Consider the following 288,358-nt stretch of genomic DNA (forward strand, 5'->3'; position numbering starts at 1 on the left):
GGTTACACCTTGGCCCTGCCAAAGCATTGGATACAGGCAGGAGGAGGAGGTGGGGAGTCCAGGGGTTGCCCTCCTGACTTCTGAACTCAGCAGTTTTAGCCCGGGACAAGGCTGGCCCAAGACATCTCCTCCTCCAGCTTTGGCAAAGGCAGTATGAGCCCATCAAGAGTCTGGCCTGATGGGCAGGTATGTAGGACTCACTCTTTCCAATAGGATGGGGCATGAAGCGCGAAGCAGCAGTTTGGGTCCCTTTCCAAGGTGTCTGCCCTAACCTTTCAAAGGGATTGCTAATCCTCACTTGATTGTTTCCTGCTTTGAGCAATTTACATAGTTATTAAGTCCAGCCCTCATTCTCTTCACTAAAACATGCAGAGGACAGGGCTGAATAAGAGGTGAAATTTCATTGCTTTGTATTTTGTCTGCCTGTTCCTATCGGTAGGGAGCAGCTACAAAGCCTGGCAACAGTCTGCAGAGAGCCTGAAATGCTCCAAAATTAAAAAGACCCAGGTTCACACTTCTCCTGACTCCTCATTCTCACAGAGAAAAGGGGAAAAAAGAAAGAAGGAAAAGAGAAGATCATTTGTTTGCAGAATATTTCTGTATGTGTGTGTTTTGCAGGTTAATTGGAAAGGGTGTTTCTATGCCAACAAGGGCTGAGAACAGACGGCCAAACTTGGAGAAGCATCCACCCCCAAGCAGGCATTTTGGATGCACAGATGATGTGGCCCAGTGGCTAGCATAGGGAGCAGCCCAGCAAGAGATGGGACCTCTTGACCACAAGTCTCCCTGTCTGCAAGGCTTGTACTTCAGTCTATCCCTGCTCTTATTCATCCTGGCAGATCCAACAAGAAGGTGATCTGAATGCTGACCAGAACAGGCTGCAGAGCAGCTCAACAGCCAAGTCACCAGCAGCTGGAATGGCTGCTCCTCCTCTCCAGCAATAGGAAGGCACCAAGTGTCACTCAGCTGTGTAGCTCTCAGGGACTGTTGTGATGTTTGCCTTGCATAGTGGGTTTTGACTTTAGGATTTAGAAGCAAATGCCATATAAAGGAATCAAGTCAGTAACACTTTATTAACCTGTGAGGTATTCATATCAAAAGTTATCTGCTCCAACTCTCTGCCTCCAAAGATATTTAAAGTTTGGGGGTGAGCACAGCGTTTTAAAGGGAAATAATTTTAATAAGTGCATATCAAATTTCCAGATAAAGTTAAAAAGAAAACTATGAAAACTTGGCTTCAAACTACTCAAAGAAGGCAGAGAATGTTGAGGTTCTTCGTGACTCATTTTTCACGCAAGAACTATAATTTAAGATGGCTTTCAGGACTGTCTTGGGAGGAAGATCCTGCTCCACACACTTTTGCATTCTGAGACATTTGAAGTGCAGATGGGAAAGGAGGCGGCTTAGGCATGCCTCTGGATGAGAAGCTACAAATAGGCTCTAAATGGAAGCCAAATCATTTCCTATGGATTTCTGGGGTGAGCAACATACTCATGGTGGTAAATGGGTCTCTAGGACATTCAGGACAATCTCTCCTGGCTGAGTTCAGCACCTTTGCACAGGTTTTCAAAGCCAAAAAAGAAGTGTCCTACAAGACCAGCTGAGGTCTTGCAGCTGGACTGACCAACATCTCTTGGATCAGCACCCATTTCCAAACTGTAAGTGGTATGTTAGTGGGAAAAAGAATAACCTTCCTCACTGCAAATTCAGGTGGTGAAAACAGCTTAGAAACGTGCATTGAGTGGGTCCTGTTATAATGCCAGAAAGAAAATCAAACCTTTAGAGTTGCTGAGTGACACATATCCCAGCTAAATACAACCTCACTGCAGCACCACATCACAGCGGCTTGTAGCTGAATTCATTTGAATCATCAAATGAACAGGTTTCACTGTTTGCTTATCCAGGTTTTCCCACACGAACAGGGAAACGGAGTGGGTAGGATCAGGCCATCATAACCTGCAGCCAGCCCCTGCCTTGTATCTGTGCTTCTCAGGCTGCTTTTGGAGCTTGACAATGCTGTGCTTTGCTCAAAGCCATTTCTGTCTTAGCCCATGTTTGCAGTGACTACATCAATTTTTGGTTTTCCCAAGTTAAGATCAAAAGATATCACTTCAGTAAGCTATTTCTTTAAACTAACCTTGGAAATCATTACCAAGAGACAGAATAACTACAAATCTGTATCTTGTTTAACAGCCGAGCCACTTTTCATATGGGGCAATGCAGCACTTTGCTGCTTGCCATGGTCAGTAATGGAAGCCACCGAACAACTCTGCTCCTTCCTTTGATCTGCTGAGGTGCACACGAGCAGGGTCAGCACATTTCACAGCTTTAACACTTGCCAGCAGAGAGTTAATCGGTGCCTTTAATGTTCGTCACAAAACCACCTTTCTAATGCTTGTGTTGTGTGCCTGTGTATCTGTTATTAATCAACACACCTGTGCTGTCCGCACCAAAAAGCTTTGCTAAGGTAACTTTAAAATCATAGTTTCGTTTATTCAAAGCAATGACATAAGCGACACCAGCAAAAACACACTGACTCTATTACAGCCACAAATTATCTCCAGGACTGAGTTAGAGATAAAAGCTTTGCCAGGACAGCAATGCTCCTTAGGGATCCCATTTTTTCATGACATTTCCACGCCAGCAGAAGTCATGTGAAGGAAGCTATGCCAGCATAAAGTTTCTTTTGCCAGCAAAGAAGTGTTGGCCAAAAAAATTAAACACTTCACTCTTACTGCTTTCCCAGGAAGAATTTCTGGTTTAGGCTCAGATGTAACTTGAGCACTGGGGACAGAGTAATCCACTACATTTGAAAAGTCTTCTCTGAAGAAGCAAGGTAGGCAAGGCACCTCCAAGAGCTTTTATTGTGGGCAAGTATGTTCTATTCACAGTGCCCTGACATCATGTAGTTTTCTTCTTTGCTTATATAGCCAGAGCCTCTCCACCAGAGCTCTGGACCAAAGAAAATGTTCCCAACAAATAATCCAGGCGATAAGCAACTTGATTTGTGCTTAAGGAAATCACTTGCCAGAGAGCTGTGAGGCAGCTAACACCACCAGCCTCCTCTGGAGCTTTGCTGGCCTTGTTCCCTGCAGTGCGATGGTGCTTAGTGCTGGTTCATAAGCAGCACTGCAGCCAGACTCGGGAGCTGCAGTATCAGCTACACCAGAGACAAATACAAGAGACACCCTGCCCTACTGCCATAACCTGGACCCTAAGCAAGTGCTGTAGGAACTTCCAAACAATACCTTAACTATGGGATCACACCAGCCAAGATGACCAATTCTTCATCACTGTTTACTTCCAACTTAACACTGTGAGCTCTGCTCCCCTCCATCAGCTCCAGAGCACTGACCAGGGAGCGAGGAGGCAGCCCTCATGTCCTGCTTGAAATTCCTCAGAAACACCGCGGATGTGGTGTCTGTGCTATCTGGATTGTAACGTTTTTGGTTTTGCTATCCTCTAGATGCAGAGCAATAAAATTAGCATTCACATTCAGATTTATAACTCAGTAAAGGCAAGTTCCCTCTAATAAAAACAAGCTCATTTATGAGACCAGATTTCAGGCATGACTTGCAAAAGGGAAAATAACATCCTGTGTAATTCTAATGGCTCACACCTCAGTGGGCAGACACGGCAGATATTTTCCTGCAGCTCTGCTTCTGCTCTGAGCCTTCCCTAATCTGCGCAGTGCCTGTGGGTCATTCACAAAGTCCTCTGGTGCCACTCTGAGCTGCTGGCTTGGATCTGCAGGGATCCTAGTCCCACAGTCTCTGCCTATACATCCTGGGGAAGGGGAACAACTACAGACCCTCCCTCTGCTTCCCATCACACACTGCTAAGCACCCTGGTGCAAGCTTTATGGTTGAGGTGTCAAACAATGACCGCAGAGGCTGAGGAGGGATAAAGCCCCTTATGCTGCTGCACTGTTGTTAGTGCCCTCACAGTCATTTAATATTACCAGGCATCACTCCTGGGACTGTGTGTGATGCACACTTGCTGTGGTACATTGTGCCTGGGTACCTCCCCATGAAGTGAGGCATCTTCTTGGCCCCTGTGGGCAAACAAAGTGGAAGGACTGATCCATAACCCACTCATCAAGCAAAATGAAGCAAGAAGAGATGAGTTTAAGCCCTGCTGTTGCACATGTACTCTCTAGAGGCACTAGGGAAAGGGTCGCCTCTGCCTGTTACTGCAGCATTCCTCATGCTCCCTCTGGCTCCCATCGAACAGATCACTCTGTGAGACTTCACCATTTCACTTCCCACCAAAGTCCTTCTGCTCTCACAATTCCCCCACCCTTCAGCCAGAAGCAGGAGATTCGGGAAGCAGGTGGGAAGGAAGCAGCTAAGGGTGGTTGTGGTCTGGCAAGTTGGGGGAACCTTAAAGTGTACACCAGGATAGATTTTAGCCTTTGACACAAAGGGTTGTGAATTGTGCATCAGGAAAGCCCAAGACTAAAAGTCTTCCTCTTGCTGTATTTACTCTACCAATAAAATATCTTTATAGCAGCTGGCTGTAATGTAAATCCTCTTTAAGAACTAACGGCTGTGCAGGGGACCATTAACGAAACAGCTCCATTACTAAGGCTTTTGGTCAGAGACTGCCTGTACTTGTACTCCTTACTCTGCAGGGAGGACCGCTCTGTGAGGCTGCATGGAGCTGCTCAGAGACTGCTTTGCTCAGGGCTTTACTGCTGCACGGCACACTGGCTCCCTGCCCCACACACGAGATAATGGCTGGATTTCTCTCTCCAAATCAATGTTGCTCATTAGAAAACAGCTGAATTAGGGCCACAGGCTGGTTGCTGGCCATGGAGCTGATTTAGGTCTACCAATAAACCTGACCCCACTGCAGACCATGAGGAAGCTCAGGGCATATGTATGTGTCTAAGCACTGCTCTGAGCCCAAATTCCTTCTTGTGCTGCATCACAATGCCCTGCTGCACTTATGTGCAGTGGTTGTGATACACTGCTCATCAGCAAACCCCACCTTGGGCAACCTTTTTATCTGTCAGTTCATGAACCCTGGATGTATTTGCAGGGTCTTTGCAATGTAACACTTTCATGGATGCATTTAAAAGAAAACCCCAAAAATCAGCTATCACCTGAAAGACAGTAATTATTTGCAAAATTATCTCCTTTTGAAGTAGTAATATAATCATTTGCCTCTCTCTGTCCCTGAGGCATCTGCCTTTAATCTAAGACCTTGCAGGCCTTCCAAACAGTGCCTGGCTCTGTGATGCTAAATTCCCAGGATGCTGCACTTGGTGGATGCTCTTTCACACTGACAGAAATGGAGAGGCCCCGCTCCACCTCAACATATTCTGGGATACGACTCAGCTTCTTAGTGCCATATGTGTCGAAAGGTGTGAAAGTGTAAGCACAGGGCAGGCCGAGGAGCATGACAGAAGTGATCAGAGCAGAGAGCCAAACAGTGACATGCTTGATGTCCTCTGTCTGATTTTGCCCATGTAGGAGGATATAGGGAAAAACAGCCAAAGCACACTGCAGTGACAAGAACCTAGGCCGTTGCACTGATCAAACAGCATTTGCCTCTTTCTTCCAGCACAGCATCATTCCTCAGCCTTTCCTCTGAGCAAGGGATTACCTTGTTGCACACTGGGCCATGCAGCACATTGGCATGGACCTTACCCAAGCCCTCATGTGCATCAGCCCACAAGCATCACCCCTTGTTATGGAGAAAACTCCAGGAACAAACTTGCCAACAAAGTTTTCAAGCTGACAAGCAGGTATTCAAAGTTTTCAAGCTGACAAGCAGGCACCCACACCGATCCGCTTCCACAGAAGAGCCCACTCCCCCGACCTCTGCCCCTCGTCCCTCCTCCCACGCTCAAACACAGGAGCTGCCCGAGCTCCCCCTCTTTCCCCCTTGGTTTTCCCCTTTTTTTCTTTTCACAGCTGCTCACCCTGCTCTGCAGGGGCTGCAGATGCCTGCCTCTGCAACAGCACTTCTGGTTTAACCCCTTCGTAACTCTGAATGTGAATGTGCCGCTTGTTGCCAGTGACAGCAATCTCTTCCTCCTTATCAATATCAAGTAGGACGGATACAGAGGCTGCTTCTCTCGGAGGTACCTGTGATACATAATTTTCAACCTATCTTCCTGATTACTGTTTTTTGAACTTTAAACATCTTTCCCCAATATCACAGGCTGAACAACATCTCTTCAGCTTAACTTTCAGTTTTTCCCTGTCCTTTTCCAAAGCCGAAATTAAGGAATCTGGCGGAGCTATATTAATTTTGCATTCAGTCTGTCACTCCGTGTGATTTCTTAAAGTGAAAAACATATCTGCGTACATTACTTCAAGCCATTTTCCTTGCCCCCTCAAAACAACATTAATTGTAACAATGTATTATAGTTCAGAGTTCCATTTTTAGGCCATTTTTCCTGATCTTCCAAAGTATACAAAGGCCACCATCGGTTACAATATTTTACCAATGTTTTCTTATTTACCGAGCCCTCAGGAGACTCTCCAGTGTGCCTCAGGAGCTCTTTCCAGTGTGCCAAAATGCACCCAAAGGACTCTTTTCCAAGATGTCTTCACTCTGCTGATTTTCCATTATCAATCTCACATTCACACAAACACGGGATCCCACAGACACACTCCACACAGTTACAACGCTTGAGACAAAAGACAGAGACTAAAATTCAACCAACCAAACAACAGTTAATAACACAGTTATAACATCTTGTCACCAGTACCAAAATCACAAAACCAAGATCATTACTGTAAAAAGCCACAAAATAAGACAAATGCCAGTAGAATCAAAAGCAATACATCCTAACCCCTATGACTCAGATCATATTGTAATATTAATAGGGGGTTTCCTTGAACCCTTTATAGTTGACCAGCCTGTCAGTGTCCCAAGAAGAACGAGACCCTTGTGCCCAACCAGCCTGTCCGTGTCCCACTGTGGGATGTACTGGACAGCGCACTGTACTGGAGGGTGATTCGACTAACCTATTCAGGGACCCACGCTGACAGCATCACTGAATCAAATCCCTTATAGGCTGTTGATAGCACACTGGACCCAAAACCATTTCCACAAGACACCCCTGTGTCTTGTAGGACCCAAACCACAAGATGCCCCCTGCTTAGTTATAACAGTCTGTCACTGATACCAAAATCAGAAGACCAAAATCCTTAATGTAACAAGCCACAAAATAAATACCAACAAGATCCCAAACCATTTCCACAAGACACCCCCTGCATCTTGCAGGACCCAAACCACAAGAAGCCCCCTGCTTCTTATGGGTGTATGCCAGTAAAATCCAAAACCTTTTCTACAAGACACCCCCTGCGTCTTGCAGGACCCAAACCACAAGATGCCCCCTGCTTCTTGTGGGTGTATACCAAACGGACGCTAGCAGCCGGGTATACGCCTTTACCTATGAGATTTCCTATCTCGATTTACAGAAGGCTTCCAAACCATGCGTACGCTTACCAAACCAATTTACCAAACCGAGATGCCCCCTGCACCTTACACACTATATAAAAGAATACCTTTTATGAGATGGTCCTTGTCTGCTCCCGCAGCGACCCGAATGAGTCAAGGGGTCCCTCCGGAAAAAATTCCCGAGGGCCCTAGGGAGCCCTGTCCTCAGCGGGTCCTGCAGCCGAGCAGAGAGGGTCCCACCTGGGGTGCCAAACTGATACGGAGAAAACTCCAGGAACAAACTTGCCAACAAAGTTTTCAAGCTGACAAGCAGGTATTCTTTATTGCTGTGCCGGGAGACACGGGGGATAGCTCCTCCTAACGTGTGTCACCCCATTGCCACACAAGCCGTCCTTTCATAGTCCCTGGGCATACATACATATTCATGAGGCTACGTATGGATTACATCATTTTCCAGAAAGTTCCCCGCATGCGTACAGAATTGTGGGGGTGGTCTCTGAGGGTCGTTTACTTCTTCCAACAATCTTCATCACTTCTGGCAGCCTTTGAAGCATGCGCAGTAGATGCTCATACCAGTTTAATTGGTTCATTAGCACCAGAGGCATAATAATCCTCCTATCCTCCTACTTATCAGTGAGTTTAACTGTAGCCCATCCTGGACACCTGTGGTTCCCAGATACTCCTTATCCCTGTATCCTGGTCTTCTAGACTATTTTTCTTAAACTGTGTCAACTATAACGATTCATCTTGTGAGAATTCTCAGTATGTTCTCTAGCTGTACTCTATTTTTTTTTCTCTATGTATCATGCACCTCAGTAATTTTCCATTGCTACTGTTACAAAGCCATCAAACTTAACATTACTTAAATCTAATTCTAAAGGTTTCTATATTCCATTTTGTGATTTTGTGCCCCCTTGTTTCACCCTGCACCATGCTCACCCTCAGCTCCCCCATCAACATCCAACGGTTTGGGCTGTGCCTGCTGTGCCATGCTCCCTGCCTGGCCGGCAGCCCATACTCATTTGCTTGTGCTAAGCCAAATTAAGCAGATAACTTCTGGCCTCCCACGGTGGTTGCTCCTGTTGCAGTAGTCTGGGTCACTCTGTTCTGCCTAAGGCTTAAATTCTTCAATACCTTTGAGGTCTCCTCACTGGTCTTCAACTCAGCTGGTGCTGGCCAGCGGGTTCAGCAGGTACTGGGAAGGACAGGGGAGGGACAAGAGACAGTACAGTCCCCTCAGTTTTTATTTCTATCTTCAGCAGCCACAGATGAGGCTCCCATCACAAGGGTATGGATGTTTTGGAGCTGTGGGCTGCCAGCCTTTGCAATGCCATGGGCTCCACAAGTAACAGTGGGTTATTTTCCTGGCAACAGCACAGACCGTAAGCCCAGCACCCTGTGATTGCAACCTCTTTCAGAGGCTGGAATGCTATGAAATGGGCTGAGTCTATCACAGAGCTGTGGCTTCAGATTTATGTTTCACAATCTGCTTTCAAGCAGAGATGCTGGCACAAGGAGCATCCTCCTGCAGGATTCTGGCTGCCTGGCAGGATTTAATCAGTTACGTTCATGAAATCTGCCCCAGCCTGCACCTGCTGACCTTGTCCCCAAGGCTTGCAGCATGTCAGATGAATGCAGGCTTGCAGATCCATCACTATCTTTTCCTAAGAACTGGTATATCATCCATCCAATGAACTCTGATGATCTTCCTCCAATCAGCATGCAGATTCCTGTTAGCATTTCTTAGATAGTCAAAGAGTGTTTTGTGCAAAACCAGAGAAAAGATCTCCCATGGAAGAGGTAAATGAAAAATAGCTGCACCTTTGCACAAAAGCTCTCCTCCACTCCTTGTCTGGTCATTTAAATGGGTAATTACTGTATAGTTTCGATCTTCCTGCTCCTCCATAGGTGTAAAGGAGAAGATGAAAGCTTAGGTTACTCATTATGAACCAACAAGGTCCTTGCTCTGAAGCCTGATGGCCTCACTCCTCCAAGGCCAAATCATCTCAGTGACCACATCAAAAGAGAGAGTTGTAATGATGAGCTCAGCCCCAGTGAGAAGACACAGTAAGAGCAACCGCTTTGAAACCGAGCTCTTTCTTTGTGAACAAAAAACATCTTCTGATTTGGCACAAGTGACAAGGAAAATATCCTTTACGAGAAAAAGTAGAGAAAACATTGCCCTTTAAGCCTGTTAAAATACGAGCATAAAGGTGGCCATCCAAAGAGTTTTCACTGACTCTTAATCAGATGAGGAGTTTCATGGTCTCATCCGTATTATTCTGTTATTGAGGTATCCGAGATAATTAAAATGAGCCAGCAAAGGGTGGATGGTCACATAAAGGACCTGCTCCAAATGAAAGTCCATTTACTAATGTACATAAAGATTAGCAGAAAGCACATGGCAAAGCATGCTCCAGGGCTCTGTGGGGTTATTCAGAGGAGGACAGTTTTCACACTAATGCTGGCAATTCTCCCTTTCCAAAACTCATCAGATCTTCACTACAGATCCCTACTTGGTGCATCTACAAATTATCATGTCTCCTGGCTGAATGTCCCCCCTTGGCTATCAGTGTTTAGGTTTGCTCATGATAAGGCTGAACACAGTTGTAATTCCAGCCTATATTATCTCACGTTGACTGTACTTTAAGTGTTTACTGTAGGGAGTTGTTATTTCCCGTTTTTACAGCCTACCAAAGTTTTCACCTTGATCATTAGAATCCACAGTACACAACAGATGGCTGATTGATGCCAGATCATTTGGCTTTATCACAGCAATCTTTCTGTCTCTCTTTTTTTTTTTTGGGGGGGGGGTGGGGGGGTTGGGGGAATATGTGTGAATTTTTAGCATTTCAAAGGTAAAATTAATTATAAATCCCGCAGTAATTTTGTGACTGAAAATCCCCAACCCCATCGTCAGGAACTGACCTTGGAATTAAACATGTTCCTCCAAAGTTCTGACGTGATAAAATGTTCCTGCATTTCCAGGCTTGGTGAAACTCATCATGTGAGTAGGCAGCCGTGAGATTTTCTGGGTCTGCTTTCCAGGCTTGGCTAATCACATAGCTTTCATAGCAATAAATCACTATTTCAACAAAGGGCGGTCTCTTCGGCAGAGACGTGCAACTTTTACTTACAAAGGTATGGATTATTGTGTTTATTAATAGACATATTCTGCAGCTTTGTCTTGCTTTGTGTACTGCAAGCGGTGACTTGGCCCCATGCCATCAGCACACAAACATTATTAATGAAACCTTATTCTGCCACATCTAGACAGATTATGAACAAACGATGAGGAGGGATTTGCATACAAGCAACTCCATCAGGAGCATGTGAGAGAGGATCATAGCTTCTGGTAAATTAGATATGCCATTTCCTTTGGGGAAAAGATCTGAAATTCAGGTCTAAACTTCAGATCTAAAATACCAGAAATTGTATTATAGACTCAAATGCGGCATGCACTAGCTGCTGGCATTCACCTGGCACTTCATTTTGTCAATGACTGGGGAATGACAAATTACTTCCAGAGGAGGATTTGAAGGGCTGAGAGAGCCATGCCCACTACAAGGGATGCGCTGGGTTACATTATCGGTGAGCAGGGCCATCCGTGGCAGGAGCTGTGCTCTGTCTAGTCCCAAGATACAGAAGTATAGTCTGCAGGACACAGAGAGCAGGGATACAGAGAGCTCACCAGTTTGGTGATGAAAATACATACAACTGCGGCTATTGATTACAGGCAGTAAATTACTTACTGGAATTAAACCACAATCATTCGTGAGTATCTCCTGATCTCCTAAGGGATAAGGTCTCTGCTTTTCCCAGGTCTCTGGCTTTTCCCAGGGCACTTGTATAAGGGTGGCAGTAGGGTTTATTCACTGCACAGCAAAGCATTCCACTTTGAAGCTTTTGTCTGTGTTTCATGTCAACAGGACATCCCTCACCCACCCTCAAATCTCACTCCTGGTATGGTAACCCCATGTGAAGACATCTGTCTCCACCAGTATTTCTATACTCCAATGCTCTGCTGCAAAAGGGAAACCAGCCAGCATGGCTGATGGTTGTCAGATCCCCCAGATATCTCCATATAGGGGTGCTCTCGGTACCTGTCTCTTTGCAAACACCACCAGTATAAGAAGAACCACTGAATAATTGAATTGTCAGATAGTGGTACTCAGCCATGGAAAGGGCTGCACTGAGACTGTGGTTCTGCAGAATAGTCTAAGTGGGAACACAAGACACATAGAAGATCTTTGTAGCATTGACCACGTAGGTTTTTCAACAAGATAAGCCTTCTGCGTAGACTAATATGATCCCATTACAGTATCAGGAGCTTTGTATGAACTTACACAGCAAGATGCTGCAATTCCTTTTTAAAAAAAGGTTTGAGATATCTTGAAATGCTCAAGTACAGGGAAAGAGGAGCAGCTCAGAGGCACATAATTCAGCTGCAGCATCTCACCTGCCAGAGGCAGAGAACGGCAGTCGAGCAAACACATAACACAGCAGAACCCAGCTTCTGGGGTGGCCACCCCGAAGTGCAGAGCGTGGTCTGATCAATCTTTGAAACACCATTCTCATCATATCTATTATTCATTAGACACCACAGAAAGGGGACTTGCAGTTCTCTGTGGAGCTTAGATTGGCTGACACCATCTCCTAGTACCTTACATGAGCACCATCCCCGCCAGGCACACTGCCATGTATCTGATCCCCAACACAGGAGCAGAAAGAAGCATTATGGCTGCAAAAGGATGACACGCTGGGAGGTTTCATTATGCCACATTTGACCTTCCAGGCTTTCGTAATAGATTGTTCTTGTCATCAGGGCCTAACAAAATGCATTGCCTTGCTGGCATTTGCTGCTAGCAGCAATACAAATCTTAGCTCCGCTAGCTTTGTTTGGAGGTCCAGCACTCTGATTTAGAAAGTAACTTCAGAGACCAAAAAGCTTAAATTTTTTTTCCTCCAAAAGATTAGATTTTAAATCCCTTTGCAAGAAGACATTTGCAGCTGAGCAGTCCTTTCAAACTACATTTCTTTCTAGATAGGGAAGAAATTGAAGTGCATTAGAAAATGTCCAACCAGATCAGTATTCTTAAATATTGGTATGCAGGAGGCTGGAAAAAGTGCCTTTTCTTCTCTGTGCAGTCCAAGAGAGGCCCTCCAAGGGCTTTTGAAGCCCTTGCCCTGCACCTATTGTGTGCTTGTGCATCCCAAACATCCTCTTCATTATTCATCGAAGACTCTCAGCTTTATGTTTTAATTTTCAATTCCATGCCACAGCTAGCTGCTGTTTGCGTCCTGTCTCACCAAAGTTCAGTAGTCAGCAAGAGAGGTCACTTTTTCAATGATGTACTTTAAGTACTATATCACTTCTTGATGCTCCTATTGCTCACAGTTTAATTACACTGAAGATAGCTGTGATAATCTTGAACTAATTCTGTTTTCTGAAGGTCACACAACCCTGTCCTCCTCTCAGCCTCTCATAAACTCTGTCAGACATAATATCATCCTTGGTTTCCCTCTGAGGTGGCTACATTTCAGAGAAGAGCATATGAGCACCAATATCACTGACAATGATGGAGAATTATCTTTAGTCCAATTATTAAGCCACTGTCTTAAATCCACTCGTCTTTGATCACGTGCAAGCAGAAGCATTGCTGGGGGAATGTCTCTAAAGGCTCTGCAAATATTCATCTTCACCTCCTTCATAAATATATATATATTCTTTCACTCTCAGCCCCTCATTCAAGACCTGGCATGCAATTGAGTAAAAACGCTGTATTTCCTTTACTAGGAAAATCATCTTGGAAGAAATATTGCATCAACTGTGGTTCACTAATGCACAGCCAAAAGCTGTCATTAAGTGATACATCATGCATTAAAAGGTAAAGTTATGGGTTCTAAAACAGTTTTGGTAAAGGAAAATTAAACTTACACTAAATTACCTATGGAAATCACTCACCTAAACACTGACTTAATTCATTACAATTGGTGCCATTATAGTAAGTACCAGATATATTCATAACTGCATGGCATTTATCTTCAGTTAATGACCTGTAGGAAGGTTATTACATAGGTTTCATCCTTTGGTTGCTGTAAATGGAAGTATTCATGGAGCTGGCTTGCAATTTTACCCTCCACCCTGAAGAACAGGTATTGCTGAGCCCTCTTGCAGTGAGACTAAGGTGTGGACCAGCCGGTAGCTCAGCATCCACCCTGTGCTGACATACCCTGCCCAAGGGAATAAGCACCTCATTTCGGTTGCTCTGGCCAGAAGCTATAAGGAGAGGCCAGGAGCTATAGGGCGAGGTTATGACTACTCCACCCTCCTGGTACTGCTGGTATGGGTCCCTTCAGCATGGTGTACTTGGGAAGAGCAGGCCAGGAGCAAGCTTTATCTCAGGTTCATTGGTATAACACAAGATTTCTGAGCTATCTGTGAGAAATACAGGACAAACACGTCCTACCCCTAATTAATGGCTAGCTGTAAGTCTACTTCTGCTTCCAGAAACAGGAATTAATGCTGACTCTGGTCGCAAATGGGTCCATGAAGGGTCAGAGCAGTGAATAATCAGCCCTTCTCTCTGTTTACAGGCTGGACAAAATAATAACAAGTTAGTAGATTACAGCAGCCCATCCACTTCCCTTGTGGGCATTAGGTTTTACACACAAGTCACTAATCTGGTGCTTTTTACCCATGTTGCTTGTACTGGAAGCAGCTGCATTGCCAAATCCTAGAAGTGTGGTCTTTACTCATAGCCAGGTTTTGGGAGTCATGGTCCAAGAGGTACTGGGCTGAATGCTGTGCAAAACAGCTCATCTTCCATGGCTGCTGCTTTATTCTTGATAGTTAAGTGTTCTTGGTTTTCCTAAGCCTCATCAAGGCAGTAGGTGACCCAACAGGCTGAAAGACCTGTTGTTGCTATTCGTTCACCTCCAGGTCTTTCGGTTCTCCTGGGATCTCAGTTCAAGGATGGTGGTTCACATCACCTCTGGTTCCCTTAATCCAATTCTTCCTGTCTCTAACCACAGTTAATGCTTGTAAAGCAGAGAAAGCAGCTGCCTGTCCTGGCAATTAATGGGTTTTCTTTGGCTGGTGTTTTATCTATTGGTCTTTCCTCTCTGGACTAATTTTAGAAGTTGGATTCAGTGCCAGCTTCACAAATGGTCTTTTCATTTTGTAGAGGTGCTTGGCTTTGTTCACCAATAACTTCATTAGAGGTACTCTCCAAATTCCATCTCTGCTTACACAGCCCTCACAATTTTCCTTATTTTCTCTTTCCATGAGTATATCAGAGCTCAGAGGACCCATGGTGATGGAATGTGGGAACACTGACGAGTCTGTAGGAGGAACAAGGGCTGCAGCACCTGGGAAATTGCTGAAAGCCTCTTCCAATCGCAGCCACATTAAGAATGTCAACCCTTGATGAAAAATGAAGGTGTTCGGGATGCTGGGAGCTGAGAGGAAGAGAGGGGACAGACGTTTCACAGGCAATACACAACTGGGAGGAGTGGCAGTACACCAGATGGTTGTGCTGCTCTTCAGAGACACCTTGGCAGGCTGCAGAAATGGGCCAACAAATGCAAAGACCCGTGCCTGGGAGGAATAACTCCAGGCAGCCAGACATGCTGGGTGCTGACCGGGTGGAAAGCAGCTCTGCAGAGACGGTCTTGAGGGTCCTGGTGGACACCAAGTTGAACGTGAGCCAGCAGTGTGGCCCTTGGATGATGGACCGAAGCATGTGATACATGAGAATACGTTGAGAGCTGGGACTACTCAGCCTGCAGAAGAGGAGGCTCAGGGGGATCCTATCAGTGTATATAAACACTTAATGGGGAAAGTAAGGAAGATACAACCAGACTTCTCAGTGGTGCCTCGTGAAGGAACAAGAGGAAATGGGCTCAGACTGAAATACTGGAAATTCCACTTAAACATAAGAAACAACTTACTGTGAGGGGTGGTTGAACACTGACACAGGTTGCCCAAGGAGACTGTGGTGTCTCCATCCTTGCAGATGTTCAAAGCCCAATGAGACACAGTCCTAGGCAAGCTGCTTTGAGTAGATACTAAGGGGTCTCCAGAGCTGCCTCCCAGCCTCAGCCACTCTAGTTCTGTGACTTGTGCTGTCTCTAAGGCAAAACTTCAACTATTTTCAGCAGGGTAAATTTTGTCTGCAAATGTTTCTGACATTATCTGAATTTCTACTGGTGTTCCTTCTTTCTTTTTAGGAGCAATAACCATCTGTTCCAATCCCCTGAATGAAAGCTTTTACCTCCTATCAGCAGGCATGGTAGGAAAGAAGCAGCAAAGACTGAAAACAGCTTATTGTTTATTAAAGTTTGACTGAGTTTATATCCTTTCTGGAAGTCTGCAGTCTTGTGTATGCTGACTATTCTCCTGGATATCTTTCCTACGGGTTTAAATGGCTTGCTTATTTTTTAACTCCTTAATAAATTCTTGGTCTCAACAAAAACTCGTGGGGGCAAGAAGTACCTGAAAACGTGTTGCATTAATACGGAATAAATTCCCTAGAAAAAGTCTGAGTCCTGGTGTGATGGATTGTGCAAAGATTTGCTTGCATTTATCAAAATCTGTGACCTGAGGCCTGGGAATGGAGGAGGGTTGGGATTTGACCAGAATGGTTCTGACCCTTGACAGAAGAGTGAGATCCATAGGGACAGGAGCAGCATTTCATTCCAGCATCGCTGTTGTTCTGGTTTTATTTAAATTGGAAAGGTGAGAGGGCTTGGAAAGCTGCCAGTGTTCATGCTATAGTCACTGGTAAGGTAAAATGTGCCTCAAAAAGATATACAGCTCTTCTTCCACAGCTGCATTTGCTTTAAATCTGGAGCTAAACCTCTCCATAGAACAGATACAGGGAGCATGGATTGCACTGATTCCTGCCCCACGTGGCTGGGAGGAGTTTTGGCACCTAACACCAGGCCCAGCCCTGATGCAGGAAGGGGTGGTGAAGGGACTGACTGCTTTGCATGGCTTAATTGCCCAGGGTACTGCAATATGCAGCAGTTTGTTAAATCATGGCTGATGTTCAGCTTTATTTCTTTGTGAGAAATGGCAGCCAGTAATGAAGGAGAGCATTTAGTCAATGGTAATAAATAAAAATAATTTCTCTCTTAAGAAAGAAAAAAACAGGAAAAACAAAGGAGCCAGAGCTGGGCAATCAGCTCTTCTTTTCTTCTTGGATAACATCACCAACAAAAATATCCAGGAGCTTTAAGGAACCACATGCCCACACAGAAGTTTATTGGTGTGACAGAGCAGATTCTTCCTTGACTTGGCTCTTCCATCTTATGCTTAAACCTTAAGCCTATCCTCTGTCAGGCATGCATTATAAAAGAGATTTTAGTTCTCTGCCCACGTAACACTTTCTTCCCTCTTGCTTGAGCCTCCTGCTCTTGGCAAGAGCAGAGTCTCCTACAGAAACAGATGTTTCCTTCTTGCCTATCAAGGACACACCACTGAGGCTGAGGCTTTGCATCCATTCGCTCATACTTCCAAGCCCCACAGATAACCTCTGCATCCTATGGGAGCTCCCTTCTTTCCCTTGGGAAACCCCTGCCCCTTCTGAGCAGCACTGGGAGAAGATGCTAAAGTGAGCAAAGTTTTCCCAGAGTGTACTCAATAGCTTCAAGGCCAGGTTGGACGGGGCTTGGAGCAACCTGCTGCAGTGGAAGGTGTCCCTACCCATGGCAGGGGGTTGGAATTGGATGAGCTTTGAGGTCCCTTCCAGTAGAAACCATTCTGTGATTCTATGTCAAGGCTTTTGCTATATGTCTGCTCCCATGAAAATCAAACCAGGTTACTGAGATGCCATATGAGCTCTTACTGACTGTACAACAGCAACTTGCAGGGTCTGTTAAGAATAGACCAAATGTCTAGGGATGTTGCTGGCTCTGCCTGGTCCCTGTGTATTTGCTCATTAGTTCGTGTGCTCTTCCCTGCAAGGTTCTGCTATCAGTTTTCGGAAAGATGGTATGTACTAGTTACTACACTTGCCTTCCTCTGTTCTGTGCCTCATTAGTTGCAGCTTTTGGCATGCTGATAAAATGTTATCTCCCAGATAAGCTGAACACACTGTGTGGTTGTCTTGACTAGTGCAGTAACACTTGGCCTCTGTTTCTATGGGAAATAACAGAGTGGAAAGGATACCTTCTGAGACATGATTAAATTATGTCCTTGGAGTATTGCCTCCACAAGCAGTGGTGTCTGAGTGGGGATCGGAGGATGAGCATCCCACTGCTGCCCTCTTCCCTGCTGGGTACCATCAGCACGCGGCCATCTGATGCAGAAGCACACGTGTGGTGTCCTGACCTGACAGCTGAGCAATGGCAGGGACAGCAGGAGACCTGATTTAATAACCAGGTGTGCTGCCTAAGACTGCAAAAGGCAGGGATCAGCTTGGAAAGGTCATGCTGCAGTGAGCTGTAAGAGACTGACATGGAATGAAGGATCTCCCCCATGCCAAAAGCACAATCATACTTTTGTGACTTGGGGGAATTAAGTTCTCCCTGGGGGCAGCTAATCTTTCTGTGACACTGGGCCACTGCCCACCTTGCATTTGAAAGGATGCCTAGGACTACATGTGGGTTTGTCCAGTACCTGAGAAGTGGGAGTGCCTGGAGTCAGTGAGGATCCAAGCACATCATGGGACACGCTGAGGCTCACCATCCAGCTTTGAAACTATGTTCTTGGTATCTGTATGTATCTGTATGCCAGTAGAGCAGCATAAACCATTTCCTATGAACCCATCATGTGTTTTCTCTGCTGTTCTTCCACGGATTCCCCGGTGCACACACACAACATGTGGGATCTTTTCTGCAAGCCCCTCATACCTGACTGTCAGCATTAATATAGTAGGAAAAGCACCATAACACTTTTCAGCACTGACAGGAACCAGGCTTGATCCATGAGAGCACTGTATATATTCAGCAAGGAATTCAGAAAACCAGCTTACCAAGGAGTAAACCAAAAAAGCTCAACATTTAATACCCTTGTCTTTTTGCCTTCTCTCCAGGATATGAATCTGGACCCTTTTGATGTTCTGGGTTTTATTTCATTCAGCTTTCTAGATGATGAAGTGACTGAGATCATCACTCCAACAAGACAAAAATGGCTAATACACAGGTAATGCTACTGCCAGCAAAGGGCCCAACTTGCTCTAAGGCCTCTGAGCAATCTGTGCTTGGTGATCTCTGCAGATGGTTGAAGTGGCTCATCTCCTCTCTAGCAGAAGTGTTTTGTGTTCTCCGTGGGGAGGGGGGGGGGGGAACAAGAATAACTGCATAAATTACCAGTGGAAGCAATCTCTTCCCTGACAATCTTCCCTGTCTGCTGTGCTCCTAAAGGACCAGTATATGCTGAGTCTGATCAGGCCTGTCTGTTCGTGTCGGGAATTTCAACAAGAGGAGGGAGAGGAGAGACTCTGCTTTCCAACCAGCATAAAAATCTCCTGCAGCAGAGATTGCTTCCAGTGGGCTTAGGCCCTTTACCCCCATTAATCAGAGGAAAAAGTTGCTCCTAGGCATTACCTAGTTACCTTGGACTTTGTTTTCAGAAGTAACAAGACCACAACTACCTCCTGCTGAGCATCTGGCTTATGTTTGAACAAGGCTGATTTTCAGCTGGGACATGCCTGGTTCTGCCTGGATATTGTCCTGCTTTTCCCATGGCCCAGGCAGGGCTGAGTGTGACCATCTTCATATCACACAACCGATGCAACCACAGCACAGCTTCACTCTATTTTCAGTGCATGGAAACAGGCTTATGAAAGCGTCCTTTACAGGTTTCCTGTCCTAATCCAGGGAGAAATCACTCTCATTGTTCACTGAGCTTAAGGAATTGCAGGGGTTTGTACATTCCTCTAAAGAGCTTGCAAGCCCTGCAGAAGCAGTGCCTGTGTTCTCTGCTTTAGCACCTGCAAAAACCACTCAGATCAGCAACTTGCCAGAGCCACAGAATACATAAACCTGGTATTTTTGCATCTGCTTAGTGTGTGCTGTTAGTGGGAACAAGCTGAGTAGGTTCATGTCTTTTTTGCAGGAGAAAGTGGATGACTCAAAATCCTTTCCCTTGTATTTTTAAAAGGAAGCCAAGAGAAGCCATTTCTCTCCCCTGCATAAAAAACATTTGACAGGACCCAAGCTCATTGTTTTCCACATTTTGGGTATAAATCTCTAGAAGCAGTGATTGCAGCTGAGATAAACTGCAGCCTATCAACTATTTGGACTGAACTGTGTCCTCCCACAGTGTCAGCTCAGGTAGGACCAAGCATCCTCTTTGGGCTGGGTGTACATGTAAAGCTGTTTTCCTTGGTTCTGATTGGTATTTCCCAGCCCTCACAAGCCATAAGGATTTGGGGACTGCCTGGAGAGATGGGATGAGGCAGAAAGGGAGAAAACACCAATATGGAGTTGTTAACTGTTGTCTGAACGGCTGGAGTATGACTCGAGGTGGGAATGAAATGCCACTCGCAACTGCACATGGAGTGAGAAGAGTGTATTAAATCGTCTCCTTTTCCTACTTGGGCACCACCTGCTGGCATGTAATTAAATTAGCATTACCAGGCAGAGAGCAAACTGCACTCCCTGGGAATATGCCAGGGTTTTTCCAGATTATTAAGCAAGGTGGAGAGGAAAGGTTCTGTAATCCCCTTGTGCACTCCCTGTACCGGCACATAGTCACTGTAAATACATCTCCCTGTACATCCCTTGTGTCTTTAAGAGTGTGGTGGAACACTTTCATGGTGTTTTAATAGAATCATAGAACCACAGAATGGTTTGGGCTGGAAAGAACTTTAAGATCATCCAGTTGCAGCCCCCCTGGCTGAGAAATACTGGAGCAGCATACTTGGGCATCCCAGAAGGAGCTGCAGCAAGAGCACAGCCCAGGAGCCAGTGAGTTGATCCCAGCAGGGATCTGCAAGGGGGATATCAGGAGAGGACTGTGGTCACATCCCAAGAGCTGCTGATAGGTTTCTGGGAGCTTTGACTTCACATCTGACACAGATCCAGCTTGCTTTGCAACCCTCAAGCAGCATAAGCTGCCAGAAGGGAAAGGAGATGGGGTGGAAGGAAGGGTGAGAGAGAACGCACATAGGGAGCGAAGCACTAAATAACCATGCCAAGGGTTCAGCCTGACCAGCTACAGTAATCCAGGGCACTGCAGGACATAGTGTTGGCCCACAGATGAAGACAGGGATGTATCCACAACACGGGGACTAGCAAGCCTTCCTCTTCAGAAGTGTGCTGCTCCCTTTCCCTTGCAGAAAAGGAGGAACAAGTTTGCTGGCTCAGGACTCTTCCCAGGGCAGGTAATACGGCCAATTTATTCCTCCCAGGCACCCAGAGTCATCTGCTGGTGCATATACTGGTAACAGGGTAAGAGAGCCCGTCGTAGGAAGTGATCATCCCAAGATATTTCCTACTCAGCTTTTGGCTGAGAGCTTCACAGCTGGTCCCAGACATGCTGTTCTGTTCCTCCACATTGAGAGAAAAAGGATAACCAGGTCTTGGATTGGGAAGGCTGAGGGGAAATGAGAAGTGACATCCAAAATTCCTCATTGCTTGCAAGATATGTGTACACCACAGGAGAAAACAAGCCAAGAAGAAATCAAATTAAAACCCATGCTTGTGAGAAACTGCCGAGAGTGAAAAACCTCCAAACTATCATTTTTGTTGCAATCTGCTGTTGAAGGCTTGTGGTCTCACTGGACCCCTGGTACTGTGGGAGAGCTGTGTCAGGGGGCTCTCAAAAGGGATGGGGAAAGCCCTGTGAGACATATGGGCAGTTATGGGCATATTTATACAGTATCTGCCCTTATCTGGCTGCAGAAATATGTAACCTCATAAACAGCAGTGGTTTGGGGAGCCTCAGACCTGCTGCAGGTCAGATCTCGGTCCATTTCCTTGGCTACGAGCTGAGAGAGACACAGGAGTAACTTCCCTGAACACAACATGCATATGAAGCTGTCCAGGACAGCAGGAACAAGCTCCCAGGGGCCGAGGCAAAGTAAGGACCTCACCCCAGGGTAAAACCCAAGCCTGTCTGCCCAGCCAGCTCCATGGGAGCATGCAGGGGATGCATGCAGAGAGCACACGAAGTAATGATGCTAAGGGTGTAGGGTCAAGCACATCCCTGGCACATGACAGCCCCATGGTGTGTGTGTTGGGTCCACATCTACGGGGGTCCTGGGCCAAACACAGCCCCTTCCCCAGCGAGCAGGAAGCACTTAGGAGAACGGGAGTCGGTGGAAAAACAACTTGTGGAACTTGGGTTGCTGGCGTTGCATGCTGTTGGGGTGGCCACGGAGAGAAAGGCTATCCTGGACATCAACTTCTTATCCCCAATGCTCCAGCTGGGGTATTCTGGACACAGGGCTCTCAGCAGGGTGTACAGTGCTTTACTCAATTCATTTACTCATCAACTCATTGATAAAGAGCTTGAACAAAAGTTCTGCTTATCAGGGCTTGTTGGCCTTCCCAGACGAGAGAGGAAAACAGCAGCTTCCCCCAGATGGAGAGGTGTCACCCTGGACATGGGATTTCCTCAGTGGGCTTCAAAAGCAGCATGGCCTGAGCTAAGCAACTTTGTCTTCCTCATCATATCCAGGGCTCCAGCGCATCGGCTGCCTGGCAAGACCCAGCTGCATGGGGAAGCAATCATGTCCCATGAGGATGCATGGGGACATGAGCTGCGCCCCATGAAAAGCTTCTCCTCACATCAGATGCTGAGAGATGAAATGTAGTGAGAGATTATGGATGGAATTTCTGTTATTAAAGAATAAAGGTAACTTTGCCAAAAATACTATTTCCTGGAGAATTCTTTGCAAGAAGTAGAAGGTAATAAAGTAAAAATGTTTCCTCCTTATCAGACACAGGAAGGGAAAATCAGGCATTTAAAAGCAACTTCTGGAAAGGCCCCTGCAATGTATAGGATGTGTGGAGCTGCAGGTGGGATTTGTGCAGAGGGAACAGAGTGATCTGAAGTTGAGGAAAGAACTTCCTACAGCTCTGCTTGTGTACAATGATGGGGCTTTCACTTGGCAGCCCTCTGCCTACTCGGTCATTCCAAGCTGTTTCAGATCCCCATATGGGTAGGAGAAAAAATCTCAAAAGGGTCAGAAAAAGGATTTTTTTCAAACAAACTGGGAGTATTTCCTAGATTTCTTCAGCATGCAGAGAAATGTGTGTTTTCATGTGCTCCCTGCAGTAACAACAGCTCTTACAGACACAAAACAACCCTCCCAAAATGCAGCTATACTAGCATTTAGGATGAAAACTGCACTCACATCCAGAGGAATGTGGAATTCCCCTGGTCACCATAATTTCCTGTGGATCTGAAGGAGATGGTTAAAAAAAAACACGCAGATGGAAGCACTAAGATGCCATACCCGATAGAGCTGCAATTTCCCTGCCGGATTTGGCTGATGGGGAGTAGTGGGGCTGCCAGTGGGCACTATGTAGAGCTCAGCACTGCCTGACCTGCAGCCCTAGCAGGGGAGCGAACCTTCCTTGCTTTGCATGTAATGACCAGTGCAAGCAGGGGCTGAATGAGCCTCCAAGGCAGCATAGGGAAAAAAATAAGTAAGAAATAAGTGAAAAGGACTTTAAATGTGTTGTGTGAGCAATGAGGCTTTCCCCTGTGCTGGCTCGGTCTGACAATCTCTCCTAGTCCAAGTTTCAAAGAGAGCTTTACACTAGCAAAAATATAGTGAAAGGCTCTCTTTTATATGTTTTTCAAAGCCTATGAAATCAAAAAGCTCTTTGAAGCTCCAGGAGCTCTAGACATTGTCAAAAAACATCTGCTTCTATTTTCCTGCTGTATTTCTCCTTGATGGGAAATTAAACCAATCAAACTTCGGTCATGGAGGAGAGGCAGGATAGCCCTGTGCTGATAGCCCGCGTGCTGGGCTGGGACCCAGCTCTGCAAGTAGGGATTTGTGGCACCTGCACAGACCAACACTGCTGGAATTCCAGAAGCCAGGCTTTGCATCCCCTGCTGCGATGGATGGGGTTTGGTCCAGCTTGCTCAGGATACCTGCTCCAGTTATGTGCTGTCCCCAGGCCCAAAGCCCAGCTGCCCAAAGCCCAGCTCCCCAAAGCCAGCAGCATTTGCTGATCATCCTCCTTCTCTGCATAGAGAAGTCTTTCTGGATAGCTAATGCTGGAGGACACCTTTGCCTTCTCCTTCCCACAGCTCAGTCTCAGGAAGCTTTTCCCTTAATTCAGCCCCATCTGTGATTGAAATGAGATCTCTATGAACAGCAATGGTGGCCTCAGAGAGGCCACAAAGAGTTGCCTCCATACCCCTAGCAAGGGAGGAAAATGCTGGCCAGCCCCCAGCCATCACATAGCTCACTTGGAGTTTACAGTGTTGAAGCAAGCTGGAGAGAACATCTGTGGATGTGTCATCTGAAAGCACTTTAATGAGAGGAAGCCCATTTTTCAGTGCTAAAGCAGAAGCTGAGAGGAATATTACAAACTGTGAGCATTGCTTTCTGCTTCTTTCACAGCATGTCTGAACCATCTCATCTGGTGCACTAAGAAGTTAGTTTAGATTTCCTGAAAAACAACCCCAACAACCCCAGGAGTAAGAGCACATCTCCCTTGCTGCTTCTCCTGCAGGTAACTGCTTAATAGGAACATCTCACTGCTGTCAAAGAGAAATAAACCAACCAGGCCTGGAGGTCTTCCTCCCCAACTGTTATCTGCAAGTGCCCACAGCTGCTGCATGTAATTTCTAGCACCCTGACTGCTTATATGACACAGCTACAAAAATATCATCATTGTGAACAACCTCATTGTGTAAGAAAAGAGTATTTACTAAGCTGGAATTGATCCTATAGGGACAGCCAGGGTAGTGCACTCTGTGACCCAGGACAATCAGAGCTCATCCAGCTTCAGTGGTGGCCAGGGCTGGCACCCCTCCATCACCTGGGGTGATGGGGTTCCTTCTGTGCAGATCCTGTTCAATTAAATACCCAGCAAACTGGGCTCAGATGTGCAAGGGGAGAGAATGCGTAGCTCCTCAAGCTGTTGTTTCTCCACCCACATACTGGGATAAGTAGAAGATGTAATGGAAGGAATTTGTGTCCAGACTGAGAGGGTATGGAGGAGAAGCAAAGAACATCCTCTAGAAGAAAACCATGTTTCAGCAGAGGATAATAGGGAATACCTTATGTAATTCTGGCAAATCTGCTCAGAGGCAATGCTTGGGAAGGTGAGGGGCAAAGCTGGTGTTTCATAGCCTCAGCCAGCCTTCGACCACATGTGAATCCTGAGCTTAATAGCTATTGGAAGGGAAGGGACCACTACAGCTTCACAACTTCAGTTCCTCAGCCCTTTTGTCTTTCTGACATCCAGCCCCAGCTTTCAGTGATTCTGATTTTTCAATGGCAGCCTGATTTTTACTCTTCTCAGAAAACTTCAAATAGCTTCTAACTACAGCTCCAACTGCTGCAGCTGCTGGCTGTGAACTCCCTGGTTCTCCAAGGATACTCGCTCTCATCCTGCTGTGATAGGCAGGGTGGGACTTAAAACCAGAACAGAGCTCTTAGTTCTTCCCTGTGGCTCTTGTGTGCTCCCAGACCCTACACTCGGGTTTCCCTCCTATTGGAGATGGGAGCTGGAGGCTCCTTTCCCAACCAACAGGCAGCACTGATATGCAATACCTGCAGCATAAAAAATATTTGGGAAATTGGAATGCAGGGGGTGAAAAGACCAGCGTAAAAGTCTGTACTCAGCTTGAGGCTGAAAATCAGTGTGTACCCCATTCACTCACCTGATTTCTCCCCTCCCCATTAGCTCTGAAAGGGTCACCAAACAGCCGCGGCTGAATATTATTTCTGTATGGAGACAGGAAGAGTGACGAATTGGCATTCAAAATGGATACAGCTTTTGCAGCAGGGAAGAAATTTGAGGGAGAGAGACTCAGCTGTGAAAAAGAGAGGTTATAAGATAAAGATTCAACCCCCAAACACACACAGAAACACAAGGGAAATGATTTTAACAGTAAGGCCCAGCAAAAACCAGGATGCCAAATGGGCTGCAATGCAGTGTGAGCTGCATCTAGTGGCCAAGGAAAGTAGTGCTTTTCTTTGAAGGAGCAGTTCAGCTTGGTAGGAAAAGTAATGACCAAGTCTAGAAGTAGAACTAGCACTTCTCTCCTGAGCAGCAAGGACTGGACCCAAGCTACAATCGTCCTGCCTTAGCAGAAATATCAGCTCCCATAACAAGTCTCAGCATTTCAACCAGCACTCGTTTGGAAGGCAACATAGGTGGTCCTCCTGCTGGAGGCAGCAGCTCTTGGAGCCTGAGACCACTGCAGCCACCTTTTGGGGATCGGTCCCAGTAAAAACAGGCTGCTGCTGCTGCTGCCTGCACCACTCACAAACAAGGTGTCATAGGCAAAGGATTTGGGGCAGACAGGTAGCAAACACAGTACAAAGCAGAGGAACACATTAGCCAAGACAGCCTGAAGGCCGAAAGTACCAAGTGAGTCTCTGCAGCTTCGTATTCTTCTCAGGCATATATAATCCCTGGTTCACATTATTAGGATCCTGAGTGCTTCCTTCCATAAATCTTGACAGTCTACTGACAACTCAATTTGAAAGCCAAGGTGCTTCCTTGATGCAGAGCTTCTTTCTAAACAGGAGGCAGAGTACATCAACCCACACCACGATTCATTACCCTCAACTCAGAACACACGGCAAGTCAGGGATAAAGCCATGACGTTTTGATTTACACAGTCTAATCAAGGAAAAGGCTATTAACCGAGGGGCAATGGATTGTTAAATAAAATGACAGAAGGAACATAATGTCAAAACACTTAGTTCTGACTCCTGGAACACATAATTGCTCTTCTTATCTATCCCAAGTCTTTGCTATGAAAGTTAAAGCAATCCCTCCAGCTCAGATACAACTATAAACACACTGAGGACCTGATCTGGCTACCATTTAAGCATTTAGAGCATGGCAAAGTACCTGAAACTCTGAATAAAGGACTTTCTCAAGAGTACTCAGTAATAGTGAGCTCAGAATTCAAGACCTGGGCACTACCTGCAGCACTATTGCTGCAAAACTTGCAATAAATTGTCCTTGACTGAGAGCAGAGTTAGCTTTGGGGGGGGCACAGACTGGAGGGATGTGCCGCAGCAGGTTGCCAGAGTGCAAGAGCAATATCTGTGGTTGTAAATATTACACTTCTGGCACCTCCATCCATTCAAAAGACCATCTGAAAGCTGTGCATCATTGTGAAGAGAAGGGGAGCCGAAACTGAAAAAGCAAGAGAGAAATTCACAGCAGCACAGAAAGCCGTCAAGAGCCATATATCTCTCTATAAATCCACTATAACAACTATATCCCTCTTATAGCACAAATAGAGCAAATGAAGAAAAATCCCAACCCATGGAAAACTTCTTTCGCCACAGCCCCTATTAGGGCTAGCTGTAGGTTGTCCTCCTCTCTCCAGGGCCACCTAACACCTTTCACTACCACCTCTTAGTCCTCATCCCTAATAGAACTGTGCTGCTCCAGCTCAATCCGTGAAGTCCCTTCCCACTCTGGTCCCATCCTGCCTAATATCATTAAAGCCCCTATGCCTCCTCCACAGCATGTGCCCAATTCCTACCCACCATGACCAAGACAGCATGTGCTGGTACTTGATTCTCCCAGCCTACTACACTCAGGGCAGGAACTTTCCAAGTGGAGCCAGAAGCTGCCTGCCTAAGCAGTTTTATTTGGCAGGGATCTAATTAAAAGACATGGGGATGGAGATTCAGGCAGAGTTCATTGTTCTCTTTGTGCTGGTTTTGGTTGGGGTAGAGTTTGTAGCCCTATAGAGCTTCTAGAAACCAGGCACCAGTGCACAACAGATCCTCCCTCAGTCCCAATTAACATGGCTTGCTATAACTATTTGTCCAGGCCTTCCTCCCGCCCCCCCCCTCCAGTTTTGTGCTTAGCTTACCTGCTTTGCCTTTCCGTATTTGTTCCTTATATATAAAGGAGATAGCAGTGCCAAAGAGACCAGGGAGCACTCAACACCAAAGGAATAAATGTGAACACACAGCCCACAGATGCACACTCACAGAAAGGCATTTCTGAATACCACTTGGCTCTTAAATAACTCACAAGGCTTATCCTGAACTATACTTGCAGCATGGTGAGCAACAGTACATGGAGCAGAAAATGGTGCACCTTGTATTTATCTTCTCATGAGCTCTGAGGGCAGGGATTTCAGGCTATCCTGACTCCAGTCTTCACCCCCTGGGTGTTATCTCAGGCTGAAATAGCTCCTATGGCTCTGAACATTCTACACCACCAGCGTCTTTTCTTTGAGAACTTGCAAATGATATTACAGTTTCTCCTCTCATTCCTTTTATCAGCTCTCCTACTGCCTGTCTACCTGGCTGCACATCACCTAAGCACTCTGTTGAAGTCCAAACAGGCTCTTTCAGTACTCTTCTTGCCTAGGCTGGGTTCTAACTGAGCACAGATTACATAAAGAGTCCCTACAATCTGGCCCATTTCACTTAAGGCAATTCTAACCAAGCAATAATTCATGGCGTTTTCAAATACAAAATTTAACCATAAAGCAAAAATTTGACAAAACTTGACCATAAAGCAAAAAAACCTCCTGTTTTCCTGCTCTATCCCTTCATTCACTTCTCACCAGCCTGGATCATATTGCTTTCTGAAATCAACAACCATTCCCATTAGTAAGCAGCTAATGTCTGACTCTCTTCTCTTCTACCCTGCTCCCCTCCCAGAAAAAATAAGAACACCCTCTCCTGCCTGCCTTTTAAAGGGATTGTCTTCCCAGGCAAGCCAGTGACTGACTGTTTCCTGGATGATTTGGATCAGTTGAAGAAGGGGGCATCACAGATAAAGCAGAGACCAGTTACAAAAGGAAGGTTTACTAGCCTGAGGGTATAGCAGTTCCTGTTCCAAACGAAAAGCTTTTTGAGTTGAGGAGCTGATGTTACACTATACTGCTCCTAGAGCACAGCAATGGGATAAGCTGGGAATAAATAGGTGAGCTTTTGTTTTATTTTTGCTCTCTAAGGTCAAATTACAGCAAAGCTCTGTTTGTTGCAGTGATTAGTTTTCAGGATGAAGGAGCTGATGCTCCTTGCACAATAAGTTGATTTTATGCCTTTTCTGAGTACTTTTTTTTTATTTGAACGACTGTCCCTGCTCCAATAGGCTGCTAAAAGCCAGGCCTGCAATTTAAGTTGTGGGTTGTGAATGGTTGATTATGCAAGGCAACTTTGTTTCCTAGTTTTTATGGACTTTTGCACACAAAAATCAACACAAATACTGGTCCTCGTGACTTTGGAGTGACCCTGAAACATGAATCCTGGTCATGCCAGACATCCTGCACTGTATTCAAGGCTCTGAATACAACTCTCTAGCAACTATTTCTGTATCAAGGGAAGCAGGTTTGAGTTAATATAGCAAATGTACATTTGTTTCCTTTGCTTCACAGAGGGATTCTGCTGTCACAGATGGATTAGTGCTCTCTTTCCCCTCGGTATTAGTTCTCTTAAATTATCAGCCCAAGATCTCCCGTTGGTTTTAAGCTCTGAAGTAATCTTCTACTGTACCTAACCTAAACTGCTGTGTGGTTTCTGGGGTCATAGGAAGTGCAGGAGTGGGGACTTGTTTGGGCCTGTGTAACAAGAGCACTAGCAAGTAGAAGAAAGTAGAGGAAAAAAGTCTGCTGATATCAATCCTAGGCTGGGGGAAACAGTCTTTGATTGGCCTCTGGGGTTCCTCTGGTTGCTGAATGTCTATGGCATGGGAAAATGTTGGTGAGAAATCTGTCAGATAAGCTTTTCCCTTGAATCAATAAAACTCCTTTCCTCTGAAAGGGATTTCTTGGCTATTGCCATACAACTAGCATTGAGAGAGAAAAGAGCCATCAAGTTTAGATGCCAACAGTGTCAGTTTAATGCTAGAGGGAAGGACTTGCCTTCATGTCAGTCCTGAGCCATTTCTCCCTGTTGTCACATTTCTGGGCTTACCAGAAGTGGCCATTGCTTCTGCCTCTCTTTGCTCAGAAAAGTCTCTTTAACATTGGCTTATGGGAGAGTTTTGCTGCTGTCTGATGCTGCTGTCTTGGCTGCCAGTTGGCTTTCTCAGGCCTGAGGTGAGATCTGAGTTGAGTTCTGCCCCGATTTCCGGCTTACATGCACAGGGAACAGGCAGGGGAATGATCTCCATCCTCTCCCTCACTGCAAAGGAGCAGAGGACTCTGCAACCCAGTAACCTGTCCCTTCCCTGTATTCCTACATCTTTATTGCGGGAGCATTTCAGCTCTTGTCCTGGGGTAGCAAAATTTTTGGCTGATATTACTGAGTAGTTTTAATTTTAAAATGACTTTATCATTTTGAGAAGGGTGATGAGATGTGCTGAGGGTTAGTTTGGATGTCTGAGCTGCAAGAGGAATTTTGAGATTTGATCAGAGTCCACTGGAGAACCTATTTTAAGTATGCTGAAAATGAAAGACAAGTACACCAAAAAGGGTTCAAGAGCATTAGTACTTTCAGCCTGAGGCTGTCCAGAGCCCTTAAAATACATTGTGTCGGTTTGAAGAAATAAGGCACCATTATGGCTTTGGCATCAAAAGCAATGTAATGGCTCTTCTTTGCTGTCAGTGGGTTAAAGGCTTTCTCTGAACTTCAGTGTTTTCAGTGGAAGATGTGTATAATGAGCCTGGGATGGGGCAGTCTGTCACAGATCATTCAATATCTGCAACAAAGCAGAGCTGCTTCAACAGTCCCTGAAACAATATTTTTCTAGTTGAAAGCGATGTTAACAGCATGTTGAAACTCTAAGTAGGGGAATGGGAGGATTTTAAGGTGACTTCTCTTGGAAAGGCCAAGAGTTTTCATACACTTCTCTTTCAAAAGGCAGATCAAAGGAGAGCTGCTCATTGTGTTTTTTTGAAATCGTTTTGGAAAGTGTAATAGAAAGGGAATGGTAATTCAATAGAAGTAAAGAGCTGGAAAAGGTATTTTAGAGGAAAACTAACTTTTTTTTTGGCACCCTGGAGAGGTTCTACACATGCTCATCACCCTCACACATGGGAAGTATGAAGTGTCTTGAAGCATGGCTGGTTCAGCAAAGCTGTCCCATGAGCCTCTCCAAGGAGAGGTGAAGATGCCCCCAAGGCAGGGAGATTCCATGCCTGATCTGTGCCAGTTCTGTTGAGTATCCCAGGTGTGCTAAGAGCAGAATTAATGTATTACCAATTTTACTGTCTCTCTGGAAGAAAAACACGGAAACCAAACGTATCACTTGAGCTTCCTGTGAGAGCGATTATTAAACCAGCTCAGGGCTTTTCTTCCAAGATCATAAGCCTAGCTGACTTTCTTATTCTAATTCAAGTGGGAAAGTAAGATAGCATGTGGCCTTCAGTCTCTTCTATTTGTACATGTTTCTCAGAAGATTAATTATTTATGATAATGTAATTATAGAAGTGAACAAACAAGTGCATTGCCCATTCTCCTTCCCCCGCAAAGAGGCTGCAGTCTGTCAACAGGACACTAGATGGTAGTCTCGGTTTAGAAACATCTCCACGGGTGTCCAGCATTGCGTTGCATTGACAGTAAATCGCGGCTGTTTCAGCGGGGTTTGCTCTTTGCAACACGAGATTTGAGGTGAAGCAGTTGTGATGTTGAAACGTTATTGAAAGCAGTTCTTTGCAGTTAGGTTCAGAGGCTGGTAAGCAATTCGCAGCTGATCTCCAGAGAAAGAGATTTCTCCTCCGATAATTTTGCAATTAACCACTACTGATCTACCTGAAAGCCAGTGAAATCTCTCTGATGGTGTGAGCACAAGTTGTGATCAAAAGCGAAACTCGGTCTCTAGGGTATCTCAACGACTGTAGTAAATTGAACATGGAAAACATTTTCCCCCTTATCCCCCTTACTTTGGAGCAAATGTATGAGCAAGTGTCACCTGAGACCATGGAATTGTCCTAGCTTGCACGCTATTACATGAAGTTGTCCTAATTCACTTTTGGGGTGGACAGACTGTGACCCATGAAGTCATGCAAATTTTATCCTAAATTACTACGTTACTAAATTACTTGCATTCTTTGCTAGGGCTCCAATATGCTTTTAGATCAAGCCTGTTCTTTGAAGGAGGTGGGCTAGAAACTTTAATTTGTATCTTCCCCAGTCAAGCCCCAACACCCTGTAAGACACTCCCCTTTACCTGCTTCTCTTCCCTGAGAAGTCAGAATTGTTAAGGCTTATTTTACAGTTACTGCAGATACAATTATAAAAAATAAAATCCACATATGCCATCAAACTGTCAAGAATAGAATACGAAAGAATTCAATAGCAGCACTGAAGCAGAAGATACTTAGTTGGCTTCATTTCCCACTGACCAATATTCAGGCTATTTTAGAAGTGCCAGCTGGGGATGGAGATTCTTCCAGCCTTCCCTGAATCAAAGGAAGGATTCCCTTTGGCACCAGTGAGGTTAAGACTCTCAGCCATGTTCCTGCTTGCTCTGTTCGTTTATGTTTCAGTGTGAGATTAATAAAAAATGCATGTGGGATGTGGAAATAGCGGGTTTTAATTATTAGGTATCACAGATTGAGAAATTAATTCAATTCTCACTGCTAAGGGACTGGGAATGGAATGCAAGGAAAAATCAGGCATATGTTACTCCTGATACAACCCTTTTGGTTTCTACAAATTGCAAACTAGTATTGATTTTTATACATAAGCTATGAACAAAAAGGAATTACAAAACTCCTCAGCAGCCTGAAAAGCCAATATCGACCAAGCTCAAATGGCATTTCGGAGAGCGATGCTTAGCTGATGAAAATAAATAGCACTAAAATAGCTTCTCACTTGTAATTTTTATCTAATATTGTATCAGGTCTGTAATCCTTTGGAAGTGTCATCTAATGCATCACTGGTGACTGCAGAGATGTGTGCAATTAATAAAGAAGGTGCCTGGATGTGGAATAGCTATCCACCTCCAATCTTCTTGATAGGTTTCAGTTTGATGTATGATATTCTTCTGATGAAAGTACAAAATCTATTAGCTCACAAAGTGAGTCTCATTCTTGAGTTCCAGCAAAAGAAGTCCTTTGCTCAAGGCCCACTTTCATACCATCAATTTGTCTTTGTCCCAGCATGCATCTTCAGCTGTGAAACTATGTGGTCATGCCATAATTCTTCTAACAAGAGTGGATGTGGGGTTGAAAATGTGGATTAGAATCAAATCTGGTTTAGTATTTTGCTACCTTTTAATACCTGCAGCAGAGGAAGGGAGTAACACGAAGCAGAGGGGTGTGAATGGACAGGCTGCACATGAAGGGAATTCTAGCAGGAAGGAGAGTAGAGCATGGGTATGGGATGACTCAGATCCTGTGGGATCAGTCTGTTCAAACATGCAGATACGACTTCCTACTATCATCCTGGTGCCAGTAGAAAAGAGCCTGTGGAGTAGGCATTAGGTCTCTGAATGCATCTAATGTTCTGCTTAAACCAGTCCCAGGTCTCCCTCAGGTTCAGCAGAAAGTGAGACCCAGCTCCTTGCCTTCCCAGAGCACTCTTCAAAATGCTGGATTCTTTCCTTTCAAGGGAATTTCAAGTAATCCTCAGTTCCTTCAGTAACCTCCAGTACTGAGATGAGAGATCCTACTAGGCAAGTGCTGCTGTCATTTTTAGGCTCAAGAGGATATCTGTTTGTACAACCTCTTCAAGTATATAAGCTCCTACTAAGTACGGAAGCTTGTTGCTTGCAGTAGGACATGGGTGTTTCAAGTTCAACACACACTTTGTCAGTCTGAAGCTTGAATCTACCTGTGGCCAATGGCAACAAGAGCAGCCCCATCCCTTAGGTTAGAAATATAACTGTTTGACTGGTTTGAAATTAAACTGAGAAGCAGGAGTTGTATATGACCAGATAAGGAAGGACTTCAGGAAGCCTTTCTCTCTATCTTCATATCCAAGATGAACTTTGATAAACTTGGATTAAAAAAAAACAAGCAAAATTTTCCTTCCTCTTTTGACTTGCAAATGAAGCTAAACTTTTACAATCAAATCTGATTTGAGTTTACTTTCAGCTGAAAAGTTCACCACAGACTTAAAAGACTAAAGCCAGGACTGTAATTGCATATTGTGGACTGCCCCTGCTGAAAAAGTTTTCCTGATTTCAGAGCAAAATCCTACTTAGTGAGAGGGGGTTTTGTACTAAATGAATGGTTAGAAATGCAAAAGTTGATGTTTCTCATTCAAATGCAGGAAGGATATTGGTTCAGATCCCTCCTCCCTCCTTTGAAATACTATTTACCTACATCAGAGCTAATAAGGTTAATGTGTTAGATATTCCCTCCAGTGTAAATTGTATTGGTGGGAAGAATACTGCCTGAATAGAGTCCTCCAGCTCTCTTCATTTGCTTTCAATGTGTCAAATTAATTTTGCCACATGGGTAATAAAAGCTGTGCTTCTGTGTATTTCTGTAAACATTGTATGATTTAGAAAGTGTTTATAATTTCTTTCAACAATGAAACTTAAACTGTGCACAGTCCAATACCAGCGAGTAATTTCAGAAGCGACTGAGGCATGTAATTGAGTTTGTCAGAGTAATTGTATTTTGGAATAGATAGTGGTGTGGGGTTTTTTTAGTAGTTAGACTCTTGTATTTAGTATGCTGATTAATTCTATTAGAGGAGTTAATTAGACTTAGAAGGTGGGGGTGTGAAGGGATACAAATCACTTTAAGGCTCTGCATTTAACTCAGAGTTGATGACTCTGTGCATAGGGAAGGGCTGCCTCTCCCTGCTTTGGACTCAAGTGTGTGATTAGAGCTCATCAGTGCAGCCCCGCGCCTGCTGACAAGGACGGGCGATGATTATGGATGCAATTCTCTTTCAAGTGTGAACCTCCGAACTGAGGTACTGCCAGGGTACCTGCAGAGTTGACCAGACCAAAAAATAAGCTCCTGTGCATACTCCATAATAATAATTACAATATCTGTGTTTCTGGCACAGCCTCCCCATATTGTTTCCTGTAAAGAATAAAAGGCAATAAGGAATAAACAGGCACTGCTTAAGGGCACTCTCTGGCTTTGCAGACTTCAGAAGAACTTGGGCCCAAGTCTTAGCATGAGAGATTGATTTTCTCCTGTGAAAAAAAGAAAGACTTGGATGCTGGAGGTGCGGCAGCTGCAATATCAGCCCTGGAAGCACTTGAGCTGGGAGCTGAATGCAGGTCTGCTGACATCTCCCAGCAGGAGCTGGCACATCTTGCTCACAGGCAGCTGCACGGCCCCTGCCTGCACCAGAACAGTAGATGATCTGTAGAGGAGCTGGCTTGTCTAGAAGAGGCAGATGACCTTGCAGCTACACTAAAGAGAATCTGTAGCTCTGACCCAGAGCCTGTGCTCATGGAAGTTATGAACTATTTTAGCAGAGCATCACTAGCCCTGGGATGCAAATGGAGGACTGAAAGACAGTGATTCTTCCTATCTGTTAGCTGGGTGCTGTGCACAAAGAAGTAAAGCCGTAAGAGTGACTGTGGAAGACCTGACATGGCTCTTAGTCTTCTGCATCTTGGTCCATGTACTTCTGGAGAAGGAGTCTCAGTCTGAATAGACATGAATGAACATGAGCCAGCAGTGTGCAGTCGCAGCCCAGAAAGCCAACCGTATCAAAAGGAGCGTGACCATCAGGTCGAAGGAGGTGATCCTGCCCCTCTACTCTGCTCTCGTGAGACCTCACTTGGAGTATTGTGTGCAGTTTTGGTGTACTCAACACAAACAGGACATGGAACTGTTGGAACAAGTCCAGCGGAGGGCCACGAGGATGATCAGGGGACTGGAGCACCTCCCATATGAAGACAGGCTGAGGAAGTTGGGGCTGTTCAGCCTGGAGAAGAGAAGGCTGCGTGGAGACCTCATAGCAGCCTTCCAGTATCTGAAGGGGACCTATAAGAATGCTGGGAATGGACTCTTCACTAGGGACTGTAGTAACAGGACAAGGGGTAACGGGTTAAAACTTAAAAAGAGGAAGTTTAGATTGGATATAATGAAGAAATTATTTCCTGTAAGGGTGGTGAGGCACTGGAATGGGTTGCCCAGGGAAGTTGTGAATGCTCCATCCCTGGCAGTGCTCAAGGCCAGGTTGAACAGAGCCTTGGACAGCATTGTCTAATGTGAGGTGTCCCTGCCCATGGCAGGGGGGTTTGGACTAGATGATCTTAAGGTCCTTTCCAACCCTAACTATTCTCCGATTCTATGATTCTAAGGAAGGATATTGCAAAAGGGAGCAGCAGTCAGGACTACACACAGTCCAGGTCAACAGGATGAAGGAATCACGATGCTGTGTCAGGGAATTGTTCCCAGGCTGCCTGGTCAGGCCACTATAGCACTGTCAGTAAAAATGCCTCTTATCTTCCAACTTCTTCCATGTACAGATAAAGTAGCCTGGTCAGTACAGGGCATATTTTAATAAGATTCAGAGTGGTAACATCTGGCAAATTCACATGTCATATGCTTCTTATTCTCTGCACACAAACAGCCTATGTTCTCATGCTTTTGTGTTTCTCTTGGATAATGCCTTTTCTGCAAGAGAATACAAATGATAGGTTATCTGCTGGGAATGGCAATGTGGCTCACAATGGCATGATGCAAAGAAATGAACAGAAACTTTCACTGTTGGGAAACTTCACATCGGAAACCAGCTCCGATAAACCCACTGACAAGAGAAGAGCTGGAAATTCTCTCTTGCTGCAAAACAGAAGGAAAAGGGCCCTGGAAAGTCACAGGAAGGTGAACAAGAATTTCTTGTCATCAGTCTCCTTCCGCTGTTCCTGGGAAAGACCTCTCTGCTGCCTCTCAACAAAGGGTTGTGCTCCACAGTGTCAAAACAGAGAAGATGTCTTGCAGCCAGGAGAAGCGACTGAAGTATCTGGGTATTCAGTGGCTATTAAAGCAATAGTTCAAGGCTTTGGGTGTCTACAGATGCAAATACATGCCTCCAGGGATAGTCTAAAATGCCAAAAAAAGTTAAGTCTCTGTAGCTGACAGGATTTATGATCCTGAAAATGTTTAGGTGGGTGCAAAGCCCCAGTCCCATTCCCTCCTCTTCTGGAGCTGCTCTTTCACCTCCCTCCAGGAGCATCCCTGTGGGTTAGACCTGTAATTGGTGACTCAAATACTAGAAACTGGAAAAGGAAGACTGAGGTTAGGCAGCCTTCCTCCCTTGCTGTTGACCTCCTCTTTAGGGATAGGGCAGCACACACATCCTGTCTCTGGTATGGATTTAGGGATGGGACTCTTTGTGGAACAGTCGCCTCCATCCATTCTATTGCTGTCCCTGGCCCTGCAGAAGGGGAAAATGAAGCAAGACTTGATGTGATCTTACAGGACACAGGCAGCATTCTGAAGCGGTTCCAAAAAGGGGTGTGCAGGAGCTTTGGGGCAGGCAAAGTATCCCAGCAGAAAGTCCTTACGCAAGTCTGTACTCCCTTTGGCCCTTTGCTCCCTCTCCCTACTCTGTCATAAATGTACTTTGGTTTCTTTGTCCATCTCTGAGTAGCCAAAACAGACTGAAAAAGACTTTTCTTTGAATTAAATGATACTAAAAATGAATTATATGAAGTACAGAGTGCCAAACACATAGCATGCTTTTTTAAAGCAAGCTATTATTTGCACAGTTTACACTTAGAGAATAGCTGTAGTTTACATGCTAAAGTTCAGCAGTTCAAAGAGCCCTTGAGCTCCTTTCTTCAGTAGCACCTCCCAATAGGTGGATCGTTTTGGCCACAGTGGCTGCTCTATATGTCAATGCAAGCACTTCCTATCAGCCATTGCTCCCTGGGAGCTAGAGAGGGAATTTAGCTGATAAAAACTCTGAGCTGAGCAAACAGTTGGCAACGAACTGATTTCTCTAAAATATTGCTCCTTGTCTGTACAAAACCAATTGCAATTTATTTCTGCCAAGAGGCTGCTGGAGTTGAGCAGCAGATCTTGGGTCATTCACACACCTCTCCCAGGAGCCAAGGCTACTGCATGGCACTGCTGGACCACAGCATTGGGATAAAGGATCCATCCATCCCCATGGAACAAGAAGGGGTCAATGTCCAGCTGTCCAAAACCATGAAATTCAAGGAAATCCAATTTTACTTGAGTCTTTTCCTTAGAAAGGTCCAGCAAAACAGTCCAAGGGGTCATGCTAGGCCTCCACCAGGATGACCTTGGTGTACTAATGGTCTGTACTGGTTAGAAGGGGAGGGTCAGAGGATTCAGCACTGATGTCCATTCCTTCTCCTAGGAGAGGACAGCCCATCCCATGTTTCATTAACACTGGCTGCAGCCTTTGGAAGAGATCAGATCTGTTAATCCTCTCCTATAAAAAGGAAGGCACTAAATCACCAGAATGACTCAAGCAATTCAGTGGCTGAAGGAACCCAGTGTCCTGCTTCCAGGCACTCTGGAAACGTCAGGGACGTTCCACTGGGACCATTTGGAAAGGCACAACTGTTTAGGAGTTTAGGACCATCCTGTTGCAAAGTTTTTCTTAATTCTGCTTCCTGAGTCAATTAAGTCATTGCAGCAGCCCATAAAATGAGCTGAGAACAGATGTGAGTGATTCCAGTGTCCGGGGATTGGACTGTAACCACAAATGCAGGCATAATTTAGATTTTCCTCCATTTCTCTTATGTGCTAAATGGAAAGATTAGATTAACTCAGCTGTGCTGTAGGACTAAGTGCAGGGAGTCTCTGGAACACGTGCTCACATGGAAAAGATCACTATGTTGCCACTGGATCATTATTTCACTTATTTTACCCAGAAGTTAAAATATATGTTCTCTGTCCTCCCCAGCCCTTTCATCTTCAGTAGTCCAGGCAGCCAATAAGGCACAATAAATGAGGAGCATCAGAAAGTTGTACAGTTTAAGGCTTTCTATCATTATTCAAAATCCATATCATCATTAATCACTTCTTTTTCTTAATGAATTTGGGGACTGGTGTTTCTGCTGCTAAGTACTCAGAGGAGTTATTAAATTTCTGGCTGTCTGGTTCCCCCATCTGTTTCCATAAAAATTTACTGCAATTAGTATTTCAGCAAAGTTTCTAAAACCTGCCAGATTTCTTAAGAACAGAGAACACTACTGTAAATGTGAGGGGGAGCTTCTGGTGTCTGAGGAGCAAAAAATGATCTAAAATGCATATTAAACAACCCTTCCCTGTAGTTTGCAGGAGGGTTAAAGCAGGAAAAAAGGGAGACAGACAAAATGAGGAGAGGCTGGAAAAACTGTTGCCTGTCCAGATCCAGCTGTTCACTGCTGGCTTGATATCAGGGTAATATTTCTTTTTCATCCTTCTGAAGTAGGCAGCTCTAGAAGCACATGCAGCAGCCAGGGAAGTGGGCAGAGGGCTGCAGCAGAGCTGCTGAGTATGCAGAGGTGGGGCACCAGGCAATGGGGGGGCTGCTGAAGCTGAGTACCAGTCCTGGGCACAGGACTCTGCTTCCTTGAGTAAGGGCCTTGAATTTTACCATAATGAAGCTGTGGCCAAGAGCATTGTGCCTTATTCCTGGCAGAAATAAACTGCAGAACATAAGCCTGTGCTTCCCCGAGAATATGGCAGGAGTATGTGAGTATCAAATGTTCAAGGAGGCTGGTGATGACCTGCAGAAGGACCATTGTCACACCTATCTAATGCATGGAAACCACACTGCTCTCTGATGCACTGGTGTGATCTCAAGGAAGTCCCTTTGCTCTGCATTAATTTCACAGCTCTGCATCTGTTTGCAATAAAATGGGATAAACAAGATTTGGATGGACAAAGGGCTGTGTTTTGTTCCTATTCTTTCAATTAACAGGCCCCTCCTGCCACAATAGGCTCCTATGGTGCATCACAGCCTCTTGGGTGCCATGTGCCCACAGAACTGAAATTCCCCCTCCAGATGGCCTCCCTGACCCCATTATGTACCTGCTTAGGCACAAATTACAGAGATTCCCGAGTCTTTATTTTCACTGTATTGATGCCAGGGTAATTTTCTGCAGCTGATAAATTTCAATCTGCTTTTAAGAACAGTGGGATGGGCTGGTTGTTTCTCAGGAAGAGCTGTAGGGTGTTGTCCGAGCTGAAGCAAAACTCACATCCAAGGAGAGCTGACTGACTGGAAAGGGTTGGTTTGGATGTGCCTGAATTGCCCAGGAGAAAGATGATAAACAGAATGAAGAGAGCAATGGCTTTAATAAATAAACTGGAACATGTGTGCAACTGATACCACCAGGGGCTGATACATGCCAAGAAGTCTGTTTTTAACATCTGCTCTTCAGCAGCCTTAATTTGTTATGACCAGATCAATACATCTTCTGCTGCTGGTGTCAGACATCCTTTAGCAGCTAGAGACTGGGAGAGGAAATACACACAAACATTTAGACATGTCTACAGATACATAGATATACAGCTAGAGGCATTTTTGTACATGTGCATTGTACCAGTGGAAGGTTTAATAATATGAAATCGATTCAAAATACTGCTTAAGTAGCCCTGACAAAGAGGACCTACAGTGGCTGATACTCATTCCCTATGATCTCTCTTTTGTTGCAGAGTATAAACTAGAGGATTGCTGTGTTGTTGGCAGCTCATATCCCACTCAGTGCATCCAAAGATGCAATATGTTCTTTATCATACTGTAATTCAAAAACTTCTCATCTTTTGCCAAGGCACTGCAAATGCTGAAGGAAGCAAGTGAGGTGCTGTAGGCATAATGGTCATTTTTAAAAGTACTCTTGCTACTCTTTACAGAGAAAGAGAGAAGGGAACAAATAAGGAGATAGAAACAGCTGAACAAAAACCCCAGTGGCTAACAACCTGCTCTGGAGCTGGCAGAGTCAGTATGGACACAACTATTTATTCTCCTCTGGTATAGGGTATTGCACCAGTAGTGCTTGGGAAAAGCAGAGTGTGGCTTGTTCCTCAGCTTCCCCAGCTCGCCCTTCAGCCACAGCAGAAACCAGGCTTGGGAGAAGGTACAAGACCACAAACAAGCTGAAAACAGGGTTGAATTAAGGAATGGGACCACAGACACCCATTGTTCGGGTGCAGTCAGATGCTTCATCTGCCTGTGCTATGTTTTTCTGCTAAGCCCACCTTTTTCACTTGCAGTGGAGATGCTGGGGAGCACCTGCAGTGTTTTCTGGCAAGAAAGAAAGGACACAAGAAAACAAATCTCTTTTTTTCACTCAACTTACTCTGAAAGCTCAGGGGGACTTCACTGAAGGACGTAGCATGAAGATTAATGTTTGGCTTGCGGCATTAAGCAGAACTTGTTCATTTAAGACGGGACAGTGGCTTGGAACAATAGGAGGTTGTGACCTCTACGATGCAGGAGCAGTTCTTCTGGCAGAAGGTGATAAATAAGAGTCGCACAGTGTATTTGAAAGCTTTGCACTGCACAATATGAAAAATGCTTGCTATGACCCCAAGAACCTTTACATCCAGAGACCTCTTGGGCACACGTGGGAAATGAGGTCTCGTTTTAAATGCTGCCATCAGTAGGTTGTATGGGGATAGCAGTAACTCTAAAGGCATGCCTCATTTACTGCAGATGTCAGATTTTTCCCTCAGGATTGTTCCAAAGCACCTGATTTAATGATGCACCTAATTCAGTGATGGACATGGACTTGGAAAATGAGGAACTTCCTCCTTTTGTTTGTTTAGCCAATTACCAGAACATCAGCTGGAAATGGTGGATTTCAAATCACTTTTGTTTCTGTCTAGACAGCAGGGTTCTTTTGGAAACCCAGGTACTCTGCTGGGTATAACTGCTCACAGTCCAGTCTTTGCTATATTACAGCTGAAATATGTAGCCATGGCTCCTGCTTCTTCCAGGAATCAGAATCAAAGTTTTCAGGATCAGTTCCTAGGACAGCAAACTGGCTTGCTTTTGGCTTCATGAACATCACAGGCTTTGGAAGAAAGGTGGTCAGCCAGCTCTGGTGGGGACATTACTATCACCAGCTGTCAAAAGACTCCACTTATGTGATCATGTCCTGATCTGAAACAAGAAGTGATCCTTGATGAGCACAAGAAAAATTAAAACTCAGGACTGATAACCCAACAGATTATTGTAAAAATCATTAAGTTAGGACCAGGAAACCAAGGAGCTGCCTTAAAATCAAAGGAGGCTGAGAAATATAATACATCCAGCTTCTTTCTATTTTTGCCTGCAGAGCTCTGAGCTTTTCACTTAAATGAAAACTAAATGAAATGAAGGCTATTCTGACATTGTTTATACCTGGGGACTGAGGCAGTTCAGAACACAATCTGCAACAATCGGTGTTGCATAAGATCTGTAATAAATTTGCTGGAGTTGGGATCTCCACTTTGATCTCAGTCACTATGCTGCTGTGGGCAGGTGTGGGAATGTGCAGGTGGGTGCTTCCCACCTGCAAACACCATTAGCAGTCTGATGAAGGGGAGCTGAGCACCTGAAGGCAGTCACTGATGCTGACCCATTGTCACATCCTCAGCTGCAACACCCAAACCTCACCCCAAGGGATGTGCTTGCAGCCAAGGAAACTTTGACTTGAAGCCTGGTGATGTTCTGGTTCCACATGCACTGCAGTGCTCTCCAACATTTATCCCTTCTCCCTCCCCTGGAATCGCACTTCCTGTAAGCTCGAGTGTGCTTTCCTGCTGGTGAGGGTTACGTGAGGACTTTGTGCCAAAGACCTCTCTGTAGCTTTTGAAACCACTGCCGATTTGAATGTCCTTTGCAGAGGAGGAGATTCCTCCATGAGACACAAATGCAAAACGCGAAGGTGTTCCCGACAGGATGCGAGTGAAAAATGGCACTTTCCCTTCCAGCGAGAGCCAACACACCTCCTGAGAGCAGGCAGGAAAAGATGTCCCTGGCCAGGAAGCTTTACTCATGACTTGATGCCCTTAAGTGGCTTCTCCAACCTAGCTGATTCGATGATTCTATGTCCTTCTGATCTGTTTGCACGAACAGGGAGCCTGCACAGGACAGCACCAGGACCATGCTGCAGACATGGGTTGAGGAAACACCCCCCAAGCGACTTCACGAATGTTTTTCCCTCAGAAATGCCTTTTTTTCCTCAGTGGACGTAGGTTTGCTCTGAGAGGCCGCGAGAACAGAAAAAGCCATGGGAGCAACTACCTCCAAGAGCCCCTCGGGGGCAGCTCTCTTCCCGCCTCTCCCGGAGCGGCACAGCTGCTACTGCTCAGCGATTTACCCACTAATCAACGCTCAGCAACAACGTATTAACTGATTAACGCCGACTGCTAATTAACGCGCAGTTTCCACACCGCTCTACTGCGGGGCTGAAGGAACCGCCCCCAACTCACGTTAGCGGTGCCGCTTTCCGCCGCGCGCAAGCGCTGTGACGACACGGTCCCGCCTGACCGCGGGTCAGGGGCAGCAACATGGCTGCGCCCGTGTGCGCGTCCGGGGCGCGTCCGGAGCAGGGGATCTAGCCCCGGTCCGCGGCGGGGGGGTAGCCGGTTCGTGCTGCGCTGTGTGCCCGCCCCGTACCGCCACCCCTGCATGGAGCCGCGGGAGTCCTGGGCGGCCTTGGCGGTGAGTGAGCGGGGTCCGGGCCTGCCCGTTGCCAAGGAGACGCGGCGGCCTCAGGTGCCGGTGCCTTGGTTCGTCTCTTCTTGGCTGTCTGCAGGCGCTGGGTGCGTGCACGGTCCTTTGTGAATCATTTCTCCCCCTAAAAGTTACTTCTCGATGTTTTCACCCGGCAGCATCACATGTAAGGTGTCCCCATAGGTAAGGACCTTCTTGGAATTACCCCAGTGACTGCTGTGGGTTCTGCGTGGAAAATCACGGGTGAGGTGCCCTTAGCTAGCGTGAGGAGAGCTGCTGACCTGTGCCTGTTGGGAGGGTTCAGATCCCTGCCAGCTGCAAGGCTCAATGCATTTGAATTAGGTCCTGGTCTTGCTTAATTGCTTTGATGGAGTTAAGTTTAAGGGTATGTTCAACTCCTGGTAAAGGTTTTTCAGCTGTTCTATATTTAATAATGCTGTTGTTACAGAAAGGTGGGGGAAAAGGTGCATTCAGCTGTCTTGCTATCTAAAAAGCTTTACTGTTTTCTCCAGATGGTATAAGCCCCCAGGTATTGCCGGCCTCTGGTAGGGGCTCTATTAGCTGTTTCATGAATTTAAATGACATTTGAGATACAGAACTTTGAAAATGAAAGAAGTGATTAGTAACTTTTGATTCGTGTTTTAACAGATGGCTGGGTTAAATCTGATCAATGTTATTTTGAGCAGATAAGGATTTTGATGACAAAAATACGAAAAAAATCAATGCATGCAAAGTAGCCAACTAGATTAAAAGAGTAATTAACTTATTGATTCAAAGTTTAGTAGTGAATAGTGAGCATCTCTGTGAATCTTCTGTTGGCCCTGAAGAGAACCCAATCAAACACACGTGATTTGTTTTCAGGCAGTTAAAAACCTGCACAGCTGTTTCTTGTGTGCTGCTCTATATGGGGTAGACTTCAGACTCTGTTTTCTGTTCTGAATTATAATCATTAATCATAATAGGTTAATGGTAACTGTTCATACTTTTTTCTTTTGAAATGAGTTTTCATACTTCTTTTAGTCTCCTCCTCCTGTTTTTGACAAATAGGTTTTTTTCTATAGCTATGTCCTGGGGAAACTAAAGAAAGTCAACTAGAAACACAGACAATGGAAAAGGATGGCTTTAGCTGAAACTGATTTTTTAGGGTTTGGTTATAAGAGTTGCTGTGGGTGAAAACTTTCCATTTTTTCTTAGACCTTTGAAAACATTTTTTTTAATACGACTTTTTTCCTCTATGGACTTTTGACAGCAAAAGAAAAATCAGTTTTACTTCAGGCTTTGCTCAACAAATGAAATGAGGCCTGATAGTTTAAATGAAGAAGTTTGCTAGAAAAAATAGGAAAGTGCTTTCTAGAGATGCTTAGGGTGAAGCAGAATTGCTTCTGTATTTCCCTGATCTTATCACACAACTTCATAGAGGTTTTGATCATTCTGTGCTGTCCTGTATTGGTAAGTGGCATTCACTGTCTTGCTTCTATGTTTAGGTGTTAAGTGTTACTTTGTACTATCTGAAACACTGAAATTGTTTTGAAAATACCTTAAAAATGGTTTTTAAAGCTGTAATATCTATTACTTTCTCTCTTGTTGAAGCCTCCTTGTTATAGCTATAAAGCTATTGAGATCTGTGTAACTCTGTCAGTTTATAAGTTGACCTCAGAAGGGATCCAGTCAGTTGTGCTTTGCTTTAGGCTTGCCTCAGTTATCACATAAGCACCACAGCTTCACACCTATGAATATTAATGCACTTTACTCTATGGTTTTGTCTTGAAGGCTGGTGGAGTTGCTGGTGTCTGTGTTGACTTGATCCTTTTTCCTTTGGATACTGTAAAAACAAGACTGCAGAGTCCTCAAGGCTTTAGGAAGGCTGGTGGTTTTCGTGGCATCTATGCTGGTGTTCCTTCTACTGCTATAGGATCATTTCCAAATGGTAAATTTTCTTTGGCTTATTCTTTGTTGTCCTTAAGTAGGAACTGTTATAGTTTAGGACATTTGTGCTCATTGCTTCCTCTCCTGCAGGTGATTTTTAGATTCTGTGAGTCCACGTCCACCTGTGAAGAGCAGTTGCTAGAACTGCACAGTTGAACAAGCTCTTTCAGCAAGCCTGGAATGAAGGTTGCTGCATGTTTAGTCAGAAAAGCAGCCCTTACTCCTTGGAATCATTCCTTACTATCCTTACTTACAGGGGTACCCTGAAGCATTTTTGGGTGCCAAAGAGGGCTTGAGTCTTGATAGTCCTTTTGTCATGACCCGCTCTGTCAGACCATTTGGAATGATTCGAAATTCAAAGTGTTTGAGTACTGGAGGTCTTTGAGCTCGTTGCCCTGGGGATGCTCTGCTTGTCTTTTTCTCCTGGAAACAACTACACCACTTAAAATGATAAGACATCAGGAAAACTTCTGAAAATGAAGCTTTTAAAAAAGTAAATGCTTGTAGTCCCTGCAGAGAAAAAGTCATCTAAGTCTTTGTAGGGAGGGATAAATGAACAACAGGCTATGCTGTCAGTAGTGAATGTTAGGAAAACTTTGCTAACAAATCCACTGATACCTTCAGATGTTTGATGTCCTTCATAAGGTGATACAAAAAAATTCAGTTCTTTATCTTGTCTGCTCTGTTATCTCCTTCTGAGGTGATAAGCATCTTTTGATTAACCGAAAGCAATTCACAGAGCCCTTCTTCACAATTAAAATCTGTTCCCCTGCAAGACATGTCAGTTTTCTCATGATTTACATCTTCAGAATCTGAACTGTGGTTTTATCTTTCCAAGTATGAGTGAGAACTTATCTTTTGGAGCAGGAGTAACCCTTAAGGTGCAAATGCCTTTGTAGTTGACTTTTGCAGTGAATAAACATGGCTGGTATTGCTGTGCTCTATTTTTGTATGTTTCTTGTTCACTGAACAGGGCTTTTACAAGTCCTTCAGAAACTTGGAAGAATGGGTTTTTTGGAGCTAGAGTGCGAAATATGAAACTGACAATAGCTAGGAAGAAGTTATTAATAACTGCTACTGAAACAGTTTTACACATTGCAGGGTAGAGACTTATGTCATGTGCCATGATGATTTTTGGATTAGTTAATTTTTTCCCCCTTTTCAATTTACTGATTGTTCCCCTTCATGTACATAAAGACCATCTAATTCAATCTAACAATCTCCTCTCTACCCTTCCTACCTAGGAATGGTACCTTCCCCTGCCCCCCCCCCCCCCCCAACCTACTGGACATTCATGACTAATTCATAACACATCTTTCCTTATCTCTGTACTAAGAATGGCCTTAAAGTCCTGGCATCTTTGATATTAATAGGAGATTTTCCAGTGATAGCCAAAAGCTTAAACTTCTGCAGGAATTATCCTATAGATTTCACTGGTACCATTTTGGGGGAAGAAATCCTGCTTTGAACTACATGTGCAGAATAATGAGTGACAAAGTCTAGCTCTAAATGTTTTTTTTATTGGTTTTTTTTTTTGTGCTAGTTTGGTGCTGGAAGAGCAGTTGAATGACTGCATGTGTTCTTGAATTTCAGCTGCTGCGTTTTTTATCACCTATGAGAATGTGAAATCCATGCTGCACCATGGCTCTGCATCCTCCTTGGCTCCAGCAACACACATGGTGGCTGCCTCCCTCGCAGAAGTGGTAAGAAAGAAGATCATATACTGTGTCTGTGGGAAGAAGGTCCTATATTGTGTCTGTGGGAGGAGATGAAATCATTCAGTTATGAAACCTCAGGTTTCGTGTCATATCTTACTTTTTGAGTGTTGACCATCTTTATACTCGTGAAAGTCCTCGTAAAAATTACTTTGTTTTTTAATGAAGTGTTGGCACTTGTAAGGATTGTTTCAAAGTGAATAAATGAGTTAATAGCACTTCTAACAAGAGCTAGTATGTGACACTCCATTTTGTGTTCTAGAATTTGGTGTTCTAGCAAAGTCTATTTGGATTGTAGCAAGTGTTGAAAGAGAGCACTTCTCAATGTCATCAAATGATGATGGTTCCTGTGTGATCCAGACCCAAACATATCTGTAGGTGAATAGTGAAGGTGCTTTATCTTAGAAGCTTGTATATGGTGTTTTTAATAACTGTTCCTGAGGTTATTTGCAAACAGAAAGAGCATGGTTGCTTTGGATTATCTGAATAAAATATATTCCAGGTTCACCAAAATCCCTCAGAAGGATCTGTGCCATTTTAACTTAGCACAAGGTGACTTGTTATAGCAGCATGGCCTAGCCACTTCCCACAGGAAGCAGTTCAGCTCTGCTTTGATTCCCAAGTAATTTTTATTCTTCTGTAGAAATGATTCTGATTAAATTGAATGGGACTTAGCCACAGAACTTAATTTAACACACCAAGCACATGAAGATAGGTGAATATAGCACCCTGTAACCACTCTGGTAGTGGTTATAGGTGTGAGTAGATAGAAGGTGATTTAAGGCTGTGTGGAATATGTTTGTGTTGCTGGCTCAGATAGGGTTTTTTTTTCTATCTTGGTTAGAGCCTGTGCTGTCAGGCCATGATTTCTAACTTCAGGCAATGCACAGAACTTGCTTCCGTAGAAATTCTCTAAAAGCTGTTAGAAATAAGTGTGAAGTTCTTCATCACTATGGCAATGCGTAGCCCTGATAAATTTGTTAGCCTGATATCTCATGGACCAGCAGATCCAAGAGGGGTTCTAAGCTTCTCAAGTGCTGTTTCAGAATCAAGTGAAATAACAGATGGGCTCATAGCGAGGTACCAGTGCTCTGTGATAAAATCCACTGAAAAACAAGTCTCTTCTTTCACAAGTGGGTTATTTATAATATACTGCCTCTGCCTGTGAGGTTTTGGTGGGAAAATTATAACTGGATGTGACTTATCAGCAGTTGGCTGCAGATGACTCCTTGCATGATTACAGAACCTGTTGCCTGTTTTCTTCCAAGGTGGTCTGTGGTCCTGTGAGCATCACAGCTCAGGCACTTACTCCTTTCATTTTCAAGCTGATAAACAGAGATGCAGCAGAGTTAAAGGAGTTGGTCAGAGCTGTTTTAGATGCTTGGCTCTTGCTACTGTATGGCCAGGGAAATTCATAGTGATAGCCATTGAAATGACTTTATGGTATGGAAACTGCAGTGCCCTAACAGCTATTATTCAGTTAATAAGATTTTGCTTTTTGCTAGGTTTTCTGCTCCTCTTGGTGTGATGGGAGAACTAAGCTGTAAAATAATTGAGATGGGGATTTAGAGATTTGCTACAATAAACCTGTAATAAAAATAGCATAAAGCAAGATCTTCTCACATTTGTTTTATATGAAATCTTAGATGACTCATATAAATAAACCATTCCAAATTGGATCAGGGTGAAAGTTATAACTATAGTTTTATTGATTAGTTATTAAGTTTTAATCAGGGCATAACCTCTGGGACTATTTTGTCAGTAGTTTCTTTTAAGATGTACTCTTCCTCTTTTGTACACTTTACTAATTACAATGATATAAACTGCTGTTAAATAATAAGCCAAAGACTGTGTCATGTTAGGATTCTCAAGGCATCCCTTTGCATTTCCAAACCGTCCTTTTACAAAAAAGGAGAAATTAAGATTTGGGGCGAGAAACTGATGTTGGATTTCCAGGTTTGCTGTTCCTTCACTGGTGAGCATAAATGAGTTAGGTTTTTGTGCATCAATAAAATGTGGGTATGTACTAACCTTAGAGGTATGTTCATGCTGACTAATCTGTGTTTTGAATGTGGCTCAGTAAAAACAATAGGTGAAAAGGAAACAATACAAAGGTTGCATCAAGATGTATTAAAATACATGGGAGGAATCAGTAAAATGGCAGCTCTTAGTTTTTGTTACAGCCACTTTTCTGTGTTGTTTACAGCCTGTGTAAAATCATGGCAAACATGCATTTGATCCAATTTCTGACTTCTAGGCTAGGAGGCACAAAACCAAGCCATAAAAAGCAGTGCCTGCAGTGGGCTTTTTTTCCCCCCTTCTAGGCAAGGGGAACATAGAAGGTGAATCTCATCTCCCAGAATGAGATAAGGAGAAGTACATGCAAAGTCTGACCCTGTTAAACATGATTTTTTTTTTCCCTATAACTGAATCTTGCTGTATAGGGACTCTGAATATCCCATAATGCGTGAAAGCTTATTTACAAAGGCACAGAAACTGTGGAGGGCAGTTATATGGTATCTCATCAAGGAAGAAGGTTGAAGTATACATGAGTTATTAAGGGTGGGGAAAACCCTTATTTACCACTTGTGTAACTGAAATCTGGAGATAGGAAACACACTTGCTGCATCCAGGGCTTTGGATTTTCATCTTGACTCTACATTACCCTGTATGTTTAGTCTGCCTCTATCTTTACTGTGAGCTGCCAAATGTGCTTGGAAAACATGATATCATAGGGAGTGGAAAGGAAAACCAGATGTTCTAAAACTTTACTTTTAATATTCTAAGGCAGTGTAAGTAACTCTGAGAAGGAGCAGTGTATTTAACCTCCTGGTGTGCATTTTAATAGGAACTGGGTGCGTCTTGCAGATCCAGAGTTAACTGTACAGCTCCAGATTGATTTATATGGAGTTTATATCAGCTTAATGTGACAGTGTATACTATTAATTAAAAGAAACCTTGATAAAGAGAAGTCCCCCTCAGGGCCTTTCCACCAGCCTCCCGCAGACATGGTTTCATGGGAGAAGTTTAGGATTGTCCCAGTTTGACCGATGAGGTTTCCTTCATAAGTGCCAAAGTGGTTGGATTCAGCACAGTTAATTTTATATCCCACTGGCTTTTCCACGGAGGTGAGAATAAAGTCGTTTGGATCATGTCCTAGAGAAGGCTGACAACAGCATTTTCCAGTTAATGTTTAGGTATTGTTATGGTTACGATCTGAGCTTTGCAAGATATTTAGTGAAAGTTTCGAGCTGTTGCTTGCAAATATCAGGATCGCTCTTAACTTTCTGATGAAAAAAGTTTCTTTTTGATTGGCTACATTTGGTGATTTTTGTCTTGTTTTACTTTGACCTCCAGCTCAACTTGTGAGGGAAGGTTGGGGAGAATTGAAAACCAGGATGCGAGGTAGATGTCCTGTCCCTTTGGCAGCTAGTGGTGATGATCAGGTTCTTGAAGTTGATTATGTGAAGTTGTTGAGCTGCTTTTGTCCTTGGGTAAAACTCCAGAGTACATTAGGAATACAGCAGTAGGGATGTGTTGACGCTGTGCAGAGCATCCCCAAGGCTGCCAGATCCCAGGTTGCTTGTAGTAAAGTGTCTACAGAGCATGCTGTAGTACCAGAGAGAGTAACTCAAATCCTGAAAGCTGCCTGGTCATATTAGTGCCACGATGCCTGCATGTCCTGTTACGTTTTTAAGATCATGTAGCCATGACACTTTAAGTTCCTCACCTGGCTTGTGTTCGTTCTGTCTCAGTGTCTCAGCAGCATGGTCTCTTGAGTTGTAGAAATGCTGGACAAGCTCATGAGTCTAGAAAGGTGTTTCTGGTCTGACTGCAAGAATGCCAAAACTTGGGCTTTGCTGGAGCACGAAGATTATGAGAAAGGATGGAACCCTTGTCTGTGTTCTGAGAGAGCTCTCAAGGGTTAGCTAGGGACTGCTCCCTTAGAAGATGATGGGTTTGGCTTTCCTCAGCAAGAAGGAGTTTGGCATATCCTCACACTGCTCCTCACAATTTGAGGAAGGATGGATGGTGAATCCGTTTAACTTGAAACTCCCAACCGTTTGTCACTTAAACGGGGAGAGGGGATGATGCAGCTCCGCAGGGCAAGGTGAGGACAGGTATTTCAAGGTGAAATTCCAAGCTCACTTGTGTATTCCTGTGTGTTGCCACTTAAGATACTTTAGTGATACGAGCAAAGTGTGTGGTTCATCTGTGATTAGCATCTGACCGTCAGTATTAATAACTTGGGAATTTTTTTATCTGCTGTTGCGATGTGTCAAATAAGAAAGCTTCTTAATGCAGGAATTATCTTTCTGGTGAATTCAGCTAGATTTCTCTACTAGTCCTAACTTGATTTTTAGAAGCAAGCCTAAATGCAAGCAAGTTTACAAATCATGGTTCTGTAGAATGACATTTTGAGTGTGCTCTTAATTCAAATAAGGAAAGCGCATGCCATCTATTAGATACGATGGGCAACGTCGCATTTTCTATTGCTCTCTGTTTAAGAATGATCCCCTTCCTTCTGCCTTGGCAATATCTTTTTGAAGCTATTAACTAGTTTTGCTTTAATAGAACAAAAAAAAAAATCTCCAGAGTTGTATTGGTATGAATTCTGTGAGAGTAACTGGCTAGATCAGAGAAGGAAGTTGCTATCAATGCCCATTCTGAGGACAAGGCAGTAGCATGAGTTGGGCAAATTCAGTAATATCGTGAGGGAATCTCCAGCAGGATAATTGGTCAGGGCTTTACAGCATTGTAAGCCCAAGAAGATCATGTGCTGCAACAAAGAAATGATTTAGTACTTGCAGTGTCTAGACTTTGCAATAATGGCTTTGAATTTTTCACTATCCTTTCTCTAAGAACTGAACTAATAAATGGACAAAACTGTTTAAAACCAAAAGCTGTGTTGTCTACTTTGCATCTTACCTGCTTTCAACCAGTGGGCTGACGATAGTATTCGAAGTAGTGTCCAAAGTCTGACGCAGTCAAAGTTTGTAAGCTCTTTCATAGTACTTCATCTCTTTTTTTGCTGTTTACCTTGATCAGTGTCTGTCATTTTTCTGTGACTGTGTCTTCTGTGCTGTGCGTGCCTCGGTACCTATAGGCACCGGGAAGAGGAACATGCTGACCCTGGCAAGATGAGCAGTGGTGGGGAGTTGCAGCAGTGTAGGTGGTCTTATGAATACATCATGGTGATTTGAACTATTCATAAATGAAGGTAGGTGAGGTGAGGTCTGCAGTACAGATGCTGTAGGATGTTTGCCAAATCCTTGTGCAGAAGCATAGTTGAGCAGTGGTTGGAAGATGGTTGTGAAGGTGTGACTGCTGTCATTAAGAGCTAGTGAAGAAGGAGCATAGTTAGAGTGAGTGGAAACTCCAGTTAGAGCTGCAGCTGAAAATTGGTTGTAAATAAAGATGAATGGAACAATGAATCCACAAATACTGCCAACAAATTCATCATACAATTAAAGGCTGAAACAGCAAATTAAGAACTGTCAAACACCTCACCAGCCAGCCACGCTGAGCTTCTCTTTATGCTCCATGTTATCTGCATATATTGAATATTCTTCATCAGCTGCTTTTGGGTTACCTGCTCAGTTCAGGGCTTAGAGGACATGCTATTCTGCAGTAAAGAGTAGAAGCTTGATGGTTGCCACCTCTCTTCTTTTGACCCTAGAGCTGATATCCTTCAGCTGATACAGAAATATCTGTATGTATGTATGTCTGTAGAGGAGCTAATTTGGGTTAAAGAGTGTAAGTGAGGAAAAAAAAATAATGTAAAAGTGTTTCCTGCTGGATTTCCTGGCTTGCAACACACTCTGCCAGAGTCAGCTTTGGAAATGTCTGAGATAGCTTAAGGTAAATTTATTTGAAAGTAAGGTTCTGCAGAAGGTTTGTTGGGAATAACAGTTTCTGAATAGCTCCATATGTGGACAAGCCTGTAATTCTTTAAGTGAAAAGGCTGTAGGAAAGAGTAAGGGATCAATTAGAGGAAAATACTTGATAAAAAACAATGTAGTTGAAATTTCCGTGTTCTGGGCCAATGTAACCCCAAGAGACTGAGCAAATAGTAAAATACCAGTCATCTTTCAACAGGAGACTTAATGTGTTTGCAAAAAATATTGCCTGTGTTCTCTTGCCGGGAGTCTCATTAATGTTTGTCCTCTTGTAACACAGCCTGACCCCACTTGGCTCCTTGGAAACAGTTTTATGCTGGATGGGCTGCACCATGCTACTTTTGCTGAAAGAACAGTTTGGCTGGTGGATATGATTAGTTTCTTAAGCCTTTAAAAATAAGTTTAACAGACTCTCAGCGGTGAAAGAGTTGCTGGGAGAGATTGGATTGGGCAGAAAATTCTGGAGGTTGAATTAAGAGTCTGCTCTTTGGCTTTAAGCCTTTCTGTGTTTAAATGTAGTAGTAATTTATGATTCAAGCATCAACCAGGTTATGGAAGACTTTTTACGGAAGACTTACAAAGCTATTCAACTGTCTGATTTTTGCAACTTGAGTTTAAACCAGTGCTTGTGACTGTACCAAGGAACTTCAGAATCTGTGGGACACTTATTTTGTGCTGGAGTACAAAAGAGGTGTGCACAACGGTAGGTCTCTTTAGGTAAGTTTTAGATTGTAAAACTCTACATGGATTAAACTTTGAAAGACCAATTTAGTTATGCAAAGCACAGAAACTTGCAAAACACTTGCAGTGAGAAGGACTTCTATAAAGAAGTGTTTAGTGTCAGTTTTGTCACCTTCAGAAACTTTCCCTGTTCTTTGCCTGTTGCCTGATGTAATTGGGGTAGTAGTTTCTCCTTTCTGCGAGAAGAACTCGGCACAAATACCCACTGCTTGAGGACTGGAGTTTTCCAAGGCGTACCTGATGTGGCTAATGGAGAGGTAGGCAGGAAACCCACAGCAGGAGTTGTAGAGCACGTAGCTGGGCAATTAAAGAGCCACACATGTGAAAGGAATTGGAGAGGGGCAGAAGCCCATGCTGAGAGGGCTGCTGAAGTGATGGACAAGGAGCCAGCTGAGCACTTCTGTGGGGTGCATATGTTCAGACAAGATGGTCATGTGAAGGGAGAAATGTATGGTGGTGCAGGTGATGCTCTGGAGCAGGAAGAAGGGAGCCCTGGAAAGCAGTAATAAGGAGTTAAGTTTGACAATGACAGGATGAGCTGGCACTCTACAAGACAATTCTGCAGATGCCAGGTAAATACATCTAAGGTGGAAACTTAGAGGAGGTTGAAAATGTTTGTGCAGAAGCTCTGGTTTTCCGAGTGCTTGCAACATTTCAGTCCCTGTGAATGGTCTCATCTCTGAAATAGTATGTTTTCAGGTTCTAGGAAATGCTGAGATCTGAGGGATCTTGCTGGCTGAGATTATTCTTTGAAGAATGTTTCCTGCCAGCATACAGGAGAACTGCAGCTAAATTAATGAAGGCCCTATTGTGCCCATCAGAAGAAAAGATGGGACAAGGAGCCTGGCATTGTTCAAACTTTCCCATCCAGAGCCCATTAATCTAAACTTGTTCTCTCCATGGGTCTTAAATTAGGAGTGGAGTCACCTGTTCATGACCCCAGCAGCTTTGCGCAGGACTGAATTTAACTGTGATGTGCGTAAGTGTGGGAGGGGAAAATAAGATTAGCATATTCAGAGGTTTTATTTGGAACATGAACTCTTTTTCTGGGGCTGGCACTTAAAGCAGAAACAGTGGACAGTGCATATACTGGGCAGTTTCTGTCCTCTCTGGAGACAATTTCCTCCTTAAAGTAGGTGTTAATGCTTCAATTCTCCACTTTGGTTATGCTTTACCAGGTAGTACAACCTGATGACAAGCACAAGTGAAAGGACTTGTTCACAGTTTAATTTGTGACCCACAGCAAACTACAGACTGCAGAAACTTATGCTTTTATTCTGTTTTGGTCAAAAGGGCAGCAGTTATTTAGGTGAAGGTTTACTGGTGTTTGAACTGATAATGGTCTGAACTGAAGCAGTCCAGGCTTCTCTGTTTAAAAAAATATGAAACCAAATGACAGATGTATTTCATGTTTCTCCACTGTTCTGTTAGTATTCCTGGTAATGGAAAGGGTGAAGCCATTCATCTACAGCTCCATCCCATGTTCCTCACCCGCCACGCTGTCTAATATTCTCAAACCAAGAGTTGTGACCAGAGTTTAGAAACGGTTATTGGGAGGATGAAATACTTTGCTAATCTCATAAAATTGCATTAAAGAAGTTCTTTCCCCCCCCTTCTCGGAGAGGGGAATCTCAGTAAGATCTGAAGTACTGAACAGATCTCCAAACAGAGCTTAGAGAGGCATGGAAAGCTGCAGTACTGAATTCTAAGTTTGTTGAGAGCCTCTGACTTGAAGGGAAATTTCCCATTCTTTTTCAGGATCCAAAGGAAATCAGTGCAGTTTAAGATCTCTTAATTTTAGACACACCTATTGTTTTAATCATTCACTTATCTGAGGAATGGAAAAGGACATTTTTCATGGTTTAGATTAAAAACAGTAACTTCCTACTTGGAAGGGAGTATCTGACAAGAAAATTGAGATGCTCAGACAGTCATTTATTAACCTATTTTGGGAAGAAGCATTTTTTAATATAAAAAGCTGCAGCCAAACAGAAAACCACCTAAGCAAACCTGAGCTATAAGGTAGCTTTTGTCTGCAGGAGTATGACTAATAATATCTTGGTTGCATCTTGTCTTTGAATGGGGTTTTAGAGTTACTCTGTTTTTCTTGCTCTTTCTACATTATCTTGGAGCAGAAAATCCTGACCTTCAGGAATGGGGTGAGCAATTAGATGTTTGTTACCAGATTGATGGCAGCCTAAAGATACATCCTTTGGTAAGTCATAGCCTCTTTGGTGTAATTTTTCTGCAGCAGCTTTTTCTCCCAAATGGTTACTGCTTATCTTGCACAGGTATTGCGAGGTTTAGCTCCCTGGATACAAAGTCATATAGTGTCATAAACTAGATTCTTACTTGATTAGAAAAAACTTACACAAATGACATTTAAGAGTAACTTTCCCCAGGTATGTTCCTTTAGTTGTGTATTAAGTATTAAATTATATGGCGAACATCAGTTAAAGCTTCCCAGCCTGCTTAGACAGATAAAGTCATTAAAACTAACCTCCTGCTTGGGAAATCTAAAATTTAAGTCCTTTAGAAGGTATTCTGAAGGGTTTAAAGCTGTAACAGAGAAGTTTTCTGGAGCTTAACACATTTCTGTACCTAGTTTCCAAAGTAGGCTTAGCAGTGCAAGCCAGAGATTTGCTCAGTCACCAAGTGCAGGTTCCTAAATCGCCAGCCACTAATGTATTTCGGAACCATTCTTTGTCCCCAGACTCTACTCTCTTGCTTTTAGCAGAATGGCTAATGACTAAGTGGGGAAAAAACCTTGGTCTTGATCCTCACCCAAACCCAGGCTAGTGCAAAGAACAGATCAGCTCATCAGCCAGGAGCATCAGGTGCCAGCATCTTAACAAAGTGGCTTCTTAATATTTGCCCTTCAGTGGTGTGTCTTAAAAGCACGGGTAGTATCTCTCTTATTAAAGATAAGTGTTTAGACCATATGATTATGGGAGCTTTTAAGATCTATGGGTCAAATCATTAACTGTGCAAGGTGCTGCTAGTCTGCATAAGGAAATGCTTTCTCAAGCTGCTTTTGGAGGTCCAAAGCTGTCAATAGTGTTGTACCAGCTGTGTACCCAGTGCTGAGAACTTGCTGTGCATCAACCCAAGTTAAGTACCCAACATAAACCCTTAATAGCAACTAGAACACCTCCTCTGTTGTTTTTCAAGTGCTTCTGGATACAGCTCATGTGTAGATCATGCCTGCAAGGTTAGTGCTTGAACTGTGGTGTAGGTGCCTAAAAAGATGCACGTTATCTTTGATTCTCTACTAAATCCTACAAAACCAGTCATGTAGGGAATGGTTAGCCTGGAGCACAAAGGGTGGAATCTGAATGGGATATGTTAACATTTAGATAATAATACAGCTTTGAAGACCAGGAGGTATTATGCTCCTTTCTGAAGATGTTGTCTTACGTTTGTCTTTGCCTAAAGGACAGCATATGTTGGATAGGGGAGCAAGGACCTGCTGGTGAGCTACAAGTGGTGTCATGGTGGCTTGTAGATAAGTTCTTACTCCAGAATTTGCAGTGGCAATGCAATGGGATCTTCCTAGTCCAACCAGACTGTGTCTTGTGTTATTGTCTAAAGGAAGATGTTTGGTAGCCTTGTGCTGATGGCTTACGTGAGTATTGCCTCCTTCTGAACAGCTGCTCTAGCCTTAAGTAGGATTGGCAGCTATCATAAGGTAGTGGTTGAGGATAAGGTGTTTCCAATAAACTTAGATGAGCCCGTGCAAGAGGCTTTGTGCAGGTTCCTGGTGCTGTTTGCAGCAGGTCTTGTTTTCTGTTAGCTGTGGCCACGTAGGAACAGGTTACAGATATACTGAAACAGTTTAAATCGGTATATATAAAGAGTATTTGTGTTACCTTAAAGGCACTGGTCACTCATCACAGCGAGTCAAGAAAGGCATTGGTCAGAACAATCAGGAAAATCTAGTCTCAGTATGAATCCAACCAGGAGATGGCAGCATTGATGCATGCAAAGAGTATTTCAAAGTTAAAATGCTTCCCGGAACCAACAGGAAAAATTAGTATCCTTCAGCTGGAAGATGTGCTGGTTTAGCATTACATAGGTAAATATTAACAAAATAGGCCTAGTTTTAGCTTTTGTCCCTAATGGGCTAATGCAAGTCAGTAAATTAAAAATGCACTTCAGTTGGCATCTAAATACTGGAGCCACATTTGAGCTGGTAATGATTTAACACAGGATTTTGAAATTCAGTGCTCGTGATCAGAAGTGGTTATGGCATTAAAAGGCTGGAAAGTTAACAGATGCTAGTGTTGTCATTTCTGCATACCTCTTCTGTAAAGTAATCGTAGATTTGCTTAAAGCTGTAAAATTGGCTTTTGTTAAAGCTTAAATCTAAAAATCCTTGAGTCTTTTGTTTCAGTGTTACTGTTTTCCTGACCTTATGGCATGTATACATGTGCACTGACATGGGGAGAGTCTGATAACTGGTATATTGGGTTACCTGACCTGGTAAATAAGGAAAGAGCTTGGCCCAGGGGGGGTCTTGATTCTGACTTTCTGCTCCCATTAACAGAAGGGAATGAGCATGGTCCCTATCAACAGGGTGCTGTTGTCTGATGCTTTCATGTCAGGCAAGGTAGCTGAGGGCACACTGCTGTGCCCTCTCCATGGCTGGCTCTACAGATGTTTGACAGAGCTAATTTGTCACAGGGTCATCCCTGGATCTGGTGGGATGCGCCAGGAATGGCCTGAGTTTGAGAGGCTGTATTGTGCTCTCCTGTGGCAAGCAACAGGCTGCATTTATGTGAAGAGCCAAGAGATTTAAAAGCAATTTCTTCCTGGGCTTTTGGTGACCAGGGAGGTGAATGGGCCTCCACTGTGCAAGGTCACATTATTGTCTGTCCTCCACATCTATTTGTCCAGTAGTTGATGCAGCTAAAAAGCATGTATGTGGTTGGTGACTGCAGAGCATCTGCACAATTGTATTTCACCCTCGCTTGTTCAATTTACTTATAGCTTCCAGATTAAGTATGAATTCTCTTGGTGCAGTGTTATCATACTGGTGCTGCTTGACCCTATTTAGCTAAGAAATCAAACTGTGGAGACGTGTATTATGTTCTAACTTTGTCAGCATTGCCTGGAAGGTGCTGCAGTGATTGAGATCTGGGCACAATGAATTTGAGACTTTTCTGAACCCATCTGTCCCAGGTCGTTACTGTCTTTAAAATCTTGTGGGCTAATAGATAGGTGTGAACCTAATCTTGCATGCTTCCCTTTAGAGACCTGTGTTCGACATCAAAAGACTGCTGGGATTGTTAGTGATGGTAAGGTATGAATGTAGGAACAAATCAGGTAACACATTGTACATTCAGGTGCACAGTGAAAATGTCACTGTTCTGTCTGATGTTAGCAGTTGCAGCTTGTGGCTTTTTGTGTACCAGAAGTGCCCCATGGAGCCAATCTGACAGCGCAGCCCGGGTGACACGAGCCTCTATTTCCTTTCATAACAGCACAATGTAATCACTCTTTTTGTTCTTGTGCAGCCACACGCTCCCTTGTAAGCACAAATTCAAATGGGAGAAACATCAAAGTTAATTTGAAATGAAATGCACCCCAAGTAGTCTGGGGGAAATGGAGACATTACTTTGAGGCCACCCTTCTCCTGCCAAAACTGCAGCACCCCAGATGTCAGAAAGCCACGCTGCGCTCTTTGTCTGGTCTTGATTGACTGGATTGTTTTCATCCGAGCCTTTTTAAAGCTTTCCTCCTGCCTCCATGTTTTTAAGGAATAAAAAGCTAATATAAGGACATGGAGTGTTATGAAGCATGAAGTTCTATAAATAGTTATGCTGAACTATCAAAAAAACTTGACAGTTCTTATTTTCTTGACAGATTGGGGTCACTTGTTATTTTTGACCCTGAGAATTGAAGAGCACACGGAGTTAGATCTGTTTGTAATGACTTTGGATATTGTTGTCTGGTAAACTTGTAGGAATGTAACAGGATAACAGACTTTTTTTTTGTGGTCTGTCTGTGAAAATGGAACTTAAGCCTTGGGCTGTGTTACCCACAAGTCATTGCTCAAATTACTGTTTCTGTGCAATGTGGCAGTGAATTCCTGAACTTCCTTTGGCACATGCGAGTTTGAGGTAGCAGATGGGTTTATCACTTCACATGGACAGCTTTCACTTGGGTTGCCCTTGACTTGAAGTACTCGGTGATCATCTTTGTCTCTAGGAACCACAGTGTGTTCCTGAGGCCAGCACAGGATGGGAACAAGGAAGGCTAAATATCTGGCTTATAGTGTCCCCAGTGTTTTGCCACCAGTCCCAGCGCTGCTTTAAGTATTTCTCAGGCCAGCTGAAGACAAACTCCTGTTAAAAGTGCCAGTAAACAGGTCTTTTCTGGAAAGAGGAGAAGTTTGTAACTCTTGAGGATCCTTATTGAACATTATGCGCACACAAGCTTAATTCCTGCCTGAAGCTGAAGTGGCAGGTGAACGTTTTAAAGCCAGGTCTGGGTTTTTCAGCAAAGCTGGAGCTTTGTGTCAACAGCCATGTTATTACATCCAGCTGCAGGGGCCTTTCTTGCCTGTAAATCCCTTGTGTAGGAAAGGATCACTCCGATGGTTCACACTGAATGAAATCCAATGTGTTTTAAGGTAAATCTTGAATATATTGTGTGCGTCCGTGTCTCTTGAGGTCAGTCACTAGGGGGCACAAAGGAACTACCTAGGAAAGAAGTTTATTCTTCCAAGTCCTGCGTTTCCAGTTTACCTCTCTGAAAGGGGGGTGGGTGGGGGGGAATTCCTGTGGCCGCCAAAAGACAGGATAGCTTCAAAATTCTGGTTTCATTGTTATTTTTTCCCCACTCAAATCTGTTTCTGGTTTGGAAGTTAAAATCTTCAAGGGGACTTCCACTTTTCTATAAGCACAATTTTGTGTTCAGAAGGTACGTAGCTCTCAGAGCCAACGCATGAGCTGCTCATCAAGAGCTGTTAAGTACAGCTGGGGTAATTACTTGAAGTTATTTCCTCGTTTCTCAGTTTTCTGTGCTTGGAACCATCTCCAAATGTGTTGGCTATATAAAGAGCAAGGCAGCAAAAGGAATTGTTCTCTGAACTTGTGGGTCTTTTGCAGGTTGCCTGCCTCATACGGGTTCCATCCGAGGTAGTCAAACAAAGGGCCCAGGTTTCTCCTTCCTCGAGTACCCTCCAGATTCTCTCCCGCACCTTGTATCATGAGGTGAGTTCAGAGCAAGTTACTTCATTCTTTCCACTCAGTTCCATACATGTCCAGAACCATTCCTACAACTTTATGCCAGTTCTGTGTTCTCCCAGCACTTTCCCATCTATTCTTCTGTTAAAAGTGATTGGCATGTTAAGTTGAAGGAAACCAAACCCCCACCTTCCCCATGTGCATGCACTTACATGCACACTCTAAACAACTCTTTCCGCTTCTTTTTATATGAAATATCTACACTAAAAAATAAATTTAAAAAGGGGATTTAGCTTTCCTGTTTCCAAAGCTCTGCATGTGTTTATCATGGAATGGTTTGGGTTGGAAGGGACCTTAAAGCTCATCCAATTCCAACCCCCTGCCACAGGCAGGGATGCCTTCCACTAGACCAGGTCGCTTCAAATCCCGTCCAACCTGGTCTTGAACACTGCCAGGGATGGGGCAGCCACAGCTTCTTTGGGCACCCTGTGCCAGTGCCTCAGCACCCTCACAGGGAAGAACCTCTTCCTTATGTCTAATCTAAATCTACCCTCTACATGTCCTTGTAAAAAGTCCCTCTCCAGATTTCTTGGATGCCCCCTTGTATTTATGCCATGTTATGGGAAAACAGAAGATCAAGTCTCTGTATCTAGAGTTTGCTGAATGGTTTCCAGTTTTTGTAGCTGGCTTTAGAGGGGGTGTCCTCAAGGCACCATTTCAGAGAGGCTCTGTAGGAGCTCTGGAAATGAGTGCTTATCCAGTATTTGTAGCTTTTGAAAAATAAGGGCTTTTGTTATCTTTTCTGTAGTTACACTGATCCTTCCTGTAGAAACCTGTTCACCATTGTTTTTACTGAGTCTCACAAGGGGTATTTTTCAAGTTTATTCCGTAAGAGAAAGTGGCTCCTGAAAATACTGTGGGGAAAATATTATACATATTTCTGTGTGTAAAGGCCAGGAAAAGGAAGCCATAAATATGACCTTTAAATGATCCACTTGATTTTTATTTGCTTGTAAATAAAAACTATTGTGATAACCCTGCACAAGAGGGTCACTGAAACTTCTTGCTTGAAGAATGGATTGGTCATTCTGCTCTAAAAGCTGGTGCTCTCAAAACTGTATGGTTTTCCCCTTCTTTATAGCTGGCAGAGAACCTTAGGTTTTGCCAAACACTTGAATAAACTGCCCTATAAGATAATTAATATAATCTTACATACTTATAAAATTGTAATGGTTTTTAATGTTATCAGCTAGTTAAAAATATAAAATGTCTCGATAAAAGCTCTGAATCAAGACTAAATGTGGTCAGGGAAAGTTGTCATCCTATGAGTTCATTTTTGCATGGGCTATTCAAACAGAATGGGGATAGTGCATACTTTTAGACCAAAGTTTTGGGCAAGTAGAGTTTGAAGTAATGTATTTCTGTATCTTCTTGTCATTTTATTTTTAAATGTAAGGCATATCTTCTTTTCCATAACTGTTTATTATGAACAGTGGCTAAATGATCTTTGAAATGAGCATAAACCCCTCTGGTACTGTGAGTCATGGAATGCAGTATGCAATGCTATAATCAATATAGTCAATTTGCAAGAAGTTCAGGTCTGACATTCAGGCTACAATGTTTGCGTCATAATCACTGATAAACTGTGGTCTTTGGCAAACTAATTCCCTATAGCTAATGCTTTCTTTTGTTGGCTTACAGGGTATTCAAGGACTTTATCGGGGTTACAAAAGCACAGTATTAAGAGAGGTAAAACACTTATTTTTCTCTTTTAATTGATTCCTTTGTATCACTTTGTTTTCTAACACCAGATAGTACGATTGAGATCAGCTGCTCTAACCATAAGCTCTAAATCCTAGGGTGTTTCATTCTAGGTAAGTTACTAGTTTGTGATTGAAATAGAATACTGATAACGTGCACTAAGAACTTACGATGCATGCAAAAAGTTGTCTACCACCCTGTGTCTCAGTTCTATTGCTGAATTGTGAAAGGATGGAAATGTGTATGTTAACATGATGAAAACCATGAAGTAAAATACTGGAAACTTCCTCCAGTGCTGTGATTGCCTCATTTGCAGTATGCATGCCAACAATGGTGAACTGGTGGCATCAGGCCAAGTTTGGCACAGACAGATTTAGGCATTCTTTAAATATATTTGTCAGCAGATGCCAAAAGATTATCTGTCCTCTGCTATATAGAGAGGATTGTGCTCTCTTTTTAAATGGGTGAAAGCAATGCATTTAGTCATCCAGGCTGTGGATGTGATACGACATTACTTAACTCTAAATCAGAATACTTCACTGCTGGAAAAAAAACGATGGAGCTAAAAATATTTTGGCCTGCTTGGCAGAAAATAGCTCCTAAACTAAAATCTCTTCATAAATGTACTGTGAATTACAGGATTAGTGTCATGGAAGTGCTTGATGTGCTGTGTAAACTGGAGGCAGATTATAAGAGGTAGAAAAACACACAGATGAGCTCCTAGTCTAAAACTGCTTCAGAATTGGAGCCCAATTGGTGCACCATTAGCACCTCAAATAAAGAGATAAGGTTCAATTCCTATGAAAACATAAGAGCTTTTGTCCAGGAAGGTTCTTAAGTACTCTGTTCCATGTGCTGTGTGTGGGTTTGTCCTCTCCTTATGTAACTTGCTGAATAAACGTTTGGATCTTTGCTGCTTTTGTGATCAGGTCTCTTGGCTGTGTTGCATTGATATTAAAGCCAGTTGCAGAGGCTTTTCAAGCCTCCATTCAATAGCTCTGCTTTTAAAAGCCTTTCTTCAAGCTGAAAGCTGTTTTTAGGATAGTTACGCTAGCCGGCTCTTGTTACAGTTGTGGTATAAGAATGGATATTACCTAAAATAAATACCAAATATAGAGTTCCTTAAAATGCTGACACATAATAATGGACTGAGTCTAATTTTGGCAGGTCTGAGTGTTTAAAAAATCACTTATTTGTGCAGAGATGATACCTGCTTTTCTGAAATGTAAACCCCACCATAGCTTTGTCCTGTGCTGATTTTCTGGCTCACTAAACATGGTATTCACTCAGATGTCATTTGCAGACGGGCAAAAAAAGGCCAACAAATGATTTTGATTTCTCTGAGGGTTTCTGAATAAATGAATAAATTTGGATCCCATTGCATACAGATTTTGCATACTAACAGGTAGATAAAACACATGGTTACCACTGGGTGCTGTTCTCCTTAAAATCTGTTTTGACACATGTCGGGGTGGTAATTCGTTTGCAGACCATATTCATGGCACAGTGTATGACCCTGCTGAGAGAACTTTGTTTACTCAAAATGGCAGCACTTTGCTGGAAATTTAATGGGCGTCCTCTCCATTATGTATATTCATAAAAGATCTTTCAGAACTGATTTCAGTTGAAATATTGCTTTTTGGGAGAAACTGTCCAGTCAAATGAGAAGTAAATGAAATGTGCTTTCTCTTCCAAATGAATCAAATCAGAGGTGATGTTTAAAAGAAAAACATCATCTTTGAATTTAACACTGTCAAGGCCGTTGTCTTTTTCTGACACTAAATGTTGTAAAGTAATGTCCACTTGAGTCAGAACCTGCACCTGGAACTGTTGTAAGCCTGACACTTAAACTTGGTGTTTTCCCTTCTCTTTAGGGACACTTCTTCCTTTAAGGAAAGTCTTTATTTTCAGATAAAAATCTGTATCAATTCATTATTGGACACATCCAGGTGGCTGCATAGTGTATATAAACTGATACTTAATTCCAGCTGACTTCTATACGTATGGACTTTGTTCACGTGCTTTGGTTCTTCACTTACACAAACCCCTTTGTTTAGTTCCACTGGAGTGGGGTTTTTGAATAGAGGGGCTTCAATGCATAATTTCTCATGGAAGAGGCTGGGAATATTGATGCTTTTCAGATGATGATATTCTTGCACTGCCAAAATTCTTGAGCCAGAATTTGAGGAAGGTTAATTTTAGTTGCTGGTTTGAGATAAAATTTTGCATATTACCTAAAGCAGTGCCTGGCCAGAGATGTGCTTGCCAATTGTTTGGGCTTAAGTGAAAGTCAGTCTCTTATAAATGGAGTGAATGTTGAAACCTTGTCTTTATAGCATAGCAGATCTTTTCAAGACAGCCTTATTCTGCTCCATGTAATTTGCATTAGCTGCTGTGCTGCTTCTGTTCTGGTGCAAGGTAGTTGCTTCATCCTCACTCTTTCACTTATCCTTCTGTTTTCTCATCAGAATAATCTCTGTACAGATGAATACTGGAAGAAAAAGAAAATGGGTATATGTGTAATGTTTTTGGAAATAGCTTGGTTAACCTCAGTGCTTGGAAGTTTTGCCTGACTCTTTCAGCTACCTCCTTTTTGGTGCCTCTTCTCTCACATTGCCATTACATTTTGGTCTTTACATCTTTCTTTGATGCAGTTACACTAAACTAATCTGAAAATCAAAGGGGAAGTGAGGTACAGTGCCTCGCTCTGTTGGCAGTAGTAGCCCAAAAGAGACATCTGTGCTCCAAGAGGAAAGCTTTTGTGATAAAGCACAAAGCGGGAGCGTGGTTATTAGGTTGCTGAATGAGACTTTGAATAAATCGGAGGCTGTGAAATGATGTGGAATTCCCATGATGTCATTTCCAAAGCAAATCCAAGTGAGAATTATCCTTTCCTATGGGTGTAGTGTACCAGTGTGCATTGGTGTGGAAACTGCTTCCTGCTACTAAAAGCTGTCAATGAACAGGTAAATTTATTCATTTTTTCCACAAAAGAGACAAGTTCATTTGTAAAATCTCATAACAAGGCAGGAGCAGCCTATAAATCCATTATAAATCCTCTAGTATTTCTTAATGGGAGCACAGCTCTGCTGCTGAGGTCTTGTATAAGCAAGTGGAGCCAGATTTTTAATTCCTGCATAATTCATTTTATTAACTATGACCAAGTAGAACATCTGTTAAAATTCCATAATGTTCAGTTCATGGGAAAAAGAGAGAAACCCCTGAGTTCCCATTGGAGCATTTCCATTCCCATTAATGCTACAGGACTCTAGCAGATGTCTTAAAAGATGTTATGAATGACAGGACAACATAAAAGAAAAGGAAATGCCTTGTCCAGTTTTCCTGTGTAAACTAGCTTGCTGTAGAATGAGTTATTTCACCCTCTGCGTGTCTGTGTGCAGGTTGTGGCTTTGCACAAGAAGTGCCACGTTTAGCTGTAGTGTCCCTTCTGTTGGGAGTTAACATAGTGAGTGAGTCCTGAGTGGGTGTTCTGTGTGGTTTTAATCTGATTCGTTACTTTTGTAAAGTACTCCAAATGGACTGGGCCCTAGCCCAGAAATAGGTTGAAAAGGAGCTAAAATTAATGTTGAACCCTTCCTTAAAGACAAAGGGGATGGAAGACGACTGGCTCTTTATAATTCACAGATGTCTTGAAATGAGACTAAGACTTCTACAAACATGGAATAGTTTGGGTTGGGAGGGACCTTAAGGATCATCCAGTTCAAGCCTCCACGGACAGGGACACATCACACTAGATCAAGTTGCTCAAAGCCCCATCCAACCTGGCTTTCAGATCACAGTCCAGTGTCAGTCTTTGTGCAGGTAGCCCTAAGTAAGCCTGTCCTCTATGTTGCCTCATGGACTGTTTGGAGGCAGTTCAGGCTCTCTATGTGCAATGGCCTCTGTTCAGGTAGAGGTGGTATTGATGCTTTACTTGACAATGTTTTTTCAGAGCTCTGAACTTGAAAGGAACTACCGATAAATCTGAAGCCACTCTTTTACAGCATGCTGGTGATCTTACTTGCAGAGAGGTAACCTAGTTATCACTTTGGGAGTCCTAGTGTTTTAAGTTAGTACAGTTGTGGGTAGCTTTGGGTTTTTCCTATTGGTTTGGGTGTTTTTTTTCCCCTTCAGTGTATGCATGTTAGAGCCCTAAGTGGATAAAGGCAGCTGCTGCTACCCTGGGATGGAGAGAGCACTCCATGCTACATTAATTTTGGGGAGGAGAAGGACAGCTAGTTAAAAGTATGTTGTTGCCTTCATGAGTGGCAGCAGTGTGATGAGCAGGCAACAAATTCGGGCTCTTGCCATTCTCAGAAAGCCAAGAGTTAATAATGCCTCTGAGGAGGAGGAGATACTGTTTGTTGTATGGATGCCTGACTAGTGTGCTGACATAATGTGTCTATCAAAAGGGATATGGAGGATATGCAGTGCAGCCTGTGCAGGAAAAAATACCTACAAAAAAAACCTTCTTAAATGACTTGCTAGCTGGGAGATGGAATCTAAAGCAACTAGCAGCCAAATGGGCCTTAAAGGCTCACCTGCTGCTTATTCCTAAATGTAAGTGCACAAAGGATGCTGAGAAGGTTTAGTGTAAAACTGAAACCCAGCTGAGACCTGTTGCCCCTGCTGAGGGAGGGAGTGGATGTGTGAGCTTGAGGAGGAACAGTCTGCAAACAAGGAGCCTCACTTGTTTATCCACCAGAGGTAGTTCTGCATGCTTTCCTTTTGTTAGGACATCTTCACGTAAATATCCTGTTCTCCTAGCTGTTAGAGGCTTTTATTAAGTTTATCTCTGTTGCTGTAGGACAGAAAGAATGTTATTAATACATTCTTTTACTTACGCAATTAAAACTTTGATCTCCTATTTGCCTCTATTACAGAGCAGATGTCGATAGAAACAGGCAAATGGGACACTATGTTAATACAGTACTTGAAAAAAGAAACTTCCTCTTCAATGAAATATGTGCAGGAGCTGTGTTTTGTTACATTCTGGAAAACTGAGCTGGTTTTATTTTGTGATTCTAGATAGGTTTAACCAGGAATTTGCCGTGCAGGATTGTAGCTCTGGGGTGTTGACTTGTATTGAGCAACCAGCATTTCTCTGGCTTGGGTGTTTCCACATAGAACAAGTCTCATGAAAGGGATAGGGACTGTAAAATGAATTAACTAGCTAGTCCCTGCCATGTGGAAGGTTGTGCAGAAGTTACGTGACATGATTAATGGAAGGGAAGTTAAAAAATAAGTCTCTCTTCCCCCTACTCCTAACCACTACTCTGTCTTGGAAACCTTGTATCAGCTCTTGTAGCGCTTGTACACTTGTATCCTTCTGGTTATCTACATTCAAGAAATTTGAATCTTGAAAGGTGTATAAGGGTTCATAGTAGTTCTTGTGGGATAAAAGCAGGAGACAAGTCTGTGCTCTGGGATAAGGGCTCAGGCACAGCCTAACTCATGAGCTGGAATGCTGAAAAATGGACAAAAGGAATAACTGTCCTTTGCTGTTGCAGGTTATGCTTATTACTATCCCAGCATTTGTATGGAGAAGGTACTTGGAAATTGGACATCTCAAAAAGCACTTGGAAATTGGACATCGCAAAAAGCACTTAGAAATGGCTTTTGCAGACCACAAAACACTCTGGGTTTTCTAATATACCAGCTGTGGGAAACAGGTTTTGTGAAATGCTTGAGTAGCAAATAAACTGGCCATGGTGGACAGAGACCTAAAGCAAATTCCTTGCTTGGGAAGTTTGTGGAGTTGGTGGTGTCTTCATTTATTTACTTTATCAAGCATGTGCAATGATCTCAGATTTTTCCAGCTGAATTCCCTCTCTGAGGCTAGGTGCAGTACCATATATACTAGTTAGAAGCAGAATGCAGCCATCCTTGCTGCCATCAATTTGCAGTTTACCGATGGAGCATACAATTATTGCATCTGTCTGATATCAGTGATCTCTTCAGATGAAAAGAATTTCCTATAGGCAGAGTGTTTCTGTAGTTTGAAAACTCCAGCCTTGCATGTAAGGTCTTTGAACAGAAAAAAACCCACTTTGAAAACTATGTGTGCTAAAAACAGCCTCTGTGATTTGATAATACAGATTCTTTCCAAATGAATGTGTGTGCAAGCAGAGTCTTGCAGGAAGTGTATTCTACCACATGCTTGAAATAGAGACACTATTTCCATACATTCTCTAAGCAGCTTACTAAAGCATTTTTGCAAGTGATGTTTTCTGCAGCATTCATAGTGTAGGAATGTGTTTTGTGGGTCAGTAGCAACACTGTGGGCAAGGGCAAGTTGGGAAGAAGAAAATGCTTAATTTTGTTCTGGTTTTCTTCATGCTGTGATAATTGTGTTTTTGTTGGTTTGCTTGTTTGCTGCTTTTTATAACCTTAATAACATAACTCTGTTCTTTACATTGCTTCACAATGGTGTGAAGAGCACACTCCATGTGCTCTCTCCAGTGGAGAATGAATTTCTTCACTTTCTTTCCCCATGCAAATAGAATTATCTGGGACAAAGGATCAGGAAGTGTTTGCAAACACATAAAAGCATCCCTTTCCCTGATGAGAAGGTGGGACTGTACCAAGAGGGAGGACAGGCACCAAGAGATGAGTCCTCATTGTAAAAGGAGGAGAAAAGGCTTAAAATATTAAAAGTAGTAAGTACCACATAAGTGATAAGGTGTATTAAAAAAGCTATCTGGTAGTGTCATGCAATAAATAACAGCTTTAAAGCTTTCCAGGGCAAACTGAGGATATTAGAGTTAATGGAATAACTTTGAATCTTCAGTCATTGCAGCCTGAGAGCATGACAGTGAAGTCACTAATGGGATAAGACAGTTGTGCCTACTTCTGTAAAATTTAGCTGACCTGAATACTTGATACTTGTTGAAAAGCAAAACTGAAAGAATCAAACAAAAATTTGTGGGATCTTTGGCTGAGTGGTGGCTTTTACTTTTAATTCCCCAGCCACATTCCACTATGGGCAACTGTATTTTGTCTGTCCCAACTCTCAGTGGGAGACAAGATTTCCTGTTAGTAAGCTGTGGTCATCCTGCTGATGGCTGCAATGTTGCTGGGCTCTATCTGCTGGAGACTGTGTTTCATATGTGGGTGAAGCAATTTCTGTGTGTCTGTGCTGAAGTAGGTAGGTTTCTAATGCTAAAACCTGATGTGCATGCCGCTTACCTGCTTACATAAAATCTGTACAAAGACATAGGGATGTATGTACATGTAAAATATGGTATTGTTTTTAATAATACTTTGTCAAGGGGTTAGGACTCTGAAGCAACTAGTCTTATAAATGTGATTGATCTGGAAGAACAAGCAATTTAGCAATTTCTTCAAGTACAGGACTATCTTTCAAGGATGAAATTCTTGTGTGAAGTAGTCCAAACATTGATTTTCACAGTGAAATACTTCCACCAGCAGAATCACACTGCTGTCAGTCTTAATGGCTATTATCTCAAGCTGCTATTACCCAGTTTCTCTATGTCTGCTAAAAACCAGAAGCACAGTTAAAAGAATCAGCAATCCAAAATCAAAAGCTGTTCGCCAAAATTCCTTGTATGATGTTATCTCGACCAGCAGTTCTGCTTTAACACAAAGACCCCAGTGTCTGCTCTGTCTGCTCAAGAGAAGATGCACTTCAGAACCCAAGGACATAATGGGAGTTCTGGGGAGCAGGGCTGGCATGGGACCAGGAGCCTGGGTTGTCTGCTTCCTGCTTGTCCTTGAACTTGGCAGTGACCAAGAGCCTTTACCACTTGTGAGTCTCTGGCTACTGACTGTGTGGTGGCTTGCTTTATCTTTTATCAGAAAGATGGTGTTTTCAGAAAGATGTTTTTGTATTCTGTAGCTTGTTGCAACAGTTCAGCAAGAGGGAGGTCTGAGGGCACCGACATGAGTTCTAGTGATTTGCTTGGGGGAATTCTCGCCTTTCTGTTGCAGGGTCAGCCCCTCTGTAGCGTAAAGTAGCAGGAAGCAGTGAGCTTTGAGCTGGAGTTCAAAGGAGGCCCTGATGTGTACCAGCTTCTGGTTCTGGTACAGGGTGAAGAACCTCTGGCAGTGGGGTGAGGCAGGCAGCCAAGGAAAATCTCCTCTTATATTATCGCAGCGCTGATTGTAAGGATCTGTTGCCCATACTCTCGATATGAAGTTTCAGGCACATACCCATAATCATAGAATTATAGAATAATTAGGGTTGGGTAATAACGTGCCCATCAGCAGTGCTAGTTTTAATGGACATCTTAGTGCTTGAATTGCTGCTTGTTCAGGTTTTTGAAGGCAGTAGTGATCATGATCTTCCATCTGCAGTTACAACAGCAGATCTGGAGGGATGTAGCTAAAGCACGTAGGAAAAAAGAAACATATTTTAATCTAGGTTGTTGCTGCTGAAACTATGCCTTAATTTGACAATAAATAATTCCACCCAACCCTGACATCACTAGATTTTTTTTATATATATATCTCTGTATATTTACTAATGTATATACTTTCTTTTTTACTTGCTTGCATTACATATAATTATATATGAAAGTAGGCATCTGAGAAATATGAAACTGAAAAGTTGAATCTGTAATTCAAAGTTTATGGTGAATGTGTGAAAAAGAAAACAGATCTGTGGCAGAGAGCTTGTGTAATTTATCGCAGTTATGTTGATGTTTGGAAGCATGGCTAGAGATGCACTTGGGAGACTTTGCTACAAGAACAGTTCTTCCAAGTGCTCAATACAGGTAATCATTTTTCTTGAAACACTATCTTATCATGATTTTATGGGAAGTAGGAATCGATTCCACTGCTTTGAATGTAGAAGTGATTAACCAAAACGGGCATGTAGGTCTTCAGAATGTTTTACTGGCTGGTTAAGGGAAAAGAAGTTAATTTTGGGCACGGGAACTCTAGTTTCTAATTTAAAACAAAACTGAATCGGAGCGCAGTGACCTTCCGTTTCTTCCTTGCTGTGGGCATACAAACTTGAGTACTGCAAGCTGTTATACACTAGAGGGCACACCATGCCTGCACTTGCTGCAATACCAGCCCAAGAAAATGCCTATCACAAGGGATCTAATCTCAGGATGACCTGTAGATGTTGAAATTGACTTTAATCCTGCCTCTCAACCCAGTTGCAAAGCAAAGGAAACATCAAATTTGAAATGTTATTAATTTTGACTCTGGGGACTAGTCCCATTGAATTTCCTGGGACTAACTTGTATGAGTAAATGGAGTGGATTTAGTATGTATGATTTTAGGTGTTCCTATCTTTTGACTTTGATACGAGTTGATTAAGGTCTATAGGTCTAGCATTCCCCTTGTATTCCTGCCCAGTGGAATAATGCCTGTATGATCATAAAGAGAAAGGAGGAGATTGTATGATCATGACACCCTAGTGCCTATACTGAGATATGAAGTTACTTATGTAAGTTTTATGAGTTCTGAGGTTATGCAGTAAGCTATTTTACATTTTATCATCAGGTTTTGCTGAGATTACATATTTTCTTTGTTTATCTATTGTTAACAAGAATATAATAAGATTTATAATCTTTGGGATAATCCCCATGTGGTGTGCACCTTAATTTTAGAACCCCATGTTGCTTTGTATGCTGTTAGAAATACATGGTGGGGGATGGAGCAAGAGGGACTGATGGCAACATGATTTTCATTATGTTTATAGAAATGTAGGCAAAGCAGGTCTGGTGTGTATGCTGCAGATGGAAATGGTGTTATTAAACCAGGCTCTTATCTCACTTTTAGTTTTCTGTTAATTTTATAGAAGCCAGTAAAGTTTAAGCTCTGCAGATTTTCTTTTTATGCTGCTTGAATATGTGAAAACTGTGTTCTTGCTTTTCAAAGCCAGCAGGTCCAGCTACAATAAAGTAGAGCTTGGCCTGAACATTTTGGCATCACAGCACAGATACAGCAATGCCAAGGCTGCTCTGGCAGATCCAACTATCCCAGGCTTGAATCTTTCCCAGTTAAGGATGCTAGTGATGCACACTATGTGACATGGATTAATTTGTTGTGAGTAAACTGAGGCATCGCAATGCTCTTTCAGACAGAACAAACCCCCCAAAAAGAGAAACAAGAAAGAAATAAGGCAGGATGCTACCCGTGCTTTCCCATGGGAAAAGTACCTTGTGTTCCGTGTTTACATTTGACATTGTACAGTCTCTTCACATGAAAGAGAAGAGCAAATAAAGAAGTATCCATGCATATCTGAATAAATAATGTGCTCACACCTCAGTGGGAGGTTATCTGCTCCCTTCTTGCTTTTGCTGATATGAACTCCTAAAGTGCAGTAAAACATTTTAGGAGTCTCATGAAATACAAGGCCATAAGGTGCTTTACTGAGACATGTCTTGCTGACTTTAATGTACTGAATGCCAATTAAAGCAAAACTTGGCCCAGTATGAATTTTGCCACTGGCTACATACCTCACAAGGTTGGGGTGGATGGTTATTCCCCTTCTCCAGCCCTCCCAGCATTTTGCCTTCTGGCCTGTACAGCTGCGCTGCTGCTATACTTTCTATTTCTGGAAATGACCCATGCAGTTAGGTCAGTTTGTTTTAGCCTTGCTCCTTGTTGCTGAAGTAGAATAGCACATTTTCCTTAACTGCATGAAAGCTGGGGTAGACAATCGTGATAAATATGATTAATGGGCCTCTCTGCTCTGCAGCTGAAGGCTTCCTGAGATTCTGTGTCAACTGCGCTACAGCTCCCCAAACCAATCTTTAGATAGAAAGTGTTCCTCAGCTTCAATTATCTTGATGGTAGTTTTAGTAAGGCTCTTGTTACAGGAAAGTCTTTGCAATTGAAGTAGGAGGCTGCAGAGGTAATATTGACAAGAAAAGCAATAAATATGGGTGAATTTGGATTTTTTTCCATTCTGCTCTGTTACCTTGAAGTTTCTTAGCTATGTTTCCGAGGACTGAAGTTAACTCTGAGTTTAGGCTAGGTTAATTCCATGCCCTGCTCAGCAGTATAGTAGCTATGCTAGGGGCTAGTAGCAAGTGATGGTGACTTTGAGTCAATTATAACTTGTCAGTACATGAGATATATTTGTAGGTTACTGTTCTTTTTGTTTCTGGTAAAGTGACTCAAATACTGTATTCATAGAACTCGACAGAAAATATCTTGTGTTGTCACATTTTTCAGAAGGAAAAACAAATATTATCTTGATGAAAAGCGTTATCTGGAAGCTCCAGCAATTACCTGACTGCTCCCTTCAGAAATGGAATTAAAGAATATGGGGGGGGGGGAATCCCCACATCTATGGGAGTGATAATAAGATGTGATTGGCATCAGAGAACATTAAGTTGCACCTTTCTGTTAATCAGCAAACATATTTGTGAGGGTAGTCTGAATTGTCCTCCAAACTGGGAGGCCAGGCTTCTGCCCTGCTGTGAGAATTGCTGCTGCAGCACGGGCTGCTGAATCTATCCGACTTTCCTGGGGAGTGCTCCGCAATTGTCATGGCAGGAGCACATCAGCATTCTCAATAATTGAGTACAAGTCTTAATAGCAAATAATCCTCTTGAAGTTGTTCCTCCCTCCACTGCAATCAAAGGAGAGCTTTGTTAAGGCATTAACTAGCAAATGAGCTGCTAAATACTGGTAATAACCTATTTCCCATAGATTGCTTTTTAATTATAGCCTAAGCTGTGTCCTGAAATCACTGCTTAGGCAAACCAATGTTTATGGTCGCTTCCAACCACTGTATGTAATTGGCAGCAAAGTGACTTTTAAAGTCTTTACTGATATTAGAACACTCTTTGCTTATATATTTCTGCCTGCAGACATAATTCTGTCAGTGTTTCTCTTCTTTGTTGTTGGAGTTTAGTTTAAATGTGCTATGAAACTGTTTTAGTTCTACCTCCATGTACAATATGTCCTCATTAGATTTTTAGATAGCATAGATATTTTTCCACTTAATTGTTACAAGAAGCTTCCTATGAAGGAGGAGGAATTAACCACTTTATTTTTATATCTATTGGTTACTGCAAACTATTTATTTTGCTAATCTGTTGCAGCAGCCATTTAGAAAACTAAATTATGTTTGTTTTTTTCAGGAAGTGAGTATTTTTTTGTCTATTCATTGCTTTTTTTCCTCCCCAGACTTCAATAAAGGCTGCATGTCTTCCAATATATCATTCTGCTTCCCTTCAAACCTGACTTTTTTATAAGGCAGCACAGCCGTCGCCATTGGCAAGCATTAAGCTTGATAATTAGTTCAATATAGTGACCAATCCTGTGAATTATGAGTTCAAAGCAACATATGGACATGGATGAAATCAGATTTTGGCATTCTCACTTAGATTGTTTCAGGACACTGCTGGAGCTTCTTTGATCTGTAAATAACAACTGCAGTTCAGGGCCTTACTTAAAATACATCAAACACATTCATGACTTGTGCTTTTACATGTAGACATTGCTTCTAGTTACGATTTTGAATCAGATTAATAAAGCTCTTCATGTTTTGAGTTTTTGTGGAGAAAGCTTCCAAAGATAGTTCTTTTCATTCTTCACATTTTAGGAGAAGCAGCATACATTTCTCTGTCTTAATGTGCACCCCAGACTGAATCAACAGATGCTTTATGAAGCCAAAAGTGACTACCTCCTGTGTTGCAGATCCTCTACATGATGGCAGTGGGTGTCTTCCTTGACTCTTTTAGCATTATAAAACAAGTGAACCGAAGGTATATTTTCACTACACTGTGCAGTAACTTCAGTAACTCCTTTCCTTGCTGTAGCTTGCCCATAGCAGCCTTTTTCCTAGTTCTGACGTTTGCCATGCTTTGAATTATGCCGTGTCGTATACCAGACGGTAGCTGGAGATAGCCAGGCAAGCTCTATTTGCTGCTCCTTAAAGATATACACAGGTGCTGACCTAGTTCAAGAAGCATCATTGCTTTTCAGTAGCTCACTAAATGCACTACCCTGGACTTATCAGTTAGTTATAAAAGGGCTATATGATTTCTTGGTAGCAAAGGAATGTGGGTGTTTTACCATCAGCTTTCCAGCTGGGTAACTCCATTGCTTCTAATTTAACTCCCAGTGTTTTGCTTATTCAGCATTCAGCAGTAGTGCAGTGGGGTTTTTCTGGTGTATAGTGTAATTACCTGAGTTCTGCACAGCCACTTAAGAGCTGTTTTCATAGTGTTCTTGGGTCTACTGAGTTAAAGTTCTTGCCCAATACAACCTCTAATATACAGCTATGAACTTGGTGAAAATTCACAGCAACTCTCCACCACCCACAAAAACCCTATCAGCTTGAAAGTCATCTGAAAGAAAAGCTGCTTTTCCAAGCAGCCCTGTCCCTTTTCTGTCTGTAGTCCCTTGATAAGATGCCAGATACCTCACACTTGGAGCACTTATTTGTGGGTGGCATATTGGAGAACACGAGCAGGCATGTTAGATTTTATCTGACAGGATCAGACCTCTGTCCTGTCCAGTATGTTGTCTGTCCTTGGGACTGGATGTGAAATCCAGTAGGTGCCCTGCTGTGTTTCAGGCTCTCAGCTGGTAGCTGTTGAAAGGCAAGCATTCAACCTTCCTCAGTGAGTCCTTGTCCAGGACCCCTAACAGCAATGACTGTAGAAGTAGGTACTACAAATCCTAAACCTTTACATTAACCCTGTTAAATGCGTGTAGCTGGCTTAGATTTCTTTCACCACTGACAGATATTTTTTGGGGGGGCAGCTTCTATTTGCCTAGAAAAACAAATACTTCTTACTTATTCCCCATTTATCTTTTCTTTCAAGAATTTCCTCCACAGCACCTTTCTTTATTTCAGTATCCCGCTGTAAAACATCATCTTACACAGATAAACTTTTACCTCTGTGGGCCGAATCATGCTCCTATTGGTGTTTTCTGATGCTGACTTCCCTCTCAACAGAACTGTGGGCTGATAAATTGGGCCTCAGTGCAAGTCCATGTATCTCCCAGACCGGTGTGGCAGAGGCTTCTCCAGAGTGGTTGCATGGTGGTCCCTTACCTTTGTTGCAAGATCTTTTGAAGGCTGCCATTTGTTGTCTGGAAAGTAATAACCAGAAGAAGAGCTAACAAAACTATGGGCTTTGTTAGATGGTTCAGAAAGAGTAATTCTCACCATGAGGATTCTTTGCAGCTTTGGAACAACTTCTTCTGACACCTGCTATGCTTGGAAGAGGATTTCAGTTCTGTGTTGGAGTAGGTAAAAAAGCTGTATGCATCCAAAGAACCCTGAGGTGTGTAGATGTAGTGTAATAAGAGAGAAAGAGTTGACATCAAAATGTTAACTGGAACTGTTGTGAAAAAGAAACCACTAGAGGACAAGGAAAGGCTGAGGAGTGGCAACAGCAAAAACACTGAGGTGTAATGAAAGGACTTGTATTTAGGTCCAGATTTGGACAAAACCTGACAATGGGAGGAAGAGTTTTCAACTGATTTGGTGCTTTCTTATCTTGACTGATTTCCCAGTGCTCATGGGGAAAGGGGCATACTCATTGAAATGGAGTGTACTCATGGACACCTGAGGGGTTTTGTCACATACTCTGCCTGGCTGGAAGGCCTTGTGTTTTGCAAAGGGAACACCCTGCAGAAAGGAAATGGGTAGAGCATGTCATTTTCACCGTGAGAAACACTGAGGGATGCTTTCAGTGGGATGTCTTTTTCTTGCTGGTCCTAAAGGCCTTTGGTTTCTTTACTGGCTTTTGAAACTGAAGAGAGAATGCTACTGCAGGGACCATCTGTCTTTGTGGTTTTAATTATGTCAGAAAGTTTGAAAGGCTCTGCATCTTGGAAGATAAATGATTCAGTGAATTTTTATTCTTTAGCTTGAGTAGTTTGTATCATTGAGCTACTTAATTTGTACTTTGCTCAGCTTGTTTGTTTAAGCTGAATTCTGGCTTGACCAGTTGGGAAGGGATGGGCCCACAGGGCTTGGAATTGGCTAAAAAGGATATGATGAAGAGCAAAAGGGCAGTGAGGTCTGCTCTGAGAAGGTGAAAGAGTTGCCTCTGTGAGGGCTTTGGGACTGAATCTCAGCAGGATTTTTATTGTAAATTAATATCTGAAGCTTCTGGGAATTTGTTAGATTCTGAAGAACATTATTCCTTTTTCGTTTTTCTCTAGCATTTGTGTCAAAACTGTATCCCATAAGATTATATTTTATGATTTTTTTAGTTATTCTTTTTTTATCCTCAATTTATTTACCCATTTTGGTGCTCTGTAACACATGTGTGTTTGCTATGAGTGCTAATCCTTCATCTTAATGAGCAGGAATTTTGTTTTGGATTCTTAGCTCTTTCACCAGTGCTCTTGATTGTTTTTTCGCTGTGGTTGTAGATCTAGCGATGTGTTTAATGTGTTCATTTTGAGTTTTAGATAGTTTAGAAATGCCTATTCTGAATATTTAATGGTACTAAAATGTAGTTTGTGAAAGAATGTAATTAGAAACTAAGCCCAGGAATTTCTGTGGCAGGGCAGGCACTTCTGGCCTCAACTGTCCTTGACTGGAAGAAGAATAAAACTCACAGTGCCTCTACAAATCACTGAAGCATTCCCTTCCCTGATGTTATGATACATGTCTTATGGTCTGTTGAGAGACAATATGAATGTGCCTGGTGGAGAAATGTTCTCTGGATAAACTTGGATGTTACTGTGTCTTCTCCCTGTGCCTTTTATGATCCGCATCTCTCAGACTGATGTGAATATGTCAAATATGAGCTGCTTTTGAAAAAAACAGACGTATGTCTACATCTAATGAGCATGGAAAAAATGTGAAGTAAATGCTATGGAGAAGTTTCAAATGCTAGCCAACAAAAGAGCTCTGATGGGTTTGTTTTCATTCCCCTACTTTTTTGAGCCTATTTCAGGATTGTTGATGTTTCATTTGGAATTTTAGATGGGTGTTTGAAGGAGGCAGTGTATTTGTGTGATTTAAGATGGCCTCTGTGCATGGTGACTGAGAGCAAACTTTGCCTAGATATTCCAGATGTCTGGAATAGAAAGTAAATGAGGGAAAACAATTTGAGTCAGGAAGAAATAGTTAAACATTTGGGGTTGGCAAACCATGGGGAGAGAACTCTGCCCACGATCCTATAGTGCCATGCTGTGTTCAGAGTAGTGAAAAGCAAGATGCGAAAGATCTTTCATCCTTTGTTTTACTCTGAGGCAATATGTTGCACAGATCCACGGGTGAGGTGAACATAAATTGTGCTCTTGGAAGTTATCCGACCAGTAACTTAACCTCTGACTCACCGCCGCATGGTACAATATTACAAATGTAGTCTCCAAGGAAGGATGAACACATTTCCTAAGCCATTGGGCACAAACAAAACCTTCAAAATCAGTCAAGGATACCTCCTTGTTCCACCGCTCCCTCACCCCTCATGCCATGGGATGTATTTATTGTGGCTATTGCAAGGAGAATTCAGTCTGTCCATTTTGTTCTGTTCTCAGAGTGACTAAAAGCACCCTTCCTTGTTTTATCTAGGTTGTGTTTAGTTCTGTGTCCTTTTAAAACTTTCCAGACCACCAAGTGTGATGACTCTCAGTAAGCGTATGAATATCCATGGCTTGACAAACTCACCTCTTTGGTTAATTTACTTCAACAGAAGGGAATATAAAGAAGGAAAATCAAAAGCATGGTTTTCTTGACAGTCCCAGCAGTTTAGGAATTAACTAATTCAGGCCACAGGAATCCTGTGTATTATGAAGGGACCAGGAAGGAATGTGTCCTCTCACCTATAAATTCACTTTATCTTCATGCTCCCCAAAACCCACCAGCCATGCAGAGCTCCCACTAACAGTGAGGAAGGAGCTTGCTACTTCCAGAAACTAATAAGGCTGCTTAGGTGCTTAAATCTGGTTTAGCTCTTTAACTATGAAGTATATTAGCTGGAAATGTCTCTTGTGTGTGGAAGGGAACTATTCCCATTACTAAATTTCCTTTCTCTGGAATTTCCCCCCCATTTTTAATTAAAAAAGGGAGCAGAGCTGTGTAATACTAGTAGGAAGAAGCCAACTCAAGAACCCAATAGCAATTTTGTCCTAAGTAGCTGGAATATCTTGCTTGGGTACTGGGGCAGACACTGAAACGTGCTACCACTTGCTGAGGTTAATGTTTGATCTCTCAGTCCCCTTGGAAATGACGATCTTAAACTGGGATGGCCTAGAACAACTTGAAGTATTTATTTTCCCAAGGCCCCTGAACTGCCAACACAGGGAATACTTTTACTGTAACAAAATACTGTGTATTTAAAAAGAATTCCTTCTTTCTGTGGAGAAATGTGACCTTGATTGAATTATTTCTATTTTTAATCAACTTGAAGGTCCCTGGAACTTCTAAAGTGCTCAGCAGCTGTTCCTCAGATGTCTGCTGGCCTGTTGGCCTCACAGATTTCCCCATCTCCTCGGGAGCACTAAGGACTCTGAACACATCCTAAACAGGCAGAGATAATGTTTTGTTGCCAAAAAAGACTTAAGTGATGCCCTGAGCTCGGGAAGGGACTCTTTAAATGGTCTCCAGAGCTTCCTCACAGGGGTTGTATGTTGGAGAACCCTCTTAAAGAGCGCTTCAGTTTCAATAGCTGTATACTGATCCCCAAACACTGGATCTTCTTTCTGCTGCCAATCTTTCTTTTGCCCACTGTATTTCCTTTGGGAGCAGAATACAGGCAGAATCTCTTAGGCTCTTGCTTTTCTCTTTAATCCAGCACCACAAATCAGAAATCCTTGGGTTTTAAGCGGCTTCACCATTTATTTACACAGGTCTGCGGTGGCTTTTTGTTTTCTTTGTTGTTTCATTTGTGGTTCCCCCCTTGCTGTGTTTTGGATGGTTCTGTTTTCTGTAGGGTATTCTGACGTGCTGTTTAGCTGCATGTGTACTGCTTTCTCTTGCATTCACCTCGTCATCTCTGAGCATGATGCAACGCATGACCGGTATCCTGTGCTCAAGGCCATAGTGCGTTTTCTTTACCATCCAGACATTGTGTAGTTGCAGCTGCTGGAAGGCAAAACCCAACAATGCCAGTGAAGTCTGGATCAGAACCATGGTATTAATAATTGGCAAAGGTACCGAGTTTTACTGTACTAACCAACTATTGTCATTTATCATGTCTTAGGTACCCATTGAAAACACATGGGCTGCAGTCCAAATACCTGTGGAGATTAACAAGTTGAAGGTTTAGTTCAGGGCACTTCTGAAACCACTCAGGTATTAAAAATGAGGAATTCTTCTTGGTACAAAATGTTCTCAAACTTCCTCAGCACAGATGTCCTTTCAGTAGTTGTTATGGATAGTCTGTAAGTAACCAAAGCATGATGCAGGTCAGAGGTACCACTTTCCTTTTCCTGGTAGATATGAGACTTTAATTGGAGATTTAGGCATGGAATTTTGTTTCAGTGATCAGAATTCCATAGTTTATTATAGTGAAATTCCTGAAATAGCAAATAAATTAAAAGAAAAAAAACTCTGTAAGGGAGGATCAGGGAAATCAGGGAGTTTAAAACCAAGATATTAGAATTGCATGGTGTTGTATGTGCATTGGGTTGTAATGGCCTTTACCCATCATGAATCGGACTTGCAAATGCTCTGTGCAGAGGTGGAGTTTTGCTGTTTGTGGTTTGTTTTCAGTTAGTTGTATCCATACTAGATAACTGTTACAGTTACCTGAACAGTCTTAGAAATCATTTGAGACGTCTGGTACTTGGACGCTTTTCAGGTTTTATGTAGCTCTATCAATGTTATTTCTACCAGGTGATCTTATTTCTCACCACAAGCACTAATATTCAACTCTCTCAAAGGTGTTTCTGTAATTAAATTTATAGTGCAGCTTAATAACAGTTCAGAGAGCATTACACTCCCTATGTATCTGAGTTGTATTTGAAAATGGATACCCAGCTACCGTCTGGATTGAAACAGTAAAACTGGATAGCATTTTGTGACCCTACAGCTTTTCTCTTCAATCACATCTTAACGTTCCATTCTACTGGAACAGAAAAGATTTTGTACAAGAGTGATTTGAAGTATTTTAGTGCAGTAAAGACATATCACAATAAAATAGAACTGTTGGCATTTCTGTGTATTAAGAGCTGTTCTGCTCTCCAAGCTCCTGTTAACTAAAGTGTGAACTGCTTGAACAAGATGCTTGCGGGGTCAGGCTGCTTCCAGGCATCTAGATGAAAGATATCCTGGTTTCTTTACTTGATGAAGCATGTTGCATTAACAGGAAGTTACTAGTACCTTGTCTCTCCGCTTCTTGTATTTTTCCATGAGAATGATCAGGAGATAAAAGAAGTTTGTTGCCTAACAGAGAAATGATCAAACGGTCCTTTGACAGTAAAGAAATGACATTAGAAAATCCTATTGACCAAAAGGATTTTGCAGATTTTGATAACTGAAATGTCATGAATATGGGCACAGTGCAGATGCCACAGCTTGAATAAACTTTCTGATCCAGGATACAGGTGTACCTTTGGATGAAAGAATGCAGAATTGAGATTACTTCTGTTTTAGCATGAGCTATACCCCAATATATCCTTTAATGCCTGTGCTTACTCTAACAGAAAACTTAATTACTAGTGCCTATAAAGAGCAGGTGGTATCTCCTGATTGTGTTTTAATATGAGAAGGTATTGAGCATAGATTGAGACTGTGTATATTTTAAATCAGCTGTGTCTGTAAATTCCATTTCAGTGTTACTTGTGCTTTGAAGAACTTAAGATATTTAATATGTCTGCAGACATCCCATAAATTCTTATTCGCCCCACCTGCCTCCCAGTGCTAAGTTCCTGCTGTTACGAGTAGAGCTTTGATGAATATTTAGATTGCACTATAAAGTTCTTTCCTTCAAAGGTATGGGTTTTCCTCATGGAGAAAGCTTTGTTTCTGTTCAGAAACACACAGGACAACAGGATTGTTTTATGTCCACAGTTCAACAGTGTTGCAGGTGGGGTGGGAAGGAATGGCTCTTCCTAGAGCAGCACAGAGATGCAAATACAGTTTCCTGTTATCCCACAAGCTTGCTCAAGTTTGGTATATCCTTAGGATTTTTGGTACTAAAGCCATCTCTTTCCCTAGTTCTGAAATGATTGTAATAGTCATCATCTTGATGGGTATTATTCTGTGCTTGCTACATGCTTCTTCATCTTGAGACCTTCCTTCCCATGCCCCCTCCACGTTTCCAACCGTACATCAGAAGTATCACAAGTCTCACTCATAGGAACCTGGCTGGGCTGTCTTTGATTCTCTCTTCAAGAATCAGCTATTTAGAGTGAGATAAAGGTTTACATGTGCAGCTGTATGAAATTACAGCTCCCTTTTCTGAAAGGGGATGTTTACTGCCTCATTAATACCAGTTAAAAGTCCTGCTTTTATAGCAATATATTAATAGGAGCAAGGTGGAAATGTTAGTGGAAAGCTGAGGTCTGAGGTTTTCATTAGTGCTTTTGAGTGTTGTTACTGTCCTTATAAAGCTACAAATAAGCCAGTGTTCTTGTGAGAAATGTGTGCCCCTTATCTGGCCAGATGGTTTATAGAGCATTAGATTTATCATTTATCATTTTCCTTGTCTTTATTCATAAATGACCTCATTGTGAAGCTGTCTGGTAGACAGTTGTTTGATCAGAGTTGGCTTTGAGAGGTTTTCCCTAGAACTTCCTGGAAGACCTCATCATTTAATGGTTTAATTTTATCTTGAAACATTTGGGTTCTGTGGAAAATCTCCTGTGTGTCCTCTTTAAGAGCAAAGTCAGGATCTTGCAGCTACTAAAAGTGTTTGTGTTACAGTGTCAGGATCTGACTTTATACAGTCCTGACAGAGGACTCAACAACAAACCTGGATCATGTACATGCTGTGTTCGGCTTCAAAGCAAAATTGGAGATCTGTGGACATAATATGAACGCCCCTTGTGTTGCTGGGGAATAAGATCCATAGGTGGCATGTATTTTGATGGAAAACGCTTATCCAGAAGTTTTTCCCTTCAGGGTATTTGTGCTTCTGAATGCAACGGTAATCATTAATGGGAAGAGGTTGTGCGTTCAGGTCGGCTTCACATGTGTTATCATTGCACATCTGAGCTGGCACGTTATGTTTGGGTCCTTCAGCCACAGCTGTAATATGAATAATCCTCACAAACCCAAAGCAAAGCCTTACTGTTTTACTGACTGTCCTCTCAGCAAAGGTCATCTTTGAGCTGATGACCTCCTGGTCCAGTGGACAAGATGAAGGGCTACCATTTTTTCCAGATGTCAGATCCAGAAAGATTGAGTGCTGTGCCTGAGGTTACGTTCCTAACTTCCTATGCAGTTGGGGAATTCTCCTTATTACTGGAGCAGTTTCAGAAGTGAAAGACTACCTTACTGCTTCACTTAAGGGCTTTTTGTTATGAACTAACAGTCGAGCACACATGTGGCATTTTGCAAGGTGCTGAGGGCTGAAACTGCCACACTGGTTGACTTTGCTATCGATCTACTCGGAAATTCAGTGTACATATGTGGTGACTTCTCTCCTGCTCACTTTAGAGCTCCAGAATAACATAAGCCTGTAGCTCAAGCTTCTGCACCACAGCCTGCCTCAGACTACAGAGGCTTGCACAGACTCTTAGGGTTGTACTTGTTTCCCACAATTTTCTGCGTGTTTGTCTCTAAACGAACCATGAAATGATTCAGTGCCTGCATGTGGTTTTAATAGCAAGCGCATGTGGGCAAATGAGAAACTACAGAACGTTCAACTGGAAGTTTCCAGCAGACGCTACGGGTTAAAATCGAAGTAGGTTTGTAGTTTGTAGTACAGTGTTTGTCAGGGTTGGTTAATGGGTTATATGACATTTTAGATGAGACTTCTTTCTATAAGTTTGTAACAACTGTTGAGTTGTGGAAACCTCCACACTTAATCAAGGGCAGATTATGAGCAGCAAGCTCCGGTCTGATCTTCAGTGGGATCTGATTGTTCTTCTGGGAAGTTTATGTGGTGGTGTTGGGTTTTGGGTTATTTGTTTTGCTGCTGCTGTTGTTGTTGGTTGTTGGGTTTGTTGTTTTTTTTCAAGCAAGAGTGTGCCACAAGTAGCTTTCTGGTCTTGCTTTAGCTGAGAGTTTTGTTAAGGGCTTATATTTTTTAAGTCACACTAGTCATCTGCATCTTGAAAACTGCATCTTCTGGCTTCAGCTGTTCTTTTCAGAGCCCAGAGCATGTGTTCAGCTCTGATGTCCCTTTTTCCATGGGAAAGGAGACTGTGACATCCCACTAGCACAAAATAAGAAGAAATTGATAGATAATAGAAATCTCTCTTAGACTATCCTGCCTCTGTATTTTCTTTTGCTCCCAAACTTAAAGGGTTAATGTTAGTTTAGACTTAACCAGCTTTTGCTGATGAAATACACAGTGAGAAATGCCTTTGGCAGTCTTTGAGCTTCATGTCCTTGTGTGTGAAAGGGAGGAAGAGCATTGGGCAAGCCACAGGGAGGAAAAATGATAAATAAATACAAGTACTTGAGTATTGTCTGCAAAGGAGACAAGAAAAATCTGTTCCTGTGCCTGTGATGAGAAGGCAAAGAAGTAATGACTGAAATTGCTCTGGGGAACTATCCAACAACGGAGCACCTGAGCTGATCATCTGTGCGGTCCATCCATCAGGAGGGGCTGTTAAAACAGGTTAGACAAACATGTTGGGAACAGGCCCTGCCCTTGGTCAGCAGCTTCTGTATCTTGTTTTCCCCATAGTGCTGTAATTCCCAGGAAAGACAGGTGTAGCTGTTAAGAGGAGGTGAACAAGAAATCCAAGGGAGCAGTGCTACTCTGTGACTGAAACACTTTGGGTATTGTGTAGAATAAGAGACTTAAGTGAAACAGGTAGATAAAGACTATAAAGCGTATTAAACTGTGTTTCTCCACTTGTGTTACTGGAAGAGTTGTTTTTCTATAGAGAACTTTTTCACTGTCGAAATGATGTGTCAGGGAGGTGGTGTGGAGAAGTACCTGAACTTGGTGCATGGGTGCTGGGCTGCATTGATTTCTTCTTGCTGTGATATTTGGGCACCAAATTGGGTTGGTGTATATATATGTATAGATCTTCTTGCTGCACTGTGAAGAGTCTGCTGGAAGCTCTGGTCAGTGCAGGGGTCTGAAATGACAGCAAGGAAACTATGATAAAATTTGGTATGTAAGTGGACCCAAACCTGGGCAGTTTATGGAACTTCTCACAAAGCAAGGGCTATAGTTTTGAGGCAAAAATTTGCATGTTCTAGAGAGAAAATGCACTTCTCTGAAGCACAAACATCTCAAGGTGCTGTAGTTATAACACCTGTATGCAGCTATTTTATCTCTGGGCTCATCGGGCTTTAGGAGTGGAGCCATATCTTAAAGGAGCTGTCACAGCAATCCTTGTTTGCCTCCAAGGTGTCTCCTGAAGTGCTCCTGCAGGTAATAAATCACCCAATAAAACACACTCTTTGACAGTAGGTGGAATTTGGAAATTAATTTGCACCCCTTAAATGAGGCTTCTCAAACTATAATTATCATGAAAGGAAGAAATGAACTGTTTCAGGTGTACAAATGATTTATTTATGAAGAATAAACTGTCATCAAGGTGGCACTTAAGCTTGCAGCGCCTCTTCTGCCTTTCTTTTAAGTGAATTAAGCAATGATGTTTGCCTTCCTTCCCCTAGTTGCAGGTCCTGGGGTAAATCTCCAGTTGGTTGTGAAATGTTTGGTACAAAAGTGGCCTGCAATAAAATTATAGCAGCCTCTGGTATGTTATCTTTCTCTAGTGTGTGAGCACCATCATTCCCTGCTCAATGCCTTATCTCTGGAAGAGTCTCTGGTCTCCGCTGGGGACACTACAGACCTTGTGCAGCCCAGTTGGCCATTTGGATTTCTCATTTTCTCTTCAAGTGGTGGATTTTGTGTACTGGGTGTTGGTAGCATCAGGAAATAGGGGAGGAAGTTCAACTAGTTAGCTGGACTGCATATGGTGTAAGTTACCTGGAATAACAGGAGATCCAAGATGCCCGGTTCTCTTTTTAATAATACAGATTTAAAGATGCCTGAGAGATCTATTTTTGAAGGCTTTGAGGGCAACATTTTTTAAATGCAGGGAAACGTGAGAATAGCAACATTCTAAAAGTGAATCATTTACAGAAATATTTACCTTCAAAATTGAGCAAGCACCCTGCTAAAAACATGGTACCAATGTGTCTGACCTGGGCACCAGAGCACCTGAATGCTTACAGCAGCCATGTGGGTAAAGGGGACGTGGGCTTCATGGCAGCTCTCATTGCAGAATTGCCACTAACCACTGTTCTAGCTGCTGCATCTGAAATGTATTAGCTGCTGACAGTGTAATTTGTTGGCTTCAAAGAGCATGTGGTGTGCTGATAGAGCGTATGCAGTTTGTGTGACATGGAAGAAAATTGCCTCATTATTACATATTAATATTGCATTATTAGTGCATTTATTTCTGAGGAAGCCCAAGAGGGTTTCTATTCATTTCTGTTGGACTCCAAAGCGCAGCTTCTGGGAAGGGCTGTGCCTGATTATTTCCCCCCATGCGTGTTTGCCTGTTTAACTTGTTTGTGAAGTTGACTTGAAGAAGGGACGAGGGTGCTTAGCACCACTGGTTGATTCAAAACTCCTTTGCACACAGTGAGAAGCTTTTTCAGCTAAAGCCCCTTGAGAAAAAACAGAGTAAAATAACTTACAGTGCTCTTCTAATTTACATTTAAGTATCCTACACCAGAAGTGGCTTTTGCTGGAAAGCATCACAAACACAAACAAACTAGGCTGTCATTCAAACACACCCCACTCTGTATGATGCTATTAGATTGGAAACGCCATATTTCAGTTATGGGAACTGACAGTTTACAAACAACTCATGTGAGCAAAACGTACTTGTGAGTCTTTTCGCTCAGGTTGGAATAACACTATGCAGAATGCTTTTAATATAAACTAATACCTTTCTCCTCCCGTCTTCTCCAAAGCTTCACCACAAAGTATTTTTACTGGATTGCAGAGGGTTGGTTTTTTTTGCTGGAAATATTTTTCATAAAAACCAAGTGGCAAAAATTAAACACTCTGGAATGCAGCTGAAGGGGCAGCCCAACTACCCGGAGCATGTCCTGGTTTGCTTGAAATATGGTTGCCCTTTACAAGCACTCAATTCATCTTGAGGCCAATTTTAACAGTGCGCAGCACAGAAATGACTGTTATGACATGTCCTGAACCAGCTCCAGTTCAGCTTGTGTAAATTCTACATGTGGGGTGCTTTTGGAGCTGACAGGTGGAATTTTATTGTGATTGTATTTAACTATTCCGCCACACTAAAGGCTTTTGTCATTTATCTTCCGAGTTGCTACGTGTTGCAAAGCAAAGGCAGGAGTTCTTTACTTTAACCAACAAAAAGTTGGGTTTTTTGTGTCTTTTTTAAATTTATTCATTTCCAATCAGTACATCTTGTAAAGACTTCCTCAGGGTAGGATCTTCTCAGTGCTCACCTACTCTTTCCAAATGGGTACTTTCCAGCTGGTCTGTAGGCACAGGGCATCATCGTCTTTTCTGGGATGAATCTCCATCAGGGGCTGTAGTGATAGGACCACGGGATAATGAGTTTAAACTTAAACAGGGCAAGTTCAGGTTAGATATAAGGAAGAAGTTCTTTACTGTGAGGGTGCCAAGGCATTGGAACAGGTGGCCCAAAGAAGTGGTGAATGCTCCATCCCTCACGGTGTTCAAGGCCAGGCTGGACAGAGCCTTGGGCAACATGGTCTAATGCGAGGTGTTCCTGCCCATGGCAGGGGGTTGGAACTGGATGATCTTAAGGTCCTTTCCAACCCTAACCATTCTGCGATTCTGTGACTGCTGCTGGTGTTGGAAATAGCTCATCCTTGGTTTAAGCCTGAGAGTAAAGTCAGCCAATGTTGTCTGTTCCTTAGGCTGTGCTCAGAGATTCTCTTCTGTCTGCGCTGCTGAGAGGTTACATTCCCTAGTTGCTAATTGTCATCTTTAACCTGGCTTATTTGGCATGAAGTGGGGATGGAGCAGTTATGTGAGAAGCCAGACCAGTGCTTGGAAGGTACAGGGACAGTAATGGAGGGTTCACCATGTCTGTCAGCATTTCAGCATGAATTTTGGAACCTCCTTTCCACCCCAGATTAGTTCTAGGCCTAAGGCACTGATAATATTCTCTGTAGGACTTCCAAATAAAGTCAGATCATTTACTGGTGTCATGTCAGCTGAGCTTTTAAAATGGTATGCGTGACTGCAGAATCAGAACACGGTTCTGCAGGTTTCTGAGTGCTTTTCATGATGCCAAAGACCACTACCAACCTTTGGTGGTACTATTTAAAGAAAGGTGGTGATGATATTATATCTATCTGCTGATTGAAAGGCACAGTTAATTTTTGCTCTTGTATGAATTTCAGAGATGTTGGTTGTTTTGTCTGAAGTGTTCTATTACTACTTGTGCTGAGATAAAAATTGTGGTTTAAGTGAAGAAAGCATTCTGGCACAAATCAGAAAATCCCAGGGAAGACAGATGAAAAATGTGATTAAAATGCCTTGAGGTTGAGACATTGCAGGAATTGTGATGTTTGGTTTAAGGCACCTGGCTATATTATATGCTGCTAACACCAGTCTGTGCCTTTTCAGCCCAAAACATTACAAACATTACACTGGGAAAGGCATTTGGTTTGAGATCAGCTTGTTCCTTGTATTGGGCAATAGCATTGCTTTCTTTCCTTTTCTCTTTGGTTTTTAATTTGCTTCCTAATTTCTCTTTACATACTGCCTGTTGCTCAGTTCTTTGAGTCCCACTGTGATCAGTGCAACCTCAGGGACACCATGGCTTTGATTAGGTTCAGTATTTCCGTGTTTTTTTTCTTCAGATGCTGCCTTGCACTTTTGTTAAACTAATTTGAACACTACATCTCAGTCTTGGGCCAAAGGATGCATTATAGGGTCTATGAGTAGCACTGAATAAGGCTTACAAGTGCTACAGGTAAGGGGGGGGGGACGGACACGGATGGACGGACGGACCTAAAGGCAGGTTTCTCAAGCAGATACTAAAATACTGTCTTCAAAGGTAAAAGTTCTGAAGATTCCTCATGGTTAGGGAATGTCTGGCTATTTCCCCAACCAACATTTTTGTGTTTGATTTTTCTTTCCCCTCAAGTAATGCCTGCTAGCATGAAAATTATTTCATTGCTGATTTTCTTTTTCCCAGCTGGAAAATAATTGGGAAGACTGTGGTTCAAATCATATCTATGTAAATGCCACCTACTGCTGTGTAGCACAGACAAAAGGCCATACCAGGCAACACAACTTGAGCCATTGCACTGTGAGCTTTATGAACCTACCTATGACAGAAGGGAATTGGCAAATCTGCCCCTTGGCTGTGATGGGCATTTGACGTGGCTGCAAAACCAATGAGGAAAAGAAATCATCTCAATGGAAACTTCTGGATGCGAAATGTCCTTTAAATGAATTAAAGCTATAAGATCAGCATTTCCCATCCCTTTCCCTCTGGAGGCCGCACTGCAGTGGGCGTGCAATTTGGCTTTCTCTGTTTGGTGTCAATGTTTTCCACAGAAGTAAGGTTTCTTAAAGGAACCATCAGTGCAGCAGATGCTGTGCTCAGACCTGCTGCGTGAGAGCGGAGTGTGCTGGAAGTGCTGGGATCTGATCCCATTGTGGGGCCCTGGCAGTTATGTTGACTGCTTGGATTTTTCTGCCTCTAGTGGTGATGCTGAAACGTGTTGGTGAAGCTGCGGTTGTATTGTTACCTTGGCTTATCTTCTGTTGGGTGTTTGAGGCCACTTTGGGTTCTTTATTGTGTATCTAAAGTAACCACAGACAAGTTTAGTCTATTTCCTTTGGCTCTTCCCTCCATTCACCATGTCAGTTGCAGCCCTAAATTAGCAGAAAACTTTGGGTGTCAGTTCAACAAAACACTTTGGCCCAGCTCCAACTGTGGAAGAGCTTTTAGAGAGATGGAAAGTTGGGAGCATAAAGAAGAGTATAGAAACTAAGGACTTGTTTGAGTCTGGTCTTTTAGATAAGTTTTTAAAGCGTAATGTTCCTGTTCAGCAATATGGAAAGCTAATGTCATTCATGGTTTAACCCCAGCTGGCAACACAGCCACTTGTTACTTCCCCACAGTGGGATGGGGCAAGAATCAGAAGAGTTTAAGTGGGAAAACTTCCGTGTTGAGATAAAGGCAGTTTAATGCGTAAAGCAAAAGCTGTGCATGCAAGCAAAACAAAGGAATTCATTCACTTCCCATCTGCAGGTGGGTGTTCAGCCGTGTCTAGGAAAGCAGGGCTACATAGTGGCTACTTGGGAAGACAAATGCCATCACCCCAAACATCCTTCCCTTCCTTCTTCTCCCAGCTCTATATGCTGAGTATGATGCCATATGGTGTGGAATATCCCTTGTATCAGTTGGGGTCAGCTTTTCCGGCTGTGTTGCCTTCCAACTCCTTGTGCATTCCCAGCCTACCTATGGGTGGGGTGAGGAGCAGAAAAGTCCTTGACTCTGTGTAAGCTCTGCTCAGCAATCACAAAAACATCCTGAATTATCAAGGCTGTTTCCAGCACAAATCATCATCCAGCATAAAAACATCACTCCGTACTAGATACAATGAAGAAAATTAACTCTACCCCAGCCAAAACCAGCCTGGCTAAGGATGTGCTTAAGTGCTTTGCCAAGCAGGGAGGGGATGATTTATACTGGTAAAGTAGAAACTCGATAGTGTTGACTTTGCTGATCACAGCTATAACCAGGATTTCATAGAACAAGAGTTAGTTGCTGTTGTGCTCTGTGGCTCAGCTCCCATCAGGCTCTGAAGATAGCCCAAACCTATAGCTGGGATGTGTGAACAGCCATGCAGGATGAGCAAGTGAAGAAAAGAAGGGTTTGTGTGTATGTCGGAAGTTCCAATTTAGTTCTTGCCCACCAAAGCATCCTTCTGGATCCTGTTCCCATGCTCTTGTAGTTTCACCCACTTTCCTCACGTCCAAGCTGGGTAACTGAATGTGAGAAATTGTTTTGGTTTAGCTTTATGGTTTAACATTGTGGTTATGACAGATCCTCAAGGCAGACGGAAATGAGGTGGTTGCATGAAGACATGCAAATGAATTTAAAGGCTTATGGTGAAAGCATCTTTTCCACAAATGAATTGAAACAAATCATAAAAAGCCATGGCTTTTATTTCTACAGGTCTTACAATGGTTGTGCTGTTGTGCAGGCAGGGCTAGACTCCTTTAAGGATGCCTAAGGAAGCAAACACTCCCTGCTCTCTGCACTCTGGGTTTGCAGATGCAGCTAGCCTCTCTGAAGCTTTTCCCAGCTTGCTGACAGGCAGGAAGTTGGGGATGCAGGCAGTGGAATGGCTTTCCCTGGGGCTCAGTAGCAATGGACAAGTCTGCAGGTCCTCACCTGGGAGAGCAGTGAGTCCCTTGTGGCCCTGCAGTGCCTGACCTGACATGGTACGGCTGCTACCTTCAGTGGTGAGGGGGGAAAGAAATGCACCATTAGGAGCAGAGTAGCTCTCCAGCCGCATAGGCAGGGAGGTCTGCTGTGTCCAGGGGGCTTCCTGTTTAAATAGTTAAGAGTCTGCAGAACTGGTTAAGCCATCAAAAAACTATAAAGGGTACAGAAAAGACTTTAAAGGAAGCATCCTTCCTGTGTTGGTATGTGCATTGTCTGCCTGTTCATTTGGGTTCGATCAAATTCTTGTTGTGATTTTTCAGCTACCTTTAGTGAGTTTTAGATTAGGTATTTTGTAATGTACAATTAGATTTAAGTTTGTAGGACTGTAGCTGCAGTCCAGGAAAGCTTGTGCTTTAATACATGAAAGCAAGGGAGAACATTGTCACAAGGTAGTATGCCTCCGAGTGGAACATAAGCAAGTCATTTCACTTGGTGGCTTCTGCAAGACCATGGCTTGTGCTTGGGCTGAATAAATGCTACTGTTTATTAAAAAGTAGAGCTAGATGAGGGAGAGAAAATAGTCCAGTCTTATTTCAGGCACACAGGATAGTCATACTGTTCAGTACAGGATTTAGGGACGTATTTGGCTGCTGCTCTATAAAGAGGTGGAAAATTACACGTGTTTTAGTGCTTTGCAGACCTAACTCCTATTCAGCTAACAGCAATGGAGATCAGATGTGATGAACTCCTTCAAAGAGTCTGTGAGGATAAGTCCTTTAACTCCTCCTGTACTGACTTGTTGTTTAGGCCTGTATGTCAGACACCTCACCTTGGCCTGCTGCGGCTTCCCCTGTGTGCTGTTCCAGTGGCACCCATTGGAGCATGGCCCATGAGGCTGTGAGCACCTCCCAGGACAAAGCTCTTTCTTCTTTTACCTGTGCTGTGCAGTGCAGATACAATCCTCAATAGCTGAAAACAGCCGTCACAGAAGCAAGCTTAGCAATGCCCCATTTTGTGAGATGCTAGTAAAAGCTTGAATGTGTATACACAGAAGTGTGTGGTTTTGTGTGTAAGATACGTAGAACACCTTTACATGAATAACCTTTCCTAAATCTGACATTAATCTGCATTTTTTCTGTCTGCCACATGATGGAGGTACTGGTGTGAGATACATAAACAGTGCTGCATGGTCACACACTTCAAAAAGAGAAGTTCCAATTTAGTGATTTATAGGAGTAGTTCTGTTGATGTCGGTTTTGCCCTGGCTCTGATGGAGTAATTTTCTCACAGTATCTGTGGGGTGTTTAGTTTAAAGCAATGTTTGGTTGTCTTTTTTCTTTTTCCTCCACAAAAGGCGAGAATACTCTTACCAGGTAATCAGGGCTATCAATGCAGTGAAATACCAATGCTTGTATTTCGGAAGACGTTCAAGAGGATTTGCTTAGCTTACATTAACTTTATTGGGAATTTAAGTGGTACTTAAATGTTCTTGGCTTGGGCTCAGGTACAGCTTCTGTAAAAGCAGGGAATTTGCAGCCATTCAAGAAGTTAAAAAGAGCACATCCTAGATCTGCTCTCAGCAGGAGTCTGTGCATCCTGGGAGGGATGTGGTAATATCCAAATTAGTTGATCCTTGTGTTGTATGCTAGAACCTTGCATCTGCTCTCTCCTCTTTCCTCCATCTTGACCATTCTGGGTCCTGATCCAGAAGCTGTCAAACCCACATGTGCAGAATTCCCAGTGCTTTCAATGAACTCTGGATCAGGACCATATGCAAAGGCAGAGATGGATTTCCCTATGACAGTTTTTCTAGTGACGCTCAGAAATCTCCTGGTAAGAGATGAGTTTATTTTGTTACAGTGAGAGCTGCTCTGTTATACTTGTAATCATAATGTAGTAACAGGACATTTGTAACAGAACTGCTGAGGGTTGAGATACATCCAGGAAGGGAGAAACACATGTTTCTTGTGGCTGTTACTCCCAGGACAAGAGTTCCTCTGCTGATGTCAGTGTGATTACAGCTGCCCTGTTGTCAAGTTTCTCTGATTGAATATTTGCTGGATGAAGCAATACTCTCGCTCCTCTCTATAGATCCACCTGCTTTGTGAATCAAGCATGCTACTTGTCTAATTCCTTGTGCTTAGGTCCTTGTATCCCCTGCAAAATCCTCATTTGAAGAACTGTTCAACTCTGTGATACTCCAAATCTATCAGTCCAGCACGTACCTATACATTTGATTTGTTTGATTACAGGTTAAAAGCTTGTGTTTAGAGGCTGTCTCTCAATAGGGGCCTTCAAAAGGCGTTTTAAAAATTATACTTCTATTTAGAATGCTAAATGTATGTAAAATGTACATTAAAATGCCTTCAGAGTTAGTGAGCTGACGTGCCATTTGAGTGGCAGCGCATAACCACGCGTGTGTGTCTGCACCCACGTCCTGATGTAATAGCTTCTCCAAATGTTGAAGTTTTTCCTCACAAGACTACTTCCAGCAATGCTGCACTCCACGCTCCAGGGTTCTGCTCCTGTCTTTTTTTCATGAGAACAAAGATTAGCCCTTCATGGTCCTAAACTCAATGCATGTGCATGACTTAAAGGCATTACCTACCAATAAATAGGAGATTAGCTGCGGCTTGTGTATTTCCTGATCAGTTCAGGTTTTTTCAGATGGCTCGTTGTTATCCCGTTTCCTTTAACGATGGGACACTTTAATGAGTTTGCCATCTGACATACATCTGCTTCCTGTTAAACAATACCTTCATTCTTCTACAACTGCTAAACTCATCTTTTAGCCTACAAGATTTTTATCTGTGCCTTGCAAGCAGCATGTACAAATCAGTGTCAGCATATTCATTTTCTTGTTGGGGATTTTTCTGGGCATGTTGTTTTCAAGGATGAACGGCAAAACAGGCGTCTCCTTCAGTGCTTCTTTGTTGGAATATGGGTGAACATGGATATTATTTGCCTAATTAGGGGCTGATTGGTCTAGCTTGTGCATAAAGTCCAATAAGATCAGTTTTTGTGGCTAACATACCATTCCTAATAGTTATTCTGTCCTCTCAGTAAAGGGTCTGGTGCAAAGTGGGGGGGTGGTGGGGTGTGTGTGTGAGATTTTTAATACTGTTTCTTTGAGGAAAGAGCCGTTAATAGCTCAATGATGGTCTGTCTCACGCGTGGGCAAAGTTAAGGCTCTGTGATCATCAGGCTCTCTTAAATCAATCCAGCCTGCATTGAGTTTGTGCATCTGCCTCAGTGCTTCTATTTTCCCCATGTTTTGGGAACACACAGTCATGCCGGATCTCTGGCTGTGTCTTTCCCCTTCACTGCTCAACATTGCCCCTCCAGAAAAACTTGTTTCTTTTCTTTTTTTCTTGTTATAAAACCTTTTTCTAGAGGAGGGAAAACTGGATAGAATTTTCCTTGTATTTATCTGTCTCTATACAACCTTTGTGTGCTGCTTTTATAACAAGCATGCAGTGCTTTCTACAGTCCTGTTGCATGTGCAGTTCTGCCGCACAGGTCCAAAGGACATCTATGAGAATGGTTTGTAACCAAATTAAGCAACCCTGTGGGGCACATAATATTTTGTCTCTGAAAGGAATTTACTTCCATTCACATGTGCCAAGTGACCAATGGAAATACTCTGGGTTTAGAGCTGGGGAAACAGAGGAAGCAAGGTGCAAATGTTTATTTGAGGATCAGTGAATCAGAGTAACAAACATTATTCAGGAATTCTGTGTTTCTCCCTGCTTATAGGTTGTAGTTGTCTCCCAGCTCACACAGGGTTAATGTTTCTTGCTTAGAAATGATGGAATTGCTGATAACTTCAGGTAGCTGCTGGTGTATGATCTGAAGCTTTTGTTTTAATGATGCTCTTGGTTTCTACCACTTTAAATGCCATTCATTTGCCTCTGGCAGTGCTGTAGAGCCAAGGTTCAACACTGAAGAACTGCGGAAAGTTTTTATTGCAAATGCAACTTGATGGTTTAGCTGTGCTGACCCAACTTCCCAGGGGCTTCCACCCCTCTTTGGCTTCATGCAGTCTTACAGGAAGGTGCTGTATGTGAACTTGGTCTTTCACTGTGTCTCTCAAGGAATGGAGCCAAGAGATCTTCTCTGGTCATTGCTGTACCAGTGTTGTCATACTTGCCTGAAGAGGTTTGTTTCTAGTTACATCAGTGTTTATTAACAAAGCCCTCCATCATTTATTTAACATATAAATGTGTTTATTCTTTCACCACACCTTCCATCGCTTGGAACACAGCTGATGGCTTTGACAGTCTTTCATTCATGTTAAGATAACAAATTACCTTTGTTAGGTTCCTTGTGGAATCTGCAGTTTATCAAGGAGGTCCTGGGATGTAGTATTCATTGAAGCTCTGCAACAAAATAAGTCTACTTTGTCAGTTTTGGTGCATACAATCAATGATGGCAGTACTGAGCTCCTCTACATCTTCATTGTCAGTCAGAACTGCAGAAAGGTACAGGTCTTCCTAACAGTGCTGATTGCTGTGACCTCTGATGTGACCATGGAGAAGTTTACCTCATTTCACGCTGTCTTTTTCAAATCCTGCCATAGGAAAAGTATATTTATAGCTGGAACACCAGTTTATTATAATCCAGATGTACTGGGCAAGTGTGTAAAGAGTTTTAGGACAAAGCACTGAATCAGATTTACTGTGATTATCAATGGAAATGTTTTGGTGCTAACTGCAGTGTGCAGACAGCGTTGTTTTATTCTGCTGTAACGTGAACCTATTTGAGAGAACCATCTTTTATAAAGAAGCTGACTTTAAAAAAAAGAACTGTGAAAGGGACTTCAGTAAAGGGAAGATTGTTTTCCTGAAGTTTGCGGTTTATGTATCCTTGGAAAACAGTATGTTCTTTGATACTCAGAAGTGGGTTATTAGATATTTTTTTGTAATTGTAATGGAGAAGGCGCAGTTTGGCATCTGCAGCTCAGTCACCGTGATGGAGTACTCCTTATAAATACAGGCTTCAACATGACAGTGTCTCTGTGAGCCTTGTCAAAAAACATGCAACTGATAGGTTAGGTGCAAGCTTGAGAACCACTCCATGACTGCAGTTCAAGAACTGATGTTCTTGTCATTAGCCTTTGTGATACTTGTACTTTCAAAATTCTCTTCATAGCTGTTGGCTTTCCTCCCATTGCTGTTAGTATAGGGAACAGTGGAGGAATGGGGAGAGCTGTTCCTGGGATGGAGGCACAGTTGCAGGGGCACAGATTGCTCTTACAAGGTGCGCCTGTTCCTCCTCTCACTGTTTATGCCAGTCTCTCCTGCAGTATTTACTCTAACATTTGTAAAAACAGATAGCTGTTTTGGAGAGCGAAGCCTGCTGAACTGGAGACAGGGAAAACCTGAATAAACAAACATGTGCCACAGATTAGTAAGAACATCTGTAGGTTTTATATTGTTTTGAGAACACATACCACATAGTTTTTTCATTTCTTATGCTTTTCTAGTTTCTCTCTTTCTGTCTCTCTCTCTTCTTTTTAAATATATTGCTAATAAAGATTGGAGGTAGAAAGCACAGCTGGACTCTGCATGACATGCCACTGTTTAATTTCTAGCTTGGAGGATGAGAAGAAGAGTAGTTTTATTGTATCCTAGAAGAGAATAAAGCCACATGCAAATTCCAGACGTGGACATCTGTTTCCTCTTTGTGTGAAAGAATTCTCATATTTGGAAGGGAATCCCAGTTCTGAAGGGGCTGATGAGTTGGTTTGGTTGGGTTTTTTTTTTCCTTTTGGTTCTCCCTCCCCCTCTTTGCCACTCCTTCAGCATCCTCTCCTTGCTCCCTGGCTGCTGCATTTCCTTTGGGACAATTGCAGCTTGCAGTTTAGCATCAGATACCGAATGGGTGAATTTTGAGTTTCATTAGAATGTGTTGTAGCTACAATGAGTATTATTAAGCTCTGTTGTAAATTGCTTTTACTTAATTAAAAAGTACGTGATTGTAGGACTTTTGCTCTGTCATCCATCTTCAGGTTGGTGTTTTCATAGAGTGAGATGTGCGTGTCTGTTGCTCTGGCTATGAAGTGAGACTCTTGGTAGAAGCAGCTTATTAAAATGAATCTTTAAAATTCCTGTATCAGGGGAATTAAGCAGATCTGTAGAAATAAGAACCTGCAACATTCATTACATTAAGTTAGGCATCAGGTGCTGAGGACTACAGGGACCACAATAAATGAGAATGTCACTAACCTAGAAAACATTTGGGAGCAACAATTTACAGCACTCTGGGGGCTTTAAACTTCTTTCTTTTTTTGGTGTAAGAGCTGACTGTGTTGAACAAACAGCACAGTTATATAACATTAGGCCAGACATGAGAACTGGTACTCTCTGTCTATTTTATATTAACATTGAATGAGAGGGTGGTGGAGCTCGCCAGGGTTTCATATTTGCTGGCACAGAGTTACCCACATGTGCGGACCACATTTTTATTGTTGTCTTACCCTATTTCAGGCATAAATATCGCTGTCTGGCAGGGTGTGATTCTGTTCATTGCTGAAAAGCTTTCCTTTTACGAAGCAAAGTACGCAAAGGAATAAAATGCTGTAAATGTTCAAATTAAGAAGTGTCTCCAGCCTGGAAGATTTTGTCACCTCTGTCGTGGTAGAGGAATAAAGGGCAATTAGCCATCTAAAGGCTTTGTTGGATGAGCTACCCTTGCAGAGCTATTTCATTTTTGCATATATTAATCCTGCCTTTGGGTGTGGATTGCTTAGTCTGGTCTCTGAGAGAAACAAGGCTTATGCAAACGGGTTGTATGCCCACATGAATGCATGGCAGCCTGTGCAGCCCTTGGACACTTTGGCTACAGAAATGGGGTGGAAAAGCAGAAGCAGCAAAGAGAAGTAGAAGTTCCTCCGAGTTTCTTGAAGAGAAGAATGTGAGAGGAGAACAAAGATGATAAAGGTGTTTGGGAAAGGCTTGCAGTTGGAACTGAACTTTCAACAGGGGCTGTGGAATGTTGAGGGGAAATGTGATGGAGTTCCCCATCTCAAAAAGATCGATGACCACAGCTTGGAAATTATTTGGCTTCAGTGAATCTGATGACAAAACCTGGAGGAAGCCAGATTCCCTTCCATTCCAGTACCCATGAAATTGCTTGTGTGGGTTTTGCTCTTAAATCAGGATGTTGTCAAACAGGCTGCAATGGATAACTGTAAAAAATGGAGGACATCTCCTTAGTATCATCTTAGTGCACGCAAAGGTGCTGCTCTGCGTGTTTTTGTTGGCGAAGCTTCCCAGTTTGTTTGCTTTTTTCAGGCTTAGGGATGTTTAGGCCCTTATCCTGCAGGCATCCTAGAGAGGAGGGAGTCCCGTGGCTGTGCAGATCCCACTGTCATACATCCATGCTATTCCCAGGCATTTTGGAAGCCTGTGCATAGCAGCAGCTCCTGGGGCACACGGGGAAAAGTGAAACAGATAATCCCCATCCAGGTTGGGTCCCTGCTGAGCAGGACATGGAAAGCAAGCACCAGGAACACCGAAAATCAAACAGCGGTCGTGAACAAATTTCCTCTCTGATTGAAATGCTTCGAGCTGGGAGATAAAAAGGGGTTTATGTCAAAAGCTTCCCTTGTTGTCTTGTTAACAGCTGCAGAATTTTACCACTCCTTCATGAGCATAGGAAAGCGAAACTTGGAGGCTGTGTTTGAAAGCTTGTTTTGTTTGGTGTACAGCTGGATACAGAGTGTTTCCTTTCCTCTCTTTTAACAAATTTGAAGCAAATGTAGTGGGTATTGTTTCCTTTTTCCCTGTTTTTTGGCCTAGATAATAGATTATGCTGCTTTTCATTTTACATGGCAAAGAAATCATGCCATTTAACTCCAATTCAACAATGATGCAGCAGCATGTGGAGATATATATATCTTCTCATAAATATATTACCACACATTACTGTCAAATAGCTGGGCTTTTTCACCCAGTATTAAAAGGAAAATTTAATTGCTACAGTAGAGTTTCAAGGCCCTGATAAATAAGAGCCATGTCTGACCTTTATTGTGGGGCTCAGAGCTGCCACCAGGGATATTGCTCATTGCTCAAGATGACAAAGTTCCTCTGAGATTTCAGTTTGTCAGCTCAATGTACAGCAGTGACATTGATTTCTTCTCACTGCCATTTCCTGCCCGAATAGATAACAAATGTTCTGTGGCAGGTGCCTGTCAAGCTTCGTTTTGCCTGGCAAATTAACCTAATAGACTCATTTATTAATCATTAGTTGCAACACAGTGAGGCAGACAGGACTCTTTAGCTCTTGTGATGTTTAATGGATGTACCATTATAAATTCCTTTGTGTAGTGTGAATTTGGGTTTAATAAGCAGTTTGTTTCTCTGTAGTGAATGTTTTTAACCTGACATTACTCACAAAGATCAAAGATTTATGTATTAGTTAAATGTGACCCATGTTGAGCATCTACTCCATGGCAAAAGGTGCGTAAGTGCTCTCTGAGACTGATAAAATGATGCACAAACTGCAAATCAGCCTAAGGGGGAAACTGACCCAACATGCATCGTGTCTGGGGAAGAAAGTTAAAAGTAGGAGAAGCAAATAGATACTTGGAAGAAGATTTGAAACCGGGGCTTGACCGGCTGTTGAAGTGGAGAAGTTAACTGCAGATGAATTTAGGAAGGGGCAAAGCAGACCCGCACATACATCTGTAGGGCAACTCTAGCACAGTACTATTTTCCTAGGGACCCCTATCTCCAAGATGTCTTGAGATAGATTGTTGGGCTGGAGATAGCAGGGGTGGCACCAGAGAAAGATACTGGACATGGCTTGTCATAGTGGTGATGGAGGAGGAAGATACAGAAGAACTTAGTGGAGAGAATGGAGGAGGGAGGAAGAAATTATAAGGGAAGGTATAATCTTGGAAAGCGATGTCTCTTGTTGCAAAGAATCACTCTGTTTATGGTGAAAACTGACTTACTCCATATGTTTGCCCTGCAGAGCCTACAGAGCTGACAGCAATGTGTGTTTGCTTTTTTCCCTGCCACATGTCAAGAGTTGGTTAAGAGTGTTAAGCTGGTCATGAGGTGTTTATCAGGGCAAAATCTACAAAGTAGGCACAGGCATTGCTGGGGACACATGGCAATAAGAATAAACCTAGGGAGAGATACAGGCTGTTGCTGGACAGAAGAACCTCTCATTATACGTGGGGAGACAAGAACCATCAAGCTTCTCCTTTGAGTTTATTTGACTGTGGTAGCTCTTCACATCCTGCTTTTAACTCTCAAGGGGGCTTTTTAACATGAGATTACTCGGAGAAAGCTTCCGCAGCTGATGCTCAACTGCAAAGCATTGGTTGGAGCACAACTGTTCTCAGCTCAGCCTTTGTGAGAGTGTCTGTTGCTGAAGATGTATTTTTACCAAGCTGTGACCGTGGTCTTAGGAACATGTTTCTTGAACCATCCCTATGGCTTCCTTGGCTAAGCGTCAAACCAGGAATGTCCCTGCACTAGATCATACTGCTTATTGCTCTTGTAGGCCACCCTGGTAACAATACATTAACCTCTCAGCGGGGAATGTGATAAACAAAGTAAAACCGCTTTAGTGAAACCAGTCATTTAATGGCAACGTACATTAAGTGTCCATAAAGATTTGTAAATGTAATAAGCTGCAGTTCTCTGAGTGAACAGTAACTGTTCTTAATTTAGCCAGTGGAGGAACATGCCAACCTCATTTGCTTTTCTAACATTATGTTGTTTTTTCTTTTCCCACCTCTCCAGATTCCTTTCTCTCTGGTACAATTTCCCCTCTGGGAGTCCTTAAAGGTAAGTTCTCTTTAATGAGAGAAATAAAAGTTATACATTTTGCAAAGGCTTTCCATGGTAACTTATCTAACTTGGTTATCCCAATTATGGGCACGTCCAAGAATCAGTATGGACTAACCTACCTATGCCAGAATAACTGAAAAATAACAGGGAATATGTAACCATAGATGTGTAGCATGCAGTCTAAATTTTACTCCCCAACATACCAGAAATCTAATCTATTTTTTTTTTGTAGTGTTTTATTCTTCAAAGTTATTAGGAAATTGCAATTGCTACAGAGAAAACTGATGGTGTTTTGCAGACACAGAAAGACTGTGTCACTGACAGGCTGTTGGCTGCATATACTTCATTTAAAGGTCATTTAAAGAAGCTATCAGTAGATGATACTCTAATAGCACAGTGTTTCAGAATGATGCACTGTGTCCTCCCACCAGCTGGTTGCTGTGTTTATCATGGACAGAGTCAACGTCTAGATTGAGCACAAGGTTGGATTTGAAGACATGGCATTTCTTCATCCCTCTGTTTTTGCTTTAACTCACTGCAGAAGGTGAAAGAAAAGCTTCTTCATGTGCTTTGAGATCTGGATTGGAAACATGGACAATTATTGCAGGTTACTAAAGGCATTGTAGCAAAATCAAATATTTGTAGGAGAGGACCTGAAAATAACTTTCTTCATGTTAAGGGTACTGGACTTCTGAGCAAGCTGGCCACTGACACCCAAATTGGGCAGTACTGCTGGAAGGGTGGGATCCTGTGATGATCTTCCTTGTCCCTTGCTGCTTCCATTTGGTTAGGAGGACTTATATTATCCTTGGGACAATAGCTTGTCCTCTCACTGTAAGTGGCTTGGGTTGTTCTGAGGGGACAAACCCACAGTGTGAATGTTGCATCTGGAGACTTCAATGAGTCAGATACAAAGGGGAGTCCACTGGCAGAAGGAGCATGAAATCCTACAAGAGCTTTCACAGAACTGAGCTGTGTTCATAGAGGATTCTGTAGGTTCTTCATGAGCTCAGCCTGATGTGGTGTCTGTGTATTATCCCATTGCACAGGGCAGCTTTGGCTGCCTTATTAGGAATCTCTTTCCCTGCCAGTGTGCAGGAATGGCTTTGTGTAAACTCTTCAGCAGGGATGCTGGCCTGACCTGCTAATTGTTAGTGCAGCAGGAGTGTTTGGGAGCAAGAGGTGACAGTGCTTAAAAAGTGCCGTGTTCTTGCCAAAGCCACATAAGCCAGCAACGTTGTGTGGTTGTTTGCAGACTGTAAAGTTGGTTTAACTAATGTCCACATAGCTGTGACAATAAAATGTATTGTTTAGATTGGAGGCTTTAAAGAAGACAGTTTGAATTTAGCTGGTTACAGGAGTGAGTCACTTAGGATGAGACATCATGTTTAATCTAAAGAGCTCAGTGCAGATCTGAAGAGAAACAAAACCAGGTCAGTTTGTTCCACAAACCCGTTGCAATATATTCTGACTGTGGAACCAAGAGCAGATAACTGCAAAGATCAGTCTTACGTGCTCCAGTCGCCTTGGCTCTGCACATGGAGAGAGCTCAAGGTTTGTCACATCAAAGCCAGGCAATGGAAGCAGGATATGTTTTGTTTATCTGAATGGAGCTCTTAAGAATTGCCCTGACAGTACAACAAAGGGCAAAAACCACTATGATCCAGCAGACTGGATGTGGCCAAGTAGCATCGATAGGAGTATTATGCAGGCTAGGGTTACTCATTGGTGCAGGAAGGGAGCATGAAGAGATGGCAGTTAAGAAGAGGTAGGAGTCCCAAGGACAAGAGAAAAATGATACAAAGCCTGAACATGGAGAAGTTATTGAGATGGTGTCTGAGGATTCTACACTGTGTTAATGGGATTACTTGAGAAAGAAAATGCTGGAGCAGTTGTGTATGGTGTGTGGGTCATCTTGCAGAGCAGATCAGAACAAGTGCCATAGCTCTGTCATTTTTAAAACCATTAGTACTAAGTTACATAAGATGATGGAAGATAGACTCAGTCTTGTAATTCCCTGAACAACCTAATCACCATAAAAATCAGGAAAATTATTTTTCCATTGTAAAGGACATGGAAGAAGAAGTTTCCTTTTTCTTTCCATACATGCTGGCTGCAGCTGGCAGAAGGTTGTTAAGCTTAAAGAAGCTTAATAAAGGTTTGATGTAGGTATCAAATCAGGTGTTTATCCCATTTTTTCTGTCTGCTTTGTTCCAAGCTGCTCCGGTTATTCATTATGCTTCCAGCAGATTTTAGCCACAGTTTACGTGCAGAGTTTTGTTCTGTGTGTGAATGTAGACCAGCTGTCCCATGTGAGAGTAAACTTACATATCGTGCACTAAACTAGGTTAGAAGAAGAGATCATTGTATGAATGATTGACCTATACGGTTACGTATGCTAAGCGTGCTGGCAAAGAGGGTACTGCAGTGATTAGCAAGAAACAGATACTGCTTCAATTATAAGCCGTCCTGCCAGTTACTCAGGTGAGCACACAATTTAGAAGCAGTTCATAGGCTTCTTTCTTAGTTTACAATGAATTAAGAGGCAACAGTAAAGAAATGATGGTGTAGGTAGCACCCACTGCTCTAATGCATGCTTCATGTCCTTTCTTTTGCTAGTTTTTCATTTTTCTATACTTTGTTTTAGATTATTGATATAAACCAAAGGGGAGAAGGAAACTGCGATGTTGTATTGAATTTCAGGACAGACATTGTAATTCTGTGCTAGGCTGAGTTAGTGTTGCTCTTCTCTGTCTTTTTAGCCCAAGCCTTATAGCAAAACCAAGTTTGAATTCATCTTAGAGTTCAGGGAAAGAGGGGCATTTCAAAGCCCATTCACTCTTCGCTACACCAGCCCTTGGAGGAGCACCATGGCTAATGACCACAGGGGCTGTTTGATCCGATTTAGGTTCTTTTAGGGCTAATCCTTCTGATTCCATCTCAAAGCCAGCTGGCCGTGGAGAAAAGCAGCAGAACACAGATGTGGTGTGCTTCCCAAAAGCCTGCAAAGCACACTGCCTTCCATATTAGTTCAAGTTTTGCAATAATGTTGTAAGACACAGTCCCCTTGTATTCTGCCCTGGAATTTCCAGGGTGCCTCTGTAATTTGCTTTGGAAATATTGTATGTGTGTTCTTCATTGTGGGAATTTCATATTACAGGCTGTGTATTTGGCATGAAATTGTTGTGGGTTACAGAGAGTCTAGCACAGCTCTCCTGCTTTCACCCTGCTGCCCCATGTGTGTAGTCTCCACTGTGGTGACTGTAGAACTGTGGAGCTCATCCCTTCTCTATTATCTTCTGTTCAGGCATTTTATTCAGCACTTGTGATCATCATATCTTAATACCTACCAACTCTAAGTGATTTATCATCTGTTTCATGTTGTGCTTTAATACATGTTTTTTCTTTTAGACCTGAGAAAAAGACAACTTTGATTTCTACTGTGGAAATACCACAGAAATACAGGGCATCAGTGGTTCTTTTTCAGCAAAATAGTGCTTAACCCCCTCTTCCCTCAAAATCAAGAGCCTCTGGTTAAGTTTAAGTCCAGAAACATCTTGTCAAAAATGCCTGCATCTTATGGCTAGTGGGAAGGGTCAGCTCCCTCAGAGAACAGAGCTGTGTGTAAGGTAAACCTGTCCCAGGTGAAACAAGACTCATTCCTCTTGGGTTTTATATTTCTGCGTGTTGGCTGTGCTTCAGAGCCTCTGAGAGTTACTCAAATGCAGCTGTACATGGAGAATGGTCTCTTTATAGACCAAATGTATTGTATGTCTGGAGAAAAGGCTTTGGTAGCCAGTGAGGAGGGAAGGAGCAGGTGGGATAGGAGGACATAGGTCTCAAATGAGTAGACTTGAAAAACAAGGGGATTGTTGGTTGGTTGGTTGTTTTTTAAAGGAAAACAAACCTACTATCCTGGGCACCTTTTATTTTCCATTAGACGTGTCTGATTCTGGGGTGGGACACTTGGGTGGTGCTAAGACTGTGTAACATCAGGGTCAGGCTGACTTCTCCCTGCAGATTGTGTGTGCCCGTGAGTCCTGGGAGGGCTGGCACAGACTGTGCTACACTGCTGGCTCAGGACCTGCAAGGAAAGATTAAAAACCTTGGACTAGCCATGCTCAGGCTGATGGTCTGGCTCTTCTGGTACTACGTGGGGCCAGGATTTCCTTCTTTGTCTTGGTGTTGGGCAAAACCTAAAGCTCAAAGACTTTCTGCAGCTATAGTGAGCCCATGTGGTTTTCTGTCACTGGCTTTAGCAATTAGATAGTTTTCTCAAATCTGTGAATCTCGCAAATTAACAGGTGTTTTACAAGGAAATACTCGGTTGGACCTTGAGAGGCAACAGCCAGAGACAGGGAGCTTATATACAATGGGATTTTGTAATGACTGTGGTGGCATGTGGTAGTGCTGTAAGATGCTGAACAAGCAGTGACATGCTTCAGTGGCTTCAGGAGAGTACACACAGGCATGTTTCCACCCTGTAAAATAAACTGGGCATTGTAGTTAAGACAATGGGGAGAGTCCAGCCATTCCTGTGTGAGGCTGAGCAGTATCAGAAGGTTGGTTGGGTCAGAACAGAAGTTCCCTGTGTTCCTAAACTGGTTTCTGCCCACACAATGGAGAGCAGGCTCGGGATTGGTCTTACATTTCCTTAGGTCCCTTGTTTTTCTGTCCAGGTTCAGTTGTCACCCCAGGAACAAGGCACTTGCTTTGAGAGGAACAGAGTTTAGGAAATCTGCTGTTGGACTGATCTGCATGAAGGCATTGGCATGTGGACTCATTTGCTTGGTTGTCTTGGTTCCTCTCCCCAGAGAGCTCAATTTTGAGGGGCTGGTATAGGCAGTAGAGGGTGTGAACAGGTCTGGTTAGAAGTGGACTTAGACTTGCTTGTAGTTGTCAGTGCAGGCATACCTTTGAGATGTATTTTGAAGCATGCTGTGCAAAGACTGCTTGGTGGGTTTCTGTGGGGAGTGGAGGCTCTAATCTTGGTTGGAGCTCATTGCACCTGAGCTTTAAAGTTAGTAAGAATGAAAAGTTTACAGAATGCTTCTGCCTGGGCAGCTGGGGCTCTCAACAGTAATACGTGTTTATAACTCCACCACTGAAACAATAAACCACATGCTATTTCCCTCCTAAAATTTACAATCAAATCTGTTGCTGTTTAACAGGAGAAGTAGAAAATTAGAGGAATGTAGCCAAACTGGGCCTAAAATGGCTCTTTCCCTCCGCTATAGGTAGGTGACAGCTTTCCTTTTTTCCTGGAGATGCAGCCTAGTATTTCCTTCTGCTGCGCTCGGCTACGTGTAAGGCAAGAGTAAATGAAACCCAGGCCCAACTTTAAACCCATTTCCTTGCAGGCAGTGTAGTAAGTGTTCTACCATACGTCACTCCTTCTTTGAGTAACGAGCGGGCTGATTTAGGGATTAAGTCCTAATGGTTAAATAACGCTAACGTGTCTGCCATTCACTTAGGTGCTCTATCAGGAAAACACATTTCCAGGCGTGATGTAACTTGCGGCCAGCGTGGCCTGTGCATGCCATTAGCATAACGGCTGCATTTTCCTCACAAAAGAACAATGTCCCCAACAGCTGTTCAGCAAACAGCCCTCGCTTTATTAGTGCCACAATAAGTGTCATTCACACAGCCTTGAAGCGCAGTCAAAGGAATGCTGTACGCCATCTGCACCAAAGAGCAAGAAACAAATGCAATCCTTACTTACAGCACTGCAGGCACGTTTGAGAAAGTCAGATGGGCTTGGCTCATCAATGCAGCATTTAAAATGGCAGAAGTAAACCAGACTCTCATAGTCTTGGAGATACAGAGCCAGATTGTGATGCTCTTGGTCATGCCTAGACCACAAGCGGTTCTCTAGAAGTTGCTGAGGTTGCCAATGACATCTGGGGATGTTTGGTACAGTATAGAGGTAATCAGTGGGAAGGGCTCACTGTTTGATTCGGACACTTGCTTCTTGCTGAAGAACCTTTAAAAGCTCATGATCCTTCCATGTAATTTATTCATGCAAGCCTGTATGAAGCACAGATTTATTAGCAGGTAGTGGCAAGGCAGATGCTCAAAGAAAGCCATTCTAATGTCAAAGTGATTTTTCAGAAGTACGTTTGCCTCCCCAGGCACATATATGGCCCTTCATGCCATGGAAACTGAGTGTTGCCGGCATATTATGTTCTGCCTTTACCATGGGAACACTGTTTCGAAGACATTTTATTTAACCAGGCTTTTAGCACATTCATTTTGATTTACATCCAAACGGGTCACAGGCATCAATGCAGTATTATGTGGGGAGAAAAAGGGAATGAAATGCTTTTAACATGAAAAATATGCTGTTGCATGTAGGCCAACTTTTGTTCTCTTTCAATTTACCTAGGATTTGGGTGGGTTTAATTCTAGGGCCAAATTCAGGACTGGCTTAAGTGAGCACAACTCCATTAATGCAATTGGGGTCTCAATGCTTTTGTCAACAGTGAACTTAGATCATTGAATTTTTCCCATGTTTGGGCGTGCATGTTTCCTGCAAGATAATATACACATGTACGAGCACATATGCCGCACATATGTGCATAGAAATTCACTGGGGAGGACATTTGGCTCTATGCTCTATGTTTGATTTTACATATAGAAACAGCGATCAGCTCACAAAGTTTTTGCTTCTCCTCTAGCTAACGTGCCATGCATCTGTAAGGCTCAGCCATGCAGAATGCCACGTTGGAAGCAAAATACCTAGTAGCAAAGGCAAATGTGAAAATTGCTTTTCTTTCTTCGGTCTGCAGGATTGCACATGCACACAAATCCGTGTGATTAATTTGGAGAGATTTTTCCTCCCCTCTGTTATCACGAAGTTGAACATGGCCTCGAACAGAGGGTTATGTGGAAATACTGCAGATGCTTATTGTTGGAGTGAATTGTAATATTTACTCAGCTGCAGGCCTCAAGTTTAGTGTATGCCATGAGTTCTGCTTGCATCTTAGTGCCTGCAGAATAGCAAGGCCAAGGCAGAGATATCTCATTCTCTGCGATGCTTCATATAGTGTTTGGGGTGTTGGTCCTGTCATCAGGTTTGAGAGACAGGCAAGTGCTGTGCATTCCCAATATATAATAGAATATATCTGTATATCCTGAATACGGACCAAGACCCAACTAGATTGAAAAGCCTTTGGTATATCCTAGGAGTGACTTTTCCAATGCACTTTCTGCCCAGCAAAATGAACTTCCTTGTATTCTCAGTATCAAAAGAGCTAAATAACATTTGTAGTGAGAAGCAGAGGACAGAGGCCTATGGGGCAGCATGAAATGGGATCGTCAGGAAGAAAAGTAAGGCTCTGCCCACATATAAAACTTGACCCTTCTCTGTGAACATTATCCCTGTGAATAATTGGAAATCTGCATTCAGGCTTCCTGCTGTGTCCCATCCCTTGAGGACGCACCCTCTGGATTGCTTTACATGGTGCAGCGATGCACAGCGAGATTTACATATATATCACATAAAAGTGTTTACAATAAAAATTAGCATGTGATTGAGCTGGGAAGCTGCAGAGGGCCCCAACTGTACGAGTTTCCATGCACTTCAGCCAGAAGATTTATTTCCAATTTGTTATTCATAAGGGAAGAGCGAGAGGTTGGGATGGGGTCCTTTGAAGTGGAAAACAAAGTCTTCTATTCAGCCTTCAGCTTAATAGAATACACATGACACAGGCTTGGCATGGCGGCCCGCTTTCATGTAATGTGCTCCTTGTCATTTTGCTTTCCTAGGCAGTGAATACTAGTGGGAATGGGTATTGCCTTGGAAAAGTCTCATTATCTCCTGCACCCTTCTGCAGGAGGAGCACAGTGTAAGCAGGTAGGAGCCATTTGGTGATCCAATTGTTGTGGCTGTGTTGCTTATAATTCCCAGTTTATTATTCCCAGTTTCATATTGCAAGAGCATATATAGAGAAAGCAGTGTAGTTGTAGGGCTTCTGCAGGCACTACATAGGGGCTTCTGCCCTGGGTGGAGGCCCTGAGCAGGGAGCTGTCACCTGGAGTGGAAGCTCTTCTCAATCTGTGCAGCATCTAGGATGGCAGAGCATTATCTATTGCAGTATCACTGCAAGTAACCAGCAATTCTGTCCAAAGTCGGTGTTCTGTGGAAGATTGTTTGTGAATCCTGTATTTCTTTCCAGGAGCAAGGCTCTAGTTTTACAGTGGTCAAGCCTCTAATAGCTTCTGTGCTTTGCTCTGTGTTAGGAGTATTAAAACCATGCTTGATGCAACACAAAGATGAGCATTTGTGAAGAACTTACAAGCCCGATTTACCACAAAGCCCTCTCGATAAGTGAGTCTGTGGGCTCTGAGAGAAAACACGTGTGGCCTTCAGCTCATCAGCTTGGCCCATAGCATGGGTGTGGTTAGAAAGAGTTTGGACTAGAGTCCTGCCTGTCCTCTTGGCCTTGTGACACTTGTTCCTCTCAGCTTCCTTTTGGATGATGTCCTCATGCCCCGCTTCTCTCTCGCTCTTCTGCATGTTCAGGTTTGGAGCTTGGGTGAATCACCGAAATTGGAGATGGAAAGAAATGCATGAAGTCATCTCATCCTGCCCTTGCCAACACAGGATTATTCCCCACAGTACAGTCTCGAGTGCCTTCTCCAGTCTATTTTTAAGTGACTCAAAGGAGAGGGCTTTCCTCTCCTCCCTGGGGAGGCTGGCCCCGCTCTTCAGTAGACCTCACTGTTGGGGAATTTTCTTCCTGTTCTCCAGCCTCAATTCTCCTTTTCCCTAATTTAATTGAACTGTTCCTGGCTCCACCCTTCTACACAATTTTCCATATTGCATGACTGCTGCAAATACCTGTTGTCAATTTGCAGGCAATAACGGGAATTCATCACCATTTGCCTGGCTTGGCAAAGGCTCTCTGTGCAGAGCTGTACTGGGAAGCCAGCCTTTATCAGAAACTAGATTTCAGAGCTACATGTCAAGAATTAAGACTGACCTTTTCCTACTTCTTTGGACAATGCCATTAACATAAAACCCTGTCATGACTGAGAATTAGTCTGGGCTTCTCGCAGAGCCATGAATGTGTGTATTAATGTGCTGGTTTTCCTCCCAGTCCTCCAGCAGATCTTTCACAGTGATTTTTTGCACTACAGAAGTAGCGGTTCTGAGTTCTCAGGTTTAGTTGTAGGTGTAGACATGCGTGGAGACCACTTAATGTGAAAATACACTAATTCTGTTTGTATCAAGTGGCTCCAGGAGTTAAATTCTAAACCATGACCTTCAAATTGAGGCTTTTTAAGCACTTGAAGTGTTTTGAAAGTGGATTTTGAGGGTTGGATTTATGCTTTGACAATACAGAAGTGCTTCAGAAGGAAGCACCTTTTGTCTTGGGAAGATGTGTCCTTCATCCAGCAAGACTGAGCTACAAGAAAGCTGTGTGTCCAAAGAGTGTAAGTTATTCTAGAAAAACATCTTATGGGTTTGAATAATTATGAATCCCTATTTATTTGCTTACAAGATGAAAATCGGTTTCTGCTGTGGGTGACAGCGGAATAGAAACCCATACTGCAAACACCCAGAAAAGCATGGCTAGCATTAAAGAGACTGAAATCCCTTTAGTGCTTTCATACAGCAGAGCTGCAGCTATTTAGCTGTGGCAGGATACCAAACAACATTGTGGCTGGCCATTGTTGCTTGAACAGTTTGATTTTTAAAACATTCAACTGAAATACAACCACCAGCCAAGTTGGAAGAGGCGAGTCACAGGGACAGCACGTTAAATGAAGAGTCAGCAACTGAAGGCAATGAGTTCCCATACCCCAGTGGAAGTGCCTGTATTGCAGACCCAGGAGCCTGAGAGCAGCATCGCAGCCTAGCACAGCTACAGGGCTGCTTGTAAGGAAGTTTTATAGCATAGAAGTAATACGGCTTTAAAAAGAATGAGATAGTGCCACAGCTATAAAATGAGATGACTGATTTCTCTGTGGTAGGCCTGAGAAGGGCTGTGAATCCCACTGCTTTTTGCTCAGCACTGGTCCTCACATCATAAACCAGAAACCTCTCCTCCAGAGAACTTCCAGTGTTAAGCATGTCAGGAGATGGGAGGGAGGTGGTGGAGTGGAGCGGAGGAGGAGAGAACGAAGTGGCATAATAGAAACCATCCTAGCACACATCAGCCTCTGTTGCTGATACTGATCGGACACATCAGACTGCTGTGATTCTTGATAGGTGTTTTTTTTAGAAGGCACTGCTCTTGGTGGTGGTTTTAAATGTGCATGTTTAAATGATGCTGTGAGTTAATGGATTAGAGCATGGTGTGTGGGAGCAGCAGGGAGGAGAAGGGTGTGTGGTCCCTAGTGACGCCAAGTGAAAAACAGACACACCTGCTTTGGGATGTAATGGGAGTGATAAGAGTAATTTCTTAATGATGGGGGGTTTTGGGGAGTGTGAGGGGAAGCGTTGGTTTAAGAAATGTAGGGGCAAACAGGACATGTCTCACTGTGCTGAGTACTGTTCATTTTAAATGGGAGTGTTTGGTACATCTGGGCTGAACTGATACTGGTTCTTGCATGCTAACCCCTTCTCCCCCCCCCCCGTGTTTTGCTTTGCACTGTTTTATCTGCCAAAAAGACAATAAATTCACAACATATTTGCAAAGCTGCATGGCCACAGGCTTAAATACATACATATGAAATCCCTGAAAGCAATTTGCTTCAAGCCTTCCTCGGTTCCAGACATCTTTCTAACTCCATCTGCTCGTTCAAGTACACAAGTTCCTTGGGAAAAATCACTTATTACATCACTGAAAAATGCCACAAAAATAGCCTTTCACTTAAGTTCCCATCCTCGGAGTTAACTCACATGGGGATCAGATAGATTCAAACGTTTAATAACTTTTTATTTTCCTTTCTCTTTAAACACAGGATCTCTGGTCATGGAAGCAGGGTCACGTGGTGGATTCTTGGCAGTCAGCAGTCTGTGGAGCTTTTGCAGGTGCAAAGGATTATATGTTACACTGGGAAAGACTAAAGAAGAAAGGGGAAAAATGTGCAAATCTATTAAGTACAGCAGAACAACATTCCTTTGTAATTCAAGTTTGTTTAGAAGAAAACGGATCCAGTTGTTGTTTGGAAATAGAAAAGTCAGCAAAGGAAAGGCGGGGGGGAGGGCTCAAACAGGGTGTCTGTTTGAAAGACAAGCAATTTGTTTTTGACAAATTTTAGTTCTTTAAGAACCAGGGGCCTGTCACTCAGGCTTTGTCATCATTTCAAAGTTGATTTGTAAAATCCTCATCCAGGAGAAACTTTTGCTTGGGTGGGGGTTTGTGCAGCTGTTTGCACCGAGCACTTCCCCAGGGGTTGAAGTGATTGCAGCGAGAGGCCATGATTCACCATTCATGTGACAGCTCTGACAGCCATGTAGATTAACTAGAGCCAGGAGAGCAGAGGCTAGTGCTGCACAGCCCGCAGGCTAAAGCCTTCCACAGCAGAAAGGGGGGGGAACCCAACAACGCAGGACGAAACATCTGGGCAATCTCCAGACACTAGGACAAGAATAAAGAGTGGCAGAACACAATACTGCACTATTTATTACCAAACAAGCCAGAAGTTAATTGAATTCTTCAGTAGGCTTCTTGCTTGATTTTAGCCTACTGTAGTTGTTTCAAAAAGAAAGCAATTAATGACTCATCAGTAGAGCTGACAAGTTGAGGGAGGAGAGATGCAACTGTCTAATAGAAAAAACAGATTAGTAAAGAGATGGATAGCCCAAGCTTTTCCCCAAGGAGCTAAAATACATTTTGAGATTCCAAACCAGTAACAGAGTCTGTGGAAAAAAAATAAATCCTGTTTAAAAAGGAATTATAGCATTTCTGGAAATAGAGACTATCAAAAGCAAAGCTTGTTCTTTGCTAACTTGTAAAATGAGAGCCATTACATCGTATGTAAGGGTTTTTTAAACAAATTCTGTTAGGGGAATTGCAGTATTAATAGCAGCAGGATTCCAGCAGAGATTTCCTTTTGATGGGTGCTGTAACTGCATGACTGAGAGAAGAAAGCATGGCTGTAGCTGCACATGGTTTAATAGATCCTACCCATGAGCTGTGTTGGAATGGTTTAAGTAGAATTGATTCCATTATGGGACAAAGGGGGTATTTTAGGTAACCTCTTGTGGTCTTGTCCAGCTGTATTTTTTATGTTTGTGTGATAGGAAAGGAGTTTTATTCTGCTCAAAATCTCGTCTACTGTTGGGTTTTACACTGACTTCAGATCAGTGCAGATGGAATCAGAGTGATTGAAGCAGGTCGCTCATTTTTGGTTTGAAACTAAACAAGCTATCAGACTAAAAATGCTTTAGAATGCAATCTGTGTGTCTGCAGGTGTGATGGGGATCATTAATTTAGCTCTGTTGATTTCTTTACAGTCAGATTGATACAAAAACTGTGTTCAGGCGTGTTCAGAGAGCTTGAAAGGTTATCTGATTTACCCAAGGCCTTGCAGAGTAATTTCCTGAAGTCCAATTTGGTGCCTCAATGGGAAATCTAGCCTAGTGCCCCCACTTCCTTTTCTGTATGTCTGATTCTGACCGGTTATGCTTGGACTTGCTGCTATTTGGTGGATGTTCAGTAGTGTCTGCTCACTTTCTAGCAGAAATATTACAAGAAGGAGCTTCCAGAGGCATGGTTGTGCATAAACACTTTGCTGTCCTTCGGCAGATGCTGGGGAAACCTGACACTGTGCTGGAGGAGACACTGGGTCCTCCTGGAGCAGCACAGAGACTTCCAGGTCCATGGTGGTGGTAGATGAAACAGTTTAGCCTAGGTGTCTTTATGGGCTCTACTCCTCAGGCACAAATCTTTGTAGAGCCGGAGTGCTATTTTATAGATCATGTTGTAATTGATAATAAATATTTTCTGGGTTGTCCTTCCAGCTTCACTTCCTCCAGCTTCAATTCCTCCAGCTTGGTTTTCTTTCTTTGTTCTTTGTTTCCCCATTCTTCTCTCTTCGCACTATTTTAAACTTCTTTTCTCATGTGTTCTTTTGAGGATCTGCCTCAAAACTCATGAGGTTCAACTCTTCAGAACCTTCCCCTTCCATCTCCATTGCCTCACTCTGCAGGCATGTAACAGACAGGCCCTGTGTTGATGTAATCTGGTACCACATCCATTCAATTTCACTGCAAACATTTAGCCTTCTTGCTGAGTGGAGGCAGTGGAAGAGTAATTTCCTGCTTTCTGAAGAATGGATTCCATCGTTAAAAGTCAACTACCTACACAGAGCTTCAAATGAGGGAAGAAAAACTAGACCAAACTGTTTATCCCTTTCTTTCCACCTCAAAGCCTCACTAGTACCCTGTGAATAAAATAAGATTGATGTGTGCATCTGAATGATTTAAAATCATCATGTTCTAAACCTTAGAAGGAGAAGATTGTCCAAACCCCAATTTTTAAATTAAGAGATGCTGTCAAATGCCAACATGGTAGGAGTGGGATAGTGAAATCACACAGAATTGCTTTTCTCCTGTGTTTGCTGGAATTCAGTGCTTTCTAAAAATATGTTAGAGGTCTTGAGGGGCAGAGTAATGCCTGTAAACCTGAAAGAAAAGTCCTGTTTGGCTTCCCTTTATGGCACACACGTATGTGTGTGTCTGTGTGTGCTGGTTGGTTCCTAGCTAAATCATCATTGATTATTTGGCGAAGACAGAACAAAGCACAACGATATATTGGATTCCATCCCCAGTGCCTGTGAAATGGCAGTGATTTGAGCCAAAGTGCTGTGAGAGGCCCAACTCTTCCTTGTTGAGTGCACATGTGTAAGATCTGTGTGTGATCCATGGGTTTTTTATAGAAACCTAATAGGCATGAGCATAAATATGAGATTTTGAATCCTCTCTGTCTCATCTGTTAATAATTTAATCCCTGGAGGCTGTGTCCAACTCTGTGTTCATCTCTGGTGTCTTAACTAGAGGAGATGTTTGCACCAGTTGGGGAGTGAGAGAAGGTGATGCCTGAGCAGCTGGTTGAGAGGAGCCCAAGGGTAGACTTTAAGCCTGAGGTTACATTTGAACCAAACCTTGCCACATGTTTGGACATCAGCCCACATTTGGGCACAGGCTTTAGCAGGCTGCAATCAAAGGAAGGAGGCATTCCCCATGCTGTGAGCAGGCCAGGCATGATTGTGGTTGCATTCCGTGCTCTAGTCTTCTCTGAGCTTATGCTGCTGGGCTGGACTCCTGCACCCCAGCCCCACATAATACAGTACAGGCCGTCCCAGAACAGCTTGCTGGATAGGTTTTAGGTGTCCTCCATGGAAGTGGGCTGGTGGCAATGGAATTCTGCTGTTGGGTATTTGCTGTTTGGAAAGGAAAGTACTGCCTCATACCAATGAGGCGATCTCCAACTTGTCAAAGAACCTGAGTGTCCATTTAATGACATTGAAAATTGCCTCTATTAAAGACACCTTCTTTCTCCCTACTGTAAAAAATAGTGTGGCTTAACATTAATAATTAATGCTCTGTGGTGACAAAGTCACCAAGAATGGAGGAGCAAGTCTAGTGAATAATAGAGCAGTAACGAAAGCTCTTTGCACATTAAGGGGGAAGACTTCCCATCACTTTTGTTCTGACCTAATCGGCTCTGACAAGATTACACACTGTGTCTAAAAGCCTCTTTAGCTCTATAGCTCTGCATGGATGTTTGACTGGTTCTCAAGATTTCCTGATAGTGTCTGCTTGGACCATGTCTCTAACCCTGAATTGGTTAAATCACGGGAGGGGCAGTGCTTTCCCTCTTAGCATTTCTGTTGAAATCCAAAAAGGTTCTTGGGTCACTTTGCTCTTCTGTTGGCAGGTGTTGTTCCCACAGCGAGAAAAGGCCAGAATAAACTTCCTCTTCACAAAAAATAACATACTATCAATAGAATAAAGGTGTAAATATGAACTGATTGATTGAAGAGTTCTGAAAAATACCATTTGTGGACTTGGAAATCAGTCAGTGTAAGAGGTTGCTGTGAGGTTTAGTGTTGGAACTGAGTGTGTGACTTAGTTTTTCAACCTGGATTTGGGATTCAGTCCTGAATCAGTGCTGGCTAATCTTCACATGTTGGTTCAGAAAATAGCAATGAAGACAGGCAATAATACAGCTTAACTTGGACTTTTATTTTTTTTTCCTAAGGTGAGCGAATTCATCAAGGACATTAATCAAGCGCAAGTGTCTGTCTTAAAACAAGCTTGACTTGCTGAGCTGGGCTGGTGTTGCAGAAGAGAGTGCCAGGGATGTGGCCAGAAAACAGAAACGCAGAATCAGGAGGAGCCTCTGTGGTGGCCAGAAGGGTTCCCTGGACCCTCTAGAAGGGCTGAGGGAAAGCTGTAATGGTACAAGAAGATTATATAGTGGCTGAAGAAGAACTTCTTCCCTTCACAGGGTCTTACTTGAGGAGTGTGTCAAGGAACCTGTGAAACATTCTCCTGTAGCAGCAGCAGATCCTGCAGGCAGTCACCTTATTGTGAGGACCTAGGGTTATGTATTGTTCTCAGGTGAAGTATTTCACTCTGTTCTGATGCGTCTCAAGTTTTATTTGCATATGACAGCTAAAAAGGTGGGAAGTGCCAGCTTGAACCGAGGGGAATATTAGGACTTCTTATTGGGGATACAGGTAAATCATTCTCTGCAGATGTCTGTCACTAGCATGTCTGTCAAGAGCTGCTCACTGGGGAAATGTGAGTAGCAGAGAGATTTTCTGTTTAACACCCTGAGCTTGGTAAAGTTTAGCTGGTAGCTGATATGTGAATATACACAGTGTCCATTGTACTTCTTGGGAGACAGGTGATGAATTTTCCACTACTATGTGAAGTTTTCTTTTCCCAATAAGGCAGTCTGTCACTCTGCTGGAAGTGTTAACAAGGCAAGGGACTTCTGCTGTGTGTAAATCCATCTTTGTGCCTACTTGCTGAGCCCAAGTCATCATGAGACCCTGCTAGGGCAAGGGAGAAGGGAGCCTTCTCCAGGAGTGAACTGGTGGCTGTGTCTGGATGCAGACTGCCTGCACAGATGCTGTTTCCTCTGTCAGCTCTGTAGAGAAGCTGGAATGATGAGGAGTGTAAGGCTGGATGTGTCTGGGCCTTTCTTGTCTGATACCTGATACTTTGATATTGGCTTTTCCCAGTGGCTGATTAGTTGAGCCGATTCCAGCCTTACATGACAGTTCTTGGAGATCTCAGTGGCAGCAGGAATAGACTAAAGGTGTATTTTAAAGATCTGTTGGTCCTGACTGTGCATTAGTGCAGTGTACACCCCTCCTATTTTGAATGAGTAGGCTCTGGCTGGACTAGTTTGTATCTGTTGTATTAACCTGATGATTGCAAAAGAGTCATGGTTTAAGCTCTTTTACTGTAGAGTAGATGGGACTGAGCAGTACTTCACTAGCGCTAGAGCCTGTTCTTGGGTACTGTGTACTAACATTGAAGAAGTCACTCTAAAATTACGTTGGACTTTTAGGGTTAAGGCTGGAGCTAATTCATTTTGTCAGGCTCACTGCCTTCAGTAAAATGCCATTCCCAACAAAAGCTAGTTTTAATCTTGTGGTTTTGTCAAACATATACAAACTTACATGTAATTTAGCCACTATCCTGCTGCTGGTTGTGCTTATGAAGTCCTTTATTCTTGCAGTTGTCATTCTAAATCAATTGGTAATTTTGTACCAAATACTTCTCAGTGATGGAAAATGAAATGTTAGTAACAGGAGTCTGACAGATCCAGACGTTAGCTGAGGAAAAATGCAAAATGATAAGTCTTGATTAAAACATTCAGATAAGAATATCTTATCGGGATAAATTGTGTTTGTTCTAGTCACTCCATCAGCCAAGACTGAAGCTTCTGCCAATAAGAAACTGTTAGGAATGAATGTATGGAAAAGATTACTGGGATCTGATATGAGAAATGTTAGTCTGACTGAAGTGTGATTGTCACCTCTATAGCTGAGTGACATGTTGAGATTTATTTGCTTAATACAGACCTGACAACCATGCAGTTCACTGTTTAATTTTATCTGGGTCTGTGGGCAAAGGAAGGGCTTCTGCATCCAGGCTTATAAAGCCACTCTTTTCCATGGAGATTATTTTTACTGTTCTAAAAATACATGAGTACCAGTTTCTCTCCAGCCCATTCTCTCAAAGCCTTTGGGTCACTTACTCAAAAACTGGCTCACAGTAAAAAGATTTTTGACCTTAAAGAAGGTCCAAGAACAGGCTGGAATTTAGTTCAGCTTGCTCATAGTTTCTGCTTTGGCTCCTTGAATACATCCCATTTTTCCTGCTTTTTAGTGAGGTGTCACTGCTTGAAGGCTTCCGGTGGAGTGAACCGGATGGGCTGAGCTGATGTGAGCTGGAGCTGCTCCTAAAGCAGGCTTTTGGGGCTGTTGGCTAGCTCTGCTTGCCTGCTGTCCCTGTTTGAGATCCAGGGGACTGCACATGTACCTTACTGCATCTCCTCAACTGTTGTGAGATGTTCCTTAATGAACTGTAAGAAGTCAATGCAGGGTGCCAGCTGGCCCAACCTCCTGTCTGACATGAGGCAGGGTTTAGTTTGTTAAAGCAAAGGGCGCTGAGAGAGGGAGATGCAGGTAGGAACAGAAGCCAGAAGGGAAGATGGACTTTTTTCATTACTTTACATATTTTAAAAGAAATGCTTTTCCTTTCTCCCATTCCAAGAAAAAAGAGATCAATTTTTCTACATTCCATAAAGCTTGGAACAGAAAATAGATTATTTTTAGCTTATTCCCTGGGTACTGTGTAGGCTTCAGTCTTTGGAGTCACTTTGCTCCCTGCTGGAGCAGATAGAGGATTTATGCAAGCTCCAGAGAAAAAACAGGAGGAAGAAGAAAAAGAGATTTCAGAATAAGTTTCTCATCTCTTCCCCCTCCCTTTCTTTCTTCACTTACTGCTGGGCTGCTCCTGCATTTTAAATGTTTCCTTCACTTTGGCTCTTCCTTATCATGAATTATTTGAAATATTGTGAACAGAGGAGGGAGAGAGAGATTAGAGTTAATTTCAGGATAGGGAAATAAGGCAAAAGGAATAAGATCCTGGGAGAAAAAGCAGCAAAGCTGGTCCCTAGATATAGCACAAGAGGCCAGGCTGTAGGTACAGGGTTGACATAGGGAAACACACACAGGTTTGTGGCTGAGCCATGCAGATGGATAAGCTGAAGATTTCTGGCTTTCAGGAAGAAAGCCACAGCTGAGCTGGATGCTCCAGTTGAGAGTAATGAGCTCCAAGGGTGAAGTCTGGGAGTAATTAGAGGACAAAAATGCCTGTGAGAGGAAAACAGTACTTGTGGCAGCAGACTTCTGTCCATTTCCAAAGACCCTTGAGCATCTTCACATTGTTGTTACCCAAAATGGAGTTGGTTTCATTTGTTGGAGATGAGCTCCATCAAAAACATTGGCTTATCTTTTATCCTTGAAACAAGAGTCCCAGGTCTAACAGGTGAAGTCCAGATCCAGTCCATCTGTATGTTGTGGATAGCCTAGTCTGAAGCATGTGTGTTTCAGATGCAGAGCATCTTTCCTCTTTCTATCTGGCATTTGAATGGTCAGACTTTAATTCTTAAGGCAGAACACAGTGTGATGACCTTATTTTCCTATCTCTGCAAATGAGTAAGCAGGTTCTTCTTTTCAAACTTGTCTGTAGATGTTGAAAGTGGAATCCATTATCCTTAAGACCTTCATATACTTGTATTTGTACAGAGTCCAAAACAAAAGGACAGTAATTTCAATGGGGATGTTTGGATTTACAGTTAACCGGTATAGAGCTGTTTCCTTAAGTCAACACACAAGAATAAAACACTCTGTGTACAGACCTTCAACAAACATACCTGGACTGTGACGTGAGGAAACATTCTGCAGGCATTAATAACGGAGCAGCAGTGTTGACCACAGCCATGGGAATTATAGGCAGTGTGGCATTCCTATTCACCCAACAATGTCTCACTTGTGTTTGGTGTTTTCATTTGCTCAGGTGGATTTGCAGCTGCAGTCACCACACCTCTCGATGTAGCAAAGACCAGAATTATGTTGGCAAAGGTAAGAATGGAGGAGGCCAGTGGACATGCAGGTGAATGGCTTGGGTAGTTTCTCTATGGTCATTACAGAATGAAATCCAGCATCTATTACTGTTTTCTGTTCTTGTCCTCAAAGGCAGGATTAGATGTGAACAGGTACTGCATACAGAACTGATGAAATTGTTGCTTCTTTCCTCAGATTGCTCTTCTGGTCCTTTCCCTGTCTGAGAAGGGCTTGTGCTTGTGCACTTCAGAGCCTCATGTGTTGTCTTTAGGAGAAAATCCTTGCAGAGTCAGACACTCAAAGCTGAACTGCCCATCAGGGATTTATTCTGCTGTTGGTTTGATAGTTGTTGGGCTTCAGAGTGCAAGGAGGGCTTGGCACTGGATTTTCTGTCCTAAAATTTGAAGCCATAAAGATTGCGATGGCTTCTATCTGCCAACCAGGGCAGAAGGAGGATTGCTTTTATCATCAGTAAGTTTAGTAAGAGTCACATGCATCTGCAGTGGGGTGTATCTCATTGCTGGGTGTTCTACCTGCTGCAGCTTCTTTGCCTTTGGACAGTATGGGTGATAGAACTGTAAGAACTGGGTTTCATTTATGTCTGCTGCTATCGTGAGCAACCAGGTCAACACTGGTAAGAGAATGATGATGCTTTAGGGTGTTCTGAGCCCCAAACAGCATCTTTGTATTAGTCATCTCACACTAACTAGATCATGCATGTAATTTAATTGTCTGTAATACTGCTGTTTGTCCTCTGTTATGCACTCAAGGCTATTTTCACATGCAATACACTACTCATGTTGTTGTGTTGGGTTTTTTTTTTTTTTAAGTCAATCTCAAGGATGCTGTCCTCTTGCAGTGACCAGCAAAGTTACTTCTTGGTGCTTTGAGTGTATTTCTGTTAATGTCTTACTCCAGTGTCAGTTGCTGGACATAGAGTTGAGTGTAGTGCAGAAGGGACTGAATAGCTGGTTCTGAACTAATCAGCTCTGTGACCTTGGCATGATCATTCGGTTCTTCTATGCCTCGGTTTCCCTTTCTGCCCTTTGCCTCGTTCCTGGAGACTGTGCTGCCTGGTCATTAGGATGTCTCTAGTACTTGTAATGTGGCACTAACCATAGTCAGGGAGCTCAGTAAATAACTAAACCTCTCTGCCAACAGTTTCCAATCTGTCTCTTTCTGTGGTGCAGGCTGGTTCCAGCAATGCTAGTGGGAATGTTCTGGCTGCACTTGGTAGCATCTGGAGGACACAAGGTTTGTCGGGGTAAGGACATGATGCATCTCAGGTGGTATATCTGTGTGTGTCAGTAGGTGGGATGGTCTGCTTTTATTTAAATGATTGATTGATGGCTTGGCTTTGCAAATGAAGATTTGGGAAGGGCTTTACCCACGCTTACTACAACCGTGATGAGGACTAAAAGGGCAATGTGGGATAGGCAACTCCTGTTGGAAGAAAGACTGCTTGGTCATTCAGGATGTTTCCGAACAAGACTGTTACTCTAATACGGAATAGACTTTCAATTACATGGACAGGGAGCTGCTGTGGGGTAACTAATAACAAGTCCCTCCAGGGAGGTCTCGTGTCCTCGCCTTAGCACTGGCTGGGAGCAATGTCCATGGAATTGCATGGAAAGAGGGCATATATCCATGGTACAGTCTCCAAGCTTAGCTCCAGACTTTGAAGGCAAGTGTGGTTTTGTGTTTGACAGCCTGTGGTGGGCTTTTCTCCATGAATGTGTGCAGCTGTGGTTTGTACCCGGTTAAACTTCAGGCATGTGTATCTTGTGGCAGTGAGTACCACAGTTTCATCTTGAAGTGTGTGAATCACCCCTCCTGAGATGTCAGGGAAGGCCAGTGCTGGAGCCACGTGTCCCTTGTGGACAGTCTTCTCCTCCTTCTGGCATTTTCCTACTGATTGCAAACACCAGCAAGGTCTCCTCTGTTCCTTTGTATTTGCTGTTCTTACTGGAAGCATGGTGGGAGCAGGCAATGCCAGTGTGGTGCCATAGAAACATAGAATGGTTTGGGATGGAAGGGACCTTAAATATCATCCAGTTCCAACCCCCTGCCACGGGTAGGGACACCCCCCATGTCCCTTTGAAACTGAGGTTATTGGAAGCTTTTCTTGAGACTTTTTGCTGTAATTTCTCATGGGTTGTTAATCCACTTGATGTGGCCGATGCTTTCAGTTGCTGCTTTAACATGTGTAAGCTGTCGCTCTCAGCAGCGTGCACATCGCAGCCTGGCGGGGGACAGGTTTCTCTTCACATGTGATCTCCGCTTGACCACCTCATAAAAGTCCAATTCTCTTTCTACACATGTAGAAAATAAAACAAATTGCAGGAAGTTCCTGAACACGGATTGCAGGAAGGCGCCCAGCTGTGCGCCCAGCAGCGCTCAGGTTTGCTCTTTGAGGTGGCGAGGTGAGGTGGCAGTGGATGAGTTTTGGGTCCTACATGGCTTGATGGACTCTAGGGCATGTTTTGAACATAGGAAGAAGTGAGGCCACATCTTCTGCTAATGGCAGAAGGGTGTGAGGAGGCATGGATTTGGCTGGAGAAACCTTCCCCTTTTCCCCAGGGGGAAAAATGAATATGTGTGTTTGTGTTCTTTTTAGGGTGTTTCAGCAGTGCCCTTTTCTAAACAACCCAAAATTAAGCTCTGCCTAAAGATGGCACCAGTGGAGTCAGACCAAAGGGAACACAATTCAATTGAAATCAAAACAATAAGCTAGTCTGGAGAAGAAGTAACATGGAGAGGAGGCCAAGCTGTGTCAGCTGCAAGGAAAAGGAAGAAAGTCTTGGGAAAAATAAACGCAGAGGCTGCCATGCCTGCTGCCAATTATGAATCTATTAATCAAAACCAATAAAAATGTCGGGCTTTTTTGGCCAGTTGCATGAAATGATTTATGGCTCCTCTTAATAAATCTCGTACTTGAAGAGGAGGAATTCTGAGGGCAGAAAGACGTGTTGCTTATTGCCACCTTATTAAAACCAGAGCACAGGCCTCAGCTTCCTGGTCTTGCACCTAGTAAATCCCTCTGCTTCATGCCAAGAAATTGCACATCCCTTTCTGTGCAGGGAGAGCCAGACCTGTGGCAGGAGGTGCGATAGGGCTGAGGTGAGCAAATCCGTGTGCCTCTTCGCTCTTGCCAACCGTGTGGATGAGCTGTTCACACGAGAGCAGGTTTACACCTTGCTCTTCATGCAAGGAGGACATGGTGGTGTTTGGAACCTGTTCATGAAGCTCCATGAGAAAGACAAGGGTTATTTGAATGAGAAATCTGGTGCAGTGGCACATCCCAGCTTGTGTGTAGTTGGTGATTTACACAAGGTGTCCTGTTCCTCAGATTAGCTTCCCAGTTGGAGCAGACATGGAATGGCTGGTGTGAACCACACCAGACCCAATGTGAGTGGTGAAAGCAGTTTCTGTGCCCTGGGCTTGCAGCTCTGTGAAACACAGGCTGTATGAGGGAGCGAGCTCAGTGCAGGGCTGTACTTGGTGTTTCTCAGCATGGCCATTGGTTCAGAGTGTAACACAGAGGTTTTGTGGCCGAGCACACAGCGCCTTTTCCAGTGTGGGACATGCTGTGTCCAGGCCCTGCAGTATCTGTCCAAAGGAGTAACTTTAGGAATCCTGGTTTGTTTCTATTGAGAAAGAATTTGCTTTTGGTTGCTGAGTTGTCACCCAAACCCATTGCCTTTGGCTGCTGGGACTGTTGGGCTGGGAACCCTGGAAGGCATGCACATGGTTGAAGCGGAAGGGAAAATCCAGGCAGAGAGAGAAGAGTGGCAGGGTGCTAGGGCAATCTGTACAAACAGCAGATACCAATAGACAGATCTGTGTCCACCAGAGCAGTGTCTGATGGGGCCAGCAGAAATGATCTCGGCTTACTTCACCTGCTGATGAGGGCAGGTGGGGACCAGTTTGGATCAGGCCTGCAGCTATCTCTGGATTCAGGACAGCCCTGGAGCTATTCTGTGCTACCCTCCTGCAGAAGGGAAAGCATTGATTGGAGAGGCCGCAGGTGGAGGTGGGAAACTGGGGGGAGAAGGGCTGGGATTCTTGGAAGTGATGGTTAGTAACAGAGGTTGCCAGGGATGCAGCTTCTGGGTAACTCAGTTATCTGCCCCTGTTTGTGTAATAGCTGTGTCTCGAGTGGGCTGTTCTGTAGATGAATGTCTGCCCCTCCTGTAATGAGGGCTGCTGGATTCAGCAGAAGGATGGTGAGCGTTCCGAGAGCAATGCTGCACCGTAGGATTTACCCTATCAGCACTCTGTCCGTACATGCCTTGTACAAATTACCTTGTTTTAAAGCTGTCATTATAGTAATAGACCCAATTGCTGTCTAGTAAAGCCATAAAATGTTTCCATGTGCCTCTGTGCTCCAGGCTGCTGAGCAAAGCTCATTATAGCAAAACCCAGCCAGTGGATTTGGATTCCCCGGTGCAGCAGGACTAACGTGGTGTGGGGAAGCAAATTGCTCCCTGGGAGTACCTCCATCTCCATCTCACTGGGAATTGCACCTTGTCCCATGGTGGACATGCTCCCAGCAGGCACCATACCGAGGACAGCGTCCTGGGAGCTCAGCCACATTGGGCTGTGAAGGGTTCCTGCTGCTCAGGCGTAGATCGGTGAGGGGATGCCAGACGGATTCAAGCCTAATGTTTAATCCTTGCTTGCAACAAGGGAAGCCTGTAATCTTCTGGGAGGATACACTGGCCTGTCCCAAAGTTGTTAAACCAGCTAGATGTGTTGAGCCAATTGGCTTTGCCAGGGCTTCCTGTTAACTTCCAAGAACTATTAGGATCAGGTACCTAAAACTTGTGATGGCTGAATGCTTGCAGCCATTCCTGCTGGTCCCTGTTGTGTGTGATGGGAATGAGCTGCTGCGGTGAGCAGGGCTGTGTGTGTCATGGGAAGCTCCTGGTAGGGAGAGGGGATCCCTCTGACAAGGCTGCATGAGGGCAGTGGGAGGTGGGATGCTTGCAGCCCTGCATGGGGATGTGTCTGAGCTGCTCTTTCTGTGCATGGCCCACAGCCTCCAGCACCTGAGGAGTGAGGTTAAAAACCACAGTGCTCTGTTAGGGAAGTCCAGACAGGTTCATCCAGTGAGCGTGGGGTGGGACTGAAGACAACAGCAAGAGAGAGTTTGTGTTGGCTTTGTCTCCTGAAGCCCCAGCAGCATCCAGGCAGCATCCTCTCTCCTCTCATCTGCTCAAACAGCCTTTGCCTTCAGCTTGTTTGCAGGTGTTGTCCCACGGATGGCAGGAATCAGCCTGGGAGGCTTCATCTTCCTGGGGACATATGAGAAGACTCGGCAGCTGCTGCTCTGACACAGGCATGTCCTGCTGGAGAGGATGCTGAGGAGGAGTCCACCCATGGATACAGCTTTCCTCCCGCAGCCCCTTACCCGTGCTGCAGCAGCTGTTGAGCTGCTTTCACTGCTACAGAAGAGTAAATCCTCCAATAATCCAACTTCCCAAATGAGGAATTTTCCTGCATGGAAAGCAAGTGAGGTCACTGCGAGAGTCCTGCCAAAATAGTGGTGTTTGGGGAGGGGTATCAACAGCCAATTACAGTGGCTGAGAGCACTGCTGTGAGAACTCCTGCAGGGAGAGGGGTTTGTGAGCATGGAGGCTGAAATAAAGTGAGTTTTCATCATTCAGTGGCACCTGCCTCGTAACGCGGGGAGGGGTTTGGTGGTGGGGAAGGGGCTGATAGAGTTACAGTTCTGAGAGTGCTCCAGGTTGGGAGAGCTCTTTGTAAAAGACAATAATCCATTTGTTTCTGATTTGAGCTGTGTTTTGTGGAAGTTTACATTCCTGTTGATACCTGCAGGTGCTCAGCAATCGTTCCTGTGTGGGAGCCAGTGCAGCTTCATTAATTGGACTCGCGTTTCTCCAGTAAAAGCATGGGCTTATAGTATTTTACAGCTCTGCTTGTGCAGAGACGTGCAGCTCAGCCTTCTTCCTCCCACAGCAGCTGAGGAGCAGAAGGCTGGAAAAGCAGAACCTCGGGAGGGAGCCCAGGAAGATTGGGCTGGGAGAACGCACAGGTTCTCCTGCTGGTGTATGGACAGATCCTGAGGGCTCTCAGGGGGATGCTGGCAGGCAAAGAAAACCTTTGCTGCTGCTCTCATGTTAGGAAATGGTGCAGGGACGAGCTCAGGGAAAAGCCTTGTTGAAATTACTCAGTTATCACCAGGGTCTGGGGTGGGAGCCCCAGGTTTACACCAGCAGCCAGCTTCTGCAGTAAGGATGATTATAATGAGCTTTCTTTGCAAGAGAAGTAAGGGTTGAGAGTGAATGTTACTGGAAAGGGCAAGCATTAGTAGAGCATAAATACAGAACACTTTGTATTCCTGTTTTTCTGGCTGTTTGCTGTTTGAATCCATATTTGTTACTCATCTACCAAAACATCATAGGTACTACCGTGTACGTTAACGCTTGACACAGGAAGTCTATCTATATTGAAGAGAGCACCTTTGGCATGCACTGAACGCCCTCCTCATGCTGCACCGGTGCGGTGGGATCTGAGGGACTGGGTCCAGCAGCTCACGAGTGTTCCCTGGGGTCAGCCGAGGGGCTCCTGGGCATTGGGATGCTGGGGGGAGCTGTGTGCTGGGACGTGGTGCAGTGTGACCGTGGTCGGGCTTGTGCAGCACTGGCCTCAGACTGGCGGTGAATGCAGCTTCCAGGTCATCCCAATGCTTTTGTGTTACCTGAACTCATAGCGGTGCTGCCGTGCTGTGACTGGGAGGCTGTTCTCATCAGCAGGAAGATGTACAGAGGCAGCGAGAGAGAACAAATACCAAACCAGGTTAGTGCATGACCAGAGGGGGCCGTGCCCCTGCACGGACACGGGCTGCTGCTCAGGCTCAATGCCCGGCTTACTAAGGCTGGGTGGTTTATTGCACTGTCCTCCCGTGACATAGTGATAAGCCATTTTTTTTGTGGCCAAAACTGAGAAAATTATTGGCAAATGTCATGGTTTAAGCCCAGCTGTAAATCAGAACCACGCAGCTGCTCTCTCACTTCCCCCTTTCCTCCCCCCCACTCCCGGAGGGATGGGGAGGAGAATTGAAAGAACGTAACTCCCACAGGTTGAGATAAGAGCAGTTCAGTAACTAAGGTATAACACAAATCACTACTGCTACCACCAATAATAATAATGATAAGGGAAATAACAAGGGAAGAGAATACAGTCGCTCACCACCTGCTGACCAATACCCAGCGTGACCCGAGCAGTGATCTAGCCCTTCCGGGTAACTGCCTGCAGTTCTACATCCTGGGCATGACGTGCTGTGGCATGGAATACCCCTTTGGCTGGTTTGGGTCAGGTGTCCTGTCTCTGCTTCCTCCCAGCTTCCCCTTCTCCCTGCAGAACATGAGACTCAGAAAGTCCTTGGTCAGAGTAAACATTACTGAGCAGTAACTAAAAACATCGGTGTTATCAATGCTGTTCCCAGGCCGAAAGTCAAAACCACAGCACTGCACCAGCTGCTAAGAAGGAGAAAAATGACTGCTACTGCTGAACCCAGGACAGCAAACCAGTAAAACATAAGAACAAAGGGTGTACTTCTTAATTCCCCATTAAAATGGGGAGTTTCAGCCAAGGCCAATATTGGCTGGTTAATTCTGCTCAGTTTCATGGCAAGGTGCAGCAGCGCTGCCTGCCACTGGTAAGGTTGTGTCTTCTGTGAAGTTTTATATACATATATATATATAAAATCTCCAAACCAATTTTAGGGGCTTTGGGGAAGGGATGGCTATTTATTTCTCTCTTGTAAAAGCTGACATTTTCTATTAAAGCTCTTTAAACATGGTGAGTGGGTTAGCACTGCACTTGGTGCATTTAATTACTTGAGCTGAAAATAACTGTGCCTTGTAAATTATTGGCTCCAAGTGCTGTGTTTTTGTTGGTTTCACTCAGTATTTGCATAATCACTTTTTGTCATCACTGCTTTTTTTAATTCAAAACCAAACCCCGAACGAACAACTAGCCAAACCTCATGGGGAGATGGACCATGGATGGACTGCACACCCCAGACTGCAGCAGGGAGGACAAGGACACCCAGGAACAGCACCAGGCAAGTGTTCCACACAGACTGAGCTGTCTAATCCTGCTGGGAATGACACTTTTAGTTTGTGGGAGAAAAGACCTGGAGGTGTTTTACCAGGGACTGTAGCGATAGGACAAGGGGTGATGGGTTTAAACTTAAACAGGGGAAGTTCAGGTTAGATTTAAGGAAGAAGTTCTTTACTGTGAGGGTGGTGAGGCACTGGCACAGGTGGCCCAAAGAAGTGGTGAATGCTCCATCCCTGGCAGTGTTCAAGGCCAGGTTGGACAGAGCCTTGGGCAACATGGTCTGGAAACGGTGTCCCTGGCATGGGGGTTGGAACTGGATTATTTTAAGGTCCTTTCCAACCAAACCATTCTGTGATTGTGTGTTTAATTTTTCCCCTGCTTCCTGTTTGCCTGAAGACTTAGCAGTGTTTTGAAATTGTTTTATATGAAATGTTTTATTTCAGATTTACCAAAACTTGACAAATTAATTTGAGGCAGTTACCAGGATAATGCAGAACAACAGAATGTGAATCTCGGCCCAGGCACTGTCCTCTTGAAGGCTCCCTCTAAACTCATACATGTGTTAAAGGGTATCAGAGTAGTTTCAGAAAATCCCAGACTGGTTTGGGTTGAAGGGACCTTAAAGCTCATCCAGTTCCAACCCCCTGCCATGGGCAGGGACACCTCACACTGGACCGGGTTGCTCCTTAAACACGGGCCAGGAATGGGGCAGCCACAGCTTCTCTGGGCACCCTGTGCCAGTGCCTCAGCACCCTCACAGGGAAACCTGCTTTATACCCAAAATTACAATTTGGAGCAGGAAATACTGGTTTTTAATTTAAACCCCCCCCACATAAACAACATAAAAGAAGAATTCCAGCTTATCTCTAAAGCTACCTCTGGAATTTCCATGCAGGGTGAGGTTTAGGTTTGACTTAGGGCAAACCAGAGGTGTTCACAACTGCAGCCACAGCCGGTGCTATCCCAGCCCGGTTTCTCTTCCATCTTTAATGCACACAGCTCATCTGGTCATCTCAGTGCCAAGATAAGACATCTTGCCAACTACTTAAGCAAGCTGATATATTAGACCTGTATTTCTTATGAAGTCTTTATTGTATCTTTCACCCCACCCCCCAAATTCCACCCCATACACCAGTTCAGGTGGCCAGCATCTTGTGCTGATCTACAGTATCTCACAGTAGAGTCTTGGGTCTGATTTCAGGTGTTTTGTCAGAGAAAGACAGAAAAGAGTATAGCAACAGATTAGACTTTTATTGTATTTTCAACCCAAACTCCCAAATGCTCACTCTCAACCAAACAGCTGTAATATTATAAATGAACCTTTATTAAAGACACTTCAATGCCATTTGTTAGACACTTCAATATCTTACATGTTTGTCAATGTACAACATTGTACCAAATTTTTCTAATAAATAAATAACTTTGTACACAAAAGTAATACTTCCTCTTTCACATTGCCTCTTAGAAGCAGCAAATTCACATATTTAGTGGAAGTCAGAAAATTAGGCAGTTAACTTGATTCAGAAACATTACTTTCCAATGTTAATGTGACAAATATGCTTGGTATCTGCAATGGTGATGACATTTCCACCAGCAAAACGAGCTCAGTAAATCATTCCCATCTTTCCCAATCATTCCCAATGTTTGCACCTTGCAAGTGGGCTCCGCAGCGCAGTTTGCCCTCTGGTAAAGGGGAAATGATGCTGGGTTCGTAATTCCCAAACATCCATTTCCTTTGCTTTGAATCAACTTGGCACTCACCATCATCAGCCACCTGCCCCAAAGTGCAAACATGTCAATAGTCAGGGACTGATAAAGACAGGTACCTGGCTGAGTTATGCCTTGCTTCCTCAAGGTCAGGTTCAGCTGGTCCACACTGAATCCACCAGCACAGGCAGAGCTGAAAGTGATGGAACTGAACAGCAATGAAATGTATCTGCCCTTACCTATGATGCTTGTTTTGAGCTTCACCAAACTAGCAGAGGTGGATTTCCACCACTTGGCTTCAGTGGAACTGGTGTTTGAGTTGTTCCTAAGGGAAAAAACAGTAACACCCCCCACTAATAAACCTTCCCCCAAAGTAGTCATCACCAGAGTTAGCAACCTTATGTTAGCAGAACTCAAATTACAAATAACTGGGAGTTCTCCATCCACAGGTACCAACAGAGAGCAGCCTTTCTGTAAGTACAGAGCGTCATCCTGAAGTCAGAAGTGACAAAGATCTGTGTGACCAATGCGGGTAGTTCTTTTTTCCCCCCTATTCACGGACAGACTTAAAAGACCACATAAAAATACTTGGGACACTGCCATTTAACAGAGCCCTTTCAACCATAACTATACAGTTTCCCTTCTGAATGAGTGTATTTCTGAGCAGGCCAGGGCTGCTACACAAGGCAGCCTAATTCATTTGAAGCGGATATTTTCATATAGGGAGTCTGGCTGCGGGTTGGGTTAATGGTGTTCAATGAGAAAATGTAATATTGTGTTGCAGGAAAGAGAAGTATCAGATGAATTAAGGGTACAGCTGTCAGCTCAGGAGCGTGAGTTTAGCTTTGTTGTCAAAACAGCTCTATGGTTTCAAACCCCCTCCAGAACAGATGGATTTCTTTTGGGTGTGAAAATGCATTTACTGGCACAGGCTCTTCCTTCCAAACAGGGCCAAGCTCCATCATTCCATGTACCTTCCAGAGGCAAAGCTGTGTCCAGCTGCAAAGGGAAGTGGCTGTGTTAGGGCTGGAGGTGCCCAGTGTATTAAGGGCAGATGAGAACGCCTCTGCTGCGAGGTGCTTTGAGCAGTGCAGTGCCTGTGACCACCCCACATTTACTCTGTGCGTTACTGCTTTTGTACTGGTGCTCTCCAGTCACAAATGCCTTTGCCTGGTTGTTTTGGGGCTCTGCGCTGTTGGTGGATTATTTAGTGCCTCTTGTGTGGTCTGCTCAAACGTCACAGTTCAAACACTTAATTTCTCTGCTGTTTGGAAAACAAAAATGGAATTTAACTTCTTCCACCACCAGGACTACATCAGGTTGCTATGTAATCCCTCACCACACTTTTTTTTCCCTAGAAACTTCATTTGAAACAGTTGAAAATCTCCATTCTAAATGTAAGTGCAACAAATTTCAGAGGGGAAGGAAATTTGTGCTAAGTTAACCCAATTGATAACGTGACTTAAAGGAACTTCCATTGAAAAGAGGGCAATCCCTTTGGAACAGTTCTGCTTATGCATTTAAGGCACCAGAATTATTTTCTCTCACAAAGTTTTAACAGCAACCTGATAGTGAAAACAATATTGCCAAAATGGTAAATTTTCACTCAGTTTTCCATGCACTAAAGATTAAAATAGCCTCTGTAAAAGATATATATATATATTTATATATATATATTTATATATGAAAACTCTTATGTACAACTGTATCAAATACTTTTCTCTTTACACAATAATCCCTTGCATTTATGTGCTTCATATGCAAGTCAACTTTTGAACACTTCATACTTCTCAGGGAAGTTTTAAACTATGTACAAACAGATGACGCTCGAACAGGAGTTTGTTCCCCATACAAGCTTGTTTCTCATACCTCAGGTGTTTGTTTGCCTCTGACAGGTCATCAGTTCAAGATTTGAGGTAGTAGCCTCTATACTCTGTGCAAAAGAAATATTAAAAAAGGGAAAAATAATAAACTAGTGTGTGTGTTAATCTGTGTCCTCTCAGTCCAGCGCTCTATGGGGTGGCTTCAGCTCAGGATGGGAGTCGCAGGGCTCAGGTGCGTCGCCGTTGGACAGGAGGGGCTGGTTCACTCCTGCTTCGCTCTGCAAATCCAGTAGTGTTGGGGGGATCTCTGGAAGCACGTTCAGTTGCTTTAGTGACCCTCCTGCTGGTGAAGCCCTCACCAAGTTAAGGTTGTTGAGCTCTGAAAGCTTTGCTGCTGCTTGTGAAGAGCCTGTGAAACAAGCCAGGGAAGCAGTGTGGTTAGGTGGTGCTCAGCCTCCAGCACACCCCATAAACCAGCCCTGCCACTGTCATTCCCAAAGAAGCAGTAAATGCTCTATCCCTGGCAGTGTTCAAGGCCAGCTCCGACAGAGCAGTGGCTGACACAGCCTAATGTGAGGTGTCCCTGCCCATGGCGGGGGGATGGAAGTGGATGATCTTAAGGTCCTTTCCAACCCAAACCATTCTATGATTTATGCCCTTGAGCCAGCAAAAATGCAGATGGGAGAAAACAGGGCTCTGCTAAAACCCAGATGGAATTACATTGCACGAGGGGGGAAAGAGACATCCCCAAGGGATCACATACCCTGTTTGTCTGCAAGCAGCGGGCTGGTGGTGCTCACAGGTCTTATTCTATCGTGGTTGCTGGGGTAGAGGGTCCCGTCTGTGTCCATCCTCTTGCCACTGGCAATCCCGTTGCACGGCTGAGGATGAAGAAGGCTGGTGCCTGCACCCCGCTTCCTATTGCGCTCCTTGCTGCTCAGTGCGTTTGGGCAGGTGCTCTCCAGAGTCTTAAGGCTCTCGGAGTAGTACTCGGCCTCCTTGGGGTAAATGTGGACATTGGTGCTGTCTGTGCTGCCGCTGCAGTCCGTGCACACAACGGGCAGCCCATAGCCTGGAAGGGAGAGCAGCAACAAACACATTAAGCAGGTGGAAGCTGTCAGCTCCGAGGCACAGCTTGCAGAAGGGAAGGAAAGGCAGCTCTGTTTAGGCAGTGGGGGAATCTCTCTCACTAATACACACCTTTCTTGGATTTATACAGGGCTAGAAGTACCTGCGTCTATCAGAACTCCAGCTATAACTAAAGGTAGTTCCAATTAATAGATTTGATTTGTTGGGTTTTATTTTACTCCAAAAAAAAAAAATTGTGACTTGCTTTAAAATAAAGTTTTGGGTTTATGTTTTTATTTCCTTTATGTATTTATCTCCCTTTCCAGACTTTCTAAGGGTAGAAACAGAAAGTGGAACTTCCCTGTACCTGCTTTAAAACAGAGTTACCTTTCTTAGTTTGTGCTGCTGCTTTACAGGGATCACTGTCAACTCACGCAGTTATCCTAAGATATGTTATTGCTGTCAGTGGCATTAGCAGATGAACAGAGCTCAAAGCAGGAAGGAGTTTCTAACTGTTGAAAGTTAATTTCCTCAGTGCACTCCACAACTTTCCATTATTAAACTTTACAGTTTCTCCTGGAGAGAAAATGTGCTTCACTGGCTGTTTCCCTCTGGTTATTACAATACAGCATGAGAACAGAAAACACAGTCACAAATAGAACAGTGCAAGTGTAACACCCAAGAAACTGGCAAAGAGCAGAGGCAGGTGTAGTGCCCAAAATAACCTGTAAGTTTTGCGAATGAAAAGCCAAAGCTGAGCTCTGGAGCTGACAGAGCCTTTAGAAAGCATGGAACATTTTAACACCTTCAGCTTGAAAGTGCTCTCACATTTTAGGAATAGCTCAACTCAAAATACCGATCAGCCAGCTGCAAGGAGCAGCAACTGTGAGCTTCAGTCTGCCTCTTTCTGACAGTTCCTCCAATTCAAGCTACCCAAGCTCCATACAGGATCAAAGAGAGCAGGAGAAAAGTAAATTTACTGTGCTCACACCTGAGAACAATCTCTTGTTTTAACGCTGTCTGACTTGGAGGGCTTTCTGATCTGTACAAACACCAAATACCTTTCCAGATTAATGGGGTTTAGTACCTGTCTTATCTGGAACAAGGATTCCATCAGCCATGTCTTCGGTTTTCCAAGTGTCTTTATTATAGCCGATGCACAGCTTTGGCTGTCTGCAACCTACAGCAGGAGCTTCAACATCTGGACACCTTCCAGCATCGGTCTGACACATACCTGTAACAAACGAACCATCTGGCTAAAGATTACAACCATCTGCTCAGTTAAATGACTCTGTTAAGTCTTATTTCTACTGTAAAAGCTGTGAAAGGGGGGGAAAAACAGCACTAGAGATAATAGGTAATTTTAAGGTAACGTTTAACAGAACTAATGCTGTACAGGCTGAGGAGAATCTTTGTTTAGAACACTGAGCTGCTCCTTCCCAACATGCTGCCTTTAACTGCTGTAAAACCCCAACATTTAATTTCTAAGCCTGAAGGCAGGGCCAGGCAATGCTAATGTATTTTCTAGTAGAGCTTAACTAGGAGTAACGCTGGTGCCAAAAAGCTAATCCAAAATTAGCAAAAAAATAAGTCCTTAGGGCCTGAGCGAGCAGTTCCTGAAGCTGCCTGCTTGTAGGGACGCTGTTATTACCGGGAGAGCACAGCTTCGTGCAGTGAGAGATACATCCTCGTTCTGCATAAATGCAGTAGCTGGAGAATTACATTCTGCAGATCTCCCAGATAACCCCTAACAAGCCCAGAAGTACTCTGTACTGCGATTTCTACCTCCTCCCATCAAGTTCAGATGTTACAGAAGGAACAATAGAAGCGGTTCTCACCGTTGCTGTCGACGTGCCCATTGGGCTGTTGGTTATCGACTCTGATGACCGCTTCCTGCCGGTCAGAAAGAGTCCCTTGTGAAGACAAGTAGCTTGGCACGTCAGGAGGCACAATAGTCTCATCTAGAGCAATGGGAGCACAGAAATATCAGTTCCCACTAAGAGATAAAAGCTTCTGTTTTCAAAGGCATGTAAAATCACATTTTAAAGAGGGATCTGGGACCAGATCTGTAACTGGCTTTCTCTGTAGATGCAATGGAAACCAAACTGGCTAAAATACTCCATTCCCCTCAGAAGCCCCACTCCTGGTTTTTCAAAACTTAATAGTGCTGATAAAGCCATTCCGAGTGTTTGCATTTGGCATGGCCAGTACAAGGTAGGTGGAGGTGGAACTGTCTCTTCAGAACAAGTAAATCCTTCCTTTTTACCTTGAAGTTCAGAGTACCTTGTGCAACTCAAGCCCTCTGTTTCCCAAAGTCATGGGTAAAAGACTTGTGGAGAACACTTTGATTCACTTAAGCAGGCAAGTAAGGCTGAGCCCCTTGGCTATCCTTGCTTTCTCCATTTTACATTAGGCAATTTCAGTTTCCCAAGCGAAACTCAATGATGCCAGGCATGAAGCTCTAGATTTTCAGGAATTATGGTTCTTCCATACTTCTGTTCAGAGGCTGCCTCCCATTGAGGGCAGGAGAGTTTATTCTCACTGCAACACCTATGTCAGCACCAAATTATCCCCTCTGAATTATCAGGAGGAAGCAATAAAATGAGAGGGATACCTCTCATCAGCACGGCTAAACAGCTCCTCCAGGCAGCATGGAAAAAGGGATTCCAGCTTCAAAGTCGTCTTCAAGTTTTGAATACAAAGTCTTTGAAAATACAGATTCCCAAGAAGACAGGCAGGTTCCCAGCATATGGACATAATCCAGACTGTCTCAAGAGTTATCATTTATGGCCATGGAAAAATCAATGTAGCAAAGCAATGGCTGAAACCACTGCCAAGTGGAACAGATCTTTATGAAGAGCAAGCCAAGGGCAGAAATGCAGCTCTGAACATGCTTCGACAGCAAGTGAAAGCTGGTTCCAGCTTCCTGAGCCAACAGAACCACCAAGATAAGCCAGTTGCTTTCCCAGTGTGATTGCACAGCTACCTGATCCAGCCTCAGTGGTAAGCCAGACAGCACAAAAGGTCAGAGGAAGCCTTAACAGGAATCTAGAGGTACCTGTGTTGGTGACACTGTATTCTTCACTCTTCTTCCTGGTTTGGTAGATGATGCAAACCCAGACCAGAGATGTCAGCACGATGCTGCACACCACAGCAATGGTGATGATCCCCACAGTGGTGCGGTCCTTCCTACAGCCCAGAGACTGTAGGATGCTCACATGGCTGTGAGCGCGCTCGGTCCCCAGTGTGTTGGACATCTCACAGGTATACTTCCCAGCATCTTCCAAGACAACATTCCTCACGATCAGCAGCTGGTTGCCAGAGGTGAAGTGATGCCTTTCTGTCACAACCAAGGGCTGGTCACCTTTCAGCCAGGTAATGCGGGGAGGTGGGCTCCCTGTGGCTTTGCACTGAAGAGCCACAGTCTCACCTACAGACACCACATGGTCTTCCAGTGGATGAATCAAAGATGGTGTCTCTGCAGGAGAATAAACACAGGCATTAATTCATGGGCACAGTGTAACAACAGGTTTCTTTTAGCAGTACTTAACCTGATGCTCCTGCAGACAAATACAAAGCAACACATGTGCAGCCACGTGCCCAGGAGCATGGCAGCTGTAATCCACAGCATATCTAACAATCACCACTAAGGCCCTTCCATCACCAGTTGGGGTTAGGTATTTTTCATTAGTTAACTACAACATAAAAGAACAAAACAAGGCCAAACTTAAACAGGGCAAGTTCAGGTTGGATATAAGGAAGAAGTTCTTTACTGTGAGGCTGGTGAGGCACTGGAACAGGTTACCCATCCTTGGTAGTGTTCAAGGCCAGGCTGGACAGAGCCTTGGGCAACACGGTCTAGTGTGAGGCATTCCTGACCATGGCAGGGGGTTGGAACTGGATGATCTTAACGTCCTTTCCAACCCAAACTATTCCACGATTCAATGCAGAGCGCTGCCTCTTTACCCCTTTGCTATATCTGCAACTGCTGAAGAGGATGAACATCAATCCCTTCCAGTTCCCACTTCCACACCAGTTGGTCTCCTGGAGCACTGACCCAGTACAGTGAGGGTGGCGTTGGCAAGCACAGAGCCTGCAGAGTTCTGTGCCGTGCAGCTGTAGACACCCATGTCTTCTATCTTCACGTCCGTGATGAAGAAGACGTCGTCGTCAGGCATGACGTGCATGCGGCGCTCGCGGGCCGCGGGGAAGTCCGTGCCCCCATCCTTCTGCCAGGCGATCTGCGGCGTGGGGTGTCCTTCGGCCGCGCACTCCAGCCGGGCCGTGGTCCCCGTGCGGCTCGTGATGTCGTGGGGAGTTTTGATAAATGAGGGCAGCACTGATGGAGAGACACAGGACAAAGGGATGAGCAATTCCGTGGGGAAAACACCTGCTTCTGGGCAACGGTTTTCCTTCTTGGCCGTGATAATTACCAATAGGCAGGAGCTGGTTTTACAGTATAGATCTAAACTGCTGGGGGCTACAGCACATAGCTATCTGCGGTGCCCAAGACCACCACCCCCACCCCCCTCAGGGTCATTAGAGCTGAGATCAAAGCTGATTTTCTTCTGCCATTAACCTGGAAAGAAACCCCATCATCTCTCCTACAAAGAACTTTCAATCACTACAGCCCCTCTTCTTTGTATCCTTTGGTATCTTCATTTTGCCATTTCATTAGGCAAAGACTCTACCAGAACAGCCAAAGAGAAGCAGCTAAAGCCATTAAGAATGTGCTGAAGTGCTTGGCTGGATGGCAGCCATCACAAGCCCAGCATCTGCTCCTCATGTGGCATTTCTCAGCATCCACTGAGATGCAAACAGCTGTGTGAAGGGGTTAAGAGCTCCACACCATCGGGAATGGACCCTCAGGGTGTGAGAGAATTGTAGCAGCTCAGGCTGAGGAATGCAACGAGAAAGCAGCTTCCTACTCACCATTAACAGTGAGTCGGGCCTTGTTGGAGTAGGTAGAGCCAAAGTGGTTGGTGATGATACACTGGTAACGCCCCTCGTGGGCAAAGGTGACGTGGCGGAGGTGCAGGATGGTGGTGTACTCCATCACCTCGCCATCCTTTGCCCGCACGTGGGCAAAGTTCTCGATCTCAGCGTTGTACAGCATCTCGTTGTCTTTCTTCCATGCAAACATCATGGGGGAGCTGCTACTGCTGGCGGCCGAGCAAGTGAATCGGATGTCCTTCCCAAGGACAGCCACTGTTGTCTCGGGCTGGATGATGATCTGTGGCTTGGGGAAGTCATCTGAAAGAACAGAGCACTGTCAAGCATTGACGGTGCAGTCACCATCCCCAGGGGTACTTAAAAGACAGGCAGATGTGGCACTTAGCGACACGGTTTAGTGGCGGACTTGGCAGTGCTGGGTTAACGGTTGGACTCAATGATCGTAAAGGTGTCTTCCAACCCAAACGACTCTGTGATTCCAATCAGCACATACTGTCAAAGCAGAAGCAGCTGTATTTGCCTGTCACCCATCTGGGGTGGAAAGCTTTGCACACTCTGTCTCTGCCCTGAAGATTGTTGGTTTTAGCAAGGTTCCAAGCAGATTCATTTATTAGATTTCTACAAATGGTGTAATTTAATATTTGACTAAAGCTTAATTAAGCAGCCAGGCCTCTGGAAGCAGGAGTACTAGTGCCTGGAGGACTTGGCAGGCGCTGGAGAAGCAAAGCTGTCTTCGCTTTGTGATGTTGCTGTGGCAATGGAGCCTTCACAATCTCTTCTTCCAGATGAACACCACAAGCCTCCCAGACTCGCTCAGACAGAGGCCACCTAAGCAGAGCCCTGCCATTCTGGGATCAAGAGGGATACGGGACAACACCTGGAACAAAGCTTCTGCTCCATGTTCAATGCCAGTCATGCATTCCACTTGGTGTTTTCAAAGGCTCAGTTTTCCTTCATCAAACAGCCATGTGCAGCTCCACCCAGGATCCACCCTGGTTGGCTCCACAGCACACACAGGGTATGGCTCACCAAACCTGGCCTTTATATTCCCCAAAAGCTGGATGCATGAGCAGCAGCACTGTGGCCTCCTCTGATCACTTACACTTCTTTATGAGAGAGGTAGCAGAGGTTTGTGTGTGCTGGGTATTAACTAAAACTGCTTTGGAACCACAGCTCAGGTGCAGAGCCAACTGCAGTGTTTGGGTGGGAGAACAGAAGTAGGTGCTGGTTAGAACTAAAACCAACCATAGGAGAAAAGAAGATTATAATGTCAGCTGTTAGGTTCATGTTAATGCTTTACTGGTCCAAAAAGGAGCTATGATGGAGAGATTCTCCTCCACTTTTTCTAGCCCTTTGTTATCTCCAACAAGGAGAAAATACGAGTGCAGAACACAAAGCCACAGAAGCAGCTCAGAACACTGCAGAGTGCAAAAGTTACAGCTGCAGTCTTGGTAGTATCACACCAAGGGAAACCTCTGTGCAGCTCCATCTGGAACTGGAACAAGCATTAGTCCCTTTTGATTGAATACTCCGGGAGCGCTGTAAGGAATACCCTGATGCAAGCAATGGGCTGTGTGGTTTTGGTGGGAAATAAGTTGTAGCCAATGACAAATTTCTAAAGTGCAGGCTTGGGCTTGCTTTGATCCCAAGGAATAACAAACCAAAACAGAATCCCTCCCGGAATAACACACCAGTAGGCAAAGAAAATGCTTCCCAAGCGAGTCCTACCCCTGGTACAACCTCAGAACACAGAGGCAGCACTTACCACACACAAAACTTTCTGGCAGGATGGCAAAAATGCTCTTGCTTTTCAGTGACTCAGGATGGGCGCAGGTGGCCACCACAAAGGATTGCAGCTCCTTCTCCACTAACCACTGGGGCAACCATTTCAGCTGGCAATCGCAGAGGAAGCTGTCGCTGTTTATGTGGCTGCAGGGGAACAGAACCAACACAAGCCTGCTGTGAGTCCTCACAGCCTTTTCATGTTAAGACACATTCCTCCCTCCCCTCCCAGCATGGGTGGAAGGAAGAAAAGGACTGGAGGGTTGTCCTCGAGGCACTAATGATGTTAAATGCACACCACATTTAAACAGCATTTCATCTCCGCACGGAGCATCCCATTCCTGCTCTCCAGTGACACTCCCTAGTGCCTTATATTTATTAATCAATTTCCAGAGCGATCCCCAGGAACAGATGAGCAATGCCAGCCCCAGCTGAAGTGAGAGAAACTAAGGCAGGTCATCTACAAAGGAGACACGCAGCAGAGGCACAAGTCAACAGTACTGCTCCCACTTCTCCTACCTAATTACCGCTCATGCTCCTTCTCCACCTCTGAGGTTTGAGCATACTTGGTGAGGACTGAATTCAGGACGTGGTTACTGAACAGTCATACTGAACACAGCAGGATATTAAGAGCACAGTAGAATCCCAGCACTGCGCTGTTAAGAAGATGCAAGTCTCCGATTTGTCTATCCGATAACCTCAGGAAATCCTGTAGTCTGAAACTAGCCAGGAAAGGGGAAAGAACTGGACTGGAGAGAGAGGGAACGAGGGAACACAGGGATGTGATTCTCCAAAGTTGTTCACTTTGCTCTTCTACAAAGGTGTACAAGGTGTACAGATGGCATAAACATGATGGCATAAACACTGCTCATAGCTGGGAAAGCTCAGAGAGACCCTTAGTATTTAAGACACCAGTACAATGCATTCTGCATGTATATGCCCATATCTGACACCCTCTCCATGGTATAAAGGTTCCTTCACAATATGTGAGATCCCACAAGTTCTTCTCTAGTAAGATTAATCTTTCACCTCAATTTTGCTTCAAGAGCCACTGCAAAAGATAAGGTGGTTAAACAAACACTGGACATGCAATGTTTGTCTTATTCATTCCCAAGTCACTGGTATTAAATGTCACTGCTAATAGCGACCATCAGATTCCCATTTCCAACATCAGGAAGAAGAATCTGAACCTGCCCAAATACCAAATCAGTGATTTCTTGTTCCACAGCCACTGCACTACTCCAGTGTAGCAATGCACTCATGGTGGATTAAATATTTATGGAGAAGAAGAGAATAGGAAACCAGGCAAGACAGGGAACAGTGTCTGATAACAGTGCAGAGCCCCGGCCTGGAGCCTGGAGCGCAAGCAGCAGCTCTGATAACACATCCGTATTTTTACACCAGAAGGCTGGATGACAAGTGCATCCAGTTCAAATGGTGCTTATCACTGAAATGTCAGTGCTGGCTGTGAACCCTAAACACAGGTACAGCAAAGGAGCAGAGGGGCCACTGGGAACTAAATCAGTGGCAGTGTGAGAAGGAGAGATGGCCAACAGGACCAGGGCCGGACTTCCTGAGCGGAGATGAATAATTGCACAGACGCAAACATGCTGGAAGAACCTGTTCAATGATCTGATTTCACTCACTATTAAATGTAAGATGTTCCCGTGACATCTATCTACTCGTGTGTAAAAATACCCTGCAAAGTGGCTAACTCCCCAGTGGAAACAACGTGCTACTTCTCACGTCCAGGGCAAGAAGGATCCTTGCACGTTAATGGTGTGCACAGTGCAGTTACTTACAGCTGCCGCAGGCTCTTCATCTTGGCAAAGGCATCTGCTTGAATGGAGCGGATGGCATTATCCCCGAGGTTCCTGCACGACACAACCAAAGGCAGTGTGAACAAAAGGGGTGCTATGCTTATAGCAAAGGCTCTCCAGATTTAAGCAATGACTCCAGCACCAAGTAATTTAGCAGCTCTCTTAAGGCCATATGCACTTGTAGTTCATAGAAATGGTTTTCCACAAAACACTTCAATATTGAGTATTGCTGAACAATAGACAACCAACAAAAATGATGGGAATGAATCACTAAGTCATTCCATACTCCAGCTTCTCACTACACTTCCTCAGCCTCAGCTACCTCCATCTTCCACAGCTCAGAAATTCCTCAGGCCCCTCGATAACCAAAGATAGTCAGGAATGTCGTATTCCAGGCTAGACCTTCAGCAAACATAAAGAAAGCAAATACTTGCACTAAACGGCATCTGAAAAGTTATTTGAAAGTGACATTTCTGCTGTGTCTGAAAACCACTGCAATGTTTCCAAAAGAAGGTGTTCTTAAAGGCTTCCCTCACAACCACTGCTGACTGAAAAACTCACTTGTCTTCTGAAAAAGGACAGTGTCAGATTTAGGGCTCAAGTGCAGGACAGACAAGCATTGCTTGCAGAGGAAATCTCAGTAGAGTATTAAAGTAAGGGAACCTTTTACCTGGGAATGTATCCCCCAAGCCAGGCAGCCCTAACCCTTCAGTATGCTCTCAATGGTCATCACATTTCATACCATCAACAGCCAATAAAACATCTAGAGCAATATCACATATACTTTAACTTGGCTTCATTCAGAAAGGAGATTATCCCTGAATTACTGCTGGAGTCATCAGCCTTGGGACACAGGAAAGAAATGACATCCTGGTAGCCAAAATGTGCTTCCTGCAAATCACCGTAATGCAGTTGTGCTGAATGGGAACGTTCAGTGCCTGCACCATAAACAGTCATGTGCGAGAAGTGTCACTGCCAGAGAGCCTAGGGTCAGGAGGGAGTCGGGGCAATGGAGGAGAAGAGGGCTACATCTGCAATTGAGTCTTTTCAGTGCTAACAGCCTACAATGCGCAAGTCAGGGGGATATTTATCCAGGAACAAATCACAAAATTAAGAGCACGCAGATTTGCCATATGTTCTGTAACTTTGTTCCTGGCACAAAAAAAGGCCAAAGTTGAGGCAGACTTATAATGAGAAGGAAGCAGGTGGCCCCCACAAATGGACTGGCTTCTCAGTTTACAAAGACACTATTAAATTGCTAGCAGATCTCTCAAGCAGCTCCTTTTGGCAGACCCCCCTTTCCCAAGCTCTGCGGCATGGTGGGTTACTCACAGGTGCTCCAGGGCCTCCAACCCTGAGAACGCTTTCTTGGCCACGGACTTGATCTTGTTTCCAAACAGAGTTCTGCAGTTTCCAAACATCCAGTGCCAGATAAACAGAAAGAAAATTGGGGGGGGGGGGGGGGGGGGGGGGGGGGCAGAAAAAGAGAAGGGACACAATTAGTGGGGCTTTATCGGATATATGCCCTCAGTGTAAATCCCGGGAAATCTGAACTGCGTAGGGATTAAGAGGGCTGAAGTACACTCGCTTTCCCGCGCCTGAAATTAAACCCTTTTATCTGTATTTGAATTTAATAGTGATGACAGCACAAAAGGGAATGTGCCATATCATGTAAAAAGGCAGGTTTGCTCCAGTGCTTGGAAACCAGCTTGCTGAGTAACAGAAGGTCCCCTCTATTCTTCGGAGGCTGGCTGCGGACAGGATGAAGTGCAATGACAGTTTAACAAGGTTTTGGTCTCTCCCTGCAACACTTTTCATTTCTAACTTCTTCCCAGATAGTAAAAGAGTGGTAATTTATTCACTGCTGCTTGGCCTGAACGGACATCACACACCAGGGCTGAGGGCTGGCTCTTGGCTGCATGTTTACACAGCAGCTCACTGAAATGACTGCTGACTTCCTTCCTTGGCTTATTATAAATACAATACCAGAGTAATAGAATCATAGAATGGCTTGGGTTGGAAAGGACCTTAAGATCATCAAGATCCAACCCCCTGCCATGGGCAGAGACACCTCACACTAGACCATGTCACCCAAAGCTCTGTCCAGCCTGGCCTTGAACACCGCCAGGGACGGAGCATTCACCACTTCTTTGGGCAACCCATTCCAGTGCTTCACCACCCTCACAGTAAAGAACTTCTTCCTTATATCTGACCTGATAATACAATATATACAATGATATATACAATAATACAATAAATAATAGCCAAGTGGAAGCCAGAAAGAAGAAAAGTTACTGTACAGAGCTGCAGAGCGTGCTTGCTTGCATCTATGACCAGGGAGCATTCCTCTGAATCAGCACAGTGCTACGCAGCAGCACGAGCGGACTTATCAGCAGGCAAAAGCCAGCTGGAACCATCACAGGCAGCTGCTATCTGCAGAGTAACAGCTCTCTATAAATATTGACCAGTGGTGATTGGCCAAGGGCAGGGGACCCGTGCAAAATGGACAGTGTCCTCACCTGCTTTAATAAAACATCAACCAATGTCATCAATCAGGACATGCTTTTTCTCTAAGGTTTGGCTTTCAGGTGCATGCTTTTATCATCCACATGGTGTCCAGTGCAAGTCACTGCTAACACCTCAGGTTAAAACCTGCACATCTGGTGCTGCATTTGATTTGAGCTTTCCTTCAAAACTTTTCCTTCAATATAGAGTGCAACCTACATCCGCAACCCTAAAAGGCTCTAAAACTATGATGGTGCCTCCACTTGCTACTGGCTGGGATACAAGATGAAGCATGTGCAGCCCTTACATGAGCAAATACGTTTGCAGGAGCTTGTTGGGGCTTTCCACAAAGCACCCTCCAATGTCAGGGTAATTTGGTGTCTCAACACTGGCACCCAGAAAGCCCAAATTCTGTGTGGATGAAGCAGTGGATGCCACAATGGGTAGAAAGGAAAACTAGGGCTTATCACACCATAGGACAGTGAGGACTGAGACTGTTTCAGTCCTTGCAGTCCTGTCTGTCCTTGCAGCCTCTTGCCTCTGGAGGGAATTTGGGTGCCTGCCACTGGGCATCACTATGACCCTGAGCAGGTCCTCACAAAACCAATCACACTGATGATGGTATCATCAGATGAGCCACCACTCTAATGACTGAGTAGACAGAAAACTCCCATCTCCACACAAAAGGTCTATAGCCCCAGAATCACTAATGTTGTACATCTAGAGCAAAACACAACCAAAAGCTTTGGCTTCAGCCAAAGCCATGTCCCAGCCTCTATGGTGAGGCACACTTGAAGCTCTCTCCTACAGGCAGAATCCTATTTACTGCATCAGAGTGTTTGGCTTTTTGGTTCGGATGAAATATCCTAAGCACCAAAAGGCTGTATGTAATCATGTGTGTACCATCATTTGCTAAAAAATGATGTAGTATTAATGAAGGCTTTGAAATATCCATTAAAATGATTAATATAGTAAATAATTTACTATATGCAAACGCTGGGTGGTGCCTGCATCCATACACACTAATTTCTGGAGCCATATTCCTAAATGAGGGTTTTGTGCTGAGCCTGGGTTTGGTAACTGGGGATTTCTATTTCTTGTTTACGGTGGGTTCCTGAGTTTGAAAATCAGAGATACCAATTATATCTGTCCATTTATCCATGCAGAGATAAGCAGGATGTCTGCGGATGTGACTACACAATGTATACACCACTTGTATACAAGGTGCGTACAGTTTGATGGCTCCATGCATGAGAAATACACAAGACACTGTTAACAAAGCCATGCCCCAGCGAACTCATTAAAATCATGACACCTTTCAAATTTCAACTAACCACTTCTCCCACTCTGGAATGGTTTGAACCCAGCGGCCCCCTTCAAAGGGCTGTGGCTGGCTGGAATGCAAAGGCAGTGGTATGCAGCTCCACAATTAGCCTGCTGCAGCCCAGGAACGCTCCTCTGCTGTGGGCAGAGCTGGGCACAAGCCTGCTCTCCCAGTGACTGCATAAGTGTAATTACACGCTAGGCACGCAGCAGTTCATTAGAAAGCAGCATTTTCTCCTCCAGCCAGTTTTGCACCTGCAGGAAGAGCTCAGGCACTGAGTAAGCCATCAACAAACCGGCTACATTTAGCAGCTTGAAGCATTAGGGAACCTGTCCTTCCCTGGCGATTCCACTGCTGCTTTTTCTGCTTCGGTGCCTCCCAACTCCCTCTTTCTTGAAGCAACATTTTAATTTAGCTGTGCTCTCCATCCCGGGGAGCTTCATATATAATGCAGGGAAGGCTGAAGTGACCGGCCTCCCCACCTCTCAGTTTAACACCTTCATTTCAGCCAACAGCCCTCTCTGCACTAAATCCTTTCAGAGGCTAATCTGTGCCATATCAAAGGGGAACGGCTTTTAAGGCAATCTCCACAGAGCTGAGGTGATTATTAATTCATTGGAAGGTCTCCTCTGAAGTGCCCATTTATTTTCTCTGTGCTAATGCTAATGCTAAAGGTGGCTGACAGTTTAAACAGGGGCCCTAAATCACACAGTGAAATGTTTGCTGTAAAGGCTGGTATTTACCAGCAAGAAGGATATTCACTTCAGCCTTAAGAGTTTGGGATTTACATGCAGATGAGCTAAACTAGACCTGAGCAGATCCCTTCAAAAGTGACTACTCTCAAGTGTCCCCAAAACTCAAGTGTCCCCAGAACACCTCAAGAAATACAATGAAGTAATTCTCGTATTCTAAGGGTTTTTCTAGCCTTACACTCTGCCTGATAATGAACAATCCCAGCACCCTGTCTGGCCCACAGCAGGTTTGCTGTGTTAGATAATCAAACCAACTAAATGATCTTAAGGTCCTTTCCAGCCCTAACTATTCTATGATTCACTCCTGTCTGCTCAAGACCAACCTGATCCACACGCTCTTCCAAGCTATGAAATCTGCTGCTACCGCCCCCACAAACCATGTCCTTCCCTGTGCCCAGCCAGACTCGGGACTGACTGAACATGTATGTGCAACGAAGGACAGGAAACATGAATAAAGATGCAAACCCAACTTCTTTAGACTTGATCAAGCCCTTAGTGCATCCTTTGCTACCAGCAGAGAAAACCTGCCCTCTCTGGAGCTGTACCTTGTTCCAGATGACAAACATTGATCATATCAAGCCACGGCTGTTTCACTGGGGAGCTCCAGCTTCTGCCCAGAGCTCCAAGCACACAACCTGCACAACCCCGTGGCTGCCCCTGCTCCTTTCCTTCCTCCTCCTGCTCCTTGCAGTACCTCCTGGCCCCTGCCTGACCCCCGCAACAGCTCATCAGTGCTCACTGCTCAGGGTTGCTGAGTCAATCCTTTTGCTGAGCTCTTTCCCCCAGTGTTCTCTCCTCTGGCTTTTTCACCTCTCCCCTATTATCTGCACCAGCATTTCTAACACATCTCAGTGGCTTGGGATCGCCACTTTTGCTCCCATGTCAGTGCCACATTGAAGGGATGCCCTACAGTGCACGTCCCACCAGGAGAGCTCTGTCTATCTGCTCCTTTCTTCTACCTTCTTTCCTTGCCAAATCAGCACTACAGGCTCACAATCTTATAGCCTGCAAATCCCTCTGGGAGCCTGTGCTCCCACTACCCTTCTAGCTACTCACATGGCTTCACTGCCTTCTTCAAACCAGAAACTTCAGCAACAGTCGCCAAGGATTCTCCTACCCAACACATCTGCTCCTCTGCCTTTTTTCCAGCAACTCGTGGGAAGATTTCCCAACTCCACGTGCACAGCAATTCCTACTGGCCTCTTGCTCTCCCACAATTCTTTTACTTCCTTGCCTGACTCTCCATGCCCAAAGTCCTCTGCCTTCTGCCTCACTTGCAGCTACAACTTAGCTCCCCTCTCCTTGGATCCAGGCACTCCCCTCAGCAATGATCAAATGCCACCTATGTCTGTGACTCCAAATTCCCCAGGAATTCTGGCCTGGCTCTTCCCACTCCCCCAGGAGTCTCTAATGAGAGCATGACAATATACCGCCTGCCAGGATTCATTCTAGCCATCTGCTATCCATCGAGGTACTTTTACTGCACCTCTGGCTGTGCCATCTCGGCATCAGAGACAGCGTGATAGGGGGGTGCTGAGAACTTAAACAAAAGCAAGAGGTAATGATTAGAGACTCTTGATTTGTCACAAGCCATCAGAGACTTCTCTGACAGGGCTGATTTACAGAGCTGATTTCAAATGGAACACGAACAAGTACAGAGCAATGTGAAAATACTTGCGAAAGCCAAGCGAGCTATAAACATTTGCAAGGCGCATGCTTGCCTTAGGTTTCTTTTTATCTCTATAAGAGCCTGTGCCCCATGGTGCCTTTTATTGTCGCTGCACATGGAAGCAAGCCCAAAAGATCACTCTCAGAGTATCCCACAGAAACGAATCCTGTTTCAATCCTCTGTTGTAACAGGAAGTGGGGTGATTTTTCTCTTCTGTTTATTGTTACTTGCTGCATCAATCAGTGCTTCGCTGAAGACTGCGAGGGGTCTTTTCTGTTGCTGTTTAGTTTTAGAAGGAACAGTTGTGCTGAATCTGACAGATGAAAACAACTTAAGATTCTCTCTCCTGTGTCTCTGAACTACAGTATGTGGCACTGGCTGTTCACTGCTTTAAAAGGACTATAATGGCTTCGTATCTGGTTAGAAACACAAGTGCTTGATAACCACATCTGCACTCTTGCAGAGAGCCTGCAAAATTACTACAGCTCAGATTTTCTGATGGGTTTTATCTTGTTCCAAAGGGATGAGGGCTGCATCGGAGGGGAGAGGCCCACACACAACACAACTGCTTTGCACAACTTCAAACCCAGGGATACTCACAGCTTGCTCAGGTTTTCTAGGCCTGTAAAGGCTCCGTTGGTATCTTCTATTGTGCCCGAGATGTCGTTGTGGTCCAGTTCCCTGGGGAGAGGACAAGAGAGATCTCATCATCAATGTCTCAGTCCTAGGCTCACCAGTTAAAACAAAAGGAAGAAAGATTGAGAATGCTACAACAAAGAGCTTCCCTTTTCCTCCTGTCAGTTACGAGAAAAAGCAGAGTCCTGCAGTAAAGCAGCACTAACCACTTGTCCTGCACTGATCCATGCTGAGGTGGTGCATTCCAAAGAGAGTTTTGGCTTTTTCCTAGCTAAACCCCTGTTTTCTAAGACAGCAGCAGTGGCACATAGCTGCTTTTTAACAAGTAGGGTTCAGTTCTTTTCTGAGTCTGTGCATTCGAACAGAAGGAGGAAAGAATATACAAAGTCCCCAAAACTAAACGAAACAGCTGTATTTAAACATTACTATCATGAATTGAGATAATTTTGGCTATTCCAATGTGTTGGTTTATAGAGGAAGATGATTTGGTGTATTTTCTATATGAAGCTGCGTTTTTTTCTGGCAATGAACTTGAAAGCTCAACAAGCACCATCACCCCCCACACACACACATTCCCCCCCCCCCCCCCCCCCCCCCCCCCCCCCCAAATCCGACTTTCTGTATAACCACTTTAAACAAAAAAGAAAGAGTAAGAATTCCTTTTTCAGAATGAGCTTCTTTTGGCTTTCAAATTGACCATCAATTACACGAGTCAAAGAGGTCTGAAGAAAAACAAGCACCCAGAACAAACACAGAGATCCACAAAAGCTGTTTAAACAGTCTAAAAATCCTTCCCTCCCAGCTTTAATTCCAGCAAGCAATGAACACCCAGCAACACAGACAGAAATTCATCATTTCTAGTGTGAAGTACAAAGAAAGGAAGAAAAAATAAATAGGCTTTGTTGGTTTTGTTACATCACTCGGATTGAAAACCCAGCAAAACCCCACAATAAAAGAAACTTCACCACCCAGATAACCCCCGTGAACCCTCAGCTACCCCTTTTGCACCTTTTGAAGATCATTATCAGAACATTTCCAGTTTAAAATAAGAAGATCAAAAAAGAAGAAACAAACCCCCTGCATTTTGCACCATGCCAGACATAGGCATCATAGAGCAGCTTCTGGGCTGTGCAGCACCAATACAGAGTAACCCACAGGAGAATAGAAAAGGAAGAACTCCCCCAGTTTCACCATTGGTAGAGATGGGGCTCAGATTCCTGCTCTCCGTACCTAAGCTACTGCAGACTCTGCTTGTTTCCCAGCTTTGGTGTGAGAACTAAAGATGTGAAAGGAGATGGCCAAAAGCCACAATTCCTGCATCTCAGCTGGCTTCAGCATGAGACCCGACTCTCATGTCCCTGGGGAACCCTGGTCTCACTGTGGATGTCAGGGTGATCTATGCCAAAGGAATGGATAAAACTCGACATCCCCATGGGGTATGGGTGCACATAATGCTGTGGTGGCCTAAGAGACAAGTCCAAGAGAGACTCTTTGATGTGCTGACATTTTCAGCACCATCCGAGCGGGGCAGGAGCAAATGCATCTTCCTGGAGCTAAGTTTCTGTATTTCCCCTGTGGTTGCCAAGCCAATGACTGTTGTTCTGTTTGGTTTACAGGGGCAAATCCCTTCTCAGACTTTTCTCCTCTTCAGTTCCACCACGGGCTACTGGTCTTTGGGCCAACAAACCCTTTCCCATGGCAGAAACAGACAAGTGGGAACAGGCTGTAGAAGCTCCCTGACACACACTTTTATTAATTGACTACCACACATTGTCTTTTCTTGAGAAAGGAAAAGAAAATAGGACTGCTTGTTCATCCAGAGGCAACTCAAAGGTTTAGTGCTCGAAAGGAGGAATAAAAACCTTTTTAACAAATGAGTGAAAATAGAGAGAAGAGAAAAAAGAGTGGGGTATTTTGGCCTGGTTCTCTTTGTATTCAAAGTCCTCTCCCAGCCCTGTTGCCAATTTCCTATTCTTTCTGGCTGGCTGAGCTTGAATGCTCACAGCCTTGTTAATCATTGTGCTGCAAGGTCTCCGGGCCTGACCTCTATTTGAATAGCTCCACATTTCAGCAGTTTCACACCCACCAAAGGCTCCCCAACAATAGCCCATAATTAAAGCATGCTCGGGTCTTTTTCACCAGGTGCAGGACCCAATAGGCCTTTCTCTTTATTAAATTAGAGCTCACTCACACACTCCCCTCCTCTCCGCCTCCCCCCTCTGCCCTAGACATGAAAGAGTCTCCACATTCACTGCAGAGCAAAGAGAACTACCAGCTCCCCTTCCCCTCCATTTTTCTTTGGAAACCTTTAGTTCCGGTCTTGACAGCTGTCTCAGAGAGCTCCCTTTCTGAATGCCCAGTGCCTGAAAGGCTTTGGCTTCAGTTTAAGAAAAGGGGGGGAATAAAAAGCGAACAAAACCCAAACTCACTTTCCAGTCACTTCCTTCACTGTGAACTTCAATAAAGGAAAGAGTAAGATGCAAAATGTACTGCAAAGAGGGGAGACCTCTCTGTTCCCATTTCTTTTTAATCACTCAGGCCACAATGGGCTTCTGAAAAGGAACAGAAGTATTGGGGTTTCTTTTCTCTTTTGAAGGAAGAATTGAATCAGGCTGAACTCAACCAGCCTGGGAGTGCGGAGGGTGCTGTAACGCAGACTGTGAGAACTTTGAGGTGTGCCAGTTGAAGGGGCTGAGCTCACAGCCCCTGCAGGACAGCAGCCATCAGCTCAGCAGCTACAAATAAGGGGGAATGAGGCAACACAGCTGCAGGAATGGACAATTATTAGTATCGGACTCCCCATCTTCTGATGTTTCTAAGGCAAGCCCAGATCTTCTTCAATCTACTGTTGGGTTTAACGGTGTGTAATAGTACAGTTCTACAGCTGCCATACCAGAGGAGGTCAGACTGATCTAATGGTCTCTACTAGCCCAAGTATCTCAGAAGCTGGTATCCAGACAAGCAAGCTCCTTTCCAAGTATTACTTTGTGTCAATGACTTTAAAAGTCTCTAGGCAATGGCCACAGCCAACGATGGATGGATCATCTGGCAATTCAGTATTAGGGCACATGAAACTTTTCTTCTGATACCATGGCGACTACCTTTTTGTTGTTCAGGGGTTACCATGAAAATCAGATCCACAGAACATTTCATGACCCAAGTGAGCCCAATTCTGCACCAAAGAGAAAGAAAGACAAAGATTACTCTCATGGTACCTGTAACAGCTTCTTGCTGCCTTGGTGGAAAAGACTGCTCTGTCAGTGGTAGAAATCATTCCCTATTCCTCCTGAGCACAGAATGACCCAACCATAGAAATGGTCCATAGAAATGGTCCATTTCTATGAATTTGATGAAGTTCAATTAAATAGCAAGAGAAATGCCACTGTCAGCTGAAGGTTTGAAACCTCAGGGGGTTTTGCTCAGTTGGGCTAGATTCCGTCTCACGGGCACCCAAAGCAATTGCAAAGCAGAACAGTTTGGAAGAACGTGAACTGTGGAGGGAAGGTATATGTTAGCTGACAGAGTGACTTACAGGACACGCAGGTTTTTGAGTCCCTTGAAAGCACCTTCAGCAATGTGATTGATGGAATTATGGCTCAGTCGTAGCACATGCAGTCCCCCAAGGTCTGCCAAGCTTCCCTCATCCAGCCTGGTGAGGTTGTTGTAAGAGAGTATTCTGAGGGGAAAAAAACAACAACAGCCCTTGTCAATCCAACCGGTATTTGCCAAACTCCTGCACCAAGCAATGCCTGCCTCCCACAGCCACCTTACAGGAGGCAATATGTACTGAGTGAATACATAACAGCTTGATTAGGAAATACAGAATCACAGAATCACAGAATAGTTAGGGTTGGGAAGGACCTTAAGATCATCTAGTTCCAACCCCCCTGCCATAGGCAGTGACACCTCACATTAACCATCTCACCCAAGGCTCTGTCCATCCCTGCCTTGAACACCAGCAGGAATGAAGCATTCACAACTTCCCTGGGCAACCCATTCCAGTGCCTCACCGCCCTCTCAGTAAAGAACTTCCTCCTTGTATCCAATCTTAACTTCCCCTGTATAGGTTTTAACCCATTGCCCCTTGTCCTATCACTATAGTCCCTAATGAAGAGTCCCTCCCCAGCATCCCTACAGCCCCCCATCAGATACATGGCTGCAGTCTGCAAATATTCCCACAAGATATCTGTGGGGCAGCTTGGATAACCATATGGGAAGAGGGGGCATTTCGTGGCCAGCTATAGGGAAGTCTTCTACACAGGCAATAGAGGCTCCTCCAGCAGCAAATGAGAGCAATAACCTAATGCACATGCTGTCAGGTATAGCAGGGACAAACCACTATTATGGCTAGGTTCATGTCTGGGAGCACCACCCCTTCTCAGACCCCAAGCGGATAGGTAACACTTGACATCAGTCCTGGTTGTGCTCAATCCTCACTCCCATATGGACTCCCTCTGAGGCCGACAGGAAAAAGCCCCCCCATGCCCTGGGAGATGCAGAGTGACGTCAAACAGATGCCCTCTGAAGTTCACACGGGCTCTTGGCAGGGCCCAGGACTTCTGCATTCAGGAGGTGTCTTATCGTTCTGCACTTGTGGACAGCAAGTCCTGGGCGCCTGCGTGTGGGTGTCCCCACAGCCTGCTCCACCCCAGGCAAGAACCAAAAGCTTTTCACCACAAGGCAATTGAATGCTTCCTTTCATGCGAAGGAAAAGAGGCACCCCTTGTAAACCAGCCACCTTCCCTCATGCTCCCCTTTGTCAAGGAGCGGACGGCCTGCTTGAAATCATCTTCACTTACGAGTGACTCATACTGGAGGGTTGGTTTTGTTCCTGCTTTCCATCCCTTCCCCTTGTCTGGATTATCTCTGGGTTTTGGAGATTATTTAAATGCTTACTCCTGTTGTAGTTTGGCAACTGGTGGGAATAAAGCTGGTTTCCTCTTGTAGCCAGGGTGCAGATGAGGCTTCTTGAGATTGACACAGAGGGCAGGCCCTAGGAAGCTAAAACCCACGGCAGACACCTCACACACTATGCAACCATCTTCTATGCAAGCAGTACAGCTGCAGCACTGGCGACAGTGAAGGCCAGCATGGCTCATCAAATGGGGCACCAGCAGGCAGTCACTGGTCAGTGATCTTCAGCCTGAACCATTCACCCACAGCTCCCTGCTGCAAGTATATTCCTCCTGATCTCTGGATGTCACTGCAGCTGGGTAAGCCCTGCAGGGCTGCTGGCAGATGAGTGTGACCAGCAACAGCCTTACCTTTAAGTTGCCTGCATACTGAAGGTATAAAAAGTGGCATTCAATTACCTGCTGCTACTCACATTTTCTCAAGCTTCCCTCTTTACAAAGGGCAGCTGCATTGGATTTTTTCTCTCAGTCACCTGAGAGGACAAGTTACTTCAGAAGATGTGAGGATCTGGGCTACTAACCTTCAGAAAGTGGAGTTATGCAGCTTTGAACAAGCACTGAAATATCTCATTGTACAGGCAACACGAAAAAAAGCCTCAACTGAATTCCAGACCTCCGAATTCCTCTTCTAGTACCACATGTTAACAAGGCCGCTTAAAAAAGGGTCTATGGCTGGTGTGAAAGTCAGTGCAAAGCCAGAAGCTAAGTCAAAACAGACAATCTGAGCACTGACAGTCATTTACCTGGGAAATGAGCTGCCTGTCTTTTAGCTGGGTGAGTGAGCAGAGGACAAGCTTCAGAATCATCACTGATTAATGAACTTGCAGAAGCTATGGGACAAATACTTTCATTCCTAAAGAAGCTGCAGCGTTAGCTATGAGGAACTGGCATCTGGTCAAAATTACATCCTCACCTGCGATGAAACAATTTTGCTTAAATAAAAAAGTGTTCAAAAGGAATCCTAAGCCTGGCTGAAGTAAAAATAGTTGCTTTTGATTCTACACAGAAGAGCTCCTGCCACAACTGATGAAGGCATGGTTCCCCTCTGTTCATTCTGACAGCACCTCAAGAAGGATGGATGGACAGCAGCAGTATGTAGAGGGCTCTCTCAATGACTGCAACCAGATGGAAGGTTTCAGGAGCTAACACACCTGACAGTGGCTCCCTTCAACATGGAAGGGTTCTGCTTCCTGCCATGGGACACTTTGTATGTTTCCCTCCTCAGCAGTTTGGACTATCTGGGTTGAGAAGTGAGTGCTGCTTCCCCTACCTCATCATCTCTCTAGCAGTGAGAAATCATGGGAACAAACAAGTGGGAACGTTTGCCTTCACAGCCCTTTTGGCCTGGTGAGGAAGCAGGATGGCAGCACACGGAGCAGCATGCCAAAACTGGGACATAAAGGAGTTCACCTTTTCTCAAATAGAAACCTATTGTGCAGCTGGAGCTCCTGCTGCCAGGCAGTTCTGGACCAGGCACATCTAACACATTTCATCCCCATTGACCGAACTGTAAATATAAAGTGAAAAGAAAGACCCAGCAGCCAAGACATCATTTACCTCTGATGAAATCCTATGCTCCCACTGTGGATTTTTCCATGATGTTGATGCCCTAGCACCTGACTGGTGAATACAATCAGCCTTTTATCCTGCCCTTAGCAAGGCAAAACCTCTCTTTCCTTGTAAGCTTTTACATCAGACCAGAGCCTTGGGGTCACATTTTCTCCCAGCATCTGAAGGAGATACAACTCTTCCTTCAGATGATCACCTCCTTCCTTAGCACAGATAAGCAAGGGTCTGGCCACCTCTCTTTGAACTTTGAAGTTCATTACCTGTACAATCAAAGAGTGTTTTCTGGTAACTGAACCCAGTAGAGCCTTAGTAATAGTGAAGGTGAGCAAGGATCTTTTAAGAGGGAACAAAATGTACACATTCATAGACTTGAACAGAGACAGCCTAGATCTATCTAGTCCTTCCTTTCCTCACCCTTCAATTTCAGAGCAGACCTCTCCTACAAGTGTTCCCTGGCTGTGGGAGTTTCAGTTAGGAGTATCTGATGCCTCCCTGCAGCAGCTTTACCCTAAAGGCAACACCTGCAAGAGCCTGTACTATTTTGCAGGGATCTGTGCTAACACCTACCTAATCACCTTCCCAATCTCAGCCCATGTCGTCTCTGGCCTCACACTCCAGCACAATCCTGTTTGTCAGGCTGAACATGCCCCCGTGGCTCCTACCACCTCACACCACCAGGCATTTTCCACATCTACCCTATCCTGCACCAGGCCAGGTGAGTGCTACACTGGGTTTCTGCAGTTACTGCAGAGGATAGCCTCTAAGCCAGGACTGCTCACTGTTAGCACTGCTTGTTGGTAAATGATCCCAATCCATACCTAACAAATACAGAATGTCAGCAAGACAGTCAACCTCTAACCTAAACCTTGAAGGTTTGCAAAGACAGTGTCAGGTAGTAAAGACAAGCATGGTTCTCTCTAAACAGCTCTGACATAAGCTCTGCAAGATGCAGATGGGACTTACCCATCCCATCTGAACCTAGGCTGAAATAAGGCTTCAACACAGACACCAGATAGGAGGTGCCCAAGAAAGCTCCCATAGCTATGCTGCTAACACAGTAGTCACCTGAATTTGGTATTCCAGGGATACAACTGCAAGTGCCTTATGAAGGAAGATTCTCCCTTTATGATGCTTTAGATTCAAGCAGACCACAGGCATAGTGCTGACTCTGATCTGCTGCCTTTAGGATTTCTTTATTGACGCTGCCCTAACCTAGTAAAACATCACTTGAGGATCTGCATGTGAAGGAACAGTTCTCCCTTGTCTACAACACCGTGCCAAGTAAAGGAGCCCTTTAGGCACAGGCAGTTTCACAGCAATTTGGAAAATTAGGCAATTAAACAAGCACATGAGTATTTAACTAAAGGGAAAAAAAATTACTTTCTTGTGCCCCAAAAAATCACCTGCCTGGCTAACAAATGAATTCTACAGCTTCTACGCTTAGAGGAATGACATGTGCCATGTCCACCTATCTCTGAATCCACATCCCAAAAGATTAGGGACTCCCAGCTGGGTAGGCTGATACCGACCAGCCTTCAAGTGTGAGTCCAGACCAAGGCCTCTGAAAGCAGGAAGCTGTTTTACTGTACTGCTTTTTGGTGGATAGGACAACCCCTAACAATGTTTAACAAGAGATTTCCGAGCACCAAGCAGAATGAATTGCAGTTCAGCTAACCACATGTGTCAAGTTCTCCAAAGAAAAAAGTGAATCTTTCCACAGGCCCACCAAGGGGATGACAGCTACTTCTGTAAATACTGCAAGCATCCATGTGTGCCTCTTCAAAAAGGCATTAAGCAGTGCCACAGACCCAAAAGACACCCTTGCTGTGCTGTCCTCAGCAGCGAGGCTTTCTTTCATTTATCAAAGAGACTGTATTCACAGCTGGAAATCTCAGGAGAGCAAAGTCAATGGATTTACTTTTCAACAACTGAGCCTTACAGGAAGGGTAAAGTGTAAACAGGAGAAACAAGGAGAACTGCCTTAAAGGGCCAAACCTCTGCTGGTTAAAACCATGATTGCTCTTTGTAAATACAGAGGATAAAGCAAAGCTTCCTTCAGGCTGTGTCATCATTATATGGCAGGCTGTGCATGTCTTGTAACTAGCTAGTTAGAAAGTGTTGGCAAGCTGCAGCTCACAAGCTCTCCAGGTCCTTTGGCACTGTATACTTTTAGTGGGTTCTAATCTTTGTTGCCGGTGCAAACCTATTTTAATCAGGTCCTCTGAAGGTCACAGCATCATGAACAGTAAGGGCATCACTTAACAGGACGCAGCTCCTGCATTTCTACAGGTTGATACTGTGAGAGCTGTAAGCCATATGATTGGGAAAAATCCTGTTTCCCCTTTCCTACCTATGTTACATTAGCATCAAACTCTGCCCAGCCAACAACAGAAACCATCTTACAGCTCGTGCAGCTTCTGACAGAAGCTCCATCCATCAGGGTTGATGCGGGATATGGAGTTGTTACTGAGGTGAAGCTGGTGCAGAGATGAAAGGCCATAGAGAGAGCCACTGTTTACTTCTGTCAGGCTGTTATACTCCAGGTGGCTGTGGAGACAAAAACCACAAGGAATTGACACGTAAGCACTGGCCAAATACTGAACAATTTCCAACAAGAACTGGAATTTTAGCTATTCCCACGCACCTTTCTACAAATCCATGTGGATATATGCATGTGTAAGCAACTCTTGTGCAAGTGAAGAATAGAAATTCAAGGAAAACACAAAGAAAACGCCCAGAATGAGCTGGGGCTGCAGAGGTATGTTCCACTGCAAGTAAACTGTGCTTGAAGCATCCCATTCAAGTTTGTGTTTGCGGAGCCTCAGTTGTGTGACAGCAGCATCCAGAAACATGCTGCCTTGATCACTTGTGACCACACAAACACACTTGAAAGTAACTCATGTTGGAAGTTTCAAGCATTTCTCTGCAATGACTGTTCAATTTATTCTCTCATATGGAAAGAACACATCGCTGAGATAGGCCAGCTTGGTTTGTGGGTATCCCAAGAGGCAGAATAATCAGGTCTGCAACACAGAGTTTCCATGTACCACTCCAAATTCGCAGAAGCCACGTGAACTTTTATTTAGAGACCAGTTGAGATCCTACTGAATGTTCAAAGCAAAGAAATACTGCCACAGCTTGAAAAACAGGACTCCTTTACTGAACCTGGTAAAGCAATGAGCTTCACTAAAATGGGGATTAATGAAACAGAAGCTGCTGTCAGAGCTCTGTGCATGCAGGACACAGAAAGAAGCACAAATGTTCTCTGATAAGTGAAGGACATGATAAGAGAAATCTAGGCTGCTTAAGGGAAAAAAGCCCATTTCCCCCACTTACAGAACTTGCATCTTGGCTAGACCCCAGAAAGCCCCATCAGTCAACTTGCTTATGTTGTTGCGCTGGAGTTTCAGGACTTCCAAGCTGTCCAGTCCCTGGAACGTCAGGCCTTCGATCAGGCGGATGCGATTCCGGTTCAGCTCCCTAAAATCACCAGGGCCATAAAAGTTTATTAAATCCCAGTTCTTTGTCACAAAAGCATTTGTGCAGCATACAATGGGGACAGCAATGCCAACAGCTCCTCTGTCAGCAGTTCCCAGGAGACAGCAGAAGCACACAGGAAACTTTCAATTCCAGAGCTAGGCAGGGAAGTCAGCTGGGTGTGATCCCTTAAACAAACTTGCCCTGGGACAGACTTGCACTATACAGAAATCACACAGTGCAGCAATCCCTCTTCATCCCTCCTCTCTCTGCATTTCTTTTAAGCCATTTATCCTTTTCATCAATGAAAAGGATGAATTCACTTCATCTTCTCTCAGGCAGAGACACCATTAGAAGCACATAGTTAAACATCAGCATTATTTTCCTTACAACACATGGGACTTCTAATTGCCCAGTTAAAAACGTGCTCTGAAACAAGCGGGTGCCCTGAGAACTGTGAGCCCAAGAGGAAATGTTATGGCTAAGTTTGAAAGGAAAGCTTTCAGTTCCCCTGAAAGATTTCATGTTCTTCCTATTATAAGACACTAATAAAGAGTGAAACAAGTCGTTTCCAATAATAAGGCAGCCTCAGTATTTTGTATATACAAAGACCTCCAATTTGGTTCATTAAATTTCATTTCTTTCCTCCCTGGGTGAGGATGGGGTCCTAAATTTTGGGAATACCTTTTGCCTGAATAGCACTGTGAACATCTTCACAACACCTCTACCAACTATATCAAAGAATCCTATGGACTGCTAGACCCAGACAGACCAGTTCCCTAAATTCAGAGGAAAACTTAACACAATGCACTAAAAGCCTTAGACAGAGCTTTTAAACCAGATACCTTTCTGCACATACAAGATTAACCTAAGGGTGGTTCCCTCTTCAGTGTTTATGTGGAAGAAAACAGTGGAGGTTACAACATCAGAACTTGTATTGGAAAAGATGAGGAAGCTGTAGAAACTTTAAGCTTGCTTCGTAACTGCCTAAACAAACAATGTTGAACTTGCACTCAAGTGTAATTAAAGTCAAGCGATTAAAATCTTACAGGCCTAAAGACTCTTGCCTTACTGCACTTCCTAGGCTATAGCAAAATATGCTTTGCCAGGAAACGTGAATTCTACAACACACCAAGTCTGTATAGCTTGCATTTCATTCATGTTTTAGGGTTAAACAACAAGCTGTGAGGCCGTCTTTAAGAATGCCAATTACTCCAACTTTCAGTGAAAACTATGATCCTAAACAGATTGAGTTGACTCTCATTTTGCACAGGATGCAGAGGGTTACAAGCTCTCAGTCAATGGACAGTAACTTCTAACTGAGAGGCAACAGACTTTAAGATGCATTTGCTACTGCGTCACACTGTGCAGTCCCAAACTAGCTATAAATCTTACATATATGCAAGCATAAATGCACACTCATTCCTTAGGCATGCCTTGACTTAAGGATTTGTCTTTCAATCAAGAGGTTGCCATTTAGAGGCGTGAGTTCCAGCAGCTTTTGTGGACTTTTAACAGAGAGAGGTTGACCTGTTCCCTATCAAATCTGAAGGATAAACTGCAACATGCCTCAGGCTGGGCCCGTTTCTCCACCAGGAGCAGAAGGGGAAAGTTAAACCCGTTAGTGCTATTTTACACATAAAGCATATTTATAGCTGCAGATGTCTATGCATCCCCACGCAGCTCCTGCCATATGGACCACAGGCCATATGGACCAACAACAATGCGTGTGTTAACTCATCTAAAGTGCTATTTTCTCTGCCCAAATATATCACAGTTTAACAACCCTCCATCACTGATTTTTTACCACCACATAAAGATATGTGTGGTCTTAAACTAACACAGTAGCTGAGCTCTGTCACTTGCAATACAAACATCTTCCAAACCTCTCTTGTGCCACAGACACCAGCAGCTTTCAAGGGAATGGGTTTGTCTTGCACTGTTAAGTGCACAAGATGCTGATGTCTGCTGCAGCACACCTCCCTTCATAACAGATCAGAACAGCCTGAAAAGGCAATATTTACAAGACAAAAAGGACCCTCTCCTAACGTGTTGCACTAGGTGCTGGCAGAGGACTACTGCATAGTGTATTCTAAGTTTTATAGATAGCAGGTGAGGAAGGGTGACATTTGCTGTGTATATCCTCAGGGATATTTTCTCTCCATAAAGTGTGTCTGAGCTTAATTACAGTGGGCATTTCTACTCACAGTTGTATTAGCCTGGGTAGCCTGAATGCCTTGACAGGAAGCTGAGTGATCCTGTTTTTACTCAGACGAAGTGTTAGCAGGGACCGTGACAGACTATCAAAAGCACCAGGCTCCAGGGTGCTGATTCTGTTGCTCCCCAGGTACCTGCAATAAATCACAGCAGAAAAATGAACAGTTCAGTCAGAAATCTTTTATCAGCATTTCACTGGTCTCCAGACAGGCTGGTGAAATCACAGAGACAGCTCTGGATCACTTGGATTTCTGGCTGCACAAAGAGCACAGTGCCCTTCCCATGTGTCAGAGAAGTGCTATGCACTTCCCAAGAGCTCCTTGATATCCTCTTATTTCAGCAAGGCAATCCGGAGTGGAAGCCAGAAACTGGAGAATATTCCAGTGCAGGATGGCTCTATTCATTCCGCATTTTCTCCACCGCATCTGCCCCAGGGCTCTTTCTTACTTAGCCTTAGCCACAGAGGCTGCTTTTACAGGACAACAGGAAAGCATCAGTCACAACACCATTCTCTGTATCCTCTTACAACCAGGGGCAGAAATTTAGGTGCAAACTTTAATGCAAGCAGATTATCTGTCTGCACCTCTTCAAAGGTACCTAAACCAGATTATTTTATGTTTCCCTGAATAAGGAAGGTGTTACTCTGCTTAACCCCCAGTTTTCCTCAACCAACCAATGAGCGATTTCTGGTTTTAACATTCAGTAGTCACTTTGATGATGAAATACTCATTCCCCCTTCCCTCCTCCCCTTGGATCCTCCAGAGCATCTGATCTGAGAAACAGCATATACACTTGCCATTGGGACAGAGACATTACAGGCCTGCTGCAAACAGCTCTTCTGGTTTGTAGGTGTGAAGACAACCACACCTGAAGGATGCAGGATACCTTTTCTGTGTTGCACCAGTGCCATGCAACATAATGAATAATAACCTGTATTCTTTACAGATCCATCAGAAACCAAAAAGACAGAGCTCAAAAACCAACCTGACAGTAGGGACAAAGTGCTGCCTTCTAGCTGTCCTTTGCACTTAGAAACCTGAGGAACAACCCCGTACTTTGTGTGTTCATTCCGTCTCTTTTTAAAGGTTTGAGGCCCTTTCCTCTGCTGAGGTAACTCAACAAAAGCTGTTCCCAACAAGAAAAACTCACAGCTCCTTTATGTGAAGTCCCTGTGGAAAGCAGCCGTTTCGGATTTCTGTGATGTCATTGAAACTCAGGTCCAACGTTTCCAGGGAAACGTAGGGCTTCAGCTGACTTGCTTCAATGCTGCGGATCCTGTTGTGATGCCTGAAACAGAGCGGAGGAGAAACAGAGACAAGTTAGTTCTCTTAGAGGAACAGAAAGAATACCCGAGGTTGCAGCAGGCCCAGAGGCCAGCCTCTCAGTCCCTACACTCAGAGTTATGGTGCTTCTTCAATAGCTGTCCAAGGAGAAACCCACACCAGAGGGATCTTCCTTCATCCCCGTGCTGATCCTCACAGATATTTGCAAGCCTCCAGACGCTTCTGTTATAGCACAAGACCTTTTTCTTCTACAGAACTATTGACTCCATCAGTTTTAATATCAGAATCCCACAAAACTGCTCTTTCAGAACAGATTTGTTATACGCAGGGCTGGATTATAAACCCGCAGGCAAGGGGTGCTCCTCAATGGTTTAAGCAGCCTGCCAATGCTATACAAAGAGAATGGAATTTTCCAAGCGGGAAACAGGTGAGTAAGTATGATCTCAGCAAGTTACAAAATATTGTTTCCTCACTTCCTATGGATCTTTCCAAAAGCTCACAGCTTTAGACTATATTACAAGGGGTTGTAATGCACAGGAACACTGTAAGAGGGCTTGCAAATAATTCCTCATCTTTTGCTAGCTTTGTTACCATAGGAAAACTCCACAGTGCCAATGCTGTGCCCAAGCACCAAGCTCAGACCCTATAACAATCGCCTGTGTTTACTGTTTTACCAGCCACAGCTTGAAGGATTCAACCCAATGGTTTCCTTTAGAGAAGGCACCACAAGCTGCCCTCAGGGTTTCCACAGCCATCAAACAGTCAAGTACCTCTTAGACCCTATCTGTACTCAACAAGGTCTAAGTAAGAAAACCCTGAGTCCTTTCCTTGGACTCCTTTCTGGCCTGAATCAGCCAAGAGAACAGTAATCAATTAGAAAAATACATTGTGCATTAGTCACAAGTAGCAGAGCACATGCCTGGTGTGAATCTAGACCAGTCATTGGTATTACTGGCAAGGCTGTGAGTGAGGCACTCCAAACAGGGATGCTCACCAGACACTTGAGAACTTGCTGAATAATAACAGATAGCAGAGAGAGCTCAGACAAGAACTGTGCCTTAATCCGTCTGGCTACCTACTGAGAAGACAGAGGAGAAGACAGCAGCCAGTGAGAGCACTCTTGAATGCAAACCGGGACAACCCAACTCTCACAACACAGCTCTCTGAAACTGATGGATGAGCTGACCACAGCCTTCCAGGCACTGAAGCTGCTGTCTTCTGCAGTCTCACTCCCACTTCAAGCTCTCCCAGAGGTTCAGACAAGTCTCTTGAGAAGAAAACCCCTCCCCTCAAAATACCAACAGCACATGGCAAGGGACCTGCTCCCCACACTGGGATCTGCTCCTTTACTCTCCCTGTAATTAAAACCAGATTGTTTCACCACATTTGCTGGCATCTGTAACAGCAAAAGGGTAAAAACTGCATCCCCAGAACAATTTGCTTTCTGGAGACTCACCCTTTAAACAGCCAGCACATCATCCTCACTTATACGGGCAAAGCATTCACAGAAACACTGCTTTGATTAAAGAGTTTAAATGCTACTTCATTAATTCATCATAGGCTCATAAAAGGACAAATTTTATACCACTATAGCAATATGCTGCTAATACGATGCAAAAGGTACCAAATTAAGGGGAAGTCGTAACTCACATCCCCAAACTCGTTATTCCACGGGTTACAGGCAAACAGGTCTCTACAGCCACTAACTGCATAAAAGGCAACGATATGACTACTATCCAAATGACCAATATTCATTTACAGCTAGGAATGAAAACTCAATTTTCACATCCATGCACATAATAGGACTGAGGACCAGTGAATTTAACTCTTACTTCACTCTTACTTGAATTCAACTCTTACTTTAATTTTACTCGTACAAGTAAGAGTAAAATACAGGGAAATTCACCCAGAATTTTGTGACCTCCATAAACTCAGCACACGGACGAGGGGGATTTCCTTTCCCCAAGGACTAGTTTCTTTTGCAATGAACTTGATCAGTAGCATCAGCAAGTTCAAAAGTTTTAATCTCTTCCCTTCCCAAAAGAATTAAACCTGTGTATGTGTGACTCTGATTCGGGAAAATAGCTCCACAGACATAAGTGAAAACAAACCCCAAGCATGTTTTCTGGAGCTCTCCTGAAGCAGGGGCTGCGAGTTAAGCTCTGATCTCATCTAGGCCGGGAGGGCCGAGATGAATCTGGCTGTAAATTAGAAGGAAATGAAGGTTTTTACACATGAATGTGGAGACTCTATAGATTACCTGACAATGCCTGTGCAAGGGGACTGAGAGCATAGAGTGCATTTGGACACGAAGCACTCTTCAGAGGCCAATGTTATTTTTTAGAGTATTAATATTTCTGTGCTTTAGTTGGTCAATGCATATCCAATGTGCCAGATCTCCCTGCTGTCCCAGAAGAAAGGACAAGAAAGAACTCTTGTTTGAGCTATATTCACAGTTTCCAGGTGATTTCTGTCCATTTGCCTTGATTTCCACATGCTACAGCTGGCAGATTAGATGGATGCATTGTTTCACACAGGAAAGAAACAGGCTCCTTTCTCTCCCTCTGTCTCCTTCAAACATGGGCCGACTCCAAATGGAACTCTCAGCTCCAAACACCATCCCCAGCCAGTCCCAGCTGGGGAATGTCAGACAGTTCGCTGCAAAGCACTGCACCCTCTCAAGCACTGCACTTCAAACAAAACCAGCCAGGCTGACTTTTCCTATACACAGCATGTGATATGAATGCAACATCATCCAAACCTTTTACTAGCTTGATTACATTTTCTTTTTCTTTCTTTGCAGTAACAGCTGAAATGGGATTTAACCTTTCCTGTTATCACTTGGAACTTTCCAGCTCGCCTGCCTTTGTGCCCAGTCTCACTGCAAGGGTGTTTTACAGAAAAGACCAGTGATGTTCTGCCTTTGCCTCTCCCCTTTAGCAGTGACTGGAAAAGGGCTGGATTTTTCCCAAACAGCTCCTTAGTTTACACTTTGTTGGCTTCAAAGCCGGCAGATCAGATTTTAGGACCAATTGCTGAGACCAGGCTTTAAAGCACCAATTATTGGTGCTTCCACAACCAATTTGGCTCCAGGTGTCTCCTCCTCTCCCCTCTCCTTAGGTGTCACAGCCTGGAAACAGCTTCCCCCATCTCACTTCAACCAGTGTTACCTCAAGAGTATATGATGACAGGGCTTCAATGCAAGATTGTGCAATTAGAGCCTGGAGCAGGAGCCAAGTCTCTTGGTTTCTATTCCCAGCTCTGGCACTGACTCATCTGCCTTGGGCAAGCTTCTTAACCCCTCTCTACCTCTAGTTTACCAACTGTATATGGGAATGCACTACAGGATTAGGAAGATGCAGGACTGCCTTCACCGAGGACTAAGAATTTGGAGTGAAAACAGTTCAAGTGACAAAGAAATCACAGCAACCAAGGAGCCCATCGCAGTCCATTTGGGTTTGCTCATGAATATGGAAGGATCTGGCTATGAAAGCTGAACTCCACGGTGCAAACCCAACCTCATTCCCAGAGCCACCTCATACTGTAACATCTTAGGGACAAACCAAGATAGCTCAAAGTCAGCAATGGATTACTGTCATACTCTGAGGCGCGTATGTATGGCACTTGTTGAGGAACTGCTTGACATTCATGTCGGCACTAACTACAGAAGGAGAGAGAAGAGCTGAAGGAAGCTCCCTGCCCTCCAGCCACCACTGCTTAACCCTCCTGCACCAGGGTTCAACACCCCCAGGTAGCACAGCCTCTCAGCACTGCTCTTGAACAGACCCCTCAGGATTACAGGAGATTGGGATTAACCTCAACCAGCTCCACGAGGACCACATCAGGAAGCTCTGCCATGAGACAGAAAAACAAGCAGAATGTTCCAGTGAAGCCAAAGCATGTTTGGGTTTGCTCTGAGTCAGGAGGGAGCCGAACAGGATGGCAGGAAAACAACAGGTGGCACAAAGTCAAAAGCTTGCAGCATTTCCAGGAATCTCGTATTTTAGAGGTAAAGTTACACTTTAATCCCCGTGGGTTTCCCCACTCGAAGAGTCTTTGTGAATATTTGTTTGATAAACAGGCTGTGAAACATTTTCCACTAGACCTAATCGGAGAAGAATTCACCTTCCTCTTCGCAGCAAGCCTGTCCTTTGGAGAGCACTGATCAGTGTAATGCAGACCGTGGCTTCAAACTCCTCGTGTGAAATCTCTGCAGAGAGCAGCACAAATACACTTCTCCTCTTGCTGTCCAAGCCACATTCACTTCCTTTCAGCAGCTGCCCCTCAGAAAGCTGACAGTGGAAAATCAAAGCAAGCAGACCCTCGGATGGGAATGCGCGAGGGGGCTTTGGCTGGGCTGATTCAAATACAATCAGCACAAAACCTCCTGGTTTAGACAAAGCTTGAATTAAAGCTGCCTTGACTGCCGGGTGTCCGCAGCACAAGTGTTTGGTGTGAAGTGAGGGTAAAGGCAGGGAGAAGTCACATGCCTGGCCTTCATGTCGTGTCAGCTTACAGATCTGGCTGGGCTCACACAAGAAAGATAGAGGCAAGCCGTAATGCAGCAAACCTATTAAACCAACACCTGTTAGAGGCATCAGGAATAAAATCAAGCTTCAAAAGAGAGGTTCGCACCTCGGGTAGGGTTCTATTCATATGCCAGCACATTTTCAGCATTAGCATACAAAGGAGATCACAAGACTAGAAACAGTGAGATTAAAAAGTTCAGGCTTTGGTTAATATTTCCATACGGGGAAAGTATCAGAGAAACTAAATGCTGGAGCCAGAAAGAGTTATGGGGTTTGCTGCTGAAGGAGAGGTAAGGTTTGGTGTCAGATGCAGGCTATGCAAAGGGAGGGAGATCAAAGGCACTGTAACAGGAGATGGATCACATACAGTGTGACTAAGCCATGCCTGGAATTACCTGCCCTACTCCTCCTTCACCTTCTCAGTACAGAAAAGATGGGATCTAATACTGATCCTCCTAGAAATGCTAAAGAAGATTCAAGGCACGGGTTCCTGAACTCTCACCTTAAATGATCTACTAGCTGATTTTAGCCCATCACTCACTACACACACACAAACAAATGATAAAAGACTGTTCTATTCTTGAATAGAACGCAGCACCTGAGCAATCTTCCTGACAAGGATGACGAGGAGCTGACAATGTGGCAGATGTGTTTGTTTTTACAATAGCAGCAACAGAAATGTTTGTGTGTTCTGGTCACCTTATTACAGTCAATAACTGAAGATCTGTCCCAAGTCACTCTTATTAATGTAAGAAAAAAGCCAAGATGAGAATGACATTAGGACCTGGACATCAGCTTTGACTCAAAGATCGTACAGTTTATCAATACAGAACTTCTTCTATTACTTTAATATTTTACTTGCAGAAAAAAAGATTTTTATTCCAGAAAAGTTCCTCTTCTGTACTACAACTTGTGAAAGAGCTGCCTTGGAATAGTGAAGCAGACGGCTGCAGCAGCAGATGAAGTAAACATGCAGACGACATCCTGGAAATCCATGGCACACCATCCTCTGCTACTCTGCATGAGACCTTCCCTGAAGGGCTGAAGTGCCCAGAATCCATAAGCTCTCACACTTCCCAACTGCTCTGGGAAAGGCTCCCTAGCTGCCTGACACTTGGCATTGTCATGTCAGCCTTGCCAGGATAATCCGTGAGGCTCAAGATTTCATGCCATTACAAGAAGGTACTTTTTTTGTCCAACACAACATGTATCTGCTTATGGGAGCAGCCCCACTGCCCTTGCAAAGTAAGGCTGCATGGGTTATCACTTGGGCAGGAAGCAAGGATGCATGAAAGCAGCCCACGCTTCTCTCAGATGCTCTGAATCACTCTTTCCCCCCAAGGAGTCCTGGTGGATTCCCAGGCTGCCACAGATAAAGCTCTGTTTGTTCAGGTGCAGGCTGCATGCACAAGAGCAGAGCAGTGACAGGCACTGTAGTTTAGGGTCAGCCACAAAAAAAAACAACAAAACCCACCCACATACCACCAAGAAACCCCAACATTGCATGATTTTTACAGGCATCCTCACGTTTTCTTAATGGTTTACATGCTCTGTCTTAGGCTGCGTGTCAGGAGCTTCCCTCTCCCTAGCACCCCTTCAGAAAAGGCCTAAGATGCAGAGAACAAAATCCATGGCCATTTTACACTGTTTTTCACTTGAAGCCATCATATCTAAGCAAAAAGCAAGAAGAAGCTGATGGAACTGTTCCAACTATCACACACTAGATGGTAGAAAGTCTACAGACATTTCTCCATTTGCTGTACATCAGCTATCAAAACAGATCTATTTCAAGGGGGCTTTCATCAGGTCATGTTCTCACCCTCTGTTGTTAGTTTAGGATGGATAAGCATGAAGCAAACTACCCACAGCTATATATGCAAGCTGAGACAGACAGGAGCTTCAAAACCAAGTTTTCTTTCTTCCTTTTTGAAAGCAACCTTTCATAGTGAAGTAACTACATCTCCTGTTCCAGGTCACTGATGTTTAGAGTCAGAAAGCAATGTGGGAGATAAGAATTGCTAATTCATCCCTTTGGACCCGGGAGCAGCAGCCACCTGCAAGTCAAGTCCATGACACTGCAAAGGGCTATGTTATGAGCTCCTTATTCCCACAAGCAAACTATTATTCATACAAATAGTTCTACTGCAGTCAACAGGACTATTCATGTGAGACCAGCGTGACTCAAGGGCTGTGTTTTCCCTATCTATTAAAGGCTGCTCTATGGCCACCCACAGGACTAAACTCATCTGCCTCTCACACCAATGGACTGCAACCATTGACCCTGGTGCAGTCCAAGTGTGGCCTCAGAGCATCTTTGTGCCCTGGGTACCTAATCACAGGCAGATGTTCTCCTGCCAGGCACACTCTCAGAGCTCTTTCATAAGGCAGCCACATGGATAAGAGTTAGGCAAAGATCATGCATACTTCTTAGAAACTGACTTTCATAGCAGCTGGACATAAGCAAGAGCTTGGATTTGATGAACTAAGGCCTTTTGTTGAGTTCAGTATGAACTGCATGAAGGAAAGCCTTTCTTCTGATGTAACCAGAAATGCCACATCCAGTGAGATACATATTCTCTTAGGGTATTTCTGCACTAGCAGGAAACTTCCTGACATGTTAGATGACCTTATGCTGTGTGTTAGACGCACTGAGGTACGTGATGTAGTTTTTAAAAGCTCTCTCCCTCACTTTGATCTGCATTTACTCTCACCAGACTTTGCTGACTTGCCACCATATGATTTTGGATATTTTTTTGCAATACAAAACCTCCTAAGCCTTCAGCATTCAATTCCATTAACAGAGCGAAACATGCAGGACAGGCAGGAGGAGAAGTTAGTCATCTTTAAAACAGAGGCTGTCTTATCACAAAATTACACAACCTGTTATGACATCAAAGCAAATTAAGATTTCTGAAGACAAGACAGTCTCTGTTATGGGCACAGCTCCCCCCATCAGCAACAGGGTGGTTCCAAGAGGACCAGAGTTTCTGCTCTGTTCTGGTTACACAGGATGTTTTAAGATTGTACCCCGCAGAGGCTTTTTAAATGACGTATTCACAAAGGGCACAGATGCATTAGAAAGCCCGTGCAAAGCATCTTCCATTGTCTGTCACGTGCCCTCTTTAAGGAGCTTCCCTGAACTTTTATGAACTCAATACCAGAACACAACCTCATCACCATGTGTGCGGCTCTACCACAGAACATCTCAGCAATTACCTTCAGGGTCACTGTGTGCATCCCTCAATGGGATGAGGCACCTGCCGTGCTCAGGGCAGGCACCTCTAGCAAGGGCTGCCCAACATATAATGCAGTTTGGCCAGTTCTCTGGTACAAGGGAGGGAAAGGACCCCTAAGTCATGGAGTACAATCAGTGCTGGTTTTGAAACAGCCAGTTTATGGATACTCTGAGCCATGCTAGTCTTTCACACCCCTTCTCTTCCACTTCTCAGCCCAAACCACTGCTTTTGCCACCCTCCATCTTCACACATTCCCTGACCTCAGTCTGGAGCAAGCACGGAGAAAGGCTGCAAAGGAGAGGAGATGCCCTGCTGAGTGCTGGGCTCTGCCAAGAAGGAAGAGAACTGTCCCACGGGAACAGATGGAAGAGAGTCATATAAGGTAAATGGCAGTTTTCACACAAGAATGCAGGAAACCACATGGCTCTGTGCCAGCTGTCTGAATGGGGTCGTGGGGCTCAGCAGAGCCTCTTTAAAAGGCCAAGTTGCATCAGTATTTGAAAGGGGTCATTCAGTTGCTGGCAGATGACAGTCAGGTCAGCGTTTCTACATCTTACATCTTTGGTCTGTTATTCTCTTGCTCTGCCATTGGCTTTTCCTCTTGCACTTTTACCTCAAGGGCTTTCTTCTGCTGATGACACATGCCAGCCAAACTCAATTTTTTATCACAAATTAAATGCATAAGCCAGGCCTTGAAGCCAAGAGCCCTGATTCACCCCCACCAGTTTGCTGCTCAGACGAGTTCCTGCTCTCCCCAGCCCCACAACTGCACAGCACTCAGCACAAGGAGTCACTCCATGTCAGGACTGCTGCCTCGTGCCCCAACATCCTTATCAGTGCCCTCAAAGATGAGTCAGGTTTGTGACGAGGAAGAACAGACATTAAGAATCAGATCCAGCTCATTTTAAGAGGCCCAGAGCAGGGGCTGGGGCAACTATCCTGTCCCACTCCCCAGCACAGACAGCAGCAGCCGCTTTTCATTTTCATTGCAGGCAAATTTTGTGCTTCTAATAAACACTTTCATTTGAAAGGCAAAAGAGCCCTGGATCACAGAGCATGTAGGCACTTTTATCCTTAAATCCTGATGCTGATTTTAGTTTCTCTTTGTGTAATAAATGATCAAAGTAAAGAAGATCCACCACAGCCTAGTGAGTGCATGTGTTTTGTGGGTGGCTTTGTTTTGCTTTTGTCTCTCCACAGGAGTGAGTAGGAGAAAATACACAAGCGGAGAAGCAATTTAAGTGCAAACCAAATGTAATGACTCTGCCCGTGTTGCTGCAACTTTAATGCAAGCTGTAATTGCAAGCAGGCTCCTTGATAGGATACACTGCGTCTGAAAGCCATGATCTGACACAGGTTTTTCTCACCTTTGACAGGAGTACAATGAAGATAGGTGGATTTACACAAGAGCTCTGTAACTGTGGTGGCAAGGCAGGTAAATAAAGGACAACATGCTTGAGTACATCTACTCTCCAGACCACCGAAGTCTCGAAATCCCATGGAACTTGCAGCAGAAGCTGCTAAGAGACTTGCCTCTTGAAGGCAGCAGTCTGAGAAACACATTTTTGACTGGCCAGTCAAACTCCTGTTAACACTTTAGAGATGTAGATAGGCTGCTGGTTAGTCTGCTCCAACATGACACGCACTTGTGCTTTGTTGAAAGGGCTTATCTGTCTTGTCAGCAAGGTCACCAGAACAGGGATAGCCTCTGGGCAGACTTCACTGCTCAGCTGAGGCTGTTGAGCCTGCAAGAATGAAGTGGAAAAGCAGTGGTCAAGTTCGCAGAGAAAATAGCTGCTCTTCACAAGTCTGGGTATCCTGTTATTAATAAAACGTGTCAAGTAGGAAGGGTGGCCTCAGGAAACTGCAGAACAAGGCGTCAGAAGACCCAGGGAACAGAGAACTGGAGCTCCGAAGTAGAATTCTTACTATGCTGTGCCAGGCTGGTGTAAAACGCTACTTGTTCAAACTTCCTTAGAGCAGATCTTATAAACTCAATGGCAAGCATTTACCACCACTTAGCAAATAAGTTCTTCAAGCATCTTTAAAAAGACCATTTACTGCTTCAGTTCCTCTTCTTTTGAAAAAGAGGACAACTGTCTCAAGAACATACACCAGAGGGGAAAATAAAACTAGTCTTCAGTAAGAACAGCGAAAGGTTTTCCTTTTGCAGGGTACCTGAAGGAAGACAAAGTCCAGTGCCTTTCCCCTGGTCGTTTACACTCATCACCCCTCTGTTCAGCAACTGCTCCCGTGCAGCCCGTATACTGCAGATCTGCAGTATATGGACCAGACAGGAGAAGATAGTTTAAGTCTTAAACCAATGAGCCATTTAGAGATTCTTTCTTTTGCCACCAGTTCTTCCCCTCTCCCCAACTTATTTTTCTCTGCTCAGGTCTGACCACTAAACCAGTTGCCCTTTCACTCGCACGCCCCTGCACTCCTATTCCATTTTCCAGCTGCCGTTGCTATTTTCCCTGATGTGCAATTGAACATTAAATGGTTTGACAGGCAGAACATGTACTCACCCAACCACTTATTCCCAATCAATATTCACGTGGAATTGCTGTTAACAAGCAAGAGTTATGCACACACTTGGAAAGGAGGGAGGCCTCTTAAGTGAGCACTTCATCTAAAGGTATGATTGATCTCTCTACCATCTACCCTAACCAGAAATCAGAGTTTTCCCCCACATACCTCCCTGTTTCCAGAAGAGTAAGGTCATAACCTAGACACAGCAGGATCACATTTTAGCAAACGCTTGTTTATACTAGTGTTTCTTTACTCTGAATTGTACACTATTCCTGCTGGTGCCAGTGGAAGCAATGATGGAAGAGCTGAGCATCCTACAGAGCAGAAGGTGAATGGCAAAACTGATGTTTTACTCACTGGGCTTTGAACCACATGGGCAGGATGTGTTTTTTAACACCTCTGCTGAAACAGTTTTAGCCTTGTTATATATAGAGGCACTAAAAGACACTGTCTGTTCTCAAACCTGCCAGGACACTTGAGGGTAAACAAAATAGAGATATTTTCATAAGTGCTTTATGGCACCACATTTCTAAATAAAAACCGTAATTCTGCCCCTACCCCACTCTTACTCCTCACTGGGCATCTATTTGATGCTCTGAGCAAGCACCACAGGTCTAACTAACAGGATAATCTGAGGACCGATAATGAGGACTGAGCAGTTCAGTAGTAAAGAAAGCACAGACGCAGTAACACATATTGACAGCTTCTTGATTTTGTGCTATTTCGTTACAAAACCGAATCCAAGCTTTCAGAGAGAAAAAAGCATAGAGAACTCTACCCAGAGATTATTTAACTTGCCTTACTGCAGCTGCAACTCTGCTTTTACTCACCCCTGAGCAAACTAAATTGCCATTACGAGCAGTTTTCAGGCAGGAAACTCCAATATGCTGATAAAACTTTCAACTCAGCAAGCTATTTCTGTTTGAAATCTGCTCTGCCCGTGAAGACTAACAAAGGAATTGCTTTTGTAGACATGTGCTGTATTTGCCATATGCCATTAAATGAGACAGTCAATCTACCACAGATATTAATAGTAGCAAGTTTGGGCTATTCTAAGGCTCAAATATGAGGCTATTTTCCGTATTGACCTTAAACAAAAGATCATGGTTGCAAATAACCCTAACAACTAATCTAGGCTTGATCTGCAAGAGGGACAGAACTTGGAAACCAACTTGTGCATTGTACATGAAACCACCTGCCCTTGGAAAACACACCAGAAAATGCTTTACATTCATGAGTTCCATCTGTCCTGGGGCAATACCTGCTCTTCTGATGAAGCAAGCTTATCCAAACAGGAGTTTATTTTGTCTTGGGGTGTAATGAATACGTGGAGGACACAAAAAAGACACTGTTCCAGTACTGCAACTCCTGATCTTGTGCTCCATCCCACAGGACCCCTTGTGGTCCTCTCCTTCATCCAGAACAAATACAAACCTAGCATGGCCTGCTAAGCAGCATACAGATCCAGAGCAGACCTAGCCCAGCTCAAAGCAATTCTCTACTTGCAGAAGCAGATGCCAAGGCTTCACAAAACTTATCCTCACTAGTAAATACATAATAAAATAGCCTCAAGGGGTAACTGGTATTCCATGAGCTGCCACCAACTTTCACTATCTTTTTCCTCTGGCCAATTTCCACACTGCTCTGTACATGCCCAGATTGTTTTCTGATGCTCTTCTATTGAGTTTGATAGCTCCGTGCTTTACTGCTCTCGCTTTTCTAGAAGAAAGGATTACTCATTTCCCTGGAATAGCCTCAGATCTTTTGCCATTTCCATGCACTCACATTGTATCTGAAAGCTTGAAGAGGACATGCAAATGATTAGAATCATTCCAACAGAGAGGTCAAAACAGCATCTCTTCTGCTGCTTGGGAGCACATGATTAATGAGAATTTCCTCCACTGGGAAACGCTCTTGCAGTCTTTGGCCTCAAAAACTAGCAAGACTTTACTCACTAGAGCCTTACTATGGACTCTGAGCAAAACAAACAGGAGGTGGGTTTCAGAATATCTTATGCCTGTACATTGCATGCATACTGAAGAGCCTGACTGCCAGCATTCTTTCTAGTCACTTTTCCATACCAATATATTCACGTTCAAAAACAGAAGCTGAGTAGCGTAGCCTGTAGCATGGACCAAATCCCCTCAGAAAGCAACTCTCAATCCAGCATCAGAAGGGAATTGCCCGAGTAAACAGCAGACAATTGGCCCTTGTAGATACTACAGTGCATGTAAGAACTGATGCAAGCAGGGACAGGGGGTGCATCTGCTCCCACTGATGGATCTACACCTGCATAAACACACTCCAGAGAAAGTTTTCCTTGTGCAAGTAATGATGAAGCATGGGAGGCAGAGAAGCTGTCTGAGTTGCCCAAGACACATCCTGAACACAAGAAGAGCCTGCTGACTTCAACCGGACCCCGCACACGGCTGTATCTGAGTCATCTGGATTTTGTGCTTATGAGTACAAAACCACTTGCTGTGACCCAGATGGAATTAACAGAGTATTCTCCTTATTTCTAATTGTTAGATCATCCTTTCTTAACTTCAGCAAAGATGACTTGCAGACTAAGCCTCTTGGGGATCAAGGCAGTTGTTTTGTTTGTACAGCATTAGCACAGCAGGATCCCAGGCCACAAATGGCCTCCAAGGCTACCTCTACACTGTTGTACTAGCTCCAACCTCAATTCTTCATTTAAGACCAAACTTCCCAACTATCAACACCGCCTACACAGAGGTTCATACTCTGGCCTCGTCAGGAACATGAAGTGAGCTCACACCTCGTGTAGAAACCAGCTCAGGCTTGAGCTATGCTCCATAAACAGTACAGATGCAGCAGTTTTGAGCTCTTTCCTCTAACAAGGACCATGCTGCCCCAATCCACGTTTGAGCTCATCACTCCGTTCAAGCAGACTGAGCACGTTCCCTGCCACTCCCAGCTTTCCAATTCTCCATGTACTTAGTTTTCAAATTTTACATGATATATTTTGCCTGTGGCACAGTAGATCACTTACCCTTCTCCCATTAGCCCTCTCTGTTTAATTACAGTTTAATGTGAATTGATCTTCACATTAATGAGCCTGTAAAGAAGATTGATTTTCTTCAAGAGACTTTTATGCTCGGTTTGGCAGCAGAGTAGTCCTATTGATTTCACTCTCCCCAGTAAATATGCTGCAGAGTGTCACTGCATCCTCTGTGAATCACCTAATCCTATTTCACACTCTTTTGCTCCAAAAATCCCTATTCTGACTTCCTTGTTATCTGTGCTTATTGAGAGCAAGATCATGGAGCCAAAGCATCTCAAGCAGCTTTGACTGTTGCTAATATACAGCTGACTGCCGTGGGTCACTATCCCCTTTGTTCCTAAATGGTCTGGGGCTTAAAAGACTTATGAGTGAAAGAAACTAATGTTATTTTTAAGTGTTTAAACTCTTAACTTCCTTAATTCCCAGCCAGCTAAGGATGCAGGGCAGTGTGCTCTGTTTACCACGCTTGCTTCAGGTCTGGTTAGCAAGCTTTCCACTGAGCTCTACAGCTACGGAGCAGCCTGTGCTGGCATGCCTGCACTGGCAGATGCTGACTGTATCAGGCTGATCAGCTTGGAGTCAGGGCAGAGGACAAAGATCCATCACTGTTATCCCATGCAGACATCCCAAATGCCCCTCAAGATGCATTGACCCACATGCAGCTAGATGAAGCAGTGGCAGACAAGCCCTAGCGTATGGGCTGAGCTTGTGCCCACACAGAACTGACTGCAGCTCAAGTCCTCCTCTTTACCTGGCTTGCTAGCAAGACTGAGACTCTCCACACAAGTTATTGAGGAGCTTGGATAGAGACTCAGTTCTGCTGGAAATAAACGGTTTCTTCTACCTTCCCCTTCCCCACCACATCAGGTAAAAGTCTCCTCAAGAACCTACAGAGTTAATAATGCACTTGAGTTGCAGGAGAAAGGAACATTGGGAAGGGAAATCCTCAGCCAAGAGCATGTCAGTGAAAACATCCTGCCATCAACTCCCAAGTGTCCAAGTCTAGGAACTGTAGCTAAATTACAAATGCTGTGGGAATTTCAGGCAAGATTCTCCTCTCAGCTACTCCGATGTAATTTCGGAATGAATCCAGACTCGGTCTCTCCCCGCCCAGCTGAATTTCCTGGCTTTTGTTTGCACTAACAGATGTTTGCATTTAATGTCTGTCTTTATTTGGTAACCCGTACGTAAGATTATTTTTCCCTTCTGTTCTATTAAAAGCCTTATCAAGTCCCTTATGTTTGGTCTTGTCGAGATGGACAACTTTGGCAGTATTTTCAATGTGCAAGGGAAACAAACTGACTCTTCAAGGAATAATTAAGCTGAACTAAACTTCATGACAGTATAATAGGGCATAGCATGTTTGCTACATATGTCTGCATCCATCTGCAGCCTGAAACACCCAAAGATTTGTAAAGAACCTTGAGAACTATCTGTCCAACAGATTCCCACATGCTTACATATACGCATAACTGGCCCATGGTCCACACATATGCGGGGGTCAAGACTGGGGTGATGGAGACAGGTATGGGAAACCCCAAAACAGCCACCAAGCTCATTAAAAGAAACCTTTCTGGAAAAGGAGAAAAAGTCTCTTCCCTGCTTTAGGAAGAGTAGGATATGAAGTAACTCATTCAAAGGGGTTGTTTTGAGTGACAAATATACAACCCTTGGTTTTATAATACATGTGCAGCCCTTTGGAAATACTCAACCACATGCAATATACAAGACCTACTTCAGAGGTTTGTGAGGTAAACACACTTCACACATTTCTAAACACTGAGAAAAAAAGAGGAAGTGTATTTATTTTTCTTTAGCAGTAAGAATACACTGTAACACTATACACTTAAACCAGTCTCTCAGTACACAGTCTTCATTATGAGTCTTCACCCTGGGTTTGGTTTGGCAGCCTCCCCAGTTATTACTTCACAGGTTCGAAGGCCAGAAGAAACCAGTATGACCATATTATCTGATTCTTTACATCACACGCAGCCAAAGAACTTTACCCAACAATTTGCTTATCAAGCCCATTAACCCAGAGCTGAACTGAAGGACCATCTTTTAAGAAGCAATCCGATTGATTTAAAGACTCCCAAGGACAGAGAAAGCTTCACTTCCTCAGCAAATCATTGCAATGCAAGTTAGCAGCATCGATTAAAGCAGGTACATTAAAACAGCTTGCAGATTATTTTTACCTCTGATAAAAATTAAAAGGAAATGCAAGGGGGGGAAGTGGCATTCTTTGAAACAAGCTAAACAAAGAGATCCTTCTTGCGGAGGTATGACAGCAGCATTACAAATCCCACTATCAGAGTTATTTATGTGTAGCAGCTGAGGAGAGCACTACAGATTTCTGGAAAGTGATCCTAAGCAGCTCTCTTTAGAATACCCTCCTTTTATCATTTGCCTTTGTACCTTTCCTCTTCCTTCTGCACCACTCTTAAATTTCAGAAGAGCTGTAAATCTACTGCCTTCCACCAGTCAGTATTCCTCCTTTCCAAACTGCTTACTTCATTTCAGGAATAAAAACCCCAAAGCTCCGGCAATTTGGGCCTTTGCCAATAGCTAAATTAATAGCAAAAATAACAACAGGGGCTTGTGAAACTCAGATCATTTATAGACTTCGTGAGAAAGAAAAGCCAATTTGGGGGGCCTAAAACTATATCCCGGATGGTAAACTGTGTGCAAGCTATCCCACCCATAAATCAGAGTTCTGGAGTTTTTGAGTCCCAGTGCATAGCACACTGGGTTACGCCACAGCCTGGTGAGCTCAGTTCAAGTGGCAGGCAGATGGCCTCTCATGTTAGGGGATCGTGCCTTAAACAAGGGACCCTGCTCGGAGGGAGCTGCCACCCTGCTCTGCAGCCAGCAGCCCCCAAATCACGCATCCAGGCTTCACATGTGGTAACGCAAGCAGCGAGAGGCAGCGTCAGGAGGCAGGAATCAAACAGGATGGTTTCACACCGACTGCACACGACTTATTTGACAGGTCTGGTAAGTGCTGAGACACAAGCCACCCCTCCACCCAGGAGGTGAAGTGGTTACTTATGCATTTAATAGAGACAACATTTGCTAGATCCCGTGCCCGTGATAGCAGAGGAGCACTTTGGCTCTTCACGAGCTCCGCAGGAACGCTGTATACCCAAGAACCAGATGAAAGGAGCCGTATCTCAAACAAAAGTTCAACTCACTTCACACCAGGAGTGAGTTACGGACAGCAATTTGAAGCTAAGATCCTTAACCTGAATTAAGTCAGTGAGGGAGTTTGTCTGCTTTGCATATTTTAACATTGCCTAATGGAAGAGCAGGAACAGTGCCAGTTCATTTCACCCAATTCTGTCCTTCATTTAAGGAACAGGAATGTACTTTCAGGGCCTCAGAGCAAATCAAAGCCTTTTGAGCATGAGAGGCCAGTCACCTGGTAGTATGGACATGGGCACCTTCCACTATAAGGAGACGCAACTCCATGGCAAATATGACACTGCAAGGCCATGCACACTGGAAGCCATCACTTGAACTGCTCAAACACTTTGCTGGAGTCCATATTAGCTATAACCACTTCCCCTTCCCAGGAACTTGGGAGGTATCATGTATACCTCAGCAAAATTCCTTCTCGGTGTGCATTACAAGCACACACATGCAAAAGTAATTCTAGAAATCCAAATTCTTAAGGTGTAAGTAGTTTGATATTATAATGTCTTTATTGCCTTCTGCAGCATCCTTAAGAACCTCGGCGCAGATACACAAGGGCTCTCAGGTGTCTAACACTTTGTGGGCACCTAAACTACTAAAGAGTTAGGAACTTCAAAGCTTATGCAGATATACCCTTACAATCACCAATCACCCTCTCAAAAGGAGGGGAAAAAAAAGTTGAAAGAGACCATAAAAATGGGTCTGGAATGAGTTACCTGAAGGATTAAGATGTGAATGGCTTTAAGAGAAGAGATCAGAACAAGACCATGTTAAAAAAACTCCACAATAATAAAGGTAAAATTATACACCATTTTAACAGCACGAGTATGACATAATGGTTGAAACTCAAAAGCAGATGAGAAAAAAAGTGATTTTACTCAATATGCAGTAACCTGGGGAATTTCCTGATATAACTTATGACATGTTACCATTGACCATAAGGACAGCAGCAACTGAGCCCAACCTCACGCAAGTAACACAACTCTGCGTGTTCCTTCATTGAGGTGCCCACAAACCTGACAATGAAATCTGAAGAGTCAACAGAAGCGGGTGTGACACACACAAAACCCTCCATCAGTGGCACCTAAACCTACCCCATAAACCACCCAAAGCCAGAAGAGCAGCAGTGACTTACAGGTGGAGGGATCGGACACTGGAAGCAGCGAGTCCCAGGGAGGGAATGGTGGTCAGCTCATTGTTGTCCAGTCGCCTGCAACAAACACAAATTAGTTGTTGAAGCAAGCAGCCTAAAACCGAGCACACAGAAGCAGGGGATGGCTTCAGCACTTCCTTATCCAACCCCCGTGACTCCCCAGGAATGCTGATGTTTTGGCATCAAGGGGTTTGTCTCGATCTCCCCAATGGTCCCACCTTATCCTCCAAACCCAACCATTTAATGAAGGAAAAGCACCATAACTGGTCCCACAGGATCTTCTTCACAAAACCAAGGCTTTTTATCCCCCCTTCCACACATTTCTTTAAGCAAAGCCACCAAGGATGGTCCTTATGCCACTCCAGCTCGAGTGTCCACAGTCATCACGGAGCCAAGCCTAAGACAGGAGACTGCACCCATGGCCATCCTCAGGACGATGAGTTTAACTCCCTCTCCACAAAGCAGCCTTTACTTGCCCCTCCATGCCAGGCCAGGGTGCCATGGCCATGCAGAACAGTGGTCTCAGTCCTTCTCCCCACACCATGCAAATCCTACAAGGGCAGTCCCACAAAGCCACAAACACACACATAAAACCCACTGTGGGCACAGCAATGCCACCAAATGCAGGTGACCCACTCCAGCCAGGGAGCACCATGCAGCCCCCCCTGGGGCTAATGGCAAATGCAGACAGAGCCCTGCTGCTGGAAACTGTGGTATAAGAATGTCTCCTTCAATGGCCTAATGTTTGAAGTGTTTTTCTGACTGAAAACAGATCCTCGCCATGTGACCGGCTCTTCCTTGGTTTAAAGAGCCCTTGTTTGTATGGTGAATTAGTCAATTAATTACTGTAACAGTCACTTGTCTGGCTGCTTGAGAATTACCTAATTTCTCAGCCATCTTGCTCCCCACTGCCACATGCCGAAGTGATTAAAGCTGAGCAGGGCAGCACACGGCAGCTCCACAGGACCCCAACCACCTCTGATCAGCAACTGCTTGAGGCAAAGCCTCGCTGGGTCTCCCGACACTGCCTTTAAACCATTCCCTTCTGCTCTGACCATCACTGGGTGCAAGAAGCAGAGCATCCCCACAGCAGGCAGGGGACCACAGTGCAGTTAAGACACAGCATGAGTCAGGCAATCCTAGATTATGGTGATTCTTTATTTCCTTCCTTTACAATGATTTTTGGAAGGTGGCAGATGGCAGTAGTACATCCATCCCAGAACTTCTTTCTGACTCCTCCGAGAGCAGGCAAGGGATTTGATTTCATGAGGAGCTCCAGGCACTTCCCAGATAAAAGCTCTCCTCAGGCTCAGCTCTGCCTCTGACATTATACCCATACCTTAAAATGTAAGGCAGAAAAACAAAGCCAGATGCATTGCAATGCAGCATGGAGCTCCACTTTGCAACTAAAAGCTCATCATTGCTCCTATTATGGCAAGGATATAGGGCTTTCAAAGATAAAAAGCTAGCTGGAAAGAGCATTATATTGCTTATATCTGCGCCGTGTTTTCATTAACATCCAACTGAGCATCTTTTGAAACAAGATGGGAGGAGGATAGGCGGGCTTATGCTCCCCTAGCCTGGGTCAGCTCTGCTTAAGCAGCTCCAGTGCCAACCGGCACCTAACTGGTCAACCCCTCCTCTGACATAAGTGTGATTTTCATCTATCAGCCTCCTGTCAGGCCAGAAGTGGTTTTCCCACCTCATTTTCTCTCCTCATTCACATGCACCAGGTGTCAATACAGAGCCAACAGCTAACTCAGTGTTTGCCTTGACTTCCCTCCCATCTTGTCCTTCTCCCATATAAAGGAGCAAAAAGGAGGGGAGGGCAAAAACCAGCCAAAACAGAACAGCCAGGCTCAACAAATTTAAACTTTCAGCCTCCTTCCTCCTCCCCATCCCTCCCCTTTGACGACACAAACCCGCTGCCTTTGGATGCTGAGGCAGAGGAGGAGGGGGGCCACCCATATAAAATATTTACGGTCCAGTTGCCAGCCTGGTGTCAAGCTGAAATGGAGCCTGCTCAAAAACAGCACAGCTCTCCAAAGCCTTCAGTGAAAGGCACTTTAGCAAATAAAAGGTGAGTTGTTTGGGGAGGAATTTCAGCACAGTTACTACTTCTCTGTTACAAATGGGCTTGGAAAACCTGAGAGCTGTGCAGCCATTGCTTTCATGGATCCCGTGATCCATATGACCTGAGGAAGCTCCAGACAGGACCACAAGGTCTGCCTAAAAGCAGCACCCTCCATCCCACCCTTTCAGTCAAGGGATGGGAATGGACAGACCGCGGGGGTTGTTATTAAAGGGGGAGCACTGGTGACCTGAAGTAATGTCCCACCCCAGCCCTACCACTTGAGCCTCCATCAGTACAAAGCTATTTATTTCAGAGCATGTGGGTTTCATATCGCTTTGAACCACTAAATTTCATCCCACAGACTTAATTATCCAAGGGGAAAAGGCTTCTCAAGCCTTCACCCCACCCAGGCAACAGGAAAAATGTGGGGTAAATATATAACTTTATTACAATCTCAGTAAAGCAAAACCAAAGCACCCAAGATAAACTATGGAGTTTAAACCTTTTGGTCTGCAGACATTTTCTTAAAATCAAGGGAAAACAAAAGGTTTTCAAAATGTACCACACTAATTATTCACACGCAGAGAGACAGAGAACTTTGAGCCTTATCTGTAAGGCTCAGGAACTACAGGCACCATGTTGGTAGCATCATGGGAGGTTTCAGGTTTTGTCAATGCATCTATTATTTGGGGCAATGTCTTCCCCTGCGGGTGACTTGGTTTGCCCAGCACAGCGCACACAGCAAAACACCAACTTGCTCTCAGGACATGCTACAGCATGATACTTGTTTCATGACTGTTTGTAAAGTGCTTAATAAAAAAAAAACCACTCTCAGAGAGGAGATGCTCGGGCAGTACAGATGTGGTTCTCTTTGTGAAATGCAGTTTATTTCAGTGGTCTGTGGTTTAGCTGTTATTCAAAAGCAACCAAGATTGGTAGATAGGGCTTTTAATAGAGCTTCTCCCTCACACTTTCCAGAGCCTGCCTTCCAGGCTCTGCTCCAGACCTCTGCCTCCCTCCCAGTCTCCCATTTCTGACTGCTCCCTTGTCCCTCCTAACTCACTCCTCTGCTCTCTCCCTTTTACCTAACCCTGACACAGCAAGCAGCTCTTATCTGCACTATTACTTTGCAGGCTGCATCACTTACATATCCCAAACCCTTCTTTTAGTGGCTGTTCCATGCAGGGCTTGTCCTGCTCTATACATGTGCAGCACTCTGCACAGGGAGCTCCCTGCCTAAGGAATCAGAACCCCTCCACATTTCCCAGCCCACGCTCCCTGAAGTCACATGCCTTCAGGCATTTCCACAAATAAAAGCTATTGCTAAGCCACAATCATGTCAGGATAATTCTAAAGGCTCATGGGATCAAGGCTGCAATTCTCTTCTTTAAGCACAGAGCAATTTAAGGCTTTCCACAGTTTAAAGTTGAGAAAACAGATCCTGTAGGCAGGGTTTCACTGACCTGCATCACTTTCTCTCCCCTCCCTGACTGCTCTCATGACGAACTGATTTCAGAGCAGTGTAGTCACTCCTTGCTTGATCATGGCCCCTACTTACTATTAGTGTAAACAGCGAAGCTAGGGGCAAGATGCTACATGGTCCCCATGTTCCAATCCTGTAGATATCAGTCAGGCAGAACTGCCATAGCAAACCCTTTTGCCTATTTAAGAACAGCAGGATCTGGCCCCTCCACAAGCCTCAGAGCCAACACTTTAATGAAAACAAACAGAGGACAAGAGAAAATGCATGATATACACAGAGCAAAGTATTGTTTCAGAAAGGAAATGTTTTTTCAGTTTCCCATGAGGCATCAGTAGCTCTTCAAACAGAGCCCAAACCTCAAGTATGCCAGCGATTCACCATTCAAACACGAGCTCATTACCTCAACCCACCACTTGCAATTTCAGTCACTTTCAGTTTTCAAACCCCAAAATCAGAGCTCCAGGAACCACTGACAGGCACAGCTCCTCTGCAAGTGTAAGTGCTGAGCAAAGATCAAGGGCCAGGAAATCCTGCAATTCCCTAAACAAGGTTTCTTTATCAGCAAGGAGGGTCTGGCAAAGCCACAGGGACCATCACCAGCTCCTTCTCTTCCTCCACCAAAGGACAAGACAGCTCTGTTGTTTTAGCCTCACCTAGCAGGCTTCAAACAGAACTTGCTCTGGTTCCAAAAAGGAGCACAAATGTCAGAGAGGAGGAGACACAGTTAAGTGCTTTGTTATCCACTACACTACACCTTTGTTTCCTGGGAGATTTGGGTTAGGTTGGCATCAGGTATCACAATCCAGGCTGTTCTGCCTTGCTTCAGGGTTATCCTTTCAGCAAGGAGCTTTGTGTGTATGTTCAGGTGTGTTAGCTGAGCATTGCATAAGACTGATGGAGGTAAACTCCAATGATTTCCAGTAACAGCCATGCTGTTTCGACTGGGGTGTTGTGTTCTGCCGATTAGTTTAGAAACCCCCAGTACAGGTACAATGTGGAGTAAATGAAACACTACACCAAGTCAGATCTGCTCGTTCAAGTTAACTGAAGGAAGGCACTCTCTTAGGAAATTACATACCATTTGCTCCTGGCACACAAAGTGCCCTGGCAAAACACGGGTTTAAACGATTTGAAAGAATACTTACACTTCCTCCAGGTCCAACAGCTCTGCAAAGGCAGAAGGATCAATCTCCGTCAACTTGTTGTAGCTCAGGTTTCTGTTAAAGAAGAGACAGCAAGATCAGCATAGCGCAGTTACCATGCTCACAAAAACACAGACTTAATTATTCTGGATTGCACTGGGAGGGTGCGGTTTGATTTGTTTTAAACAAGAGCACTTGAACACGGCAGGGCAGCACTTTTCTGTTCAATACGTGAATGAGTTAAGTTCCATGCTCAGAATGTTATCTAGCTCTCCCTAAGCTTTTTCCTCGCTTGCATTAGTGTGGTTTTAATTTGTCTTTATATTGCACAATTACATTTATTATTCTTCTATTGGTTATTCACAACCACAAGACTAATCACAGATGAATAGCATATTTCCTGACAAATTAGAGTCTGAACTGAAGCAATCAGCAAACCTTCTGCTAAATATTTTATAGCTGTATTCACACAGTATTTTCACAGACCGCTGTGCTACATACAAAATAAATACACACAGGTATGCACACTTACCAGGTATAAACATAAAATATAGTGTACATTTTCTACCCAGATATTTTAAATCACTACATGTTTTTTTAATCAGTGATTAAAGCTACTCATGTAGCAGTACACACTTTGGTCCTCAACAACGTGAAACAACTGACAATATAAATCCAGATCATATTATAGCACTTCACTGATGGATGGCAAACAGGTTGTGTTGTATTATCTGAAAACAGCCTGGTGGGAGAGCAGAACTGTTTTGTGGGACATCCCCCCCGATTTGAAACACAGCCAGACCTCAATGTGCCTCTGGAAGAGATGCGCTGCAAGGACTGCTAGCAACAGCAAGCACAAAATAATGCAAATAAAGAACCAACTCACAGAATCATAGAATGGGTTGGGTTGGAAGGAACCTTCAAGATCACCTAGTTCCAGCTCCCCTACCACAGGCAGGGACAGCCTCCACTAGGCCAGGCTGCTCCAAGCCCTGTCCAACCTGGCCTTGAACACTGCCACAGATGGGGCAGCCACAGCTTCTCTGGGCACCCTGTGCCAGCACCTGAGCACCTCCACAGGGAAGAACTTCTGCCTAAGAACTCATCTCAGTCTCCCCTCTGGCAGGTTAAAGCCATTCCCCTTGTCCTGTCCCTATAGACCCTGGTCCAAAGCCCCTCATCAGGTTTCCTGCAGCCCCTTTAGGGGCTCTAAGATCTCCCCAAGACCTTCTCTTCTCCAGGCTGAACTAAACCCAACTCTCTCAGCCTGTCTCCAAGGGAGATGTGCTTTAGCCTTCTGACCATCTTCATGGCCCTCCCCTGAACTCATTCTAAAAGGTCCATATCCTTCTTGTGCTGGGGGCACCAGAGCTGGACTCCAAAAACCACAAGTAAGACCTTTGGCATGCTCTGCTGTAGCATCATACAGCACAACCGCAAAGTCTCCCCTCCAAGATATGCAGTATCAGCACACCACACACGACAGGTCAAACCTGCAGCTATGGGCTTACCAGGAGAGAACAGCTCAATTAAAACCAAGTGACTAATGATGTGGAAATTAACAAACGGCCTAATTAACATGATGTATGCAGTGTTGCATGTTCCTGTGAGCGCATAATCTAAAGAGGGAGGAGGCAAATTGATGGGTGGTAGCAGAGGAACAACAACAGTAAGTTGTAAGGAAATTGTGAGGGGGACCTACTTTCATTTCACCCTGCTCCACACCCTGCTCCAGGATATTATCCTGGGTAAAATTCAACCCTCCTGTCTCCTCTGCAGGGAGGTTACACCCTCTTACTGCACCTCTGAACACAACCCAAAAGATTCACAGCTTGATTTCAGATAAGCCCTCAAACACTCAGCTGCTCATTCAAACCACCAAGCCAGTCTGACTAGAAAACCAGCCAATCTTCCCTGCGCTGCACGTTTTGTGTTGTTTTTAAGCTGTGTCCACAGAACCCAAGCAAGTCTGGAGGCCACACAGGTAAACAGGACCTAAATCGCCAAGGCACATAATGAACTTTTGCCCATGGTAAAGAGGACACAAGACCCATAAAAAAGGGCAGCTGCCAGAAGAGCATAGGTGAACACCTTCCGTTTGAATTGCTTGTGCTAACCCACTGCACTTCATGGTACTGCAAAGACAAATCCATTCCCACAACAACCTTACAAATACCAAGACTTGGAAAACCACAAAGCTTACCAACTTTGCATGATGAGCAGGAAGCAATAAACACCTCTTCCAAGTTAAAAAGAAGTTATTGATCACCTGCCCTCCTTATAATACACTTATGGGAAGTCCTCAAAAGCATTCCCTGCACATGGGAACCATTTCATAGTTCTCACTCACACGCAGTTCCCCATCATCTCAGAGCAGCCAGCTTTGAAGGCAGCTCCTTGCATCTTGCCTGACATGTTCGATTTGATGCCAATACCTGCTGTGAAAGAAGGCTCCACAAATCAACAATACAGGCTGGCTCTAAGAAGAGCCTAGACCTGAAGCTACACAGGACTGTAAAACCTAACCAAGCATCTAGCTTTAAAATATACTGTCCTGTAAGGCCCTACTGTCTTTTAAAAGACTCAAGAGACCTTTAAATCAATACCAGCCTACAGCAGATATCCACTTCACTATGAACTCAAAGGCATTTATCTAAATAAAAGTCAAACTGCAGTTTAAACTCAGAGTGCGTCTGAAAGCCAAGTCCATACTCACAGCACAATTATGAATTAAAGTGCAATTTGCCCACAGATTACATTACTATTTTTTAAACCACACAGCAAGATCAGGTTGGAGCTTGCCCCTGCCTGATGCACAGACAAAAAAAAGAGAAAACACAACCGGTAATGTCCTATAGGCTCAAGACAATAAAGATAAAGTTGACACAGAAATACTAGTGACAAACCGTAAGGGGAAAATACACCCAGACATGACCGTGCATGAAACCACCTGTTTTCATTTCTATGCCTTCTATTGCTCCAAATCTTTGCATTTCTTAAGGTAACATATTTATCCTCAAAACATTCCTCTGCAATAAGCTAAGAGGCTATTCTATGAATCAAGCACTGAAAATCACAGGCACAAACTGATCATCCTTACCCCATCCAAGGGACCAGATCCCTGGCTTAACCAGGGCTTAAACTGATATGAACCTCAAAAGTTCACAAGTGAAAGCACAAATGTCTTGGTGAATGAAAGGATTTCATGGCCACAGTTTCAACATCATCAAGACTTTCTGATTATTGTTGCTGCCATTCATGAAGTTGGAACATCAAAGTCACTGCACAAGTAGCTGGCTCATCAGAAGGCACAGGTGAACTACACCTTGTATGCCAAAGTCTCCAGTTCTCCCCATGCTACCCACTCTAACTGCCACAAACACACAATACACATAAAATCAGACAGGGAAATGAAAGGTAGAAATACAGAGTCAGTGTAAAATAAGCAGGAGATGAAGTCAATCATATACACCAATATAAACAGTTTACTCCATTTCTGAGACCAGATGTATTTCAACTGATGTTAAAATGCCCAAGAATTTCTAGCCTGAAGCATTAGTAATCAAAGAATGTGTTTCCCAGAATGTGGATCCCCTCACCAGACAGTATTTAGCATGCTAGTCACAGAATTCAAATAGGAGAACGAACCAACATGCTCCAATACATAGATCATTGGGACTGGGAGTCAGGAAACCTCTGTCTATTCCTGTCTCTGTTAATCTCCTGCTGGGTGACCGGGTCATGTCACATCACCTCTCCAGAGCTTTTGTTTCCACAGCCACCCTTTGTCTGTCTTGTCTATTTAGACTGTAAATAAAATTGAGGTAGGTATTGTCTTGGATTGCCTGATGCCGATGAAATGAGGCCTCAGTCTTGGTTGGGCTCCAGTAATGCAAATAAAGAGAACTCAAAACCTGAGGTCATGGGTACATGAGACACTCCCTCACCACCAAGCATGGGTCCCAAATGTACAGCAGTGCACAAAGCACTGCAGGAGCTGTAACATCTCCATCAGCTCAGCCTCATCAAGCTGAGCAGACTAGCAATGCAGACTGGTTGGAGATGCCAAGCTCAGGGGCACAGCTGTCTCATTGCTGAAAACTGTCACATTCCTGCTCTCCCATAGCACTGAACACATCACTTCTCAAGAAGCCTCTTGCTCTGATGGCATGCAGTAGTGCAATGGATCACTGAGCACATCTTTCTGCCATCAGTATTCTAAAATGCCTTCAAAGAGCCCTCAAAACTGAAAGCAAAACCTATCCTTTCCTGAATCAGAAGTCCTCTAAAACATCTGAGCTATGTCAAATACTGGGCATCTCTTCAACATGGCAGTTTATAAAGCATCATCTACAATGCTTTATGCCGGTCCCAAGAGACCTTGTCTTTGTGTGGTCTGCCTATTTCCTGACACCTGCATCTCCATATGGAGTCAGCCAAACCCAAGTGTGGACATACCCACACAGAAAGCAGACTGCCCCGTGTCCTGCCTGCTTCCCTCCATGGGTACATGTTTCCACTGAATTACTCATGGGAGGGTATTTTGATCTATCCAAGGCAACTGTGGAAAGAAAACAGAATTCAGACAGCCAACAGAAATCCTGGACGAGAGCCTGTGCTGTAAGTCCAGGGATGCATCTTACAAAGGTCAAAAGCTTCTACAAATGGCAGAGAAGACAGAGCCACCAACTTGAGTGGGCTCAAATGTTCAGATTGTTTTTTCCCTGTTGAATAGAGACGCTGCTCTGAAGTTTGTGGGTCTTTTCAAACTTTATTTTCACTTAATGGTATGAGACATACTCTGCACATTATTTATCCATTGCACACTTCAAGTCTTCCTTGTATTGGCTAATCCAACAATGTAGGGGGTTTTTCCCCCTCCAGTCAGTAAGATGACTGTGATCAGGAACTGAGGACTTTTTAAATCAATATGGGAGGGCCCTGTTCTATTCATCCATTCCAGACTGAATAAGAGAGCAGGGTTTGCCTTCAGTGCACATAGTGAAAATGGCACTGTGGATCACTGAACAGTGCAGAGACTAAAAAGAACACCTTGTTAAATAACCAAGTACACAGCCTGCCTTGAAACCATGTCCTGAAAGTAATGATGCTGTCACAAAGGGTTCTGCTTGCCAGCAAGGAAGGATCAATAAGCTCTTTGAACCATGAGATGCCAATCCTGCCTCCCTGGGCAAGGAGCAGGGTAGAGCAGGAGTTCACATAGAAGTTAAGGCTCTGTTTGGGAACTTAATCAGCACAGAGAGGAGTCACCTCTCTTGAAAACAGAGGTGCTTGGCTGGCTTGCCAGACAAAGGAATGGAGACATAGGCAGCTCCTGGTCTGTGTTCACCATGATGATGGCTGAATTCTGTTTAGCAAGGTGAAGGTTTCCGACCCTTACATCAAAACCATTTATCTGTCAGTGCAGAAGATTATGTCAAAAGCGTTTCTCCACCTTTTGATGACAGGCATTGGATAAAACGAGGATGGCTCAAAGTTCTGCCACTGCCAACTGTGGCTTTCATTAAACACTTTGTCAACCATTGTCATAACACAACTTTTCATTGCTCCTGCACAAAAGGGAGCCGAGGGCCCAGAACAATCGAGCCCTGCAATAGAAATTCCTTTGGCTAATCTGTCGAAAGATAGCTGCCTAGTCTGCAGCTTACTGAATAGGCACCATCCTCTTCCCACATGTTTGTGGATGGCTTTACAGCACAGGAATGGAGGCCCCATGCACACTTGATTGGGTATGAAAAGCATGGCTTCAGCTGAATTAGCTTGGGGATGGGGGCCAGGAAAACAAGAGGGGGAACACACTGCCCATGCTAAAAGTATACAGCTGTGCAGAAAAGCTAGCACACACAAATTTCTCTTTTGAACAAGCTCATGAGCTCCCAGAGAGATGGCAGAGTCCTTGTATGGAGTGACATGTGAGGCTTAACACTGAAGTACAAAGACATCAAAAGGGACTGCAAGGATTCGGGTGGTTGTATGCATGTAAGGATGGAAGGAAGCAGCTTTAGTCTATTTTTTCATCCTTGTGCACAGGACAAGCCCAAAATCTACTTCCATAAGGCAAGAAAGAGTAGCCAAACAGCTACTGCAGCTACTGCCAGCTACATCTGCACTGCACAGCAACACCTTCCCTTGAAGGGGAATTTTCCAGCTTCCACTAAACAAATGGCCACCAAATGGAGTTGTGTAAGCCACCACAGTGATGAGAGTCAAGAGGAGCTTTCACATGCTGGACACATAGTCCTTATTTACTTTCTGAAGGATTTCTTGTAGATTCATTTGAAGTGGCTCAGGCACTGCAAGAAGATGAAGCTTGGACTTAGAGGAATCACCCACCCAACCCAACACAGCCATTCCTGAGTTTCCTTTAAATCTGGCCTGCTAAACTGATAGAAAACTCACAGATTCTTATGCCCCTCAGGTGCCTCATCACCCTCACCTCTGTTCCACTGCTCCCAAACTCAGTGTCACAAGCCTATGGTCAGCAATGACAAAGAACAGCAGTACGTCCTTGCTGAAGGGTGCACTGAAGGGCTCTGCACCCATAGTACATCCTGTGTTTAAGCCGGCCTCGAGCATGAGCTCGCACACTGCTGAGCAATACTTGGGACTGACTGGGCCGTGCAGCTTCTGGGATGCTCAACTTCTGGGGTGCCCATGGCTGAGACAAGCCAAACTCCTCATGATTTTACAGTGCACCCTGATGAGCTCTGCTCTACCCAGCTTACAAGAGAAGGGACACTGCTGGGGCACAGAAGTTTCTCACATGAAGCATCAGCAAGAGCTGCCTCATAAAAGGAAGCAAGATCCACACAGGGCAGCAAAAGTGAATGCTCCTTACTGTTCTGTGTGCTTTGGAAAGAAGAAGGGGACCCTATAGGGCACTGGAAAGACAAGTAGCACCCACGTGGGTAAAGCTGTGCCCCATCACTGAGCAGTCCTGCTAGCAGCTAAGCGAATGTGCTCACTCAGGCTTTACTTATGCCCTAGCTCAAATTAGCAGCAGCAGCATCATATTAGCCTGGGTTAATAGCCTGCTCATATAAGGGGCTTTATGTGCAGAAAGGAGTCAACCTAAGGGCAACCCTCAAGCCATAATATGAGCTAATTTGACAGTGAAGACAAACTTTGAGAGGTCATCCAGACACCAAGAAAACTGCACCATGAATCACTCTCAGTCATGACCAACAATACTGTCTAAAGGAAATTCCTGTAGCATGATCACCAAAGAATCAATACCATGCTGATTCCAGCAGATGCATGCAGTCATTAATGCAAAGAACATTAATTAAAACCTCATCACTGAGAAGCATTGTGCTGGAGTACAACTTAAACATGTGATAGATATGGTTCAAAGAGTTAGGGAATTAGCTTCAAGTAACTCTCAGGCATGTATTCTCAGCCCTGGCTCTTCCTCCTCCTCTGCCATTCTGCCCTCACAACTGTTTCTGCTCACTAGCACAAAGATCTCATCTGGTACATAAAGGTACTACCAGAGCTGGTCTGCTCACGTAGGGCTGCAAACGTAGGCATCTCCATCACTGCTGGCTCCCTGGCTCAAACAGGCAGCACAAGAGAGCGACCACACTCTGGCTGAGGAAGGGCATAGAAGCGTTGCAGCAGCATTGGGTAATGCTACATTAATGCTGGAGGCTCCTACATCTCCTACAAACAAGGAGCTTTCAGAGGCTTTACTTGTCTCTTTCAAAAAGGGCAGTGTCAGATTATTTTAGGTCCTGTTCAGTTTACACAAATGTGTTTTGACAAAAGCTAGGATCCCATTTCCTGCTATTTTAATAACCTTAGCAAAACTAAAGTGCAGTTCTTTGCTGCCTTTTTCTTATTTTGCTTGGAAAACCATCTCCTCCAAACACCTCGATTTTTTAAATTTTTTCTTAAAGAAAGATTAGCTTCAGATTAATCTACATAATCACACACAGCTGCAAACACACAACATATATGCAAAGCACTCTGGTAACTCCGGTGCTTACAGACATCTTGCTATACCTCTGCAGCATCAGGAAAAGTGTAAGGATACTCATTTTACCAAAGGTTGATCCTGGTCCACCCAACAGTTGTTCTCTCAGCATTTCAACTGCTCCATGCTCCAAAAAGAATAAAAATGAGATTTCAATAAGTGAAGTAATTTGAAAGCCATCCAATGGCCTCAGCCCTTCCTGCAGCCAGCAGGGACCCAAACCAACTGAGGATGGCTGGACAAAGCAAGCATGAATGACAAGGTATTCAACAAGGCTTTCTCTGCTTCTGAAGATACTAGCAACACTTAGCTCACAGATACCGAGACCATAAACTCTCCCATCAGGACTGCATGTTCCTCCTCTCCCAAAAGGCAGCATTGTACGCAGGGAACAGGGATGCTGAAAGGCTTAAAGCAAGCGAGATGTAATTGCAGCAATTTTTCACTTTATTTGCTGCTTCTGTTAAGCTGCACTGCCTGAAGGAGGCTGATCCTCCCCAAAACACACTGAGCCATCAGCTCCAAGGATCGCCTCAAAGCACAAAGACATTTCAAAGAGGGCACCGGCATCAAATAACTACTGAATTAACATAGAGCAACCCTGGTTTGCCACCTGCAACAGGTAAGGAGCTGGAAGGAAAAACAGGATGTGGAAGACTGGTTTTTAACCCGCAAATAAAACTCTTCCCTTCATCCTCCCAAATACCCACAGGGTTTCTGTGTTTATTTAATCAAAGTGCTGCCTACTGTTGTGAGAAAGCCATACCCTAAAACCAAACCCCTGCACATTGTTTGCTCCACTGCATGAACAAACTCACCTTCTAATTTGATGGCAAATTCTGCCTCCACAAGGCAAAGCACACTATGTCTCAGAGTGCTGAAACAAGGGCCGGAGGCCTAATTCAAGCAAAATGCCTATGAAACAAATTGCTACTGCTTCCATCACCACTGTGTTTCTCCAGTAAATCAATAAAGGCCATGACTTCTTTACTAACATTTTCAAATAGGGCTCCCCGCTGTGTATTCAACACACTAAACCAATTTATTGAGGATTAACAACTATATAATTCACCATCCACGTCCCCCTTAGAACAACTGCTAAGCCTCCATCAACTGATAACAAGAGCTACACTGATAAATCACCTCTAAGTTCAATTTGGAGTTTCAAAACCTGCTGCTTCTGCAAAGCAAATATTTCCATCTCAGAGTTGCGCAATTTTTCACAAGTACTCGCAACAGATAAACCACGTTAAACCTTTGGCTTGTTTGGATGCTTGGAAAGACCCAGGGCTGTGTGTATAACTGCTGGCAACACAACCCTGCCACCACATGACTTTGCAAAATCCAGCTGTGGGTTACGAGTTGAGTGCTGAAGGAAAAGGGAGATAATCCAGGCTCCCCAGACACTGTTCAGAAGCTTTCACAAGAAAACATCCTAGGTCAACAACCATTCAATAGTATCCAATAACCCATATTTTAAGATATGCTTTCTTCTAAAACACTCAACTGTGATGTGCTCTGCTCTCTTTGGGGATGAAAGTGGTTTCAGTCATGTCTGAAAGCACTTCTGGTAAGCTCAGAGTGCTTCACTAGCCAAGAAGGTGTTTTTCCACTGCTTCAACACCACAGTTCATCAGAAACACCAAGTAAATACATCACCTGGCCCAGCTCTGACAGTACCACCATGTTCACATACACACAGCTCCAATGGCAGCACAGGGCACAGCACCACATGTCCATGCTGGAGCAAAGGTTGGTCAATCATTAATGGCAGGGAGAAGGGCAGGCAGCCTGCTCCCATGGCGTTTGCCCAGCGCTTCATTCTCTACTGATTCTTCCCATTAACAGTTAATTGGGAAGGACGGATCTCCCCCAAAAAGCACACTCACTTGGAAGCGGCACAAAGGAATTTTGTGCGCTGGTTAAAACTAGTCAGGCAAAGAGATGAGGGAAAAGGTACCGGGAAAACGGCATGCAGGTTTGTCTTGCAGCTCAGCCGTGGGGATCACCAGCTTGCTCTCATCTCTCTCTCACCTAATGCTGCTTTTAACACCAGAGAGGGGCTGCAGCACCTCCCACCCTCATACAGCAGAACACTGGAAAAGCAAAGAGGCATCTCCCATTCTCTGTCGACCCAGGCTGAAGGCACTACACCAGTAACACCAGTGGCTGCTGCTCACCCAGTACATTTGCTGCATCATCACCGATGAGATATCTCAGCAACTATGTTGACTTGAAGCTCTGTCCCATTTGATGTGCTGCAAAGAAGGTGACGCTGCCCATGGCAGGGGGGTTGGAACTAGATGAGCTTTAAGATCCCTTCAAACCCGAACTATTGTATGATTCTAACTGACCAGAGCCAAAGCAGCTACCCCAAGCACTGGTCATCTCTCCTGTCTCTGGCTCCCTTCTTCCCACCTGGTGGCAATAACTACTCTCACATAATCCCCAGAGAACTCAGCAGCTTTCCACAGTGGAAATAATCCCTTTCTGATCCTAGCAGCAATTTGAGGGGAATTACATTGGACTTCTTGCTATGTTCACCATAAAAAAAAAAAAAAAAAAACAAACCACACTCAAGCAAGGACATTCCCTTCAGTTTTCAATGCTGTAGTCTGAAGTTGAGAGGTTGACCAAACCCCAAGACCTTGTGCATGGAAAGGAACGACACATACAACCTCAAAGCACCAGCTAACGGTTCATGCTGGCAGCACTGCATGATGCTGTGCCAGCTCTAATCCCCCAGAGGTGTGAAAAAACATGGGGCAGACAGCTCTCCATTTGCAGGTTAAAAATAGTTCTTTATTACAAAGAACAGCATTTTAAGGGGAAAACATACACATTTTAAGCTAAAAAAATCCCTAAGCTGGCCATCCTTCGCAGGAGGTGTGTGGTTTACACAGGCATCCACACTCTCTCCTTTCAAGTAATCAATGTCCAATCATAATGCACTTTCATTCCCAGCACTTTTGCATTGTCAATAAAGCACCAAGCAATTTAATGGATTTCTAACCCCAAATTGGAAGCTGTACTGCATCCAACTGATTCAATTTTTTCAGTCTTAGAGGAAGCCCTGGAACAAAATGCCAGAAATAAAACCACACACATTGATAACATTACAGAAATAGATACACCAAGAAGCAAATGTTCTGTCCCTTTTATCTGATCTCCAACCTGTTTTAACTGACCTTCAAAGATGGAAAAGCTACATTTAAAAGACATTTCCACCTAGATCAACAGAAATAAAAGCCAAGCTATATAGAATGCTTTTGCTGCAAAACAAGGCAAATAAATTTACTTTTCACTTGAAAATGAAAAGCCAGAAGAGACTTTCAATTTAATTTACTCCATATTTTAGGTCCTAAACAAACCATTTTCCTCAATAAGCTTGTTTCTCTGCACATGGTGCAAGAACAGCAGAGATGGCTTCCTTTGCCCTCGTATTATCACAAACTATAGCACCCAACAGCTGTATTACCACCTTTGCCTAGCAAAAGGCTGAAGTAGCAGACCGCAGAGGCAATGGTGTGATAGGGGAGTTACCAAAAGTGATCCACAGTGCACTTCCTGCTGGCAGGAGAAAGCCATCAGGTTAGATACTGTTTGACACTCTCCTCACATTGATTCTACGTGTAAATGATCACTGCAATTACAATAAGCATGACCTAGAATATAACATTCCTCCAGAAGACACTCTTCATTTTACAATGTGCTATATAGAAAGCTGTATTCCTGCCTCAGTGCTATGAGCAGGGCCATCTATCAGAACAAGCATTCATACTTTCTTGGCATAACTCCTGTAGTAGTGCTGTTTACTGCTGGGATAGCCACGGGATACCAGCAAGGATTTCAAAGCAGATGAAGCTGGTGCTTATGTCTCTGCCAAAAGAATGCCACAAAGAAGTCAAGGGGATGGTTAAATCTCTTGCTGCTTTCCATTACATGCCAGTCTTCACATTCCTTACATACAGCAGGATGTCACAAATAAGCATATATTCTTGCTCAGATAACTTGCACATGTTCATGACTTTCACTATGAATTTATAGATGCATGTGCAGCTACAAACACAAGCACATACACATCTATACCTGCAAAGGCAGTACACCTACAGTGATGTATACAGGCAGACAGGCTTTCTGAGGAGAGTTTGGGATAGCTGTACATATAGCTTATGAAGGAGTTGTGAAGAGCGCTAGTAAAAATCTTTATTGCACTCTGCCCCAGCATATAATGCTGCATACTTTACAGAAGCACTATTATTAAACATGTTTGAGAGCTTTACAGTTTTTATTGGTGCTATTTTTCAACTCCTTCCACTTACAAAGCCAGACTTCTTTATTAGCACAACTCAAACTGCAGAGAGACACAAAGAGAAAGGAACAGTTATAGCCAATAACATTTAGGAAATCCTTCACATGAGCTTACTCTTCCTCAGTCAGGTACCTCAGGACTTCCCAGGATTACAACACAGTCCCTGTTTCCAGTGGCTGCAGCTTTTTACTCTTCAGGTCTGTCATGGTTTAAGCCCAGCCTGTCACTTAGAAACCACACAGCTGTCTGCTCACTCCCTCCCCATCGAAAGAATGTAACTCCCATGGGTTGAGATAAGAACAGTTCAGTAACTAAGGTATAACACAAACCACTGACTGCTGCTACCACCAATAATAATAATAAGCAAAATAACAAGGGGAGAGAATACAACCACTACCAGCTGTCGACTGATACCCAGCCCGACCAAGCAGTGAACCAGTCCTTCCGGGTAACTGCCCCCAGTTTACATCCTGGGCATGACGTGCTGTGGTATGGAATACCTCTTTGGTCAGTTTGGGTCAGGCGTCCTCTCTCTGCTTCCTCACAGCTTCCCCTCCTCCCTGGCAGGGCACGAGACTCAGAAAGTCCTTGGTCAGAGTAAACGTTACTGAGCAGTAACTAAAAACATCGGTGTTATCAGTGCTGTTCCCAGGCTGAAAGTCAAAATCACAGCACTGCACCAGCTGCTAAGAAGGAGAAAAACAACTGCTACTGCTGAACCCAGGACAAGGTCTCTAAAGAGCAAAGCAAAGGTGAATCAGACAATCAATGAGGCTAGGTTTGCTCCTGCTCCCTACACTCCTTGTTGGGGCACTCGAGCTGAGCTCAAACCCTGCATTAGCATCACTCAGGCACTAAAGCTGAGCAAACGTTTCGCCTTCAGATCAGGAAGGTATTTTTTCCATATACTTCAAAGGGATGTACTTCACTGGATGGATGCCTTGATTTATTATTCAGTGAACTCCCTCAGATTTGTGCAATTTCTCAGCTAAAAGCACAGCTAATTCAAAGGAGAGTGGACGTTATTAAAGTTGAATCAAAGAACAAACTTTTTCTATAGATTTTTATCCTTTCTAAATTGTACAGGGATGAGAAGGGGAACATTCCTCTGCTCTTTTGCTGTAAGAAGCAATTAAGAATTCGCTCTCTTACAAAACTGCTGGATTCAGAGGTATTTGGATAAGCCCATTCCATCTTCTTTTAACTATTACTGGAGTACTGCTCGGCTCTGCATCTGAGATAGATCTTTTGTTGTAACTGTCTTAGTTTGTACCCACTAGCTGTGTACATGCCAGTGGATGTTCTAGCACCAGCTTCAAGCACAGGGAAGCCCTTCACCTGAACAATGGCTGCCTGAACAACAAATTCTGCAGAGGAATGCGAAAAGGCAGACAGATCCTTCCCTCTTGCTTCAAGCCCATTTCAGACATAACCCAACGTAGATGCCACTTTAAAATCATCTGATGGCCTCTTAAAGGAAGTCCCATAATGAAACTCCATGTGGGTGGCCACCCAGCTGTACTGATCATAGAAAAAGCTAACACTACAGTCAGGCCAGGAACAGAAACACCCCATTCACTCTTTTGACTGGTCCTCATAAGCTCACAGGCCCTGTGCCAAAGAGCTCACTACTCACACCGAGTCTCCCATGGGGAAAAAAAATCACCTTGGCTCTGCACCAGCACCCAACACCTTGCACTCCAAAAGGTGGTTATCTCAAAAATGTAAGTGCACAAGTTGCTCCCAAGGTTTGTTATTGTATGGGGAGGGCTACAAGTGTGCTCATGGCTTGGAGAATTCTAACTGTGACCTTTGGGGAGTAGATAAATTAACTTCTGTGAAGAGAATAAGGAGAAATGTCACCATTACAAGGCAATCAGGAAAAAGAGAACTCTTAGGGCTCATGGAAAGCAACAACGGCAGTGTTCACGGCCAGACTGGACAGCGTTTTGGGGGACATGGTCTAGCGTGGGCATCCTTGCCCAGGGAAGGGGGGTTGAAACCAGATGTTCTTAAGGTCCTTTCTAAACCAAACCGTTCTATGATTCTAAGAGAAGACAGCAATGGAAAAAGAAGTGCAGCACTTCATGCACCAAAGATGAAGTCCTGAGCTGAACCACGATGGAGAACCCAAGACACCGCACAAGTGGGGTCACGGGAGAGATTAAAGAGGACAAGTCCAAGGAGACCAGAGGGTAAGAGCACATCATATGCTTGAAAAAACACAGAAAAGAAACACCCATGCATATCCCTACCACACGTGTGAAGCCACAAAGAGGAGATATTTTCTCTCCTCCGGGGAAATCACAACTTGGCTGTTGGCTGCAGTCTTCTCAGTCCTTCCTAACACCAGGCACTGTCAGAAGCAGGACCCTGTGTCAGAGAAGCCACCAACCCATAGCAGTGTGGGAGCACATGCTATTGTACTCTCTATTCCAAGCCTGCCTTGACTACAGCCACATTAAACAACACATTTTCCTCAATTTGTCACAGTAAGCGAGGTATGAAATAAAAACATTCTCAATCTTCCAAACACACAAACTCCCCCCCAAAGCCTTCTGCAAACCAATGAAAACCATGTAAAAATAAATTGTAGTGCATTTTATAGGGGAAAATAACTGTGCCGCAACTGGAAACACATAATCTAGCTTTTCTCTAACAGAGCCTACAGGAAATGGCCCTGCAAAAGTTAACCAAGTGATACTGAACTTTCTCCAGAGTGTTGTATAGGAAATAACACTGCAGAAACGACAGCTTGATTTAACCTTCTGTCCAGACTGTGCTACAAAGCCATTCTACAGAGGTATCTGGCTGATGCTAACAACCCTCTGGTGCATTCTCTAGAGCTGCAGCAGAGAAAGCAGGTTATCTCACACATGCTCAGCAAAGCACCCTCACCACGGCACATAGCCCAGGCAGCCAGCTGCTGATGGAAAACAACATTTTACAGTTTTCCCTTTCTCTGGCTGGCAGCTGGGGTTTATGCAGGGATTTAAGAATGTGAAAAGGCAAGGGCTGTCCTGTGGCGCAGAGTAGGCACATGCATCCCTTGCATTCAGACCAAGGTGTCCCATCTCCAACAAATGGACGGATGCTCCGACACCTCAACGTGATACCACAGTATTTCTGGGTGAAACCCCCTCTAGCATCACATTTCTCAGCTCCACTCACTGAGCTTCTTCCCCTTTACTCACCACCTCCACCACTGCAAGAGGGGCTGCTTCATGCACCAGTGAAGGATCACTTACTCCAAAGGCATCTCAGGAACAACATGTCTGCCAAGAAATCTGGTGTCAATATTTGCCTGGAGCTCTTCAATCACAATTACACATGCTGAACCAGGCTACCCTCCATCCTTTCTTCCCTGCTGTCCACATGCTCTGGTGTGGAGAAGGTAGTGTTGCAAAGGCCTGAAACAAGTCTGGTTTTCAGCCTTCATTTCTTTTAGTCACGAAGGAGGTGGCTTACATATATATTATATATATACATCTATTCTATCTAGTGAATCCCCAATATCTCAGTCTTTGCTTTTAATAAAACACACTGTATGGGAAAGGAAAAGGTAAAGAAATCAAGGTTTTCCCACATTCCCACAAAGCTTGGGTTCCTATGTAATTGCTTAAACAAGGACAAGCTTCAAGAGCTTCATCAAGTTAACCAGTGGGAAACCACTTTGGGGGGGGGGGGGGATTTTCACAGCAAATTTGACCCTACAACCACCACTGCAAGGCACAAAACTCCCACAAACACAGGGGCAAGAGCCAAAAGATCCATCTAGAGCAAGGACATAACCCTCTGTTCAGGAGGCTCACAATAAAACGCCATCATGGAATGACACTGATTTCAGTATACCAAATGGGCTGCTGGGAGGGCAGCCAATACCCAGCAATACTGCAGTGAGCCTCAGGAATTGGCCCCAAGCTTACATCAAGTCACGTGAATCCAATTGCATAAACTGTACCTTTTCCACAAACACCTTCTCTGGGATAAAGGTTCTCATTTTACTCCACGTAAAAACACTCTCCACAGGTTTATAAGCTTTAATTGCCATGCAAGCACATAAAAAGTGCTCAAATAAGTCTATTTAATGGTTACACATTAACTATCATACACCTCCAGGCTTGTGTTATCCACTTATTTGCTAGATCAATAAACTGCTTGTAAGCAAACTTTTTTAAAGTGTTGCTGCTGCTGCAAATGTTCCATTCCTGTTTAGCAGTAACTTCATGGAATTAATTGGAAACTCCTACCTATATGTGAAGTTTTCTGCTAGGGAAAAAGCAAGCTGCTTTTCAGCACAAAGAATCAAACCCATGTATTCAATATTTGGACACTGGCCCACAAGGTAATGCAAAAGAAGTGCAACTCTGGGCTGGGAAGGACTGGGGTGAAGAATTATGTGTGCATGTGCATGCCTACAGAGACGGAGCTGCTCTAAACCCAAGGAGATAAGGTCTTTAGGAAGTGCTGTAAGCCTGGACAGCCAGGAACAGGGAAGCTGTTTGCATGAGGATGACAAACAGCATTAGCAAGAGGTTTTAGGGAAGTATACACTCAAAATACTCTTACTGGCAATTAAAGTGAAGTGCATCGTCCTCTGTAAAACCACTCCTTTGCCATTCATCTGCAGTCCTACATTCACCCCATGGCACCGAGACAGGCCCGTGGCACAGGAGGTAAGGAGGTGGCTGCCTGCATGTGGGCAACAGCAGTGGATGGGGCAGCATCAAATAAAACCTTGCCACAAGGCACCTTTGCCTGTTAAACAAGCCACTCAAGAACAGCTCTGCCAGGCTGCTCACAAAAGCAGGATGTCTGCAATGCTCCGTGGAGGAGGGTAGGAAGCATGTCCTAAAAGGGGCATCAGCAACCTGGTGCAGCTCGACTGCTCTCTTATAGCAAGAGCACATTAAATACCTGCTCAGTTTCACCTGGGGCATTTACAGATGCCATCAGCCCCACGGACACATGCCGTTGGCAGCAGGGGCAGGAGGCTGAGTCCTGCACCCCCTGCCTCCTGCGGCATGAGGGAGAGGATGAGCAAGACTGAGCCAAGCAGCCTGAGAGTGATTAAGTGTTGATCAAATCCAACTATTCCTTCCATAAAGTCTCTGGTACGCCCAACCAGCTTCAACAGTCTCTGCGTATTGCTGTGAAATCCCTGTGATATTTATGACAAGTCTGCAAGCAGCTGCTTTGGCACTTTTTGGTTTCCTCCTTAACAGAAATGCAGAGCCTAAAGCTTCAGAGATGCACTCTGACAAGCCAGTGTGCTTCTCTGAGCACTCTCAGAGTGGGCAAAGGTACCAGAGCCTCACACCTCATGATATGCATCCTTCTAAAGACGGGTAACAGCACTGCTTTCTCCCTAACCACCTCCCCTTTCCCCATGGCAAAAACACATCCCTTCTCCCACACTGGCCATTCTCTTCCCAGCCCATTCGCAGACCCGCTTCCATGGAGGGCAGACAGACAGCAAGCAGTTCGCACCTCCCCACCATAAACCTGCCCAAAGCAATTACCGGCCCTGCTCCAGCTGGGAACACATTGCTGCCTGGTTTATGGCAGCGGAGCCCCAAGGGCAGCAGGCCCCAGGTATGCACCGAGAGAAGCTAAAACCCCATGACAGCAAAGGAAACTCCAAGGCAGGGGGGCTCTCACTGCCTGCCCACCCCCTGTGCCCATTAAGAAAACTAATCCCCATCGTAAAAGCCGAAGCACAGGCTGTATTTCAGGCTAAATAATAAGGGGAGGCCTCTATAAATAAGGAATCACTATTCAGAGGGAGGGGGGATTCTAAAAGGTTATTTAGATTAAAAACAAGCTGCACAAACAAATAAACCTTGCTGCTTCCCACCCACCCCCCCACCCCGAGCCACCGCAGCCCCACAACACTGCCTGTTTTGCACATGTTATCTGCAGGCTGCAGGCTAGGCGATTACCCAGCCACGCTGTTTCACAATCTGCTATCTCCAAACACTACGCTACACCTACACGTCAGGGATTAAACAAACATTTCCTCCTCCTCCTTCTTCAGGGTTTTCCTCCCCAGGTCTACAGCTCAGCTCCAAAGTCCAGTTGGGCAGCAGGCACGGGGCTGAGGTGTAACTGTGGGCTTAGAGGGCTTGGCACGCTCCTCATCACCGCCAAGAGCACCCATGGGATGGCTGGTGATCATGACAGGGCACACCAACCCCGTAGCACTAGGATAAGCAAGTGGAAAGATGGGGATGCAAGATCCACTGCAGCTTTCCATGAAAAACAGCCCAGACAACAGGAGAGGGGTTCTGTGAAACCCCGAGCATCCCTTCCACTGCTCCACTAAGTACACCAAATCTCTCACTTTATCATGAAGAAATGAAGAAAGGGGGGGAAACTCATTTGTAGCCTTGCTCCCAAGGAAGACAAGGCTCCAAACATATACCATCCCAACAGTCTAAAACTGGGATGAGATCAAGGAGCAGGAAGGGTGAGCAAGCTCCCCTTCCCAGGGGCAGGCAAGTGGCCAGGGGCCATCACACAGCACCTGCCCTTGGCCGGGATGGCCTGCACCCATTGCTTCGGTACACAGGCAGCCCACGTGCCCCCAAAATACAACAAGGACAGCTGAGGTGGGAAGGAAGGTGACACTAAAACACAGTGCAGAGATAACAGGAACACTCTGCACAAGTCAATTAAAGCCTCAGTCAGCCCTGGAGACAGAAATCCTCAGGAAATCAGATTCCATTTGCTTGTTTCCACACTGATTACTGGTGATTATGTGTAACTGCAGCAGGAAAAGGTGATGAAAAGTCTTTTCAATCTGCCATATTACCAAACAGGTTTATGTCACAAATTTGGGGGTGATCTGCCTTAGAAAACACTGGAATAGCAGGAACCAGCAAAGTGAGAGCATGAGATAAACCAAGGGACTGAACATTGGAGAACCAAGTCAGGGTGGCTGAATTTGTGTGGTTGCTGCTATTTAATGGCAATACCTCGTTAAAATTTGGGATAAAGGAAGCTTTTGTTAAGGACCTGCTCTTTCCCTCCCTCCCATACCTTCCCTCAGGGCTTGGAGATCACATAAAACACACATCCCCAAGCTCCTCAAGGGAGTTTTTTTCCCCAGCAAAGCCAAGGCTGACAAGACTTGACATTCCTGAGATGTTTAAATGGGGGGAGAGAGGGAGAAACAACAACATTTCTTTCCAAACCCACTTTCTGCGTTGGAGACAAGCAAAAATTGGGCTGGGGCCAATTAAAAAGATCATTTGCGAGATCATCTTCAATACTTCCAATGTTCCTGATGGAAAACTCCTAGGCTACAACGTGGACACAAGCCCCCACACTGAATACTGCACATTCCTGGAGGGAGCTGTGGAGCATAAAGACATAATCGAGGCGATTGACACCACCGTGATTGCTGGTCTGTGCCCAAGTGCCCCATGGGGATATGCCACTACTGGCATTCACCCACTGCAGGTCTTGGGCTCTTCAGAACCAGCCTCCCCTTCCAAGCAGGCAGGGAGCCTTTAAACACATCCCAGGGACTTGGTAATGAGCTTGGAATTAAGAAGCCTGGATAATGAAGAGGTAAGAGCCAAGATATCCAATTTCTGCCAAATACCAGGAAAAACACCCCGCTATCAGTAGCCATTAATTCATGTGCAGCCCATTTTGTAGCTTTTTCCAGGCTGGGTTTCACTTGCCCAATGCTGCCAGACAGAACTGGGCAAGGAGGAGGGTACAGACAAGAGCACTACAGCTTGCAATAAAACCCACTGAAGGCAATACAAACCAGATGCGGACAGTAACTCCATGTGCTCCAAGAGGCATTACAGCTTTATATGCCAGGCACAGCACTTGGGAGCAAACACACTTGAGATCAGGGAACATTTCAACAGGTGCAGAAGAGGGTTAATGGGAACCCACTGAGCTCTACCAGCCAATTATTCTTTTTTGGTTTATTAACACAGAAATTTGGGCAAAGAGGACACCACAGCGCTCCACTTGTGCAATAAACTCCTTTCACCAACATCACTTCACACTTTCTAGAGTGCAAAGTTCACGCAGATATTGCTGGCTTTCTCACTCACTGCTTTTTGGCACTGTCCTGCCTGCTTGGCTGTTCATTAATATGCAATCAGTACATTAAAGGCTTGGTTCCACAGTCCCAGCTAGGCTGTAACAGCCTTTTCCAGCCACTGCTGTCTTGCGGAGCACAGAAGTGCAAATGTGTTTAGGTGCTCTCAAATACTCAAAAGCAGCCCCAAACCCTATATTCCTACCAACTGGGTTTTACAAAACAAGGAATTATCACTATCAATGGAAATAGTGCCTAGAGAAAAACTTGGAAGTTATAGTGAATTTACTCTCATTATGTCTTACTCCTTTGTGCACCAGTTATACCACGAAGTTTTTGCACAGTTACATACTGACTAATAGCCACACAGCAAAGACTACCCAAATACACTGGGAATGAGAATGTTTCCACTATTTCTATTTGTATGATGGCTCATGGGATGCTGTGAAGTCTCCCCCCACAGAAAACCCAGCTACCCTCTAATCTTCCAGATCTGAGCAGGAAGCAGCACAGCTCCGCCTCATTTACCGTCACCACAGTTGCATGGAAAACCATGCCACCACAGATCAAAATCTGCTGCCCTGCTTTCCAAACTGGCACAGGAAAACTTATCCCAGACTCACTTAATACATTATGAAATCCTGTCTTATTTTTCTTCCCTGGGAGACTAAACATCAGCAGCTAGTTCAATATAAAACTAAGTACATGCTCAAAACACAGAGCAAACAGTTTAATTGTAAGGAGTACTAAAAAAAACCACTCTAGCTGTTTCAGGTCATTTTAAGCCAGAGTAATAAGCTCCGTCTCAATTTTTCAAGGATTGCTTATGATGGAGATGAGCCCAACTGGAAAATCAAAATCAAGAATCCCTGAACTCTGAAGGAAGGTTTATCTGAGTTTGGGTCAGTGTCTGTGCAGAATGCAGCACAGCCAAATAACATTTTTCCATTACATTCAATCACTATTACGTTGTGTTCTCCCCTCTACAAGCAACAAGGTCACATCAGATTTTCTCCAGGAGGCCCCCAGTCCCATAAATTGTTAAAGATCTGGATTTACATTTGTGGGATTACAGGAGATCAGCCAAATGTGCACATGCTGGAGGGAGAGGGGACAACGCAGCACTTGAGAACTGGAGAGTATTTTTCATTTATAAATAGTTTACATTTTTTGGATCCAGTGGCAGACAACCCGCTCAGTCTGTACTGCGACCAAAGACATATCATGTGCGAGCACTAACCACAGGGTAACAGAGAGAATAAACAACAGACAGGCAGCCATATGCAAAGAGGCTAGTGCTTTTGGTAGGGCAGGCAGATTAAAAGGAAAAGAAACACCAAATTCAGCAACCCTCATGCAGCTGAAGGACCTACTACATTTGAGAGGGACCTGTTTTCCCAAGTTAGGCTACAGAAGTAATCTCCATAGGGCAGCCAGCTCCCTGCTCTCAGCTGTGGCAGTGGTTTTAGCATCTCTCTGACCACAGCCACAGCACTAACAGAGACCAACTCAGGTACCTGCAGCAAGGAGGGACAGTGATGTCCAGATGATCATATATGCATGGCACAGAGAATGGGGTGGCATCTGAGTCCCAGGACAACGCCGTGGGTTAATGTGCACAGCAGCAGTTCAAATTCTGATGCAGGACAGACCTGATGCACTCTTCTAAATTATATATAGAAAATAACTACAAGAAACAGGAACCAGAAACACACTCTGCATCCTGCACCCATGTACCATGTCTTCACACCCCATGAGATTACATTTGCAAACAGTTTTTACCCAGCATCAAGCAGGTGTTGATCGAGCTGAGGATGTCCCTGCTCATTGCAGGAGGGGTGGATGAGATTACCTTTGAAGGCCCCTCCCAACCCAACCCATTCTATGATTCTAAGTGCCTAAAGTCTGCTGGGCTCTTTCAGAAGCCTACAGCCTCATAGACTTCACCAAGAGAATCAAATGAGCTGGATTACAAACCTCCTATATCAGCCTTTGCTTTCACACCAAATAAAGCTAAAATGAATGCTGACATCTACCTTATCGACGCCTTTACATCAAACAATATCCTATATCCCACAGAAAAGACGTGTCTTAAAAGGAAGTGAGACAACCCTGTGCTCACCAAGCAGAGAAACCTGGACTTAGAGCATCTCTATGGAGATCAGCCTGCCAAGAACAATTTGATGTGTTTTATTACCACAAGGAATTCCACAAGTATGCTGGTAACTTCAGAGCCTCAGAGTGGGTTCCTAGGTAGGAAAAAGAGAATCTTTAACACAGACTTTCTGGGTTTTGCAAACATTTACCAGATGGAAGAGAATTCACAGACATTTCATCTGCCGTGACAAGTGTGTAGACACTGAATCTAGCAGAAGAGGCTGAGCACCCATCTCTGCCGTGAGTGAAAGCCAATGGCCAGATACGCCCGGCTGAACAAAGGCTTGGTTTCAATTATATTTCAGATTCCTCTAACAATAACTGCGTGGCATCTGGCACCAACACATCTGAGCCTTTGAAGTGGTTCTTGACTTCAACAGGGAAAAGGGGGAGGGTAAAAAAGGGAATCAATCAGCAATTGTGGTCTGAGTCAAACCTCTTCTCAGAGGAGAAAATGTTCATACCACAAACCCCCAGCACACCAGAAGTGTGCTAGCAAAAACAGAACACCCAACATAAACCCCATATTGGGGTCAAACTAGCAATGGATCTGCACTTTCACCTTCAAAAACAAGGTTATGAGATACATGGGTCAATGGTCCCAGACTCAAGAGCCTTCCTGCCTCTCAACACCTCCCCATGACTGCCTTGGGTGGTGTGACACTCCACATCCCCTTCCCGGTCACTCGTGCCTATAATAAGATGCTCACAGGAAGAGATATCCAATGCCTAAACCCTAACCCAGCAACAGTTAAACCAGAACAGGAAGGCAGCGAGCAACCCTTGCCCTCACATTACCCATTCAAAGTGCCACTGCTGGCTACCCAGCCCCAGGGAAGACAGCACATTCACTTCCATATTTCTGGGCAAAGGCAGCAGCTCCCACTGAGCTCTTCCACAAAAACTCATCATAAATAGATATTTGGAACATTTACAACAGACCAGAACAGCAACACATGGGTGCTGTGGGGTGTAAACTATGGGGTGACGGTGACCACAGGACTTAACCACCTCTGGATGTGCCCAGGAGAGCATCCCCAGGATGCTTAAGCAGGTACGCAAGCTGCCATACACCCCTGCTTCACTTTCACTTAAATCCACCTTTAGATGTCTAAGCCCCTTTTCAGCTCTAACCTTAAACGACATCGCAAGGATCACCAGGGAAGTCAGTGCAACAAACCTCAGTTTTAAAGTGCATATCTTCTTTATCTGGTTTGCCCACATGAGCACAGCTGTGGTTCAACAGCAACAAGGTGGCAGAGCTCACCAGTTCCCAAACCGAGGATGGTGGTTTTGATCGGAATGATGCTCATTTAAAGAGGGATAAAAATGCCTCATTCATTTCCCTGCCTCCCCCTTTCCTCCCCTCCAAGCTGTGCCCAAGTCCTACCAACTCTTTTTGATAGGCCAGGCAATTTCTGGAAGCATCTTCTGGCTCGAAACATTCCCAGAATTTCAAGAATCTGCTCCACAAATCTTGAGGCTGCTTTGTTCAGGAATGCTGACATGTGGGCAAAGGGAAACCAAAACCTTCCCTTGAATGCTGCACAGAGCTTTAAAGCCTGCCCAAGAAGAAGAATGCAAGAGTCAAAAACCCTGACGGAAGTGTGGGTTTTCTGCTACATTTCAAGCATCGCCCCAACACGCTCTTCCAGCACGGGAAAGCAGCCGTGCCAGGACAGCCTGCGTGCCTAGCAAGGCTGATGGCCTCCATGTGCTCCCCTCAAAGCAGGGCTGGAGTTAAGAATGAATAAATAAAACAGACTTTCAGATCAAGTTTTCTTGGCCTTCACAGAGATGATCACACTGTGAATAAAAGCTCTGGGCTCGGAGTCGCTTCTCCCCAGACAGGATCCACCCACTTCCCAATGCCTCCCCATCCACAAGAACCAAAGGGCAAGCATGCTCTTGGTCTTCTGCTTGCACAGCTCCCAGGACAATACTTAAGTTGTCCTCTGGAAACAGACACTGCATGCCACAAAACTGAGAAAACTAGACCCCTAGCTTACCATAAAGCCTAATACTTACCTTAGGTGAGACAGATCTTCGCTGCTGTACTTACAGGACCATTTTCAAGCCAAGGAACCCTCCCCAAACCAGCAATCTGCCAGTGCCTTCCAAAGTAAGGCCCAGCTCCTGCTGTGACACCACTGGCCACATCAGCTTGTCATTTATTCCTGCCCTGAACCCCATTGAGGCCCAACAGACATCATGACATGAGGGCTGGAGGAATGCTTTTGACTGCTGACTGCAAGACACCAGCATCACAGCATTGCCCAATGCAGAATGAGGGTGGAAAGCAACCACTGCAGCAGCCTGGGCATGGGTCAAACAGATGCATGCTGCCCCTAAAACACCATCAAATATGACAAACACTCCCAAAGGGAATATGGTTGGTTCACATGGGCTTGAAAGCACTCAGTGGAGGTTCCAGAGAACACTGAAGAGCCAGCACAGGGAGAAGTGCCGGAGAGCTCCTTCCTGGCTTGTCCTCCGCATTTGCTCCATGTAGACTCACACCTAAGCAGGCACCCTGGAACCCCTTATCCCACACCACCGAAGTGCCAAGAGAAGAAGCAGCTCTGCTCCTCAAAGACAGGCACAGCCAGGTGGCTCCAAAGCCATCCCAACAAGCCAGGAAGGATTCTGCATTTCAAACCTAAAAGCAGGAAAACCATCAAAAGGCATTTCAACTGTGACAGACCATAAACTCCCCGAAACATTTCAAAGCACGTTTTCAATCCACTCCCAATCCCACCCCAGTCCCGTGAGTGCTGCTGCTGTTACTGTCTATCACAGTAAGGAAACTGCTTTCCCAGGGGCTGGAATGTTTCCTGCCACCAGCTGCAAAGGGCACAGGGAGCCAAATGGAAGGGGATGAAGCAGCCCAAGGAGACAGTGGATCTAGAAGAGCTTTGAGGGATGATGCATCCTGCAACAGCAAGGCAGAGCCTTTTATAACTGGAGGTCAGAATTACTCAGGAAGCCATAGAGGAAGCAATTGGAAATTGTTGGACAGGGAAACTTCCCCATTCTATTTCCAAATGCGCAGGCCCGTAAGTCTGCACTGAATTCCTCCTCTTTTAGCCATGCCTCTCACGAACAAAGCAACATTAACTAGCACGCAGCCCCAAAAGTGTCCAGCTGCAACCTCCTCCTCCCCCAAAAGAGGTGGATTTGCGTTGTTTTGTTGTTTTGACTTTAAAGAAACAGTCTGGCAAGCCTAAATGGCTTAATCACACACAGCGAGCCCCACGCTGGCATTACGACTTGCTCACGGGGTGCCTGAAAACCTCGCCTAGGAGCTGGCTCCAGCATCCGCAGCTGGACAGTGAAGCCAACAAAGTAAACAGCAGTAATGGGAGCCCAGCCAGCACCAGGGCTGCTGAAAGGGACCCAGACCTGAGGATGGGGTGGGCAAGGGGGCATTGGAATAAACCTGCAGTCTGAATGAGAGCCTGGGAGAGACAGAGGGATGCAGCACATCCATGTCCCTGCCAGCTGAAAGGACAGCTCGCCAGGCTCTTGTTAAGCAGACCACAAAGTGGTAGTACTTGAGACACAAGTGCTAGGAGCCATGAGAGAGAAGCGCTGTAGTAAACAGCTCAGGCTGTGATTTGGCATCTCCCAGGGATGCTGCCCAGCTGCATGGTTCTGCCTTCTCCCCACCCTGCTATGAAGACTAGACACCACGAGCCCCTGGCAGCCATCCATGCCCTGCTCCAGGGCTGCCAGGGCGATGCAAGCACACAGGGCCACTGCTTCCCACCAGCTCAATGCCCATCAGGCCGCAAATGCACCTTCTTCCTGGAAACTGCTCCAAGAGAGGAGCAGAGAGCCACCAAAACCAATCCCCAGTTTGCTGCTTTGGCTGAGACACTCCCCTACCACATGGGTGACACCACTTCATACATAAAGGACCATGCTGGTCCCCAAAGAGGCCAGGATTTGGGTGCTGCCTCCACGGCACCTCCTGCTCACAGGAATGAGACACAGGGTAACCCAGGACCAAACCCTCCACTCCTGCCTATGGATATTAACCAGTGACAGCACCATCCCAGTAAGACTCTAAACTATTCCTTCACCAACTTCCTGGTCCTGCACAGTGCTTGGCAGAGCTGTGTTTCACAACTGGGTCTCCATTATTCACTCTTCCTGCACAGAAGGTTTAATAGCACTGCTCTCCCCCACGGAAATTCTTTGATGTCTCATATGGGATCAACTCACACTGCTTCCCTTCCCTTGGTGGGCATACAGCCACTCTCCCCAGCCTGCTGCCTATGAATGTGGTAGGCATTTCAAATTGGAGTTCACTCCTTAAACTGAAGCTGGCCAACAGCATCAAAAGCTCTGGGGGAGAAAACAGACACATGCACCATCAACATAGCCTCCTATCTCAGGAAACCTGGGTAAAAAGCAGTACCTGTCTCAGAGACTATTAAACCAGGGAGGAGCAAAGCCAACCGCTGTTTTAAGTAGAATGTAAAAGCCAAACACACCCTGTCAGATCTGTACAGCTTTCTTGTCCAAGCAGATTAACTCAAAGGCCAGGATATGTCTCTGCTGATAAGGATGAAAACACAGCTCCTGGAAGGGGTTCAGCTCACCAAGTCAAAACCCAAGCAACCTCACTTGGGGAGCTGGACTGAGCCCCATGGAGATAAACAGATGCATTTCCTAGAACTGCAAAAGCTGAAGCTTATCCTACTGTAAAAGGAAGAGCTCATTCATCTGCTCTTCTGAGCCCTCATCCAAAGCCCTTAACTCCATCGATCTCAACAGCTTTTGGGCGGTCACTGTCTCAATAACAAGGTTGGAAAGCAGGAAAGAGGATACATAAGAGGTTTACAACCAACTCTCACAAAAGCTTCCAAATCACACACTATATCTTATTTACTGATTTAATGCAGAATGTGTGCCCTACTCCAGGTGTTTGAAAGCCAGGAATTCTGACTTAGACTTGTTTAAGGGGGAAGAAAGGAGGAACAGAGTTGTTTATAAACTAACAGGAACAGCACAAAAATATGCTTAGCAAAGGAAAAGTGGAAAGTATTATGACACCTTTCAAAATAAAACATCATATGGTTTGTTTAAATCTCCTGAAACAGAAGAAATTACCCCATTCTGCCAAAGCAAATGAAATACAACTGTGGACGTGACTCTGAGCCCCGGCTCAGGAGACAAGAGGTTTATGGCAAATTACAGGGATAGACAGCATGGGATGCTCTCCTGGCTCACCAGCAAGGCCAGACCACCTCGTGTGAGCAGTACAGGCATTTCTGCACTGCCCATGCCATTGCCAGATGAAGTAAGTGGGTATGAGAGAAGGGGAATGTCCAGGTGCCACTCAGATGATCAAAAGATACCTCCTCACCCTCTGCAAATGACAGGGAGGACACTACTGGCATGGGCCATGCACATTCCCTGCCATACTCCCCATCCCCATATCCCCCCAGGGCTGCAAAGGAGGAAATCCCATGGCTCCATGCACCTTCCGGCTCCAACTCAAACCAACCTCCTGGTGCTGGGTAAAGAGCCAAATTCAGGTTATTTGCTCACAGGCTGGGCTGCTGCAGCAACAGCCCATGCTGCTGGAGGATATTTATTTAGGTCTGTGCTAAAGGAAGGCTTCTGGTGCCTTTTCACAGCTCAAGAACGGATGGACTGCAGCTGAACAAGATACAGCAGAAAGCAAGCAAAGGCTGCTGAGGGCTGCTCCCCAGGCAGCGGTGGTGCAGAGCTAGCTCCAGCCTCCCCCCGCATGCAGCAGAGGAAGGAGAGGCACCAATGTTTGGACAACTGGAACACATTTAGGGGGTGATTTTTCACAGGGCCTCCAGCCAGGCTGTTTCCTACAATAGCCATTTTATTACCCATGATAGAACACACAGACCAACAGCCCCCCCATCCATGAGGTCTCCCACCACCTCACTTCTATAGGGATATCACCCACATGTCCCACCAACTGGGCACCTCCAGCATCGCATCCTTCACATGAGAAGAAGACAGTGCCCAGGAAACCTGCTATCTCCATCAGATTATCTCCCACTAAGCCCTGGACACATTCAGTCCAGCACCTTCAACCCCAGTACCCATCTGGACCAGTGATCAAACAGAACTAGCCAAGTGCCACGCACAACGCAAGCACCAGCCCGCTGGCCAGCCGGCAGTTCTGACAAGTATGTTTTAGATGATAGATAGCATAAAAACCTGTGTTTATATTGGCACACAGCAGGCTAAAACAGGCTTTAAGTGCAGTTATAAAACAGCCCAGTCTACGCTGGCTAGGCAAAATGTGTTTTGAACTCACGGGGCAGTAGCTGGAGGTTCATTAGTAGCTGGTGCTGGTAGATTCTCCAGGGAGCATAAGCATTCACAGCACTGAAAGACAATGGGGTCTCACCCTGGAACATGCCCACCCCAAAAGCACAGGCTTTGGGTAACCAGGGAGAGGCACATAGGTGGAGAGGATGAATCTATGTCCCTGTGTGTGGGGAAGCAGGAAACAGCACAGTCCCAACTTTGCATCTCTCAGTTCCTTCTTGCACCAGAGGGCTTGTCCTATCTTTCTGCAGGGAGCAAGAAACCTGCCAGCTGGAGGAGGTGCTCCACGAAAAAAGCATCTTAATTCAAGATTTCACAGCCAAATTATCACTGAACTCAGGGGATGCTTTCTAACCCAAAAGGATTAATCTAAAATCAGGTGCTTTCAATAGAAGGGCTCTGATACTTCTGCTGAAATCCATGCAAAGCCACCATAAAACACAGAACTGCCACAAGTGCATATAACCATCCTGCCTGCACATCCAGCACGGTTCACATTAAAAACTAGGCAGATGGCTCCAGTTTGAGACCCATCCTTCAATTCCTACTCAAACCAAAAATACAACCACGTAGAAGTGAGCCACGCTCCTGGAACTGGATGCCACACGTCATCAGGTCTTGATGTGATGCGAGGTGCTCCCAAAATAGCAGGGCCAGCTCCTAGACTTCTCCAAAATTATATGGTTGTGGCTTGAGAGACAACACGCTGAAAATATAATGAGAGAGCATAACCTACTACATGTGTTGTGGTCCTGCTCTGAAGCTGGAAGAGGCCAGGGTTGAAGGACTCCAGGACTTGGTTAACTATTAATGGATGACTCAGCTGTAACAGTAATGGGTATTTCGTGTTGTGCATTAGCACAACGGCATCCTGGTCCTTGACTTGGGCCCCTGTGCACAGCAGGGAGAAAACCCAGCTTTGTAGCACGTCACTTAATAGCTGGACACACCAGGAAACAGGTAAGAGGGTTTATTCACCCTCTGTTTCTTCCTGCAGCCTCACACTCTGCTCCTTCCTTCACAGGCCACTGACAACTAGCAAGGGACCTCAGGAGAGCACCAGTGGGTGCCCAAGCTTGCACCAAACCACAATCCAGCCCAAGGGGCTGTGTTTATTCACTATTACTCAAAGCCATCCTTATGTTAATCCGCTCCCCTCACCCTGAAGGAGGTGCTAATTCCTGCCCAGTCCTGGTCCTGCAGAGCTGATGAACCTGGAGCCTGGATTCTCTGCAGATGGCTCTTCCCAGCAGCATTAGCCTAAATTATCTCTGCTCCATTCATCCACATGACCCCATCCAGCTCAGCATTGCAAAACAAGGGAGTCACACTGGGTGATTAGGTTAGCAGCACAAAATGATTATGTTAAAAGCTGATGAGCTGAGCTAACTCAATCCAAGGTGTCTCCAGGGGCAGCCAATGTGATCAATTAAAAGCCCTGTAGCCCTAACAGAGATCCTGGGCGCAGACAATACTGCCAGGGACAATACACAAGTTCTTATCAGAGCTGGCCACTGAGGAATGAAAGCCATCATCCCATTTCACAGCTACTCAAACTTCAAGACACAACTTTAATCCCTCTTCGGGGGATCAAAGCAATCAGAACCCAAAGGCAGGCACTGCTTAGGCATGGCCAGGTCCTCAGCAATTCCCAGCTGCTCTTTAGAGCCAGTGGGAGCTGTATTTACATGTATATTCATGAGCCCAGCGGGACCATGGAGTCAGGAGTTTCTCCATCACCTGGGGAGCACCTCAACGTGAAGCCACCCTGAACCCTTCCAGCACACTCTGTTATAGACGTATACAAAGGAGAATCCCTCTTGGAATTCCCTGCACCAGGAGGGGCTCAAACCAACTAAACCCCACCCCAAAGTGCTGCTGCATCTACCTAAATCCCCACCGGAGACAAGACTTCAGCACCAGTTTAAGCAGGGAAGTGAAATCTCACCCATGCTCAAGAAAGCATTTAAGTACCTCAAGTGCTTTATTGAAGCGCCTGGGCTCCCAAACAGATCAGTTTACCACCTCTAGCCTCTCAATGCCAGCAATCAACCTCACATTCACTCTTTAAACTCCAAGTAGGAACTCCTGCAAAGCTCAGCCACCCCAAGCCTCGCAGCCACACAACTGCAAAGCAGTTTGCACTGGCAAAGAAAAGAAATACTAAGCTGTATCTAACAGAAATGTTTGATTTTCCTATAGAACAATTGATGGTGTGTTCGATTCCTGGGCTGCCTACTGAGATGCTAGTTCCCCTGCCCTGGGAATTTTCGCTCTCCTGCTCCTCCTCCCCCAGCTCCCAGACCATCCATTCTCCCCTTTTCAAACTGCACCCATTGTAAATGGCACTGAATATTAACACAGCCCATTGAGCACTTGCTTCTTTTGTATGGGACCCCTGCGTTTCAAATTGCAGTCACTGCAGAGAGGAAAAGCCTCGAAGTGATTAAATGCCATGAAGTTTCTCAAAAGGAGAGAAGAATATGCAGAGGCTGAGGGGGTCCTAGAACCTTTCACTTGAAGCCAGGAGCTTCTGCAAGAGCCAGAAAAGCTTCTTGGTAGGGACATTTTACCGCATTCAGGCTTCATTATGAATCTCACATGTATTTCCAGCGCTAGTCTGATTGAGATAATTTCTGCCCCAGCTGTGGCTCAGTCAGGAATTAAGATGAGCAACTCAAGACAGCAATTGCAAAGGGCTTGCTGTTAACGGCTGTCCTCCAGTTTAAGCACTAATAAATATCACTGCATGCTGAGGGTAATCAGCAAATCCACAGACACATGCTCACATAGGAAGGGTGCAAGCACACGCATTTATCTGTGCTTAAGCAGCAGGCCTGGAGAGGCACTGCTTTGCAATGACAGGCTTTGCTGTTACCCCACCAGGGCCAGGCACACAGCAGATGGAGACCTTCCAAAGCAGCCCACTTCTGAGGACGATGCTCCAGGAAGCACCAAACCCAAGCGTATCACAAGCTGAACAGGACTGCTTTCACAAGCCCCACCATCGCCCATCAACATCGGGCAGGAAACCTTCCCTGGACCACCACCCAGGAGGGAGCCGCTGCTTTACATTCCCTTTCCCCAGGAGGAGGGAGGGGGACCAGCCACCTGCAGCCATCCCCATCGGGCTCTCCCAAGCCCCCCAGGCAGGCAGCACACGGTGAGGGCTCTGCAGCTGCATGAGCCCAGGGTGACGATTACTTAATCTTTGTTCCATTATTTCAGCAGGGCTGGAAGCAAGGCATGCAGGGGAGGAACTGCCAGCAGCATTCCCCCCTCCCAGCGCTGTCAGCAGGACCGTCCCCCCGCAGCCTGCTCTTCCAGCATCTGCAGAGGCACAGCAGTTACTCCACAGACAGAGCAACTATGTCCACCTCCATAGAGCACCATGCACGCAGGCAGTGGTACAGCAAGCTCTGCAGAGCCCCATTCCACCAAGCAAGCAAAGAAGCTACGCTTATGCGAGAACAGATCAGAGACCTGGCACACTAAAAGCCCAGTTTAGCAAGAAATTTAAGTTAACAGGCAACTTTGAGCAGTTTCATTGCCTTTGACAAAATCTTTGTGTACGCTTGAGCACAGCAAGAATCTGTTCCCGACTCCTAGTTCAAATGTGCTTCCACGCTCTAAAACCACTGACAGGCACCCACAGGATTCTCAGAAGCATCCACTTTGCCCACTCTCTGCATACAACAGCAGCACCATATAATGGCCAATATTCACAGAACTGCCTCGGGACAGCTTATCCATATAACCAAACCCCAGAGGATCCCCAGGAAACAAAAAGCAGTGCCCAGCCCTGTTCTACCCCAGGCACTCGAGGACTCTGCCTTGTTTCCAGACATGCCAGGCACACATTGATCCATAGGCAGAAGGGTCCATGCAACAGATGCCCAGTATCCCTGAAAATTCCCTCTAGTCATTTGGGTCAGAAACACACAGCACATGTTTAAAATTAACAACTTCTACTACTCCAGGATACACCAGCAATGAATCAGCTACCCAACTGCACTTCCACAGCCCCAAAGCCTTCTCATCATTAGTCTGTACATAAAATACTATGGCTCCATCACTAAAAAGGAAGAAAAAACCCTCTCACATACACGATGCCTGGAAGAAATGCCTCTTCTATCACTCCTCAAAAATTAAGAGGCATGGAGAGACAGGGTGCAGGGGATGTCCCAATTCACCAACACTGCTGGATTCCTGCATCTGGCTTGTCCAGGCACAAAGTGCTTTGTACTTAAGCTCAGCTCTAAGGTTTACACCATGTATTACACGCTAATGTAAAGACAAATTTCAGACAAACACAAAGCATCTCCAGCATCTTCAAAGTGAGATACTCCAAAGGAGTCCTGCACAGCAACTGCCCTGCAGAGCTGGATTCTCCCGGCATTCCCAGACGGACCAGGGACTTTTCACAGCAGGGTAAGGACAGTATGGGGCACGCTGGAGTTTTGGAACGTGCTCTACTTATAACACGCTCAGCCAGCAAGTCCCACACACTTCAACTGGCACACAGTATTGAGCTGCCTAACATCTGTGCACACTGCATTAACTGTGAGCAACCACAGCACTCCAGCCCTTCTGTGCATCAGTTATGTCTTCTGCAAGCTAGGGAGAAGAATTACAACTGCAAGCTCTGCTGCCAATAGAGAAATAACAATAGTTTCCAAAGATCCCAATGCTTTTCCTCAGCACTCATAGTCCTGTTGACAAAATACACGGCTGTTCGGAGCCCTCCCCAAGGCACCCAGCCACATTTCTAACCCTACAAACAAAAGCTTTATCTCCAACACACTGAAAACTGACCCCAAGCACTGCTTCAGCTCTTCATTAGGAATAAGAGATAAACTGCTAAGAAGGGGTTTTTCAATAGCACTTTAATGAAGTTAAAGCACAGCTACTGAAATCAGGAATTATCTTGTCTCTTATTAGTGATCGAACATGCCCAAGCTTATCATCCCAGGGGGAGACACAGCCTGCCCAGAAGTGATGGGATAAGGGACATGCAGCCCAGACATCACCCATCTCACCCTTCTTTATGGCCATGGGACCTGCACCCGCAACCTGTGCTCCTCCATCAACCCAGGGCCACCATGAACCTTCATGTTTCCCTTCTGTTTCTTTAAAAGGGCATGTTGCACGGAGATAACTTTACTCCAGCACATGGTGCTTTTATAGAGGACATTAAACAACTCCTAAAACAATAGGTTAGCAATTCTCTGCACCAAAGTTTAGCATTTATGATCCTATCAAGCATGAAAAACATGTTTCAACTTTGTGCCCCTAAACTGAAATAAGCAATTCAAGTGATTTTTAGCAATTAGAAACAATATTACTTTAAAAACAAAAGCATCTGCAATAGCTTAAATGCCTGCTTTTGCTTACTAGTTATGGAGAAGGAAAAACACCCTATTTTTACATTATCACCTATGAAAACTATCACAAATTGCCACTTTAACTAATATTTTGTTAGTTTAGAATTCAAAGTTACCAACCATATTCTGTCCAAGTGGCTCAAGCTCAACACCCCACAGGTGCATAGCAGCAGATTCATACGTGCTATTACTTCACCAATAAAATTTAAACTGAACTCGCAACACTCAGAAATCTGTTCCATATGAAAGAGACACTCCTGGGTATTAGCACTCCCAAAAAACCCACAAGAAGTAATTTCTTCAGGCTGGGCTATTAACGCATTTCTCTGCATGAACAGAGATACACAGTCCTATTTTAAGAGGTCCACGGGAATGCTGGAATTATGCTAAGAAGGCTAAAAACTTCCTCCAAAATGTGCCCAAAGGCTGAAGGAAGGCTCCTTCAGAGCACACAGCAACAGGTGAATGGGATGAGTCAGGATTTTAACAGCAGCCACACTTTCCTCTCAGTAGACACCTGATAATTTCATGTACAACAAGGCATTCCTGCAGCCAAAAGTGAATAGTACTGGGAGAACCTGACAAACCTCTAATAATTCTTCTTAATAAGGAGCTGGATTATCTCCAGCAACACTTCAGTGACCGTTCTCTCTCTGGCAGAGCTGAAGAGTATCTATTACAACCGGGAGTTTTATGGATTCAATAATCTATAAATCTGTTCAGACAGCAGAAGGGCCCAGCAACAGAAGCACCAAAAAGTCGTTTTCCCATCTCCCTTTCTGGATCCCTATTTCCCCGAAGTTAGCTATGAGTTGGACACTTACTTTTACAAGTTTATGAGCACACAGACACAGCCCTCCTGCACTGTCACTGTTGAATGAATTAAGCTGTCAAAGCTGAGCACACTTCCACCCCCCGATCTCCTGTGCTTCAAGTGCCTGATGCTGCGCTATGGATCCCAGGTCAGAGCAGTGGTCACACAACCGGAGCGTTACCCGATGCGCGTTAAGAGAAACGGCAACCGCGCTGTCCTGTACTGGGGCAGGTACCTGAACACTTTCAAACACGCTTCTAGGGAATAAAAGCATCGTACTAACCACCAGGTGCTGGGCTATAAGCTCAACTGCCATCCCGACATACGATACACCGCAGGTTAATAACTTCCATAGACAAGCGCCAAGGGAATCACAGCTCCGATTGGAAAACAGCGCCGGGTTTTTCTTGAGACACCCAAAGCCTACAGCTGTTTCTGCTCACGGCCGCTGCCTCCCCGGCTCTCACACCTCACCAGCTGGGAGCTCCAGAGCAGGGAGAGCCGAGCGCTGCAGTCCGCGTTCGGGTGCCAAGCCGGGTGGTCGAGCAGTGACCAGCCGCTATCTCCGCTGACCGACAGATCAGCCTCCCTCCAGCTATTCCTCCTCCGCGACACCCAACAGAGGGGCCGGAGAGCAGAGCTGGGCCGAGAGCCCCGAGCACGGTACCGCCGGCCGCTCTGCCTCCATCCCCGCCGCCGTGGGACACCGGATCACGACATAAGTTTCGCACCTCCCAAACAGCAAATCTCAGCTTTGCGGCCGTTCTGTTCAGCTTTGCCTGTTTGTCTCCCAAGCTCTTCGGTGCTGCCCGAAGCCCCCATTCACCTCCCCGGTCCCCGCCGGTACTCACACGTGCCGCGGCCAGCGGGGCAGGTCCCGGGGCACGGCGGGCAGCGCCAGCCCCCCGCAGCTCAGCAGCTCCCCGCCGCAGGCGCAGCCGGAGGGGCAGTCAGCGGCGGCCGAGCCCAGCAGCGAGCCCAGCAGCAGCAGCAGCGCCGCCGCCCCGCCGCCCGCCCGTGACGGCACCGCCATTTTGTATCCGGCACCGGAGAAGGTCCGAGGCGGGAGAAGGCGGCAGCAGCGGCCCCGGCGCGGAGCGCAGCGGTAACGCCGCGGGGCCCCGTAACCGCTCAGCGCCGTTCCTTAACCCATCCCAGCTCTGCCGCGGGGAAAGCGATTTAAACCTCTCCCTCCTGCAGATGCAGATGACCTGCTGCAAGACGAGAGTACACCGCGATGTGCCCTTCTCCAGAACCCAAACGTGTCCTCCCACACACACCTGTCGCAGGAGTGGATTAATTATCCACGCGTGTTTCAGACTAAAGTGGTGAGGTTTGTTTCCCAAACCTACTCCTGTTTTTGAAAGCCCAGCAAACAGCAGATGCAAGGAAGCAAGCAGTCCAGCACGGGTCGAAGCATGACTCATTAGATAGCTGCAGCAAGATCATTACGGGCAAAATTAATGTTAGAGCATTGATACACTCTAAAGACTGAATTTAGACCTTAGTGGACAGCATCCAACTGGCTTTGGTCAAGTTTGGATGTGGTCCACATAGCATTTAGGGAGGAAGCTCTTGGTGGGCTCAGTGAGGCGACAGCGGGGTTTAACCCCTAAGGCATCAGCCTAACTTTACACTGGGAATTATATGCAAAGAAGGGGTGTGATATTTTAGGGAGAGAAAGACACAGCCTGATCCTGCTTCAACTACCTTTGATTAGGTTTCTGTCCTTCTGCTGCAGTTCTCTCCCTGGTGCAGGGCCAGAGCAGTATTCCCTTTTGGTAACAGGATGGGACATTGCACCACAATGATCATGCTGCTCATCCTCCAAGAATCGCGTATCTTCATATAAAATTGCATGCACAAAGGGAATCACGCTCAGGTTTGTTTGGTGGTACGGAAGCTGCACAAACATACTGCCTCCTGAAAGGCAGCAAACCTGGGTTGGTGTCATCTGCAGAACAGGGCACACCAGCTGAATAAGAATCTGGGTCTGATGTTAAAGACATTAAAACTATGTCTTTAGTTCTTCCATGTCAGAAACACAAAGCACTTTCATGGAGCAGATTTCTCTTGCCCAGTAGGGCAAATAAAAAACTTTTGGTTCTTTCCTGGCATTTCCAAATTTGACAACCGAACTTTTAAATTAATTTTAGTAATTAAACATATTTTAATTATTCTTGTGCCCCACGACCTCAAACCGCACTGATTTCATCTCACCCATTCAGTGGAGGACACTCGCCTTGCACCACACAATTGCCATTACAGTGCCTATGCCCAAGGACCCTGCCCTGTGACAAGGGTGAGAAGCTGGCCATTTGGTTTCCCATAGAGAGAGACCTAAAAGCCTTAGATAACCTTTATAAAACAGAAATCTAGAAGCAGCTCTCCTAGAAATTGGGCTGTGCACTGGAAACAATTGAATGAGGGCAGTTGCTAGGAAATAAGACTTTCTCCCTCCTATCTGAGTCAATCCTTTTGCTAGGGAGAAGTTTGTGTACAGCATGGAGGATGTTTCTTCCTCAAACCTCATTAAACCTAATTAAGTAGCTTACAAAAGTATTTATGAAAACAAATTTTAGAGTGGCAAAGGCATGCCAACAAGGAAGATATTTCTAATTCTGCCGGTGTCTTTTTGTGGATTTGGAGATGGTTCAGAAGTGCACACTTGGAAGGTAATTGCTGACAGCATGCAGAATCCATCAAGCTATAATTAACACTCTACTATTATTCTAATTGCCTCACTCAAGCTCCTGTGTTTTTTAATTGTAGAGCAATTTGCCAATAGAGAATTTAATTGCAATACGCGTTTCATGCATTTTAGGACAAGGTACCATTATTTCCACTTCAGCAAAGATTCTCCTCAGTTTTTAATGCTTTATTCTTTTCTAGGATTAATTTTTTTTCCTTTTTGCCCAATAAAGGGATTTGATTGCAACCTCTTGTGAAATTAGTAATGATATAACACACAGGAGTGCCTGGAGGCTTCAGTTTGGATCACGACTATTAAGCTAGGAGCTGTACATACATGTAGCAAGACACAGCCCTGAGGAGCTTGAAATCTAAACAGAGAAGACAAACCGAGGTGAGAACAGAAGAGTTATCCCTGTCTTACAGCGGGGGAACTGGAGCCCCAGTGGCTCACCTTAGGTGACCCTGCGTACCTGGGGTGCAGCCAGGATTCACACGAGCCCCAAGCACAGGGCACCCTTCGTCTTTAACATCTCATTATTTTCTGTCTCCTGGCTCCTGCAGAAAGTATATCTCTGTAATTTGATTGCAAGCTAGAGGTTCCAAATAACTTCCAACCTAGGTGGTTTTGGATGGATCTCCAGTCAATTTCCATGGAGTCCTTGGATTTCAGAACAAGTCCCAGCACTGAACAGGAGTCCTAGTGAGGCTGCAGAGCACCCCAGAAGGTGTGACACACTGGATGGAAAATCATAGTTGTAAGGGATGTATTTGACTTCTCCAGGGGCAGGCTGAAGATTGGAGGCAGTGCAACAGGAAAGGATGAGGATGTGCCTTAGCTTATGTTGACCACCTTTGCATTTGACAATCTTCCTTTGCTTCAGCTTGCTGCTTCTATCTGAAGGGCCACAAATCTCCTTGTAACAATATTTATCTTCTTCTCATAACAGTCATTACACTTTTGACCCAACACTGATAGCACTGAGACATGCAAGATGTCTGATACTCATGGTCACAATTCCTTATACTGTCATCCTGGTGCACTGAGGTGTCAATCCATATTGTGATAATGACAAACGCTCAGAAAGGTTAGAGGGTGTGTTGTAGGGACAGTATACAAGATCACAGTGATTATTCAGCACCGCAACAGCCACATTTGTATATAGCTAACAGTGGTCTTTAGGATTAGACGCTCAAGGCAAGCTGCATGGCTTGGCTTCCAGCATCCAAGTTGCAAGAGATGGTTTCTCTGGTATGACCAGATCAACCAAAGCATCAGCATTCCAGAGATTTATTAGTTGATCTGGTTACACCAGATCTGCAAGGACAATTTTATGGCATCTTGCCACCCAAAGCTGGTCTTTGTATGTCTTGGATCCCGATCCTGCTCCACAGAGCTCATTTTGTTGGAACAACCTGCGAGATGTATGACGTGATCCGAAAGTGCCTACCAGCAACAACTAACGATAACATCGCTTCTCACTGTGATAATGGGTGAAGCCAATTCAGCTTTGCGGGAGGCAGCATATGACAGTGAGAATTAAAGGAAGAGATGATCACATCAAGCTTCAATACAGGGTCACTCACAGTGCTGACATGAAAGTTTAGCTTGAGCTCAGACTCTTCAGAGTTTGCCTTGCAATGACACATAAGCCTTCTCTCTTAAAATTAGAGAGTGATGCTTGAACCCTGTCCTGCAGGAACGTAGAGTCTTTGATCAAGCCCAGATCATGCTTCATAATTGTGAAAGTTCACTCAAGTAGCTGCTGTCATTTCTTTTTTCACAGGCAAGGAGTCAAATTGCTTTCCCAGCCTGGGACGGGCACAGGCAGCTAGCAAAAGATGGTGCAAATTGCTAGATCCAATTAACTAAATCCATGTTCTGTCACAACACTGCCACCTCTGATCCTTCTGTTTTTCCCTCCCAAAAGACTTGTTTTAAAACTCTGGTATAAACATATGTGTATTTATGTCATCCTTTTAAAAGCAGACTATCAAAAAAGCATGACAGTCATTTATGGTCAACAGAAAAGGGGGAGAGCAAGTGGCTGTTAGCACTAGAATATCACCTGCCATTTGGATGGGCAAAATGCATGATAAGAGAGAAGGTTTGAACGTAAACCTGTAGTAGCTGCGTAATTGAGTGTAAGCCTGGAGCTTACACTCAATTGCTTAAAAACATGTTGTTGTAGACAAGGCCATGGACTAATTCAAGAGTAGGAAGAAAGCTGGTAGACCTGAAGTCTGAATGCTGTCTGCTTGGATCACACATTTCTGCATGACATTACACTCCCCTAGCCATGCTGGAGATCCAAAATCCAGAAGTTTCCCCAAGCCCAGGTTGATATTTGGCCCCATGTAGGAGCTGGCAGGTATTAGGGTTTGCTCTTCAGATCTGGGCTTGGAATCAGATCTGTGACAAGCTTCCGACAACAAGAGCAGAGCTGGAGTCACAGCTATTCCCGACAGTGACTAGCACTAATAGTGTTTATGCTATGAAGAGCTCTATTAACTGGCATAATAACTATAATTATGTGGTGCAACTTCTTTCCCTTGCTTTCACCTCTAGGCTGAGATGGAAGCGTGAAGTTCTTGCAGCCCCAAAGGAACGTATTAGATTAAATCATGCAAGTGGAACCACCTGCCCCTGCTCAGAGGATAATGGAAGATTTAGGAATACAGGAGGAGGAGTTTAACTTCCCTTTCAGAAAGGGATGCTTTAAACTGAGACTATTTCTTCACTCTGGACAAGCCTCCTCTAGGAAGAGGAGAGGTTTAAGGTGCATCTGAAAGTAGCAAATGCTTTATTTTACTGCAAACCCTTACCTCAATGTAAGTGGGAAAATGAGCAACCAGCTTGCTTAATAAAATTAATGTAAAAGTAAACTGTTTAAAGTAAAAGTAATGCAAAGTAAAAGTGTTTCCAGAGTAAAGCTTGTATTTCCTTGCTGATGGCTGTTGACTTCCAGTTACTTTCATAGCAAACAAAGGTAACTACCAAAAATAACAACCCATACCTCTCTGTGGGCTTGGATGCCTGGTAAGGAAAAACCCAAGCAAAGCAAGTGCAGGGTGCCCCCTCAAAAAGTAGCCAAGCTGAGTATTTATTTAGTAGCTTACTGTCAAGACTTCATACTGCAGAGGAAGGGCACCATCAGCAAGGGTGGTCTCTGCCTGGCAGTATTTTCAAGGCAAGTTTAGCTGAAAGTTGCACAAGTTATGGCTGTTCTCAAAGGTCTAAATCCCATATAACAATTAAAGGAAGATGACTGCAGAACGACCACAACAGCCAGACTTTGGGATGATCTGGCAAACGAGCACTTCCTTGCAGGTCAGAGCTAGTTTGTTCTAACTGTTGTACTTGATCCTTATCCATACTGGAAATGGGGCAAGATACTTTGTGACAGCTTTTATTGGTACTGCCTCTGTGATTACCATGGGTTATTACGACCAAACGGACTCTTCTTGCTTCATCTGGCTGGAAGATACTCAGATTTGTCTGCTGCTTCATCATACTTTGATCCCTTGTTTAGGAAAGAAATCTGTTCCCTCGCTCTTGAGTGCCTCGTTCTTGGCTAGGGACCGAACGGCAGGCTGATATTTCTGTTTGGCCCTTGAAGCCAACTATTAACCACACTTCTTGTCCTGCTGGTACCACCCAGGAGTGCATCAATAGTGCAATACAAATGGCACAGCATCATTATACAAAGAACAAAAAAATGTGGCAGGGCCCTGCTGTGGCTTAGAGGCCCCGAAAAGAATCTCTCAAAACATCTTAGACATCTGCCATGTGTAAAATCTCATGATTGTTCTTCAAATTCTTCTGTGGATGCATCAGCCTCTCCTCCCCTTCTCTGTCTCACCCTAATGCATGTGCTTCTGACCATCAGTGTGTGACACACGGCTTATTTTCCCCCACAGTTATTCTATTTATTCAATACCTGAGGTTATTACCCTCTGGTTTGAGACATCCTAAATCACTTCCATAGAATGCAGTTGGGATGACATGAAGGATTATGACTTCATGTGGAAATAAGGAGGAGCAGATGAAGACTTAATAGACACAGAACCTGGTTTATGCCAATGGCATAACTAATTAGAAACAGGGTGGGGAAACAAGTAGATGGGAGCTTTCTCAAAGTCATTTTAGAGCTTGCCATGGCATATGAAAGAGTTTCTAGCACTGTCACACCAGCACTGCAGTAGTTGGACAGCTTTGTTCATAAATGCATTGGTGGATGTTTGGGATTTATAGGAGCTCTGTGTGCCTACAGCAACACCCGTTTCATACATGCAGTCTCCATCTCCCACAAGATGTGAGCAACCACAGGAAGTTGCAGGGATGTAGGATGACTTTTTCTGTTCTATCCCAAGAGGATTACATTCCTTTTGCCTTTGCAATGAGGTTTCCATCAACTTGGCAGCAAGGCACGCTGCGATTCAAGAGCTCATGCAGGAGTAATGGGATTGAATCCGGTACCAGCTCATGCTCTGAAGGCAGCACTGTTTGAAGGGGCACAAGATGCCTCATGCTCCCTGCCATCCAGCTTTAAAAAAGGAAAAGCACCACAGTATGATGCAATTTGCCTTGTGGGTTAGAGAAAACTGCATAGAGCTTTTAGCCTCACAACTGTGCTGCTCCAGATGGGAGCTAAATTCCTCCAGGCTTTCTTTTTTCTTTAGCTTCTATATTGTTCTCAAAGAAGGCTATATTAGTCCCTTTCCATCTCACTTAGCCAGAGCCTTTTTATTGTAGCTACCCTGGACAATAGCATCATCTATTCTATTTTGGAAGCTCCATAACCAGACACCTTGAAGATATCAACCAGCCATCCCTGCCTCCTCACCTAGCTAGGATAACATCACCTATTGCCAGGGCATTAAGAGAGGGTTCTAAGGGCAGATTAGAGAACAGACAACCTCCAACAGAACCCCCAAGGTGAGAAGGTGGAAGAAGGGAAAAATGTCACTTTTGCTTCCTGCTTACCCCATTCTCCTGAAGAGGTCTTTGTAGTCACCGAATCACTGGCAAAAACGCAGTAAATAGTCATAGTCATATCCCCCGAGCACAGGCTGGCTGAGAGGAGAAAGGGAAGCTGAACTCCTTCCCTTCAACACCATCTGATAACACACTAGAACACAGGCTCTACTACCCCTTCTTTTAGAAACAGGACTATCTGCAGTAAAGATAAGGTCTGCTCTCCCCTACATTTATGGGTTTTATGTGTCTCTGTATGTGGTGGTTCCCCAGATGGGAATACCCATATGGGCTGCACCTGAGAAAAATCAGGTGTGACTTATCAACTGCCAATCAGGCACCAGGCTTTTGTCCTGTGAAGGATGTAAAATGGCAGCTAATGGGTGCTATTTTTTCATGTGGTGACTTTGCTGGCTATTTTGCTAGAAGCATCAGAGCTGCACTTCAGGTGATTCCTTGTTCCTAGCCCTAGGATTTCCCCTTGCTTCAGGTGGAAGGGAATGCCTCTGTTTCGTTTTTGAGTGCACAGTAGAGCCTTGAGACGTTTGAAATATCTGTGGTGGTCCCAGGCTGCAACATGAGGGGTAAGTGAAGGAGAACTGCCTTTCTTATTGAATGATGTTTTATTAAGTGCTATTTTGTTTGGGTTTTTTATTTCCAGTTTGGCTAGTAATGGCTGGGTGACTCTATCTGAGCTACTGTATTGTTTGAACTGGTGTCTTTGAGTGAAGCGTTGGGATTTGAGATACCTCCTTTGCTTCTGCACTGAGCTTAGTCTTGGGTGCGTTCGGGAGGGGTTGCTGGTTCCAACGCACATGGCATTTTCAGGCGGTTTCCATAAGGACTGATGGTTTTCCTTGCCTCTTTTGCTGATGGCTTTGAGACTGGAGTGTTAATTCTCCTAAATGTCTTCCTTTGGCCTCTGTACAGAACGTAAACAGGCAGAATACAATACAGAGAGGAGGTCTATATGAACCACAATGCACGGAGATAATGCAAAGCTTAAACTGGCTTGTCTCTGAGATGTCCGGATCGCATGGGTTCTGACAGTTTCCTTGCATATGGCAGCCTGCAGGTGATTAGAATCCTCTAATAGATCATCCATAATTTAATAAAGGTTAGCTCGCTGTATTAATGTAAGGCAACACGTTGGAAAAAGTCATTAATCACAGCAAGTCCTGATGGCTGCTGAGCCTGCACCTGTGAAGCTGGAGCCTTGGGAAATAGTATTTTGAGCAATCTGCATGGCTTTGACAGAATGACTGTAAGTTTTTCCCATTACATCATTATTGGGGCCAACAAAAAGGCTATCTGGGTTGCTCAAGGAAGTGTATTGTGGAAAACAATCCTACTTTGATGACTGATCCAGACATTTATTTAGGCAAAGCAGAAGCAGTTGCATTGGCTCATTTGATCTGTGCTGTTAATAAGAGACAGCTCAGTTCATGCTTTTGCTGTACTTGCTCTTGCTTGCGTAAGTTCTGAGGTGTCTTTTTCCTAATGAACAGAACTGTCTACCCCTTCACGTAGCAATCATGCCAGTGTCACAATTTTAATTAGCACTCACATTTTCCAGGTTGGATTTGCTCCAAAAATCTGTCTCGTAAGAATTTACCCAGGTTTGAGAAAGTCACTCAATATAATACAGAACAGCTAAAAACATACAGGTATACAGCAAGATCTAAAAGATGGGATACAGTGTGTAATGCATGGGGTAAAAATAAAACAACTACTTTGTTTCTCATACTGCACATTGCTTTTACACCAGGAATATGTCAGTACCCTTTTGCAGCAAGGATGCAAAAGTTACTGGTTCCCTGAAAGGGAAGGAAATCTGTTACACAAATCACACTGGTCCCTGGGGCTGCAGCTGGAACACCCTGCAAACCATTTACTTTCTTTTTTAACATTCATTCTCTGTTAACATTTCTCATATGTTAGTGCTTGTTATTAAAGGCTCGGTCAATGGTTTGAGCGAAGAACTTCCAGAAACGGCCGATTCACCTCTTTCGCATCAGATTCTGTAATTTTCTGCGTTATTTGTGTAGGTGTTTATTAAATAAACTGACCTGAAACAAACTAGTGGGGCTTTCAACAATGAAAATAAAAGGTGAAACTTATGGGGGGAAGTGGGTGCGTTCTCCTCAGGTCTATGTAATGTGATAAAAAATGGTGTAACTGCAGAATTCTTCTGCATCATAGCAGTTTTATCCTGGTTTAGATCTCTTCTAAGGGTTAATATTTGTTACCCCCCAAAGCTGTGTGAGAGGAACGGGTTTTCAGCTGTACCCTGCTGGCACGAAGGGTCACAGTAACTAGCAGGGCATTGCTGATTGGGACTGCAAGAACCTACAATGAGGAGAAATCTGCTCCACTCTCAGCTAAGGTAAAGCCACTGGCAATAAGTATTTCCTCCGAAGCTGGTCTTTAAAAGACTCAGAAAGACTTGGCCATAAACACTTGTGCATAAAAAGCAGTAAACTGGATGTCCACCTCTAAAGTCACAGGTACACCAGCGCCCCAGGCAGCTCCAACGGGAGCTGGCTCCATTCCTCCTCCTCCTGCAACAGGTCAAACTAACTGTGGGCACTGAAGTCTTTCAGAGAAAGCTCCAAAACCCAGACCCTCAGCACACCTTTCCAGGGCATAGCTCCAGCTGATGGGCTGGTTTGTATGCCTCTTCTCCTGAAGCATTGCCAACCATAATGGGAAGGACCATAAAACTCGTGTCCAGGCAGCTGGAACTTGTGTCTTGTGGGATAATGGATGGTGCAGACTTGCACTGTTGTGGATTTGATCCAAAATGACTGTCTAGCTTGGAGGGATGCTGAAGGAATACATGGAGGGGAGTCATCATTCCCCCACCACGTCCTTCAGCAGAACAGTCTTTCCCATCTGCTACCCTTAGCTGCTGGATAATTCATCTGCTTTGTGGTATCTAGTTTTGGCTAGGAATGGCACATCAACATCTCTTCCTAGTTCTTGGAATTCATTTTCCACAACCATTATAGGGTGTGGCTTTTTATTTTTCAGCAAAAGGGTTTTTTAACTAGTTTTTTACCTCAAAACCCTACTTCAGTATGAAGCTGGAGGAAGGCAGAGCTGTGTGCGTGCCTGCATATCGCCTGCATGCACCAGACCCTGCAGCTACTCATTCCTCCTTGCGCAGGCAGCTGTGAGCGTGACAATAGCATTTGGATATCATCCCATTTCCTCCCCCCTTAAACCTGAACGTTGTCTTCCAGGTGTTACAGGCGTTTTTGAAGTCAAAACACTTGCCAACTCCAATTAAACTTGTGGTTTGCAGACAAATTGGGAACCGGCCGGAGAGGAAGCTGGTGGGAGAATGGCTTTGTACATGTGCCGGGCTCCAGGAAAGTTGGGTTTCCATAGGTTTCCTGCAAATAGGCAGCAGGACAGAGAAGAGAATGTCAGTGCTCTGTCTCTGGTAAAGAAGATAAATGCACAGCGGCATTGCATCTGCAATGAAGGACTAACAGCAGGGACTTGCTCTTGGTTAGGTAGGGTGAGATCCTGTTGGAGATTGCCAAATTGGAGAACTCTGGTTTCATTTGTCCAGCTCATGGTCCAAAAACACAGTCTAAAGTGCCACCTTTCTTGGTGTCCTGCCTACAGTGGTTGGCTGCAGTGGGCTGGAATTAGGCTTTCCGTGAGCACAGACTGCTTATCTTCTGGGGAACCCCTATATTCTTCTTCCTTCTTTCCCTCTCTATTTTGGCTGCTGCAGTCATTGATCCTTCCTTCTCCCTGACCCAGTCTTGTACTACTACCTTATTCTCTGTAGGATCTGGTCAGAAGAGGGCTCATTTACTCTCACCTCTGAGCAAATTGCTGCTGGACATTTGATGTCTCCTTTAATGCAAAGCATTTCATCAAGCGAAGAGGTAGCTTGAGGCCATTTGTAATGCATTCCTTTAAAATGGAGTGGGAAATAGTTTTCCCAAATGGGGAATATTTTAGAGACCTTTGAAAGGCGTAATTCTTAGATTGCATAGTGGCCATGTTTAAGCACTTGGGTTTTGTTCAGGGGGTAAAGGAGGGCTGTATTTAGATCCCTTTCTTACTTTGGGAATGCACTCATTTTGAACAGCAACATAAGGACCTTCAATTTTGGCACTTGCCTGAAATGGGACCCTTCACCTTGATTGAAAAAATGGGTCAAAATGGCCCCAGAGCTGAGCATTTTCTGCAAATAAAGAAGTTGGCTTTGACAATCTTTTTGTCTGTGGGAAAATACTGAATAATGAGGAAACTGCTCATCAGTTTTACCACTTGATGCTATTGGAGAGGCCTTTCACAGCTTAAAAAGAAATATCGCTGCTTTTTCTTACATCTGCTCTGCCAGCCAAAGTGGAACCTGGGAGCAAAGTCAGACACAAAACCAGGAGGAAACAGACCTTATTGAGGGTGCCTTTTGCAGTACATCTCGCTGTCCTGTTTTAGTGATCTTTCCAATGTGGCTGGCTGCATTACAAACACATCCATGGATAACGTGTCCCTGGTGTTGCAATGATGTTTCTCCTCAGCATCCTGGTGGTTCAGCTTGGGGGATTTCCAGTCCTCTTGCTGAAGTTACTTGCTGTTCTCTGCCTGAAGGCACTAGAAGCACCTCCCAAAGACTAGCCATGGCCTTGTGCCATAACCTTTTAGGTTTTGCTTGCTGTACCCTGCCTGCCAGGCGTTGCTTTCTTTTACTGCCCCTACTGCCGCCATAAAAGCACCAGACACTGGTGTCTCTGAAAGCCCTAGCATCAGCGGTGCTGTGGCAGAACAGCACAACTTGATTGCTGTGGTGCATGTGAGGCTACAGAGGATTGCAGAATAGTGCCAAGTGGTGTTTTAAAAGCACCACACTTGCAGAAGAATGTGTTCCTTGTAGGAAACGCTTCTGGGCCAGGCACCACTGGGGTGTTTTGGAGGGCAGAGCTGGAGACACCGAGGGAGGTCTGTGGCTCTCTGATGGCTGGAAATGAGCCCATGTCTCACTTCCTCCTCACCAGTGAGACTTTGGCTTAGCAGTTCCCAATGTTAGTGGCCATATGGTGTCCTGGGTGGCCAGGCAGCATCTGAGCTTCCAGAATCAGCTGCTTTGAGTGGCCCCAAGTCCCCCGTATGAGCCAGAGCTGTGCTCTGCTGTTCACCCATCACCATTACAAGGACATACAGGTCTCGGTGTGGTGATACTTCTGCCTCCTGGAAGCGCCTCTTTTCTCCTGCAGCCTTCTTCCTGAGTGCGTTCCTGCTTTTCCTTTTGACTGTTCCTCCATCCTGCACCTCCCCCCCGTTCCATCTGGTTTCTATCTGGACTAAACAGATGTTTTTCCACTTCTTAAATGTCCTGTGCGCTCACCTCACTGCTGTCTAACAGCCATTGTTCATTCCTCTTTCCCTAGGTGTAAAACTTGGGAAGCTGGAGGGGCTGGGGGAAAACCACCTCCTTATGATACCTCGGTGTGCATTTAGTACTGAATGAAGGGATGAGAGAAACCTCTCCCAGTTACTTGCCTTGCAGCCTAGAACCTTGTTACTCCTTCCAGGTCCGTCTTTCCATTGCCAGCGTATACAGAGGATCAGACCTGTGATTTATGCCAGGGCAGTGTGTATAATATTCTTGCTTTCATGTTACAAATGTTTAACAAATCCATAAGGTATCAAAAGAACTTGCAGAGGAGATCTGCTAAGAAGGGCTTGCGGATAAACCTTTTGGACTTGGCTGGAAAGCAGACATACACAGTTTATTGCTTCCCCCCTGCTGCAGAGTGACAATAGGTTAATTGCAGGTTTTTCCTTAAAATAAAAGTTCCTCGCTTGGCAATTCAATCAAGTGGTATCTGTCACGGGGAGGTCTCCTGAAGGATTTATTCCCATTTTAAGTAATGTTTCGGAGGTGCATGCTCCATATGGAATACATTAGATAGACAGCAGCAAGGTTTGCTGGCATGCTCGCGAGGCTGGGGAAGGTATGTGTCCTGTGGGCACTGGGGTTCAGCAGCAGGGATCTTCCATGGTTCAGCAGAGGTCTGTTTTCCCCTTGATCTCTTTGTCTCCTTTTCCCCTTACATAGCAATGAAGGTCTTTGAGGGAGGGTTTTCCCAGCCTCCCCCATGGAGGGACTGGAGCATCACAGCAGAGGAGCTGTGCCCTTTGCCAGGTGCTTGGCAGAATAAGGACCCCATGTCCTTGACGCCAGTGACCATCGGGCAGAAATCCCTGTGCAGATCCCAGCTCAGGACCTTGCAGGGCCTGCTGGGGTTGCAGAGATGCTCTGAGATACCTTGGGGTCCCTGAGATGGTGGCAAAGCACTGCTGGTGGCTCTGGCAATGGCAGTGCCCAGCTCCTGCGCAGGGGAGGTTGAGGATGGGGCTGAGGTGAACAACTGTTTCTTCTCTTGGAAGAAAACAATTCCCGTCTGTGATGGGAACTGGATGACCGAGTGAAATAATGTCATTTGGAAGCTGCTCTCTGTTTAGCTTTTGTATTTATTTATTTTTTAGTTGGCTGGACTTTTCCTTCTGTAAAAACAGCCACCAGAGATAGGATAAGTGAGCAAAACACTTGCAGGGCAAGCGCCTGCCAGGCTCGGAGCGGGGTGTCGCAGCCCGCTGCCACCAGGAGCTGCCAGCAGATCGGGAGGTGGGTGCTGGCCCCCAGCCGCTGTGGCAGCCGCTCCTGCTTTGCTTTAGGTTATGGAAACTGTCCTCCTTAGAGACCGTATCTGTGAGTGCTGGCATTTTCCACGCTGCCTGCCAAGGGGGGCTGTGCACTGTGGAGCAGTGATTGAGAGACAGTGTGCGCTCTCGCACCGGCCGCGGCACTCACTGCAGCACATCCTGCTCTCCTGGGCAACCGCGCTTTGCCACGCACCGGCCCTGGGACCAGAGCACCCACATTACTGCAGGTGCCTGGCTGCAAAGGGTGCTGTGTTCTGCTGCAGATGAGGTGGGAAAGGTCCCTGTGGTGTTCTTGGAGGAGCAGCGGGGACTGGGAATCGCTTTTGCTGTGTGTTTGCTTTCATAGATGCCCCCTATACCATCCATGATGAGATGAATGCACCTGCTCCAAGTAGGCGTGAGCACTGTTAGAGGGGCTGGGAAACATGAAATGATGAACAGCTTGGAACAAAAAACCAACCAAGCATAAAGAAACAACCTGAACAACTTGAGGCCATTTTAATCTAGATCTACCTGTTAATACAGCCATAGCTTTGCAGCTTCATGCACCTTGACACTACATCACCATGCTGTGTCTGGTCGTGAAGTCTGCAGGTTTCCTGCTCTCTGGAGCTGTGAGCATTGGGGCATGTTCCCTCTAACTGCTGCCAGTCTCCCCTGTGCACACCAGGGGAAGCTCCATAATGTGGGGGGTAAAAGGACAAGAGCCCAAAGTAGGGTTTCAGTTGCTTCTATGAGAGTATCTTGTAATAACAGATTAAAAACAGCCCTTTGTCCAGGGAGAGCTGAGTCTCTGATAGGGCATCTCAGCACTGCACCTACATGAGGTCTTGTTGGAGATGGGACCCTTCTCTGTGTGAGGTCAGTGCCCTGTGACACCAGCACTGCCAATAGCGGGAAAGAAGTTTAGTTTTCCATGAAACCTATAACCCCAACTTCTGACCTTCAAGTTTTCGGCCAGAGCTTTGGTATTTCACGTTCCCCAACCCAGTGAAAGATGAAACTCATCACGGAGCGGACAGGGTGCAGCAGGCGCGTTACTAATGGGATGTGGAAGTGCCATATGGTCCTGAAAAATCACTGTCAGCGAGACAGCATCGAGGAGCCCCCCCCTTGGAGGGGAAGGGGGGAGAGAAGCAATTAATCATCTTCCCCTCCTAATACGTATGTGAGCTCTCCTACCGACCAGAGCTCTCGTTGCAGGAGCAGCACTTCAAAGTGCCCTGCAGCCCAGCAGATGCATAGGGCGTTGCTGAGCACAGCCTGCATCCCACTGGGTTACAGTATGTGCTTCTGAAAGCACAGAGAACCAGTGACAAACGTGATGGGGTGGCTGTAAATGATGCCTTGGGACAGTGATACTATATTTTACAGGGCTGTGCAACTCGCAGCATCCCTGGCTTATCCTGACACTGGTCTCTGTCTGTGGGGCTACGGGGGAAAGTGTGTTCCTGTGGGTTTCCAGCTGGAGAGATTTAATTTCTCTTTGAATGCTCGAGGGATCTGCAAAGCAAGGGAGATTTAACCCTTGTGAACACCTGACATTGGCTTCACAGGGCCTGAGTCCCTGTCAGATTGGCTGTGCAAGTGCGATGCTCAGTAAACATATAAAACATATAAAAAAACCTGTTTATTCAGGCTTTCCTTACCTTAACAGACTTCCCTTTGTCCTAAGCACCTTTATTTCACACATTTCCAGTTGCAGCAGTCTGCAGTACCATTCTCTGGCCACAGACAGGCTCGTACATCCCTTTCCACTGTTTTAAGTGTAAACTTGGTGTGACACTGGAAGTGTCTCAAGCAAATTGTGTTTCAGCTTGTCCCTACTCCCATTGTCTGTGGCTACAATTCTACTTCCAACCTCACAGCACTTAATATATCACTGCCTGTGTAGAGACCAGGAGGTGCTTTCCCGAGCCCTGTTTGCCAGGCTATGGAGATTTTGACCATTCAGTGGGAAGCTGCAGCTGGATCTGTCCCTGCCCAGTGCTGGCAGTTGCTGTTTGCTTGGGGCAAGCCTGCAATTTGCAGAGGAGTTAATGCATCCAAGTCCATTATCTCTGGGGCAGAGGGATTTGTACCTCACTGGATCCACTGGTGAGGAGGCAAAGAGCAGAGTGCACAGTGATGCTGCTGCTGTAGGTGGATGGGCAGCTTCTATGCAAATACAACCGAGTGAGGAGTAGTGGCACTGCAAAGAGGACTCTGGAGGAATAGGCCCTTTGTATCCCTGTTTTCTCTGCTTTCTGCTTTGTCTCCATCTCCAAGAAGGGTCTTGGAAGCAGTTTCCAGTTTGTCCTTCTTTTACCTGTGTCAACCATGGCTCTCTCCGCAAGGTTCATCCGAGCACTAGCACTGCTGCCACAGCCTCTCCATGCTACTGCAGGAGCTGTGGCGCTTCATGTGGGGTATCCAGAATAAAGAAGTCAAACCAAGCTGTCCTTGGCTCATGTTTAGCTCTGGTTAGGCGAGCAGGCTTTGCAAATCCTGTGGTCTGAACAAGCTTCCACTTGTATTTCCACATATGGCATCATCCCGAGCTGTAACATAAAGCAGATCCCAGAGAGGCTTGCGTGTGGGAAGACCTCTGCCCAAGCAGAGATCAGCCACCAGTGTCCTCCTTGTCATCTGGGCATGCATTGCAACATGAAGTGGTGAAGACCTGGATGTGAATGTGTGTGGCTTGTTGCTTAACCATAAAACCCAATACCCAACTGGGGTATGATTTTTGCTGGAGGTTTTTCAGGTGTCTGAGCCTGCAGGTGTGTGTGTATGTACATGTGCTTCTCCCTCTTGTCCACTGTCAGCCCCAAAAGTTCAATTCCCTTTTCCCACAAACTCTGCCTCCCTCCTGTGCCCAGCACTGCAGAATCAGTGCTTTTGATTTCCTTTATCCATCCTGGTGTATCTGTGGAGAGAAAAACATCCCTCTGATGAGTGCAGTCATGTCGTCAGTCACAGGGAGGGCCCAAGAGCAGCCAAGCTGGAAATGACTGATGCTCTGAATGGGTACTGGAGACCTCCCGCTCACTGCGGGTAAGGACGCACAAGGCTTGTCTGAATGCGCAGGGTTTCCGTTGGGAATGAGCAGCAGCAGTTACATATCCAGTAATCTCTGGCAATCCGCTGTATCCTAAAAATGTCATTTCATTAAAGCTGTTTTCTGAAGCATTCTTACGTCCCAATGAGGGGAAGTGGGCCATTGAACCAGCTGTGGGGTTTTTTTGCTAGTTTGCTATACTGGAGTTTTCAACTCTGCTGCTCAGTTTGCCAACTGCTGTTCTTTCTGATGCTACCCAGTTGTTTTGCATGGCCTTGAAGTGGTTTCCCAGCTATTTGAACTCCCTAAATGACAATGCTTCATTATTGTCTGATGGAGAAGTGGAATCTTCTGTTTATATGTAAAGGTTCTCCTCCTTCCCCCCCTACCTCCCTCAACATATGCAAAGGCACTGCAGAAACTGGAACCAGATAAAAAGAAGAAAATGGGCTTTTAAAGCAAGTTCTGAAGTGTAAAGATGTGAAGGCCAGTAAGAAACCATTGCCTTGCGCTTTCTCCCACACTGTGATTCATTTGGTCCAATCCATCATTGATTCAACATGCTCATCCACCAGAGCCTTCAAAGACAACTGTGCATCTGCTTTAGCCATTCATCAAGGAGAAGCACAAAAGAGAAGGGCAAAGGAAAATGTATTGCCAGCTCCCTTTGGTGCTGTTTAATGGGTGTGAAAAAAGGACAGTGGAGGAGCTTGGTTAATGAAAGCCAGGACAGCTGAGGAATTGCCCCCGGGACATATATTTCTCAGCCCAGGTATGGACCTTGCTAAATCTGATTCTGCAGAGGAACTTCAAACACTGAACAGGAGAGCCGAAATGAGGTCAACATTCAGTAGAGTAATCCAGTGCAGGTGGATGCTCTTCCCCAGATGTGGCCCCTGGCCTTGCATGGACACCCTGGATCAGGCAGCTCTGTTGTGTCTTTAATTTCCCTAATAAAAACCACAGTATTTCCAGGGAGATGGTGTTCTGCTGCTCCCAAAAGTTCCCATAGCCTGACTTCAGGAGATGGCCTTGTTTGTTTCCTTCAATTAATAAATTCAAGCAGCAAAATGCAAAGAAAGGCTTTTTTTGGGGCTGCTCCTTCAGCTGCAGTGCTGCATGCAAATAGCTTATCTGCTGATGGTGAGCCTCTGCAGCATGGTCCTTGGCTCCCCAGGAGTATTGACCCAGATGTCAAGCTGTGTGCACGTAACCCTGGTATATGGATCTGCTGCGAGCACTTGGGGTGCCTGGGCTCGCTGATGGCACGGCCATCTGCTCCATGCTCTGCTCTGCAGGGAATGTGTATGACTGAGCAACCCCCAAAGCATCAGCATCACTTCTGACCAACCCAAGCATGTGATGGCCTCCAGGGGAAGTTTCTTGTCTTAACACAACCTGGATGGTGTTTTGTTGAGGTTGCTAGGCTTGTTCCTCATGTCATCTGTGACCCTGCTGAGCTGTCTAGTGATGAAGTGAGGGATGTTTTACCTCATGTGTTTCTGTTTATGTTCTTGCCTTCTCACATTGTTCTCCTCCTCACTCTTCTTCACCCCTCATGGCCCTCCCTCATTCTGTGTCCCTCCTTCTCACAACCCTTTCCTGTGCAGAATAGAAGAGAAAGAGACGGCTGTGTTTTTAGGAACAGGTTTGACCCTTGTTTGTCACCTTAAACTGAGAATGCTGGAAGGAAAATATTCTTTTTGCAGTTCCCTAAGTCTGAAGGAAAAAAATAAAAGGAAAATAAGACATTAACCTGCAGGAGTATCATGCCATCTGACTGCACAGCACCATGCCTTCCCAAACACGTGTTCAGACAATTCCAGTTGAGAACACTGAGTGCTACAGTAGATGAGACATGGTCTCCATCTCTCCATTTGCCCAAGTGGAGTCATGCCTGTGCAAGTGGGAGGTGGTGGGTGCTCGGGGGGGCCTCAGTGTTTCTGATGCTGAAGCCAAAGTGCCACCAATCACACAATTCACGGATGAATTCAAGGCCAGGTTGGACGAAGGCCTTGGGTGAGATGGTTTAGTGTGAAGTGTCCCTGCCCATGGCAGGGGGTTGGAACTGGATGATCTTAAGGTCTTTTCCAACCCTAACTGTTCTATGATTCTATGATCTATGATTCTATGACTAGAGCTGACCTTGTGTAGCATCTCCTTTCCCAAAGGGAGCTATGTACCTGAGATGTGACTGTGCTCTCCTTGGCAAGGGCAGGAGTTAATACAGACAGGATGTATTTTTTCCCTCTACATCCTTGAAGCTCACCCAGAATTCCTGGGCCAGCCAACCCTCTGTTAGCAGAGCACAATTATTTGTCCTTCTTTAATGCAAGTTTATCTTGGTGGAGGAAGGTTGTTATGAGTTGCACAGAGGAAGAAGGACACTCTGTACGATACCATGGGGAAGACTCTTGGGCAACTTATTGGCTGGTATGGAACAGCAAATGATAGAACACGTCTTGCAGTTAATTATCTCACTCCTGGGGGAGGCTGAGGCCTCCTCCTGTGTTCTCACGTGATATTATTTATCACTGATACGATGTTCTTTTCAATCAAAGATGCTTAGCCTGAAGTTTTGGGAAGACTGCTTCCAAGTAGTTGAGCAACAATTTGTTCTCGGAATAAACCAATTTGCAGCTGGGGCCTGAAATGCTTTGAAGAAGATGAGTTTATACTTGCAGACATTCTGCTTTGTGCTTATCTTGATTTAGCCTTACAGATCTTAGTCCAGATTTATAGCTGAGTGCAGCCTTTTTTTCAGCTTCAGGATGGGGAGGGAAAGTTCCGTGCTTCCCAACTGCATGTGAATGGGCGAGCTCTTGTCCAAAACCTTTCCCTTATGAATTATACAGAGCTTCTGGACTGGTGTAATGCACTGGCCAAAAGCTCATTTCTGTCTATCCCATGCTGCAGGATATAGATGGAAGCTGGTATGAATTATTAATATTTGCGCTTCAGTTCTGTAAATTGGAGAGTTGGGAGGTTACAATCTCTCTGGGAAAAGGTTGTGAACTCTGGACAAGAAGCTTATAGAAGTACTGTGAGCTTTTTCATTGCAGTGCATCTATCCCAGAATCCCTGCCGTATCTGTATTTATGTGGTTCATCTTTCAGGCCAACTGCATAGACTTTGTCGGTCTGTGTGAGGCAGGTTGGGATTTGCTTTTCCTGGCTGTCTCCCTTATTAATACCCTTGCTTTAACTTTTTGCTCTCTTGAATTCCCTTGATTTCAGTCAGTTCTGGAGCTTTAAAACTAAAGCCTGGGAGATCCCTGCTCATTTCCTTGCAGCTCAAATCAAATACAGCAACCCCTCTCTTCGAGTTCATAATTGTTATGGAAATGTTATAAGTCATTCTTGGGAGGTTTGAGTTTGCTCTTGAAGAAAGCAGGACAATGTATGCCGCTAAATGAGTGTACTCATGTTAAAAGGCTCTTGATGGGGATCCAGGGCAGTGAAGTCACATAGCCCTAGCCTGGGTGCGGTCAGAATTGTGAGAAGAACATCGGGTTTAGATAAAACAGTGTTTTAGTATTATTGCTCTTTTATAGAAAGTTAGTAGCATGGATGTTGACCTTATGTTTGGCAAAAGTAGACTACCCAGCACATGTATGCAAGGCAGATGGAGAATGCGATTTAATTAAAAAAGAAAATATTTTGATATTCCGAGAACAAAGTGGTAAAGTCTTCTGGCTGTGCAGGAATTTCTTTTGAGAAATAGAAAGGCATTGAAAGGCTGGACCGGGAAGTGATGGGGTTTGAAACGTCCTTCTCTGGTGGGGAGGAAGAGGATGATCCCAGGGTATCTGCTGGCAGCAGGGTTATCAGTTACTCATGGAGCAGCAATGGCTGGAGAGCTTCCAAGCACATTTTTCCATAGGGGGGTGCCAGCCTGCTGGAGCTGAAGGTTTGATTGCAGCGATAGGGCCATGGCTCTCTGCCCGCCCGAGCCGGCTGTGCTGGCATCCCATGGCCCCACCTGCGCCTGTGTTTGCCCTGGGGCCCCCGAGCCCCCCAGTGCTGTGCCAGAGCCTTGCACCCATAAACCTCAAAGCACCAGGTGATGCTGGTGCTGGTGCTCCCAGGTGGGGAGCTGAGCTCTGAGAGTGGGGAAGTCCTTCACCCACCAGTGTTCCGTGCATCTGGGTTTCCCTCCATCCCTCGGGGACACTTACTAAAGCCCTGGAGCCTGGGATTGCTGGATCCCAGCTCCTCAGTGATGAGAAGTGAAGCCCTTTGAAGTGCTGCTGCAGCGAGTCTGGTTCTTGGACTCAGGGAAGCTCCACGGGAGGACAGCTGTGGTGTTCTCTCCCGGTGGGAAAGGCATGACCCTGAATTCCTGTGGGTTGGGAGAGGGCAACAGAAACCTTGGCTTGCTCTGCTGATGGCTCTGCTCGCTGACTGCACCCCACCCAGACATGAACATACAGCTGCTCCCCAGCCCCATAGAAGTCAGGGGGAAGCCAAAGGGTCTATATGGTGCAGCTGCAGATTGCACTGGGCAAATAAACCAGCAGTGGCTTTCCTGAAGGAAAGGGTTCCAGCTGTAGGATCCTCACTACCCACGACTGATGCCTTTCCAGGGACTTGAGTGAATTGCTGAGTGAGCAGGATTCTGGAAATTGGGCAATAAGGGGCTTTTGTGTGGGTTTAAAAGCCTCCAGATAGATAGACACCTGCTTCTGAAAGTAAATGCCAAGGGCAGCAGTTGGGAAAGGAGTGGGAAGGTATGGCTGAAAAGGTGATAGTCCCGGGGGCAGGTACAAGGGTGACCTTCTTGCCTACCCAAGAGGGTCTGCGGTGGGTGACAGAGATACTTCAGCTCAGGGAGGACCTCACTCTCCATGGGGAGATGCTTGCATAAAGGTATCAGCTCCACTTATAGCATCAGCCTCTGGGCAGCAGCGTGGCTTGTGCCACAGGATCCAGCCTTTGGAGACCTGGTGAGCATCACCCACCTCTTGAATGACCACAGAGAGACACTGAGAGCACAAGTACAGCCTCCAACCCTGGTCCTCTAATCCATCATCCAGTCCTGTCCCCAGGCAACACCTGTAAGCCTTCTGCCCTGGCTCTGGGGGGACTGGGACAAGCAGGTCTGGCTGCAGCCTCCAGCTCTTCATTTGTGAATAGGCACTTTGCTGCTACAGTAATGCTTAGTTAGTTTAGGTGGAGTATTTCTACAGCTGCTCTGGGGAGCCATGCTGCTTTATGCTGAATGTTCGTTCTTGGCTGCTCACAGCTGCAGAGGTCTATTGGTCAGGGACAATGCCAAGGACAGGTTCTGCTGCATGATAAGGCACAGGTGTAAAGGCTGTCCCTGCTCTGGGGTTCATTCCAAAGGCCAGCTGCTTTTCAAGACCACTTGAATGCAGCTTACACAAGACAAGTGATCAGTACCTATCTGTGCTAGCAAAGCAGGTCATAAGCTGTAGGTTACCTAAGCCATTTTGAAAGAAAAAGGATACCTATCCACTTCTTGGATATAGATGTCTTTTAATTTACTTGTCTTCTGCCCAGTCCCACTGTGGCAGAATGGGTTTTCCTGCCACGATTATATAGCACTAAATCCTTGCTTCTTATCCAGGCTTTGAATGACTAAGTTGGGTCAAGGTGGATCAACCTGAGATGATGTTGGTTCAGGTCCCAAGTTGGGCCATGGTCTGAAGTGTGCTGTGAACCCAAGATGATTGTGGTCCATGTCCCAAGCTGGGCCATGTCTCCAAGTGTGCTGCAGGCCCAGCATCATCTCAGATGTTGCAAAGCTTTGCAGGTCTGCAGGGTCCACGTCATGGTTGAACCCAGCATCATCTCAGGTCTATGGCATGCTGGATCTACATCATACTAAAATAAGCCCCCCTGTGATAGGAGCCCTTACGTGAGCTATCACACAATCTGTTTATAGCTCAGGATTGTCTTTGACTTTTAAACACTGCAGCGAGGAGTAAACGCAGCGAGCCCAATGTGGGCTTTGTTATGACATTCTGTTGCAGGCAGGAGGCAAGCTCCGGCTCCAATAACAAACACCCAGTGTTATGACACTTTTACCTTTCCAACTATTTATGTAAGCACAAATATTTTATTTTAAGGTTTGAGACACGCCGTTAACATAAAGCAGTCTCATTCCTTCCAATATGGCCTGGTTTTCACTTGGGGAGCTGTTGTTTAATGAAAAGGTTAATTGTGTTTTATAGGGCTCTCTTGCCTGCCTACCAGTTTCTGGCTTGGAAGGAGGCAAGGTGCAGCTCCTGGCGCTTGTGCCAAGCTGTGGAATGTGAATACAGGGAGTTCCTGGGAGGAAGACAAAATGCAGGACAGAAAGTGGCTCAGAAATCAAGGGGTTTGGTGGTACACATCCATTTAGGGGCTGCAAAACTCATTTCAAGTGAACTGATTTCCAACCAGGCTACCCCATGACAACACCCTGTGCAGTGGAAGATGAGAAGGGAGTGTCGAAGGACATGAACTGCTTTTCACTCGGCAGTAAACACACTCAGCCTTTCCCTTCCATAGCTGCACCAAGTTAAACCCTGCGTGTGTTTCCCTCTCCTGAGATTGAATTAATTAACTTGAAATTTCTTCTTAACTGCACATAATGACCGAGCAGAAGGAACTGAGAGTTTAATCTTGACTTGTCAGCAAATTCCTCCTCCTGCAGCTGAAGGAGAAGCAGCCATGCACTTGCATAATGCCCTGGTGCGGCCGCCGGACTGTTTTGATTAAATGGATTCTGGGGGTTTAAGAAAACGACAAATTTTATAGCTATGGTGCGCTTTGCAAAAGTGATGTAAAACATCATAAAGCTGCCAAACCACCACTGTGGTGCAGGGACTCCTGCTGGCCTCCTCTGCAGCACTGACTGTCAGCCCCAGAAAAGGCTGTTAAGAAAATATCCGAGATGGAGTTGGTAGGAGGGTACAGGGGGAGGTTTGCACACTGCAGACTTCATTCCCTCTCTGTGAACATTTAATGTCTCTCCATCCGTGCCACTTAGAATCTGTGTCTGAATTTGGCCCAGTGTTTGAATTAGGCACTTGTGAGCCAAGTGTTTCCCTGCAGTGGCATCACTTGCGGCATCAGTAATGGCAACGTAACTGCTCTTTCCCTCTTCCATTTCAAGAGAGACTTAACACCAGCCCTGTATCACATTACTGGCTATTTCTGCCTTCAGATTGCATTGGAGATGGATCCAGGGGAAAGTTGCTATCTAAGCAAGTTGTTTCTGACCAGCTCTTTAGAAGAAGGTGCTATTGGCCCAAAACCTCATGCAGGGAGTCATCTCCTGCTTTATGTCCACCCCATGTTGCTCCTGGCTGCTCCCCACAAACAGTTGTACCTAGCCCAAGCTGCCCTAAAGGGTGAACCTGTGCCTGGATGTCTCCATCAGGGTGGCAGAGGGTCCTCCGCTCAATCTGTGCCCCTTTCACACTGAATTAGGCTGGCAGACCTTGCTTGGTTTGTTCACCTGGTGCTCTGCAGTAGCAACAGGCTGGAATATGTAGTCATGATGGTGTCCGAGTGTAAGCTTTTGTCCGCTCCCCTGTTGCAAAACCCCACGGGCTTTGGGGCTGGATGGAGGCGGCAGGAACCGTACACCCTCCGCCGTGTCCGAGTGCTTAGGGAATGCTCCCTCTTTTGGCAAATTCCGATATCTGTTCCTGGGAAATGCTGCTCAGAATTTCTGAAGGATAATAAAACACGCACTCCTGAAATCAAACAGATTGCATTACCATTAGAGCCACCCTTTCTTGTGGCCGGTGCCAGATGGGTGTGCTGTGTACAACCGATGATTTTAATGGCCAGGACCTGAGCATTTCCACATCCTAGGCCGTGAAGGAGAGTCAAATTCAGAGCAGAAGGGGAGAAAATTAAGCCTGTTCACTGCCAAGAAGCAGCAGGAGGACAGGCATACACAGAAATGATGCTCTGGTCAGCACTGCCACCAGACCGTTTGTTTGACTCTTTCCTTCTTTATTATTTTTAACTCCTTTTTTCACCCTTCTTCTTTCACTGGCACAAACCGTGCTGCCAACAGCATCAGGGCAAAGTGTTCAGTGGAACTGAATAAAGCTTTTGCTGCATGACTCAGCTGGAAGAGTTTTGTATGCTGGGAGGTACACATATCCATGGTAGGACACATGGACCTGGGGTTATGTGCTCTGCAGCCTATCCATGGTTCCAGGCATGCTTTTAGACCCAGCACCACCTCAGGTCCATGGCACACTTAGATCTAGCATTGGGCCAAGCATGCTGCACACCTGGCATCATCTCAGATGGGAACACACTCTGGTGTGGGAAAGCTGTGCTCTGAATAAGGCCCCTGATTGAATCTGGTGGAAAAAGTTTAAAATCCAAATACTGCTAAATGCCTCTAATGTATAGATGTAAGTTCTCTGAGCCTGAAGGTTTAATTGATATTTTTTCTTCAAATAATGGACTAAAGTTGAGTAATTTAAGCTATTTTACAGCAAAGGCAATCGAGTAATTGCTAATGGCTTTCAGCTGAATGTATTTAAACTCAGGTCACAAATCTGAGCTGATTTAAAGACCAAGGGGCATTCCTTTCTCTTAAAAAAGAGTTAGATAACAATGGTAATTACAAGTTGGGATTCAGAGGAAAACTGAGATTTGACTATAAACCTTGGCAGAGCAAGAGGAAAAGAACTGACTTGGTGAAGAAAAATAGTGACCAACTATCCCATGGAGTGCTTGAGAGGAGAAAGCCAAGAGAACAGAGGCCTTCACATTAGATATTTGACTTGTTTTTACATGTGCATTAAAGGGTGAAAATAGAAGGGGTTTTTAGCTGGGTGTCACGCTGTGGAGGTCGTACTGGTGCAAGATTTCCTGAGCCATGGCTGCGTCTTGCATCTATTCACAGGCTGGAAGATGATCTGATGTGGGGTGATGGACATCTAGTCTAGGTCACGCTTAGATTGAAAAGCTGGACCAGATGATCCTTGAGGTCCCTTCCAAGCTGGTATTCTGTGATGGGCACCTTGGCTGGAAGATCCTATGGGGACATTATGGCATGCAGAGCAGTGCAGAGTGGCAGGGGAGCACTGCCATGGGCTGCAAGCCTAGGGATGGTGATAGGGTGAAGCTTTACAATAACTCCTAAGCTAAGGAGAAACACATACCCCCAAATATTTGTGTGGGCGTTCTTGGAGCAGATCAGCCCCATGCCCTTCCGAAGAACAACTTATTGATATTTGAGACAAGCTGGGACTCCTGCCCTGCGTTGCTGTTGGGGCAAGTCATTGTATTTGTTCGTTTGCCTGCCATTGGCTCAGGAATGCGTTGGCTTTGAGAGCTGGCAGGTGTCTGTCCTCACATTGCTGCATGTGTGCCACTGAGGCAGCATTAGACCGTGGTGCTGTGCACTGCCACATCTGCTGCCTGCTGTGCCAGATGTGCTGCCTGGCTTTGCCTCTGCCATGGGGGACTCATCCTGCTGCTGGGGAAGGCGTTAAAGCTTTGCAGCAGGCAGATCTTTGCACAGCATCTCTAAAATTGCTCTATGTAGTAATTCCAAGACGTAGTACATGTGCCCAGCCTGGGGCCTGAGTGATAATTCAGGATGAGGTTGCATGAAACTGCCTTTTGCTGTCCTCTGGACTGGTTTTGCTCTGGTAGTTCTTGAGTAATGGGAGAAGGATAAGAGAAATTGCTCATCAGCTTTCTTCAAGTCATAGAAAGTGGATTCCTTTGTCTTCTTTTTTGTCTCCTTTTAAGGTATCTTGTACAGGCTTTCTAGAGGAAGCTTTTTTCTTGCCTCAGTGTTTGTTTGGCTTCTCTAAACTCCTCCTTGTCCAGCATCCTCCAGGGATGGAGTGTCCTGTAGCAGAGCAGCACATCCCTGCTTATCTCCATATTGCTCCCTGTGATGGGGTTTCACTGACGTGTGTTGTTCACCATGCATGTGTGTTCAGCTGAGGTCATCCCTGCTGCTTCAATGCTGTCGGTCCCTTCCTGCCCCATGCAGTGAGGTGAGCACCTTCCAGCGTGTACAGCTTTGCCTCTATCAGCACTGAACTTTGGTTGCTATTGCTTTGTTTGCGTAAGGTGATAGTCCTGCCTCTGGACCACGGCTGTTTGGGAGCTTTTACACATCACAGCCTGCCTTCTGCTGTAATTTGTCTCTTTCCTTCTGCCAGCCACCACGTGTGGCATGTGGAGGTATGATCTGCTAACACAAAGCTGAGTTGAACTTTAAGTCAGAATTACTCAGGATGAGCTGTGGGTAGTTTTGCTATGACTTCTGGGCCTGTGACTTATTTTTGGCAGTTCAGTAATGCTCATGAAGCATTCTTGCAGCCCTTCATCGCAGTTATCATGGGCTTTCTTCAGCCTTTATGGCTGCTGGCAAAAGACCCTTCCTCACTCGATCCCATTTGTTCAGTGTCCTCAGCTGAGGCATCCTTTGTCAAGGTCCTGTTTCTTGCAGATTCCCTTCTGGAATACTCCTGCTCTCCATCAGACTTTGGCAGTCTTCATCCTGATGTCACCAGAGCAGCTCTTCATCTGCAGTCATGGCTACTCTTCATTTTCCTTCCCTGTTACTTGTTCCCCAGGACTCTCAAGGCATAAGACAAGGAGAAACCAAAGACCAAAGCAGCCAGTGAACTTTTAACATCCCATTGCCTTGAGAAAGGCGCTTGGTCTTGCACTTTACTGTTTTCTTTGCTGTCACCCAACTTTCCACCACACTCTAACATGGGAACAGTTAAGCAGCATAAATAGCAAACAGGTTCACGTGCTTAAGAGCTTCCAGATGCCTGAGCAGGTAATGCTTTGAAATGTCTCTTAAATGAGTGCTGAGTTTTGACCTGCAGGATAAGTGCTGGCTGGCATGACACAAATAATACCGATCCTGAAAATTAGTCCAAATTATCCCCACCAGCCGTAATGGTGGTAACAGCTCAGAGACCTGCACCTTAATGAAACCATTTCCTGCTGTAGAGCCCTGCAGTTACTGTCACTGACTTGTACCTTGAATTACCATGTCTTTGCTAATTGTTCATGCTTCTTCATCTAGGTCTAAGCACAGAACTGGGTTTTAGTCTATTATTTGTTCATACATCCGTGCTCCAGCCGTGTCCGTTCTCTGTGTCCTCTCATGCTGGATATGAGCTAACTGCTGCATGTTAAGTATTGCTCATACAGAGCTTTTTCCTTTGGTATGCTTTCCTCATGCAGCTGGTCTCTGCAGGATAGAGGTGTCCATTTCCCCACCCCTCCCTCTGATTACAAATCTCTTTTTGAGGAGAATGGTGCTTGTCTTGCTGCAAGAGCAGCACTACCAAAGGAGTAATATATTTAGTTCAGTGGTGCTCAGATACCTCCACTACAACTGTAGGCTCCTGCTGTCCAAACAGCTTAGATGGCCCCAGTGCATTTAGGAAAATAATTAGGACAGGGTGTGTTCTGTGGTCTTTCAGGAAGAAAATTCTTTGGAACTGCTCACACTTGAACATAGCCTGTAAATCAGAGCAGATCAAACTCCAGATTTGAGCATACCGGTGTGAGGATATACATTTTGTCTGTGAAATAGGGGAGAGGAGGTGGAATTGAAAACCTGGATCAGACTCCTGGATACTCTGGGAACACTTCTCATCCTTTAGAAATCTTGGCATCAAACCCTGCTTCCTTCCAAATCCAATGAGCTCATAAGGGACTATTTCTATAGAAATTTGCATTATCTACATGCTGCAAAAATTCATCTGTGTGTTTCTTTTGGTGATGTTTTTTGCTGCTGAGAATGAATATTGCATCTTCCACAGGAGAGAAATTAATGGGCAAAACCCCTAAGGTCTGTGTGTGGTATAAAGCAGTGAGCCAGACCATACACTGTAGTATTGCACAGCATGATCAAATGGTATGTCTAGTAACTGTTTACAAATGCTTGCTTCTTAGAAAATGTCTTCTATATGTGGGCAAGGAATTAAACTCCTAGTTTAAAACTATTATGAGAGAGAGAACTTTGTGCTGAGTGATAACAAACAATTTTAGAGCCCTTTCTTCCCTGGGTGTTAATATTTAAAGCGTAATACTAAAGTAAAATGCTAAAGGAATTACTCTCCCTTTGCTGCATTCTGTCTGCTCCCACTTTTCCCTCCAATAGCTGTAGGAGACCTTTCCTAATCTTTCCAATTAGGTCGGTATTTCCTGTAAGGCTAACACAGAAGGGTAAGGAAGGAGTGTAAAGCGAGGAAAGACATCTGTCAACTATTGGAAATACTTTCAGTGTTAGAAATTGAAGGGAGCCCACACTGAAGCCAGATGATCTGGCGAGAAGAACAATTGCAACGTTGGCTTGAAAAGAATGTGGGTGATTTGTTATAGCTGTCCTCACAGTAGGCACCTGGTTGTCATGTTCATATGAGAATACCTTGGAGATATGCTAAACACATATCCTGTTCCCACCAGGAGTGCTGAAGGGCCAGAACAGGCAAGGTTTGACTTGCATTTTCTGGAAGACATAAATTATGTTTAAATCTCCATCTTTCCAAATCTTTCTCATTCCTCTCTGCTGTCCCACGACTAATTTAAAGCAAGCTGTGAAGAGTCTGTGTGCTGCATAGGGAATTGAAAGTGTGTTTTACCAACTATGGAAACTCCTGATTGACCCTTTTTGGGGGTGAGGCTGTGTGCAGAAAGTTTGTAATGGTCTGGGTTTGACTAAGAGCTTTATGTAATAGGTCAGTGGAGACCCAATTTGGTAACACTGCAGTAAAAGTATGAAACACTTTCTGGGGGAAGAGACCCAGCACTTCAGCTGATTATAAGCTTTTGGATTGTTATTTGCTTCTTTTACTTTTTGGTTTATTCTGAAGTTTGGAAATGGCTCTAGCATAGCCCCAAACCAAGCTGGAACAACAGCTTAGCTTTGTGAGCCAAGCATGTTCTAACAGGAGAATGGGTCTGCAGATTCCCAGGGCTGTCCCACTTCTCCATCCCTCTCACCCAACCCAAAGTAAATTAGTTGTAGATGCAGAGAGAAGAATAAGCTTCATCCTTCTGAAAGGCAGAAAATGTGATTTCACTGTGATAGTTTCTACACCACTGGGTGTCTTCCTCCTTTCTCTCATCTGATCAAAGACTAGCTTTTCAGCAGTCCCTCACCATCCCATCTGCAAAAAGAGGCCTATACATTAGTCAGGACATGGCCCCATCGGGTTGACCTTACACTCTTGTATTCTCCTGCACTTCACTGTGCCAGGCTCCAGGAAACCAGAATAAACCCCTGTGTACAGCCGGAGTAGTTTCAAGGGCAGAGAGTATCACAAGATCAACAACTGGAAGTTTACATTTCATGAATCACAGGATCACAGTCACCCTGCCAATGAGCCCGATAACTCTTACTCCAAACTGGCCTGCCAGTGAAGATGTCAAGGGATGAAAACTGCGTTAGCAGCTCCTTTATTATCTTTGTGCTTAGTCATGATGCTTGAATTGGACTATGTTCATTTCTGACACTAATTCACACCAGTTCTTCCTCCCTAAATGGCAGTGGATGTTACTGTGGGGTGAGAAAAGGAGAACTGTGGAGGTCATTGCTGCATGTTTAGGTCCATCATGGATCTCATGGAAAAAGAGCAGCCTTGCCTGAGGGAGGGAGCCCAGCAGCTCCCAAGGCACCCAGCTTGAGTGTATGAACCCATCCAGGTTCTGATCCTGAAAGCATTCCATCTCTGTAGCTGTGTCCTCCCCTGATGGCTTTAGCACAGATTGATCTATTTTAAATAGAAATCTCTAATGAAAACTGTTGAATATATTCTCCTTCAAAGGGTCAGACCTGTGTCATCTGGGCTTTTTCCCTCTTGAGTCGTGTCATTCTGACATTTAATAGGGATGGACCCAGCACGGGCAGGAATTGGTGCAAGGCTAAAGTCAATGCACTGTGGGTTTTCCTGCACTTTCACATGCTTGGAAAAGACCATCATGAGCAACAGATTGTCCAACTGCATCATTTGTTGTATTAAATGAAAGAAGAACATTGCCTTCTTTCAGCCCATTGACCACTGCTGGTTATGCTGATCCATGCTGTTTGGCAGGACATCCTGGCCATGACCACTTCCAGCTCCTGCCTCCATCCTCGGGATTTACACTCTTCCCTTGCACATCTCCCGAGCCCAGCTTCATGACATGTGCTATTTGCAGAAAACGGTTGTCAAGGCCAGGTGGTTGAAAGTAAAAATGCCAACAGATCTGCCTTTTGTAACCGTGCGAGCAGCCTGTTGCAATTAGTCACAGCCGGAGCTGCAGCACATCTGTGCCGTCAGCCGGCCAGAGAGCCATCGATACCGCGTGCTCCCACCGCGCCCGCCACACATGGGAGCTGTGCTGCTAACGCCTGATCTCCAGGGCTGAAGTCATTCCCAGAGCCTTTTCCTCCTCCTCCTGTTCATAAACCTCTGCCCAAATTTAGCCACGAGCCTCCTAAATGCATACACATTTGTGTGTCCTGAGTTTCAGATGCCTGCGATGGAGCATCCCAAAACAAACCCTGGTAATTTCAATGTTGGCATTTGTTACAGAAGAATCCGTAGTTGGCTGTTCTGAAAACTCTTTTACTTTTCCATGTAATTGAGCAAGGGTTGTGATTTCCAAGGCCTTTTGGGGAGTGAGGTACCTAGCTGTCATTGGAGGTTTTATTAAATTTGGGCCCAACTCCCATTTCCTGCTTGGAAAACTGCAAAGCACAATTCCAATCTGGCTCTCTGCTGTTGTACATCTGTCTATTGGAAAACACCGAATCATTTGGTGACATTAATACATGTCCCTGGTGCTAAGCAGGAGTCATCTGTTCCTGCTTTCTGTGTGACACCCAGCACCAAAAGCCTTTGGGGACAGTACCCCAGTGAGCATGGCACATGGGGCTGAGAAGGCAAAGCTGTGCCTCCAACCCTCCGCTTCCCATCGGGAGTTGCCTTTGATGCACATCCAAAACTATGGCTTGAATTGGCTTCTTCGGATCCATCGTGCTTAACTGCTCTGTCAACATGCCCCACTGTACAAATACATAAACAGTTTGCATGTCTGTCCTCGAGCCAAAGGTCTCGTGTTTCTTCACATCCTACCTCTGATAACTTCTCCCAACATGCCACAACTGGTGCCTGTGCTCACCCTGTCCTGCTTTCCCCCTCCCATCTGTGGGCACATAGTCCCTGCTCAGCTTGGGAATATCTGCCTCTTCTCCTGAAGCAGGAAAACATTAAGTTTTTATTCCCTCATACTTAAAACAGAGTTTCCCATGAGTTTGACTAAGTTTTCTTGCACTACCACCAGCAATGGACCTAACAGTCCATGCTTGGGTAGGAAACAACAGAGCAGCGCTCTGGTTTTGCCTGTTTCATAGCACATTTGGTGCTGACTTCCAGGCATTTTGCACATAATTCCCTGCTTGTGTGAAAGCCCAACATTGTGCCGGGAGGACATGAACACAGAACCTTTGTGCTCAGGGTATTATGCTTTCCCTGTGCACATGCTCTCTGCTCACACATGCCGTCTGGCCAGCCCTTGTAGCTGGGTCTCTTGCATACCACGCTTTCCTATGGAATTTGGACTCAAATGTGAAAATTCTCCGGCACACAATAAAAGTGGCATTTCCATGCCCTTTAGCACATCAGTCTTTTCTTGTGAATAGAACCCTGAGTTCTTTGGCTTTTGCCGTATGGAACAATTGATCCCTTCAGTTCACTTGCCAACAGTAATCGGTTTCTTCTAGCCATAAATTTTAGCCATTCTTCCCCCCCCCCCCCCCCCCTTTTTAGGGGGCATAGAAGGGAATAAAGTAATAAAAAGAGACAGCCATAAAGTAGGCAGCTGTTACCAGTCAGATCTTGGTCTGAGAAAGAAGCATAGCAAACACCAGCCTGACTTCTACCTGTTGCTGTCTGCTGATATTTAGCTATTGGGACAGGTTGCTCTGCAATGGATTCCACTTCCAATGTTCCTGCTTTCTCTAGAATGACTGGCCATGTGGAGTCTTGCTGCATTTAAATTAAAGGAATAAGCAATTTCAAGCACCTTGTGGGCTTTAGGGGTTGTTGAAGAAAGATTGGTGAGAGAGTCTAAGTGGGCAAAGCAGTATGGAGACAATAGTTTTGTTATGATGGGATTTTTGGATGCATCACTCTTCTATTTGGTGTCAGTATTTGTTTGTCTGTTCTTTGCCTTGCATCGACAAACTCACTGTGCATTTTACCAGGGCTTTCCTTTTCTGTGTGTTCAGTATCTATTTCTCATGGAGGACATCGGTGCTCCTTGCTCTGGTTCATCACAGTGAGCTGCTGGTTTCATGCTGGGTGGCACTGGAGAGGCTCTCCAAAGCACCACAGCATCCTAATACCAACCCAGCCTGCAACCTCCCTCTTTCCTCTCCCCATTGCCGTCCTGGGGACCACATGTGTGTTTTGCTTTCCTCCTGTCTGCAGCTGAAGCGAAAAGGGATGGGAAATGCCAAAGAAAACAGTTCCCTTTCTCCCCCTGAAGACAGTTGCAGAGCTTACTATATAGGTCTTGCTTTCTCCTAAAGCTAGAGTGTATCTTGAGGATAGGTTTAGTTGATGTATGTTTGTCCTGGAGGAAGATTTTCTACCCATATGGCCCAGTACAGTGCAAGTCATTTCACACTGCTCTTGTGGTTTACAGTGAACTGAGCACCTGCCTGTTCTGGGTTGGGAAGGGGAGAGCAGCTTCGGAATTGCTGATAGAATTGTTCTGAAGAGGAACTCGATCCTGCTCAGTTTCCTTCCTCCTCCTGCTCACTGCTCTGTGCTGCTGGTATCAGAGGAGGAGAGTGGGAGCCTCTGCTATGGGATCTTATTAGAGGAAACATGGCAGATTTAGGGTCTTCTCCTTTGGAATTACAAAAGCAAAGCTCCTGTAGCTCTGGGAGGGAGGAACGTGTTCATTGGGACCAACCTGTGCCTCCGCAGCTGCTGCTGCCGCTCCAGTGACAACCGGGAGGCATTAAATGTGCGTATGCTGGGGTCTGGGCATGCTGGGTGAAACCCCTCCTGCAGAATGAGTTTCTCCTTCCCCTGCGGTTGTGGGGCTGCAGACATTTGCTTTCTCCCCAGCAGGATTTTGATTCTGAGGAAGTCCTTCCAACGCTGATGTCATCGGGCACAGACCTGCCAGATTTGCTGACCTTTCCGACGTGCTCCCCACACACACATCTCCTGGGTACTCTGTGAGATGATGTGTGCTGTGGCCAAAGGCCGTGGGGCTGCTGGCTCTTGAGCAGGGTGCTTGGGAGAGACAGCCCCAAACCTCACACTTCAGCTGCCCCCTGCCTGGATAAACCCCTCCCACTGAAACCACTTTGTTTTCCTAATAACACTACAACTACATCTTGATTTTGGAGAGGGCTCAGATTCCGTTCCGCCATTCCCAGTGAGGATATATGTATTCTAAACCCCCTAGATTTGGCAGAGTCAGCCCTTTCCAGCACTGTCCCTGTTGGATTTGTGCATCATGTGCCAACATCCAACTGCAGTTCAGGTACAGCATAACCTTGTTTCTGCCAGTTCAGTATGAGGCATTAAAAGGTTTTCTTAATCTTGGATGAACCAGGACCACCAAAGAAGGCTGTCATCATGAGATATGTCATCAGCTGCTTTCTCTTGAGGAGATATCCATTTCAGTGCCTTGTGTAACCATACAAGACCAGGTTGGACAGGGATTTGAGCAACCTGCTCTAGTGGAAGGTGTCCCTGCCCATGGCAGGGGGTTGGAACTGGGTGAGCTTTAAGATGCCTTCCAACCCAAACCATTCTAAGATGAGTCTTATTTTCACTTTAAATACTGCACTGGTGTTTGTAGTAATGTTGCATGTTCCCTAAACTCCCCGTCGGAGAGCAATGTGCATCACCAGCCATACTTAGAAGAGGTGGATGGATCTTGAACACAAATGTGAAGCAGCTGGACCAGCCAGCACAAGGAACATGTCTGAAAAGCATTACCTAAGGCTGGACACATGTTTAAGTCATTGTGGTTGTCAAAAAAGGTTGCATTTTTTCTGTGGGCATTTCATGCACAAAAGTGGAATGTGAGACCCTGTTTCAGATCTTGACAGGTTGGTGCCACCTTGATTGAGAGATGGGTTTCCACCTTCAGACGCACAAAGCTTGGAGCATGTTTCTGAAGTCAGATGGGCTTTTATTTGTCTCTGCCTGTGCGTGAGGCTGCAGGGGCTGCCTTCTGACTGTGTGAGAAGGGACCCCCTCAGATGGATCTCCAAACTGCTGCTGGCACCCAGGGAAGATTAACAAACTCGAGGGAAGGCCAGAAATAATATATAGAGCTCACATTCTGGTCATGATCAGTTAAAAAAAATAAATACACATAACTGCCAGGCTGCCACAACTGAACACAGTTGTATTATCTGCTCCGCTTTCTGATTTATTTGTTAAAGGATGCAGAGCACTTATGCTCTATACAGCTCATAGTTGCCCTTTCATGAGCAGCAGAAATGCTTACGCATTCCAGTAGTTAAATGATGCAATATCCAGGTGGATATTTAATGGCCCATGACAAATCTGGAATGACACAGCAGACACCATAAATATCTTCACTCGAACACATAGAACAAAACCTTTTTTATGAAAGCTGTTCCCAGTTTTTTTCCATGTGCTGCCCATATTTTAAAAATATCCTTTAAAACCAGCCTGGGGAATCGTCCCTGTCCTCCCTGATTCCTGCTAAGTGCTTCAAGAAGAAGAGCCTGTGGTAATGCAAGCAATGGAGCTCTCTCCTATCAAACAGATACTTCTTGGCATTTCTGTTACACTCATATTAAACCTTCCAGAAGTTCATTCATGCGAATGTGCCCAATTTGTTCAGTGAATCTCCCAAGGCATTTGCACATATAATGTCTTTACATAATCCTGGAGAATTTCTTAAGCATTGCTTCTTATAGGTAAATGGTGTCTTGGTTAGGGCATGTTGCAGGATGTCAGTATTGGCAGTCACTCATGGCTCTGCTGTAGGTGGTTCCGTGCCACCAGTGTCCTTCAGCAGGGAGATGTCCTGTAAATGCGAGACAGACCTGAGCAGTGCCCAATGTGATGTGCCTGAGCATCTTCTCTGGGTCTTGTTATCGTCATGTTACATATAACACACTGCAAAGGGGCAGATGAATCATTGAAGAGGACCCATTTATTTTTACAATAAGGCTTTGAAAGGTCTGGACCTCTTGTGAATTGAGTCTGAATTTGTTGGATCTTTAATTTTTCTACTACAGGTTTCTTAAAATCCTCATGCTTCATTTTGTCATCCTTCAGATTTAAGTGTGTTTTAGGACAGATTTAAAAGGAAATTTCAAATACAGAAAAAGTAGTCTGAGTAACCCCAAAGCGAAGCAGACTTTTATTTTGAATCAAGAAAAATCATGTTACGTGTTGAAGACTTTACTCGAAGTCTTTCAAAGGGTAGGGAGGAGAGGTGAATGTTTTTCTGAAACATTCCTTTTAGTTTAAGATTAATGGGTATTTTTAAGTTATTTCATTAGTTACTCATTGACTCAAAGCCTCTTGATTTTCTTAGCTCCATTACCAACAAAGTGGTGTGGAATCCTCGGTTTGATACTTAGCTTATGGAGATGTTATTTCTGAGTGCATGGTACCCCGCAGCGTTGGCATGAACAGACAACAGTGGGGTCATTAACAAATACACCTGAAAACCCTGATCTTAAATAGCCAAAACCTGCAGGGGCAGGTTGGAGCTGGCAGATCCTGCTGGCCACAGTTGCCAGGGCAGTGCTGCTATAGCCACAGGGGCCGTTGAAGAGATGTTGTGTCAGTCCCTTTAATACAGCTTGCACGCTGGAGTCCCAGGGAACAGAAGAAGGTTTTGGCACTGCTTTATGTAGGATTTGATCCCTTGTGAAGTGTATGGCAGAGCCCACATGTAACCATTCCTAAACAGGCTATAAAAATTCAGAAGATTGTATCTATTGCTTCTGTCCTTGCTTATGGGCCTTTTTTGTGTACTTTCTTCCAAAACATTTAGAAAGCAGTAGGATTTCATTACTGATATATGTGTGCCTTGGAGGCAGCTATTGGGTGTAGTGGAAATATCATCATCTCTTAAAGAGTGTCTTGCACAATAATGTACTAACTAATCTGTTAGGTTTAACAACACATGCTGGTATGAGGTACCTCGGAGCCTTTTTTCAAGAGAGGCAAGTCTAAAATGCAGCACGTGCAGCTTAATGGACTATACATAACAATCCTCATGCCCACACGTCTCCTCTCTCAAAATGCTCTTTATTATTTTAAATGCATCCTTTATTCATAAGCAGTGAAGACCTTGTCAATTTGTCATGATCTCTATACCCTACTGTCCCTCCAGTTAAATCTTTGTTATAGGCTGATTTTTATCTGTTCTTAGCCACTTATCCTTTCTGGTATCTTGCAGTCACTTTTACTGATAGTCGTGTGTTTATTTCTGTTTAATCTCTAGTGTCAAAGCACTAGAAATCTCTCTTGGTTTTGAGTTATGGGATACTTGTCTCTACCACAAATTAATGATGTAATCACAGCTGCATCTCAAACTAGCCTGCCTGAAAATGCCTCTGCAGTGCTCTCCAGGCATCACCACAATGCATCTGCCCTGTGAAAAAGCCCATACTAAGGCCAAGCATCAATAGGAATGTCTCGCAAATGCACATGTGGACACAGGCAATTGCTTCATCCAGCAAGGGTCTAGTGAATGGACGCACTCTAGGTCCTTGGTGGGGTGCTGGATTTGTCCCATGAGTGGGTCTGTCTTATGGGGAAAACAACCTGGCCACTGCTGCGCCTCTACACCACCAGTGCTTTCCATCTTATGGCTTTGAACTTGGTAACTCCTCTCTCGTCTGACAAGCTTTAAGGTTTCACTCTATTGTATGGAAATATTAGTGATGAAACAGTGAGGATTCTGTTTTCTTTTCCCTTCAACATAGACAAAACAACAATGTTTTCCATGAGCTCATTCTACTAAACAGGAGACACATTTCAAGTGATGTTTTCTCCCCAAAATCTAGACTGAAGCAGATGCTCACTTGGAAAATTTAAGACCAATAGCTGAATTTTGGCAGCAGCAGCTGAAAACCCAGGGTCTTGTTATAGACAGTGTCTGACAACTGTAACCACTGAAAACGACTACGTAAAATAAACCTGTGGAACTCATTTAGCATGCAGGGAAGGCTGTGCAAATGAATGAATGGGGAACAATATCTTCAGGCGTGTGGTTTTCTCCTTGCTTTTGGACTGTACAGAGTCTCCCACTGGCCAGTGGGGCTGGGGGCCACTGGGGCAGCCCAGCTGCAACAAAGCCACACTCTTGTTATCCAGGAGAGCATTAGCAGAGATTACAGTGATGCACGGCCCTGGCCTTGGCTTGGCCAGCATCCCGTTTACTCCACCTCTGCTGCTCGCTTCCCCTCATCTCCCTTAAAAATGTCCTCTCCCATAAAACCATCCAGGAGTACAGATGTGAGGTCATTTGTGTGTGCGGTCTGCTGCAAGGGCAGGCTGGGGACAAGCAGAACCTGACCCAGCTGGGAGAGCCCCTCTGGAATGCAGTTTGATCCCAACCTGTCCCATTTGAGCACATCTATGAGAGACGCTCAGACTTCTCAGGCCCCTCTGGAACAGTGCAAAGGCACCAAGAACTGTGGCCAGACCTAATCTAAGAGATGTTTTGTGTTTGTTTCCCCAGCTTCACTGATGACTTCCTCTGCTTGTCTTGCTGTTTTCCTTCTCTCCACTCTCCCTGTTAGTAACAGCACAGCCCCTTCCTGGGGCTTGTTTGCCTGGCTGGGAAGACTTGAATTTCCATTAGTAATGTCTGTCACGTGTTTGTCAGGTCCCATACACAATTCTCCCTTTGTATTCCCAAAGTGTTAAATTGCATTTATTATACAGGACACCAAGAGAAAATTGGCCAAGCAGCTAATGGATAATTGTATTTTTTACATTTCCCCCTTTTTCTTCCTGCAGAAGAGATTTGTTTGGTGGAAAGACCTCTGTGTTTTCATCCAGTTTTTCTCCTGCTGTGGCAGAGCTGTGCTCTCATTCAATTTTTATCTTTTATGGCAATGAATTTAGAGGGTTTTTGGCCATGAACTCCTTTGTTCTGTCTTTGCCCTGATTAGCCCATATTTGCTTTTCCTTCTCTTCCTGCAAGAACATCTTTTCCTACAAAACCTTCATGCATTTATCTTTAAGGCATTTCTTTGTAAACCACTACCAGGCCTTTGTACTTCATCCAAAGACAAAAGCTCTGGTATCTCCAGGAGATGTTTGCAATCAGACTGCAAAATAGAGTCATGTACGTGCTGGGTGTTTGCATACAGGTTAGGATCCCTGGGTTGTATTTGGGACCATGGAGCAGATGCCAAAAGAAAAACTCTAAGGATAAAGCAAGAGTGTCCTGATGCCACCCTTGGCATCATTTTGATTCATGGCAATCAAAAGGTTGTGTTGCCTCTTGGTATTTAATGTTTGTGTTTCTAATCCCAGTTTAAGCACTGTGCTTAGTAACATTTGTCTATGTGGTGGCTCCCAAAGCCTTCTGTAAGTGGCTTTTTTATTTTCATTAGCAAAATATTTTTGGGTTCCATAAAACGTTTTCCTTAAAAAAACAAATAGAATAAATCTTGGTAATCTATCAAATTTAGTGCTGTGTAAGTCACAGCATTTCCCAAGCTAACCCCATTGTTTTGGGCTCTGCTCAGCCTCTTTGACAGCTTCTCTGAGCAATGGGAGTTTCATGGGTGCAGGGATCTTTGAGGGCAAAAGTGCATGTCCCAAGACTGTGACTTCTCCATGCAGGAGTGAGTCTGTGTGTCCAAAGCCTCCCTGCAGTGGAGGCACACAATTCTACACAAAATTCACACAAAATTCTACAGCACTTTGCTGGATTTTTTCCAAGAATAAAAGGTTTTTCCAGGTGATCTTCATATGTCCTGAATGGAAGGTGCCATTGTTATTCGCAATGTTTTGGGTCTTCCTTGGGTGCCCATGCTGCTCACTGCACCGCCTGGGGACCACTCTGCTCAAGGGCTCGATCATGCAACTGTAGAGACCATTCCTGCATCCTGATGCTCACATCTTCCTGCTGTAAAGAAAGAGCCAGCCCAAGGGGATAGTATCTGCCCCTCTGCGCCTTGTGGTGTCTCCTGGATAGGGATATTGTCAGTGGGAGACAAAACCATTTTCTGGTACATGCACACCCCAGACAGCTCTTTACAGGATTTTTTTCCTAGGCTGGGATTGATTTCTTCTTGATGCATTAGGTTGTATTTCATTCCCAAGCAAAATTCCTTTTTTGACTCTTCCCTCCTTGTCTCTTTTTTCTCCTTAAAGAAATTTTTGGGTGAATTTTTGGAGTGGTTTCTTTGCTGGTTTCATTACCAATAACATTGAATAAATAAACTGACCCTTGCCACACCAAAATCTTTGCACACCTCCTCTACCTTTCCCTGTGGCTTCGCATGCTCAGCACCATGCTTCCCATGGCTGTAGGTCTGTGGTCTCCATCTGAGTGACTGGTTGGGCTTGTCCCATGGCTGAAGCTATGGAAGCCTCAAATGCTGCCTATGGAGGTCTGTGTGTTGGGGTACAAGTGGGATGTAGCTCCGCTCATCCAGCCGAGCCCACAGGACCTGAGGTGGCTCAGGAGTGCTCTGCATCCATCTGTCCATCTGCAGCCAGGGCCTCGGCTGCAATGTGGAGCTGGAAAACCTCTGCTTCCAGCGTTTGGGCAAGAGCCTGTTTTAGAGGGTTGCCTGGGTGCCTTTAGCAGTGGTGGTTGTTTTCCAACCCAAAGCAAACCATCAGGGCAGCAGATGATGTTTACTTCATGTGACATAATGCTCAAGTCAAATATTATTTAATAGTGCTTTCTTTCATGTCCTGACAACTCTGAAACTGCCTCTGTGTGACAAAAAGCTGTCGAACAACTTTCTGCAGCTTTGTCTTGTTTTGTGTGCACAGTGAATATTTGTCTTTTCTTTGGCCAAGTCAGACTGATCCCAGAACAACTACATCAGGTCAGACTGAAGCCATTTGCATTTGGCTTTATTAGCACAAGTCACATCCCACAAAGGAGACTGGAAAAAGGCTCCGGTGGGTTTTGGACTGAATTTAACATCAGCTATAGCACTGGAGGAAGTGTCAAGGATCAGTAAATCATCATCATCATCAATGGATGGCAGGGTAAAAAGCTTGGATTATGACCCAGAAAAGTGTCAGTTCTTCTCAGTTGTGTTCAGGAACTTGGGCTCCTACTGACATCCTTCACTAGGCATTGCTGCCCTTATGCCACATTGGGACTATGTAAATGTGTGGTGCAGATGAGCACTGCTGGCACCTTGTACCTGGGAAAGGCCACCACTTCTTCAGTGTGCCCAGCTTCAAGCAGGCTGATGACCGGTGTTCTGGTGGCTGCCCAAGCCTCTCCTCTCTTTGCTTCTTCTCCAAGCAGAGGGAATTCTGCCCTGTGGTTGCTGCCAGACTTTGCTTCTGTGAAATAATACAATAAAGCTTTTGTGGGTCTGTGTGAGCCCCAGCAAGCTCCAAGCAGGAGCTGTGATAATTGTAACCAAACATCATCTTTGGGACCAACCCCAAAAACCGTCCCCACATCCATTTAGGAGAACATTGAGGTGCTGGTGTCTAGACTTTCTTGCAGCAGTAGCTACTTTACTAAGCTCCTGTAAACCTAACTTTAATGAGGAAATGGCACATTTTAGGGACACGACCTGGTGTCTTGCAGTATCACAAACTGATTGAATTTTAAGAGCCTTTCCTGCTATAGCTTTGTGGATCCAACAAACCGAATGCTCTGGCAGTGTGGTAGCTGCGATGTAGTAAATGTGCTATTTCATTTTTATGGTGTGCTTAGACACATTTTATTGTCACGTTCACTGCAGAAGGTAAATACTATCTGTCTTGGTGAAGATGTTTCTTTGGAGATGGTATTTCAGGTGACTGAAGCTGACAGAGAGAAATGTGCCTGTTTTTTTTGCCCACAACAGGCTTTCTCTTCCAGAGCTAGCAAGGCTCCCACGAATAAAGTAGAAATATCCTAAGATTTTGTTAAAACTCTTGCTGATGAGAGAAAATATCATTAGTGGCGCGTCTGTAGCAGCACCCAGAGGACGTGGCTGAGCTCAGGCTCCCTGCCCTGTACCAGGAGCTCTCCAAATCTGACCCGGTTTTTCAGGGAAAGACAGTGCCCCACTTGCTGTTTGGTCTTTGGCACAGGAGTCAGTGGATCTGAAATGATTTGGACAGGTTGGTGTTTGGCCTGAGTTTTGAGACTGGATGGGTAAAGCATATCAAGGGTGATTGGCGGATCCTTCTTGGATGGACGGTTGTGTTTAGGGTGTTTGCAGGCTGTGTGAAGTGTTGCAAAGCATTTGGAGTAAATTAGTGCTGCTCCTAATTTATCAGTGAAGGGTTGATAACAGCTGTTTGAAGAGCAAAGCTTTTCCCCTTCCCCACAACTGGCTGCAATACTGATGGGAGAAGTCCAAAACGCTGGTGATGGCTGAATGCCACCCAAATGTCATGAATATTCACGGAGATCTTCGTATTAATTTGCCTGAGTGGTTATTGCACCCTTTGTATCCACTTTTCACTGATACTCAGTCCATCAGGTTTTACAGCAGCAGCACACAAGCATTGAAACCAGGACGTCATTGGTATGAGTATTTGTAGACATTGAGCTTTATGTTCCCCATGCAGAGAAAAACAAAAAGGCAGAAGAAAAAGGGGGGGGGAAAATGCAATGGGAAATATTCAGGTCATTGTTTAATAACAGGAAAATTGGGCTGCAGTTCTTAGAGCTGAAGTTGGTTTTGTTATGGGCCTGGATGCTGGGATGCTAAGTATAAATAGGGCAATAGCCACCGAGTCCAAGTAATACTTAGTTTGGTCTTTGCAAAGCAGCATCACTGTGCTGTTGGGGTGAGTTGTCTCTGTGTTTTAATTACCACATAAAACTTGCTGGACATCCCAAGCACAGCTCTCTGAGCAGCTTCTCAGATTTGAAAACATCCAGGAGCGTTACATGTGTACAAACATTAAATCAGTTTTAGAGTTGCAAAGAATTATCTGTGTGCTCTGGAGTCCTATTAAGCCCTGTTTTCTTCAGCAGTGACTGTGTGGGGTAGTCCAGGAAAATAAACTCCAGCCCATTAAAATAGCCTTTGCTAAGAGTATTGGCCCTATAGAGCCTACTTTATCATAATAAAGTCGCACTTACAGCCGATACAGATCTGAAGTCGCTAATGCTGATGTGTTTGGAAGCAAGATGTTTGGTCTGTTTTATGGATTTTATTGTTCTAAGATGATTGATGTCGCAAAAGGCTTAATCATGCTGTCAGCAATAAATGGAGAAAGGACACAACACATCCCGAGTCATGGAGCTGGGTCTCCTGACTTGCAGCTGCGCGCCTCCTTTGCGCGGCCACCCTGTCTTCTCCAAAGCACTGGACTATGGTCAAACACTGTGCCGTTTCCCAGCCCAGCAGCAAGCCAAAAGCCCACAGGAAGGAGAGGGATGTCTATCAGCAACTCTGGTGGGCTCTGCTTCAAGAGCTTCGAACCTTGTGGGATTTTCAAACGCGGTATTTCCAACCCCAGACGCTATCCCAGGCTCCACTTGGGGCTTCTGCAGACACGTTGTAGCCGATTCGGTTTAACATTTAGATTGGAGACAGACGGCGCGGCTTAATCCAGAGAAGATGGAGACAGAAGCTTTTTAGAAAGGACTGTTTATTAAAGCTCCCTCTCTGATTTAATGTCATGAGGGGCATTTTAACAAGACAGAGAAGGCTGGGTACCAAAAAGTACCATTCATTCACAACAGGGTGCAAATCACCACAGAGGACCTGATGTGCCCATTCCCAGAGCTTGGTGTGCTGGTTCTGGCCCGACACCTGGTTTAGCTCCACTTCCCTGGCATGCAAACCGCAGTGTCCAGTCGGCACTGAGGGGCATCTCTTGCTTTCCTTGCTCCCTGCCTGCTTTTATAGGGCAGCATTTTTCTGCCACTTCTGGCTGCGAGACAAGCTTTGTCTGAACAAGCAGGAGGGAGACTTCTTTGGCAGTTTTCCGTCTCTTCTCTCGTTTCCCCTGGTGTTTTGGCTCTTCCTCTCCTCTCTGTTTATTCCCTCAGGAGCCCAGACACTAGCAGAGCTGCTGAGACTCCAGCGAGAGTGCAGCAGTCACAAACATGCAGTCACATTTCACTTTGCAGAGAGGGGAAGAAAAGCAGACACCAGTGCAGGGAGCTGCCCTGGAGATGGTGTCACTGGTACAGATGCAGTCAGACCTACGTTGGCATCATTTGTCCCACAGCTGGGGTTGCTTTAGATGCCACCAGCAGTGGAGAGCACTGTGTCAGCCATTCACAAACCCAGCCAGAACAGGCCAGGCTGGTGGGGTGAAGCTCAGCATCAAACTACATCTTCTCGCTTGGAGAATTGCAGGACTAATGTGGGAGCAAGTCTGCCCTGCAAGGGAGCATTTGTAAAGTGCCTTTAATCCCTGCCTTGTCTCTGAGTGCCTTTCCTGTAAGGAATTCACATTTCAGATGCTTACAGGAGAAGATGGGGTCTGGATGCTAGCAGGTTTGGCTAATTCAAGCAAAGGCTTTGGATCCTCACTCAGAATAACTAGAAGCTGGAGGTGCAGTGGTGTGTTGCTGCCTCTCCCCTGACACAGCAGGAGATGAGGATGTTTACTTCTCCACTGTTCAGTCACAGCTCTCAAGACAGCTCTTTGGCTGACGCAAGGCGTACCCAGGAGCAAGAGCTGTTTGTTGGCTTACCCCAGCCCAGGATCTGCCTGTCCCACCTTCTTCTGCAGCTTTTGAAATATTTACTTTTCTTCTTATCTGCAGCTACCCCTAAAGCATTGCAGTGAAACTCCCAGATTTCCCGAAACAGTTTGCACAGCAATAGGGATCCCCATGACCCTGCCTGCATCTGTCTTTCCCTGTCCTCAGCATGGGGCCTGCAAGGGAAGGGGGATGCTGGTGGGCTGAACCCTGCCTTTGGAATCCTTCCTCTTTCCCAAGCCTGGGATGAATAATGACAGCCAAACCCCTCTGGTTTTCTAAAAAGAGCTTTTTTTGGCTTTTGAAGGACATTTTATGAGCTCCTTTGTGATGGTAGGAGACTGGATTCAGAGGTCTTCCAGTGCTCCATCCTTAAACCCAAAGGTTGTAATTTAAGCATTTTTACCCAGTCAGCCTGGTGTCCTGTGCTGAAAAGAAACTCAGGATCAGTAATGACAATAATCTTCTCACCTTAGCACCCACTGTGGGAATGGGGCTGACCTGACTGTTTGATTTATCCCCACCAAGTGCTCTTTTCAGCAGCACTACCACAATGAGGCCAGCAGCCTCCACAGAGGTTGGCTATGCTCTTGGAGACACCCCAGCAGGACAGATCTGAATCTGAAGCCTCCGTGCCAGATGTGTGGGAGCCCACATCCAGCCCTGACAGCTCTGCCATCCATCAGTGCATCACAGGAATGGCTTTAAACCTTGGCTTTATACGCCAGAGCTGCCAGCTCTCCTGCCACAGGGACCTCCTTGCACCTCCTCAGGGAGCATTTGTTAACTTCAAAAACTTAAACATGGGAAATTCAGGTTGGAGATGAGGAATAAGTTCTTTACTGTGAGGGTCGTGAGGCACTGGAATGGGTTGCCCAGAGATGTGGTAAATACTCCATCCCTAGCAGCGTTCAAGACCAGGTTGCATGGAGTCTTGGGTGACATGGTTTAGTGTGAGGTGTCCCTGCCCATGGCAGGGGGTTGGAACTGGATGATCTTAAGGTCCTTTCCACCCCAAACAATTCCACGATTCTATGATTCTATTTAGCTGAGCCAACTTGTATGTGTGACCTCACATCTGGCAGGATGAGTGATGGTGGGGAGGGCCATCTCCCCTTCCTCAAGTGAAGTAGATGTACACAGCAGCTTTCAGTGAGGTCCAGCTCCTCGCAGGATGGCCGGTGGGGAGGTTTGTCTCCTCAACAAACCACCTACAAGCTTTTCCTATGCACTGCATGGGTCTGGGTTCAAGTCTCCATGCTTTGAAGGGCAGGACCACACAGCAAGTCCAGCTGGCTGATGAGGGACACTGCTAATTGTCTGTGTCTGCTTGGGTGTCCAGCCACTGCTTGGCAGAAGCCACCGTGCACGCTGAGCAAGGTGGGCTGCATATACACTGCAGGACATGGCAAGGGCATGTCTGTTTGTGGTGACTTGTGCTGTAAATGGCTCTATAAATAACCAAGGAATTACCTTGCTATTTATTTCAGGAAGATACACTGAACTAAACAGAGCGCGGCACCCAGGGGTTGCTTTGTTTGTTGATAAAGTTGGTCTCCATGCAGCACGCGGGCTCTGCCAGGTTGGAAACCCCAGCAGTATTTTGGTGACACAGAGTTACTAAGCTACTGTCAAACCTCCCTGAGAAGGCGAGCAGATTACCCCCCTGAGCACAGCACGCTTGTTTGACTCTCAGCTCTTCATTGAGCCCGTTCTTACATTTTATGGCAAGGTTGTGCAATGTCTTTATCAAAGTCCTACTTAGTTTCAGAGACGGTTGAAATCAAGTTGCTCTTCCCTTCCTCCTGGAGATGCTGTGCTGATAACGCTCCTCCCGACAGCGCCCATGGCAAGAGGTGGGACTGGGATGCTGGAGGAGCCTTTTCTTTAGGAAACCCACCCCAGCCCAGCCTGGCTCCCCATCCTGACTGCGGTCACCCTGCTGCGGTGGCTTTGTATGAGGCAGGAGGACCAGGCTTGGCTGAGGGTTGTTTTGTTTGTTCTCCTCTCCGTGATCTGACTCCTTGACAATCCCTGTGAAAGCGCCTTGGGGTTAGAAAAGTCTGAAAATGTGTTTGTTTCAAATACCTGGCTGGGCTTTTTCTTAGGCAGAGTTCCCAGCACAGGTGTGAACTTTCTGGGTGCTGGTTGCAATGCAGAGTGAAGGAAGCGCTCCCATATTCTGCCTGGGTTTCACAATGCTCCGGCTCACTTTGTTGTTTTTTCCTGGCTTATGGCCTTTAGCAATGTTTAAGGTTTATTCTTTACCTATTCTTTTAGCACTTACAAAACACCCTCCCTCTGCTCCCTCCCAGCCCCAAGACACATTTGGATGGAGATGGGGAGCCATGAGAAGCCATGGTCCCTTGGTGGCTTTGTCCCCACACTGTGGGGGCTCCTTCCCCTGGGGCTCTCTCTGGAGCTATTTGGTCAGGTTTGGCCCTTGCAGGACCACAGCATACAAGGGGGAAAAGGTTTCCTCCAGCTCTGCTAGAAGGTGATAACTCACTGAACTCCCAAGCTGGCGCTTTGCCTGAATCAACGCTGCGGTGTGTGTGTGGGGTGCATTTCTCTCTTAAAGAGGGGGCAGAAGTGTGCCTTGTTTGCTTTGACTTTCTTTTTCCTCTCCCCAGTTTGATGGAACAATTGAAGGGTTTGTTGAAATAGGACTTGAAAAGTCAGACAAGCATTTTCTTGACGTGCAAAGGGGTCTGTGGCGTTCCTGTCAAAACACAGCTCAAGGGAAGGGACGCGGGGCTCAGAGTTAACGCTGTGTTTCTTTAGAAAACAATAGTGTAAAAAACCCCCGACCAGTACAAGTTCTGGCAGCAGAGCAAATGGCCATAAACAAGCAGAAAAAGAGAAGGTTTGTAAGTATCAAAGGATCAGGTCTGCTGGGGTTGCAGCAGGCAAGGAGACCAGTGAGGGTGGGAGGGTTTCAAGGGAGCTTGTGATGCTTTGGAGAATATGCCTGTGTGGTGTATGGACCGGTGATATGAGGACATATAAGGTGCTCAGGGGGGTAGGAGCTCTTGGTTCTTGTCTCTCATTTAATAATAAGACTATTTTCATACTTAGACAAACATTCTGGTGAGAGCAGCAGTTGAGTCCCAGGTTTTTCCCAACTGTAATTAGTATTGCAAGCTCCTTTGCTCCCTCAGCTCACAGTGGTAGAACCATCCGAGCAAACACTGCGGCCTAAGGCAATTTGCAGCTTGCTTTCCCCTGCAGCTCCAGTTATTCAGGGACCATTTCAGCCAAGTGCTTGGTCTTGTGAGGAAGGTTTTGGTGGTTCAGTGGCTGCATTCCCCCACCTGAAGGCCGGCGTTGGGTATGAGCGCTCTCCTGATGAGGGGCTTGATTACGTGAGGCTGTCATTTATTGCCACATAAACTAATGAGGTGAAAGCAAACCAGCAAAGCCAGTTAGCTTCCTCAAAGCTACCACTTTTAAATGTGAGAGGATAAAATCCCAAAGCTCTGTATCAACTTGAAATGCAAATATATATTTCTCCCTATTTTTGCATCGATGAGGGCTAAGACAAGAGCCTGGTCCTGCTCCTGTGGGCAGAATTGACCCTTTAAAAGAATTGTATAAAAAAGGTAGTTTTCTTGACAGAATTTTGATCCTTATTTTGTTCTGATTTATTTAATCCCATCTGAAATGCTGGGGAAAAAAAACAAACCCTCAAAGCTCACACTTTGTGTCCACTGAGCCCCTTATGTCTACCTGCTGGCTTTGTCTGCTTCACTGGCTTTACATAGGAGACCTGGTTTCCTAAGGCACTGCCCTAAGACACCAGTGGATATTTCGATTTGACAAGAAAAAATTATCAAGTCTTAATACATTTTCTAACGTGAGAGTGGGCATCTGGGGTTGCTGCAGCTCTTGGTGTATCATGGGCTCTGGTGCAACGGGAAAAGAGGATTGAATCAGCAACAGCAACAGCCCTTACCCTGCAGCCCTCCCCTCCCAGAACTCCTGCTAAGGGATTTGTAGGCTACAGAGGATTTCAGTGCCCTGGGGCATGTGGGAAGGTGGGGAGAGGGACCTGCTAATCTACTGGAAAGGAGATTTCCTGTAAAATCTCTAATGCAATCAACACACCAATACAATGCAAGGCAGGGGTTGTGATGGGCCTTTGCTGAAATAGCCTGGTTAGGAGGAGCAATGCAATATAGCAGCTGCTGTGGCATCCCCCTTTGGCCTCACTGGTGTGGAGTGTCTGGTGAGAAGGTATATGGCCAGGGTTAGGTTCTATGTGCTACAGGCTCCTTGCAGTCCTCAAAGTTGGATCATGCTTTACTTTCTGCAGCAATATGCAAGGTCTGTCTGTGCCTTCCAGTGACTCTCTTTGTTCCAGCCTCAAAGCTGCTGGGAATATTAGCCCGTTTTACAGATTTAAGAAACTGAGGCAGCACCAGATAAATGGCTTCAGTGGGGAAAGCCGACCCCTAACCTGTAGCCCCTCAGCTACTGCTTCTGCTGGTCTTTGGGGATAAGCTTAAAGTATTTTGAGCTCTTATTAAAGGCTCCTTTGAAAAAGAACCAATTATAGCTCTTAGCATCATTTCCTTGCTTAAGTGTGACCCAGAAGTTGTAAGTACTCCCATTTGCTATCTGTACTTCATTTCAACTTCAATAATAATTCCTGCTTTTAATTTGATGCTGATTGATCGTGAAAGTGCGTGTAAGCCGTATGGCACCATGTGTACAGTTTTACACCATCCCCGTTTTCCAGCAGTCATATTAAACAATTTCTGTAGCTCCAGACATGCTTAAGGGACAGCTAAAGAGTGGCATTTGTTCTGATTATCTTATTAATGCTTTATTCAATCAAGAGAAATTGCAGCCAACACGTAGCAGACCAAATGTGTACAAACAAGACTGCCCAAGCCCAGATGAGGGCGGGCAGGCAGGCCGGGAGGAGGAGCATTTGGTAGGGTTTTACACATCTGCTTTCCAAAAAACAAATGTTATCTTTGTCAGCAAGGCCTGAGAAACCCTCACCGAAAGCAAAAGAGTTTGCTTGGACTTGCCCTTTCCTGGGTTTTCCTGAATGTAGCAGGAACCATTGTGTGAGCAATGCGTTGTGCAGTTTGGGATGGAAGCTTGGGGATGGAGTGAGTGAGGAGTCCTCAGTTTCAGCCTCACCAGCCGTAACTCACAGCCTTCCTGGCTTTGGCATTGTGTCAGACTGAGGTGCCAGTTGGGCTCTGGCTGTGAGCAGGGATGTGTGCAGCATCCCCAAAGTAAAAGGACTGAGTGAAGTTACCCTAGGAGCTGCTGCATGGACCAGGCTGCAATTCCCACTCAGCACAGAGCGGTGCTATGGCTGCCCAGGCTTTAATTGCAGTGAACGTTTTTTTGCAATGCTTTATCCAAACCAGGCTGTAATCTCAAAACTGGGAGGATGCATTTTGGCTGGCTGAGCTCAAAATCAGGAATTCCAAGTTTCCTCAAAATCTGACAAAGGGGAGAGTCATTTCCCACTCAACAGATGGAAACAACTACTCCCATAGCTATGGGCTGGGTGTGCAACCTGGGCACTTCTGAAATCAAGCTTGGCCTTTTTCCTCCCAGTGTGCCCATCAATGTACAAAGCACAGGTGCTTAATATGTACAGCCTCCATTTATTCAGGTTTGAAATATGAAATGGCAAAGAGGCAGACAGATCATGACAAATACCAATATTCATTGTAATCTCATTCCTGGCTATGTCTGGAGACTTTTATCATAGCCAGGCATCTGAGAAAAGCAATTCATATTTAAAAGATTAATTCCTTAAAGGTAAACTGCACATTCAAAATGAAAACCAGGTTAAGGGGAGAAATCTGGGCTGGATGCCTCACTCAGACTGGGGTCGAGGCATGTGAATCTGGTTTCAGCCTGGGGTTTGCAGAGATGTCTTAGGGATATAGTGCTCAGTTCCTATTCATTTCAAAAGCTGTTGATCCCTCACATCCTACATGTGGCATTTTCCTGTTTGGATGAATGCTGCTTGAGTTAGTTAATTATACAAAAATTGTGTTTTTCATAAAGAGCTCCAGGTAGGTAAAAAGGAGACTATGTTGTATCCTAATAACTGGAATGCTGGTTGTTTATTTCCTGCAACATTCAACTTAAAATCTACTAAACTTTAAAGGAAAATAACCCCTATCAGTTTCATTCTTTTCCCAGTTAAAACCCACACCCCCTTAAAAAGAACAATGATTAATTCAGTAGGGAATTTGCCCTTGCTGGCATAAAGTGGGGACAAACAATTAGTGAGACTATTGCTAGTAAAATTGCACCCATCTGAAACAAGTATTAGAAGTGTCTTCTGACACAGGGGGAAATGAACAGAAATACAGAGAGCATGGGCTAAAATAGTCCAGGGGTTGGTTCAGAGTCCCTAACCCTGTTTAATTTATTTTGGAAATAGAAATTTCTCCTCTTTCTGCAAGAAAATACACTGTTTCTCTATGAAATTTGGACTGGTTTTATGAGTACTTGGTACTCTAAAATATCACTTGAAATCCCCCATTTTTAGTGCAGTGTAAATCTGCAGTAATCTATTTGACCTCAGTCACATGAAAACCAGCAGGATTTAGCTTCTATATAGATTTTTTGCCACATTAGAGGAGTACAGAAATAGATTTTAATTATATTTTAAAGAGAAATGGTTAAAATCAGAATTGATTGAAACATTTGCTTTCTGGTAGGAGCAAGGAGTCTTTTGAGGTCTCTTAGGCGAGCATCAAAACCACCTCAAAGTTGCATGATCGAAGCTTTGTTTTCAATTATTCATTTGTTTTCAATATCTGAAGGTCATACAACAGGCTGGGATAAGGAATGCAGCTGTCATTAAAAATTTACTTACTTTTTGTACTCCAATTAAACTTACAGATAATAGCAGATAAAAACAACCATGCAATTGCTTTCCTGACGAAGGCACTGATTTATTGATACTGAACTTGGCTTCAGTGTACTTACACCAGGGATAAGTGTGTCTGCAAAGGTTTGCTTCCATTTTAGGAAGAAAAAAATTGACAGCTGTAAAAACAGCAGGACGTGATACTGTCCTTAATGAGGATTTTTCTTGGCAGCATGGTATATACATCTTACAAGACTATGACATGCCTCATTCCCTCCAAAGACATGGTCAGCTAATACTGGTATGTTTAATTAGGGATTCAGTCCTCTCCACTCCATTTGTAGTCAATGAAAAAGGGAGGGGAGCAGGATCAGGGATGGGGAAGGGAATGGAGGAGTCCAAAGACTGGATCTCTACTGCATTACAAAGGATCTGTGAATTTTGCTACCTTAAAAGCAAGATCTTCCCGAGAAGTCACCTCCCGCTCAGTTTGCTAGACCTGCAGGCTGGTGTTTCAACACAGCTCATTGGGGTATCAGTAGGAACAAAGGTATCAAAATAGTAAGTGTTTTTGGAAAACCAGCCATGTAACTTTGGCATTTGAACAATATGTCCTTTTACAGAAGAAAGAGGAGACGCTGCAGCGACTCAATATGTCCTGCATGTATCTTAGACATACAGGCCAGTAGTACCTAGAACAGCTGCAGAAGTAATTGGGATGCAGCTATAATGCAACTTCTTTTCTTATATGTGATCTAAAAAAGAAATGGGATCCAGCTTTGTACACCAGCTTCTTCTGTCTGAGTCAGGACTAGATTTACAATGTATGTACTCAGCTACAGCCACCTCCTACATTCTTTGACATAGAAAATTAGATAGCTATACCAAAGCAAACTTTAATCGCTGGTGATCAAACCTGAATTATACTCAGTATCTTTGCAAAGGTCTGTGGATGCATTAAAACTGCTTCTAACGTGGACAAAAATTAAACAAACCAATAATAAAGAAACCACTGAGGATTGCATTTGGAAGCTACTATAAAGAAGAAATCATGGTTTATGAAGATCAAGAAGAGAGTGTTGTGTATAGAAATTAAAGAAGGAATTCATTTTTCTATTAATGTCTCAAGGATCAGAATTTCCCAGAAAAACACAGCAATTTTATATGGAAATAGATCACAGCAAAGATGGTTGCACTCTTATCCCTAAGGCTCTCCTCTTCTATGTGGTTCTCTATCTCTTGTTGTGGTATTGTTTGTTTTGTCCCTCTCAAAACTGTATCTAAGCTTATCAGTAATATTAGGGATTGATCTTGAGCACTGGATCAAAGGGATCATTCTACTGTGAGATTTCTTGCTAGGGAGCTTAGACTTCTGAATAGCAGTTATCCATCCCCATCTACAGTCTCTGCTCTCAGAGGGAATTCAGAAACACTAGGTAATTTGGTAAGTGATTCAGCGTAAAGCAGGTGACTCTTTTGGTTAAGAATGCAAGAAGTAACTCAAAATCTGCTTAGGGATGGTCACAGGACACGATTGTTGCCCTTTAGTTTTTCTCCAAAGAGGACTGTCTTGAATATCCCACAGGCTTTGGTGGGAATTTCAGAAACATTGCTAATAACAGTAAAGATAAGAGTATGCCATTACATGTTTGGGTTTTTTTGAGAGCAGGTTTGCTGACACTATAGGCAAAATGTGCTGTGCGGCACATTACTATTGGAGGCCTGCAGACATGCAGATTGTGATAGGAACTATGCAGATAACAAGGTCCCATGAGTTCAGTGGATTGTGTCATTCTTACTGGACTAAACTTTCATCCCCTTTTTTAATGCTACTCGAGGGTGTTCTTTAGAAGCTTTGAAATTCTTGAAACATCAAAGAAGTTATCTTCATGGTGCTTTCAGGAAGACTGATGGCACAGGCTTGCTGTCATCACACTGTCATCTTGTCTAAAGTGGCTGAATTAGAATACGTTAAAGCTCTGGTTTGACTGAGGAAAGGCTTCAATCTATGCTTCTAAGGACAAACTCCTGTTATAAGCCTGTAAAATGACTAAGATAGATGAGGAAGGCTTAGGTTTGAACCAATCTTTAGGTCTTCCTTTAAGTCTGACTGGTACGACTACGTGCAATGACTAAGAGCATTCGATCTAAGCTATGAAGACAGCTGCAGCAGAAGATGGCTCTTAAATCTTCTCTGGATGCCTGTGTGTACGTGTGTGTCTATCAGTCAACTCTGTCTTGCTCAGCATCCAGCCAAGCAACCTTCTAGGCAAAGCTTAGTGAACTATTTTCAGCAAATCTGATTGGAATTTGATGAGTAGTTTCAGCTGAGGTGCTGTATCAAGTGAATTTTGTAAGGATTTGAAGTGCTCGCTAGTAAGTTTTGAACCAAGAAATTCCACTTTGGTATTTGTTACTTTTCAACAGTGTGTCAAGCACTAAATGGAGCGATGGGCAGTTTTGGCTCTTCATTTTAATATATTTCATAGACAGTAATGCCCAAGATAAATATGCCATTCCCACACTGCCATTTAAAGAATACCAGTATGAGTGTTATCATGCCATGGTCAAAACCTTAAAGTGTCAAGAATAGTGGTTTAAGAAACATGAGCTCTGAAATAAGAAGAGATCCAAACCACAGCTGAGATGAAGTTTGGGAGAACCTGGTTTTGGGATCGCTCCTTACCAGGACATTTGAGTGTTCTCATTGAGCTGAACGATGTCTGGGGAAGGCTGCTGGGATTGTCTTTCCATTTTCATGGGAGATTTTCCATGCCCAGCCTTTTTTCTTCATATCACTGCCTTGCAAGCTCATAAGGTCCATGCAACCCACTAAACCAAGGGCCCTTTGCCAGAGGGTTGCAGCTGAGAGAAGACTAATGCAGCATCCTTAAGCCGAATGCAGTATTTGCCTAGGAAGTGCTCAACTCAGTTTTTAATACAGACATAAGCAAGAGAAATTTAAGGATTCTTCCTATGCAGTTAGAATTTTTATGTGGGTTTTCTGAAATTTAAATAACCTCTGGTCTGTACTATTTCTTTTCTTTCTGCTGATAAGCATTGTATTAATACAGGGAATATTTCACTATCCGTAGACTGTTTAATTTCCCATATAGACAGGATGTTAAGAACAGCATTCTTTCTTCTTGGATATTCACCAAAACAGCCTGAGATCTAGATGCTTACCAGTTTAGGTAAAAAGATGAGGAGTTTTGGTTTTTCTCCATTACGTTTTAGTGAGATGAAAAGTTCTCAACTGACTTTAAAGAAAGAATAATTATAGAAGGCAGCCTACAAGCATAAGTGCTAGAAGTTAATTGAATGGATACAATTACATCTTAAAACCACCTTTATCTTACTGCAATGTTAACATTAGTGTAATTTTTTGTTCCCTTTCTGGGAGGCAATGTCACACTAAGCTGATATGGGTATGATTAGATAAACGTTACTCTAACATGTATGCCGCCTTAGTGGCTCTGTGTGCACATTTAAATGATTGAGTTCTCCTTCCTATTAGAAAATATCCTTTTACACTTTAGGTAACATAAAAGGACACAGCAGAAGTATCCTGTCCTTGGGAAATGCAGTTAAAAGCATTTGGAAAGTTGGAATATATCAGAATGAGTAGGTCTGAATGGGTAGTGCAGCTGGTGCACGGAAAACCCTTTTCCCACAGAAAAATGGAAGAAGATCCTGCTGGAAAACAATATGGACACGTTTTGTTTTCAGTTGCTGAACTGTAAATTTCCTAGAATTTTTGGGTGGTATCAGGTTGTAAATCCGATCTTCTGCAGAGGGGATCCTTTCCTGGTGGTCACGTATGTGAGCACTACCCCAACACAAAGGAATCACATGCAAGCCACTTGTACATAGTTACAGGATAGTACTAGGAGGTGATCGTTATTAAACCAGGCAGCAAAACTTCTTCCAATCCTTCCCCCCCATTCCCTACCCATGCATTTGAAATAACTCTGTTCTCACGTGAAAAACACTAGGAATCTGGAAAGCTGATACCAAGTTTCAAAGCCTTTATTTTTTTGCTGCTATTGTGGTTGTCTAGTTACTGTTTCAACAGGAAGGTGTTTAATCAATGCAAGGCAAAAGGCAGAGAAACGAGCTGGTGATTTCCAGAAGGAGAAAATGTCGGGCTGATTAGAGTGTTTCTTTCTCAGGATGGAGTAGACAATACAAAGCATGTGATAACACGCTCGAGATATGCCTCAGATCCCCACCAGCAGCCCTGTGAATGAATGGCACATTTCCTATCACAGCTTTTGCAGTCCGAGGCCGATAAGAAATGTCTAGTGCAGGAGAGCGTGTTTGTGCAAGATCCTTGAATACACCTTTGGAAAACCTCAATCTTCTCTCAGGCAACAAAAACATGGGAAGTTCAATGAGAAGAAGCAGTTCCCTTTGGATTTTTAGCTTGTAAACTTGCCGGTTTATTTGATTTTGTTTTTCATATTAGATAGTTGTATTCTCTAGCTCATACGATGGAAGGACAGGAAGAAAGAGAATATTTCCATTAGGTTTCGATCTGGAGAAGTGAAATGTTTGCTCTCCAAGTGGGTACAATATCCTTTTTGTGCTTTAAAATTTGATTGACACTGGCAAAAGGGACATATTATGCACATAGCGCACGTAGCCCTCCATATCCTGCTTGATGTGTGAGCTGAAGTCGTTAATCTCGCCCATTTCCTCTGCTCAGTGCTGTGTGCCAAGATGTTCAGAAATAACCAGTGATTTGGGATGCCTTAGCTATTGGGTGTCCAGCTGAAGAAACTTCTAAAGGTCTTGGTTTTCAGCAAGCTTTGAATAGCTGTCCTCTGGAAATGAGGTTTGTAAAACGTCTGTTGGCAAGCAACTGGAGTCGGGGCTTGGAGGTCTTCATGGAGCAGACGTTTTCACAGTTGCAGCTTAGGTTTGGTGCAACATTACTGGCATCCTAAGACAGTCTTTTGGAGTCAATGCTGCCATGAAGGCAACAGGGTTGGGCTTCAACTGTTACCTACTGTGTTGTGCTGCTTTAGTTTTCCTCAGGCTGGTACTGAGAAAAGGGCAGGTTTTCCCCTTGGGATAAATATTTGTGATCTTCAAATGTAAAACAAGGGAAAAAAATACCTTTCTTTGGTATTCCAATGTTATGTTCAGTACAATTCAGAGCAGGTATGCTGCGCTGTGATTGACCTTCAAGCTATAAGTTTTAGAGATAGAGAAGCAGATGCCTCTGCTAACTATTAAATTTGCAAACCACAAGTTTAATAGAAATGTCAAATTCATCTTGTTCTAACTGGTGTTACCAGTACCAGCTCCTATCCTATCCTATCCTATCCTATCCTATCCTATCCTATCCTATCCTATCCTATCCTATCCTATCCTATCCATCTCATCTCTTCCCACCCCATTCTCTCCCTGTCCTCATCTCTACAGCCTCACAGCAGCTTCTAGAAGTGCTGGTTGGAAACATTTTACAGCTGAACTTTAAGGTCAAAACAGCGGAGAATAAACACCCCATGGAACAGAACCAGCATGTACCAGCTTGTCTTAGTGGTACAAAGCCGAATAATACCTGGGTAAACACAGCAAAAGCAGCTATTGACAAATCAGCCACTCAGGAACCCAGTGACCTCTGAAATGCTGGAGACCTGCCAGAGTCCAGCAGTGGCAAAGAATATGATGAACCACATATGTTTGAGAGTGAAGATGAGGGGAGAGATATAAATTACATCCGGATGTTGCAGTGTCCTAGAGCTAACACCTCTGTTATCTACAGTGGTATGTATATAGCATACAATTGCACATATTTAATCTCAGGAATAAATATGTCAGGGGAAAGCCAGTTTTCATCTTTCTGCTTCCAAGGTTTTTCTCTTTCTCTTAAAAATGAAATAATGCAAAATAATAACAATAAAATCTGCTCTTCAGGATGTTTGCAGCCAGTTTGGCAGGTTCAGAAGATAATCCTTCACACCTTTTGGCTTTAAATAAATCACCCTTTGTTTAGAGAAGAAAAAAAGCAGCCTCAACTCCTTTTCTTCCTTTGAGGAAGGAGGCTATGCAATACCTCCCAGCTATGTAAATGACGTGGTCACCATGCAAACATATCTCCCAGTTGGGCAGGTGGCTAAACATACTTTCTTCCATCTTGGGGAACACAGGAACAGGGTTTGTCCATTCTGCATGAATTGAAATAGCCAGCCTAGCAATCCTTTGCAAACTCTTTGTAAAGGCAGAGAAAGGGTGCTTATTCATGCAAATAAGCACTATTGGGTTTGCTTACAGAGGTAGCAGTTTGTGCTAATGATCTCATGTAACACGGAGGTCTTGGATTTTTCCTTTCCAGACTTTCCACTGTCCTCCTCCCCCCGAAAGCTGTCTCGCAGGTAGGGTTACTCATGAGGGTTAGGGACAGGCTGGTGATGCATGGCTGGTAGCAATTGCTCCTGTGAATATTGAACGCCTGCAACATGAGCTGGGTCATGATCCCCACTGGAGAGCCTGGAGTTCTTTCCTCCCAGCAGCGATGGACGGGGGGAACAATCTGAAATGTTGGAAGATGCAGAGTCTTGCATACATTTTTCAGGGAATAATATCTGGTTTTGGGGTGAGTATTTTTAATCTTATCCCTGCCTTCAGCGGGAAAAAGTAAGATGCTTCTATATTCAAACCACAAAGTTTTGGTCCTGGGCAGACGCATGGCATACCTTCAAATATCTGAAGGGGGCCTACAGGGGTGATGGAGACTCTTCATCAGGGACTGTAGTAATAGAACAAGGGGTAATGGGTTTAAACCAAAATAGTGGAAGTTCAGGTTAGATATATGGAAGAAGTTCTTCATTGTGAGGGTGGTGAGGGGCTGGAACAGGGTGCCCGGAGAAGTGGTGAATGCTCCATCCCTGGCAGTGTTCAAGGACAGGTTGGACAGAGCCTTGGGATACATGGTCTACTGTGAGGTGTCCCTGCCCATGGCAGGGGGTTGGAACTGGATGATGTTAAGGTCCCTTTCAACCCTAACTATTCTATGATTCTGTGATGATGACAGTAATGACTATGAATAAGGTTCTTGATAAGGACAACTATGAAAAGAGGAGGAGGCTCTGCCTTGGTCCAGCTGAAGTTTCTGAAAGATGATTTCATGACCTCCCCAGTGCCAAGACCAGTCGAAAGAACAAGTCATGCTTGTGCTTTATGCAGACCATATGCCACCGATTTTTCTCTCTGAAACATAGCCAAAATCGTTCTGTGGTTAGATGGAGGTGCGTGAATAATGCATTTTCCCATTACCGATACTTCATGTCTAGAGCAAATCACAGATACCTTTTAAAGCAACTCCTCCAAAGATTTATTAAACACCTGCTCTTTCTCCCTGCTTGATGTTTGGCTCGGGCCTGCACTGAAGAGCAATTGATGCTGCTTTTAAACACAATGTCAGATAGTTTTAAAAGACTTAGTCCTCCATTACAGTGAAAAAATCTCTTCTTAAAAAATGAGGTATTTATTCTGCTCTTGTGCAAACACAAATCTGCTTCTTCCCTTGTCCTGCCTCCTGGCCAGCTGCAGTTCACCTTCTCTACTGAAATGGGGTGGACGAGTGGCTCTTCAGCGAGACGTTTATCAACAGTGGTTTGCAAGCCCATTGCTAAAAGCTCACCTTCTTCCCGCCGCCATGTGTGTCCTGTGGAGCCCTGCTCCTCTTTCACGGCTTAGCTGTGGCTGCATGGCTGCTAATCTCATCTTCTCGCCCGCCTGGGGGGCTAAACCATTTGACCTGTGACCCTGAGCTGATCTGAAACCTCCATCAATCCTTCTGAAAAGTTTTACTGGAATCAGGGCTTCCCAATGACCCTTTGCATAGTTCCTAAAAGGAAAAGAAGAAAGAAAATAACCAACAACCTACTCAAAAAACCCACCCAGCCCTGTGCTGTTTTCTGTTGTTTTAGCACAAACCAAACATAACTCATAAAAACACAGGCAAGGAAAATAGAGTGCGCTGGTTGCCAGAAAAGCAGATTGTAACAGAACATAGAGGGGCCTCTTGCAGGGAGGAGGCAGGGAAGAAACACCTGTGATTTCCATTGAAAATCCCCTGATATCTGCATTCCCCCGTTCCGCTCCAACGCAAGTTCTGGTGTGCTCTATCCCTGACCCCAGGGCAAGGTCTCCATGTGAGGAGGTCCCTCTGTGTTGGGCCGCCTGGATGCAGCTCCGAGCTCTGGACCAGTGAATCACAGCACAGCTGAAGAGCTCCGAGCGCCTGCCAATTGTCCTCATGTCATTGCTATGGTTATCTCAGAGTGCTCTGCAGATGTTTGTCTGCTTAAAAAACAAAAGGGAAGAAAAAGGAGAGAGGAAGATAAAAACAAAGCTTTAAATCTCTCCCTCCCCCTCATACAACTGCTAGACCAAAGTTGCTAAAAACCTTGGATGGAGGCAGAGCTGTTTTTGCTGATGGGGTTTTGGACCGTGATGGTCCCTAGAGGCTCTGGTGGAGAGAAGATGCCCAAATGGTGCTGCTGTGCCTGCAGGGGCATGCAGAGCACATCCAGTGACAAGTGAGCAGAGAGCAGGGGTGGTGCCCAGGATATGTGCACAGTGCTTGTATGGGCTCACTTCTGCTTTGGCCCTTCCCAGAGCAGAGGGACATTCACAGGAGCTGTGTTGGCCCCTTTGACATCCCCTCCACACTAGCTGCGTTTTTACATATAATTTTCCTAAAACTCCTTTGTTACCACGTGAAATTTGGGGATTGAAATCAGTCACACACAGGCAATGGAAATGGGTACCTCTGCACCACATCACGGGCACAAATCCGCTTGGAACCTCTCAAAAACCAGGCTTCAGGGTTAGGAAATGTAACTGCACCAGAACAGCTCCTCACTGGATAAATAGCTAACACAGATGCACTGATTCCAGGGCCCTTCTTAGGACTGTTGTGCAGTGTGGACATGCCCAATGGGGTAATCACAGCGCTGAGCTTTAGGACACAACTCAAACATCCAGTTTTCAGCATTGAGTAACATAACCCCACCTGCAGGTGCTTTTGCAAACACCATTACTTTGCTGCCTGGTAATGACCCATGCTCCTCATTATCCTTCCCCAAATGCTCCTTGATCAAAATGCACAGGGACAGTGGGGCTTGGAGATCTGAGGCTTCATGGACCTGAACTTGGTGCTTCAATGTTTGTTGTGGTTGTTTAATAGCTTTTTCAGACTTCTTGTTTATGGGAGGCGTGATGATAAGTGATGGGAGAGATAAGTGCTGTGGATGTAATTTGGATGAACAGAAAGATCAAACAGGGCTTGAAGGAGCTGCTTTGTGTTATAACTGCTGTGGCACTTGCACTATGTCCAAATGCTGTGCAGAGATGTTACAGGGCTGTACAAATCCCTGGAATCAACAGGAGATTTTTATCTTCAACTTAGATGAGACCTGAATCACATTAGAATTGAGTGTGCGTGTCCTCAGGAGCACCACCAGCTCATTGGGCTTGGGTGAGTTACAACAGGACACGATGCACTGTTTGGTGAGGAGGCTGTCCCTAAACCACACAGCAAGAGAAACAGCCTGGGCAGAAAGATCCCTCTGTTACCTTATGGGTGGTAGGTTCAAGAGCACAGTGTTTTCAGGAACATTCTGGGAGGCTGGGGTGGCTAAATGTAGTTCAAATTAATACAATTTCCTTTGCAAAATGGGGTGAAAAGCCCTTATTAGGAACACAGAGCCCAGCTTAGAGTTGAATAGAAAATAGTCTTGCTATATAAAGCACCATTGCCTAGGAACATAAGCCCATGTGCATAAAGAGCTCAATTCAGCAGTACATGAGATGCTTCGCTGACCTGAGGTCTCCAAATTGTTTGCCTTGCTGTGGGACGGGAAGAGATGCATGGCTTGGAAACATTTGACAAACCCAGTCTCTGGAGCTGCCTGACTTACCTTCCGAAGGGCAAAAGAGGGAGCTCATGCTGCAACAAGAAGACAAACTATGCAGAAGTTTGTCTTCCTGACTTCCTTCTCAGGACAAGGAAGATCCCAAGAACTCTGGCATCTGAAACTTCCCTGCTCTCGTTAGAGCTATCTGAGCTCTCCACAGCTGAGGGGGTTTCCATTGAAACAAATTTCTTTCAATAACCGAAAAAAAAAGTGCGAAAACCTGCCAATTTCATTGCAAGTTTTTGGTTTGGGGTAGCCTTTGGAGTTTATCTTCTTACTGAAGGTACTCACTAGTATTTTTATTTCCTTCTTTCCTTCCTTTATCCTTCTCCCCCTACATGAAACACACCAACAAACACCAACCCAGATGACAGAAAGAAATGGGCAAGAAGAGAAACCAGGAAACATTTTGGAAGGTACTTCAGTAAACATTGGCTAAACCACTGAGAAAGTGGGTTTGTTTGCTTCTTGGAGTGGAGGAAGTCTCTCCACATGTGTGTTGAGCTGGTCTTTTGCCCCTAATGTTTGAATGCCCCATGCACGGTGCCTGGCCATACTTCCTCCTAGGCGTCATTCAGTTTCAGCTATAGCATGGGGATGTGCTGGGGCACCTCTCTTGCGTGGCATTGCAGCCAGGGCACTTGTCCTGCTTCCAATTCCTTTTCCAGTTTCCTTTTGGGGTTTGCTCAGTGCTACAGCATGTGACATCTTTAGGTCCAGACCAGATTAAAAATGAGCCTGTACAGATTAAAAGCAAGGAAAAACACTTGAATCACCACCAAAAGATGCATGCCCTAAGTATTAACTCTGGATGAATGATATTTATAAGGGAGCCAGCTCTGTGGTCAGTTGCAGTACTTGTGCTGCTTTGGAGTCAGCCAGCATGGCCTGTATCTGAAGCTTGCAGAGATTTGGTGCGCACAGCTCCCCAGCTTGTGCTTCTGTGTTCAAGCTAACAATACCACTAGCTAGTCATTTCAGTTTGGTTCTCCATCTGAGGAGATCACTGTCCAAAGAGGGATAAAGGGTTCCTTTCTTCTGGGTAACATTTGGAATCACAGCCTGGGCTTTGGTAACAGGATACTGGTGGCTTCAGTTCTTCCGATAAGGGGGAATGCTTCTTTTCCTTGTTGTTAATCCTGGGAATGGAGATCAGTTGCAGTGCAGGTGTCTGATTTTCATTAAAATTGCAAATTGGACTGGAGGCTTGATCAGATAACAAAGACATCATTGAAACCATGTGTCTTCCTTCAGCAGCAGAACAGGGACAAGACAAAGAATTTCCCAGTGTGTGTCCACTTGTGCATATTTACTGCAGAGAGAGTCTTAATACTTTGGTCATGGGTGAATAAATAGCTTCTAAGAAATGCCAACCCTATCAAGCTTGCTGCAGCTTTGGAGCAGCTTTTGAGCTGAATTGAAGAACTACAGTATTAGCCGTTTGGGGAAAATACAGGCTGTTCTCAAAGGAAATCAATTAACTGTAGCATCATTATGGTCCTGATTTGTCAGATCTTCCCTTTATATCAAAGCACTTAAGTGTTTTCTTAGCTCTAAGCATGAGCTTAAGTGCTTTGATGAATAAGGATGGACTTTCACACATGCTGCTGTCTTCTTCATAATCAAGGTCACATGTTTTTTACTATGGGAAAGGGAACATTAGACAGAAAGTATCAACAGTCATTCTGTTTGGGAATTGTACGCAAAAACCTTGTCTGGAGTAGGAAAGAGTGGGGGCTGATGGAATATACAAGATGTTTGGAAAGGAAGTTCCTCATGCGATGTCCTTTTGGCAGCTAAACAAAGTGATTTTGAAGCAAACACACAAACATTGCCTTTCCTAAGACAACATCTCCTCACCAATATCACTGTGTTTATATGTCTTAATTATGTCTTGTTTTAAATCCTTGTTTTCTCATCCTCTTCTTTGTGGTAAAATACCAATGAACTTCCCTTAGTCATGATGAAGGGAGCAGCTAAACAAAGATTCATCTGACCCAAACTATTAGCTAGCAGGAATCTAGGACAGGTTCATCTTAATCCTTTAAGCATTCCAGAAACCATGATCAGTGAGAAAGGTGCTGAGCTGTGCCTACACAGGGATGTGCATTTCTGTTTAAACTCTGCGAGATGGGGAGGTTTCAGCTGCGATCTATTCAGCTGGTGTTTGCAGAGCTTCTGAAGAGGGTGTATTTCAAATGGAGCATGTTAAATGGGTCCTTGACATTAGAGGAACTCTGAATGATCTTATCGCACCATCAGTAGGGTTAGATGAAGCTAAAATGTAACGTTTACCCATTCATGGGTGAAAGAAACTCTTTTCTTGATGCAGGGGAGCAAGGACATCCAGTGTTAAAAACACCTTATTTGGAGGCTCTTTACCAAGTCTGCTCTGCTCTATGGTAAATGTTGCAGGAGTAATTCCTCAGGGTGTTTAGACAGCTCTTAGCTTAGGAGGGAAAACAATTCTTGACTTTTACAACGAGACAGTAACGAGAAGTTCCTTGTGTCCTGCACACATAGTACACAACTCAACTTTTAAGTATAATTTGTAGTCCTGGTGTCCTTGAGTAAAACCTTCTCATCATGGGCTGTCTCCAGCACAAGTCCCATCTCATCTGTAAGAGAGCTTGCTTTGCTTTGCGTGAAGGACGCAACATGGACAGTGCTTGCCCTCATGGCTCTGGCCATGGGAACAGTCATGCAGGGGCAGCTGGCTGTGATGTGCCTCGGAATACCCTGGATGCGCACTGTGAATGCTCGTGAAAACTGTGCAACTCTGAGAAAAAGCTGAACTTTGCACCCCCAAAACGCTGTGAGAAGTCCATGAAATACTGTGAAACATTTTGTTTTCCAAGGACTGAGCATTATTTAAATATTACAGAAATATGCAAGGATTCTTTGGGACTCGGACACGATATAGACAAACTGATTGCTCTGACAGCTTCCCATGCAATAAGCACTCTGCATTTACTGTTCATTTTCATCCCTTGGTAAATGGGAGGTAATTTGAAGATATTTTCATTCCTCTCAGAGCATCACTTGGGATATCTGTAGAATCACTCAGCGTCACGATTCCAAGAAATCTGCCAGGATTATGTTCTGAAGTTTGCTTTGGATAATGAAGGACTCAAAAGGTCATAGATTATCCCAGGACATATCAAAACATGCATTAAGAATTTCCATGTTCTTGAACTTGTGGTAAAAGTCAGCCACATTCACTCAGTTTTGTTCAAGTTTAAACTCAAGGGACCTTATCTCTGCTTGCCAGTGTGTCAGTGCCTTGAGAGGGGAGGTAGAAATGCTCTCTGCCTGCGTCCCATCCGAGGGGAAGCGAGTGCTGCAACTGGAGCCGGGATCATTTGGACTATAAAGCATGGGAAACCACTGGCCCAAAATAGGACCATGTAGAGTTACAGTATTAATTAGTGCAGAGGAGCAACTATTTGGGCATCATTTGTAACCTTCTCTTATGGCAGTGGAAATCTGTCAGGAAATTACTTCATGCAGGGATAAGTCAGATGTGCCCTATCCATGACAGCAGGTGGTTTTCAAGGACAGCAGTCATCCAGAAGCTGAGCTGTGGGAAGCAGCTGCTATTGTCACTGCAGGGAAAACACAGTTTGCTCCAGCTCTGCTTTGCTTATTGCCTAAAGGGATGAACATTGCAGCAGAGACGACATCGCTATTCTCACCTTTTGCTGTAACTTAACAGGACTTCCAGCCTCTTCAATGTGCAGCAGATCACCGAAGGGCACTGCTACTTTCCTTGCTGCCACCACCTTTTACTAGCTCTTATATGAGCAGTAACCTCTTTTCAAACAGTAAGGTGAAGGTGACACGTTGGCACACCGTGGTACCTACCAAGTTGGTCTCAGAGGATGCTGGCACAGAAATAGATGTTGCAGCATGTTATGTGCTGCATCTGTAAAGCCTGTCCACCTCTCTGTTTCAGACATGTTGTCATAGGATCATTTCTAATCACAGAAGAATGGTGTCGAGAGGCAGATGAAATCATCACTGGGCAGGAGGTTCCAAGCAACAGCGACAAGATCAGTTGAAGCCCCTTGGCCAAAACTATCTAATGAAGAGAAGCAAGCCAGAACTCCATTGGTGACCCTGAGATTGTTTTGGCTTTTAGCAGCTTAAATAATCTCACCTGGCAACTCTGCTCTAAACAAAAACAGGGGGTTCATGGCCGTCCTCAATGCTTTTGCTTGCACTTCAGTGGCAAAACAGAGGGTCAGGAATGGAAAACAGATGTTTCAATGTGTACGACAGAAGCAAGAAAGCAAATACTGCAAGCATAAAGTCTGACATGAAAAAGGAGGGTACCTCGGAATTCTAATGATAAAAGACCCACATTAATGAAGCACAGGATTAGATAAACTGCTAATTGTTTTCCATGGCTGTTTTCATGGCTATAAAATCTTAGTCCTTATATCTGAATCAGAACCTTACTTTAGCGTAGCCTGCTCCTAGTTCATACAAGGATAAACTACTGCACGAGTAGGGTTGCAGGAGAGTGCTGTGCTGCCAAGAAAACAATACAAGATTAATTATTTGCCTGGCACACTGCTGCCAGGCTATGAGAAATGCTTCTACGTATTCTTTTAATTAAGAAGAGATTAATGAAGGGACCTGCTTTGAAATCAGAGCGATTTCAATATTTCAAAATCAGTTTCCATTCCAAGTTGGATTTCTAAACCATGTCTATTCAGAGAGATTTGTAGTAGTGTCAGAACATTATGTAATTCAAAATATGTTTCTCCTGCAGTATTTAAGCTATTGATGCACATTGGGAAATTATTACCATGAAAGAGAATCTAAGTGAATAATGTTTCTTTTCCTTTAAACAACAATACACATTCCTGAAGTGCATTAATTTGGACATGCTTCATTTTTGCATAGAAAACTATTTGGTTTGGTTTGGTTTTCGCACCAACAATAGCAATATCTATATGAGTTTCAATCTTCATCAAAGGAATGTGATATAAAACATGAAAATAAGTGATTTCCTCAACCTGTTTTTGTGGGATGCATACAAGCACACAGAACTCCAGCGAGACGGTTAACAGAAATATTGGAATTGCCCTATTTGAAATGATAAAGATCATCTTGTTCTTTTTCAGCCTGTCTCCCTGCTATTCTTGGATGAGGAATAAAGGGTCTCAAAAGTAAATGTTGCATTGAAATCCATTGAGAAAAAATTAAACTTTTATATTATTTACTGGGAAAAAAGATGATTCTGCGAGCTGACATTAAGGGACAGATTTTCAACATTATTCACCCATTGAAAATAGCTCCTATTGTTCCCAAGTTCAAAAGCCTCTCTGGTTATTGCAACTTTGTCCTAAATATGTGGCTGAACAGTTGGGCTCAGGCTCTTAAAATGCAGTTGCAAACACATGTGACTTGCCCATGTAGTCACCACCCGGCGCATGCAGGGACCCTGCTCGCACCCTCCGGCCCTGCCGCAGACACTGTGTTTGTACTTGGGTTTAACAGGACCATGGGTTTGGCTGCAGCAAGAGCACAGAGAGGTTCTATGAACCCTCTTTTCTTCACCCAAAGCTGGACCTTAGTGTGTTACTGTATTTCTGATGAGGGTATAAAAAGAAATGGAGCTGCTTTGTCAGATCAGCCAAAGGTAGATGGAATCATAGACTGGTTTGGGTTCAAAAGGACCTTAAAGCTCATCCAGTTCCAATCCCCTGCCATGGGCAGGGACACCTTCACCTTCCACTACACACGGTTGCTCAAAGCCCTGTTCAACTTGGCCTTGAACACTGCCAGGGATTTGCTGCTTAAGGGTTTACCAGGAGACTAAAGGTCTCCTCCGGGTTGAGTGATGCTCTGTAGCCTGGGCACTGGGTCTTCCTGCTAGGTATTGTTGAAGGGGTCCTTCCCCTCAGACTTCATCTTATCTTATTGTTCTGTGTCAGCATATGTCAGACAACAGTGTCTTATGGGGAAGCTACTGTGGGATTGTAGGTTTTATTGAGACAGCAGAAACTGTGATCACCCAAGAGGCTGTGCCCCCAAACAAGAGCAAACCCAGTCCTAGGCATGGGGCTGGAGGGTCGGAATGGTTCCTGACCCACCTTGAAGGATGGTGGGAGGCAGCTAGCACTGGAGCTGGGGCCAGCGATCGACGGTAACACTTCACACATGACTTCTGTGTGAAATTGAAGCAAGATAAACAGGATTTGGTATGAATTTAAACATGACACTGGTTATATTATTTGGGAACAAAACAGTTGCATAACACTGTGGAAAACAGCACAGCTGTTCAGGCTGGACAGGCACGCCAAGAGTCGTGTCCTTCCCTGCCAGAGGGATGTGCCTGCAGTCGGGGCTCTGTTCCATACCCCTCATGGTGATGCTCGCTCCCTGTCCTGGAGGTCCCAGGCAAATCGATTACCCCCCTCCAATCTGGCTTCAGGAGTCATCTACAAATACATACTTAAAAGACATGCAATGGATCGTCCCAGCTGCAGAGCCCCTTGCACTGGAGGAGGGAAGCTGGGTCCTTCTCGCTCTTAGCCTGTGATAAATGTGCAGAGCATGAAAATCCGATTTGCTGTGAGATTAGGGGAGCATAATCCCATTAACAATGACAAGCTCCACTGGTCCACTCTGCCGCCCACTCCATAGCCCTGCACAGCAAGCAGGAGCTTTGATTAACAGCTCACTGCAAAGATAATAACCCCACCAGCTAAGCTGGCATTGCAGGGAGATGTACCCTGGATGGAGCCTTAGGAGCTGGGCATCAGTGCAA

At 44.7% G+C, this 288,358-nt stretch overlaps 2 protein-coding genes across 8 annotated transcripts; one reads left to right on the forward strand and one right to left on the reverse strand.

The window, feature by feature from the left end:
* Positions 1-42,812: 42,812 nt before the first annotated feature.
* SLC25A26 (solute carrier family 25 member 26) lies at positions 42,813-126,196 on the forward strand. Of its 3 annotated transcripts, XM_057422927.1 has the most exons (10): positions 42,813-43,028; positions 44,811-44,967; positions 46,560-46,669; positions 60,435-60,539; positions 62,214-62,261; positions 101,438-101,482; positions 112,397-112,466; positions 120,486-120,550; positions 121,723-121,796; positions 125,772-126,196. In XM_057422927.1, the coding sequence occupies exons 1-10, from the start codon at positions 42,996-42,998 to the stop codon at positions 125,866-125,868; spliced, it is 804 nt and encodes a 267-aa protein (XP_057278910.1). In that variant the 5' UTR covers positions 42,813-42,995; the 3' UTR covers positions 125,869-126,196. The 3 variants fall into 3 exon arrangements, with proteins under 3 accessions (XP_057278910.1, XP_057278911.1, XP_057278912.1); XM_057422928.1 differs by lacking the exon at positions 62,214-62,261; XM_057422929.1 differs by lacking the exons at positions 60,435-60,539; positions 62,214-62,261.
* Positions 126,197-129,853: 3,657 nt separating this feature from the next.
* Positions 129,854-220,666, reverse strand: LRIG1 (leucine rich repeats and immunoglobulin like domains 1). 5 transcript variants are annotated; one of them, XM_057422922.1, is made up of 20 exons: positions 220,391-220,666; positions 184,491-184,562; positions 179,771-179,845; positions 161,988-162,125; positions 160,829-160,972; positions 158,481-158,624; positions 157,548-157,691; positions 152,195-152,338; positions 148,627-148,707; positions 143,109-143,180; positions 141,759-141,830; positions 139,940-140,103; positions 138,154-138,474; positions 137,279-137,560; positions 136,280-136,699; positions 135,060-135,182; positions 134,309-134,455; positions 132,917-133,225; positions 132,200-132,562; positions 129,854-131,594 (listed from the first exon to the last, which is right to left on the reverse strand). In XM_057422922.1, the coding sequence occupies exons 1-19, from the start codon at positions 220,570-220,572 to the stop codon at positions 132,330-132,332; spliced, it is 3,267 nt and encodes a 1,088-aa protein (XP_057278905.1). In that variant the 5' UTR covers positions 220,573-220,666; the 3' UTR covers positions 129,854-131,594; positions 132,200-132,329. The 5 variants fall into 5 exon arrangements, with proteins under 5 accessions (XP_057278905.1, XP_057278908.1, XP_057278909.1 ...); XM_057422925.1 differs by lacking the exon at positions 220,391-220,666 and adding an exon at positions 200,040-200,243 and having other exon boundaries at positions 129,854-132,562; XM_057422926.1 differs by lacking the exon at positions 220,391-220,666 and adding an exon at positions 200,044-200,069 and having other exon boundaries at positions 129,854-132,562.
* Between the last annotated feature and the right edge of the window lie 67,692 nt (positions 220,667-288,358).

The sequence above is a fragment of the Pezoporus wallicus genome, unplaced genomic scaffold, assembly GCF_028554395.1.
Source record: "Pezoporus wallicus isolate ANWC-B61680 ecotype Strahan unplaced genomic scaffold, APGP_CSIRO_Pwel_v1 contig_7073, whole genome shotgun sequence".
Taxonomy (NCBI): Eukaryota; Metazoa; Chordata; class Aves; order Psittaciformes; family Psittacidae; genus Pezoporus; species Pezoporus wallicus.

Coding starts and splice junctions, on each gene's coding strand:
- SLC25A26 (XM_057422927.1), top strand. CDS start 42,996: ATGGAGCCGCGGGAGTCCTGGGCGGCCTTGGCG. Junction 44,968..46,559: donor TATAGGATCATTTCCAAATG/GTAAATTTTCTT, acceptor CTTGAATTTCAG/CTGCTGCGTTTTTTATCACC. Junction 62,262..101,437: donor AAAGCACAGTATTAAGAGAG/GTAAAACACTTA, acceptor CCACCTCTCCAG/ATTCCTTTCTCTCTGGTACA.
- LRIG1 (XM_057422922.1), bottom strand. CDS start 220,572: ATGGCGGTGCCGTCACGGGCGGGCGGCGGGGCGGCGGCGCTGCTGCTG. Junction 134,456..135,059: donor TGGGCACGTCGACAGCAACG/GTGAGAACCGCT, acceptor CGTTTGTTACAG/GTATGTGTCAGACCGATGCT. Junction 132,563..132,916: donor GCTGCTTGCAGACAAACAGG/GTATGTGATCCC, acceptor CTTGTTTCACAG/GCTCTTCACAAGCAGCAGCA.